We start from the raw sequence: 288358 nt of genomic DNA on the forward strand, positions 1-288358 counted from the left end.
TCCTAAAAGTTTTATGCGATTTACATTGTAACAGCCTAAAATTGTGCTGACTTCTGCTATTATAAGATTAAATACCTTAAGCTGTTGCAGTTTAAAGTCCTGTAAACGATACCAAGACTTTTGAAGCATCTTGGGTATTTAAAATGCTTTGTGGGGGCAGCTGGGTTGGCTCAGGGAATAAAGGGCTAGGCGCATAGATGAGAGGACCTGAATTTAAAGCTGGCCTCAGATACTTCCTACCTGTGTGACCCTGGGCAAGTCACTTAACCCCCGTTGCCTACTCTTCTACCCTGGAAACAATACACAATATTGATTCTAAGACAGAAGGTAAGGGTTAAAAAAAAAAAAACAGCTTAATGTACAAGCAAAGAAACTGAGGCAAGCAGGATGAAGTGACTTAACCCCTATTGCCTAGCACTTCCAGCTAGTCTGCCTTAGACTTTTGTTTCTAATTGGAAGGGTAATTTTTTATTTTTATTTAAAATTTATTTTTTTATTTTAAATTTCTAAAATTATTTTGTATTTTTTATTTGTTTTATTTGTTTTTTCTTTAAAATTTTAAATTTATTTTTATTTAAACATTTAAAATTGTTATTAAAATTTTTTAATTTGTTTTAATTTAAACATTTTAAATGTATTTATCTCTTTTTATTAAAACATTAAAAATTTTTTTAATTTAAAATTTTAAACCCTTACCTTCCAGCTTAGAATCAATACTGTGTGTTGGTTGGTTCTCAGGCAGGAAAGCAATTAGCACTAAGCAATGGGAATTAAGTGATTTATCCAGGCTCACAGCTAGGAAATCTGAGGCCAGATAGCACTTCCCATCTCTAGGACTGGCTCTCAATCCACTGAGCCACCTAGCTGTCCCCTCTTTTTAAGTTAATTTAATGCTATGCAAACCTTCCAAGTGCAATATAAATATCATCTAGCAAAAGTCTTAGCTTTACAAGAGTTCCCTTTATAACACTGCCTGATAAGTAGTCATCTAGTCTCTACTTGGAATCCTTTAAATAACAGGAAAGTCACTCTTATCTTGGGCAGTCCCTTGTAGTTTTGTATAGCTTTATTAGTAAAGGCAAAAAGGTGATTCAATGGATAGAATACTGAACCTGTAAGCAGGAAGACTCATCTTCCTGAGGTCAAATCTGGCTACAAACACTAGCTGGGTGATGCTGGGCAAGCCACTTAATACTGTTTGCCTTCATTTCCCCATTCTAGTATTGTTGCCAAAAAAAAAAAAAAAAAAAAAAAAAAAAAAAAAACCCAAATGGGGTCACCAAGAGTTGGATATGACTAAAAAAAATAGCTCAACAAAAATAATGAAAATGGAAGGGACTTAACTCCATAGGTGATGGGCACCCCCTCTTTGGAGACTGTCTGTCAATAAATGCCAGACATTTATTGGATTTGTTATAGTTGGGATTCCTTTCGTATTTTGGTTGCCACAAATGACCAAACAACAGCAACATTAGTATTGGAAGGTTAAATCAGTGGTCTACAAGACTAGAGCCATGACGTGAGGCTACAGGATCATGGAATCGAAGAGAAAGAAGACTATAAGTATTCCTTGGGTTTATCTTCAACCATAATCTGCTCTACTTCCTCCCTAAGATGTGCCAACTCCCAACCTCTTCCTTCCTGCCCTGTTTGGGCCCCTTCAGACAGTTATAATCTAACCTCAGCCTTGGCACTTGTGCCAGTTGTTGCCCAAGTACCATTGGGAAAATTCTTCCACCCCACCTCCAATATTCCCACATTGTGTGCTCCAGTATAGAGTGAGCTATTAAATATTTAACAACCAGCTATCTTGGGGGGGGGGGAGTAATATATGCTCACCACACTTTTAAGTTTAATCTGTATTATTAACATTTTGTTCATCACTTTCTTAAGTCAAAATAATCCACAAAACACTAAATCAAGTCCCAATTTATAACATTTATTTATTTCCAAGGTGTAAATGTACCTACTGGAGATTTAACAACTAGATAAGGAGAGTGGGTTCCAGCTGGCTTCAGCATACTTCCCAGATCACCTTGGGGCACTCTTCAACTGGCTCTGTTTTCTGGTGCAATGGGCAAGTGAATAAGAACCTACTGTCCCATTTTTCATAGGACAGTGAGTCATGTAGGTCAATCAGGCATGGATGGGTTTTGCCCTTCCTAATATACCTCATTTCACTATTGTATCCCTTTATAACCCAGCCTTGTTCTGACTCTTCCTTTATTTGTCAAGGGCCCCAGGTTCCCAGCCTTGATGTCCCCCTTAGCATCTTATCTTCCCATCACCCATCCAATCAGTGCCCAGATCTTGTCATTTCTAGTTGACAAGCATCATTGATCAATTCCCTTCTCCTTTCTCAACTAGCTACTGCTCTACTTTGGTTCTTTGTCACCTATCCCCTGGACTATTCCAAAAGATTTCTAGTTGTTGCCTCCAGATTTCTCCCCATTCTAATCTATGGAAAGGAAACTGGCACTGAGGAACCATTTTGGAATGCTGGGAGGAGGGACGTGGAGAGTGGTAGTTGGAGGAGCAGAAAGAGCTTGTGGGATTGAGAGCTTGGAAGGGTGTCTTTTGCCCTGTGGGCTTGTGAGAGATAGGAGTGAAGGACCCCAAATCTGTGGTGCCAGAGCCTTGCCTCCATTTTCCCCTTGCCCCAGAAGACAGAAAGATCCCTGACCTCTCTGGATCATTGATTAAAGAAGCAAAGAGAACAACAACTGCTGTTGGAGGGCACTATACCCTAAATCTCACAGGAGAGGGAACCCCAAAGACCTGTCTCATTCCATTGCTTTCCCAAGAAGGGCACTAGTGACCTGTTTAGAGTAGGACAGTGAAGTGATTAGAGAGAAAGGGAGAAGAGACACTGAAGCCTGAGTCCTTTGGCTCAGCTGAAGAAGTAGTGACAACTGCCTGCTTAGTCCTGTAGGGTTTCCTGCTCCCTCTGACCTAATCCCTCCCTTGTTTCTTGAACTTGAACTTGAAAGGTGGTTTAATAACCACCCTTGTTCTGAAGAAAACCACAGTTAGATCGGGGTTGTTAAAGAAGTTAAGGAAGAGAATTAGTTTGAGAAAAAGAGGGAATGGGGGCAGGCTGTCTATATCAGCTTTGGCAGAGCAAAGGTCCAGAACACCAGAACGTCAGCCTGTCCAATGGGATTGTGTGGCCAAAGGAAATCTGGGGTCTCAGGCAGAGCAAAGTCCTGAGGAAAAGTCTGAACCATAATCCATTGAAATCTACTCACTGGGACAGGGTCCCTGTCCATCCCTGTCATTACATCTTCATAGGGATACTCCCTCCTGAATGTTTAAGGTGTGAGGGAGAGGGAGAGTCATACAGACTTTCTCTCAGCTCCTGTCACCCTCTGGCTCCCTTCCATACCAACCCTCCTATCCCTTCATCTCCTCTATCCCTGCTCCTCCCCATCTATCCTCCCATAGAATCTTAACACTCCACACATAGGCAAAAATAATTTTCCTAAAGCACAAATCTGGCCACATCCTCCTCCTACTCAATAAACGTCAAAGGCTCCTTATTGATTCTAGGATCAAATAGGAATTCACTTTTATCACATCCTTTAAAATATTTGTAATAAGGACAGCTGGGTGGCTCAGTGGATGGAGAGCCAGGCCTAAAGATGGGAAGTCCTGGGTTCAAATTTGACCTCTAGCTGTGTAACCCTGAGCAAGTCAATTCACCCCCATTGTCAAATCCTTACTTCTCTCATGCCTTAGAACCAATACCCAATATTGATCCTAAATCAGAAAGTAAGGGTTTAAAAATAATATCATAATTAGATGAGTGGGACAAATATCCCTATATAAATGAATACACACGTTATCCCAAAAGTCTTAAAGCAGCTTTAAATTAATTGTTTAACTGTTTAACTAAATTTTTTTAAATTTAGAATATTTTTCCATGGTTACAAGATTCATGATTCTCCCTACCCCTGAAGCTGACAAGCATCTCCAGTGGGTTATACATGTATTGTTTTAAACTAATTATTATTTTTTTCATATGGTTTCATTTTCTTTTTTTTTTAATTCTTTTTTTTAAATTTTATAATATTTTATTTGATCATTTCCAAGCATTATTCATTAAAGACAAAGATCATTTTCTTTTCCTCCCCCAACCCCCATAGCCGACGCCTGATTCCACTGGGTATCACATGTGTTCTTGATTCAAACCCATTGTCATGTTGTTAGTATTTGCATTAGAGTGTTCGTTTAGAGTCTCTCCTCTGTCATGTCCCCTCAACCACTGTAGGCAGGCAGTTGCTTTTCCTCGGTGTTTCTACTCCCACAGTTTGTCCTCTGCTTATGGATAGTGTTTTTCTCCTAGATCCCTGCAGATTGTTCCGGGACATTACACCGCCATTAATGGAGAAGTCCGTTACATTCAATTATACCACAGTGTATTAGTCTCTGTGTACAATGTTCTCCTGGTTCTGCTCCTCTCGCTCTGCATCACTTCCTGGAGGTCTTTCCAGTCTCCATGGAATTCCTCCACTTTATTATTCCTTTTAGCACATAGTATTCCATCACCAACATATACCACAATTTGTTCAGCCATTCCCTAATTGATGGGCATCCCCTCATTTTCCAATTTTTGGCCACCACAAAGAGCGCAGCTATGAATATTCTTGTACATGTCTTTTTGTCCATTATCTCTTTGGGGTACAGACCCAGCAGTGCTATGGCTGGATCAAAGGGTAGACATTCTTTTATCGCCCTTTGGGCATAGCTCCAAATTGCCCTTCAGAATGGTTGGATCAGTTCACAACTCCACCAGCAATGAATTAATGTCACTACTTTGCCGCATCCCCTCCAGCATTCACTGCTTTCCTTTGCTATCATGTTAGCCAATCTGCTAGGTGTGAGGTGATACCTCAGAGTTGTTTTGATTTGCATCTCTCTGATTATAAGAGATTTAGAACACTTCTTCATGTGCTTATTAATAGTTTTGATTTCTTTATCTGAAAACTGCCTATCCATGTCCCTTGCCCATTTATCAATTGGAGAATGGCTTGATTTTTTGTACAATTGATTTAGCTCTTTATAAATTTGAGTAATTAAACCTTTGTCAGAGGTTTCTATGAAGATTGTTTCCCAATTTGTTGTTTCCCTTCTGATTTTAGTTACATTGGTTTTGTTTGTACAAAAGCTTTTTAATTTGATGTAGTCGAAATTGTTTATTTTACATTTTGTGACTCTTTCTATGTCTTGCTTGGTTTTAAAGTCTTTCCCCTCCGAAAGGTCTGACATGTATACTATTCTGTGTTTACCCAATTTACTTATGATTTCCTTCTTTATGTTTAAGTCATTCACCCATTTTGAATTTATCTTGGTGTAGGGTGTGAGGTGTTTCTCTATTCCTAATCTCTCCCACACTGTCTTCCAATTTTCCCAGCAGTTTTTATGAAATAGTGGATTTTTGTCCCAAAAGCTGGGATCTTTGGGTTTATCGTATACTGTCTTGCTGAGGACGCTTGCCCCCAGTCTATTCCATTGATCCTCCTTTCTGTCTCTTATCCAGTACCAAATTGTTTTGATGACTTCTGCTTTGTAATATAGTTTAAGGTCAGGGACTGCAAGGCCCCCATCATTTGTGAGTTTTTTTTTCATTATTTCCCTGGATATCCTTGATCTTTTGTTATTCCAAATGAACTTTGTTATGGTTTTTTCTAAATCAGTAAAGACATTTTTTGGGAGTTCAATGGGTATGGCACTAAATAGATAAATAAGTTTGGGTAGGATGGTCATTTTTATTATATTGGCTCATCCTATCCATGAGCAGTTAATGTTTTTCCAATTGCTCAAGTCTAGTTTTAGTTGTGTGGAGAGTGTTTTGTAGTTGTGTTCATACAGTTCCTGTGTTTGTCTCGGGAGGTAGATTCCTAGGTATTTTATTTTGTCTAAGGTGATTTTGAATGGGATTTCTCTTTCTAGTTTTTGCTGCTGAGCTGTGTTGGAGATATATAGAAATGCTGATGACTTATGTGGGCTTATTTTGTATCCTGCAACTTTGCTAAAGTTGTTGATTATTTCGACTCACTTTTTGGTTGGTTATCTAGGATTCTTTAAGTAGACCATCATGTCATCTGCAAAGAGTGATAACTTGGTCTCTTCCTTGCTTATTTTAATGCCTTCAATTTCTTTTTCTTCTCTAATTGCTACTGCTAGTGTTTCTAGTACAATGTCAAATAGTAGAGGTGATAATGGGCATCCTTGTTTCACTCCAGATCTTATTGGGAATGCATCTAGTTTATCCCCATTGCAGATGATATTAGCTGATGGTTTTAGATATATACTGTTTATTATTTTTAGGAACGACCCTTCTATTCCTATGCTTTCTAGTGTTTTTAATAGGAATGGGTGTTGTATTTTATCAAAGGCTTTTTCTGCATCTATTGAGATAATCATGTGGTTATTGTTGGTTTGCTTGTTGATGTGGTCAATTATGTGGATGGTTTTCCTAATATTGAACCAGCCCTGCATCCCTGGTATAAATCCTACTTGATCATGGTGGATGACCCTTCTGATCCCTTGCTGGAGTCTTTTTGCTAGTATCCTATTTAAGATTTTTGCATCTATATTCATTAGGGAGATTGGTCTATAGTTTTCTTTCTCTGTTTTTGACCAGCCTGGTTTTGGAATCAATACCATGTTTGTGTTATAAAAGGAGTTTGGTAGAACTCCCTCTTTGCTTATTATGTCAAATAGTTTGTATAGTATTGGGGTTAACTGTTCTCTGAATGTTTGATAGAATTCACTGGTGAATCCATCAGGCCCTGGGGATTTTTTCTTAGGAAGTTCTTTGATGGCTTGTTGGATTTCATTTTCTGATATGGTATTATTTAAGAATTCTATTTCTTCTTCTGTTAGTCTAGGCAGTTTGTATTTTTGTATATATTCATCCATATCACCTAAATTGGTGTATTTATTGCCATATAATTGGGCAAAGTAATTTCTAATGATTGCCTTAATTTCCTCTTCATTGGAAGTGATGTCCCCTTTTTCGTCTTTGATGCTGTTAATTTGCTTTTCTTCTTTTCTTTTTTAAATTAGATTGACCAGTACTTTGTCTATTTTGTTTGTTTTTTCAAAGTACCAGCTTCTTGTCTTATTTATTAAATCAATAGTTCTATCACTATCGATTTTATTAATTTCTCCCTTAATTTTTAGGATTTCTAGTTTGGTTTTCTGCTGGGGGTTTTTAATTTGATCACTTTTGAGTTTTTTTATTTGCATTTCCAATTGATTGATCTCTGCTCTCCCTAGTTTGTTAATATATGCACTCAGGGATATGAATTTACCTCTGATTACTGCTTTGGCTGCATCCCAAAAGGTTTGAAAGGATGTCTCACCATTGTCATTTTCCTTGGTGAAATTATTAATTGTTTCTATGATTTCTTCTCTAACTAAATGATTTTGGAGTATCATATTGTATAATTTCCAATTAGTTTTTGATTTGGTTTTCCATGTACCATTACTGATCATTATTTTTATTGTCTTGTGATCTGAAAAGGCTGCATTTATTATTTCTGCTTTTCTGCATTTGTGTGCCATGTTTCTGTGACCTAATGTATGGTCAATCTTTGTGAATGTGCCATGTGGTGCTGAGAAGAAGGTGTATTCCTTTTTATCCCTATTTATTTTTCTCCATATGTCTATTAATTCTAATTTTTCTAAGATTTCATTCACTTCTTTTACCTCTTTCTTATTTATTTTTTGATTTGATTTATCTAAATTTGATAATGGTTGGTTTAAGTCTCCCACTAATATGGTTTTACTGTCTATTTCTTCCTTCAATTCTCCTAGTTTCTCCATTAGAAATTCGGGTGCTATATTATTTGGTGCATACATGTTGATTAGTGATATTTCCTCATTATCTAAAGTCCCTTTTAACAAAATATAATTACCTTCCCTATCCCTTTTGATCAGGTCTATTTTTGCTTTGGCTTTATCAGATATCATGATTGCCACTCCTGCCTTCTTTCTGTCAGTTGAGGCCCAGAAGGTCTTACTCCATCCTTTAATTCTGACCTTGTGGGTATCTACCCAACTCATGTGTGTTTCTTGAAGACAACATATGGTAGGGTTTTGGATTCTAATCCATTCTGCTATTCGTCTATGTTTTATGGGTGAGTTCATCCCATTCACGTTCAAAGTTATGACTGTCACTTGTGGACTCCCTGGCATTTTGATATCCTTCCCTAATTCTAACCTTTCTTCTTCAGTTCTACCTTTTAGTCAAGTGATTTACTTTAAATCAGTCCCCCTTGTCCCCTTCCTTGATATGTTTCCCTTTATAGTCCCTCCCTTTCTGTTCCCTCTCCCTTCCCCCTCTTCTTCTCTCCCTTTTTTGTGTTCCCTCCCCCCTCCCCCCTTGGTTTTCCCTTCTCCCTTCCCTTGTTGGGTAAGATACAATTCAGGATCCCAATGGATCTGGATGTTCTTCCCTCTCAGAGTTGATTTCCCTGAGAGTAAGGTTTAAGTAAAAACTCTCTTCCTCTCCTTCTTATAGGAGTTTTCTTCCCCTCCCCTTCCCGTGTGAATCTCTGGGTGAGAAAGATTATTCTATTTGGTCTTTCTTTTCCCCCTATTTACACATTACATTTTCCCCACATGTTAGTATACATAGATTGATATAAATGTAGTCCTTATAGAAGAGAGTTTGGGTAAAAGAAAAAGATAACATTTTTCTCCTTTTCCCTTTCCTTCATATTTACCTTTTCAGGTATTCCATGCACTTTGTTTTTTCGATATTGAACTTTCCACAGAGCTCTGGTCTTTTCTTTGCAAAAACTTGGAAAACTTCTATTTTGTTGAATGCCCATACTTTCCCTTGGAAGTATATAATCAGTTTTGCTGGATAGGTGATTCTTGGTTGAAGACCCAGCTCTCTTGCCTTTCTGAAAATCATGTTCCATGTCTTACGATCATTCAGAGTAGAACTTGCAAGGTCTTATGTGACCCTGATTGGCATTCCTTTATATCTAAATTGTATTTTTCTGGCTTCTTGTAGGATTTTTTCTTTTGTTTGAAAGCTTTGGAATTTGGCAATTATATTCCTGGGAGTTGTCTTTTGGGGATTTAGTGTAGAGGGTGTTTTGTGAGCTCTGTCAGTAGCTGTATTACCCCCTTGTTCTAGAATCTCTGGGCAATTTTCTTTGATTATATCTTGTATTATGATGTCAAGTTTGCTGTTCATTTCTGACTTTTCTGGAAGTCCAATTAATCTTAAATTATCTCTTCTTCCTCCATTTTCCAAGTCTGTCACCTTGTCAGTGAGATATTTTATGTTCTCTTCTAATTTCTTGGTCTTTTGTCTTTGCTTTATTAATTCTTGCTCGTTGTCTTCGAGTTGCCTGATTCTGACTTTTAAAGCCTGGTTTTCCTTTTTCACTTTGGTCAAACTGCTTTTGTAGATGCATGAATTTCTTTTGCATTATTTCCCACTTTTCCTCCCAGAGGGCTTCCATCTTTTTGATCCTTTCTGCTTCAAATTCTTCATGGGTTTGTGGAGAGTTTCCATTTCCTTTGGAAGGTTTTGGAGCATTTGCTTGTGTTTCCTCTTCTATCTCCTCTGTGTTTTGTATTTTTGCTCCATAAAATGTGTCCAAAGTCGCCCCCTTCTTCTTGTTTTTCTTGGAATTTTTGGGCTTTTGTGCTTCTGTGGAGTTTGCCATCTCTATCTGAATGGGGAGGACTAGCTTTTCTTATCTCTGTCTGGTATTCAGAGGTTTTAGCCCTAGGCAGATTGTCTGTTCTATGCAGTTGTTGTTCTGTCTTCCCGGGGAAGCCAGGAATTGTTGGTGTTTCCCTGTTACTGCCCTCCTCAGTTCCCTCCCAATGCTTCTCTGTTGCCTTACTTCCAAGCTCTGAGCCTGGCTCGGCACTCTCTGCGAGGTTTTTCAGTGCCTTAGCCGGCCAGAAGAGCCTACACTCTGAGGGGGGAGGGGCCGCGGCTTCCCGGAGCTCCAAGGACTCCTGATAAGATTAACTTTCTCTGGGTTGAACTGAGTATGCTTTGAGGCAGGGACCTTCCTTGAGACTGGATGGAAGGATCCAGCCAGGGGGCTGCAGGCTCCCCCCGTCTCTCTCTCTTTCCCTGCTGTCTGGGTACCCCCTCGACTGGGTCAGGTTGTTTTCAGGAAGCGGCCTTCAGGATAGCAGACCCTGAGGCTCTGAGGTTCCCTCTGCTGCCTCGGACTCAGCGCTCTGGGTTGGGGGGATGGGTCCTGGGACCTTCCTTCTGCCTACCCCTTAGGTCCAAGTGATCTCGGGTTCTGACTTTTAGGGGGGCCATACCTTTTAATCCAGGTCCAGGTCTAGGAGGAGGATTCCTGGGGTCTATGCTGTTGTTCGTTTTGAATTTCGGCGCCTTAGGAGCATATAGTTTGAGTTCAGTAGGGGAGGGTTTCCGGAGATCTGAACTTTAGCTTTCTCTAAGCCGCCATCTTGACCGGGAGTCCTAAACTAATTATTATTAATTAAATGTAATTAATTATTATTAATTGATTAAGGAAGAGATTGGGAGTTTGCACATCTGGAGGAAGTAGTAGAGCCACAGCTTGTTGTCAAATTGGAATTAATCTATTTAATAACTTAAACTTGTGCTAAGACCTTGTGTGTGTATTTGAATCTATATATGTAGGCAATTTTGCCACTGAAAGGAGTGTGAGATCAAAACGTTTGCAGATTTGATAAGAGGAAGTTCATCTAGTCTCATTTTCACATTTTATTTTTGAAATAATAAAAGATTTAATCATGACAAAGCAAAAGTAAAACAATAGACAAGCAAACGCCAGCACTCATTCTTAAATGAACTTAATTTTATCCCTGCTTCCCACTGCAAGGTTTTTTTTTGCTTTTTCATTTTTTAACCCTTATCTTCTGTCTTAGAATCAATACTAAGTATTGGTTCCAAGGCAGAAGAGTGGCAAGGACTAGGTCACTGGAATTAACTTGTGCCTTGCCCAGAGTCCCATTGCCAGGAAGTGTCTGGGGTCAGATTTGAAGCAGGACTTCCATCCCCTGCAGTTCTAAAGCTGTCCCCTACTTTAAGAGTTCTTAGCCTGATGTCCGTGAACTTGGTTTTTTAAATTGTTGTTAACTAGATTTCAATGTAATTAATGTTCTCTATAGTCCTAGGTATTTTATTTTAGGCACTTAAGCTATTATTCTGAGGAGTTCACAGGCTTCACTAGAATGCTTAAAGGGACCACAAAAGACTTCCAAATGGTTAAGAGCTCCTGGAGCAGAGTCTCGTGGAAAAAGTGATTTTCTAAGATAGACACCCCCCCCCTCCATTTTCTAGAAAGCAAAACTGCAGTTTAGTTAGCTAAAAGGAGTTTCCCCAAATCAGACAGCAAGGAAGTGGGGAAACTGGCTTTTCTAAGTGTCCTGTAGGGATTGTTTCCAGCCAGGTGTGAAGGAGACACAGAAGGGAATGATGAAATACATCATCAGCCTGTCGGAAAAGAAGGAAGAGGCAAAAAAGAAACCCAGGCAGTGTGTATTCCCTAAAATGAGAACCATTTATTTTCCAGAAAAAAACACAAAAACAATAAAGGCTCCAAGCCTCTTTCATGAAGGCTGTCAGGGTCTGGTACAAGTGGGTTATGCATTTGGAGAGTCTCTTTACGACAGACACCTAGCAGCCGGGAGGCAATAGGTATACGTCCAAGAGAGTCTGCATTATCATTTGTCTCACGATATTAAGATTTTAGAGCTGGGTGAGATACTGACCTTATCCAATCCCTTTATTGGACAGATACATGAAATGAGACTTCAGACTTTCTTCACCCACCAAACCTGGTCAGTTACGAAGTCTTATTTTTTCCCTTTTCATTGTTTCCTGCACCATCTATTTCCATTATTGATATCCCTACCTAGTTCCTTATTACCTGCCGCTTGCCTGGGCAGCTGCTGTTCTTCACTGGTCTCCCCTCTTCCAATTTCTACCTTCTTCTCCAATCCACTGTGCACATCACCATCAGGCTAAATTTCCCAAAGCATTCCTTTCATCCTGCCACTTCTCTACACTAAAACCTTCCTGGCCTCATCATTCCTTGCCAGATAAAGTTGATTCCTTAGACAATAATGAAGAAATTTTACACACCCTGGCCTCAACTTACCTTTCTGAACTCCACCCCCCCCTCCTTTTTTGTTGCTATTGCTTAGGTATTTCAGTTATGTTCAACTCTTTGTGATTGGGGTTTTCTTGGCAAAGATACTGGAGTAAAATTTCTTTCTCTAGCTAATTTTATAGATGAGGAAACTGAGGCAAACAGGGTGAAGTGATTTGCCTAGATTACAGAATTAGTAATTGTCTGAGGCCAGATTTGAACTCATGAAGATGAGTCTTCATGACTCATGAGCCTGTTCCGAACTGGTCAACAAAAAATTCTTGAACATGTTTTGCACCTTGTTAACTAATCTACCATACTCTGAATGTTATCACTTCCTCCTCTTTACCTGCAGCATGGTGTTTTGGAAAGAGACCCAAAGTTAGACTCATAGAGCCTTGATTTAAGTCCCAGTTTTGCTGCTTACTTTATCTCTGGGACCTAGGAAAGTCTCTTCAATTCTCTGTGTCTCAGTTTTCTCATCTGCAAAAGGAAAGGGTTGAACTAGATTACCTTTCAGCTCCAAATCCATGATCCTATTAAAACTCCTGCTCATTTTTGTGGTGTCACGTAAAAATCTACTTCTATTGTTGGGACATTTTCTGTAATTTTCTAAGGCAGAAGTCATTCAATCAAAAACCATGGGACAACAGGGACCACCATGTAGGGTCAACAAGAGAAAAGTCAGTAGAAATCCTAGAAGAATTATTTCCTTATTCCAAACATTTGTCACACTTGTCAGTGCAACCTAGTAATTGTGTTGGTTGTTGTCTCTGTTTATAGGTTTATATATTTCTTTTTGCCCTCTCCTAGATTGGGCAGCCCAGTTGTGTAGTGGATCAAACTTTGGGCTTAGAGTCAGAAAGATTCATCTTCCTGAGTTCAAATCCTGCCACAGACACGTACTAGCTGTGTAATCCAAGCAAGTCACTTAACTCAATTTGCTTCAGTTTCCCCATCTATAAAATGAGCTAGAGAAGGAGATGGCAAACCACTTAAGTATCTTTGACAAGCAAATCCAAAATGGGGCCCCTCAGAAGCAGAGGCAACTGAATACTAGACAACAACAAAAGTTTCTTTAAAAAAATCCATAGTTCCTAGGAGTATAATATGGAGCTAGATATCATTACTGAAAAAAAAAATAAACCTGACCCTAGGCCAAGAGACTAGATTATAAACTTCCTGAGGGCAGGGAGGATATCATATATATATATATATTCACATTGCTTAAAGTGCCTAATAGAATATCTTTGTACCTAATAGATGCTTAGTAAATAATGGTTTATTCATTGATTAAACATCTTTGAGAAACCAACATGGAGTGTTAAGAGTTTAAGGTAGATTTCAAACCTAGAAAGACATGTGGGCGAGTGCTGTTTGTGATAAGGATAACAATGAAACCTAGAAAACGAAACAAAATCCTTATAAAAACCTGTTGTTTCCAAGGTTTCTCTATCATACACTCTCACAAGTAAAGAAGGCATATAGCATGGAATCCTGAAAATAAATAGGCAAGATAATGGGATGGGTGGGAGAGATGGTGGAGGTGGACATAACAAGATTGAATATGAAGGGTGAGGGCAAGTGAGCAGCTAAGGATAACACCAAGATGGGGAAACCTACGGAGCCAATAAATTAGGGAAGTTTGAAGGAGATAGATAGATAGATTGATGGATGGATGGGTGGATAGAGAGAGACAGAGACAGAGAGGTTTAGAGGTCATCTACATAGAGATGATAATGAATCCTACGGCAGTTGATAAAGTCATGAAGTGAAAGAAACTATAAAGAAGGTCCAAGATAGAGATTCTGGGTGTCACTCTCATTTAGTTAGTGTGGAAGGGATGAGCATCTAACAAAGGAGACTGAGAGGAATAGTTAGAAATTTGGGGTAAAAATTAGTAGAGCATAGCATCTAGCATCTAAAATCAAGAGAAGAAAGAATATCCAGAAAAAGATGAAGAACCGTGTCAAGTGCTGCAGAGAAGTAAACAAGGCTGTGAGCTGAGAAAAGCTCATTAGATTGGACAATTAAGAGAATATAGATAATTTTGGAGAGAGTAATTTCCGTTGAATGAGCGGTCAAGGGTAACACGGAAGGGAAGAACTAGGGATTGGTACTGCAACTGAAATAAACATGTTTGAAAGAGGCGTGGCTAGAAGTTTATATTAACAGTTGCTAAAACGAAGCCTGTGACTTATAGATGTTTCACATACTGTCCAGATATTTTTATTAACATTTAGAACATTAATGGCTGTGCAAATACTACCTATCCATGAGTATGAATGAGTACACGTGATTATCTCCTTTAAAGGAAGCCTGATAACACCAAAATTGAAAGTACCAAGAGATGGAACTATGCCATTTTCTCTACCATAGCCAATCCTGTACTTGACTCTAACACAATTACTCCTTTCAACACTCACACTCTCTGCTCACCTCCTTACCACAGGGATTAACAGAGTAATTATAATCTAACCTAATTAAGACATCTGCTGCTCAGATAAAATTCCCCCCACCTCAGCATTTGATACTGTTCATCATCTTTTCCTGGATATTCTTTCTTCTCTTGATTTTTGAGACACTGTATTCTCCTATTCCCATACCAAATTTCTAACCATTCCTTCTCATTCTCCTTTGTTAGATGCTCATCCTTTCCATAGTCACTAAGTGGGAGTGACACTCCAAAGCTCCACCTTGGACTTTCTTCATATTTTCTTTCACTTCATGACTTAATCTACTCCCAAAGGATTCATTATTATCTCTTTGTAGATGACCTCCAGATATATCTAAATCTATGTCTATCTACCATCTAAATACACACTTTTTATTTTTCAGTGGGAAAGAGAGTGTCACCTCTAATGAGCATTTATGAGAGAAGGGAAGACTCAAAGGTCATCCCAAAGTTGTTCTCCTAAGGGAATGGTGGTGTCACTGGCATCATTAATAAGGAGGAGTTCTAGGCACAAGAAGAAAGTAGTTTTGCTTTTGGATATGTTGAACTTGAGATGATGCTGGGCAGTGATGTCCCAGAGGCAGATGGGATATATAGGTCCAGAAAGCATGATGTTATCAGACTGTGAAGGACTTTGCATGCCAGAAGATAGCAAACTTGATTCAGTAGCCAGGAGGAAGCCACTGAGAGCTTTTGAGCACAGAAAATCATTATCTGTTCTAGGTATTAGGAAATATAAGAGGGTAGACAGTGAATTCAGAAAAGCCAATTGGAAGATTACTGCAATAGTCTTGGCAGGTTTGTAATGAGGCATATAATAAAGATTTGTGCCCAGTAGTGGTGTGGGCATTGAGAGGAGGGCATGCATTTAAAATATGCTGCAGGAGTAGAAATAAGTCTTGATGACTGATTGGGGGAGAAAGGTGAGGGAAAGGGAAGAACAAAGACAACAGTAGGATTTCCAACATGGTAGACTGACAAATGGTAGTGCCACTAGCAGATATAATGAGAAAAAAAGGAACCCCACTTAGAGGGCAGGATAATTAGCTCAGTATTGGAAAGGTTGATCTTGCATTTACAGAAGGACATAAAGAAGTAGACAATTGGAAAAATAGACATGAAACTTAGGGCTTAGTGCTATGGATATAAATTTGGAAGTCTACTTACTTCATTACGACTCATCAAATATTCCACTGCTACTACATGCGAGACTGTGTTAGGACACAAAGAGAAGTTCTTTCCTTCAGTGGTGTCAAACACAAATAGAAATGGGGCCATTAATTGGTACATAAGAATCCCTGTAGGCTGTATGTTGACTTAATTTTAGAACGTAATATTATCTATGTTTTATTGTCTTCTTAAACCAATTATAGTTTAATCTCATTCAAGTCTCACTCAAGAGTGTTGTGGTCACATGTGGGGGCAGTGCAGAAATGAGATTGCCAATAGATAAAAATGAAGAGGCTAAGGACACAGCCTTGGGGAAGCCCTATTTTGAGCTCAGGAAAAGAATAAAGAGAGAAAGAATGGCTGGAAATATAAATGGAGAATCCAGGTACTGTGGTATCTTTCAAGCAAAAAGAGGATCAAGGAGGATGGAATCTGAAAATAAAATGAATTATAGTTAGAGTTGATAATAGATTAATAAACTACTAGTGACATTTGAGCTAAGAGTAATGAGTGGCAGCATGAAGTAATAGACAGAATAGTAGAATTGGAATAGGGAAACCCTGGATTTGAATCCTACCTCATGTAGGATCCTGGTCAAGGCACTTCATTTCTCTAAGCTTCAGTTTCTTCATTTGTAAAATAGGAATGAAAACAACCACCTTGAAGATTTGTTGAAAGAATCACAATAGATCATATATAAAGAAATCTGCAAGTGCAGTGAAGTGGCCCAGTGGACAGAGAGGTCAGATCTAGATATTGGAGGTCCTGGGTTCAAACTTGAGCTCAGACACTTATTAACTGTGTGATCTTAGGAAAATCACTTAACCCCCATTGCCCAGCCCTCACCACTTCTCTGCTTGGGAACTGCTATTTAGGTCAATTCTAAGAGAGAAGGTAAAGGTTTAAAGACAGAAGAAATTTTCAAATCTTAAAGCACTACATAAAAGTTAGTCATCATTATTATTAACTTATTCTTTTGCTCATAAAGAGCCATTCAATTTTTCATTAGACTATCAGGCAAAAGAACATTATTGTTCTTTAAACTTAAGTGGAAAAGGTAACAAAGTATGTGATAGAAGAAGCCCAGAATAGTGGCATCCTCAGGGACACAAGCCCCAGGTTAGTCATCCTGTTTGGTAAAACCAAATGCTGATTAATAATAACTAGTATGTGAAGTTTACTAAATGCTTTACATAGCTTATCTCATTTTAACCTCATAACAATCCTGAAAATATGTGCTATTATTATACTCACTTGACAGAAGGGAAAACTTAGGCTGAGAGGTTTTGTCTTGCTTAGGGTCACACAGTGAGCAAGTGTCTTGTACAGCATTTGAACTCAGGTCTTCCTGGATGTCCAGCTTCAAAGAGTATTCACTGAGCCTCCAGGCTTCCCAAAGTCTGTCTTGGAGAAGAGATGAGGTATGGGAGGATTTGGGGGGTGGGGAAAGTTAGAGATTATGAGCATAGAATGTTTCATGTTCCATAGGTTTATGATTCTCTAGTGCTTGGGTTTTTTTTTTTTTACCTGACTGGTTTTCTTGATTACAAGGATGGATAATATCTGGAAATGACTGAGATGTAAAAATAAAAGGCATAGATGAACCTTTTAAAAAATAATAGATGTGTTACCCTGTTTTGACTCTCCTTTATCATAGTATTTTAATAAAAATGAGATGCTTAAAATGCATATTAAAGGACAACTTTGAAAGGAAAAAAGAAGAGGAGAGAAAAGTAAAAAAAAAAGCCATATGTAGGATGATTGCATATAACTCTGAGGTCTTTTAGGTTTTTATTTTATTTCCTTTCTTTCTCTTTCTTCTATCTGTCTCTCTCTGTCTCTCTCCCTCTCTGTCTCTGTCTTTCTCTCTTGTGTTGCCTCCTCCCTGATCAGTCTGGGGGGTTGCCTTACTCTACACAGTGAACCTGCAAAGAGAGTAAGACCAGGCTGAGAAGAGAAAGTATTAAGGGAGAGGGAATGAGTGTTGGAACAGCTGAGGAGTTTGCAAAGTAGGAACTGAAAGGGTCGAAGTGCCTGGGAGCAGAGGCATGCATGTTCTCAAAGGAAGAATGAGTGCTAAGGTCAGTGTGGAACTGGATGGCCCCAGCTCTGACTGTAAAGGAAGGTCCTTGTTTCCCTTCCACACACATAAATACACAGCATGAAAACAGCAGAGTGGGCCTGGCAAGTGTAATGTGATTGATTCTTACCAAGGTCTGCCTGGTTGTTCCTCTGTTTGCTGCTGGGTTTTTCCATTAGCCTACAACTCTGCACTGAGATGCATCAAAGATAGTTTGGATGAAAAGAAATTGTCCCCCTTATTGACTCAACAAAATCTTAGGGCTGCTTCCTTGACTTTAGACCATGGGTTCTTAACCTGGAGTTCATGAACTTGGTTTTAAAAATATTTTGATAATTGTATGTCAACAAAATTTACTTCCTCTGTAATCTCATGTGTTTTGTTATTTGTTCCAAAACACTATTCTGAGAAGGGGGTCCATAGGCTTCACCAGGCTAGCCAAAGGGGTCTATGACACACAAATGATTAAAAATCCCCATAGGTCTGGCAGGCTAAGCTCTAGGCTTTAGGAGACATGAAGATACAGATCTGGAAGAACCAAAGTAGAGGTGGAGCCTGAAAGTAGGAACATATTAAAAAGACAGGTAGGATGGATAAGTAAATCAAAGCCATATATAGATACATGGAAAAATGCTCTGAATAATTACTGACTAGGGAAATGCAAACCAAAACAATTCTGAGGTATACTCTCACACCCATCAGATCAGCTAAAATAACAAAAAAGCAAAGTGATAAATGTTGGAGGGGATGTGGAAAAGGGGACACATACCCTGTTGGTGGAACTATGAACCAATCCATCCATTTTGGAGAACAACTTATTTGCTCTCTAATAAATGGAATTATGCCAAAAGATCCATAAAACTGTGCACATACTTAGAATAAGATTTCTGGGTCTATTTTCCAAGGAGATCAGGGAGAGAGTTAAAAAATTTATATCTTCCAAAATATTTATAGCAGTTCTATTTGTGATGGCAAAGAACTGGAAATCAAGGGGATGTCCATCAATTGGGAAATGGATAAACAAACTGGCATAGGATTGTGACTGTGCTGTAAGAAAAAATGAGTGGATTAATTTTTTTAAAACATGGAAAGAACTACATGAAACAATAAAGAATGAAACAAGTAGAACCAAGAGAACATTATATTTAAAATTGGAAGAATAACTGGTGGGTATTCACCTCCAGTGAGATAGAATCTATATAGACATATCTGTTTGTTAGATGATGCCTTCTATGGTACAAGGAGATGGTGGGAGGGGAGGAAGGGGCTGAAATACCTGGAAATAAATTATATTAATAAAATAAAAGAGAAATTAAGGAACAGAAGACAGGCTGGACTCAGGGAATACACAGGAGATGGCAATCAAAATAAGGAAGTAGTTTAAACTCATGCCAGGAAATGAAAAGAAGATATCATAAGGTGATCATGAAATGGAAGCAAAGACGAGAGAAACAAGAAAGCCTTTCTGTTTTCTGGGTTCAGTACGGTCTAGGTTGGATCTCCCAGGATGGATCTCCCAGGAAGGTCATGGCAGGCTTGGGCTTAAAGACTGGCTGTTGCAGAGTAGCCAATGGCCCTCCCTGACAGATCATAATAGAGCATCATTTCTGATAACTCCATTGGTTTCCTTCTCCCTTGGACCTCATTGCTTTAAGTGCCTCTTCAGTGAAAGGCTCTGCTGAGAGAAGTCACTTGGGATTGGAACCTGAGGGTGGTGTACGTATTTTTTCCTCTGTGTTACTCAATGTTATTACTTTGATAGTCCTCAAGAAAGTCCAAGCTGCCGCCCTAGAATAATGCTATTGTTCTTTTGCAGTGTATCCTCTCTGTATTCACTACACCCACCTATCCACCTAGCCAAGGTAACTCCCAAGTGCCATATGCCAACAGAAAACAGCCCTTTCCTGGCTTTGGCTGGGAGTGGGGAGTCTGCTACTCCTCCCTGCAAAACAACGAAACTTCTTAGGGAACAGGTTCTCAGGGGATGCCAAACATGCTAACTCCTGAATTTCAAGGCACTTCGCATTGCTGCAAAGTGCTTAGGACCTGCAAGAAGCCAAAAAAACTTGTTGCTAAGAAGAAATAAGGACACTGTGAATTTTTAAATTCAGAGACACAATAATTCCAGGGACAAACAGGGTGGTAAATGAATAAATACCCATTATCATAATGGATGGATGGTAAATTAATCAGCTAGGTGGCACAGTAGATAGTGTGCTAGGCCTGGAGTCAGGAAGACCTGAGTTCAAATCAGGCCTTGGATAGCTGAGTGACCCTGGGTAAGCCACTTAATCTTTTTTGCCTCAGTTTTCTCATTTGTAAAATAAGCTGGAGAAAGAAATGGCAACCCCCTGAAATATAATTGGGATCATGAAGAGTCGGACACTACTAGAAATGACTGGACAACGAGGGATGGTGAATGATGGGAACATAGTATAATTTTAAGTAGAGATTTTGTCTTCTTCCAAACAACTACCCTTATTTTCCCCGTCTTTCTGATCTGCTCTCAACTATGACACCTCCCTCCTCACTTAAGCACATGTTAACATGCCTGTTCTCTCCCATCTAAAGATGGAACCAGTCATTTTTCATGCCCACCAGTGGGGGTCAATAATAGTGCCACTAGATAATCCTCAAGCTCTTCTTCAAGCCACAGCAAGTCTGAACTTTAATACTTTTCTTCTTCCTCACTCAAAATTTCCTGCCATTTGCTAAGTTTGGTCAATTTTACTTCCACCAAATCTCTCTACTTGTAAGACTCAGGCTCAGAAAGAGGAAAGAGGACATGGTCTGAGCTTCTGCTTTTACAGATGAGGAAATTGAGGTCCAGAGAAAATTGCTCCATGTCACATAGAGGATGTGTCAGACAGAGTTTGAACTCAGGTCTTCTGATTCTAAGACTAGAGTTCTGTCCACTGTAAAACTTGCTTTCCTCCACCATTCCAGATAGAGATCTCAGAAATATTTCCCATGACTGGTATCCTCTCAGAGGCAACTTCTTAACAACCTTAAATAGTCCTAGGAAAAGAAACCATAGATCAAAATTCTTGCAAGTGTTATCCACAAATAGGTGTGCCCAGGTTCTAGGTCTCCTCATTGTTTTCCAGAAATAATCTTCCAAAACCAGTGCAGAGGAAGCTCAAAAATAAGTATTTGGATTTGGATGAATGGTATGAGATCAAATGTGGTTAACAACTTCCTATCTCAGCTGCCTCTTTAACTCTTTCCTGTCTGCCTGCCCCTTCTCCCTCCTCTTTGTCCTTGTTGGTTCACACTTTCCAAGCTCCATAGTTCTTTCAGCATTCATTCTCTCCCATGTCATTCACTCACTCTCTCCTCCACTCAGTCTTGGCTCACTCTTTCCAAGCTTCCGCCCACTACTTCTGAATCATTCCTCCTACACTGACCCAACCCGGAACCCCCTAAGCTCTCAGTCTCGGTATACCACTCCATCTCTTCAAGTTTGTTTGTCCACTATTTCTTTCACCACTCCCAGGGCTAGTCCATGATCCATATCCTCCATGATATGCCCTCTCAGATCCTTAATTAGAATGGTAACAGCACGCCTCCTTAGCCTCAGATAGCCTTCAATGGCATCTTCAAAGCCTGACAAGATGGCATTTGGGGCAATTATCATTTCCTCTTCCCCTCCTTTGTGCCAGTGAGGCCCAATGTCACCCTGGGAGATTCCACACCTCTGCTGCTGCCAAAGGGGCAGGCAGGGGCTGAGGCTCCTAGGAGAGGCTGCTGAATCTTGCCTCCCAGCCTTCTTCAAGAGACTTGTTTCTGTGTTTAATCATCTTTCCTGTTAGAAATATTAACGCCCACCTAGCAGTTTTGTGGAGCTGTTTGGTTACCTCCACTTCAGCAGTTTCAGTGCCAAGATGTATCAGCATCAGATAACCTACAGGAAGTTGCTAGAATGCTAGAGGTGAAATGAAAACTATTAAGTAAGCTAAGGATGAGCCAGCTGCAGCATCCAGGACAAATACAATATAACAGGTATCTCTATGAAACCTTGGTCCAGCCATGAAGTTAAGACTTGCTATTTAGTCATTGAAGTTGTATCTGACTCTTCCTGACCCCCTTTTGGGGGTTTTCTTGGCAAAGATACTAGAGTGGCTTGCCATTTCCTTTTTTTTTTAACCCTCACCTTCCATGTTAGAATCAATACTGTGTATTGGCACCAAGGCAGAAGAGTGGTAAGGGCTAAGCAATGGGGTTTAAGTGACTTGCCCAGGGTCACACAGCTAGGAAGTGGCTGAGATCAGATTTGAACCCAGGACCTCCTGTCTCTAGGTATGACTCTCAATCCACTGAGCTACCCAGCTGCCCCCTGCTATTTCCTTTTCTGGCTTATTTTACAGATGAAGAACTGAGGGAAACAGTTAAGCAACTTGCTTAGGGTCTGAGGGAAGATTTAAACTCAGAAAGAGAAGTCTTCCTGACTTCATGCCCAACACTGTGCCACCTCACTGCCCAAAGTTAAGACAAAAACTTACCAGATATCTCTCAGAACTTGCTCATGCCCAGTTGGCTACATCTCAGGTGGTACATTCTATGAAAGACTTTTTAAAAGATTCTTTTTCTTTCTGAATAGCTGTAGAGCACTGTCTGAAGAGGAACATCATATTGCAATAGTCTTCTCTAACTGCTTTCTCAGCCTTGAGTTACCTCCCTGCCCACACCCTGCCCCCATCCCAATCCATCTTCTTCTCAGATGCCAAGGTGATTTTTTCTAAAGAACAGGTCTGTCATGGTTCAAATTTGTCTTCAGACACACTAGCTGTGAGACCCTGGGCAAGTCACTTAATCCCCATTGCTTAACTCTTACTGCTCTTATAACCAAATCAGAGTATTGATTCTAAGAAGTAAGGTAAGGATTTGAGGTCTGACCATGTCACCATCCTTTTCTATCCAGTGGCTTACTATTTATTTAATAACATATTAATTTCATATATATGATAAATATATTTATATATAAAAATAACATGATTTATTTTTTATTCAGTGGCTTCCTATTACTTCTCCATCAAATATAAAGTTATCTCTTTTTAATTTAAAACTCATTGCTTGGTCCCTTTCTTACATTTCTAGTTTGCTTACACTTTAGTCCCTTTTCCATTCTCTCTGATCCCGCCATATTGGCCTACTTATAGCCTCTCAACATGATACTCCATCTTCCAATTCTGTGTCTCTGCACTAACTAATTTCCATGTCAGGCTTCCACCTTCTGGCTTCTGTGGCTTCTTCCTTCAAGACTCAGCTCCCTTCTATTGGAGACCTTTCCTGGTCCTTTCAGCTGCTAATGCCTTCCCCTCTAGGATTGCCTTCCATCTACTCAGTATAGATCTTGTACATTCCAAGTTATTTACATGTTGTCATCCCAATTATAGAGTAGATGGGTGGCACAGTGGATAGAGCACTGTGCCTAGAGTCAGGACAACTCGTCTTCCCAAGTTTAAATCTGGCCTCACTAGCTATGTGTGGTCATGGGAAAGTCTCTTTATTGTTTGCCTCAGTTCCCTCATCTCCAAAATTAGCAAGAGAAGGAAATGGCAAACTCCTTCAGTATCTTTGCCAAGAAAAGTTGGACACAAAAGAACACCAATTCTACAGATATGTCCTTAGTGATTTACATGTGGCCCCCCACAAGTGGGTGCCTTGAGGGCAGAGGACATTTAGTGTTTTTGTTTTTAGCCCTTGTGTCCTCTGTGCTTATTAACTGCTTAATACTTGATGACCAAAAGATGTTATCTATAGGAGGATAAGTAGCATGCTATGGGAGAAGAGAGACCAGGAGTCCAATCCCAGTCCCATCCCTAATTAACTTTGTGATCTCAGGTTTGGCTTCTCTAAGTCTCAAGCTTCTCACTTGACAAATGAGGGGATGGGACAGAATGTGCCTTAAAACCTTTCCCATTAATAAGTTTGTTTCTCCATATCTCAAAAAAATCCAGTAGAGATTGCCATTACTTTTCAGTACTGTCAGAGATTTCATAACCCTATAGCTCATAGCACACCAATGCTGTCCATGGGGTTTTCTTGATAGAGATATTAACTGTTGGTTTTCCATTTCCTTCTACAGTGGATTAAAGCAAACAGAGGTTAAGTGACTTTCTCAAGGTCACAGAGTTAGCAAATGAGGCTGGATTTGATCTCAGGTCTTCCTGACTCCAGTCCCAGTACTTTATCCACTGAGCCACCTATCTGCCTCCATCTGGTAAATAGTACACAACCTGAACAAAAAGGAAAGTAGAAAAAAATTACAATTGTTTCCTTATTTTACAAGCTACCAGTATTCATTTCTGCATTTTCTTTGTTGGGTATCTTTGTCCTTTGTGCTTACAACCACTCCTGGAGATGGGATGCTGTTTTCAATCCTGAACTGCGTTGACTGAAAGAGGGCATTACCCCTTCACAGCTGCTTTGTAAACTCCCCATTTTGTGGTATGTTAATTAAGGAAGAGAAATGCAACCAAAGAGAGGTCAGTCCAGTTTTGGGAAGAACCCAACCACGTTCAGAGCATTGACCTGACTCTAAGAAGGGCTCTGAGCTCTGAGATCTGGGACTTGCAATCACTGTCCCTCACATTTTTCACAAGAGCCTCTGATGAGGTGAGGAGAGAATCCTAGATTGCAACAGAATTTTCTGGCCTTTTTTTTAAGGCAATTTTTAGTTTGTGTCTCTTGGACTCAGATCACTTACATTTTTAGGAGCCAAGATGACCTGAGCTCAAATCTGGCCTCAGACACTTTACTGGCTGTATGATGCTAGGTAAGTCACTTAATCCTATTTGTCTCAGTTTCCTCATCTGTAAAATGAGCTGGAGAAGAAAATGGCAAAAGACTTCAGTATCTATGCCAAGAAAATTCCAAATAAGGCCATAGAAGATCAAAAATGACTGAAAACAACTAAACAAAAAGTCCAATATTTTCCAGTGCATTCCCCCTACCATTCTAGCAAGCCATCTCATAACAAAAAAATAGAAGCATTACATTAATAGTCCAACATTATATACATTATCTCACACGCAGGGTTCCTGCTTTTGCTATCTTATAACCATCATGACTGGTACGCTCTTCTTAGCACCGATAGAGCATTTATATTTATTTGTAAATCTCTGAAGTAAAGAACACCCCTTTCTCATCCTTTCTTTCAAACCTGAATTCTGAAATCAGAAAAGAAGAAGCCATGGGGGAGGAACATTTCCCTAGTGCCTGGTTTTCAGCTCCTTTGTGTGGTCCAACTGGATTTGTAATGATCGTCTAGGAGGTCTCCCCCATTTCCTCAGTGGACTGGACAAGGACCCAGAGCCCTTTGAACACTTCCTCCAGTTGCCATGATCTTCTTAGACTTCATTCTTCCCGGAGCCCCCATCCACCCGCTTGATTCCCATCCCACTAACTAGTGGGAGTCAGCGGTAGAAGGAGCCTTCCTTGTTGCACTTCTCCCATCGGAAATGGTTCCAGGAAAGGGCATGTAGCTAATAGGAAGGATTCGAAACAGCTAATAAATGCCCAAGTCTTTTCAAACCAGACTGCCTGCTGGAGCCATTAATGCAATGCTCCGAATGTCACCGCCCGACTAGCTGAATGCATTATTCCTGGGTTTCCAGGCATCTGCCATAGCTCGGTAACTTCACATCCCAATTTCAGAGTCCTGCGGCTCAGAGCGGAGGGTCGTTTGGAAGCGGCAAACGAAGTAACACCTCATTTCTCTGGCAGCACCCGGGAATAAACTTCCCTCCGAGTGAATCGTCCAGATAACGGAAACTGGGCTCTTTGAGGACCAAAGCCTTTTTTGTTTCCACCATGGTGGAAGGAAAGCTTTCTAAAGAGGATTACTTTACACACTTCTCTGCCTTCTTGACGACTCACAGTCATCCAGGCAACATGAAATGCCGAACTAGATGGTAATGCAGCTCCTATTTCCCCATTTCAATTTCTCTTTCTTGCCTCCTTATTGGACTATTGCTTACTTTTTGTGGTTGGTATGCCTGATGCCCTCCTTTACCCACCCTTTCATGTTGTGTGGTCGTTTCAGTCGTGTCTCCTTCTTTGTTACCCAATTTGAGGTTTTCTTAGCAGAAATACTATAGTGGTTTCCCATTTCCTTTCCTGGATCATTTTACAGGTGAGGAAACTAAGGCAGAGTTAAGTGACTTGCCCAGGGTCACATGGCTAGATTTGAGCTTCAATCTTCCTAACTTCAGATCCAGTGTTCTATGCACTGTGCCATCTAGCTTCATACCAACTGCTAATTTTGCTACTTCTGAATTCGACTATTGACTAGAAGGAAACTTAGAGATCTAATCATACTCCTTACTAATGACAATAACATCAATAATAGCATTTATACAGTATTGTAAGGTTTGCAAAGCACTTTACAATATCTCATTTTCCCTCACAACCCTGGGAGGTACAACTATTATCTCCATTTTGTAGATGAGGAAACTGAGACAGATGGAGGATAAATGATTTGCCCAGAGGCTGAATTTGAACTTGAGTCTTCTGGACCCCAGGTCCATTTTATATAGCCACTGCACTACCTAGATTCCTAACTTTACAGGTACGGAAATTAAGGCCCAGAGAAGTTAAACATCTTGACTAAGTACCCACAGTCAGATAACAAGTAGTAGAACTAGGATTTGAACCCAGGCTTGCTAATTCCCAATCCAGCATTCATTCTACAATCAGACAAATAGAAAGACATAACAATTAAAAAACTGATTTCAGATTTTGTCAAGTCACAAAATGCTGCTGCGAACATTTTATATCAGCTTTAGGAACACAGGACTTATCACATACCAGTGGAATTGTACTCAGATAACATGCACGCCAATGCAACAAAAATTAAAAGGGAAGCAAGTAAGTGAAAAACAAAACACATCTGTAGCAAACCTCTCTATGTCTCATTTCTAAGATATCATAAGGTAACTGATTAAAATGTAGAGCCATAAGAGCCATTTTCCAAATGATAAATGGTCAACAGACATAAACAGGAAATTTTCAGAGGAAGAAATCCAAACTTTCTATAGACACATTAAAAAAAAAGTGTTCCAAATGACTAATAATTAGAGAAACACAAATTAAAGTAACTCAGAAATTTTACCTTATACCCATCATATAGATAAAATTGACAAAAAAAAAAGAAAAAAGAAAAGAAAATGGCAATTTCTGGAAGGGCTGCAAGAAAACAGGCACATTGATGAACTCCTGGAACTGTGACCTGATCCAGCCTTTCTGGAAAGCAATTTGGAACTATCCCCCAAAAGTTAATGAAAGTAGGCATACACTTTGACACAGCAATACCACTACCTACCAAAGGAAATCAAAGAAGAAAATGACCCATAAATACAAAAAATATTTCTAGCAGCCTTATTTATTTATTCTTATGGGGGCAAAGAACTGGAAAGTAATTAGATAAATTAGATAAATGACTGAATAAATAATGGTATTGGAATACCAACAGTGAAAATGAAACAAATAAATGCTAGTGTGTTATAATGTAAACAATGAAAGAGAAAGTTTCAGAGAAATCATAGTTTTATATGAATTGATGCAAAGTGGAATAAATAGAACCAGGAAGATATTTTATACTGCCACAACAATATTACAATACTTTAAAGCAATTTTGAAAAATTCTCATCAATGCAAAGATTAACCATGATTCCAGAGGTGTCATGATGAATCTTGATACCCCACCTCCAGGCAGGGAAGTGATAATCGGCTCAAGGTACAGACTGATAATTTGTTTGGGGACATTGTCAATGCAGGAACTTGCTTTGCTTAACTGTCCATATTTGTGATGAGTTTGATTTTTCTTTCTTTTTCAATAGGGTGAGGATGGAGTGACAGGAGGGGAAGAGAAAATGGATTTTTGTTCATTGAAAAAATTTTAAATACTCTAGAAATCAAAAGTAATTATTGGATACTTAAGCATCTATTCATTCAACAAACGTTAACTAGGCTTCTACTTTATGTGAAGTACTATGTTAAATATTGGAGGAAATGCAAAGTTAGATAAGACCCTTCATGGAGCTTATGGTTTTGTTGTTTCTTAAAAAAGATATATAAATATATTTGTATGCACACACACATACGTTAGAGCCAATAAAGCTTTCAATGCCAATGTTGGAAACAGTATAGTGCTATATTTGGAAATAGTCCGGAAAGTGAGTATGAGGTGAGTTCAACTAGCTGTGCAACCTTGGGCAAGTAGTCACTTAACCATTTTTAAGCCTCAGTTTTCTCATCTGTAAAATGTACCTTCCTGGGTGGATATGTATTGGGGGGTGGATAATATTTGTACTTCTGTTCTTGTTATCCCTGTGAAGTAATTATCCTACGGGAAAAGCTAATTAATGATTATTCATGAAAAACGACCAGGGACATTAATTATGTTGGTAAATAACATTATATTTATTTAGGAAAAGGAATAATGCGGATAAATATCATTGAAATTATATTACTTTTTATTTCTACATGAGCATTGCTTAACTTTGAATTACAGTTTCCCTTCAGATCCAACGAGCAGCACAGGAACAGAACTCAGAGGTGTTATGAGCTTACCCTGATTGAGGCTGACATTGTGCCCCATCAGTTACATATACCTCATCATTATTTAATATGCACACGCTCAGTTTTCACCACGTTGCTTAATACTAAATTAAATAATTACTAGATTTCATTAACTTGGAGCCAATGTTTTGCATCAGATTTGAAATATATAGTTATCTCTTCATTTATCCAAGCTCCAGTTACAAGGGGGGGGGGAGTATTCCTGGGAACACTGACACTCTAAATTTAGTTTGCCAGTGGTAGCTGTTGTAGGAAATATAGGATTAGCCTTTTGCTGCAAAGCAGATCCTACAGACCAGCATTGTGGGACTCTGAAAAGAGACGGCAGTTTTTCTTCTCTGGAGGAGAGAGGCAATTGGTTGAGTTGATCTTTGGAGTCTGAGATCTTTCTTCAATCAAGTCATCTTAAGGAAGAGGTCTAGAGAGTGATGAACAGTACACCGGTGGATGGAGGATGTGTTAAACCATCACTCCTCTTCTGATCCTGTGTGGTCCTATATGCTGCTGATCTCTCCTGGGACTTCTGACAGCTCCAAGAGGACTTCAGTTGTGAGACTTCCTTTGGCCTTGTTCCTGTTCATAGAAGCCCTTCCCTAATCTTAAGTAGTAATTAAGGAATTAATTCGAATAGTATGGAAAGTTGTTAGTGTATTCAGTACACTGACTTCTGGGTTAAGAGTAAATCTTCCAATTCGCTTCCTTTCCTTCCCTTAGTTTAAATAAACAGCTAGTTTGATATAATTACTTGTTCTACCTAGTATTTTAAGATAGTTATTTCATAACTGCCTTTATGTATAAATCATGCACCCATTTTGACCTTATCTTGGTACACTAATATGAGACATTGGTCTATACTTAGTTTCTGCCATTTTGTTTTTTGGTTTTCCTAGCAGTTTTGTCAGATAGTGAGTTCTTGTCCCAGTCACTTGGATTGTTGGGTTATGAAACTCTAGATTACTATGGTCATTTTCAACTCTGTAGTGTGTACCAAATCTATTCCATTAATCCACCAATCTATTTTTTAGTCAGTACCAGATTGATAACCGTATATTTTACATGATAACTCTAAATTCTTGGTTTATACCTCATGCTCTGCTATTCCTAAATAATTTTTTGGAAATAAAAAATAAATTCCTAAATTTCTACTTTCCTCAACAAGTTTCAGGGAAGGATGGAAGCTGCTCCGATGCTGTAATGATGTGAATTGAATAATGGATGGAAAACTCTGCTCAAAACCCACCTCCAATGGGTATATGATTTGGGATTTTGGTTTTAAAAGATTATTTCAAAAATGAATGATATGGAAATAATTTGAGTGATAATATATGTATAATCCAGTGAAATTACTTGTCAACTCTGGGAGGGGAGAGGAAAAAGAAGAGGGAAACAAGAATCATGCAAACATGGAAAAATTTAAAAAAATGAATGCAATGGAAAAAAAGAAAGAAAAACCTACCTCCAAAAGCACCTGAATGTTCTTCAATATTCTGCGTGAAAACACTGAAGATTTTTAATTTAAAATATGCAGGTGCCATTTAGAACTTGTCACCCTCCACTCTTTCCAGTCTTCTTATATCTTGATCTTCTCCACACAGTCTTTGTCACTAGTCTCCTTGTTGTTCCTTGAACAAGATACTTTATTTCTTGACTTGGGACATTTAACATTTTTAAATTCCTTAGCACAATACCAGGCACATAGTAAACTCTTAATAAATGCTTGTTTCCTTCCCTTTTCCCTTCCCCATGGCTGGAATTCTCTCCCTCTTAATCTCTTCCTTCTTTCTTCTCTGCTTCCTGTAAATCCCATTTAAACGTCTTTCCTGGAATCCTATGCTGCATTTCTCAGCTGATTATCTCCAATTTTTTATGTATGTATTATTATATCTTGTTTGTATGTGGTTGTTTACTTGTTGTCTATCCCATTCGATTGGGAGCTCCTGGAGATTAGGGACTTTCTTAGTATACTCAGCACATAGAACAGCGCCTGGTGCATTGTAAGTACTTAAATCCTTAACTGATTGAATTTATCAAGGAGAGATTATATATTAAGCCATCATTACCTTGATTCAAATGAATGTAGCACATTCGGGGAATTGATGTGAGACAAAAGCTAAACAAGATATTCACGCTTAGGGGGTTCTGTAACCTTCATATTCTTTGGGTCACTGGCCCCACGTGCTGGCCCCCGCTCCTTGGGAAGTCATTTAAGGAGGGTTCTTAGCTTTACTTTACCTGACTCCTGTCTGGACTCACGCTCCCATTTCTCCGTTGCTTACATTGTCTTTCCCTGGAGGAATCTCCATCCTAGGGTTTGCTCTCTCCTGAGATGACCATTTTTTTATCAGGACTTCAGTCCTATTTCATCACACTCAGCCTTCACTTTCAGGGACTTCTTGCCCGCTGTCTTGCTTCTCCCTGGATACCCTTTCCTTTCTCTACCCCTCTTCCTGCTCCAATCCCTCTTGAATGCAAGCTCTCTGAAGGCTCTTGTTGGCCCTTCATTTCAAAGAGGCTCAATGACATCATGAGGATGCCTTGGTTTGGATTTAAATGAGGCAGGGCTAGTTGCCCTGTCATCAGTCTCACTCTCTCTTCCAGTCAGTAAAGTCCAATGGGAAGACAACAGTTAGGGTGACTGGTGACAGCCCAGGACTCAGAAGACAATCTTGGCTTCTTCAATGTCTGACCAAGCTCTAGGCACTCCTCAGAGGCTGCTTCAGCTGCCTTCATGGCCGCTGGAACTCATTGTCCTTATTCACCCATTCCACTGGGGGAAGGCATCACATGCTTGAGGTAGATAGACATCCCTCTAAGTCACTGATGGGTTTGAGGTCTGTCAATTACCCTCAGCTGAGTTTAGCCCTCCTGCCAGACAGTTTTACTGGGGTGTGGACACTCCATGCCACCCATTATAGTGCCTGAGGATAGAGACTGACTTGTTTGCTTATATTTGCTTTCCCAGTCCTTAGTACAATGTCTGGCACTTAGCAAGTGCTTAATAAGATTAATGTACACAACTCAACTGACTAAATTTAGGCATCTACAAACCTACTTACATTTCTCTCTCTCTCTCCTTTCTGTCTCTGCTCTCTGTCTTTCTCATATTTGCATATTATTATCTAGACACCAAGTAAAGCTCTAAGGAAATATTACGCAAGAGTGGGAGAACTTAGAGATTTAAGAGTTATAAGATACTTTACTTGTATTACGGAGGCTGCCCCGTCATACCTGGAAGAGCCATTCTTCATTTTGATCTCTGAGAATCCTTAAGTTTCCTTTACGGCCAGCCAAGCAGCATCTTCTATACCACGCTACTTAAGATTCCTGTTACCTGACCCATGGTGGTTTATGGCCTCCCTCCAAAATAATTTCATATAATGTGCATAAGGATTTGAATTCCACCTCAGATACTTTCTAACAGATGTCATAGTGGATAGTGTGCTGGACTTGGAGTCAGGAAAACCTGAGTTCAAGTCCTGCTTCAGCCACTTTCTTAGCTGTGACTCAGGGCAAGTCATTTGTCTCCTCAGATAGGTTTCTTCATCTGTAAAAAGAGGATGAAAATACTATCTGCCTCCCTGAGTTGTTGTGAGGACCAAATAAGACAACATAGGAAAACGTTTCTTTAAAAACCTCAATGCACCAAATGAATTCTAGCTATTAATATTATCAATAATATTAAATGGTGAATAAGAACTGAATACTAGTGAATCCCAATGCACCATCTAGATGTCATAGAAATGTTCCACATTACTATTCATTCAAATGATCATAATTCTCCAGGGTTGCTTTCCTAGAAAATTTATCTAAACCTCTGAATAATCTAGTACAGTGATGGTGAACCTTTTAGAGTCCAAGGGCCCAAATTGCACCCTCACACTGCATGTGAGCTGCCCTTTTACACCTTACAGGGGAGGAAGGAAGTACCCCCATTGGGTTGCTGGTCAGAGGGTCGAGTGATATGAAAAACATCCTTAGGCACAGTGGTGAGGGGGAGAGTGGCAGTTCCCTCTGGCACATATGCCAAAAGTTCATCAATATGGATCTAATAGGTTCACAGAAAGAAGAAAGAAATGCATGGATGGTTTGTCTGTCCAATATTATTCCTTGATCATTTCTAAATGGCACATATTAACTGAAAGGGGGACATTTGGGTAAACGTGAAGGACCAGAGATGAGAATACAGGAGTGTGCTGGATGGAGAAGATGGAAAGTAGGAGGGAGCTTGGAATTCTGAGTGAGGAGTTCTGAGAGCCTGGGGCTGATAGTTTGGGGTAGTGTGAGGTTCCTGGAGAATGGCACACAAGCTCCTGATGGGGGAGACCATATGCAAACACATATATCCAAAGCAGCCAGATACAGGATAATGAGGACATCTCTCTGGAATCAACAGAGACTATACAAGGCTTCTGGTAGGTTTTTATTTGGGACTTAGGTTATACAATGGATAGTACTGAGCCTGAAGTCAGAAAGATTCCTAAGTTCAAATCTCTCCTCAGACTCTTACTAGCTGTGTGACCTTAATGAAGCAAATCACTTAACACTTTTTGCTTCTGTTTTCCTCATCTCAAATGAGCTGAATAAGGAAATGGCAAACCACTCTGATATTTTTGCCAAGAAGATCTTAAATGGGGTCATGAAGATATGATGGAAATAACTGAACAACAAAATAAAGAAAGCTAGAGAAGTCAGTAATTAGGGGTAAAGGAGTGGGAGCATTCCAGGAATGGAAGACAGAGAAAATGTTTATAATGTAAAAAAGCACATTAATAAAACTTTAAAAAGGTAAGGAAAATAAAAAGCACAATGGGCTATCTTGAAAGGTAGTAGATTCGCCACCTTAAATATCTTCAAATGGAGCCTGCAAGACCACTAGTAGGGCATATTATAGCATGGTTTTGACTAGATGACCACTGAGATGCACCTTTTAGGCAACTGAGGCAGCATGACAGTGTGCCTACAGTAGTCAGCAGGGTAAAATAGTAGTACACATATTGCAAAACGCCCAAGTTCAAGTCCTGACTGGCATTTCAAAAGGGTTCATGACTTTACTTGTCTTGACTTTATGACTTTACATGACACTCCTTCCTCCTCGTTTTGCACAACTTAATGGCTGCCCTTCCCATTAGCATTCTGTTATGAGTTATTTTCCCATTTCAAAAGGTAAGCTCTTGGGTGTTAGGATTATCTTGTTTGCATTTGTATCCCATTTGTATTTGCATATAGTAAATCCTCTATCCTCTATCTATAAGCCTCAATTTCCTACCTGAAGAAAGATGGAGTTGGACTAGATCATTTCTATGATTACTCCCAGTGTTAATATCATATTACCAATGGTTGACAGTTAGCATGGCATAGGGAACAAAGAATCCATCTTGGAGCCAGGATGTCCCAAAATTGAGTCCTTCTGATACATACTTGTATTAACAAGGGTCAATCACTTAACTCATTTTCTCTATCTTTAAAATGGAAATAATAGCACCCACTTCACAGGAACAAATCATATTTTATATACACATACAGTGTTTTACAAGCCTTAAAGTCCTATATAAGTTCTAAGATGATGATGATACCACAAAAAGTTAAAAACTCAACTAAATTATTAATACAAATTTCAAACACTATATGGCTTATCATAAACAATGTCTTGGGCACTCCAGTTACCTATCTCTTCAAAGATGTGTCTTCTGATCCAACAATGAGGAGTCCTTCATAGAAGTCAAGGTTTTAGAAAGATTTTTTGGTCTTCTGTGTCTCCATGTCATAGAAAGACAATTATTCCTGCCCGCAAGTGATTACACTAGCAAAATGGAATAATTTGCTAGTTGTTGTCTACCATGAGAATCAGGGGTGAAGATATAAAATTGTTAAGGGGTGGACTTAACCCATGTAGGTGTTAACTAGAATCACCAATAAGAAGGAAGCATTCTTTTTCTACCAGTACGAGATTATGAACAATCTACTAAGACTATTGTGATAAAGGAAGTAGGGTTGGGCCATAAATAGTCATTGTAGCCTCTCATGACCAAAGATAGATTCAGTCTTCAAGGTATAGCAATGAAATTCTCTGACAGCATAGAGAAGATTAGAAAACTGGTTACTCTGTAGAGTTCAGACTGAAGTTCTTTAAGAACATCTGGTATGGCTATTCCTTATTAATAAGCTGTGAGTTTAACTTCCCTTTATCATAAAGCTACAAATTAACATTATATATGATTTATTATATTTTTATTTATTTTATTAATCAATCCCCAATTACATTTTAAATGTATTCATTTAATTTAGAATATTTTCCCATGATTACATGATTCATGTTCTTTCCCTCCCCTCCTTCCACTCCCCTCCAATAGCCAACAAGCAATTCCTTTGGGTTTTACATGTGTCATTGATCAAGACCTATTTCCATATTAATATTTGCACTAGAGTGATTGTTTAGAGTCTGCATCCCCAACCATATCCCCATCAACTCATGTGATCAAGAAAATGTTTTTCTTCAGTGCTTCTGTTCCCACAAATCTTTCTCTGGATGTAGATATGAGTTCTTTCTTATAAGTCCCTCAGGATTGTCCTGGATCATTGCATTGCTGCTAGTAGTCTATTACATTCAATTGTACCACAGTGTTTCAGTGTCTGTGTACAATGTTCTCCTGGTTCTGCTCCTTTTGCTCTGCATCAATTCCTGGAGGTTCTTCTAGTCCCCATGGAATTCCTCCACTTTATTATTCCTTTCAGCACAATAGTATTCCATCACCAACATATACCACAATTTGTTCAGCCATTCCCCAATTGATGGGCATCCCCTCGTTTTTCAATTTTTTGCCACCACAAAGAATGTGGCTATAAATATTTTTGTACAACTCTTTTCCTTATTATCTCTTTGGGGAATAAACCCAGAAGTGGTATGGATAGATCAAAGGGCAGGAAGTCTTTCAAAGTCCTTTGGGCATAGTCCCAAATTGCCTTCCAGAATGCTTAGATCCCAATTACATTTAATCTGGTTTTGCCTAACTTGAGCATGCAGCTACAGAAAGTTTTTTGGTCTAGAGGATGAACTCCTCTGGGAATTATTTCTTGGATGTTTGTCTACATTTCAAAAAATGGAAGGCTGAATTCTGAGGATGGCTTTGACTCTTGGGATTTCAGTATAAGAAGGCTATTAATCTTTTTTTTTTTAGTTTAAGTAACAGTCCCTAGGGAGTATACTGTTCAGGTGAGGTTCTAAGGAAGCATATGTACATGTTACACCAAATGTTTTTAAAAGTAGAAGTAGTCTCTTCTCCATTCAAATATTGTAGCTCCTTCTGACAGATGGAAAACTGTATAGGCTTTAATAACATTTATTAACCATCCACTATGTGTTGGGCACTGTCCTAAGTGATGAGGGTACAAAGACAAATGTCACACTGTCCCTGTCTTCAAGGAGCTTACTTTAGTCTTTTTTTTTTAAACCCTCATCTTTTGTCTTAGAATTGATACTGTGTATTGGTTCCAAGGCAGAAGAGTGGTAAAGGGCTAAGTCAATTGGAGTTAAATGACTTGCTCTGGGCCACACAATTAGGAAGTGTCTGAAGCCAGATTTTAACCCAGGACCTTTCCTTTCTAGGCCTGGCTTTTACTCCAGTAAGCCATCTAGCTGTCCCTGAGTTTACTTTCTATTGAGAGAATCAGGTATGAGCCTGACCTATTCATGGATGTTAGATTTTTTGGGAAGGATGAATTTGAGAAGACTCTACAGGAAAAGACAATTTATAGCATGAAGTTTCATTAAGTTTCCCTTTAGAATGGAGAATGGAGTTTTTAACTTTTATTAATTAGGCTTTGGAGTTGGATCAACCTAGTGTAATAAACCATCATAGGTTTTAAGCGTTTCCAAGATTAGTATAATTCATATCAGATTATAAATAATTACATTTTAATCTCTCAGAATCCTGAGTCTTCCTTCAAGACTCAGCACAAATGCCACTTCTATGTGCCTTTCCTGATTTCCTTCCAATCTCTCCACTGGTTAACTATAGCATTTTTTTGTTTAAAATCACTCTATACCTATTTTTTCACATATTCTGTATACATACATATGTATGTATGTTTCCCATCATGTAAGCTCTTTGAGGACAGGGATTGTTTTACTTTTTTTTTTTGGTATCCTCTGCATGTAGCATGATACCCATAATAGTAGATGGTTAATAAATGTTGATTGATTATAATCTTATTGGCAGCAATTTTTCTAGCTGTCAGGACAATATCTATAATATTTTGGTGAGGAAGAGACCAATTTCACTTTAAAACCTCTACAATCTTGTAAAATAAGAGGTCTACTTTCCATACTTCCTGCATGCAAATCAAATCATATTCTAAATACATCCAAAGTACTCTATTTAGGGAAATCCTATATGAATCTGGCTATAAAGCAAAAGACCTTATCAGTAAAACATTTCATCTCAGTTTCCCAAAAGTTAATCAACTATCTGTGTAAACAGGTCTTCAAATCAGGGATGCTAAAGGAATATTTTACTTAGAAAAATGGTATGTCTGTTTGTAACTGTGCTCATATACAAATGGAATCTTCCATTTATAACACTGATAGTCTATAATGTACAGTAAGCATAAGAATGAGACAAAGGACTACAGTGCAGTTTCTACTAGGAAATATATACATTAAATGTGAAGCTGTATAAGCCAGGTGAGAAGGAATGGTGGTAATGGTGGTGGCGGTGGCGGTGGCGGTGGTGGGAGAGGGAGGACAATAAACATTTATTTAGTAGGTACCAAGGATTATGCTAAGCCATCTACAAATATGATCTCATTTAATTCTCAAAACATCCCTAGGAAGAAGTACCCTTGTACACACTGATTTAACACCAGATTTTATAAAATGTCCATTATCTCGATTAGTAAAAAGAGCAAGCTTAGGTGAACTGAGATACTAGATTTTTTAAAAAATAGTTTCACTGTTTATTATTTCAATATGACAACACCATAATCAGAAAAAGGACACATAATATAAAACATAGTGAAGGCACTAAAACACTTTGAAAAATTTTCCTCTAAACCAGTCAGGCTCCAAGTAATTGGTAAATCTATTCAATTGTCATAGTTGAATTTGAGTGCTAATAGAGATAAAGACACACACTCAGGTCTTGACATAATACCTTTTTTATTACAATATCCAAAAAACTGTGTATGCAAGTTTAGGGGATCTCAAGACCCCTTCTTCAATCTCAGGAATGTGCCACCTCAAGACTGTATATTTAAACCTAAAAGAAGTTTAAATGTAAAGAAAAGAGAAAATGCATTTTCTTCATAAACATTCTGTGTGTCTCTTAACTACCAATCACATCATCTTTTGTAAACCCTGAAGAATTTTCCCTGTAAAGCAAATAATATATATGTGTACATATATATATGTAAATATATATATTTATATAGTGTTGGTAGCCCCCCTTCCCCAAAAGATCAGGTTTTTTTGTAATCATCTGCATTAGTGTCAACAAACAGATACAGATACATATTACTTTGAGAATTAAATACATAATTGTTAAAATTCAAACAAGCAGAAGGGCAAGAGGAAAAAGGATTATGTAGATGGCACATTTGGTTGTATAGATTACCAAAACCTTCAGTCTTCATGAGTTACTGATTCTCTCTCTCTTGCAAATCAATTTTCAAGGACATTCTCTTGGTTGCAACCACAGACCAAAATACACTAGATAGATTTCTTTGACTACAATTTTACCATAGTAGTTGAAGAAGTCCTATTACAAAATGCCTTAATTGGTGTACTCTTACAGAGTCAAGGAAGCGATGTAATAGCAGAATACAGCGTAGAGTGCTTCTAGAACCTAGGAATCTTTGTCCTACACTACCTGGTAAGCAAAAGAGCTACAGAACTCATAGCCACACCTGTTTTATGTCTACTATATTTCACTTAATTAGCTGTAGCTTCAGTGCATTCAAACTGTGCCCAATGTCTCTTAACTAAGAGTTCTGTCAGCATGAACAATTTAAACAGATTAACACTGTTTTCAGTTGAAAAGAACAAAAGCAAACCGAACTCACCTTCCTCTCTCATCTCCAAATTCTGTAAACCGGGACGGGAGAGGGGCTTTAGAACTCAGGCGGCAAAGTGAGTACTGATGATGGTCACTTAGGCTTTTAACCTGAGAGGAAGCAAACTGAACCCAACAGAACTGGAGGGGGGGAAAGACAAACTGGGCAAATGAACAAGAAATCAAGGACGAACCACCCAATAGAGTAACGCCCTCGAAGGGAGGGCTCCAGGTTGGAGTCTGTATCAGGTAGGAGGTCATCTCTGCTCTGTGTAGGTGAATGTTGGACCTAAGGCCTGAAGTTGAGTGAGAAGCGGACTAGGCTTTTAGTGAGAGGCAGACTAAGCAGCCTAGCCCACCTTTAATGTCACTGAAGTGCTTTGATGAGATATAACTTTTCCCCGTGTTCACTGGTGAAAATAGGTGCCTTTTTGTAGTGTTCCACCAACTCATCCATAGTGTGAAACCGTCGCTGTCCAATGCAATAGACATTGTCCAAAAGCTGCACCTTGAAATGTTTATTCTTCCCTGATGCTTTAAGAGATACGGAGAAGTCACTGGGCTGTGAGGGGGAAAAAAACACAACCAGGTTATAACATGATCACAGAAAAGGGATGTGGCTGGCTGGTAGTAGGGGAGGGAGGGAATACCAAACACCAGCGAGCAGCCACATACTTCAGAACCCACTGGGAAAAGGAAAAAAATTTACTCTAGTGTAGCGAATGTCCATTTCTTCCAGGGTCCAAATGATTATAACTTTTAAGCAGATTTTCCCCTACTACTATAGGATGACTGATGTTCATAATAATGAACCTGAGGCACTCTAGGAATCTGATATAATTTTCCAATCAATAGTTTAATTATGTTCAGTCTAATTTCAGCATAAATCCCTGTACTGTAGTTTGCTTATCTATAAAAAGGGGGCTGAACTAAATGATCTTTTTAAAAATTTCAAATATATTTCATTTCCCCCATTACATATAATAACTTTCAACACATGTTTTCCAAAATTATAAGATCCAAACCATCTCTTTCCCTTCCTTTCCACCCTCCCCCTCACTCAGAGATGATAAGGAATTTGATCTGGGCCATGCATGTTTTATCATGCAGAACACATTTCCATATTTGTCATGTGAACCAAATGATCTTTAAGAATCCATTTCCATTTCTAACAATCCATGCATGGTATATAAAGTAACTCTTAGATAATGGGATTATTTAATTAACCATAACATTTCATTCCTACAAAAGTGGATACCCTGGAATTTACTGTAAATTATTTATTTATTGACTTGGCCAGGATCTGGAACCTAATTCTTATCTTGTTTCTACCACTCTGTGAAAGGAGGAAAATAGTTTCTTGATCTTTGCTAAGTTACTTAAGAAAAATAAATTTATATTATGAATTGATGGGAAAATTTATATTTTTCTCCAAAAGTGCTCCAAAAGTGGAGGTCATAAGAAAAGCTCCTTCATTTTATGGATGAAGAAATTGAGACTCGGGGCTTTAAGTGACTTACCCAAGGCCACAAATGTAGAAAGTGAAAGAACTAGAACAAGTCCCTTAAGGGATTATAAGTCTTGCATATTTCCCACTATCCCACCCTGGGAATTTCCTTCCTTTATGAAATCATAAGTCTCATCCCTTCTCCACTCTTTTCACCAACGTTATAAAAGCTAATTAAATTTGATCACTATTTTCCTACTCATTTGCAGACGGGCATTTCTATGAAAATAGACTAGAACAGGCATGTCACTGGACATGATATAAGATATTAGTGAATAAATAAGTCAACAAACATTTATTAAGTGCTTTCCATGTGCCAGGCACTATGCTAAATCCCTGGGGATACAAAGGGAGGCAAAAACAGTTCCTGTTCTCAAGGAGCTCAAATTCTAATGGGGATAACAATGTGCAAATAATTAGGGTCATATCAGATATATACAGAGCAAATGGAAGGAAAACTCAAGAGGGAAAGGGCATTAGTAGGGAGAAGAGGGAATGGAACTGGGAAAGTCTCCTGCAAAGGCAGCATGAATGGAGTCTTTTTTTAAAAAAACAAAACAAAACCTTCCGTTCTGTCTCAGAATCAATATTAAGTATTGGTTCAAAGGCAGAAGAGCACTAAGGGCAAGGCAATGGGAGTTAAATGACTTGCCCAGAGTCACAAAGTCAGGAAGTGTCTGAGGTCAACCCAGGACTTGCTGTTTCCAGGCTAAGGGGTCTATCTACGGAGCCACACTGAGGGAATGCTTAAGAAAGAGAGATTTTAAGAGGTGGATGTACATGAGAAGAAGTAGGGAAAAAAAATAAAACAATCAGAATACAAGAAGGGAAAAGAAGTTATTATTTTTTTTCATTAATGTGATCTTGACAAAGGAAATCTATTGCTTTGGATTTTTAGTAAAGTGAGTGGGGTTAAACAAAGGAAAAAGCGAGCAAAACTTCTGTTTTATTTTCAGAAGCATGGCCACTAGAGGGACTTTCTTGCTTAGACTGACAATGTGTTACAATTCCAAGTCCACCTGTGTGTCCATGAAACATAATATTCTAAATAACTACTCTGGGGAAACAGAACAAAACATAAAACACGATTTTATCTCAAATTTCACTGAGTATCACCGCATTAGCTGGACCTGCTAGGGAACAAGATGAACAGAAATTACCTCTAGGACAGGTACTTCCTCAGTTATGTGTTTTTTGAACAAACTAATTCTGAACTATTCTTGACTTGTTCTGTTTTAATTTTTTCCTCCTAAAGCATGGCGGGGTTCTGAGAATCCCATAATACAAAGCTATAGCAGAGCAATATAATACACAATAGTGATAACCACATAAGAATTTTCTGATGTCTACAGTTTATTTTTTTCTTCACTTGGCCATGAGACCATACAACACAAGACAACTTTTAAACCACAGACATCAGTATATTCTGGCTTGTGCCTTCTCACTCAAGCCAGTCCTCTGGTAGTCTATGTTCAACCCTGGAACCAAATGAGACCCTTGTAAGTCATTCAACAGTTAACAAGAGGAGATTAACTTAGCCAGAGTACAAAGAAGATGCTTAACAAGGATAAGCATCTTGAGCTGATTCAACTGAGTGAAGCTCCCTTATTTCATGGTGATAAGAGCTGGCACCAGAGTGGCAGCAGTATTAGGAGAGAAGAGAAATATAAACAAAGGTTGTCCACCCCAGTACATCAGGGCAAGCACTGGAGGTAGCGATGGAAGGTCCTCATGGAAACTTTCTTCTTGGGTGAATAGGAAGTGATGTGAATGCACAGAGCTTTTAGTCTCCAGAGGCAGTTAAGGGTTGAGGATAGTTTATATGGCTATTGTTCCTGCCACAAAGCATATGTATTTATAGAGATTCCAGGATCAATGAATGGTTTTTAAGTACCTTCTCAAAATTGTATTTGGATGGCTTCTCAGGACATGGAGGTTACTTTGGGTTACAAAAGGCTATGCCACTAGAGTGTGAATTCTGGCTGGTTTTACTCTGCTGGAAAGGCTTCAAGTAAAGTAACTCAGTAAGCTGGTCACAATAACCTATAAACAAAGAAAAATGCAAAATGGTCCTAGGTTCTGTGTAGCTCACTTCCTTTATGGCAATGAGAGTGGCCAAACAGCAAGAACCGGTATGTAGGGTACTAAGATAATGAAAAAGATTTCAAACTGCCTAGAAACATCAGCTTGGCCTTTGGCAGAGAAACGAGATCCTTGTCCAGTGATCGACAAATGGACACAGTTCTGGTGCAAATGTATAGTCAGTAAGTCAAGAAGTATTTATTTAGTACCTATTATATACCAGGCACTGCACTAAGTGTTGGGGACACAAATAAAGCCCCTCTTCCCTAATAATACTTTCAAGGAACTCACAGTGTGATGGAGGAGACAACAGGCAAACAAGAGAGTACAAATAGGATTAGCTACAGGTTAAATTGGAGATTATCTCTGAGGGAAGAATTGAAGATTAAAGAGGACTGGGAAAAGCTTCTTGTACAAGGTAGGACTTCAGCCAATAATTGAAAGATACCAAAGAAGCTGGGAGATAGAGATGAAGGGGAAGAGTGTTTCAGACATGGGGATTAGCCAGTGATCAGCCAGAGCATTTTTTTTTCAGATTGACTATGGATAGTTTTAATTTCTTTCTCTGAGAACTGCTTGATATCTTTTGATCATTTCTCAACTGGGGAATGTTATATATTCTTATAAACTTGACTCTGTTTTCTACATATATGAGAAATGAGAGTTTGGTCAGAGATACTTGCTATAAATTCTCCCCCCTCCCAATTTGTTGTTTCCTCCAGTGATCCCTTAATGTTGAAATCTAATGGTCGTTTCTTCAACTTTATCCTTCTGATGTGTACCTTTGACATGCACTTCTAACATGTACCTTTGACACTGTTGATCATGCTTTTCTTACTTTATTAAGTTTTCTAAGAAAGTATCTCCATGATACTTTTTAAATGCCCTTGACTGGTTCTCCTCCTATCTGTCAGACCCTTTCTTTTCCATCTCCCTTGTTAGATCTTCTTCTAGGTCACACCTGCTAACCAGGAGGGTCCCCAGGACTCTGTCATCACATCATCTTCCTCTCTTCTATTCACCTGATGATTTCATCAGCTCCTATGGATTCAACTATCTCTAGGCAGATCATTCTCAGATCTATTTCTCTGATTCTCATATCTCTCTTTACATCCATCCACTTTCCAATTGCTGCAATTGTTATTTTCAAGAAGAAAATAGGAAGGCACTGAATTTGGAAGCACCAAAAAGTATGTGTACATGCATGCTTATATACATACACATATACACAGAAGAATCTGATTACACTATAATTTCAAGAAAATATTGCTTACTAATATGAGAATCTTTTTTGAATTAGCAGTCTGTTGACCAACTACCCTCTGGTTATTGTTAATTGAGGCATGAGGTATTTGCCCATCATGCACAGAAGATGCCCAGTCCTGAATCCAAAGTAAAAAGGGATTCTTACAGAAGAGGTTCTTCAGATGTTCCTATTTGCATATGACATTATTTCACAATCCTTAAGCCCAGGCACACTATGGACCTTCCTAATTATTAAAAAGAATTTGGCCTACCTACCTACATAGGAAAAACCAAGTGGATGAAGAGTTTTTATTTTCCAGACTATCATATGCAGCTAGATGAGCAACACAGAATTTATCCATCAGTACAAATATTTCAGGCAGATAATGTGCATGGAAAATTAGTTGGCTGTAGAACTGAATAGGAGGAAGGAAACAGATTGGAGTGCCTTTGGAAAATTGTCTTTTAATGACCTCCAAGCTTCTCTCGTGAAACAAAGGTCTGTATTTTTTTTTAACAAAAGAATCCTTTCATTGCTACAATATGGCTGTTAATCATAGTTAGTTGTTCACAAGCCTCTGAAAAATTAAAGGTGAAGGTCACCCAAAGGCCAATGGAGAAAAAACACAGTAGATATGACTAGGCTGACATGTAATGGGCAACGAAATGCATTAGAGAAATGGGGTTCAGGATGTCATCAGAGACCTGTAATAGGAAAAGGAAAGTCAGTCACTGGTGATAATTGATTAATAGTTTGTTAGTATCTGGGCAGCTTTAAAAGAATGCCCCTAAAATATTGGCTGGAGAGGATTTAGGGGAATCATAAGATAGGCAGGAATGAATATGCTGGACTCTGCACCCTCAAGGGAGTGCATAGGTTGATGAGATCACAAATCCACGGAAACATTAAAAGCACAGGAGTGAGCCAATCCATACCAGCAAAATGAAATTAAAATCAAAGCAAAGTAGTTAGAAGCATTTCTAAACAAAGTCTTACTTTTATCTTAACCAGTATACTTAATTTAATGTGTATGTGGAATAAACTAAGGCAACAGAAAAATGGCTTTTATTTACGGTCATTGTTTGTATTTAAATAAAACGAGTTAAAACATGTGCTTGTTTTACCTTTAAGCACAGAAGACTTTCCCTAAGAAATAAGAGGAGGATTGTAGCTATAACAAAACCAATGCTGACACGATTGTGTTTTTAACACATCACATCCAGAACCTAATGGATGTGGGAAGACATAATGTACTTAGCTTTCAACTGAAAAATCTCTAAAGGCTGACCTAGACCAGCTCAGTTCTGTGGTTTTACCTTCTCCTTGCAATGCTTAGGACTCCCCAGAGATTTCCCAGACAATTATCTTGCTTAGTCTATGCCTGCCTACTTTTTTCCCAGTACCTTCATGAGTTCATGTATTATTTTTAAAAATATATTATATATATATTATTATATTTATATTATTTGTATATGTTATATATATACAAAATTTTTATTTTTTTAAATCATACTTACTAGTAAATTCACCTGCCTGGATTCAAATCTTGCCTCAGACATTTATTAGCTGTATGACCCTGGGCAAGTCACTTTACCCTGTTTGCCTCAGTTTCCCCCTGAGTGGCGAACTACTCCAGCATCTTTCCCAAAAAAACCCTCTAAAATAGAGTCCCAAAGAGTCAAGACAGAACTGAAACGACTGAAAAACTGAGGAGGTTTACCTTGTTATTTTTTCTAAGGTCATAATTTGACCTCTTCAAGCAGCAATCAGCTTTTTAGCTAATCAAATACCAACTTGTTAGCAAACTTAGTTTATACCTCCATTTTTGCTACATAATCTGTGAGCTCTGTGATATCAGGGGACTGTATCTGAGAGAGTAAGACAGCTAGAAGAGCAATGAACTTGTGGCCCTGGGCAAGTCATTGGCTATTTAATCATTAGCAAGGAGAGAACATTCATACTTCCTAACTCACAGGGAAAAAGTGGAGAAACTACTTTTTAAAACTTTAAAACATTATATATTAATTTTGCATGTTACTTTTAAAAAAATCCTCAAGTCATATACCATAGGGCCTCATTTTACTCAATGCATACGAATTCAGGTATACACAATTGGCAATGAAAAAAATTAAAGGAAGAAAAATACGTAAAATAAAAAAAAATTAATTACATGCGAAATCCCTTTTCCCAAGTAGGGTAAAGTCTCATAGCAATTCATTCAATCACACTTGTTGCATTAGTGTGAGTCACCATATTATTTTATACTAAACACTAGTTCTCAGTCTTTGTCCCAAGATCTTGGGTTTGTTTGTGTTTATTTTTTAAACCCTTACTTTCAGTCTTAGAATCAATACTGTGTTCCAAGGCAGAAGAGTAGTATAGACTAGGCAAAGAGGGTTAAGTGACTTGACCAGAGTCACACAGGTAGGAAGTGACCAAGGATAGATTTGAACTCAGGACCTCCCATCTCTAGGCTAGCTCTCTATTCACTGAACCACCTAGCTATTCCAAGTCTCATGCACTTTATACTATACTAAATTTTCTCTTAAAATAGGGGTTTGCAACCTTTTTATATCATGGACACCTTTTTACAGTTTTTATACACCCTTTGAACCCCTTCTGAGAAGAGAAAAAAAATTTTTTTTAAACTCTCACCTTCTGTCTTGGAGTCAGTACTGTGTATTGGCTCCAAGGCAGAAGAGTGGTAAGGGCTAGGCAATGGGGGTCAAGTGACTTGCCCAGGGTCACACAGCTGGGAAGTGTCTGAGGCCAGATTTGAACCTAGGACGTCCCATCTCTAGGGCTGGTTCTCAATCCACTGAGATACCCAGCTGCCCCTGAGAAAAATGTTTTTAAATGCATAAAATAAGATAAATAGGATTACAAAGGAAAACAATTATGTTGAGTATAGTTATTGAAATGTAAAAAAAAAAGGCTATGGATTCCAGTTTAAGAAAACTTATCTTAAAATGAGTGTGATTAAAACAAAATTCACATAGAGGAATGACGGACAGGATCAAAATAAAATGGAGTCAAACCCTTTTGGCTCAGCCTCAGCTCGGAGGAATCCCTTCATACTCAGTTTCCTAAAACACACTTTGGAAATTCAGCCTGAAAAGGAGTGTATGCTACACTCCACCCCCATAATGTAGGGTGTTATGCTAATATTACAAAGTGGTAGTTTAAATTTAGGCTGTCAAATACTCTTAACACATTCTCTTTGTATATCTGCAACTGAGAAGTTGGACCAAAACAAACATTAGCCCAAAGTTTCTCTATACATGTTTTAATATCAGGCATAATTCATTTGAAACCCGGAGGGAGTTTCTTGCTGCTGTTTTCATTCCAAACCCTGCCATCTACTGTACATCTCTGGAAAAAAAAATCACTTAATGGCTCCATACCTCAGTTTCCTTATCTGTAAAATGAGAGGGTTGGACATCATGGCCTTTAATGTTTTTTCCACTTCCCTCAAATTCACCACCTTTTCTATACAGAAAATTTCCATCGCTCTTCCAATCACCCAAGTTCACAAACTCCATAACTGCTCATTCTCCATCACCCTACATAGAAAATGAGATGTCAGGGCGGTCAGTTCTATCTCTATAACAGCTCTTGCGTCTGCCCCCCTCTCTCTACTCACATGGTTCCTGATCATGTCACTTCCCTGCTCAATCATATCTAATGGCTCCCTATCATTTCTAAGATCAATTGCAATTCTCCTGTTTGGCACATGAAATCCTTCACTGTCAGGCTCCAGCTTTTATTCTTGATGAGCCTGTTTCCTTCACATCCACAATCTGGCCAAACAGACCTATTGCTGCTCCTCACACCTTCCCCAATTCTGTGCCTCTCCATGAATGGAATGTGCACCTTCCTCATGTTTGCTTCTTAGCATCAACAGTTTACTTCAAAGCTCATAATCTAGCATCACCTTCTACATCAGGTCTTTACATAGAAACAGCTATGGATAAAGTATTTGACTCCAGGGGAGTTCAAATCCAGCCTTAGACACTTATTACCTGTATGATCACCAGCAAGTTATTTAACCTCTATTTGCCTCATTTTCCTCAGCTGTAAAATGGAGATAACATATTTCTTACAGTGTTGTTGTGAAGTTTAAAAAAGCTAGTTTTTGTAAATTGTGTCTAGAACAAAGTAGGCATTCTATAAATGCTTATTTTATTCCCTACCTCTCTCCCTTAAAAAAAAAAAAAAACATCTTTCCTTCTGTCTTAGAATCAATACTGTGTGTGGGTTCTAAGGCAGAAGAGTGGTAAGGGATAGGCAATGGAGGCTGAGTGACTTGCCCAGGGTCACACAGCTAGGAAATGTCTGAGGCCACAGTTGAACCCAGAACTTCCAGTCTCTAGGATTGGCTCTCAATTCCACTAAGCCACCTAGCTGCCTCCTATTCCTTTCCTTTCTACTAATCCCTCTTCCAACTCCTAGTCACCCCTTCTTCCTCAATTCCTATTCATCTATCTAGATCTCTGTCTATTTTAGATACATGATCTCAACTTCTACCTTCCCTCTCACTAAAACTTTGGATACTGTTACTGTATCTTAACTCTGGAGTTTGACAGATAACTGTCATGGCTCAATGTAAACCTTAAAATTTCTCAGACTTATGAATGTTGGAAATTTCCCCATTGGGGAATCTTCTACTTAAAAAAATTCCCTAGCAGATAGTGAGAATTCTACTTGAATGTGAAAACTCCTTGCCTTGGGAATATCCCTACTCCACCCTACTTAAGACTGCTTTAGGACAGAAAACTCCTTGCTGAACAATGAAAGTGCTTTGACCCATGCTTATGGAAAGGACAGGAAGTTCTTTGAGTCATGCCTGTTTTTAAAATTGTTACAATGGGATGCTAGGTACCCATATAGGTGGGGCAACTTGTAAACTACTTAAACCTAAAAGGGTGATAACTTATTCAGAGGATTTTTCTTAATGAAATTTGTCGACACAGCAGCATTTTTTTCTGACTTACTAAAGAGATTAAAACTACTCAGCTGTGAATTCAAAATGGGCGGTCCTTTAAAAACATCTACAGTGATTGGTAGATGTAAGGACTTAGGGGAGGTGACAGAGGAAATTTTTGCCCTTAAAAATAAGAGCTTGGATCTCATTCGGGAATCTCGATTTCTGATTCTCATTCTGGAGGATCTCATTCTGAGAGACTCATTTCCTTGAGGACTGATTGATGCTTGAGGGCTCTTTCCTTGGAGATAGATCTCTTTGAGGAGAAGTGCTCTTGGAGGAAATCTCATTCTGAAGGAGCTCTGTCCCTCTGGGATAGGAGCTCTGGAGGCTCTTGAGAGAGGCCCTTTGAAACAATCTCTGGCTGGAAGACTCTGAGGAAGGATGCTGGCCTGGTGTCACTAGTATCCTTGTTTAGTCAGACGTTGTGGTGAGTGTTAAAAAACTGACTGATTTCTCTTTTAAGACTCAGGTCTAGGCCATATTGGCTTGAGGCCCTTCATACTTATTCCTTTCTTACTCTCTCTCTCTCTTTCTTTGATTACTCATTGTATTGTTAATTAAAATCTCTATAAAACCCAATTGACTTGGGTATTTGAATAATTGGGATTATTTCCCTGGCGACCACCTTATATTTGATTTAAAACCAAGACACTGTAGTGAAACATATTTCTGCGGTCAAATTTACTCACCCTCTTTTATATCTATCACAATTTATATCTTCCACTATTTTAATCACTACAGTTTAAGACCTCAACCATTTTAAATGTCACATCAAGAATCTGTGAGTTTTCTCACAGCTGATTCATGGTTTATATACACACATACATGCGCATACAAAAACACTCATATATCTACATTGCTGATGTTTTTATATGCACATATGCATACACTGTTGCTGTTAACATATTTATTAGACCCAATATAAAATAAGCCTAAGAAAGGAGTAAAACAAATGGAAAAGGGGCAGTTAGCTAGTCAGGAGGTCCTAAGTTCAAATCTTGCCTCAGACACTTCCTAACAATGTGACTCTGGGCAAGTCATTTAGTTCCGATTGCCTAGCCTTTACCTCTCTTCTGCTTAGAATCGATACAAATGGTAAGGAAAAAAAATACTAATGTAAAAAGAGCTCTCATGATCAGGGGTAGGTGTTAGAGCTAATTTATGAGGCAGTTTAGGAAATTTATGAGGAAAAAATGTAACATGTTCCTTGGTTTCTTTCAAACCAAATGTAAATCTGATAGGTATGAGGTGGGATCTAAGAGTGATTTTATTTTTTAAAAATTAAATTAATTTTATTCAATTGTTCATTTTTGTGAGTAATTTTATAAAACCCAAACCTCCAAAACCAAACACAAATGAATGGTTTAAAAATCTTATGTAAGAGTTGTTTTTAATGCTGATTTCTCTAATAAGTGATTTTAAAGGCATTTTAAAGGTACAGAATAATTAATTTAGCTGAAATAATGAATTTGGCTGTTTATTGCACCAGCATTGAAACCATGTTCTCTTTAAATTTACTTTCAAATTTTCCTCCTTTCTAAAGGCATTTCCCTGGCTTTATACTTGTTTAAACTTTCTATGACTGGAAAAATAGGAAACCTGCTCCCCCCTAAATATCTATATTACATCTCTCCCTCTCATTTTTATTTTATCAAAATATTCCCATGCTCCATTTGGTCCCCAACTTAACTCTGCCTGATCCTTTTTCTTCCCTGCCAGGATTTTTGCATCATTTTTTTTCTTTGAAGTCATTTATTTATCCTGGATAACTTCACTCTCATGTCTGTCTGATGACCAGTCTAGCCTCTTTATAGCTTCTAACATTTAATTTTATCTATATCTTCCAACAGCCATTTCTGTTAGCTACCTCAGTCTACTGAGCTGTTTGCAACCTTTCTCTTTGAAAAAATTTAAATCAGAACTATCTCCCCTCCAGCCATTTGACACCAGTGCCAATTTCTAAACTTAATATTCTCCTCCCTCCCTCCCTGCTCTATCTATGCCCTATTCTTCTCCTTTCCCCCTTAAGCATTTTGACTTGTAACAGGTAAAGAATTTTAGCAAACAAAGTTAGGTCATAAATATTCAATGGTTTTTTCTTTAGCATTACCAGCTTGATTAACTACTCTGCTAAATGCTGTCCTTATAATCTCCATTGCATTTTCATAAAATAAGAATTCTCTGATCAAGCATGGGAGAAAAACAATAGTATCAAACATTCTTAGAGTCTTCACCCCAGAGAAGCCTAAATGATAATTTCCCTTTTTCAACAAGCAAAATGAGAAGGAAAAAACAGTTACTTCCCCCAACTTCCCAAATGCTCTTCAATTCCTTAAGATCAGTACTCCCACTTTTCTTCTCATGTGGCCATCACATCAAGAGTAATGCACGTAGTGGTAATTCACAGGCCTCCTCTATAAAATCTCTTAACTACTGAGGATTCCAATGCCAACAGGTTTTTAAAAATATAAATATTTCCCTGATTTATTTAATAGAAACAAAGACATCGTATTGTTGGTCTAAACAGAAGTACCAATATTCTTTATATCCAGCCTGATGAAATTTGGGGGACAGGTGAGAGGTAGCATTATGTAGTGGATGGGGAGCTAACCCCGAATCAAGAAAATCTGGGTCAGGTTTTGTTTCTGACCTATCCTGGCTGTGCAACCCTGAAGAGACAATTGATTATAATTTGCATAGTAGGTGTTGATTTCTAAAGGTGGGAAGAACTTCTTTGTAGGTAGATTCTATATCAATGAAGCCACATCTTTGGACAAAAAGAAAGGAGAGCATATGAACAATGTGCTTTCCACTTCCCTCTTCTGCTCATAGATGGGCTTTAGATGCCAAATGAATTTGAGAACTACATTTAATATATTTTCTCTTTCTCTCAAATCTATTATCTCCCATTTCTGAAAAGTGAGATTCTTTTTTAGTATTTTGTCATTTAGTTAAAATCAACATATTGGCAATTCTCTCTAGTTGCCTTATTTAGGGCTATTTCAATAAATATTGAATTCTAATGCCTCTATTTAAGGCATTTCCAGGCATTTACTTCCACTAATTTTTTTATCATGTATCTTTTCCTACTAATAAAGCCTGACAGAATTTTCTCTTTGCATGTGTATATGTCTGTCTTCATAGCTATATCTATGTCCAAAACCAATCCTTTGTTTCCTTAGAGTTTAATTTTAATCTCATTAATTCAATGGTAAATTATAAATCCCGAGGATTGCTGCAGTACTAAATCACAAGGCCAGAAGATAGAAAATGATTCATAATACCACCTTTTACCAGAGATGTTGGACTTAAAATCCAGAATGATACCTGCATATTTAGGCCTGGGCAAAGTAGGAATTTATTTTGTTGGACCATGCCTCATTGCTCTGAGAATCTTTGTCTGATAGACAGTAGGTGCTTAATTGAATATCTGTTGATTAATGATTAATTATCCAAATGAGGAAGGGAGAAAGAAGTAAAAAGAATATAGACTATTCAACTTTTCATTAAAAAGATAATAGCCTTGAAAGATAAAAGGGATTTTGGAAATCATCTAACCTAACATGCTACGTGATGCACAAGAGGTCACTGAGTCTCCAAGGAAGTGTCTCCCTTAATGAAGAATTCATTTCCTCATGAGGAAGTCTATTCCATTTTCAGACAGTTCTAATTGTTAGGAATTTCTTCATTAGGCTGAGATACAATCTGTCTCCACATAGCTTCCATTCATGGGTCCTAATTCTGCCCTTTAAAGCCAAGCAGAATAAGTCTATTCTCTCTTCCACAAGGCAATCCTTCAAATATTTAGACCTCTCTTTACTACCAACCCCCTATCCTGAGTCTTCTTTTGTACAGTCTAATTATACTGTTTCTTCAACCATTTTTTAAATAGGAAATTGTCTTGAGTCTCTTCTCTGTCATAGTCACTTTGCTCTTGATGTGTTCCAGCTCATCAGAATTCTTAAACTATAACACCTAGAACCAGATGCAAGCTGTAGGTAAGTTCTGACCACCCAAAACTATATGGTAGGAATATAATTTCCTTTATTCCTTTAATATGCATGTAGTTCAAGCATCATCATCTGCTTGAAGACATTTTTTGATTCGTGTAACTAAAAGCATTCTCTAAAAATAATCTGTATTTAACTACTGTAAGTTGTTTTTTTTTTTTGCAGTTTATACTGTATATACTGATATCCACAGTTGTTGATTCTCCCCATTAGAAAGTAAACTCCCTGAGAAAAGGGCTTGTTTCATTCTTTGTACTCATATCTAGAGCACTTCGCACAGTGATGACACATTGGGAGGGCTTAATAAATTCTGATTATTCTGGACACTACTTGAATTTATATAGTCAAAAATTACAAAGCTTTTTGAGTAGTCATATCACTACCAATGACTACTGGAATATGGACCATGTGATATTATTGCTATTGTTCAGTCATTCAGTTGTATCTGACTCTTTGAGATCTCATTTAGAGTTTTCCTGGCAAAGATACTGAAGTGGTGTGCCATTTCCTTTTCCCAGCTCATGTTACAGATGGGGAAACTGAGGCTATCAGGAGTAAGTGACTTGCCCAGGATTGTACATCTATTAAGTGTCTGAGGGCAGATTTGTGCCACCTAGCAACCCTGTACTCCTATACTATATTACATACATACTGTGTATGTGTTTGTAAAAGATATCCTATAGTCAACCTTAAAAAATTAAATGAAATGTCATCTGTCCATGTCTTTCCCAACCTAAATTTATTGAATAAATATAATGAGCCATCCACCTATGCATTTATACAAATAATTGACAAAAAATCAAATGATAAGTACTGAATTTTTTGGCTTAATACTAGAGGTAGCATGCTCAATGTTGAATTTTAAGTCAGAGAAGATGGGTTTGAGGTCCAAACACACTGCTTAATGATGGCAATTCATGAGCAGCGCATATGAACTTGATTACAGAGAGCTCTAAATCTATGATCCTATGACCTACCTTCGGGATAGCCATGGATACCATGAAAAAAAAAAACACTGTGTCTCCAGAGCACTTTAAAATTCTATTGCTTCTTGACACTGGGGCAGTGGGGGAATATTTGCTGACACTTTCACATTTGTTGAAATTTATCCTCATTTCCTACTCATTTTCATAATCATACTCTCCTTTTCCTACTTTAATCAATTAATATTTACTAAACATCTATGTGCCAAGCATCATGCTAAGCGATGTTACTGTTGTTGGGCATGTTACAGTGAGGAGACCGTTTGTATATAGGTTAGAATAGATGACCAATGAAGTCCCTTCCAACTTTCAAATTTTGTGATTGTGACCCCCTAAATACATTTCAGCCACTCTCATAGGAAAAACAAAAATACACGAATTTTCAGAAAAAATGGAAATTTTTCCTACCATAATTCTGATTCATCTCTACATGATCTCCTTATGATCTTCCAAACCCTTACCTTCTGTCTTAGACTCTAAGCTATCATTTCTAAGGCAAAAGAAGAGCAAGGGCTAGGTGATTAGGTTTAAGTGATTTGCACAACTAGGATGTATCTGAGGTCAAATTTGAACCCAAGACCTTCCGACTCCAATGTCACTATGCTACCTAGTTGCCCCTCCTTTCTAAACATTTCAACTTCATTTTGTTCATGATTTTATTCATTGGTATACATTTCCCTTACAACTGAGTTTCAAGACATTTACCTCGTTTCTAGACTCCTTTTCTGCATTATAATGCAGCTTGTACAGGGTCACAGACTCATAGCTTTGGAGCTAGCTAGAAGGTAGCTTAAGGGTCATCTAAGCTCACATTGTCATTTTACAATGAAGAAACTAGGGCCTGGAGAGGTTAAATTACTTGCCCAAGATCACACAGACTCTAAGCTGCTGAGTTAGGATTTGATCCCACACCCTCTAAATTTAAATTTGGTGCAATAACATTGTCTCTATTATTCTTGATCACAAGGATCTAAAGATCTTGTCAATGTCTCACTGAATTCCAGAGACATTATGTCTTCTAGTCTAGTAACAATAACTGTAAAAACTCAAATGTATACAACACCCTCATTATGAAAGACTGTTGCATAACTTCACTATATAAAATGAATGGTGGTATGTTAAATCTCATCTCAGAATTTCATTTCTGAGCCAAAGATAAATTCCATCAATCTACCAATCTCTCTCCCTCCCTTCCCCCTCTCTCTTCATCCATCCATATAATCTATCTATCCATCTACCTGTTCTCCTTCTTGCCTCTGCTCAGTACCAAGCATCAAGGTATGATATTAGAATGTTACTATATTATACAATGTAGTTTACAAGAGCCAGGATAATTTTATAGTCCACTATAGTGAGCAGAAAACTGTGAACAGATAAGTTTTCTTGGTTGATTCCAACTTTGACACCATTATAAAGAATATGGTCATTATTTTAAAAAGGGGGAAAGAAACCAAATCTAATTCAGAGTTAAGAGACAAAATCAGAAAATCAGAAGAAATAAGTACTACCAATTTACATGAAATTCCATGGTTTTGTACAATTGCATGTGAGGTATGTCTATGCTATTGATATATTTATGTTAAATATTCCTTGATATTTTATGATCTTTCTAATCTGAAACCTTTTAGAACTTAAGGTAGTGGCATGTACGTTATTGATACAAAAATACTGGTGGATGGTAAGCATTCATCAAAATTATCTTCCAATTTCTGAATAAAATAAAAAATCAATAAAATTAGAAGCACATTTAAAGGGAAATGCACACTAATGGAATAAAAACCTAGGGAAAAACAGAGCTATAAAACTATGAAAATAAGCCAAATTGAAAAAGCCATGAATGTAAATGTACAAAATAGAGAAAATAATACAGGGTGTCCCCAAAGTCTTAGTGCAGTTTTTAGGTAATGAACCTTGAAAGCATTTAAACTAAAATGCATTTAGTTGTATAAGGATCATGGAACTGGTTGCTTTTCTGGCTGGTTATACACAGCTTTCCCATTACAAAGGATGAACTGAATATAAAGAGGGGTTAGTAACCTATTGGATAAAGAAAGCAATAAATATGCAAGTAACAGCTTATAACCTCCCTAATCCCAGTGTCAGAAAGGCAAAAAAGTCAGATTGCAATTGACAAGGTAGATGATTAAGGCAATACTACCAGGAAAAGGATACGTCATCCCCATTCCTGTGCTGGATGGCATACGAGAGGGCGTCCTAACAGGGTCAGAGGGTACCTAATGCCAAAAGAAAGTTACTGTTTCTTGGCTTAGGGGCTGAGGAAAAAATTCTCTGCATGTCAGCATGTGTGTTACAGATCAGTTAACACATATGAATTTGCAACCAGCTGACGTTTGAAAATGGTCACTCAGAAAGCATAACCTCTACCTCAGCTGCCTGTTCTGTTGCCAAACCAATAACCTACTTATTTCTTTAAATGACTGACTAGTGACCCCCATCAGGGCCTTCTGCAACATCAAAAGAGCTTTGTTGTTGTTCTGTTTTAAACAAAAAACAAAAATAATCAATCTCAGGAACAGGAGAACAAACCTAAGCACAATTTATCATTCCACTAGGCTCGACATCTAATGAGGACAGCAGAATTTAGTTAACCACTAAGTTGCAAAAAGAAGTGTCAGCACAGGTAGTATTCACTAATTTGTTAATCTTTGAAAGATATGATTAACAAGTTCAATAAGTCTCTCCTTCTCCCCTCCATCTATTTCCCTAGTAGGCTAAAGCCCCAATTTTGCTAGAAAAGCACCTAATCTACAAGACTGCAGATTCTGAGTTGGTAAAAATCACTATAAGTCAGAATACCAGAATTTTAGTTACCGTTCTTCAGTTAACTAGTTGTGACCTTGGATAAGTCATTTAACATCTCTCTGCCTCAGTTTCTTAATTTAGAAATGAGGTGTTTGGACTTGATAATCTCTAAGGTTCCGTGAAGATAAAATGGCATGGAAATATGACCAATTTTTCTTTGTATCAGTTTTTAGTAATAATGAAGGTTTATGCTGATGCTTAAATGAGGAATGAAATATTCTTAGGTTCTAGAATGCAAATACTGGGAATAGGCTTTGGTTGAGTCTACCAAGCTGGAAAGACTGACAATGGGACTGAGCTCCAGCCTGGCTAGCTGTAGCAGGGCTTATCATGTATTTTGGCCAGACATTGATGAAAATCATCCATTATAGCAAGAAAGGAGGATTCATGCCAATTAAATAAAAGTTCTTTAGAAATACCAAAATATAACAACAAAAATTTATTTTTTATGCAATGTTTTGTAAACTCTAAAGAGCTTTACATAGATGAGATCAATTTGATTCTCATGCCAATGTGGCAAAATAGTAGTTCAAATATTATGATCTGCATTTTATAGATGAGGAAACTGAGCCACAGAGTGTTTTTGTGCTTTGAAGTCCATTGTGATTTACATGCTTCAATCAAATGGGACCAAGAGGCAAAATTACATTTTTTGACTCCATCGGTCTTTCACTATAATATATACTCTCCTCTACAAGAACACAAATTCATTTAAGAACAGAAACTTAAATAATATCACATTAAATAATGAAATACAAATATAAATTATTAATTATGTAATTCATATATAATATATAATATAACATAATATATAATACTACTGTGCAGCATGTCAAAGTGGAAAGAGGCCTGGCTATGGAATGAGAATGACTGATAACAACAATCCATTTCCTTCACTTAACAGCTAATAAGTTCTAGTTTCTTTAATTCTAAATATATTTTTTAAATTATTTGTGATTAAGATATAGATGGCGAGAGGTGGCAATGAGGGTCTTATAAGCATGGCTCTATGTTAATACTAAAATCTGAACTTATTTCCAGGGTTGGCAAGAGCCACAGTACATATCTTACATCTGAATTTCAGAGGAGTATATTCAGATCTCTGCATTCAAATATCTGATAGTCTGGGTAACTAGGTTATTGGGTTATTAACCCAGTTTATTAGATATTTGAATACAGAGATCTGAATAGAAGACTTCTGATGAAGGCAATTTATGTAACACATAATGACTTTGAATATGTTTTGTATATACTGCTTTCATATCTATTTAAAGCATTAATCTTGAAACAGAATGAGATTATGATAAATACAATATCCAAGAAATAAAGAGTTCATGAATCTTCTTATGTTTTATCAGTAAAATCTGTCTTAAGTGGTAGATCTCTAAAACAAAGTTATTTTAATTAGTTGAATTCCACATTATTTCCTTAAACACTAGATAATTATATTTTCTTATTTTCAAAAAAAATTCAAGCAATGAAGATTTTTGTGCAGTGCAAACTTATCTGAGGGCATAATAGTGGACAGAGAGTCAGTCTCCAATTAGAAAAGATTCAAATTCAAGTCTTTCTTTTGACATAATGATCTTAGACAAATGTGTGATCTTAGACAAATCATTTAATGTCTCAGTACCCCAGACAACTCCCTAAGACACAGCTGCAGAGCAGGTGCTCCTTTGCCCTGGTAAAAGAATTTTCTTAAGCCAGTGAAAATAATTTTGAACACATAAGCAATGAATGCTCTAGCTCTAAAATCCGCAATAGTAAAGATAAGCCCTAAAATCTGCAATAGTAAAGATCTTTCTTTTGTGTTTGGTTTTATCATACATTCCACTGAAACAAAATGACCAGATTAAAAAAAGACACTAAACAAAAACTTCTTATTGGTAATATTACCATTCTCTCCAGGATAATTATGGGGAAGAAGATGGGGAAAAAAAGTATAATATCCCTTTAAAGTACCTATCTTAGTGTTGTATAAAAGGAGAGGTTAGCATTCCCCTTAATAAAGATGTAAGAGGTTCTACTGGCCTTTACAATATACATATGGTTAAGGCACTGTCACCTACTCTGTGGCATCTAAGCATTTTTCACTTGTTTACTTGGGTATATGTGGTGGGATTTGGGTCTTATAAGATTAGGTACTTACAAAAATGAATAATGTTTTGCATAATAATACACATATAACCCAGATTGAATTTCTTGGCAGCTCCAGGAAAGAAAAGGGAAGAAGTTAGAGACAATTTGGATCATATAACTTTGGAAAATGTATGTGGAAATTTGGTATTACAGGTAATTGGTGAAAAATAAAATAAAATACCTATCTTATACTATATGTTAGACTTGTTTTGCTTGGGCCTTAAGAACAGACCCTACAGCAATGGGTTGATGTTGATGATTATATATTTAGGCTCAATGGAAGGAGTAATTTTCTAATAATTAGAGCTCTCCAAAGGATGGCCTCGGAGATGCCTTCTAAAGTTAGAATGCTTTGATTCTCTGAAATCAGATATTTTCTCCATATATACTCCACCCAGGAAATATATGAAAGACATCAAGTTGAAAAGCAAATGTGCCAGCCAGCTGGAACAAACAATTCTATATATAGTAGGGGGGCCCTTATCTGTGGTTTTGTTTTCTGCAGTCAGTTATCTGTGGTTGATCCAAAGTGCTGGAAGTCCACCTGTAGCAGTGCTCTACCTGAGCCACATCTCTTCTACATCCATTTCTATTTTTGTTATGGATTTTTTTTGGGGGGGAGACAGTGGAACACTAAGCTGAGGGGCAAGAGAAAGGGAGAGACAGCACATACATAGAGAGGGTCAGCAGGTGTTTGCTTATGTCTGTGGTTTCAGCTATCTGCAATAGGTGTTGGATAGATCCCATGGACACAAGGCTCCTACTGGAACAGCAAACATCCAGGAGATGATGTCCGTGTAAACGAGAAGCTAATTGTTTCTAACAAATTTGACATCTTTTATAAGATTAAAAACTTCGTGCCTGTGAGTTTTATAGCATGCTTGTTACTGAAAACATTTTATACTTTTTAAGAATTACATTTGAACCTTGAAGTATTTCTGGACTAAATGGTGGGGGGATATAGTAGGAAGCAGAAAGTATTTTAATGACTGCAGTTGTCAAACACACAACACTTAAGAAAGAATAACCGAGTGAGCAATTTATGGAGCTTCCAGGAAAAAATAATTTAGGCTAGGGTTTATCTATTTAAAGACAATTATGTTAATTATGTTGTGAACTTCAAAATGCCAAGGAACTATCTTGTCCTTCCCTTCCATCCAAACCAAATAAGTATCTACTATGTGTAAAGCACTTGCTAAGGGTTGGGGATACAAAGACAAGGAAAAAAAAGTAACTACTGTTATAAAAAGAAGGTCTTTTTTCACATGAAAGAAAACGAGCTGGGAAACGAAGAGGAAAAGGAAAGAAGAGAAACATGAAATAAGGATGTGCAGGGAAGAAAATGGTAAATGGCAGAAGCAGGAGAGGGATCCAGAGAGTAGAGAAATGACAGCCACTGCACCTAGACTGCTGTGAGATGTGAGAGCAGAAATTAAACAGTTCTGCCACCCTCCCCCAAAGTGCCTGCAGGCATCACTATGTCATATCCTATAGAGTTCTACTCATTCTAAAAGGGGCAGTATGAACATTTAGTGAAAGGCAAACTAAGGCTAAGTCCTATTCACTTCCAGACCTCTCCAAGGCATCATTCTAAAGCTTACTACAGTAATTGATATTTACAATGATAACTCTTAGTTGTCAAGAAAAGGTTGTAGTTTATACTGTGTTTGCTTAGTAAAGCAGGTAGGAAAGTACTTCTCCAAATGCTTGGTTGTTCCAAGGTTAAATTTGATTTACCTGGAGAAAAGATTCTCCAAAGTCTGGGTTAGTTAGTATATGCTATATTATAACAATTCCAAAAATAAAAAAAACAAATAATTCTTTAATAGCATTGTATAGAGAAGGCAGAGAGTTGGTACAGTGCATAGACTGCTGGGCATAGAGTCAGGAAGGATCATCTTCCTGAATTTAAATCAGGTCCCAGACACTTACTAGCTGTGTGACCCTGAACAAGTCACTTCACCCTGTTTGCCTCAATTTCCTTATTTGTCAAATGAGCTGGAGAAGGAAATTGCAAACCACTCTATCCTTCTAAACTATCCTTTCTATTTTATTTTCTTTGGGGAGGTAAACCCCAAAAGGTTTTGATATGTACAACTGGCACAGAGGTGAGGATTGAAAATGAGCAATAAGGAGACCAATTCTGGTATTCAGAAGGATAGGGTACTTATCACATTGCCTTCATAGTGACAAAAATCAATTATGCAACCAACTAAAATAGCATTTATTTTAAGTGTCTATGATGTGTGATGACAAAAATGAAATAATCCCTGCCCTCAAGAAGTTTGCATTTGTATTCTGAAATAAAAGCATATAAAGAAACAAAATTAGATTGTTAGCCACATGCAGAAGACATACACTCTCAGAAAGTTTTTAGAAATATATTATTGCAATTATGTAGCTCCCTAAAACTCAAGAAGGACATAGGTTTTCCCCCCAAGTTTCTCTTTAGGAAAATTTAGAAATAATGGATAATTAAAAGTTATGATATAATTAATTTTAGCATGTCTAAATTAATGTTGTCATTAAAAAAGGTGTTGGTTTGTAGAAACATTCGAAAAAGGGAGGAGGGGGCAAGGATAAAAATATTACAGCTTAAATATATGTATATATATCATATATAATATATATTACAAATTGGAGCTCCCAGCCCCATTCAAGAGAAAGACTATGTTATCTAGGGGATATAAATATTTTGATCACTAGTCAGATATACTCTATAATGGGATAGAGATAAATTTATAGGTTTTCCAACATCCTGGGTAAACTCCCTTAAGAATCTCAGGTTCCCTCTGCTATTTCCATGCTTTTGATTATAATGTGCCTTATAATAGGTATTTAATAAATGTATTTTAAATTGAATTTTGCAGGTAGTCTGAGAGTGGGTGAGACCTTTGCTCTTGTCTTGCTACCTACAAATGTGCCATAGGATATCTTATCCAATGGGACTGGAGGCCATCTGTCAGTTCTCTGGACATTACTTGGATAGTGATACTGAAGCTGTCCATCAGTTCTCTCTCATTCCTGATACATGATTAACCATCTTTTTCCAAACCATACATCTCTCTAAAGGTATTTTCTGTGACAACAGTGTCAAGGTCAAATAGAAAGGGGACCACTAAACCCTGCATAAGGATCCTTAAAGGTTGCATAATAATTTTTAAAAATAACATTATCTATATTCTCTTACATTTTTATTCATTTTGTTAAATATTTCCAATTATACTTTAATCTGATTTAGGCGATGCTGGGGAAATGCAGCCAGTCCATGGGCTGTATGTTTGATATTTCTCCTCTAAGCTTCTTTCCCTGCATGAATTCTCATTTGCAATGTGCTGCACTATTCATGCCCATCAAATCTCTTTTTGTTGTCTTTTGGCCAATCTTTAACTTCAGTTATTCAGACATCAGTATTATGCGCCATCTAATTGTGTTGATTCCAAAAGACTTTCTTGGTTATCCTTGGTCCAACCTACCTGCTATTCTGATCTTGGTTTTTTCCAATGCCATTTCTGCTTTCTCATACAGCATGAGAAATCCAAATATAATGGGGCTACATTGTACATGATGATAGAAAAGAATTTGTTACAAACACTTTTAAAATATCCTTTCAATTTTATTGTGCTGGTCACCCAGTTCCATTTTTTGGTGCTATCAGGATAACTTTGCTTAGACAGGTCACTTCAATTCAATTCAGTAAACATTTATTATACACCTATAGTGGATGAGGCACAGTGATAAGCATTAAGAATACAAAAACAGGCAAAATAGTCCCTGCTACATGATGGGGTAGAGGACATGGAAACAAATATAAAAAAGCAATCTATAGACAGGATAAATCAGAAATAATTAAAAGAGGGAAAGCACTGAAATTAAGAAGGATTAGGGAAAGTTTCTAATAGATGTTGGGATTTTAGTTACTAAAATTCCTTTAAAATTGTTTCTCTCCACTATGTCTTATCATCGTATTAGGGGATACTTTTTTTTCCACTTTCTGCTATACGATTATAATACAAGTGAATTTCTATTCTAGAATAGTACCATTGCTGGTCAAATATATCTGTCCTCTTGACAAAGAGATCACATTTTCCTCGTTGGGGCATTTCTAAGCTTTTGGTTTTCTCATTGTGCCATTTGATTTACATCATATACGCTTCTTCAGGAAATGGTTATAATTTGTCACTATCCATTCATTCCTTCATCCACTTCTCTTTGTGGGTGTGTGTGTGAATTGTTTTTATTGTTTTTGTTTAATGCAATAGCTCAGGTTGGAGTTATTTTATTAAGCATGTCATATCTTTTCCTCAATTTTATTCTTCTAATTTTACTTTGTTTTTTCTCTTTGCTTCAACAATCTGTGGTGTGCACACGGACAGTTGATTTGGGAACAATTCTCCCATTAGTAATGAGTGATTTCTTGGCTTTTAAAAATTTAGCTGATATATTTTTTTTAAATGTTTCCTGGTGGTGTTTATTACGTGTAGAGCATCCCACTAGCTGGAGGCAGCTAAGTGAAACAGGGTATAGAACACTGAGCCTGCTGCCAGAAAAACCTCAGTCCAAAATTGGTTTCAGATACTTACTAGCTATGAGACCCAGTCACTTAACTCTTTGCCTCAGTTTCTTCAATTGTAAAGGGGAGACATAAATAGCACCTATATCCCAGTACTGTGGTGAAGATCAAGTGAGATAGTGTTCATAAAACACTTAGCACAATGTCTAGGACATAACAAGGTACTGAATAATAAATGTTTGCTTCTTTCTTGCCTTCCTTCTTCCCAGTATTATGTGACCTGGGGCTTAAAAACTTTTTCTTTCTAAGTTTGGCAGGTGCTAATGTTTTCCAAATCCTTATCACACTTTGTATAAACTGATAAAATCAAGTTTCTGAACTTGAAAAGCTAAGCCTCAGAATCTTGGACCCACCAAGGTGTAAGCTCCCTTTAAAGCTCCATCTGATCAGCCCAGGAACCTCTTTTTATTCCATTTCAGTTCCATTTGGTGAAGTCCTTCCCTACTATGCTTTTAGCACTTTTTGTTGTTGAAAGTCATTCATTTTCAGCACAATGACTTGAGATTTATACAGATCTTTAATGCTAACATCCCTTCTCATCACAGCAACCTATGAAGACTTCTTGTAAGGCCTTTTAAAAAAATATAGCCCCATTTTAAAGATGAGAAAACTGAAGCCTAGAAAGGGTATATGACTTGCCTTCAAAGTCACAAAGCTCTTTTCAAAGGTAACATTTGAACCTGGGTATCTGCTAATTGAGTACAGTGCTTTTTCCAACATAGTACATTGCCTCGCCATCAAGGTGCGAGGAAGATGTTCCAGTGGGTTAGCTTCTACAGGAGGATAAATTCTGCCCCCCCCCCCTTCCCACAACACTTGAGCCATTCTTCCCTATAGTGGAAGGGTCCTAAGTGATCTCTCTTTACTATATATCCAGATTTATATTTCTATCTAGATATCTCTCTATATTTATATATCCCAATGTTAATTTGAATAGATTAAGTATTATTATAATTGGGCTTTGGTGTGTTTTTCTTAGTTTTGATTCTAAGAGGCTAAAAGCTCTTCTGTATATGATTTTTCTAAAAACTCGAACATGATATCAAAGAACCTATTCACACTCCTTGAAAATGATTTAATGTGATGCCTTGCCAGAAATAATCTTGGACTTGATAAGAAAATCTTAGAGATTTTAGATGTAATACACTTAAACTTGCCCAAGCAAAAATCTAAGGTGGCTTCCAATTCAATGAAGCTATTATCATTATAAACAATCACAATTTCTGTCATGATGATGTCCTCCTATTGCCTTGAAGAGTCAAAAATCTCACTTTAAAAACTTTCTGAAGTAATCAAACTTTTCTACTTTTAAACCTAAGATCAGAAATGTAAAATATTTAATATAGAATTATTTGATTTACAGGGACTCAGTACAATTAATTACTACAATTAATACTTAATGTAATTTTATTGTATTAAGAAAAAAAACAATACCCAAGTAAATAAAAGTAGTATGTTTTACATCTTAAAAATCAATAGGCTGAATGGAATTAAAATCAATACATAGAACAGGCAAAATAAATTATGCTATAGTCTTACAGTCAATATCCCTTTTTTTTGTCTTTCATTATAGAGGGCCAAGCTAGGGCTAGAAGAAAATGAGATTCATGAAACTAGCCAAGACATTCATTTATATAGTGAATGAAAATTTTTACTTGTATAATACTGGCCTATCCATATGGACCAAATTAGCAAGCCATGTGATATTTTTTCTCCCAACTTATAAGAGCCACATTTCTTTCAGTGAGGCTCATAAGTTTCTGAAAAGTTTGATGTCTGCAATACCAGCAATAAGGATGATTTGGGGGTAGAATTTTTTTAAAATCAAAAGACACTTCAGAAAGCACAACTATTAACAGTGAAGTACTCGCATCTTTGTTTAACATAAAGGAAATAATGTATTATTGAGTGGGTAAAGGGGAATTATTCACAGCAGGGCAACCTCTGGTTGTCAACAGTAATAGAAAGCTTTATTTGTATCTACATAACGGAAAGATAGCTAAGTAACAGATAATAAATTCGCAAACACCTTAGTTATCCACAGATAATAAAACCACAAATGTTTCTCATTCATCTTTCCTCATGGAAAATGGAGGTACAAAAAAAAATTGAAATGAGCATAAATTATAACAGCAAGTAGGTGAATAACTATTTTCCTAAAACTAGATTAAATAATGCTCAAAGCAGTTAACCTCACTTTGAGAAGTTTCTCCCTCCAACAGAAGCTCACAAATGTGTCAAGCACTCTCATATGCTGTTAATAGAACAATATTCATGTATTTGTATATCCTTCCACTTGACAAAAAAGAAATGAATTCCCACCAATGCCCTATTGCATCATGGAGCTTGCACCCTCAAAGACTATGCCAGCAAAACACACATCTGTCAGCATTTGATGAGCTACAAAGGTTTGAGAGGGCTCAAATTTTGCTCAAATTAATATATGCTTTTTAAAATTGTAAATGATCTACAGCTTTATGTGTGGTCATTTAAAATAACGTATTTGAACATTCATTTTCTTGATGGTTAGAATATTTTCTAAAGTCTTCAGCCACAGGCATGCTATTTATCTTCTGTTGAAGGAACAGCCTCAGTAAGTGGAGAGAGGCTAATAGCCAGAAGGTTAGTCTCCAAATAAGAAATTCTTTCAAAGTAGCTCAAAAAAACCTACTGCCTATTAAGACATAGAAGGGTTTTTAATTCAATCAGTGGCAGTACATTCAAAACAACAAAAATTGCAGATATCTTGAAGTACTCAAATTTTGAATTTTTGTGCATTTTTTTAGTCCATTAAAAATAGAAAGAAAAGAAAGAACAGCAAGTTGAAGATTTGGTGACTGAATAGTACTTACCGAAGATTCACTATCTCTAACAAGGAAGTCCCCTTCGACACCCCGCTCGTTAAGGGCACATTCAGCCTGATGTCGTGTCACATTCCCATAATACCACTCTCTTCCAGCAAACCGTCCCGTAGAAGATGGCCCTGTATAGCTTATCTGAGGTGGATGAGAAGTATTCATGGCAGGGCCATCACTTAAAATTACTACATAGTTTTTAGGTACAAGGCCAATTAGCCCTCGGGAATTTTTACATTTCCACCATTCTGGGTCATTTTCAGGTTTTTCAATAACTTCCATTGTTTCCCCTTTCTCAAAGTTGAGCTCTTCCTCTGTCACAGAACTGAAAGGATAGAGTGTTTGAACAATATGGAGCACTTTCATACTCTGGCCATTACTCATGGATGCTCCTTTTCTTAAACTGAGAAAACTTGGGGAATCAGCTGTTGCTTCTTCAAGTTCCTCTACAACATAGTTCGAAGGAAACCAGCCAATCTGTCCATTGTAGCTGCCTCGCCACCAACCATCGCTACACTTTTCCATAACGATGACCCGAGATCCTTTCACTAGGGAGAGTTCATCCTCCCTCTCTGCAACATATGCAAATTTAACATAGGCAGGGATGTTGAGGTCATAAATCCTGTCCGCAGTACTTCCATTGGATGGATACTCTGCATCTGTACTAGGGGTGGGAGAGGCATCTCTTGTGCTTGTCTTTCTTTTTGTTTTACCCAGTCCTGTCAGAAACAAAGGGAAAGGCTTAGCAATAGACATAAAGCCAAGTATTATTCAAAATATAAAATGGGAAACATTGATGGCTTACCCAAACTTCACTGTCAATCTAATAAAAACAATGCCTAGAAATAGACTGGATTTATGAGACTAGAAGACCTCACGATTACCATCAGGAAATACGGACATGGTAGTTCAAAACTACATTTCAAAAGATGGCTTAATTAACGCTGATCTATAATTGTCATTCACTTCAAAAATCTGCAAAGCCAATGGTAATACCGAAAAATTCCAATTAAATAGAGAAAAGAGAAGTCATTTGGGGACAATTACTGCACCCTTTAGGTACACTAACTATGAGCTCACAAGAGCATCTTTAGTATTCCTGCACAGGTGGAAGGTTGGGCTAGATGCCCACTAAGCTCCCTCTTCCAAATTCTACAATCCTATAAATCTTTGAAATATCCCTATTTCAAAACATATGCTTATTTTTTTGTTTTTACTATTAATATTTTGCTTTAATGTCACCTCTGTTTCCAAATATAAACCTTCTCTCCCCCAAGGGCCTTTCCTTATGAAAATAAATTAGAAGAAAGGGGAAAAAATTCCATAGATCAGCAAAACTAATCAATACATCAAGCAAGTCTTGATGGTAGGTGTGAAATAAGTGCCATCCTTCAAGGTACTTGGTACCCTCATGCTGTCCTATTTAAGTACCCAGGGTCACCAAGAGTAGCACCCTCTTCCAGTTCAGCAGTGATTGATGCTTCTAACTTCTAAATGAATACTAAAATTTTTCTCCCCATTTGCACTTACCTGTTCTTTGTTCTCATTTGTTTTCCTATCAGATGAAAATAAAATGCTAATGGACCATCAGATAAACTAACCTCTGATAATGTTACCTAACATACAGTCATTTCCAAGTGATATCTTCTTCAATGATTGTCTTAACCTGGACCTGGTTAAGAATGAGGTCCTCAAGAAACAGGACTGGTGATAAGACTTTCAAACACCATGATGAATTAGATTTTTGAGGCATTTGTATGCTTCTATTACAATCTCACTGCAGGAATGGCAATCCGTGGCTGGCTAAGCCATCATTGGACTACAAGTCAAACTTTGAAAGAAAGATATCTATAGTTGGGAATTAATGACCCATCCCTAGAATCCTTTTTAGAATTTTTTAAATGCATATACCATAGAGAATGAGAAAAGAAACCAAAGGTTATGAAACATAGATGCGATGTTGTTGTTGGTTTTTCTATTTCAAGTTTATTGATTTCCTCCCCCCACCAAATCTGGGTTTTTTAGGGGTCTGTGGACTCCAAGTTAAGTGCCCCTTCTAGTTGTTTGGTATACCATGCAATGGGGAAGAAGGGAATGGGGTGTTAAAAATTATAGCAAAAATCTGTGCCCTATTTTTAAGAGTTTGTCTGATGACCTTCAGGTTGTATAAATGGATACCAGCTTAAGATAAAAATATGTTGCCAGTTTCCCCCTGGAGCAAGGAGATAATGGCAAAGAGATGCAAAGATAATGGCAAAGCCATGTCCAAATTACTTGCAGAAGGGGTCCCATAATGTGAAAACTAAGATGGGAAACCCAGACTAAGGACTTTGTTTTTGTTGTTTATTAACTTATTTATCCTTAGAAATATCTACATCAATTTTTAAGTATATTACACAAATTCACTTCTGTTTAATGGCTTCACTGTTTCATTATATACCAAAAACATTTAGCTTAAGTACTTATAATGCATGATAGAAGCAGTCTAGTGCATTCAAATAGGTAATTCAAAAAGTAAAAAAACTAAGTGCTATGCCACTAACCAGCCAGATTGCAACATAAGGTGTGAAAGGAATCTGCTGCTTGGAGCCACTATTGTGCTAACTTGAAAATAATGACCTACTTCATTGACTAATGTAAGAGCTCTTAGGGTGCCAATAGGCCTCTCTGAACAGTTCCAAGTCCTTACCCCATGCCCTCTTGGAATAAGCTCATCCAGCCTCCAAGCTCATCTAACTTCCACACTGAGTTAATCCTTCCATAATTTTATCATTTTTCAACTGAGCATGAGCAGTTATACTACTTAGAAAGTTGGCAGTGGAGGGAATGATTTTATTGTGCTCTGTGATACAATTACAGGAAAATGATGCTTAAACTACTTGCTCTAGGGGGAAGCTGGCAAAGGTTTAAATTCAGATGAAAAATTCCAGCATTAGAAACTGAACAATAACATCTGTCAAGCAAGACACCAACATGAAAGCAAGAATTACAGAATATTAAGGAGGGGAGGAAAAATGTTCAACCACCTTCCAAAGTTTTAGAATTGTAAAGATGCTTGTCAAAATGTAAAAACTAAAACTAGTGATCTCATGATTTCTTTACATATAATTCTAATGACTGAATCATAGTTCTTCCCACCCACAAAGTCTTAATAATTTAGTCAAACACACAGTCTCCTAAGCTTCAATTCTTTCCTCCATCTCTGAATAACTACTTAATCATTGTGAATTAAGAAATTGATATCTTAATACTGTGATTCTAACTTTCAATACCAAACTGAATTTTTGTTACTTAATTATAGGCAGTTAATAACAGTAATAGATTATGCTACAATAAGTTCAATTTTTATTTGAAATTTAGAACAGATTTTCTGAATGAAACAGTACTCTAGATGGTGTATAAGGTACAAGGAGAGACCACAAAACCAACCAGCATTTACATCAATGTTTACATGGGGGAAATGATTTTAAAATTTCAATTTGGGACATCAGGACTATCTAGAAGTTGGGATACTTCATGACCTTGAGCAAGGTCATTTCAACATCTTTGGGTCTCAGTTTCTTCGTTAGTGAAATGAGGAAGGAGATCCGGGACTGAACTTAGAGGTTATTAACTTCTAAGGTTCCTTTCAGCACTCTGATCTTTTGATATATCTTTCCACCTTCAATTCCCTCTGTGACTCTTGTGACGTAAGCCAGGGACTCCAAAAGGAAAAAAAACTGACAAGATAAGAGATGCAAGATAAAGAGATGAGGCCCCAGCAGCAGGCAAAGAATGACAGCAAAAAGATAAGAAGGAGGGAAACGATGAGGTAGAGCATCTTAGTGAAATTATGAGCAAGGGCTAGAGGGGAAAAGGTTGTTGGAAGGGAAAGAGAAACATCAGTGGGAGGAGTTTTCCTACTTATTTTCTTTGTTACTATACTTAAATAGTACTAAAAGTTTAGAAAAGTGGCCTCTAGATTTTTTCTTTTCCATTCCCAAAAGTATTTATCTCTAAGCAAATTTATTACATATTGTGCAAAGGACACCATGAGTTACACTTCTCTCATTTTCAGCTTTGCCTTAGCTTTTCTTTGTATTCTTTCCTCAATTTCTTCTGTGTTCTTTTAAATTCATACAATTTATTTGGTTGAACTTCACCAGAAAGAAGTGATCAATGTTTAAAATGAAATGAAGTAAACAGATATCTTTATTATGATAGCAAGAGTTCTTGTTATACATTTATATCTATTCTTTAAAGCTTAAATACTATTTACAACTTATTGAATGTATACTTTATTAAGTAGAATCCAAACAGTTTAATCACTTAGCTCACATCACTGCCCCCCCTCCTGCATAACACTTTAGGACAAAGAAAACCATTATTAGTATATATTCTTGCAACAACACACATTTAACCTAATTTCTATATTTATAGTATTATACGATCTAAGTATTTAATCCCATAAAACATTATATAAAGTATTGGGTCATCATTTAATTGTTTAATGAAATATATTGAGTGCATAAATTATCCAGAACATTTTAGAGTCCATCATTAAAGGAATAATGAGTGAAAAACTAGAAAAGGAAGTAATGATTTCAAAGAATACACATGACTTTCTCAAGAATTTTGTTGAATTGTTTCAGTTGTGTCTAACTCTTCATGACCCCATTTGTTTTGTTTTGTTTTTTTTAGCAACTACCACAGTGGTTGGCCATTTCTTTCTCCAGTTTATTTCACAGGTAAGGAATTGAGGAAAACAGGGTTAAGTTACTTGCCAGAGTCACATAGTATCTGAAGTCAGATTTGAACTTATAAAGATGAGTTTTCCTGATTCCAAGACCAGTGCTCTATGCACTGTACTCTGAAAATTGAGAAAATTAAACTGATTCTCTTCTGGAATTGATAGCATTTTGAATCACTACAGACATTTCGTGTAACCCCCTAAGTCAGGTTTCACATATCTCTGAGTTAAGTTTAGAAGTTCAGTGCCCTTGCTAATCACTGTTCTATTTTTGTGTCAAGGAAATCTGTAATCTTTGTAGGATGCAGGTGAATGTCAGGGAAGTTGGTCTGTTATCTCGGCAACACTGACTGTCCTTTAAGAAAGTCTTGATTGGTTATAGCTGTAACACTAAGTAGGCCATGTAGATGGATATCCACAATGAGCTTTCCATAGTGCCAAGTTCGAAGGAGGAGTTATTAAAAATTTCCAGCCAATCACATAGTTCCCCACATCCATAATACTAAGGGTTTTGTAACCAACCTTAATGTCCCCAACTAGGATTCTTCCTTCCAGTTTTTGGATACTATTCTTTTTTGTCCATAAAATTAATGTCAGCCATCATTCAGTCTTTTGGCTTACTTGAAAGCTAGACTCCTTTTATTGTTAACTGCTAACCTTACCAAAATATTAAGCATCCTTATAATTTTGTGCCTCATTTTACCTTCATTTCAATCACAACAGCTCATTTTGTGTCACTAGATCGAGAGAATATTGTAGAGATGGTTAACCTAGATTTCATTTACCTTTTTAACAGCCAATAACTTTTTTTTTAAAGCATCTACTCAATACAGAGTTGGGGTTGGTGAGAGCTACAAAAGAAGAGGCTTTCTTGTGAGTGATAACATTCTTCAATACAAATTAAACATATTTTTATCTAGTTTTTAGTAAGCTCTGGCAAATTCTTTCATGCTGTTCTTATTGAAAAGATGGAGAGAAATAGAAGAGAGTAAAATTATGTGTATCTAGGATTAGATGAAAACCTGAGACCCAAAGACCATTAGTAGAAGGCCTAAAGAATCTATCTATGATTGGTCCTAACATTTTTATAAATGATGCAAGAAAGGCATGGAAGGTGGCATCTTTATCACATTTGAAGATGGGAAAAGGTTGTCCGGGATAACTAATACACTGGATGACAGAGGTAGTGTTCTAAAAGATCTTAGACAGGTATTATTGGGCTGAATGATATAATGAAATTTAATATAGTCAGACTATGTAGATTATTATAGATTTATAGACCTTAAAATCATTCTATATTTAGAGCTGGAAGACATACAGGAGTTAACTAATCCTGAATTTCTTATTTTCCAAATGAGGGAACTATAGACAAGAAAAATTAGGTGTCTTGCCCAAAGTCAAACAGCTAATATTTGGCTAAGTTGAATTTTGAATCTAGATGCTTTGATTCCACCCAATCCATGCCCCAAGAAATTCTTACTTTGGGGTTTGACAAAACAACTTAGCAAATGGAAGATGGTGCAGGGATAGGGCATGGTTAGAGAGCATAGCAACTGAAAAAAAAGTCTGGGGATTTCAGTGGGCAATGTCAATAGCAAAATGACATCCAAGAAAGCTAATGTGATTTTAGTCTGCAAGGCTGCATTAAAAAGGGGTGGCTAAGTGGTTCAGTGGATTGAGAGACAGATCTGGATCTGGGGGGTAGTCCTGAGTTCAGATCTGACCTCAGACACTTCCTAGCTGTGTGACCCTGGGCAAGTCACTTAACTCCCGTTGCCTAATCCTTACCACCCTTCTGCCATGGAACCAATACACTGTATTAATTCTAAGGCAGAGAGTAAGGACTTAAAAAAAAAAGGTATGGTATCCAGTACTAAAGAAATTTCTGAATCAGAAGATTATAGATTTTTAAAAAACCACTTACTCTCTATCTTGGATTTAAAACTAAGTATCAGTAAAAGATACTAATCGATATTTCCAAGGCAAAAGAGAAATAAGGACTAGGCAATTGCGGTTAAGTGACTTGCCCAAGGTCTAGGAAGTATGCTAGGAAGTGTTTGAGGCCAGATTTCAAACCCAGGACCTCTCATCTCAAGTCTGGCTCTCTATCCACTGAGCGACTGAGCTACCCCAATATTATAGACATAGAGCTGGAAGGAACCTCGGTAGCCACTGATTCCAACCCCATTATTTTACAGACAAGGAAATCGAGGAATTGAATGGTCACAAATAACTTGCTCAAGCTCACTCAAGAAGTGTCTGATGTGGGATGGTATCCCTGATTCTGGCCAGGTCAGACTCCACCTGGAATACTGTATTCAGTTCTGGGTGACACACTATAAGAAAGGCACTAATAAGCTAGGTGGGATGGGTTGAGAGAAAGGTAACCAGGATGGCGAAGAGCCTCAAGATCATGTCATGAGGAGACTAGTTTGAAGGAACTGGAGATATGTAGGAGATTCGATTTGGGAAAGTGACAATTGTCATCAAATATTTAAAGGGGTATCGCATAAGAAAAGGTAATTGACTTGCTCTGATTGACCCATACAGGGAAAAATTTAGAACGATGGGCAAAAATATACCAAAAAACAATTTAGGGAGGAAATGGGAAAAAATCCATTGTGTTCTAAGGAATAACTTCTTAACAAGAAGGGCTATCCAAAAATGGACTGGGGTAGCTAGATAGTGCAGTAGATATAATGCTTGTCTTGGAATCAGGGATTCCCGAGGTCAAATCTGGCATTAGATATTTACTAGCTGAATGACTCTGGGCAAATTATTTAATCTTTCTTGCCTCTGTTTCCTCATCTGTAAAACAAGTTGGAGAAGAAAATGGCAAACTACTCCAGTATCTATGCCAAGATACTGCTCCAAAATGGAGTCCAAAAATTGTATGTGACTGAACAACAACAAAAGTGGAAGGGACTACTACTTCCAGAAATAGTGTCATAGGCTCTCAGTTTAAAAAACAAAGTTTTTGTTCATACACTCATGAGACTATATCATCTCTTTGAACGTTAAGATGCTGTGATCTTGGCAGTTATAACTAATTAATCTTAGTAATCTCTTCAATAAGACTTAAAAGGAAAAGGGTTGATCTTGAGTTATCCAGAAATAATGGAACCAGAAAATGCCAGTTCCAAACAATGTAAATTGGGATTCTGCTGTAATTTGCATTATGAAAATTCTATAATGTTTAAATTTATTTTCCTCTAGACTTTATATGTCAGATTTTAGTAGTTTCATTATTTCTATGGGGTAATGTAATGTTATTGCATGTGAATGACCTTTCCAAAAGTCAATTCATTCTGTAGATAGTAAAAGTGTTAATGAAAACACATATTCCCTTAGATAGTGTTATGCTTCTGAATAATTGAAATTATTGTCACAAACAGTAATATGTTGGTTCAGCCATGGGCAGCATGCTCAAGCACAGTACTGACTTAATCCTTTTTATAGACAATTTTGACACATCTCATATTCTTCTATTTTCTTCAAATTTAATTTCAATGGGAAGGTGGTAGATAGTTTTAAAAAATTTTAGTAGGAATTTGGAATTCATGGTTTATATAAAAACTGCCACTTAAGTTTAATTTTTTGTTTTTTTTTTTAAAGGAAAAGTTCTCAAGTTTACTAACTGGCTTTTACTATTTCTAAATTTTTTTTCTTTTCTTGTGGAAACAAGAGAACAGTGCATGAGATAAAATTTAAAATAGTTTGATTAGGAAAGAAATGCATATGTCTTAGGAGGATGAAGTAAACATTGTGAGTGATACATATTACATCCATGATCTAGTCCTACCAGTATCTATAAAAGACCTTTAAGCTTCTTCCATTGAAAGAAAACCCATTAATTACTCTGAGGTACTCCCTTTAGATAACCCCAGATTTTAAGTTTTCCCTATAACACAAGTATTTTTTCTTTTAAAAAATTTCCTTTCCTGTAATTTCTGCCAGTATTCTAAATTCTTTGCTCTTAGATCCACTGGAACAAGTCAATTATCTCTTCCATGTGGCAGCCCTTCAAACATGTTCTATTAGCAAATGGGAGTAAGGAAGGTGGGAAGGGAAGAGAAAGATTTGCATATTTTCCATCATGTGTGAATTAAATATCTAAGGGACCTCAATATCAGAAAGACTCATCTCATAGATGTGTCATTGAGTCATGTGTTTTAATTTGCCAGTATGGCACAGTTCTGGACCAGTAGAAGTCACGTCTGCTAAGGTAGGGACTGAAGTAAAATCCTGGCCAATTAGAGAATCTGAGTAGGAGGGATTAAACTAGGTTTAAAAGGCTAGCCATACAAATATGAAAGTGGAGCAGTCCAGCTCTTATCTGACTGTAAGATCTTCCCCTGCCAGGCCATATATTTGTAATGTTTATTCCCCCCCCCACACACACACACAAGCAGGCTTTTCCATCTTAGAACATGTTCTCCTGGTTAGTAGTAATATCTGCCAATTTGCTTTGTGAAGAAAGAGTTGAAGAAATTTGTAGCATGGCTGTTAAGATCAAACCTCGGCAAAAATAGACTACATTTTCTATTGTACTCTATTTCATTTCCCGATTGTTAGAAAAGATAAGGTCTAGCTGACAGTTTGGGAGGGAAACACCATAGACAACTCTCTAAACTGTATAGCACATGCAGTGGAGTTTCCTAAGGAAATGATGGGTTTAGTAAAACAAACAAACAAACAAAAAACAGTTCAGAAGACACAGACAAGTGAGGAGGCAGTGTTGTTACTACTATAATATACTGAACATATTTTTTAAAAGTCCCACATAATAGAAGTTGTTTCATAAACAATCTTTCTTATTCTTTACATAATGAAATATTCATATTAAATTTATGATATTAAAAATTAATTTTAAAGGAAAAGACCCACAGATAGAATCTTTTTTCCATGTCTCCTTTTGCATTTCCTACACAGGAACATATTTGTACAATGAATAAGATGAAAATAATTTAAAATAAATCCAATTTTATTTTCATTTCTTATAGAACAGTGGTATTCCACAACATTCTGTAAAATTGAAATCTCTAAATAATAGAAATATTATATTTTATGGAGGTTCTTCCTCATTCCTCCTTAGTTCTTCATTCTTCCTTTGGCCCCAAGTCCCAGAGCCCCAGAGGCTCTGCTTCTAAAATCAGCCTCCGACCAGACCCTAATTCCTACTGCTGTTGCTGATTGCTGCCACCAAGAAGCTAGGAGTCAGGACAGATGGTAAAAAACTGGGGTGTTCTTTCCTTAGGCAAAAATTAGCCTTCATGTGGCAGGGTGCCTCAGGGGGTGGGGATGAGGAAAAGGAAGAGACTCTTCTAAACAGGAAGTTGATTACAAGCATGGCGTATTCTATGTGAGAGAAGTGCATTGCCTATTTCAAGCAGCTTCCAGTTTTAGGATGTTTTTTTTTTTCATGAGTGCATTGATCCTTTTACTTATCTTACCTGAGATTCAGGGGAGAAATTCATCTCCCTGAAACTCTTTGCCATTTGGGCCTGACCAGTTTGAGATTCCTAAAATCCATGTTCACCCTTGCCACGGAAGATACCACAGTACTGACAAAAGGAATCTGAATGGATTGAGAAAGGAACTTCAAGAGACTGGAGGTAAAGATTTTAAGCCTTTTCAGACTCCATTGTTTTTATGAAAGTCTCTGTATTTTATTATATTTTGCTGATTGTTTTAAGATTTAATTTTGTTGTTTTAAGTTCATATATTAATGCATTCAATACTTTTTTGTTACACTGAATCATTTTAATTGACTGTGTTTTAACTATTAGAATTATTCTGTTATCTTCCTATGGCTACTTAACAAAATAGTGTAAAATACTGTAAAAGCCCATAAACATTTTTCCATTTTTCATTTGCTAATTGTCACATAGATAATGGATGGACTCAACCTGACTAACAACCTTTAGAGAATTTAATAAACTAAGAATTTAATGGTGATTCTAAGGGGTCTTCAGAAACAATTTTAATTTACTAGTGGTTTCTGAATGGATGCTTTTTAAAAATATTTATACTTTTAAGAATGCTGTATAAAAGGTAGAGAAACAAAGAAATGTTCCTACCAAGTTGTTTCTATGAATTAGTAAGCCAAAACAGAGCTCCTGAAAATACTCAAGTTTAATTTACTTCCACCAGAACAGTCTAGGTTTCTTAGTGAAGTTCTAGACACAAATAAGTTTTGCTTTGTTTAAAAATATATTTGCCAAGGTTGAAAGATTTTCTATGTCTGTAAAAATTGACAAACATCCATCTGTTCATAGGTTTTTTATGCCACACAGCAACTTATATGAAATATGATAGTGGGTTTGTTTGCTATTGTAATTAATTGGGCTATTGTGAATTTTGGAGACTTTGATACTTTCTGAATGTGCATTACATGCTGTAATACTGTTCTTTATAAAAAAAAAAACCTGTTACTTTGTGAAAATCATTTGCTTCCCATGTCTGAAGAGGAAATGGATCTCATTTTTTGGAGGGTGAGAAACCTTTGTATTCTACCTTTCCTTAGCTGACACAGTGACAATGATTGTAAACTATATATAATATTTTTTTTTCACCTATTTTGTTATTATTTATTTTGTGTTGAGGACCCCTTTGGTGAAACCTATGAACCCCTTCTCAGAATATTGTTGTTAAGTACATAAGATAAAATATATAGAATTATAAAGGAAATCAATTATACTGAAATATAGTTATCATAATATATATATTTTTAAAAAGGTCAAAGACCCTATATTAAAACTTCTTGAGCTAATCCAACCCATTTATTTTATAGACGAGAAACCAGAGGAGAAGAAACCTCTTACAAAGGTCTTTAAAAAAAAAAAAGAGAAGTTTGCTTCAGGCAAAGTCATGATGGAAAATAGGTGAAGGGTGTACACATCACCTCAAGATCCTGCTCAGGCTTGTGACTACATTTAAAAAGATCTCGTCAATAGATCTCATAAATGTTATATCTTGTCTTTGAGGGGAATCCTTTTCCTCCCTCTTAAGGAGTTAAATGTATGAAAACAGAAGGAATAATGATATATCCTGGATTATCCACTAAAAGAAGAGGGATGTGATTCAACACCTTATATGATGAGGTTATTAGAAGATTCTAGTATTTGGAGCTGGAAAGTATCATTGCCTCAGCAAAAACAATCTGAATTTTCAGCAATCTGAATTACTCAGCAGCTCCAGGAAGGACAGTTACCTTTCAGTTAGCCTCAACAGTGCAGTTTGTGGTTCCCAAATACTCTGACTACTTCTTATGCTACAGCCACATTTTCCAGAGAATGTTGGGGTTTCCATAGCTAGTTCTGCCTGTCAGTGACACAGAGGCTTCTGCTCCCTGGGGGAAAGCTGGATCATCTTCAGGCATTTTTTTGGGCAGTCTTCTAGGTCTTTTGATGATTCTCTTGAGTTCTGTGCTTGGACATCAAATTTTCTGTTCAGGTCTGGTCTTTTCTTTACAAATGCTTGAAATTCTTCTATTTTATTAAATGACCATGCTTTCCCTGGTAAGAATATAGTCAATTTTGCTGGGTAGTTGATTCTTGGTTATAGACCTAGTTCCCTTGCTTTCAGGAATATCATATTCCATTTCTTTCAGTCCTTCAGTGAAGATGCAGTCAGATCCTATGTTATACTCACTGTGGTTCCATGGTATCTAAATGACTTCTTCTTGGCAGCTTGTAATATTTTTTCCTTGGTCTGATAGTTCTTGAATTTGGCTATAATATTCCTGGGTGTTGTCAGTTGGGGATTGAGTATAGGAGGTGATCTGTGGAATCTTTCAATCTCCACTTTTCCCTCTTATTCTAGAATATCGGGGCAGTTTTCTTGGATAATTTCCTGTAGTATGATGTTCCAGGCTTTGTCTTTTCTCATTGTCTTCTGGTAGACCAATGATTCTTAAGTTGTCTCTCCTGGAACGATTTTCTAAATCTTCTGTTTTGTGAATGAGGTGCTTCATATTTTCCTCAATTTTTTCATTCTTTTGATTTTGTTTTATAGTGTCCTGCTGCCTTGTGAAGTCACTTACTTCTAATTGTTGTATTCTGGTTCTTAAAGACTGGATTTCATCCCTGGCTTTTTGGTTTTCCTTCTCCTTCTGGTCTGATTTTCATTGAAGGTCATCTTTCATCTTCTTTGCCTCATCTTTCATCTCCTTTGCCTCATTTCAAGTGGATTAATTTTGGCTTTCAAGACACAGTTTTCTGTTTCAAGATGACTTATCTTGATTTTAAAGCATTCCTCAGCCTCTCTTAATTGTGTTTTCAGTTCTTCCAAAGCCTGTATTAAATCAGCTGGGGTTTCTGTTTTTTTGCTTGGAGTTCCCTCATCCTTCTCTGTTCTGTTTTCTCTTTGTACATAGACTGTATAGAAGCTGTCAATTGTAATTTTTTTCCTTTTTCAGTTGTTTGCTCATATTTACCCCTTCTTTACTCCCTGAAGTTCCCTGTACTCTTGTTCCTCTCTCTCTCTCTTTTTTTTTTGGTTGGATCTGTGGGCTTTTCTGTCAGCCTTCACCCTTGGAGCTTAGTCAGCAAATCTCAGTGCAGTCTGTGGAGGAGGGGTGTTGGAGCTTGAGTTCCCCTGCCTTCTGAAGGCTTTGATGGGATTAAGTCTAACTGGGTTGAACTGGATGTGCCCTTGAGGCCAAAACCTCCAGGTGGGTGGGTGGGAGCAATATGGAGTGTCTCCACTGCTGCAAAGAGGCTTCCAGCTCTGCTCTCTGCGTTTCTTCTCCAACTGCTTCCCTACCACCTGTGTTCGAAGCTCTGAGCCTGGCACAGCTTTGCTCACAAGGTACTCTCTCCAGTCCAGCAGTCTTGCCCGCTCAGAGATTCCAGCTACCCTGGAGGCTTAGCACTCAAGGTGGGGGTGGGGGCCTGGGACCTTCCTTCTTCCTTCCCCTTAAACCCAAGTGTTTTCAAATTCAGGCTTTTGGGGGAGGGGTGTACCTTAAGTTGAGTCCTGCAGGAGGGTTCCTTGGCTGTCTTGTTGTTAGGTTTGATTTTTCAGTCCACTAGGAACATTTAGTTTGTAATTGGTAAGGAAGGGTTTTCAGAGGTCTGAACTTTTGCTGCCTCTACGCCACCATTCTGACTCTGCCCTCGTAAGCTATATATTTTTTATTTTAAAAATGTTTTTTATTATTTTTGATTGCATGTGCAATATACTATTTCAGTTTTATTTTTTCTTTTCTTTTTGTATTTAAAGCACATCACCAGTATTGAGATTTTCTTTAACTTTTTTGATTTTGCAGTAATATAAGTTTAAAATATATTTGCTATAATGTCAATGTATACCCAAAAAGCTTGAGACTATAAAACACAATGCCACTGATTGTTTAAAAAATTATGGGACTTTGCTTAATGATTCTGTCTGATTCCAGGACAAGAGAATACAAAAAGAGCCATTGCACATTGCCAAAGAAGCACAAAACTAACCTGAGGAGTGCCAATCAATCAATCAATCAATCAATCACAAGGTCAAAGAGACCAACCAATCCTGATGGGATTGATGAAAATCTCGAGCCAAGAAAAGAGGTCTTGAACTTGTTTGGGGTTTGAGGTTGCAGCTGTGTAACATGTGTTAAAGGCAGGTCTTCCTTGTCCCACATTCTACCAAGTATCTCAAATTTGCTCCTACCTGGCTCCTGTAATCTAGTCCCTTTTCTATTTTTCATTGTCTGGCAATCTTTCTATAGTCCTGGCTACTGATTGGGTAAATGCATAATTGCTTAAATCACTTTAATTGGGCCCTGATTCAAGGACCTGTTATAGGTTTATTTTCTTAGAAATTCTTACACATAAGACTTTGATAGTCTATATTTCATCCACAAATTATTTTCTCTTTTATTTGGACATTTTTTTTGATGTTTGGATTTTTCTATCAATTGATTCATATACCTCATAACTCAGCCATACATCCCTAAGTGATCCCTATATTTTTCAATCACCCTCTACGGAGGGGTTGGTAGAATTATTATTAAGTTGCAAATTTTAAATTCTTTTTGAGAATAATTTTAGGTTAAGAAAACATGCTACCTCTCTGAATCCAGAAAGTGAATTGTTTGGAGAAGGAACCATGAAAATGCCTCCACAGACCACAAGATGCACCAGAAGATACAAAGTGAACTTTGGGATATAGTGATTAGAACAGTGTGGGATTGAATGCATTTGTTTTGTATGTATATGCTTATGCCAAAGGGGACTGCCCCCTAACTGGCTTTTTATCAATGTGCTGAGCAATCATTGGTTTTGTTCTTTTTTCCTTTTATCCCCAGATTATTGTAATTTCAAAGTTGGTTACCTTTATACGATCCATTGGTGAGACCAGTCTTCAATGGATCTCAGGGGGAATGTATAATTGAAAATCTATTACCCTAAAAAAAGAACTACATTTCCCAGGAGCCCACTGACTTCCTGTCATTATGTACTTCCTGTATATAGGGCATATTAGGTGGGGACATGGAAGGTCTCAGCTCTTTACTTTCTGTCCTGAGCTTGGTTATGGTAAGGCACGCGTTTGAACTGGCTGATCAGTTATGGGCACGTGGTCTTTAATTTGTATCCTCTTTATTACTTGATTTCTAATGATCTTTAATAAACCTCCATATTTCTATTATTAAAGATTTAATTTTTGCAATTCATATGTCATAATTTGTTCAGCCATTTTTCAGTTAATACGCACCCTCTTAGATTCCAGACAGTTCTTTTGCTACTACAAAAAGAATTGCTATACATATTTTCATACATACAGGTCCTTTTCCTTTTTTTGAGGGGATAGAATCTTTTTAGGATATAGTGATAATGCCAGTCAAAGGGTTCATTTTATGGGTCAAAATTCAAAATAATAGTGGTTTAATTCACAGATCTACCAAGAGAGAATCAAAGTCCTTGTTTTCCTACAAATGCATTCTAAATAATCATACATTTGATACATTCCTTCTTTCTTCTTGTATCTGAATACCTGATAATTTTATACCATCTATCACTGACTACTACTACTCTCAAATCAATGGCATAAATACCATTCCCTGTCTCTTCAGATGAACATACAGAAAAAAGAGGGCTAGATCTGTATTAAGAAAGACAATGTGGGTTCAAATTCTACGTCTGGTACTTAATTTTTGTAAGACCTTGACTAATTTAATTAGTTCACCTCTTTGGGCTTCAATTACTTTATCACAAAAACAAGAGGTTTGGATAAGATGATCCCTAACGTCCTTTCCAACTCAAGATCTGTAATCCTAAAACCTTTTTTTTAAAAATATTCAATTATTATGTTTTAGATTAGTTGTTATCTCATCCCTTCTTAAAGTAATCAGGTTATAAAATTAAAATATTGAGAAATAATTAGAAGGAAAGAGAAATCTAAGTGTTATATAAATGAATATATATAAAGAAAAGATAACAATATTTTAGACTTAAAAGGGAAATTTTAGATATATGGACAGGAGAAAAAAGTATGAGGATCCCATATGGAAGAACATTATGATCAAACATATTATGAAGATTAGTTCAATTACAACTTATTTATAGCTCCAGAATTAAAGGCTTACACTCAGAAAATCTAAGGTCAAAAGAATTAGTATTAATATTCACAAGTTTTGAAACAGGCACTATAAATTTGTCAAAGACCACAATCTAATAGATTTAATAATCTAGTCCAAAGGTACCAAAAATGCCTATAATCATCCTTATGTATGGCTGAGTGGCCCCATTTGAGTTTGACACCACTGGTCTAGTCATCCAATTGACAAATTAAATTCCATAAACATCATGTGCTTGTGATATGTAAAGGACAATAAAAGGTGCCAGGAGAAGATTCAATGATAAATAAGGGATTGTTCTTGCTCTTAATAAACTCATATTCTAGATGAGGAGATAAGACATATAGAAAAGTAGTATATTGGGGTTTGGAGCTGCAAGAGACCTTAGATTTACTTTAAAATGCAAAAAATATAAAGTATCTAAGAAAGCTTTTAAGAAGAAAAAAAAACATTTTGGCACTGACAAGAGTTGAGGGAGAGTTTTGGAGAGCATAGAAGCAGCAAATAGTTGCTTGCAGGATGAGTAAGAGTTCAAGGAGGAAACAAGAATATGGGTAAAAGTTAAATTAAATGTGGGATACATTTGAGGACACTGAAGAGCATAGTTTGGCAAGAACCTAAGAGCAAGTAAGGAAGAACAGCATGTGATGAAAAGTTGAGCCAGTTCCAGATTATGGAGTGTCTGCTATGCTATGTAAATGAGTTTGGCTTTTCTTGGGAAGCCAATAAGAAATCTCATTGAAGGATTCTAACCAAAGAATCAATAGACAGTACTGTTGCAGTTTAAATCAGGAAAAAACTTTTAACATCAAACGTAAGGCAAAAATCCCTGTGTTCAGTCAAAATTACTTCATCTTCAAAGTACATTCTCTAAGATGGACAGCCTCTGATTTAAGAAAAGTTGGCAACCTGTATGGTAACTTCAGGAAAAGACTTTCTCTGAGGGATGGATCTAACCGGCTGGGAGACAAGAAGTATGCACCAGATGCCTTTTTTGCCAAGGAGTTCTCTCTCCACGAAGCAGATAGAGCGCTGGGTCTGGAGCCTGGAAGATCAGAGTTCAAGTCCTGCCTCAGACATTAACTAGCTGTGTGAGTCTGGGCAAGTCACTTAACCTCTGTCTGACTCAATTTCCTCAGTTATAAAATGGGAATAATAATAGCACCTTCTTCACAAGGTAAAGTACTTAGCAAAGTGCCTTTTATATAACAGGTATTTAATAAATCCTTCCTTCCTCTCTTCTTTCCTTCTAGTTTTCCTTCCTTCGTTTCCCCTATGGGTCAAGCCAGCAAGAGTAGCATTATTATGTGTGAGTATATGGGAGAATAAGGGTACCTTTAAAACTCATTGAAGAATATACGCTCAGAGGAATGACAGGAATTGCCCGCATCATTTATGCCATTTTTCACTTTTGCTAGGCAAATATATTTGAATCTGTGTATGAAGCAAATCTAATAAAATCAGTTCTGTGCATAAAGAAGCCTAATCTGCTAGTGGTATGTAGAATGGATTACAGTGGTGAGATCACTCTGCTGTGCTAAATGATCCTCATTGGAAATATGTGTGAGGACAATTAGGAAAATGTTGCAATAACATGTGAGAAATAATGAGGGCCTGAACTAACATGGTAGCTGTGAGACTAGAAAAGAGGGAAGAGATCTAAGAATGATCGCAGAGCTGGAAAAAATAGAACTTGGCAAATGACTGGAAATAGAAAAATGTGAAAAAATGGGAAGAGTGAAGATGACAGAGAGGGTTTCAAACCTGGATGATTCTAGAAGCCCATACATAAATTCTAGCAAATATGATCAAGTGCAGGTAGTGTTGTCAAAATCAAACAAATGGGGACAGCTGCATTTTTGACCCCTCTGATATGGTGGTCAGCTTAACTGGTATTCTAGAAATCAATGATTAAATGGCTACTTGAGAAGAAGAATCTAATAAATCTAAGCCTTTTATTCCTGAGTTTTAAAAGGGGAAACAGGGTCCTTCCCTTTTGATATCCAATTCTTTTTCTAGTTTTTTTTTCTTCTATTAGAATCTGATTTTAGCAATCTGTCTCTATTTTCTCTCTAATTATCCTCCTACTAATCTGTTGTAATTTGTTTTGCATTTTTCATTCCAAATACTTGCACAGCTTATAATATACAAAAACTAATCCAAGTTTATTTTGGGTATCTGGCACTGCAATTACTGCAAAAGTTTTCTACATTATGTGGGAAATATAGTTGGCAGGCAACTTCTATTGTAAAAATAAAGATATGGAAAATATCATACAGGACAAATCTCAAAAGTAGACTTTTTAAAGAAATCTAAATCATATCATAGGTTTATTTTTACAAGAATACAATGAAATCAGTATATACTACTATTCTTTTTTTTAAATAGGAAAAACTAAGTCCAAATTTTTTTATCTAGAACTGACATATATTTAAATCCTTTTATAAACAAAAGCAAGTATTCATTAAGTGCCTATTATGTGCCAGCTACTGCTAAACATAATTTCATGGCAAAAAATAAGATTAATTTTGTACTGCTTTAGGATGAAATTAGTTTGAAACCTTCTACTTAATTCAAGATTTGAGTATAAATAACACGAAGGATACAACTTCTGGAGATCTTTTAGAGTACATCCAACTTGGTAAATGATACAAATGGCAACTGCTTGAGAGACAAACTAATCTGCTATAACATATTATCTTTCAATCATTTCAACTGAGGGAAAAACCAAAATAGAGAAATCAGAGCCTAGACAGTGAAATTTAGGGAGCATATAGTGAAAATAATTGGTCCTAGCTTATCCCTTTCTAACATACAGTAGGAAAGATGATGAACCGTGTAATAGCTATTGAATACTGAAAATGGAAACATCATTAATACTTACTGCACTTGAAGTTTTTGCTACTCAAAAAAGGCTTTGACTTTCACAGAAAAGGAATTCAGCTGAGTCACATATTGATCCTTTATTCAACAGAGGAAAACAAGGTCCAGCTAATAACTATCTCATGTAGCTAGAAAGTTTATGGGCTTTGGGACACGTTTCTGAGTGGGAAATTTTGCCATTCAAATTATCATATGAAAGTTTAGAGATAGTCATTACTACATGGTCATATCTACATCAACTATAGGAATATATTTTAAAAGACACTGAATAGATTATATATTTCTTTATAGTCAGTACAGTCAGTGTGCCACAGAACAAATTACTCTAAAGAAAATTGAGATCACCTATTGTGTGAGAGGAGGAAATAGTTAAGGAAGGTTGAAGGGGAAAACAAAAACAGACTTACCCTCCTTCTCCTTCTGGATCAATTTTAACAACAGAGATACCTCCAGCACTCTATTTTCCCTCTCTGATTCTTTACCAACTGACAAATACCCTCTATTAAACTATCAACATGTATCAGGAAAATTTGGAAACTCTTACCTTGAAAGTGACTTCAGAATTCTGTCACATCTATCTCAAAGGATGATTAAATTAATTAAATCATCCAACATTTATTTATTGATTTCTACTATGTCTACAACATTGCTCTAGAAAAATACAAAGTTAATAAAATGCCTTTATAGAGCATGGTGAGGTGCTAAAAGGAAAATAAAGATAAATGTCCTATACAGTATTAGAATTTTAGTGCATCAAGGAAGTTTAAAACAAAATGCTTGGAGAGCATGAAAGAGAAAATGGTATTAAAGGCCATTTCCCTTGGTCACTCTTGACAGAGATAGTCTCTAAGGCTTCTTCAGCTCTAAAATTAACAATTCTAAAATCTAGTACTGTTTTTCCTTTAAGTTTTATCACATATACCCTTTTATCCAACTTATTCTACATCTCAGAAAATCAGGCTTTTTTTCCCTCTGCATATGCCCCGGTTTCTCCAGACTCAAGTCAATATTTAACATGGTCTCTAAATGAGGAAAAGTCCTCTTCTTCTCTTCCATTTATACCCATTCACAAAGCCCAGTGGAAATAACACTACCTCCATGAAGCCTTCCCTCATACCCTTGAGAGTAAAAGCAAAGTATCTTATCTTTAAGCTAGTACAGGAATTTGTTTTGCTTGACTTTATATGGTCAGTAAACAGTTTTGTTTTTCTTGCTTTTCAATTAAGGGTGGATTGGGGGGGGGGGACGGGAATGAATCTCCTCTTTAACGTATATGACATGGGGTTATCTCAGTCTTTTTTCTTGAAAACTCCCTCTAACTCTCTCTTTTCTTTCTCTCCTCTTCCCCACAGCAACAATTATTTTTTGGAAATCTTATTAGGAGTTCTTTCTTAAAATGAGCTATAATTTTTTTCTCCTCTAACCCAATGGCCTTAGTTGTGTCTTCTGAGACAAAGAAAAATAAATCCAATCCTTCTTTCCAGGAAAGCTTGCTTCTAAATGTCAGACTTCCACATAAACTTTATGCATAACCCCTTCAAAATAAGCCGGATATTGCCAGCAGAAATATTTTATGACAATTGTTCCTTGTTATATGTGGAAAAATTCTCTTTGACCATTCATGAACAGAAATTGAGTGAGATAGTAGATATATTACATGAATGCTTTACCCCGGTGGAAATAACACAACTTATATTGTTTTATTAAATTATAAATTATTAAAGAGCAAAAATAATGCTAACATACTCCTTTCCTAACAGAGACTTTTTGTTAAAGTTATTGTGTTTGAAACTATTCAGCACAGTAAGGAATAATATGAGAAGTCTTAATAAACATGTTACCATTTCTTATGCCAAGAGCACAATTATGGAAAAGAAGCTTAAACTTATGCCAGGTAATAAGCTCCTTATGAGCAGAGATTGTTTCATTTTTAAAATTTGTATTCCAGTACGTAACACAATTGTCTGGCACACAGTACTTAATAAAACTCTTGAACTGATTAAGTTAGATGTGGTTACAGGGCTGTGAAACTGTAGAATTGGGACTATATAAATTGAATAATTGGGATAACACACATTCCCATAAAAACTTATAAAAAAAAGCATTTCCTCACTTTGTTTCTCAAAATTTGGTGGCACAAGGAAACCAGAGTTCATAGCTAACTAGCTTCCCAAAAGGGCATCTGCTAGTGACATCCTGTCAGTGAAGTAAATTTAGAGCTTTGTTGAACCATAAATAGTTACTAATGATGTCAACATATGGTCAAATACAATATGGAGTTCTAATTTTTTTTTACATCAAACTTTATTTAGAAATTGAGACCCAGGAGGAAAAAGTTCCAGAAAGCTTAATTTTTAAATATAAAAACTTAGCAATAATGTGGAATTTTACAAGGGAGTCTATTAAAACTATAAATTTCAATAGTGCTTTTCAAAGTGCTCCATGGAAAGGTTTAATTCATTTTTAGCCTTCAATAACCTTGTAAGGATTAATTATATTCCTTCTACAAATGAAGAAATTAAAACAGAATGAGATTAAGTGATTCATCTGAGGTCACACAGTGAGTTGGTGACAGAGCATGTATCAGAATGAATCCAGTATTATTCTCTGTATTCCTCTAGACCCGCTCCAGAGAAAAGAATTTCTGCTACATTGATTGAACTGTGATTTTAGCTTATTCTGGAATTCAATTTAAAGAATCAAAAATTTAAGTGTCTACCATGTGCAAGGTACTATGCTAGATCCTAGGGATACAAAGGCAAAATCAAAGTCACCACCCTAAAGGAGCTCACATTCTACTTAGGGGACACCTTAAATCTGAAGTACCAGCAGGATATTCAGATAAAGATATTCTGCACATGGGACTGGAGTTTAGGAATAGAGATCAAGGTCAGATTTGGGAGCATCTTTCCTTTTGAAAATGGAGTAATAAAGAAAACATCTTTATATCAGAATTAAGGAAGTGGAATCTGGCATTTCCTTATCTTACCTTCTAATTTTCTTGTTTTTATTAACTATATACCACCATTCTTCTAGTTACCCAGGTAAACAACCAATGAATCATCCTCAACTCTTTACTTTCCCCTCACACCCTATATCTATTTGTAAGCGAACTCTAGTCAATTCCACTTCTACATTTCCACATCTATCCTCCCCATTTTACTCAGAGAGCTTCTACCCTACTTCACACATGTATCACCTTTCCACTTGGTCTACTGGACTCTCCAATCTGTCTTCTGCATGAGCTACCAAAGTGAGAATCCTTAAGATGTAAGTATGAACTGATCACTTTTTCACTCAGAAAATTTCTGTGGCTTCTCATTTATCTCTAAGATAAAACACAAATTCCTCTGTTTAGCATTTAAAATCCTTCACAATTTAGAGCCAACCTAAATTTCAAGGTTAAATATATATTTCACACTCCCATAAAAGCACATTATGGGGGCATCAAGGTGGCTCAGTGAATAGAGAGCCAAGCCTGGAGACAGGTAGTCCTGAGTTCAAACTTAACCTCAGACACTTACTAGCTGGATGACTCTAAACAAGTTACTTAATCCTGCTTAGCTCAGTTTCCTAACCTGTAAAATGGAGAAGGAAATGGCAAACCTCTCCAATGTCTTTGCCAAGACTTAACAACAATCCCTAGAGTTAAGAACAGTGCACCTGGCTACTCTAGTGTGGTAATTATTTAACATGTGTTGTTAAATTCATTAATTGACATAAATAGACATTAGAAAACTTATGCCAAGATTATGGGCAATATTTTTAGAAAATGAAATAGAATATCTTTAGTATATAAGCTTATCTATAAGATGAACTAATAAACATTCTATATTAATTTCATGATACATGGGTCTAATCCCTTAAAAGTCATATATTAGGGTACAAAATGAAGATGTAAATGATGAAAAATTGCAAATATAATGGTTATTTCAATTCTAAATATGGGAATTCCATGGAAAACTGATTGTTAATTTATCCTGGAAAAGAGAACATTTGGGAAGATACAATAACTACTTTCAAATTTCAAAGTTATCACATGGAAGAGATGGTGGACATGTTATATAGAGCCAAATGGCTAAAAAAAAAAAAGGAACCAATATTTAGAAGTTGGAAAAGGCAGAATTCATCGTATTAAAATATTTGAACTATTATTGAAGTATTCCTTACAAGGCAGTGAACTTTCAAATAGAAGCTGCTGACTATCTATCCAGGATACTATGGAAATGAGTCCTATATATTCAGATGGATGTTGAATCACGAGATAACCTCTAAGTCCCTTGCAACTCTAAGATTCTAGTATCCCATGGAGGTTCTTAAACTGAACATAACTTAAGAAAATGAAGCCCACTGAAAGAAGTTAGCCATTGGTTGATTGCTCCAGCCTATCTCAAATTTGAGTCAAAGTATTATTTTTCCCTAAAGACTCAGTCAATATAAGAAAAATTTTTAACTAAAATAAATTCTTTATTGTTTCAGAGATGATGCAATTTTCTCCAAATTCTGCTTTCTCTTTTAAAATTCTGTTAGTGCCCTCAGAGAATATTAAAAGGGTAAGAAAAGAGACTAAAAACTGCAACCAATTATACTATGCGGACATCTCTGATGTCTGCAAATGAAATGAATCAATTAACTGAGGTTTCAGGACATCTAAAGCATCTATGACATTTATCTTCTTGTCACTAATAACTATAAGTTTTTTATATAAAATAATATTTTACTCAAATTATATCTAACTATTAAGATAAGAGTCAAGTGGAAAGAAAGCCCCCTGGTCTCCTTAAATCCCAATTAAAATCCCATCTTTTACCAAAAGCCTTTCTCAATCTCTCTGAATTCTAGCACCCTCACTTTGTTAATCATTTCCTATTTATCTGGTATATAGCTTGCTTTGTATGTATTTGTTTGCATGCTATTTTCCCCATTGGAGTATAAGCTCCTTGAGGGAAGGGACTGTTATTTTTTTCCTCCTTTTGCATTCCCAATTCTTGGCACAATGCCCTTATTATGCTTATTGACAGATTAATGATTGATTAACTATTTAGATCAGAAAAGGTTACCCCCAAATTAAGCATCTCTAAAAATTAAATATGATTTTTGTGTTTACTCTTGTATCTCATTTTTCTTTCACATAAAAAGATAGTCATTTTTATTTTAAAAAATCTTTACATTCAGTCTTAGTATCAATTCTAAGATAAAAGAGAGGAAAGGGCTAGACAACTAGAATTTGCTAACATGCCCAGTGTCACGCCGCTGGGAAGTGTTTCAGGTTACATTTGAACCCAGGACCTCCCAATTCTAGGTCTGGTGCTCTATCCACTGTGGCCTGATATCCAATCTATCTATCCACTATTCCCGACAGAGAGCTAATTTAAGCAAAGAGCTTTGAGTTCCCTTGAATAAGTCAGTAATAGTACTTCTGACACATACTGATGATTAAAAGGTTAGGACTGTTCTACAGAAGTATACAGGGTTTGCTGAGTCGACCCATCTGTTTTAGTTCTCTAATTTTCTCCTGTGATTTCACTAATGTAGAGAATTCTGTAGAAGCAAATTCTGTGGATTAGCACTTACTCTGTTGCCAGTCTTTTTTCAATTATGACTGAGATTTCAAGAATTCATTTGGAATTTTCTTGACAAAGATAATGGAATAGTTTGCCATTCCTTTCTCCAGTTCATTTTACAGATGAGGAAACTGAGGCTAAAAGGATTAAGTGACTTTCCCAGGGTCACACAAGCTAGTAAATGTCTGAAGCCAGATTGGAACTGATGAAGGGAGTCTTCCTGACACTGTAGATAGTGGACCACCTGGCTCTTACTCAGTAATAAAATTTGAGACAGTTTTCTGGGGCACTAAAAGTTTAAGTACTTCTGGGACACAGGGCCAGCGTACATGCGAGGTGGGACTTCAGACCAGGTTTTTCTAACTCCAAGATGAGGTCTTTATCCACCATGTTGTATTGTTTCATTCCCTGTGATATATGACCAAAAATATGATTATTCCCCCAAATCCATTTTAGAAATGTGACATGGCATAAAAATTTAAATTAGAGGGAAATTGATAACAATGTCAAATTCTGCTTAAATTATTATAATAGAAATCTCTTTTTTTGTTGTTATTGTTTTTTAATCAAAATAATTAATTTAGATGAACTATGTTGACAAAAATGACACAACCCCAAAGAGGAAACAGCATTATTAAAAGTCCTAAATATAAATATGCACTAACTACTTGAAATAAATGTGATACTCAAAAGATACTGGACTGAAAGTCATTTGTATCCTAATAACTTTAAATAATTCAATCCTGACTTGTCTATTTCCTGCCTTTAAAATAAAAGTGCTTGTGGCTATTAGCACCCATAAAGATAAGGACTAAGCCTTGAGCCTCAAACTCCCCAACACTCTTCATCTCAGTCCTAAAATTCTTTCCCCAAAAAGTTCTATAACACTGGAAGGTGGATGAAGCATTTTCCTACAACCAGAGTTGTATGGAAATTATTGTCCCCATTTTACAAAGGAGGAATCTGAGGTTAAGAGAAAGTCACTAGAGTTATAGTGTTAGGGATGAAATTTGAACACAGGTCTTCTAATACATTGCCAGTATTAGTTTTTTAGTATACTTCCTTTCCTAAAATAACCTACAACTCTAGCTAAAGCTATATTTACCTTTGCCTCAGCAAAACTGACATAGCATCTCAACAGATTAGGACTTCATTGAATAAGACCTTAAGGGCACCATGTCAGCCATAAAATATCCTTCCCTCATTGCAATTTAAAATGGCAGAAAAACCACCTGATTTCACAGATCTCCTATTACTATTTTCCTTTCTGTGTGTAAAGGCCAAATGCATTTGGATTTTGCAAGAAAGAGAGATGCATGTTGGATACATTGTAGGAAAGATGAGATGGAATGATACTGGCACAGCTGTAGATTTTTTGATGTGGTAATTTTACTTCAGGAGTCTCTTGACTTCTGATTTGAGAAGACAGGAACATGTGCATTCATCCAAAACATACTGAAGTGTCAAATTACATATGATTGAACTCACGTATCCCTCTGAACTGACAAAACTCATGTTTTCCCATCTTAATCTATATAATTTTTCACAGAGGTATTGAAAATAAGCTCACTGGAAAGATAATGACTTGTCATTCAAAGGAGATGGGAGGGAGGGATGGAGAGAGGGAGGGAAGGAAGGAAGGAAGGAAGGAAGGAAGGAAGGAAGGAAGGAAGGAAGGAAGGAAGGAAGGAAGGAAGGAAGGAAGGAAGGAAGGAAGGAAGGAAGGAAGGAAGGAAGGAAGGAAGGAAGGAAGGAAGGGAGGGAGGAAGGGAGGGAGGAAGGTAGAGAAGAATGGAGGGAGGGAGGGAAGGATAGAGGGAGGGAGGGGAAAAAAGGAGGAAGCAAAGGAGGGAAGATAGGGAGGAAGGGATGGAGGGAGGGAGGAAGGAAGGGAGGGAGGAAGGAAGGAAGAAAGAAAGGGAGGGGAGGGAGGGAAGGAGGGAAAGAGGCAGTAACATCCTAAAGAAAATGTGAAAGCTTTTAACTTCTTATAATGGAAAACAATTCAATTTCATATTCTTTGTCCTAATGAGCACGTAATACTTACCTAATGTATCTTTAAGATTTTTAACCAGGGAGCCTTTCTTCAAACTGTTCTTTCTCTCCACATAATTAGATGGCACATATCCTGTTTTGTTGGCTGCATTCCTTACCCTCCACCAAGTTTTGGAATCATCTAGCAACCACAGACGCTCATTCTTCTTGATGTCAAGTTCTTGATCTTGCTGTGCAGTGTAATCCCACTTTGCTATAACAATAACTTCTTCTGTCATCTTTCATGGAGTCCTTCTGCCAGCAAAACATTGGAGATGCCCATTAGACAACTAACCCAAACACCTCTCCCATCCTTCACCTCACCTTGAAAGCCTATACATTTGTAGCTTCTCATTAGAACGCTGTGACTTTTTCTCTCTCAGGTTTATGGTTAAATATCTGAAACCTTACAGTGATCTTGATTAAATTAACCTCAATAGTGCATTTTAAAACAATGTGAAATGTCACCTTTTAAAATAAATACCACACAACAAATTGCTTGTTTTCAACTAAGAATAATGTATGTTCTTTGTCAAGATTTAAGATGATGATTTCCAATTAATTTTTAACAGTCATTTATGGATTAATGACATAAAATGGCCTCACTTTCTTACATTTAATATTTTGAATTCAATTTAATTTCTATACTCTCTCAGGACAAAATGATTTTTTATTCAGTATACTGAATATATTTCCATACTACTTATTTAAATGTTAGAACATATATTAAGCTTATTTAAGCAAATCTTGCAAATAAACATTACTTGAGAGTAGGAAAATTATGACCACTACTTTAATCATAACTCTAATATTTATTTTTAACTCCCTGCTTGCCACTTGGATAGTGGGTAAGTTGTATGCTACTATCAATAAAATGAACCAACAAATTGTCCAAGAAAACAGGAACTTTCTAGCCACAAAAGACACTTCAAGGAAGAAATCCTTAAATAGTATTTGAGAGATTTCCTTGTTTCACCAACTGATAAACATACAAGGAAGAGATTATGAAAATGAATTTAATCCTTTTTCATTATGAATTATGTGAAGATTATAGGCAAATATCCAGGGATGTGATAATAAATGTTTAACAACCAGATCTCCATTTTAAATTTAAATTTAATTTAAAATAAAGTATTAAAGTTAAATTTGCATTATTAACCTTTTCCTCATCACATTTTTAGATCTACAATCAACACAACACAACACACAACACAATTATATTCCATGCCCTGACTTGTAACATTTGTTGATTTCTAACATGAAAATGCTCACAATGAAAATTTAACAATCATCTTGTAAGAACAAGTTGTAGAAACTGACTCCAACACAAATATCTCATAACTATCTACAAATAACCTTATATAAATATGTCCTTACAAATATCTTATGTAAAGCATGAAAGGGGTTTGAAAAACATGTTTGAAAATAACACAAAATTTTCCAAATTAGACATTTAAATGCTTATAAAAATAGAATACTCATTTTCTCCATCTCAAGTTATCAATAAAAACCTTTTTTATTAAAAAAAAAGCTTTAAAACAGTTGTGGAAAAAACTGTTGAAAATCTTGTTATTGTAAAATACAAGAAGCTCATGTCGAGGGCAGATGTAGTTTATTTGCAGAATTTTGAAGTTATATGACTTTATGTGCTCCTCTAGACAAATCCCTATGTATAGAAGCTACAAAACTTGTAGATTTATGAATTATAATATAAAATATAAAAAATTTAGATTCATAAAAGAGAGACTGAAATAAGACAAAAAGAATAAGACATGACCACTAGGAACGAATTTGATAATGATCTTGATTTCAATGGGTTTTGTTGTTATTTTGAGGGGAGGAGAGGAGAAAGCTCTTATGACTTCATAAAACTAGTCAATTAATAAATACTTCCTGAGTTCCTACTTTATGAAAGTCAAAAGGATCATAAGATTATAGATTTAGAGCTCTAGGGTCTCAGAGGGCTCTTAATCCAACTCTTATCATTTTACAGGTGAGAAAACTGAAACCCTGGAAGGTTCAGTAACTCATCCAAGGTCACATAGATAATTAAGCATCAAAAGATTTGAACTTAGGTCTCCTAAGCCAGTATATTTTCCATTGTATTCTTGTTGCCTCTTTAAGTTATTTGGATTTTTTAAAAGAAGGGATGACACAATCCTTGCCATCAGGAAGTTTATAATGGGCACATAAAAAAAGGAAGTGAATATAAGATACCCATGACAGCTTGATATAAACTACCTTTACAAAATTAATTCCTAGAATCAACAAATACCATAAGTTTATAGGGAAAGGACCTTAGCATTGGGTTGGAAAGAATTTATGAAAGATGAGAGATGAAAACTAGGTCTTAAAGGATGGATTGTGCTAGATGGATTTCATTATGGCTATATTAAAAAGAAGAGATAAATTATTCCAAGCTATAGAAAATAGCCTGAGTCAAAATATGAAGTGAAAGAGGAAAAGGACAGGACTTAGTTGGGTGGGGAGTCTGAAAGTAATCCAGGCTGTGGCAAGCATTTCTGTTAGAAAGCAGGGAAGAAAAAAGTTGGCTCCAGATCACATTGGGATTAGAAACCAGGTTTAATATGTAGCGTATATTCAGCATAGGCAATGGACAGTCATTGAAGAAGGACCTTAAGTCAAGAAATGATAACAACATAGCAGTACAAAATTTCAGAAAGGTTAATCCAGTGGCAGTGTGCAAGATGGCCTGAAGAGAAAATTCTCCCCCACAGAACTGCAGCAGGGGTGTTGGAACAAAATACAAGAGAGGGCATTTTACACTGACTGTTGAAACTCTTATGAGATAGAGTATTCTAATCTACTTAGTTCACTGTCTGATTTAAGTCCAGGTCAGAATCAAAGAGGTCAGCTTCAAAGAAAAATGGTCATTAGATGACTACTTCCTTATTCCAGTTGAAAAACTGACAGAAATATAATTTCTGTTCTCATTAACAATTTTAATTAATTTTATCATCTATGGCGAAAATAGCCATTTATCATGTTTTAGGAGGGAATTGACTAAGACCAGATGAAAATGTAAAAATGCAGTATTTGATCATGAAAAAGAATAAAAATTCTAATTTATGATACACTATTTATATTCCTGTTATGAGAACTAGTTTTAGAGGTTAATAGACTAAGTGGCTGCTTGTGAGATTTTATTCATGATATTATTATGGAGGTTAATTTGAAAACCCACCACTCACCAAAACAAAAAAGAAAAATCCATCTCCAAATGCTTCAGCATAAACTTTTCTTTTTAAAGGCCAGACTCTTTCATTTCAGTTGTGAATTAGTCTAAAAAAACCTATGTTCATAGTTTATTCAAATATACATACACACTATCTTACAAGTATACATGTTTAAGATTCAAATTATTATAATGTTTGACAATGACAGAATACTTTAACTTACATCATCTACATTACTTTTCTAGGCCAGTGATTCTCAAAAATTTTTTTTGTCTAAGAACTCCTCTGACCTTTTAAAAATTACTGAGAATCTCAAAGAGCTTTGTTTATGTGAATTATATCTATTGATATTTACCATATAAGAAATTAAAATGTCTGCATAATTATGAAAATAGTTTTGACCTCTAAGGTCTCTTGAAAAGAGTCTCAGAGAGCTCCAGAGTTCCTGGACTACACTCTGAAAAGCAATGCTCCATGAAGTATAGAATTGGCATAATAAAATGTGCTAAGGATGAATGATTTTATCATCAGCAGGAGGGCTTCATTCACTCAGATCTCAATCCCTTTAAACCTTATGGGAGTTTTCTTGAGTTTCTGTAGGTGAAAAATTCATCTATGGACATGTGATCATGTGATTCTTAGAACTTAGGTTGGCTGTTCCTTAAGATCAGAGACACATTGTTCATTCTAGTGTTCAAACCCAAATTCTTTCCAGCATTATGATACAAATCAAAACTACAATAGTTAAGATTATTTATATGAAGAAATTATGACAGGCTTTATATGTTTATAAATAATGAATCTGCATTTCACACAAAAATCATCTCAAGGTAAGAGAAATGTAAATAAGAAAGAGAAGGATTAAACTAAGAGAAAAAGAAAAAAAAACCTTTTTTCTCATCTTCTTTATCTTCATTACTCCTGAAGTTCAAAAAGACTATGGAGACAAGATTTCTATGTGATTTTCTTATACTTTAAGCAATAAAATGTCAAAATAAAGACATTTACTCAAGGATAAATATGGGGTTCATATTCCTAAGAATTGCTTCTGTAAATAGTCACAAGTAAAGTCAAAATTTATCTCTGTGAATGTGTGTGTGCGTTTTTTCTTTCTAATATGCCAAATTTTCTTTTTGTATTTTCAGAAACATTTTAAACTTATACTCTGCACTAAGGTGCAAGAAGTCAGTTTCTGTATCAACAAACAAATCCTAAATATCCAGCACAGATTTTAACTAACTTGTTAAACACATAACCACCACTGGATACTTATTTTGTTCAAGGTTGGCAAAAGCCTGCATGTCCTACTAGAAATAGAAATACCATTTGGTACCTTTCTACCATTGCACAACCAGTTATAACCACTATGATTCAATTGCAAGGATATAAAGAGGAAAGTCCCCCTCCCCATGAAAACAGTCTATTTTCTATAAATCTATGCAATAACTGCATGACAACTTTGCTCCTCCCTAAGAAACAATCAAGCATTTTACCCTCAGAAGAAGAAAATGAGGCCAATACAGATGGATTGTGACCATTGTGCTTAAAATCTCATTATAACAAGAGGTCAAAATTGTTTTTTTTTAATTGGGTTATATTAGAATGCAGATGAAAGCAAACTGAAATTCATCCTCTTGGTAGTATATTAGCTAGGGAAAGCAACTTAAAGGAAATGGGGAGCATATCAGGATGATGTTGTCCTTTCCTATTCTTTGTTCCACTATCTACTCATTTTGTTTCACCAGGTTTCTAGTTCTGTCCTTCATTAAGGAATTTTTGGAAGGGTTTATGAATTTTGGCTTTATAAAATTCTATAATTAGCACATTATCTGTGAATAGAATCATTTGGAGACTTTTAATATAAAGAGGGAACATTTTGTTGGGTCTCTGCACTGAGCAGGACATTTTCCACAATAATAGGAAACAACTTAGGTGAACATCATCTCTGTTATGCAAAATAGTCAATGGATGACCAACACAAATTTATTTCTGTAGTCACACCTATTAATCTCAAATAATTTGAGTGTATATGAGAGATATTTTTTTTTTTGAGGAAAGCCTTCAAGTATGTATTTCTTTTCACTAATGTAAATGAAGTAGTTGACAATTGCAAAGGGCTATAGAGTTTGCAAAACACTTTCTGGTGGCATCATCTAATTCACAGCAAGTCTAGGAGGGAATGTCTTACCTACAACTATTATTGTCATCAGTTCTAGATGAGAAAACTGAGATTCACAGAGGCTTTTGCCCATAGTCATAAAGATAGTTAAGTATCTTAATAGGAAGTGAACTTAGATCTCACCTGATTGCAAGTCTAACAACCCTCCTTCTACTATCTCACAATGACTTGCATTTGAATGAAGATATTCAAATATTGTATTTTCTACAGCTCCTGGCAAATCCACTGTTTGCAAAGACTTAGTGTTCCTTTAAAGAACACAGTGTTTTTGTAGATTACAGTAAAATATAGTCAACAAAAATCTGCCAGTTTGTTTCTCATGGTTTAATCCAAGTCTCAATTTAGGAATACATTTACACACATGGGTTGGTTGTTTAGGGTTTTTGTCTTTTTTTGTTGTTATTATTTTGTAAAGGTATAATATAAAGTATTATCCACTACCTGAAAAATTTGGGGGGGGGGGGTTGAAAATAGCTACAAAATGTTTCCTTCAGTACTTTAAAATTTGTGTTGTTCTTAGACATTACTTCTGTATATATTTATGTTTTTCAATGTTCTGAACATATTTTCTTCAGTATATTTGGTCTGGTCCAATCACTTTTCCCAACTTATTTTCCTAAATCATTATTGCTGCTTCCAAGCATAGAATACTAGGTACCAAGGGAACAGATTCCCAAACTGATTATCTGATTATTACTGCCTACAAAAACAGATCACAGTAAAAAATGTTAGTGGATCTCTTCATTTTACATCTGTATATTGTCTTCAGTTTCATCCAAAAGTGTACTACAGAGTAATCTGTTTTAATGGGGTCTTATTTTTGTTAGCCCTTCATTTATAAAAAGGACCAATGACATCATGAAGTGATGAAGTGATTTGTGTGTGAATTGGTTTTAAGTAAGGCAGAGTTGCACAAAGTCCTCAGCCTCACTTTCTATGATTCATCAAAGAGTAGGGATAAGACAAAAATCAGGATGACTGGAACTGTCCTGGGATGCAGTGGAAGACCTCAGCATCTATGGTGTCTGACTAAGCTCAAAGCAATCCACAGCACCTGCTTGAGCCATCTTCCTGGCTTTTGGAATAAATTGTTCTCATCCTCCCATTTTGCCAGAAGAAATTTTCACACGCTTAGGGTAGACATCCCTCTAATTCATCAATGTGTTTGAGCCCTATTGGTTACCCTCAATCTGGTTTAGCCCACATGTGGGGATGGTTTTACCTATTTCTCACCACTGTTTGAGGCAATACTGCTTGTAATCCTTCATTATCCTTCTCCTTAATGTTCCTCAAATGAGTTTATATGCTAAACTAGGGCTATTCTTCATTATGTTCCTGCATTTAAGATTTAAATGTTTGCACCTTGAAGTGGCTTCTGGCCTTTTGGGTTCTCTCACACTAGTGAATTCGGTAAGAGCTGACCTTTTCTAAAAAGAGTAATAGTAATCGATATTTTTATTTTCCATTTTTCAGAGTTAGTAGTTTCTTTAAATGAATCAGCAACATAATGACCAATCAAAAATTCCAGATGATTCAAGATGAAACACACTACCCACTTCCTGAGAGAGAGGTAATGGATTCAAGGTACAGACTGAAATAACTATTTCTTAGATATGGCCAACTCAGGAAATTGTTTTCCTTCACCATGGGTATTTGCTACAAAAACTTTGTTTTCCTTTCTTTTTCTATAAGGGTTGGGGAGATAGGAGAGGTAGAAGGTAAATTTTTTTCATTATTTAAAAACATTTAATTTTAAAAAGTAAACCTTAGGTTGGAGTTGCTGTAAAACTTTTGTTCTTTAGCTCTTTAAAAAATACATTTAGTTTGTTCTTTGTTCTAGCTAGTCATCTGTATACAGACAGCTTGATTCTGAAGATTCTTCCAACTATAATTAGATATTTGTCTAGTAAGATATAATTAGCTCATATTTTTATGATGTTCAGTGCTCTCCTGTTCAATACCTTATGACTCCCTAAGTATTAATGTATTAATGACATAAAGGTCTGAGAATACAAGACTTTGGCCTTTTATCTTTTAATTTTGATCCATATTTTCAAGAGGTTTTCTGTTCTCCTTTACAACCATTTTTCCAAGGAAAAATCATTGATTATCAAAGTATAATGACTTAGAAGGCTTTGCTAAGTTCTTCACAGAATTTCTTGACCTCTTCATCCTATGCAATAGTAACTGAAAGACAAACTAAAATTAAATGCAAATTGGGAAACTGAAACAGTGAGAAACTAAAAGGCTTCCCCATAGTCCTACAACTAATAAATGGTGGAACAGAAATTTTAAAAAATGTCTTCTGATTCTAAAGTGTGAAAGACAATATTACCACAGAGAATATTTGTCATCCAAGATAGGGGCAAAGTAGCTAAATTACTTTACATAAGTTGCCTTAATGTATTTTGGTTTTTGGTTTACTTACAACATATACTGCTAATAAAACAGTGTATTTAATTTAACATGTTGCCAAAGAATAGAGATTTCTATAGCATATAAGTCAAAAACTCCATGGAATTTTTCTTTGAAAAAATTCATAGATAAAACTAAATAGATTATGGCCACTATGTCCATCTCAATTTTTTGTCAAGTGTCTCTAATAGCTGTTAAAAGGATTCATTCTAAACTTCTAGGGAAGAATTGGGCATGAATGAAACATGAGGTCTAATCTAAGTCTGATCTGATCAATAAAAAAAGCATATGTGAAGGATTAGGCTGGAAGGTTGGTAGAAATTATGTAAGGACTTTGATTCATCAAAAGCTAATAAAGTGATTGCTTGGGCTTTGAAAGTTGTTTTTCTTTCCCTATAGATGAAAATGTTTTCTTTCTTTAGATCAGAATTCTTAAACTTTTTATTTTTGATCATATCTCTTTGGCAATCTGGTAAAGCTTATGGAACCCTTCTTATTTTTAAATTCATCAAACAAAAATAGATAGGATTACAAAGAAAATATCAATTTTAATGAATTATTTTTAAAATAACAATTCAAAATATTTCTCAAAAAGATCATTACTCCCAGGTTTAAAAATGCTTGCTTAACACTAATTAATTTTTATGTTTAAATTATTTAGAGACTGACAAATCAGAAATTTATTTCTCTCAACAGAAAGACAACCAGGTTAATTGTATATATTTTAAAGTTTTGATCTTGTCCTGAAGAAACTGAGTGAAGAATTTTACAAAATAACATGTCATATTTTAAGTACAAAATTTCAAAGGCTTTAAAATCACTTGCTTATCATATGACATGAAAAGCAAGACTTGATTTGAACGCATAATAAGTTTTTATCAAACAACAATAATATACTTTTGGCACAAAAAATGAGATTTAAATGTCATTTTAATTAATTTGGTTTTAAGTCTGATCTCATCCACTTATTTGTGCTGTATTTTAGCTAAATGGAAACAATTTTCTCAGTAACTTGCATGGGCAAATTAAATGGTACAGTACTCAGTTTACTTCATGGTAGAGTATAATTTTTAAAAATAGTTATTATGCCAAATCTATTATTCAGCAGAAATTAAAGTAGAGAAAATTATTTCAACCATATGTTACATTATTTTTTTTCTCAGATCACTTAACTGAATCTACTTTCAACTTAAGATCCTTAAAAAAGAGCTTATTAGAGAAAAAAAAAACCCTAGAAAATCACTTGTTTTTGTTCTGAGGAAAGGATCTGATAAAACCTTATAATACTGTGCACCTCCCTAAAACACAGAGTTCTTCTTGTTTTTGTTTTTTTCCTGGGAGGGCTATATGAGGAAAGAGCACCAAGGCAAAATCTGAGCAAGTGAGTTCTAATCAGGATTTTGTTGTTACTGTTACTAGTAGTACTAGTACCACAACTACCACCACCACCTAAAGAAGCTTGAATTTTGTCAATAGTAGCCACCCATGTTGCTTCCTTCACATAAGTGATATGACTTTAAAATAAGAACATTTCTAAAAATTCTCAAACTTTTTGGATCCAATAAGGGGAAGGCATGAGAGAGAACCAGTGATGAAGCTCCAAAAACCTCTTGTTTCTGTGGGATATTGCTATACATATTAGAAACTAAAAGTGATATTACTGATTCGTTAAAAATAACAATCTATTACATGCTAACATAAGTTTTGTGTAAAAAAAAAGCAATCCAATATTTTCCAAAACAAAAAACTTAAAGAGAAACACACTGTTCCACATATTTTTGTAAATCTCTTCCATGTCTGGTTTAATAGAAGACAGATGGATTTTTGTATCTGCTTCTGAATTCAATCCCTTGAGATATGTTGAAAGAAAAAATACATGAAAAAAAAAAGCAGGCCTGAAGCAAATTTGCTGGTTGGAAAATCAAAGAGTATCTAAATAGACAAAAACATCTTAGTATTAATATGAAAATAGTTTTGATTTCCCAGATTCTCTCAAAGAATCTCAGGGACAAGCAGGGATCTGAGGACCAACACTCTTAAGAATTGTATGGCACATGTATAAGGTATTATCATCCTAAGAATTTTAAGAAGGATTTTCTAGGTCAAAATTTATTATAAATTAAGTCAGATAAGAAATATTTATTTTTATAAACATACCAATTTATCCATTAATTCTTATGTATATATTATGACAGTTCAAATTTGACTGAGTGAATAAAGCAAATATAAACAACTAACTTATGCTTAGGACAATTCAAAAATGTTTTATACAATCTCAATTCTTTAACCAGAATAATTTGAGGTTGTCAGTTCAAAACATGTCACATAATGGGTTTAAACTATAAAGAACAGCATTTTATGTTTTAATTTATCTTTCCCAATTTCCCAATTATTCAACAAGGGAATCAACATCCAAGTCATCCTTTACCCCTCATTCTCATTCATATTACATATATAACCTTTCTCAAATCTTGTTGTTTCTAGCTTTACATTATTTCTTGTATGGACACACTTTTCACCATTCAAACAGTCATCCTTCTGGTGCAGGTTCCCACTAGTTCATGTCTAGACTATTTGAATCACCTTCTGGTTGGTCTTGCTGCCAGCCACAAAATGGCTAAGGAGTGGTGTGGGCACCATTAAGGTAAATCTGGTTAGCTGGTATAAAATATTTTAATAGTGTCACTATTTCTGGGCAGGAAGAGGGGTTCATTAAAACTATGTTGGGGCACCAAAGGGACAAAGAGGCAAATGTTTAGTTAGGAAGACATTAGTTCAAGTCCTGCCTCCAACATATATTTGCTGCGTGAACAAACAAGTCACAGTGTCTCAGACAGCACACTAAGATTTGAAGTGGGAGATGAGCTAGAAATCTGAATCAGGGAAGGAAGTTCCTAAACTAGGAGTTCTCTACACTGATCAAATCAAAGCTGCAAATGCTAACCTCAATTTAAACTGATATTTTTTTCAATGAAATATATAAGGATAGGTATTAGATTTATAATATAATAATCATCATAATAACTAACATTCTTATAGTACTTATTATGTGCCAGATTTATAATAATTATTTAATTTGTTTCCCACAACAACCCTGGGAGCTAGGTGCTATTTTTATACCCATTTTAGAGATGAAAAAACTGAGGCAAACAGGGCTAAGTAATTTGCCCAGAGTTACCTAACTAGTAAATGTCTGAAGCCAAATTTGAACTCAGGTCTTCCTGAATTTAGGCACTGGCACTTTATCCACTGTGCCACCTAGCTACCCCTTGATATAGGGAACTTCTGGGTCAGGAAATGCCATCTACAAGTGTAGCTCAGTAGCTCCTTTGCAAATGATAGTCTTAGGGAATTTCCTAGAGCAGTGAGAGACTAAAAGACTTGCCTAGGGTAACACAAATAGAATATATATAAGAAGCAAGACATGAACCCAGTCTCCTAGGCATTAAGGTCAATTCTCTGTCTACTATAATACACTGTCTCTAATGACATCTCCACTATCATAAGTACTTTCTGAATATTTTCTGAATCTATTAACATGTAATGAACTTATGTTAGAATGAGCAAATGAATTATGGTAGACAGTATTGGACCTACTTTTCTGGATATTACAAGTTTGCAGCAAAATTGAAAAACTTATAAAAGGATAAGAAGCAAAAAAAAATTAAAAAACTGTGTATTAACCTAGTGTTTCAAAGAATTTCCTAAAATCCTTAGTGTTACATAAATTTTGTCGGGTAACCCAATTTACATTTGAGTGTGCCCATATGGATCATCACCCCCACCTCTTAGCCATCTGCAGTGATTTCTACAGCTCTCTATCATTAAATGAGAAGTACATAAACATCTGTCTATAGTCAACACTAAGAATGCCTACATACATTTTTTGGGGAAGAAAAAATGTGGTAGACTTCTATCCAATAACATTCTTTCTAAATCCTGTCCATTCAGATCCTGTCTATCCCCACCATCTTCCAAAATAAAGCTAGTTGCATTGTTAATCTTTTATTATAATGAAATCAGTTAATAGATAACAAGGTTGATTTAGTGGATACAAACACCTTTCTTTCATAGACCTAAAAGCTAACTTGCTTATACTTTCTATAGGCATATTTTTAATTAAACAAAATGAAGCAAAACAAAGACAATTAATGTACTCAAAAGGAATACTGTCTCACTGTCCACCTTATCAGATGGAGAATATAGCCTGGGTCACAGAATATTGCTCTACTTTGCCTACAAGCGTACTCTACACACAAAAATACATGTTAGTGGAATTGGGAAACCTAGCACAAACAGTGGTAATTTCATAATTTTATATTCTCCAGAATATTCCAGTTTCACATACTCCACAATATGATCTGACCTGCTAATACCATTCTGGATAAAGTTGAACATGCAGCATTCATTCACATCCATTCTTCCATCTCAAAAAGTTTCTACTTATTCTCTCATTCTTCCCTCTAGTGTCGGGGAAGGGCAAGAATTCTCTTGTGTTTTCCATTGTGTCCAATCCTGCCTTCTAGTGCCTTGCTTGCTCAATGATTCCCCTTTCTCTCTGTCTTCTACTTTTTCTTAACTGGCTTGTTTCTTTATGCCTATAATCATGCCATGTCTTTCCTATATAAAAGAGTTTCTTCTGTCATTTCAGATTAATGTAATCACCAGAGACTAGAGGAGTAAATGTGGTGAAGTTTTAAAGGTGTAAACAATATGGTAGAGGGTGCTATGATTCCTTTATGATTGGATCACAAAGGGAAAGGAAATGATTGAATAAGTGCATCCGAGTGCTTTAAATAACCGGAGGGAATTTCAACAAGCTATATATATATATATATATTGAGGCTAGATTAAAATTCCTGATATATATATATATATCAGTTATTCAGTAGGTCAGTCAAGTGTTGGAGAACTCTTAAGTTCCTAGGCTCAGGAGTTCTTTGAGGACACAGGTCCTTTGTGCCACATACCAAAGAACAAAAGAGGGGGTGAGGAAGTGAGCCCTGATGAAGTACTGCACTCCTCTCTACCTACCACTGATGCTATTATTTTATTGCAGTCTGGACAAGTAATAGACAACATACTTAGCAGGGAATAGAGAAAAAAAAATATTGTAGGGAAACTTAACAGAAGGCTATAGAGCTGTGTTGGTGAACCTATGGCATGATGTATGCCTGAAGGGGGCCCTCAAAGCCCCCTCAGTGGGCACTCGACCATTGCCCCAACACAGAGTTTATTACTAAAAAGCAAGGGGATGCAGGGTCAGGCTGCTCCCCTCCCTTGCTCCATGCAACGTGCAGTTTGGGCACTTGGTCTCTAAAAGGTTCACTGTCACTACTATAGAGAGATAGCAACCCCAGGGACAAAGCAGCTTCAGGAAGCTAGAGACAGCGAGGTGGCACAGTGGAGAGAACATAAGACCTGGAGTCAGGAAGGCTGGAATTTTAATCTAGCCTCAAATACGGACTTGCTTTGTGACCCTAGGAAAGTGCCTAATCTGTCTGCCTTGGTTCTCTTATCTATAAAATGGGAGATAATAACATCACCACCTCTAAGAGTTGTTGCAAGGATAAAATGACATTTAAAAAGCTCTTTTTAAACCTAATGGTGCCATAAAGGGCAATGATGATGATGATGGAGAATGGTCTCTTATAGGGAAAAAAAAGATATCCTGGCTATAGGCTCTACAGCATCACAAACTTTATTATTATTTTTATAATGACGAGGATGAGGATGATAGAGTATAGTCTCTAATGTCTCAAAAAAAGGCATCCTTGCTAGAGACTTTATATAGACACAAACTTTGCTATTATTATTGCTATTGTTATTATCAGTAGTAGTAGTGGTGGCGGTGGTGGTGATCTCATACCAAAAAAGACATGGCTATAGACACTAGAGAGACCCAAACATCATCATCACCATCTACATCATCATCATTATTATTAAGTGGCTTCTTACACCAAAAGGCATATTAGCTATAGAGTCTTCACACTTTATGACCCAATGTAAGATTTTTGTGGCAAAGATACCAGAATAGTTTGCCCTTTCCTTCCCTAGTTCATTTTTACAAATTACTAAACTGAGACAAACAAGGTTCAGTGACTTTCTTAGGATCACACAGCTAGTAAGCATCTGAGGTCACATTTGAACCCAGATCCTCCTGACTCTAGGGCTGGCACTCTACTTACTGACATGCCTTGCTGTATTAGCTATAGACTCTATAGAAGCATAAATCCCTGAAGAGACCAGCAGAGAGGCACACTGAAGTGGAATTTCATGAGGAGTTTTCAGAGAAAGAAAAAAATTTCTGATGAACCTGGGTTTTGTATCCTCATAAGGCACATACTTCTGCTTTAAAGTCTGAGCCCACTCTCCCCAGGACTTATTTTATGCAAGGTCAATTTTGATAACTTTATCTCAACATAAGTGGTTTTATGACTTTTATTTTATGCTTTTATTTTTTTTTCACTTTTTTTAAAAATATATTTTATTTGATCATTTCGAAGCATTATTCGTTAAAGACATAGATCATTTTCTTTTCCTCCCCCCAACCCCCCATAGCCGACGCGTAAGTCCACTGGGCATTAGATGTTTTCTTGATTTGAACCCATTGCTTTCTTGATAGTATTTGCATTAGAGTGTTCATTTAGAGTCTATCCTCTGTCATGTCCCCTCAACCTCTGTATTCAGGCAGTTGCTTTTTCTCGGTGTTTCCACTCCCATAGTTTATCCTTTGCATATGAATGGTGTTTTTTTCTCCTGGATCCCTGCAAGTTGTTCAGGGACATTACACCGCCACTAATGGAGAAGTCCATTACGTTCGATTATACCACAGTGTATTAGTCTCTGTGTACAATGTTCTCCTGGTTCTGCTCCTCTCGCTCTGCATCACTTCCTGGAGGTTGTTCCAGTCTCCATGGAACTTCTCCACTTTATTATTCCTTTTAGCACAATAGTACTCCATCACCAACATATACCACAGTTTGTTCAGCCATTCCCCAATTGATGGGCATCCCCTCGTTTTCCAGTTTTGGGCCACCACAAAGAGCGCAGCTATGAATATTTTTGTACAAGTCTTTGTGTCCATTATCTCTTTGGGGTACAGACCCAGCAGTGCTATGGCTGGGTCAAAGGGTAGATATTCTTTTGTCGCCCTTTGGGCATAGTTCCAAATTGCCCTCCAGAATGGTTGGATCAATTCACAACTCCACCAGCAATGAATTAATGTCCCTACATTGCCACATCCCCTCCAGCATTCACTGCTTTCCTTTGCTATCATGTTAGCCAATCTGCTAGGTGTGAGGTGATACCTCAGAGTTGTTTTAATTTGCATCTCTCTGATTATAAGAGATGTAGAGCACTTCTTCATGTGCTTGTTGATAGTTTTGATTTCTTTATCTGAGAACTGCCTATCCATGTCCCTTTCCCATTTATCAATTGGAGAATGGCTTGATTTTTTGTACAATTGATTTAGCTCTTTATAAATATGAGTAATTAAACCTTTGTCAGAGGTTTCTATGAAGATTTTTTCCCAATTTGTTGTTTCCCTTCTGATTTTAGTTATATTGGTTTTGTTTGTACAAAAGCTTTTTAGTTTGATGTAGTCAAAATTATTTATTTTACATTTTGTGATTCTTTCTATATCTTGCTTGGTTTTAAAGCCTTTCCCCTCCCAAAGGTCTGACATGTATACTATTCTGTGTTTACCCAATTTACTTATGGTTTCCTTCTTTATGTTCAAGTCATTCACCCATTTTGAATTTATCTTGGTGTAGGGTGTGAGGTGTTGATCTATTCCTAGTCTCTCCCACACTGTCTTCCAATTTTCCCAGCAGTTTTTATCGAATAGTGGATTTTTGTCCCAAAAGCTGGGATCTTTGGGTTTATCGTATACTGTCTTGCTGAGGTCGCTTTCCCCCAGTCTATTCCACTGATCTTCCTTTCTGTTTCTTAGCCAGTACCAAATTGTTTTGATGACTGCTGCTTTGTAATACAGTTTTAGGTCAGGGACTGCAAGGCCCCCATCATATGTGTTTTTTTTCATTATTTCCCTGGATATTCTTGATCTTTTGTTCTTCCAAATGAACTTTGTTATGGTTTTTTCTAAATCAGTGAAGAAGTATTTTGGTAGTTCAATGGGTATGGCACTAAATAGATAAATAAGTTTGGGTAGGATGGTCATTTTTATTATATTGGCTCATCCTATCCATGAGCAGTTAATGTTTTTCCATTTGTTCAAGTCTAGTTTTAGTTGTGTGGCGAGTGTTTTGTAGTTGTGTTCATATAGTTCTTGTGTTTGTCTTGGGAGATAGATTCCTAGGTATTTTATTTTGTCTAAGGTGATTTTGAATGGGATTTCGCTTTCTAGTTCTTGCTGCTGAGCTGTGTTGGAGATATATAGAAAAGCTGATGATTTATGTGGGTTTATTTTGTATCCTGCAACTTTGCTAAAGTTGTTGATTATTTCAATTAGCTTTTTGGTTGAATCTCTAGGATTCTTTAAGTAGACCATCATGTCATCCGCAAAGAGTGATAACTTGGTCTCCTCCTTGCCTATTTTGATGCCTTCAATTCCTTTATCTTCTCTAATTGCTACTGCTAGTGTTTCTAGTACAATGTCAAATAGTAGAGGTGATAATGGGCATCCTTGTTTCACTCCTGATCTTATTGGGAATGCATCTAGTTTATCCCCATTGCAGATGATATTAGCTGTTGGTTTTAGATATATACTGTTTATTATTTTTAGGAATGACCCTTCTATTCCTATGCTTTCTAGTGTTTTTAATAGGAATGGGTGTTGTATTTTATCAAAGGCTTTTTCTGCATCTATTGAGATAATCATGTGGTTCTTGCTAGTTTGCTTGTTGATGTGGTCAATTATGTGGATGGTTTTCCTAATGTTGAACCAGCCCTGCATCCCTGGTATGAATCCTACTTGATCATGGTGAATGATCCTTCTGATCACTTGCTGGAGTCTTTTTGCTAGTATCCTATTTAAAATTTTTGCATCTATATTCATTAGGGAGATTGGTCTATAGTTTTCTTTCTCTGTTTTTGACCTGCCTGGTTTTGGAATCAGTACCATGTTTGTGTCGTAAAAGGAGTTTGGTAGAACTCCCTCTTTGCTTATTATGTCAAATAGTTTGTAATAGTATTGGGATTAACTGTTCTCTGAATGTTTGATAGAATTCACAGGTGAATCCATCAGGCCCTGGGGATTTTTTCTTAGGAAGTTCTTTGATGGCTTGATGGATTTCAATTTCTGATATGGGATTATTTAAGAATTCTATTTCCTCTTCTGTTAGTCTAGGCAGTTTGTATTTTTGTATATATTCATCCATTTCTCCTAAATTGGTGTATTTATTGCCATATAATTGGGCAAAGTAATTTCTAATGATTGCCTTAATTTCATCTTCATTGGAAGTGATGTCCCCTTTTTCGTCTTTGATGCTGTTAATTTGCTTTTCTTCTTTTCTTTTTTAAATTAGATTGACCAGTACTTTGTCTATTTTGTTTGTTTTTTCAAAGTACCAGCTTCTTGTCTTATTTGTTAAATCAATAGTTCTATCACTTTCAATTTTATTAATTTCTCCCTTAATTTTTAGGATTTCTAATTTGGTCTTCTGCTGGGGGTTTTTAATTTGATCGCTTTCGAGTTTTTTCAATTGCATTTCCAATTGATTGATCTCTGCTCTCCCTTGTTTGTTAATATAAGCATTCAGGGATATGAATTTACCTCTGATTACCGCTTTGGCTACATCCCAAAAGGTTTGAAAGGATGTTTCGCCATTGTCATTTTCCTTGATGAAATTATTAATTGTTTCTATGATTTCTTCTTTAACTAAACGGTTTTGGAGTATCATATTGTTTAATTTCCAATTGGTTTTAGATTTGGTTTTCCATGTACCATTACTAATCATTATTTTTATTGCCTTGTGATCTGAGAAGGCTGCATTCATTATTTCTGCTTTTTTGCATTTGTGTGCTATGTTTCTGTGACCTAATGTATGGTCAATTTTTGTGAATGTGCCATGTGGTGCTGAGAAGAAGGTGTATTCCTTTTTATCCCTATTTATTTTTCTCCATATGTCTATTAATTCTAATTTTTCTAAGATTTCATTCACCTCCTTTACCTCTTTCTTATTTATTTTTTGATTTGATTTATCTAAATTTGATAATGGTTGGTTTAAGTCTCCCACTAGTATGGTTTTATTGTCTATTTCTTCCTTCAATTCTCCTAGTTTCTCCATTAGAAATTTGGGTGCTATATTTTTTGGTGCATACATGTTGATTAATGATATTTCCTCATTGTCTAGAGTCCCTTTTAACAAAATATAATTACCTTCCCTATCCCTTTTGATCAGGTCTATTTTTGCATTGGCTTTATCAGATATCATGATTACCACTCCTGCCTTCTTTCTATCAGTTGAGGCCCAGAAGGTCTTACTCCATCCTTTAATTCTGACCTTGCGGGTGTCAACCCGCCTCATGTGTGTTCCTTGAAGACAACATATGGTAGGGTTTTGGATTCTAATCCATTCTGCTATTCGTCTACGTTTTATGGGTGAATTCATCCCATTCACGTTCAAAGTTATGATTGTCATTTGTGGACTCCCTGGCATTTTGATTGCCTTCCCTAATTCTAACCTTTTCTTCTTCGGCTCTACCTTTTAGTCCAGTGATTTACTTTGAATCAGTCCCCTTGTCCCCTCCCTTGATGTTTCCCTTTTTAGTCCCTCCCTTTTTCTTCCCTCCCCCTCCCCCCTCTCTTTCCCTCCCTTTTTGTTCTCCCTCTCCCCCTCCCCCCTCTCTTTCCCTCCCTTTTTGTTCTCCCTCTCCCCCTACCCCCCTTGGTTTTCCCTTCTCCTTACCCTTGTTGGGTAAGATAGAATTCAAGATCCCAATGGATCTGGATGTTTTTCCCTCTCAGAGTTGATTTCCCTGAGATTGAGGTTTAAGTAAAAAAAAAAAAACCCTCTCTTCCTCTCCTTCTTATAGGAGTTTTCTTCCCCTCCCCTTCCCATGTGAATCTTTGTGTGAGAACGATTATTCTATTTGGTCTTTCTTTACCCCCTATTTATACATTACATTTTCCCCACATATTAGTATACATAGATTGATATAAATGTAGTCCTTATAGAAGAGAGTTTGAGTAAAAGAAAATAACATTTTTCCCCTTTCCTTAATATTTACCTTTTCAGGTATTCCTTGCTCTTTGATTTTCGGTATCAAACATTCCACAGAGCTCTGGTCTTTTCTTTGCAAAAAGTTGGAAGTCTTCTATTTTGTTGAATGCCCATACTTTCCCTTGGAAGTATATAGTCAGTTTTGCTGGGTAGCTGATTCTTGGTTGGAGACCCAGCTCTCTTGCCTTTCTGAAGATCATGTTCCATGCCTTACAATCATTCAGAGTAGAACTTGCAAGGTCTTGTGTGACCCTGATTGGCATTTCTTTATATCTAAATTGTCTTTTTCTGGCTTCCTGTAGGATTTTTTCTTTTGTTTGATAGCTTTGGAATTTGGAAATTACATTCCTGGGAGTTGTCTTTTGGGGGTTTAGTGTAGAAGGTGTTCTGTGAGCTCTGTCAGTGGCTGTATTGCCCCCTTGTTCTAGAATCTCTGGGCAATTTTCTTTGATTATATCTTGTATCACCATGTCCAGTTTGGTGTTTATTTCTGGCTTTTCTGGGAGTCCAATTATTCTTAAATTTTCTCTTCTCCCTCTATTTTCCAGATCTATCACCTTGTCGGTGAGATATTTTATGTTCTCTTCTAATTTCTTGGTGTTTTGGCTTTGCTTTATTAGTTCTTGCTTTAAAGCCTGGTTTTCTTTTACAGTTTGGTCAAACTGGTTTTGTAGATGCATGAATTTCTTTTGCATTATTTCCCACTTTTCCTCCCAGAGGGCTTCCATCTTTTTGGTCATTTCTGATTCAAATTCTTCATGGGTTTGTGGAGAGTTTCTATTTCCTTTGGAAGATTTTGGAGCATTTTCTTGTATATCTTCTTCTATCTGCTCTGTATTTTGTATTTTGGCTCCATAGAATGTGTCTAAAGTCGCCCCTTTCTTCTTATTTTTCTTGGTATTTTGGGGCTTCTGTGCTTCTGTGGAGTTTGCTGCCATCTCTGAATGTGGAGGATTAGCTTTTCTTATCTCTGTCTGGTGATCAGAGGCTTTAGTCCGGGGCAGATTGTCCCTTCTATGAGCTTTCCCTGGGTTAAACTGAATATGCCTCACTGGAACTGGAATGGAAGGGTCGGACCAAGAGGCCACACTCTCCCCCCGGCTCGCTTTCCGGAAGTTGCCTTCAGAATCGCTGGCCGTGAGGCTGTTTCGTCGGCCTGCAGGGGGATGGGCTGCAGCTAACCCAAGCTCTGAGGGCAAGGACTTTCACTGAGACTTGGATAGCAGGATCCAGCCCATGAGGCTGTTTTGCCCGCCCTGAGGGTTGCTGTTGTTTCGACCAGCTCTCTGCAGTGGAAGCCCCAGGCAGTAACTTTCACCGGGACTCGGGTAGAAGGCCCTGAGGGTTGTGGTTCGGAGGACTCTGCTCTCTGAGCCCGGCAGGGCTGCGGCTTCCGGGAGCCTTGGACTCTGCGCTCCTACCCCTGAGGTCCGAGTGATCTCGGGTTCTGGCTTTTGAGGGGAGCCGTACCTTTTGAACCGGGTCCAGGTCCAGGAGGAGGCTTCCCAGGGTCTGTGCTGTTGATCGTTTTGGTTTTGAATTTCGGCGCCTTAGGAGCTTTTGGTTTGAGATCGGTCGGGAAGGGTTTTCCGGAGATCTGAGCTTTAGCTTTCTCTAAGCCGCCATCTTAACCGGAAGTCTATTTTATGCTTTTAAAGAATTTTACTCTAAGAGAGGATCCATATACTTTGCCATAATGCCAAGGAGTCTTTGATACACAAAAAAGTTAAGAACATTTGAATTATGATTATGTACATTCACAACTACAATAAAAATGTTTTAATAGAATATTAAGCCTAATCCCAAAGAAGAGCTATGAGAAGGAATTCCTCGAATTTCTTTGCAGAGAGAGGGTGAAACAGGGCATATAACATCAGACTTCAGGTGATTTATTGATTAGCTTTGCTGAACCAAGCCTCCACTTTTTAAATTGTTGTTACTGCAATTCCCTTTAACATTCTTTTTATAAAAATGGCTCCCTGGAAAGGGAATGGGGTACACTAGAAAGTATAGGTGATATAAAAACAAGAGATCAATAAAAATTATTTTTAAAACTATGTGGTACATTGCTTAAAAAAAAAAAAACTCTTGTCTTCAATATTGTGTACTGGTTCTAAAGCAAAATAATGGCTAGGCAATGGGAGTTAAGTGACTTGCCCAAGACCACACAGCTAGGAAATGTCTGAGGTCATATTTGAACTCATGAAACTCATGAAACATATTTGAACTCAAGTCTCTAAGACTTGGATCTCAACTCACTGAGCCACTTAGGCATCCTCTACCCAGTGCATGTTTAGAGAGAATATTCTCATTAGTGAGAACATTATATTCTAAAGAATATAATCAAGTGAAAATTTACAAATGTTTATTAGTAATTGATAATCTGAGCTTTAAAACTGCATACTTATTTCTCCCTGTATATTCAAATTTATTTAACTAATAAACTAATCATAATAGCTAACTTTTTATAGCACTTTAAAGATCTCTCTCTCTCCCTCTCTCAGACAGACAGAAAGACAGACAGACACACACACACACACACACACACACACACACACACAAACACAAGATCCTCTTAACTCTTCTGCCAGAAATGAATCTATATTTAAGCCCTAGTATCAATTTTTTTTCATTTCCATTTAAATTATTAAAGTCAGTGGAGAGGCAGGATATCATGCTTAGAAGTTCACATGGCTTTTTAAAGAATACTTCATTTTTCATACTGAGAGACATTACATGAAGGGAGGAAGAAATTTATTAATGTAACAGCACCAATTTTCACCTCAGCAAACATTTAACTATGAAAACAATTTTCTAACCTAAATTTTCATTCCACTTTCAGATCAGTATATTATGCTAGAATTACTGTACCTTCTTTTCATACTGAGATTCTGACTCAGGTATAAATTACCTATTCAAATTCCATGAATGAGATTGGGTGATTCAATAATTTTCTTGATTATATACCTGTTCTTTTGGAACATCAGTCCATGTGTGTACACACACACATGCATGTCCCCAGTAAAACAATATATTGGGGGGGGTAATTCTACATAGTGGGGAGGTTTAAAAAATTTAGTGCCAGTATACTTTTCTTTAGAAGTAAGTTTTTTCCCTTTCAATTTTAATGTTATGTTTAACAAATTCTTACCTGTCTTGGCATATGCTTGTCTCATGTAAATAAAGTATTTTTATACTAATCAAGATGAAGATTCTCTATGCCACTTTCTCAATTATCCACTTGGCATATGTTAAAGGAACTGCATATGTGTATGATCTATTATCAGGAAAAAATACAGCATTATTAATTGTTTTTTAGGCTTTCCAAGAATCCATTAAGCTAGAGTAAAAAAATACTTTAATGCTTTCTCATCAATGCCTCAAAATATTTTTTTTGGGTGGGAACGATTGCTTCACTATATATATAAATAGAGAATTTAAAATTTAATGAAATCAATAAACGTTTAGCAAATGTCTTCCATCCATAAAACACTGTGGTTGGTATTATAGAGGATAGATAATAAGAATAAATAGAATTCCTGTCTCTCAAAAACAAGTTTACCTTTTAAGGAGTAAAATGAAAAAAAATGTCTTTTCTCTCTTTTTTAGTTTTTTTAAATAAAAAATTTAGAAGGATATTTTTCCAAATTAACTACCCTTCATTATTTTACTAAAATGGCTAGTGTATATTTTAGCCAGAAGAGAATGCTGAGGATAGTAGAGTAACAAAATCAATGAATTAAGGAAGCTACTTACTGGTTTCCTTTCTATAATTTGTTTCTACTTAATTTTAATGAAAAATCTTTGGAAATAACTGTATGTACCTCATAGATCAAATGACATTTGCTTTATACTTTTTCTGGGGAGACCAGGAAAATTTATTTTACTTATCAAAGAATGTGATTTCCTCATCCCATCCTCTTTTTCTGCAGGAAACACCATTAAAAGTATATGTATTTGATAGGTGTACGAAAATATTTATAGCTGTGCTCTTTGTGGTGGAAAAAAAATGGAAAATATGGGGATGCCCTTCAATTGAGGAATCACTGAACAAATTGTGGTATGTGTTGGTGATGGAATACTACTGTACTGGAACAAACTCCAGGAATTGATGCAGAGCAAAAGGAGCAGAATCAGAAGAACATTGTACATAGAGCCTGATACATTATGACACAATGGAATGTAATAGACTTTTCTACCAACAGCAATTCAATGACCCATGACAATTTTGAGGAATTTAAGAGAAAGAACGCTATCCACATTCAGAGGAAGAACTGTGGGAGTAGAAACAGAGAAGAAAAACATTTGCTTGATCACATGGTTCAATGAGGATATGACTGGCGATATAGACTCTAAACAATCTCTCTAGTACAAATATTTTTTTTTTAAAAAGGATATGTATTTGAGTACACATTCGCCAGTATCAAAGATTTCTGAATTGCAAATTATACTTTACATTTTTCTTAGCTATTAATTACACAAATAATTGATCAGCATGGCCAATTAACTGAACCAGGACCTGAATGACCCAAGAATTCCTTCTAAAAGATGAGTAATCATCTAGTCTTTACTGAAAAACTTTGGTAAAGGGAGAACCTCTTCTTTGCCCAAAACACTTCATTCCTCTTTTAGATAATCCGTCTCCATTGGAAACTTTTGCTTAATCAAACTTCAATCTGTCTTTCTGAAATTTCCACCTATTTCTAATTCTGTCTTCTTGGCCAAGGAGAGCAAGTGTGTTGTTTGCTGTTCAGTCACATCCAATTCTTTGTGACCCTAATTTGGGGCTTTCTTGGCAAAGGTACCAGAATGGTTTGTCATTTCTCCCCCAGCTCAAGAAACTGAGGTAAACAAGGTTAAATGACTTGGACCAGAGTCACACAGATACTAAGTGTCTGATGCTGGATTTGAATTCATGAAGATGAGTCTTCCCTTCCAACCCCAGTGCCCTATTCATAGTGTCACCTAGTGACCCTGCAGAATAAGTCTAATCCTCTTCAATTTGATAGCACATTAAAGATCTGAAGATAATCATCAAAGGTCTCCATTAAAAGTCTCTCCTCTAGACAAAACATATGCCATTCAATTAACTGACACAAGCTTTAGGTACTTCACCATCAAGGCTGCCTTCCTCTGAATGTTCTATAGTTTTTCAAGTTTCCTTCTGAAAAAAAAATGTGAAAGAAATATAAATTTCATCCCTCCAGTACCTAGGACAGTGGGATTACCATCTCCCTAAAAATCTTCAACAACATATTTCTTTTATTGGAACACAAGATTATATTAACATTGTAAGTTGCTTTATCATAAGGCTAATTCCTTTTTAAGCTTAATCTCCAAATCTTTGCCAGATAAACTGCAATCATAACCTATAACCCTTTGTATTTATGAAACTGAAGTACAAACCTATTAAATTTCATCTTATTAGATCCAAACCATAATTTTGCTTTTCAACCCCTTTTAGGCTCTGTCATTCAGTACGTTAACTATTCCTCCCAGTTTTGTGTCATCTTCAAACTTGATAAGCATATTATTTATGCCTTTATTTATACCACTGGTAATGTTTGATGCCAAGCACTGATCATTTTAGTCTTCTATTTGGAGATATTCTGGTCCCTTCCCCTAACCTTATCGTCCCCCTAAAACATCCAGATTTGGGTGGGAGTAAGAAAGGAAGATCCATCACCACCAGGCATAACCTAACTCCTTCCTCCCCTGGGGTAATTGACTGCTCACCAGGCTTGGATTAGATGAAAGTCAGCAAGTTCATTCCTTCCAATAAGATTGAAGGTCCTCCATACTGGCTCTTTATTATCCCAATTCCTAGTCATTCAATGAATATTCTTTTAATATCGTATTCTAGAATTTCTCTAGGAATCAAAATTAAGCTCCTAGGATTCTGCCAGTGTCCAATCCAACTATCAGAGCCTGCTCTGGTATCAGTAGAAAGAGCAAAGGGCTAAGATTTGAGATGCCCGTATTTCTAATCTTATTCTTTTTACTAGCTTTGGCAAATCTCGATGTATTTTACTAGAATTTATAAATTTACTACTCTGAGATTCCTGGCAGCCGAGGTAAAAAGAGAAACAAATTAGGCACTTCACTTGCCTCTCTTGAGGCTCAATTTCACTTCTAAAACAGGAATGCTACCCACCCTAAACTACCTTGGGGGGTTGTTAGATGTATAGCAGAGAAGATGAGATAACGGATACTGAAGTGGCTTAGAAAAAAAATGTAAGTCCTCTACATGTTAGATGTTGTTTTATTTTAAAATTATTCTTGAACCCAGTTAGTCGAATGGAATTTTATAGCGTTTAGATTAGAATACATTTCTCATCTGACTACTCCAATCTGAGCCCAATCAAAGGTTTAGGGGTTTAAGAATAATTTCCCAACTGTTTGTCTCTAAGGGAGTCTATTTCATTGGTGTCTGCTATCAATTTGTCTAATTAACAATTCATGAAGTTAGAGACAAACATGGCTTTTCCACTCTATATTGTCTCAACCGATTCTTGATTCACTGATCACTTAAACTTGTATCATGCTTGACTCATTACTTGGGGATTTCCTTCCTAGTTTCTTTCTTAATAATTAATAGCAGGGTCAGCTGGGTGGCTCAGTGGACTGAGAGCCAGGCCTAGAGATGGGAGGGCCCAGGTTCAAAACTGGCCTCAGACACTCCCCAGCTGTGTGACCCTGGGCAAGTCACTTAACCCCCCCATTGCCTAGCCCTTCTAGGACTTCTCTCTTCTGCCTTGGAACTAATACACAGTATTGATTCTAAGACAGAAGGTTAAGGGTTTATTAAAAAAAATAGCAAACCACACATATTAATAATAGTACTTTAAAATATACAAAGAATCTCAAGAATTTAACACAAAGTAGATACCTAATAAAAGTTGAATTAAAAAAATAAAATAAAATATACAAAGTACTTTCATCCTAATATCCCTGTGAACTAGGCAGTTAAAGATAACAAGTACTGTTATGATACTCATTTTGTAGGAGGAAACTAAGATCCTCTTTGGTTAAATAAGCTCCCACAACAGGCTTAGATGAGTGTTAGACCTATGGATCAAGTTCAGGCTTTCTGATTCTAGACCAGTGATTTTTTTCACTGACCTATAATTCCTTAGTTATCAATTAAACCAGGACTATTTTTATTTTTTGTGGCAAGTTGCTATAACATCAGAGGAAACAAATCCAATTGTGTCTCTACATAATAGTCAAAGCAGCAGAAACTGGGCAAGAAGCTTTAATACAAGAGTTATCCTTAGCTCCCCTACAAGGAGGAAGCACAGTGACTGGTCCTTCTAGACCACAGTAGCTATAATATAGAGGCATAAATGCTTGGAAGAATTTTCCAAATGAGAAAACAAATCTTCTCATCCCCAGGACTAGTGATACCTAATGTGGATTAGGATTCCCTAGAAGTTTCCAAAGGCCACAAAGCACTAAGGACATTGGGCATCAGAAGCATTTTTAAAGTATTAGAGTGCTAGTTTTGATGCTGTTTTTAATTGTTTTTTAGGTGAAATATATAGTGGGCTTACGATAAATGCTTACTAATTGATTATTAAGAGGCAAGCTGGTTCTCTTTACTGGTAGAAATAGAATTGTAAAGTGTTTTGAAAATGAACGGGTTACATAAATAATGCTTAACTTTCCTTTTCTCTCCCTCAGTGGGATAACATTTCATTAAATAAAGTTCTTGTTATTTCCAGAGTAGAATGGGAAATTATGACATGATGGTAACTAACTTTTATGACCTAGATAAAAATATTAAAAACTGAAATGTTATTCATGAAATGAAATTCTAATTTACTTTTCTCTCAGCCCACAAAATTCAAGTTGATACATAATCTCTCTTGAAATATTTATTAGAATCATTTTATCCCCCCAGGATCCAGTACTTATCAAGTGAAACATTATTTACATCATGAAAATACAATGCTAGATAACTAATAGTATGCTTCATATAATTATTATTATATTACCATGTAATAAAATTCTTAATCCTTAATCCTAATAAAATTCTTAAAATTATGATGTGATACCAACTGGTCAAAGGATATGAACAGTTTTCCAAATTAAAATGACAAACTATCAACAACCACATTAGAAGTCACTAATAAAAGAAATACAAAGTAAAACAATTCTAAGATTTGACCTCACACCAAAAAAGAAAAAGAAAAGAAAAGAAAAGCAAACATTCAATGTTGAGGGAAAGGAGGAAAACAGTCTAATAAAAATACTATTTGCTGTGAAACTGTAAATTAATCCAGTGATTCAAAAAAAGCATTTGAAATTTTATGAGAAATGCGCCTGAAACATTCCTAAGTTTTGATGAATCCCAAGAAGGTCAAAGATGGGGGTAGGAAGTTCTATAAATCCCCAAATACTCATAGCCATTCTTGTGGTAGGCTAAGAATTTTAGGTGAAAGTAGATGCTAATCGATTGGGATAATGGCTGAAAAAATCTGTGGTTTATCAATGTAGTAGGATGTTATTATACAATTAGAAAGGATGAATATAAGAAAATTCTGAGAAACATGGAATGATTGTATAAAATGATGCCAAGTAGAGGAAACAGAACCAAGTAACAACCACCATGTAAATAAAAAAGTAATTAAAAAGAAGAGAAGATTTGATATGGTGGAACAGCAGAGGATAGTCTGTCTTTTGTTTCTACATGTCACCAATAAAACTTAAAAGTTATACTTTTTAAAATACCTTAAAGAAAAATGATAGATATGAATTGGGGAAAAGGTAGGAAGTCTTGTTTTAACTAATACAGAGTGGAGTGAAAAGAACCAGGAAAACAATATATACAATGACTACAGTAACATAAAATGAACAGAATAGTAGAAGAAAGCTAAAAGGATCAACTGTAAAGGTCTGGAAAAGAGATAACAAATATACTATGAGTATAGAATAGTGCACATGCTGCCATCAGATGTAACTAACGTATTCACTGATTTTGCTTAATTGTTTTAGTTAGCAAGTCCTTCATCTCAGATATTCCCCACAGCTATTACTCTGAGGTTCCGAAGTTCCCTTTACTGTTGTTTGTCTTTCATTGTGAAAAGAACCAATGACATCACGGGGTGATGTCTTGACTTGTGTATAAATTGGATTTAGGTGAGACAAAGTTGTACAATGTTGTCTGCCTCACTCTTCCAGAGTCATTGAAAGTCTACTGAAAGACAAAAGTCAGGACGTCTAACAATGGCCCTGGATGCTATGGTTCTTGGCGTCTTCAAGATTTGACCAAGTTCTAAGCTCTCCACAGCACTCGTGCTCAGCTGTCTTCACATATCCCTAACTTGCCAATGGGTTTATCCTTCATTAGTTACCCTCAACCTGGGTTAGCCCAACTGCTTGAGGGAGTTCACCAGGACATGTACTGGTATTCAAGGAGGACTAGCACCTTTGGTACGAAAACTTGTCAAGTCCTTTTTAGGGCTGCTCATCCACCTTTGGTTTCCATTTGGCACTCAACTCTCACTAGTAGCTCCAAGAAGTTGGTCCCATTCCTATGCAGCTCCCAAGGATCCACTGAGGTGCTTTCCCTGAACAATGAGCGAGTGGCTCTTAGCAAATGCATTTACAGCATAGTTAAAACGGCTACAGAAACTTTCCTCTACACAGGCCAAGGACACTCTCCCACAAGCTCAAATAGTAGAGGGAGCCCAAACTCAAAGAAAGTGAGGTAAACATGTAGAGAAACACCCGAGGCCAAGGCAACTTACAACTCCTCAAATAAATGCACTTAAAGTCTTTTCTCTTTTCTTTAAGAAAAGTCCAACTCTATTGCTAGAGCTAGCTGACTACTAAGTCCAAAGTTGACTCTTTTCCCTGTTGCCAAGGATCATGTTACTTGAAGCTGCTTCCTCCTTCTGTCATTGCTTTTCTGAGTTTATTTCTATTTGGAATGTGTGTCTCTGCAACCTTATTTATTCTCTAAATCCTCTGGAAATGATCCTCCATTTGCTGAACAGAGAACCTCCTTTGGAGTGCACAGCTCAGTGTTTTGGCTAAGGGAGAAGAAAGAAAAACTCTCCTTTGAAATCCTCTCTCCACAACACATACACTGCTATCCTCAATGCTGGGGTCTCTTCTACAACTGCCTTGAAATAGCAAATTGCCTTATGTAATTACCCAGAGACATGGTCATCTTTCATCAACAAATGAGGTTATCCCTTCTAATTCAACATATTCACATTTGATAAAGGTATCACTGGGTATTAATATATTTAACAGCTCCTTCTTTGTGACTAGAACCATTGAGCAGAGGGGAGGAGCCCATATTTATTATTTTTTGTTATGAAGGAGAATTCATTGAGCAGTGGAAGTGAAGGGAGGATGTTATTTAGAAATAATTGTGCTACAAAAATAAGTCATCAACAAAAATCACTAAAACCTATAAATTGATAATTAAAACAATAATTTAACAATTATGAAATCTCTCTACAAATATATTATTAATATTTCAACTTTAGTTAATGGTTTATAGATCATTTATCCTAGGGGAGAAGGGGAAAGAAAAATCTTTGGTTTAACTGACAAACTGAGTGAACTGGAGAAAAGCCCTTTATTTGCTGTGAGGCTGTGTTCCTGGCAACACTAGTTTATTTAAGTGTAGGACTCAATAAATAGAAACCTCCCTAAATAAAAAGTCATTCCATCAATACTAAAAAGAGCCTTGCCTAAGTCGAGATAGGACACATAGATGAAATGACATAATTCCAAAGTTTACATTGCAATGAGGGGACACAATACACATAGATATAAATGAGAGGGGCAGGAGAGAGATTCAAACAAAATGTTCTAGGAAATTCCATTAGCTTGGGAGGAGTCAGGAGAGATTTTAGGAAGAATGTGCTAACTTAGCATAACGGTCAAATTAGAGGCTGAAAAATATCAGCAGAATGTGCTAACTGTCAAAAAGGTATCATCACAAATAATACCAGAGAGGAAAGTAAAAAAATAAAACAGACAAATAAACAAAAAAAAATTCCTACCCTTTGTATAAAATCTGTGATGGCATCTCTGGTTCTCATATATCTGAATAAAGACATAATGGAGTCTGAGAAAATCTGGACCAAGGGAAATTAAAATGCTTAAAGGGGCAGAGGGACTTCTATAAAGATAGAAAAAAATATGTTTTTCGGTTTAGAGAGAAGAAATTAAAAGGAAGTAAAGAGTTCATCTGAGGAAATAGAGAAGGTAGAGAATTCTTTCACTAAAATTAGGAATTGAAATAGGGACATATATTTTCTATTTAAATAAACAGAAGTAATATTTGACACTGAGGGTTAAAAGGTAGGCAACTTTTTAGCTCCCCTCCCCAAAAAGGATAATAGCATGAGAATATTAACTAGTCAAAATACTATTAGAATATTAGCTAGTTGAGAACAGGTTCATTGGAGATATATTCATAATGTTTCTAGAAGAAGCTAGGAATAAATATGCCATCCACAAATTTACCAGAAAGATCATCATTGGTATAAATCACTGTGGCATTTCTAATGTTCCAATACAAATGTTCAATAATCCATTCAACTTTCACTAAATTCAGCTGCCAGTTAATAGTGAAAATGTAAATGCAACACATTAATAAGTTAATGCTTTTAGTCTAGAAAATAATATTTATGAAATAATTTAAAGAAAAAAAACAGTTTCTTTAACCCACAAAAAAGGAATTCTGACCATACAGATCAGACCTCTCAATAATTGATTCCAAGGGACTACCCATATTCTTTTGTTTTACATAAATATGAATCACATCTAGTATTACTTGATAGATTAATAATAGGTGCTTACTACTAGATACAGAATAAAAGAACTAAGTCAGTCACTGGCTAAGGCTAATAAAACTTTTTGTTAGAGATATCTCTCACAATGTTTATTAACAAAGTATGCTCAATAAGCTTCAGAAGCCATGGGCCACACTCAGTTCACAACCTAAATAATGTTGAAACATGGTGTCACCACATTAGTGGACAAAGAAAAAAATGTGATAAGAACATTGGCTCTATTTACTATGTAAGAAAATATGATCATTTAAATATCAAACTGTCACTTAAATATAAAAGAAATTAAAACTTAATGGTATTTGCAATGAGAAGACAAACCTCTGTCATTTCTCCTACTTTAACATATGAAAAGAAACAAGGTAAACAAGAAAAATAACCACATGTTTAAACTAAGCCCTTTGTAAGGTTAAACCTGCATTAACTCAAGAGCTAAGACTCTGAATTGTTATATATTTATAGTCTAAAAGCCTCACAATGAAAAAGTAGAAAATCATCTTATTTCAATACCTTAACAAGATCCATTTAAGTTTTTTAGTATAATTTGACTTACCTTTGGCACCCAGTTACAAGACGTGACTGATAAAATGAGGTACTACTCTTTAACAAAACTATCAGAAGATGATGTTTCAGAAGTTATAAAGCTGTACAATTGTCTTCAGTTTTCTCCTCTAGCAGAAAATTTCACAGATGCTTTCAATCCAGAATATTTGTATAATTTATTATAATAGCAGCACAAAATCTATTTAAAAGAGAAGGAAGGAAAAAAAATTAAACAGGTATTTGGTGGTATTCCAGTGGTTATTCTACCTAGTTTAATGACTGAATTTAACCTCCTTCCCCTCTCAAACAAAAGGTAACAACTACCACCTTATATGATAGTTTTAGATTCCATTCTAATTTTCCTACTTTTCAGCTGCAATCTAACTGATATACTTATTGTGGCATAAGTGTAACTTCCTTTTCAAATTTCAAATTTTAAAAATTATATCACTGGAAAAAATGCTCTAGTGCATGATCCCAAGGTGGAAAGGCTTAAAATCCTGATACTTAAATTATCAGTCAATTGAAGATATTTAAAAAGTCAATCAATTGAAATTATTAATAAGTACCTTCTACATACAAAGAATAAAACAATTTCAACTCATGATGTGCTTGCATTATAATGGGAAAGAGAAGTACATAAAATATACAGCATAGAATTCATATACATAAAACAAATAGTTAAATACAAAGTATTTAGGGAAGAGAGGAAAATACAAAGTATATAAGAAAGAGAGTCTCTGAGATAGAGGTAAAGTCTTTTTGGACAGCCCTTTGAAGGCCCTGAGAAAGAAGATGGAGGGCCATGTGAGGAAGAGGGAAGGACATTGTGCCAGAATTGCAGAGAGAAGGATAGTTATAATGAAGATAAAAACATAGGTTGGACCTAAGTGGGGAAGAATTTTTAAAGGGCAAAGAGAGAAGTTAATATTTTATCCTAGAGATAAGATAGCTAGCCACTAGAGCTAACTGAATAAGAGTGATACTAGATCTGTGGTCACTTTGGCAGCTGATAGGAGGATGCACTGGAGTAATGAAAAATTTAAGATAAAGTTACCAATTGAGATGATGTTATAATAATGTAAGCAAGAGGTGCTGCAGGCCTGAATTAAGATGGTAGCTATATAAGCAGAGAGAGAAGATTATATAAGAAAATAATTGTAAAGGTAAGAATTGACATTTAGATTAGATATGTGGAGGAAGAGAGAGTGAGTAGTTTGACAGTTGGTGATGTAGGACCAGAACTCAAGGATGGACTGATCCTCCATATACTAGATCTAAGGGTCACATACAAGAAACCAGAGTTAAAGACATGAGAGCTAATGAAGTTGCCAAGAAAGAAGGTATTTAAAAAAAAATAAAAATGTTACATCTTCTGTTTTAGAATCAATACCTGGCAGAAGAGCTGTTAAGGGCTAGTTAATGGGAGTGAAGTGACTTGCCCAGGATCACAAAGCTAGGAAGTGTCAAAGGTCACATTTGAACCCAGGACCTCCCATCTTTGTAATTGGTTCTCAATCTACTGAGACCCCTAGCTGTCCCTCAAGAAAGAAGATAAAGAGTTTTGGTATGTACCTACATCAGGATGGTGTAATAAGTAAATAAACTAGCAAAGGAGCTAGCGACAAACAATGAGCAGGCATGTAGAACTAGGAGAAAATACTGTCATAAAAAAGATATAAATTAAGAGTGTTTCCTGAAGGAAAGGCTGGTCAACAGCTTCAAGTGCAGCGGTGGTCATGAAGGATAAAACATGAGAAAAGAACAGTGAAGAGACTTGCAATCACTGGAATAAGGAGTTTCAGGTGGGTGATGAGGTCACAAACTAGACTGCAAAGGGTTGAGGGATGAAAGGAAAATGAAAGAGTGGAGGCAATGAATGCAGACAACTTCATTCTAGAAGTCTGGTTGAAAAAGGGAGAGCAAAGTACTGTAAAAGTTTAAAGGAATTGTAGGGTCTAGAGAAGGGGTTTGGTTTGTTTGTTGTTTTTTTTTTTAAAGATGAGGGAAGACTTGAGAATGTTTGACCTGGAAGTAAATAGTGGTCATCCCAGGGCTAAACTAGCTAAATTTGGATGGGCTTATGATCAAAAGGTTAACCAATTAATCAATAAACATTTATTAAATGCCTATTATGTGTTAAGCATTATGTTAAGTGTTGGATATACAAAGAGACACAAAAGAAAGTCCCTGAACTCAAAGAGCTCATAATCTAATGAGGGAAACAACATAAAATAAATATATGCAAAGCAAGCTATGTGCAGTATAACTAGGAAATAACAAACAGAGAAGACAGTAGTAAGGGGATTGAGAAAGATTTCCGATAGAAAGTGGAATTTTAATTCAAACTTAAAGGAAGCCATCAGGTGATAAATCTTTTTATTCAAAGCAACTTACTGCCTAAACTACTCAGGAAGGGAAGTTTTACAATTCGTGCTGGCAAAACTGTCTGTAGAGATGAAATTACAAAATCTAGAAGCATTAAAATATATTTCTACTGATTTCTCTCCACTCCTCCCAATCCCCCCCACCCCCAAATCCCAGCTCTCAGCATTCATAAAGTAAAGCGGTTAGTAATTTAGTGAGAAAGCCTACAGAAAGAAGAAATGCCAAGCTCATAGTCCTATTTGAAACACATTTATGGTACTTACTGAGAGACCCTGGTTAAGACATTCTATGGAAAAGCAGCTACTATTAGAAGATAATTTGGAGATAACATTTCAGAAATACAATGAAGTCCAATAAAGATAATCTAATCTGACAAAGGTTAATATGTATCCCTTTGCTAAATATACAAATATTATATTCTATATTGTATTCAGTATACCTGAGTAAATATTTTAGTCTTTTATTACTTTAGAGGGGACTCTGAAGCACACTAGGGGCTTAGAGTTCACTGATGTTTTTAATTATATCCCTTACCCAGAAGGTATCCTGATAGTTCAGTAAAATCAATTAATTCATTACTACCTTAATTACAACCCAAAGTGCTAATGCTAACACAGAAGTATATAGCTCTATTCTAGTCAGAGAGAAAAAAAATTCAAATAATAATTTAATCAAATTTATTTTTACAAAACAAGCATGAGCTAATTCGATAAAAGAGCTTATTGGATTTTTTTCAAAGAACATTTTCCAATGGTGATCTTTCTTTTCCAACTGTGCACAGCAGTAGCTCCAGAGAAATCATTCAGGAAAAATAATGATCCAACAATGGAAGCACTTTAAGTGTTAAATATGAATAAAAATTCTGACAAAGCCATTTCAAATTGCTCAGTTAAATGTTAACAATGAAATGATAGTCCTCTAAAAGGGTCACCAGGTCTTAGCCAATAGTTTTCATTCATTCATTGCTGGATAGTTATTCCCTCCCTTGGTGTTTTCAACCTAGTATTCTCCAGTGTGTTGCATGGCTAGCTGATCACTTGCTTATCTATTCTGTGGAAAGGGTAGGGGCAAAGGGAATAAACATATATAGAGATTCTACTATTGTTGTAGGCAGCTAGATAGCACAGAGGATAAGAGTGGTAGGTGTGGCATCAGGAAGACTCATCTTTCTGTGAGTTTGAATTTAGCCTCAGACATTAGCTATATGACCCTAGGCAAGTCACTTGACCCTGTTAGCTTCAGTTTCCTCTTTTATAAAATGAGCCAGAAAAGGAAATCACAAACCACTCCAGTATCTTTGCTAGGAAAACCCAAAATCAGGTCATGAAGAGTCAGATACAACTGAAAAACGAATGAACAACTATTACTGTATTAGGCATAAGAGTTATGCATTTAAAAAAACCCTTACCTTCCATCTTTGAATCAATATTATATATTGGTTCAAAGGCAGAAGAGTAGTAAGGGGTAGGCAATGGAGGTTAAGTGACTTGTCCAGGGTCACCCAGCTAGGAAATGTTTGAGGTCAGATTTTAACCCACTGAGCCACCTGGCTGTCCTATTCTTTTTAAAATTATTAATTCCACTTAAACCACTAAGACAGGATATTGTATACAATATTACAGGGGCCTCTGTATTGGATGCTTTTGCCTAATTGCTTTTCTTTGTCACAAGAGAGGATTCCATCTAGAACAGGGAATAAAATGATAGAAAAGAAGGGCATCATTAAAATGTATTTCTCCCCCAAAAACCTCCATTCTGCACTTATATTCTCTAGCATACAAACATTTGACCCTAAAACCTATGTATCTGATTGTTGTTCCAATATTAAAGGAAATATTATGGTTTAGAGCACATGTTCCTTTAGCAATCCCACACTCACCCCCAGCCCCAGCAGTAATACCATAGATATCTAGTAAGGGAAATAAATTATTCAATATTTAAATTTTCCAAACAATTGAGTCAGATATTGGAAAATATTCTAAAAGACATTACATACTTGTTCAGTAGTCAATCTTCTCAGGGCATAGATTATCATTAAAAAAAAAAAAACCAAACTTTTTTTCTGATATCATTTGGATGCCTTAGGGATCATCTCCCTCATCCAACCCAATCTTGAATCAAAATCCTCTCTCAACAACATCTCTCCTATGTGTTTATCCAGAATCCATATGTAGATGTCTATTTTACCCTTCAGTAAGTCCAATGGCTCTGAAGAAGTCTGCTTTTTACTTTTTTTTTTACAAAGTTTTAATTTTTAGGTTATTTTTTCCAACATTAATTCAAAATCTGGTTCTTAGCAACTTTTAGTTCTTCTCACTTGGGACAAGAATAAGTCTAACATTTCTTTCACACAATAGCTAGGTGAAACAATGGATAGAGCTCTGGGCCTAGAATCAGGAGGACCTGACTTCATGTTGGACCTCAGACACTAGCTCCATGACCTAGAGCAAATCACTTCACCTGTTTGCCTCAGTTTCTTCATCTGCTAAATGGGGAAAATAATGCCACCTACCTCCCAAGAATATTTGTGAGGAACAAATGTGATATTTTAAAACACCTGACATACTCCCTGGCACATATAAGCACTATATAAATAGTGACTATTATTATTACATACATATCACTCCCACCTATCTATTCTTCAAATTAAACATTTCTGTTTTTTTTTAGACTATCCTCATATAGTATGAGATCCAGTTCCTTCACAATCCCCAGCTGCTGTCCTGGTGATATGCTCTATTTTGTTTTTTCTATAATATGCCTTCTCTCAAATGTGGTCATGTAGGCTGATGGCAGTAGAGGAACTATTATCAACTTCACATGAGCAACAAAATCTCTCCTTGTAATCTAAAACTTCATTACTTTTTTTTGAGTGCCATGTTAAACTTCTGATTCATACTGGAACCTGAAAAGCCTATTAAATTCTCCATTTCTTAACCCATAGGAACTACTAGCTTATTAGCTAGCCTTATTGCCCTCCATCCTTTACTTGTACCAGAGATTTTGGGTTGGAGGGTGTGGATATATTTTTGTTTCATTAAATATTTTCTAATTACATGTAAAAAATTTAACATTCATTTTGCAAAACTGTTGATTTCAAATTCTCTCCCTCCTCCCTCCTCTACCACTTGAGAAGGCAAGTAATTTGATATCAAGTATACATGAAGTCATGAAAATCACATTTCTGTATTAAATTGCAAATACACACACATCTATCTAGAAAAATAAAGTAAATAAAAAACAGTGCTTCAACTCATCATCAGTTTTCTCTTTGGATTTATCTTGGATCATTATCTGGATCAGAGTAGCTAAGTCTGTCTCTGTCTCTCTCTCAAACATCTTTCAAACCCTTACCTTCCATCTTAGAATCAATACTGTGTATTGGTTCCAAAGCAGAAGAATGTAAGGACTAGGCAAGGCGGGTTGAGTGACTTGTCCAAGGGAATACAGCTATGAAGTATCTGAGATCAGATTTGTGCTGAGGACTCCCATCTCTAGACCTGGTTATCAATCCATTGAGTCACGTAGCTGCCTCTATAGCTAAGTCTTTCACAGTTGATTATCTTTACAATGTTGTTCTTACTGTATATATTGTTCCTCTGGTTCTGCTCACTTCACTTTGCATCAATTTGTATGATTAAACCTTCTCTTTTGTCATTTCTCTCATCAGTATAGTATTCCATTACAATCATATACCATGAATTGCTCAGCCATCCCATAATTGATGGGCATTCTCTCAATTTCCAATTCTTTTCCACCACAAAAAAAGGTGCTATAAATCTTTTTGTACAAATAGGTCTTTTCTTCTTTTTATCTCATTTGGATGCAAATCTAAGAAATGTATTTCTAAGTCAAAGAGTATACAGTATTTACAGCCCTTTCAACATAGTTCCAAAATGTTTTCCAGAATTGTTGGAGCAGTTTAATTCTACTAGTATAGTAGTGTATACCAATTCTACAGTGCACTAGTGTTTTACTTTTTCTACATCCCCTCCAACATTTGTCCTTTTCCTTTTGTCATGTTAGCCAATCTGATAGGTGAGAAGTGGTACTTCAAAGTTGCTGCAATTTGCATTTCTCTACATAGTACTTTTTTACATTAGTGATAATTTTGATTTCTCCTTCTAAAAATTGCCTGTTCTTATCATTTGGCCATTTATCAAATGAGGAATGACTCATTTTTATGAATTGGGCTCATTTCCCTATATATTTGAGAAATGAGGCCTTTCTTAGAGAAACTTGCTAAAAATCTGCCCCCTCAATCCGGTTTCCTATTTTTGTTCTAATTTTGGCTGCATTCACTTTGTTTGTGCAAAACTTTTTTAATTTCATGTAATCAAAATGATCCTTTTTACTTCCTGTGATTCTCTCTGTCACCAATAGAGATGACAGTTGTTCTATAGATCACAAATGGGTCTTTATATTTACATTAGGCTCTTAGGTAGCAAAGCAGACAGAACAGCACATACAGAGTTCAAATCCAGCCTCAAACATTTACTAGCTATGTGACTCTGGATAAGTCACTTAACTTTTGACTGCCTCAATTTATTCATCTATAAAATATACTTAATAAGTGTACCTACCTCCTAGGGCTAGTCTAAGGATGAAATGAAATTATGCTTTAAAGTGCTTTAGAAATCTAAAACTGCTATGTAAATTCTATCTACTAGTATTATGATTATGATTATGATTTTTATTCCAACTTCATATCCTTTACTTATTTAAATTTATCTCAACTTAGATTGCCAAGTTTGTTAGATATTTGGGGCTTCACATAAGCCACAAATGTGATATAAGTATGTCTTCCATGCCTAGAGTAACTGACAATGGACATAAGCTAATTGAGATAATTTTTAAAGCCTGGCTAAAATTTTTAACATGATTAAATACCCTGGACTGTTTTTAAAAAAAGTATAATCATTCAGTGAAAAACAATTAGGTAATGGTCAGTTTGTCTTGGAAAAGTATATGTAAAAACAAATTTGTATCTATTAATAGTTTTGGATGTTTTGTTGGCTTTTCATTTCATTTTACTATAAATATTTTTGTATCAAAGCCCATTTTATATATTGAGGAAATCTACAGAAACAAGAACAGTTGGTGTTTTATAAAGTAAGGCTCTAAAAATGAAACATTGATGAACCTATTTATATGATCAAATTCCCAAGGCAATAGCTATATATCTCCAATGAATTTATTGAAAATAAGCTTGAAATATTTCCTAAATTAAACAAAAAAGTTTCATGGTTCCAGAAAAATTATAAATATATTTTACTCAAAATCCCCCATTTAGAAGGAAAAAAATCAAATACTTAAATCTTTCAAGTGAAAAGATGAACATATGAAACTAAACAAATTACCTGGAAAATGGATCAAGGAAAGACAATAATATGAGTTGGATTGCCAGAAAGCTACAATTTTCAAAAAACATTTTAGTACTATCCTCCAAGAAATTATTATGAAAAAGTACCTAGAAATCCTAGAATCAGAGGGTAAAATAGAAACTGAAAGAATCTACCAATCATGACCTCAAAGAGAACCAAAGATGAAAATGCACAGGAGCATCATTGCTAAGTTCTATAGATCCTAGCTTAAAGAAAAAATACTAAGCAACAAGAAATAAACAATTTAAATACTGTGGATCTATAGTCAAAATAACATAGCCACAACATTAGAAGAAATCCAGAACTCGGTAGAAAATTGGATCTATAAAACACATACAAAGGTAATGATGAAAAACTAATCATAAGCAGCCCAAAAGGTATGGGAAAATGTTTTAGGACTCTGGGAATGGCATTATTACATGGGTATTTTGAAGGGGTGTATATAGATGGAAAACATGAGGTCAAGGTGAATGCAATGGAATGAACCAAAATGGTAGTGGAGTAGATCAGAAGGAGGTAGAATGGAACAGCTATCCCATATGGATGAGGAATGAATGGAGGAACTGTCATAGAAAGGGGAAAGAGAAAGTGGAGGGACAGTTGGTACTAGAACCTTATTCTTACCAGATATGGGATAAAGAGAAAACAACAAACATAATAAGATGGGTAAAAATCTTAACATAAAGAGAAACAGGAGGGTAGGGGAAAGGATAAAGAAGTAAAGGCCTTTAAGGGATAAAAAGGCTAAGAGAAAAAAGAATAGATTAAGAGAAAAGAGAATGAGGGGATAAGAAAAGGGAAGGATACTGGGAAAGAAGTACATATTAAGAAAAAGGGGGGCAAGATGATGGGATAAGGGGGGATCTTAGGATAAGACAAGTCTGAGTTGGGATACAGCAAAAAGAAAGAAATAGAAAGACAAATAGGAAAACAAAATGGAGAGAAATCCACCACTAGTAATTATAACATTGACTGTGAATGGGATGAATGCACCAAAAAATGAAAAGGCTCAAAAATCAAAACCCAACAAAATGTTTACAACAACACATTCAAGTGAAAAGATGATAAATTTAAAAGATCCATTCATCTATATTGTTTTCTGTAAGTAGAGGGGGGAAAATGAATGTTGCTGTAAAGCATCTAATAAAAAGCTCCCACATCAAGCATTATTTCCTATTAAAAATACTTATTAAAAGCAAATATGTGGAGACACACACCTGTAGTCCCTACTGCTGAGAAGGCTGAGACTGGTGGATTGCTCAAACTCTGAGCTGCAATAGGATTAAGGTCTGTCTAGCATCAATATGGAGAGCCACCAGGCTGCTTGAGGAAATGCAAACTTATCCAAATCTGAAAATCAGAACAGGTTAAAACTATGATGCTGATCTGCAGTGGAACTGGATCATACTTGGAGGTCACAACAGGGCAGGGGAGAAGAAAAGAAAAAGAGGAAAAGAAGAGAAAGAAGAATGGCAGGGAGAAAGATAAAGAGAGAGAGGTAGAGAAGGGAGATGATAGAAAACGAAGAAGGAAAAGGGAGGGGTAGAAAGACAAAAGAGGCAACTATGTAGGTTAGTAAAGTACAGGGCATGAAATCAGGAACACTCATCTTCCTGTGGTAAAATTTGGCCTGAGACATTTATCTACATGACCTTGGGCAAATCACTTAACTCTATTGACCTCAGTTTCCTCATCTGTAAAATGTAAAATGAGCTGGGGAAAGAAATGGAAAACCACTTCAGGATCTAAGAAAATCCCCAATTGGGCCACATAGTCAGGCATGACTGAAATTCACTGAACAAAGAGAAAGAGAGAGGTTAAGAAGCAAAGGAAAGGGAGGGGGAGAGAAAGCAAATAATCAAAAGGCTTTTGTTGATGAAAAATGTAACAGATTTAAAATAAAATTGATCTGAAACAGTATTTTTTTTAAAGTTAGCCTTGTATGACTTGGTACTTTTTAGAGCCAGTTTTTTAAAAGTAATTTAAAATGACTTAATGCCTGGGTTTTGTAAAACCATTGATTTCAATATAGAAATCTATTTCTTTTATAAATTTTATAATCTATTAGAGCAGAAAAAACCAAAAAATCACTAGAAGACCTTTCAAACCAAGTAATTTTTAGTTTAACAATCTTAAAGGTTGTATATTACTTTACATCAGGATTTTTGTTATTATGTATGCTGTAGAAATGGAAGAGATTTAGCTAGAGAAGTAATTAAACAAAAAATATCCTACTGTATATCAAGTCATCTGTGAATATTTCTATTCTTTAAGATAAGCATTAGTATAACCCAAAATACTTAGAAAAAATTATACACAAAGGTTAAGTAATACTTGTACTCAAAAAGGAGATACATTGCAATAACATATTTTGCTGTCAGAAATTTCATTATAGGAGGCAGAAGAAATTTAATTACTAGATGTAGGAAATAATATAGAAGACATAAAAATGCACTACAACCTCAGTAAAGTGAAGCTATGCTACATAAATGTAAGAAAACAAAATATGAATCTTAATATTTCATAAGTAACAGCTCAACCTTATAAAATGTCAACAAGACTTTTAAAAGATTCACTCTATATCAAGCAATATTAAAATACTGCATCCATAAACAAGATTTTTCTTATTATGGATAAAATGCCAGGCCTGAAACTAGGCATATCTGAGTTCAAATTGAACACTCCACTTGCTAGTTGTATGTTCCTGGTCAAGTGATTTAACCACTGTTTGTTTCAGTTTAATCAGCTATAAAAAGGAGATAATAAAAGCACCTACCTCCCAGAGTTTTTATGAGAATCAAGTGAAATGCCAATTGTACACGTGTTTAGCACAGTGGCTGACACAAAGTAAGCACTGTAAAATGTTAGATGCTAAGACAACTGGCCACAAGAATTACTACAATTACCTACTTATTACAAAAAGGTTATAGAAGCAAATCTTTCCTGCAAAAAGTAAGGAACAGTAATTTTTGAGAAAAATTATGAAATCAATCTCAGTATTAAAAAACACTTCTATAAAAATATTAATATGTATAAAATGAAGTATCTTTATTTTGGAAAAAACATAGAGAACCTATCAAACTTTAATGGAAGCACAGAGATCAAGTCAATATGTTAAAAGATCTGTGATCTCACTTCCATGAGTGTAGATCACAGCTCACCTATCAACCTCCTCATCTTATAAGTTTGTTGTCCATAGTTGTCTCAAAAATCACCCTAAAGGATCCACCCAAAAAGCTAAATGTTGTATTGCAGCTGTTTTAACACTGTGGAAGGAAGTAGAATACTTGGGTTATCCATTTGATCCTTCTCGCTCTTATTACAGGATCTAGTCTACCTTTTTAAAAATATTTTTTCTGCAGGATAATCTTTATGTAACAAGCAATTTGCAGGTGATCATTGAAATTTACTACTTTTTTTAGTAGTAAAAAAGAACTGGAAGCAAAGTGTAAGTCTGCTGACTAAAGGGTGGGTAAAAAAGGAATATTACTGTGCTTTAAAGAGCAGCAAATATAACAATCTAGAAAGACTTAAAGGAACGGATTCAAAGTATATATTTACTGAGAAAACAAGAGTGACTAGAACAAATAAAGGAGAAACAATAGACCACATAATTCTGATCACTATGGTCATCTTTCAATCACGATTTCAAAAGACTTCCAGCAAAATATATCTTTCTCTTCTCAGAAGAAAGGTGATAAATTCTAAATATGATATGAAATCTATGTTGTCACATGTGACAAGGAATAGAAATTATGACTATATGGTTTTTATATAATAATATGTATATATTTATTATGTATATAATAAATAAATATAATAATAAATAAAAAACATTTTATGGTATTTTGTTATTTGATGGTATTTAATTTTAAAGAAAAGTAAACAAATAGGAAACTGCCTATTGTCCTATAAATTTGATTCTTTGGGAGTTGTGGTCCATGAATCACATGGTGCATGTGTTGGGAGCAATATCCTAGCCCCTGCTCTTATACAAAGGTTAGGCTAGTTTTTCCATAAAAGATAAAAAAAAAGTGATCTTTGCAATGCAACTGGCTCAGAGGACTAAAAGGTCAGTCTGTTGACATTATTTCTTGGTCACATGAGGAAAACACAACCACAAAGAGGTCCAGCTACAAACTGATTCTCTGCTGGTAGACCACAAAAGACAATTCAGGCAAGTGAGATTAATTTAGTTGAATCAACTCAGAATGTTCTCAACTCATAACCCTGGTGAATGTCCTTGTCCTGCTATGGTTAAGAATATTTCCTTTTGTTAGTTGCTGAATGACCTACACATGTCTCACATTGTTTCAGTATCAAACAGAATAGGGCAGCTTGGTGGTGCAGTGGATAGAGTGCCAGTCCTAGAATCAAGAAGACTCAACTTCATGAGTTCAAATCTGACCTCAGATACTTACTAGCTTTATGACCCTGGACAATCTACTTAACTCCATTTGCCACAATTTCCCCATAAGCAAAATGAGCTGGATAAGGAAATAGCAAAAGACTCCAGTACCTTTGCCAAGAAAACTCCAAAAAGTATAGAGCTAGACAATGAAAAACAATTAAACACAACAAAATATTGATCATCATTGAATAGTTATCTCTGGTTGCATTTATCTTTTAAAAAATTATCTTAAAACTGCAATCTTATAAAATCTTAATGTAAAAGTTACTTTAATAGAAGAGATTCTTTAGGAATGTTTGACTCTACAGTCAACTATTTTAATTTATTCTGGTCTTCTGTAATCAAAGAGTAGAAGTAGTAATAGTAGTAGTAGTAGTATAGCTAACATTTATATATAGTCTACTGCGTGCCAAGATCTAGGCTAAACACTTTATAAATATTATTCGCAGACAACCCTGTGAAGTAGGTGCTATTCTTAACCCTGATTTATAGAAGAAAAACTGAGGCAGACAGAGATTAAGCAACTTGGCCAAGGTCAACAATCATCAAGTGCCTGATACTACATTTGAACTTGGATCCTCCAGATCAACATTCTATACCCACTATGCAACCTAGATGCCTGTAGAGCATATTTATTATTAAAGCAATGATTAATGAATAACCAGAAAATAGAGTAGAGATAGAATAAAGTCACCATGGCTTCTCCAAGAACAAGAAGCTTTTAAGGGAATACCCCAAAGATCAATTTGTCTTGTCTTGTGTTACTGAAATTTTTTAAGGACTTAGGAAGTATCTTGATAAAGTAAAAAGGCTGTCCTTGCAGTCAAAAAGAGGTGGGAAAAAATCCTACAATTGACATATACTAACCATAAGACTCTGTCAGTGACCAGAAAGCACAATGAGTAGACTGCTTGATCGTTCAGGAGTCAGCCAGACTTGAATTCAAACCTAGCCTCAGACATACCTGATTAAGCCGCTTTACTTTTCATTTGCCTCAGTTTCCTCAATTGTAAAAATGGGGATAGTAGTATCATCTACACCCTCTCATGGTTGTCAAAATCAAAGAGGATAACAAAATTTAGTACACTACATGGCACATAGTTAGCACCATATAAATGTTAGTTATTGCTGTTGTTGCTATTACTTAATCTCTGTGAGCAACGAACTATAAGTTATAGATGAAATGCTGAACTGAATCAGTAGAAAAAATTTCTATCCTGGGAGCTTAATGATAAAAATCATATGGCTGGGATAAAAAAATTAAAAACCAATGACCTGGCACAGGTGATATGCTTGTCAGATATGTTGAAGACTAACAGGATGGCTAAAGTCCCAAATAATTAGAGTCAGATATGAACGCTAGGTTAAATCTAATAAGATGAAATTTAATGCAAACAAATGTATAGTTTTCCATTTAGATTTTTTAAAAATCATCCTCTAATAGTGGCTTCATAGTAGTGTAAAAAAGTCTGGGAGGGTGTGGTGGTGGAGAATGTCTAATAGACAACAAGTTTACTGTAAGTTAACAATGTCACAAAAAATGCAAAAAATCTGATTTGTTCTCTGAGATTGTATTAAGAAAGTCATAGTATCCAAAACTAGGGAGATGTTAGTTCTATGGCATTCTTCCCAGAATCTGGCCACTCCTCTCCAGGGGCAAAGAGAGCATATGGCCTAGTTTGAAGGAAGTGGGAAAACCAGTAAACCAAAATTTTCCAAGGAATTTTAAATTTTTATTGATAACTTGCAAAGTTCTTGAGGGCTATGCTACAGTGCTGATTTGTCCTTTTACAGAACAGGTACTAATTTTTAAGATCATAGACCAAAAATTAGAAGGGATGTCACCTCCTCTAGGTGACCTAGTCAAACTTCCTCCACTTTTTAATAGATAAGAAAGATGAAGTCAAGAGAGATTAGGTGACTTTCTTAATGTCAGAAGCATAATAATAAGTAACAGCAGTAAGACTGAAACCAAGGCCCTCTAATTCAAATTTCAGCCACCCTTTCCATGGCATCAAATTTTCACTTAAGTGATTTATACAAAATAAACACTTTTTAAAAAGAGCCTGTGTATATCTGACATACACTTTGGTAAGTAAATCTTTGTAAAGACTCTAGTTCTCTTGATACACAAAAGGCAAAAGATGTTCACAAAAATAAACAAAAGAAACATGGCATCTAGGTAGAAACTTTTTAAAGACATAAATTTATCAATTAATTCATATACTTCATAAACTCGAAGCTAAGAGCCATCACATATACATGTATTATGCATGAATGTTATGTACATTGTACAGTGTGTTTCAGTCATACCTGACCCCTGATCCCTTTGGGGGTTTTCTTAAAACAAAGAAGCTGAGTAGTTTGCCATTTCCTTCTCCAACTCATTTTACAGAGGAAGAAACTTGACCGGGGTCGTGCCAGTAGTAAATGTCTGAGGCTATAACTAATCTCAGGTGTTCCTGACTCTAAGCCTGATATGCCACCTCACTGTGGCATGTCACAATAAGACATCTTCTGCAGTAGTGTCACTACTTTTACTTTTTCACATTCACTATTTTGAGGTAAGTGTGTGGTTGAAGAAAGGGAAGGGAAAAGAGATAGAAAAAGAAAGAGGGAGGGGGGAAGAAAAGAAGAGGCAAGAGAGTGAGAGAGAGAGAGACAGACAGACAGACAGACAGACAGACATGAGAACATATATAGGTGTTAGCAGGTGTTTCTTTATATCCAGTTTTAGTCATCAATGGTAGGTCTTGGAACATATCCTCCATGCATGTATAAAAATTTTTAGTTCTCCCTCACCCTGCCGAAAAAGATATGGTTTATTTAAATGACCCTGTATTCTCATCAACCTGCTAAATGAAACCCTAGAGTGGCTCATAAAAATCTGTTTCATTCTGTCAGAGTAACTAAAACTAGTAATACTGGCCCAAAGCCCTTTCTACAGCTAGGTTTAAATATCACTAATATTGCCAGTTCCCCTTAGCAGTATGAATTAGATCCATGCCCCAGATGTAGGTTCCTCACTTTCTTCCTTCAATACTTGGTCCTGATAGATCCAGATAAAACTCCTATAAAAACCCATCACACTTCACTGGTTTGGGAGAGTGACCCATTCCTCTAAGGAAATTCGCAAATGACCTGACTATTCTCTGTCATCTTCCTCAACTACCCTTCATATTGGTACCTATCTCTCCTTAATGAAGTGAGCTTGCTATACTATCTTGTATACTCTGTTTCTATGTACAGTACTGGACTTGATATTCTTCTGAACTTAAGTCTGCTTTAAGAAAATATATTGTCTGTCTCTCTGTCTGTCTGTCTGTCTTCCTATTCCTTATACTAGCAAGTGAAAATAACACTGTATCACAGCTTTAACTTTAAAAAGGCAAGGGTTAAACCAGCCTCTGTGCTAAAACAATTATCTCAATTGAGGTAATTTTTACACTTTAGTCCTAGAATCTACTTCATCATATTTTCTATCTACTGATATTATCATTCTATTATTATTATTATTATTATTATTATTATTTCATTATAAGTGCTTCTTCCCTATAATATATGATAACAATCAAAGACAAATACAAAAAAAGCAACAATGTTAAAACCAGATAATGGCTTGATTTAAAAATCATCACTTTAACTTCAACTTTTGTCATTTCAGAAACATTTTACTTATTTTTCAAAATAATTACATTGAGCCAATAAGAGAATCTGAATACTTTTAAGATGCAAATAAGGTTTTAAATTACACACTGGACTTCCCATGACAGCTGTCAAATTAATGCCATATATAAAGGCAATCAAATACAGCGTCTGGGCACAAATCCAATCATGTCATTCCTGTGTGAATATTCCTAAAAGATTTCTGCCTGGGGTAGAAATGGAAATAAGTACCAGATTATTACTGTAAGCAATTTTTTTTTAAAAAGAGGAAAGGTAGGGGAAGGTTCAAGACTAGTTCAATCTTTTTACACCCTTGACCATTTAACTGGATGCACAGAGGAATAATCTACTTCAATGGACACCTGGTAAAAAGTCAAAACCAATTACTCTCATCTACTGGACAGCATCATTCTTAGACATTTTTAAAGAAAAAACAATAGTCCACTTACTTTATTTTCATTAGAAGACATAAATTTCATTGTTACAAAGAAATGATTAGAGGTAATGACACACTTCCCTGAATTTCACCCACTCTGCACAGTGCCTACCATATGCATCTTCACCATTCAACCCATTTATTTCATGCTTTATGAAGCTGAATCCCATGCTGTGCTAGTAAGGAATGACCCAGAGAAGATGAGAAATAGAAATGGCCTTGCCAGGTGGTAGTTAAAAAAAAAAAAAGAAAGAAAGAAAAAGCCCCAGGCCAATATGCATACATTTATACCATTAAAATCCTTGGCAATCAAGAAAAAAAGAGTGAGAATATCTCTCCCTCCTCTTCCCCAAATGCCCTTCCACCTGCTACTATCAGATAAAACTTATTTTGTCTTTCAAAGTAATCCTCAAAATTATAATTGCTTTTCAATCCATATTGTTAGCTATATCTAGAGTTCTGTTTGTTTTCAATCAGGTTGGGTTCACAGAAAGTTGATGAACAAGGAAAACAGATACAAAAGACTCTAATTCTTGAAACATTCATATATTTAGTGATACTTTTAAATATTTTTTAAAAGAAAGTGATTTAGAATCACTCCTACAGAGAAATTCATGCAAAGATAAAAGCATCAGGTTCCAACTTTTGTAGTAATCATTTTTTAAATTTTTTTAGGAAGCATGAGCTAGGCCAATCATCCATACCTCTTTCTAACCTCCTAAACTCTAAGTTTTAAGGATTTGAGAGAATATATTCATTAGAATTAATGATAGTATCATACATGTTCATTTTATGTAGTTTATAATTTTGATATAGTAGTTTTATTTTTATGGAATCTATGTACTTTCACTCTGCACTGTGTCCCCTTATAATAAATGTGTACAATTTATTGAGCAATCATTGATGCCTATTTTATAGAAGATGGAACATAATCTTACTATTTTATACAAAATAATGTGATAGCTAAATACTACAGTGTGTAGAGTGCTATAAAAAAGACCTGATTTCAAATCCAGCCTCAGATACTAACTAGTTGTGTGACCTTGTGTAAGTCACTTTAACCTTCCTGCCTCAGTTTTCTCATCTGTAAAATTAGGGAAATGATAGTATTTGCCTCCCAGAGAAGTTGTGAGGATCAAATGCAGTATTTGTAAAGTGCTTAGAAGATTGCCAGACATGTAATATATGTTGTTTATATATATGTGTGTGTGCTTTTCTGACAAACTGCTAGTCATATCTACAATTTTGTTCCAAAATCATGGTCAGGGCACCGACATAACAAAATTGCTAAGAGAAAGTATAATTCATCATACAGATTCTACTTTACAATACAAGTTATCAGAATGTTTTGGAGAATAAAATGGAGATTACTCATTAAAACCATGTTAATATACAATAAAGATAATTATGTAGAATATTTAAATAATCTCAATCAATGGCTTAACACTGACTTTCAATATAATTAATGTATGATTCTTGGTTTAAGATTCTAATTTCTAGCAATGGTCTGGAATAGAATCATGGGATAAAAGACATTTCAAAAGGAGAATTGTTCTTAGAAATTATCTGGTATAACCTCTTTCTCAGTACCGAAGAGCCCTCCTACATTTGGGGAAGATATTATAATAACCTTGTCAGACTGTCTTTTTAATCAGGTTTTCATATCATCATCTTTTCTTCAAAATCCCACATAATAAAAATGAGCATCCATATTAAGTAGAGACAAATCTATAATCAAGACACATCTTAGGTGAGGCAGAGATTCTACAGTGAGCATAGGAGGGCAGTTTTTGTTCAAAATTATTTTTAAATAACCCAATAAATAGCTGGAGTTAGAAAGGAGTTAGCTAGAGGCTCTATAAGTGAAGAACCTCTATAGCATAAAACAGATGCTTCTGAGAGATTTGCTATGAAAACAAATTAATGTAAATTATATATATATTTCTTCACCACATCCAACTAATAGGCTGGTTCAGAGACCAAAGTAACTAAGACTTCTCATAAATAAGAAAATGGAGGAGGTGAGGGCGTGAAGAAGGATTTGGATGGAAGGAAAACTGATTCAAGAGAAAAAAGACAACTAATAGGGTTTCATACAAGTGTTCTTATTTTAAAGGACGAATACACTACCCATCTATCTATTTATTATTACTGCTTTACCACGAGGCAAGAAAGGACACAGGAAATCAAATGGAAATAGCAGGGAGTCTTCTAGGTGGCCAGAAAACTATGAAGCCCAATGAAGGGTATCCCTTTCAAGAGCTCCATCAATTTAAGCAAAATATTAGATATGATGAAAAGGGCATTCTAGAATCAGAATCAGCACAATGTTCACACCAGGTATAAGAGGCATGCATAAACTGAGAGAATTAAGAATGGTAGATTTATGTCTCATCTCCTGCTCATTCAGGCACATGTTTACTGAGTAGAAATGTTTAGTCTCACTAGAATTATTTAAAGTGTTATATATTTTCTGGTTTTTTTCCATTTAGCTAAGAACATATAACTAAACTCCTATAAATTAATAGCACACATAATGATACTCCATTATAGTTTGAAAAGGCCAGCTCGCCTCATAATAGAAATTTTCTTTGACCAAAAGCACACTTTTTGGGTGGTCAGACATTCTATGATTTAAAAGATCTTCTGTACATAAAAATTTACTTCCCTATTATTCTACTCACTCACTGATGCTGTCTTTTGTCATAAATCCCCCAAAAACAGGTCTTCCTGACCTTCAAAAAACCCGATAACTATATTTCAATATAATAAGTTCCCTTTATAATTGTATGTATTTTATTTTATGCATTTAAGACCATTATTCTGAGAAGGGGTACACAGGCTTCACCAGACTGCCATAACAACAAAAAAGTTAAGAAATCCTAGCCTATAATAAATATTCTCTTTTCTAAATGACAACTGTTAAATTTATTGAGTCTTCTCTTCTCCAAGTTATAAACATCCCAACTGATTTCCAGACATTAACTAAGTCTGGTTATCCTTATTTGAAACACAAAATTCCAGAATTGGAAGGAACCACAGAAATCATCTAGTTCAATTCACAACTGAAGAAGCAAATATACCTTCTTATACCATATATGACAAATGGTATCCCCTTATCTAGCAGAGGGGTGTGAAAAGGATACTATTGCTGGAGAATCTGTATTTAAATCCCAACTCTGCTATTCAATATCAAGAATGAGTCCCTTAAATTCACATTCCCCATAGGCTCTGTACACTTCTTTTCTTTATGTACCTATATAGAGAAAATAGTATATACCTACATTCGAGGTAACACTACATATTATATAGAAAAAAGGTAGCTGGATGGCTCAGTGGATAGAGCACTATGTCTGGAGTTGGGTAGTCCTAAGTTCACATCCAACCTTAGACACCCACTACTTGTTTGACCCTAGGTAAGTCACTTAAGCTCTGTTTGCCTAATATACTGGAGAAAGAAATGGTAAATCACTCCAGTATCTTTGTCAAGAAAACCTATGGATATAATTGGCATCCAAAGACTTGGACACAACTAAAAACTGAAGTACAACATCAAGAAAGTAGTATATGCCAATGCTTTACATATCTCCTCTCTATACCTACTTTCTTAGTGATCTCATTTGCTTCCAGGGATTTTCTTATCTCATACAGATGACTTCTAGAGCTAGATATTATCATCCACACTTTTCTCCTGAGCTCAAGTTTTACTTCATCATCTGTCTGCTAGGTATCCCCTGGATGTGCCTAAGCTTCTCAAATTTAATGTCTCTAACAGAGAAATCTTTGATTTTCTCTTAAAATTTATGCCTTTCATTTCCCTATTTCTATCTAGCTACAATAATATTTTGAATTTGTCACTCAAGTTCATAATGTCAGAGAAGGTCCTCTATATTTAAGTCTTCTCAATTTTTCCTTCACTATAGCTCTTAAATTTCTCTTCTTAACTCTACTCACATAATCACCACTTGTAGTCCAAACTCTTATTGCCACTAGCCTAGCCCATGACAACAATCTCCTCACTGATTTCCCCACTTCCACTCTCTTCCCCCAATCAATCCTTTATAAGACCTGCCAAAGTGATATCCCTGAAACACTAGCCCGACTCTTATCCTTAAATATCTGTGGCTCCGCATTGCATTTAGAATAAAACAAAAATACTTGTCTGGCATTTAAAGTTCTTCACAGTCTGGTTCCAATCAATCCTCACAGACAGTTCTCACAATACTCTGTGGATCTGACAGAAATGTCTCTCCCACACTACACAGAAGACAAATCTTCCTCTTGGTTATTTCCCACACTCTGCTTAAATGAGTGTCACAGAGGCCCCATGCCTAGAATCCACTTTCTCCTAATCTCTGCCCATTGCAATCTTGACTCATATTAACTTTTCTAATATTGCCAGTGGTTAGTTTGCATTTATTTTGTATGTATCCACATATTTCATATTGACCTGTACACACCGAAGTATAATGGAATCCCCTGTTAAAAATTTCCCAATTAATGGGCATCCCCTCAATTTCTAGTGAGATGATACCTCAATGTTGTTTTAATTTGCATTTCTCTAATTGATAATGATTTAGAACATTTTTTTTATATAGTTACAAATGGCTTTGATTTCTTTATCCAAAAACTAATTGTTCCTGTCTTTTGACCATTTGTCAATTAGAGAATGTCTCATAAAGAATAACATTATTTTCAAACAAAAGCATTTCCTAATGTCCAGCATGGTTCAAATGTCAAAAAAAAAATATCTGTTAACGTGTGCATCATAACTTTGGAGCAGAAAAATTGTTTCAAAAAGAAGTAACTATACAAAAATCACCTAATGAACTTTTGAAGCCATTGTTCCAGTACGTACATCCTTCTACATATTATTTGTACACTGACAGACACTCATGTTTCAAAAAAGCATCTTCTGGAGGAAGAAGATAATTTAATTTTGACCCAAGTGAGAATGAATAAAATTGGAAATTAATGGAAATGTAATTACAACTTTGTTCTCTTAGGAAATGAACTAAATCAGATTAATATAGTTAGCCATCCTCTAAAAGCCAGAACTTACTTCCAGTGACCAAATCATTTAAAATTATACTCATTTCATATAAATATTTAATCTTAAGAAATAAAAATTTTACAGATTAGGTTAAAAGTGTTAAAATATATTATTCACATTTTCTTACCACCACACATAACTAATTTTTTAATAGAAACATCTTGTCTTCCTCAGACATGAAAGCTGACAAATGAAAACAGCAATTGAAGGAACTTTATTTTAACTGATTATTGTTAGCAAAGACTTTGCATCTGCTCACTAAGCATAATCGAGGTAGAATCATAATGAATTCCATTTTTGGCCATGGGTTTGTTGCAAATCCAATTACTTCTCTATTATTACACTTATCTTCCATATGGCATGACAGGAAACCAGACAAAATGAGGACATACACATTTTTCCATCCATTTTGACAACCCCCATAGATAATCATAACCTAGTAAAATATAGTAAGCAATGCCTTCTGTCTTCAATATCACTGTATACAAGAGAATTTAAGAACTTTCCTTCAATTCTCCCCATACAAATCAGCAGGTTGTCACTCCCCCCAACCCTCCCTGAAATTTATTTTCCTCTCTCAAGGATCTAACAATTTTTCTCCCACTTTCACAGAAGCTGGCACTAAACTGCCAAAACCCAGTGAATTTAATTTTTCTTCACAGAAATATGGCAACTTGATTTTCAACTTCTAGTGAGAATTTACAATAAACTAATTGAAACTAATTTAGATAAAAACACAAGGGTTTAAATTAGATAGGATTCACAAATTAAATTTAAAAATCTAATTTTAAGTAGGAATGAGGGGATAAAATATTGTAAACAATGAAAATTAAGGACAAAATATTGGTTGGTGTTGGATTTTAGAATAGCAAGAATTCTGTAAACCATAAAGTTTTTTATTTTTTTTTAAAAGCATAAAAATCCAGAAGAGTTCACCTTAACAACAATCTTACAACAGGTAAAATAAAGAATCTCAATGGATTCTTAGGAGGGAATGAATAAGAAGCTTTTTTGTTATTTCATCTATTAAAATTAATTCAAATGTAATTAGTAATACAAAGAAATTTTACTAGTTGTACAGATTTTAATACTATGTTAATGTGTCTTTTTTAAAGGGAAAAAAGGGAGTATTACTAATGGGAAAGCATATATCAACAGAATAATACTAAACTATTGAGTCTTACTGATTAGGTTGTATCAAATAAGCAAAGATAAAAAAGAAATGCTAGAGAAATTATCAGAAGACAAGCATCTTTTAGAATTTAATTTTCATATGTGACCCTATATTTTATATATGAGTTTTTATATACAATATTAGTTTCTATTTAAGAGTCATGGAACAGAAACAATTTTTGTGTATTCCTGTGTCTGGGTTCTGGGTCAGAAATTCTGTTGTGCCTTAGGAATTCCAATGAATGTCTTCCTTTTAACAACAGAAAAGTAAGACAAGGATTCTCTTCCTACCTAAATGATTCCCCACTCCCCCCTTCACATGGGGTATAAAGAGTAATGGATATTCTGATGGATCACATCCTAATTAGCTCTTTATCAATTAGTCTTAGGCTATTCAAAGGAGGGGCTGAATAGTGAGGTCCTAAAATTCTATATATCTGCCTGATGGAATGGGGGGGGGGCTTTTATCATTTGAGAGGGTCACCGACATCACTTTATTAGTTATACTACAAGCCTAATCAATGAAATGACATTCTTATCCAAAACCAATCCCTCTTAATAATTTTAATCATAACACGCACAAACACACAATTAGAAGAGCTATGATTTAGTCCAACTTTTCTAGAAAACAATTTCAAATTATGTGAAAAAGTCACCACACTATCATACCTTCTGTTATTAGGAGACTAGTACCAGTTATACAGACTAAGGAAGTTAAAGACCAAAACAAAGATACTGTGTATATCAAAATATTCATAGCACCATATTTCTGGTAGCAAAAGAATGGAAACAAACATGGCTGTCCACTTGAGGAATGGTTTTCTAAAAATGTGTAATTTATGAACATAACAAAATGCTGCTGAACAATGTGAAATAAATATAAAGGAATTCAAAGACTCTCCAGAAGGTTTTTATGAACTGACCCAGAACAAAGCCACCAGAATCAAGAGAACAATAATGTAAATGAAAATAAGACAATAAGAACCTCAAATGTAGTGCTAGAGAAATTCCTTGGGGAAAACAAGACTCTTGTGTGTGGGCTTCTACTGACACTAGACTGACTTAGCATGCCTAAACCTTGATCTGAAGAAACTGGACAGAGCTCATTTTCCTACCATTGGTTCATTCTTGAGATTTTATTCTCTATGCCTGTGTTTTAAACTTCTAAATAAAGATGATTATATCAACAGTACATCAATGTTCAATTTATCAGGTAATCCTTAGGAGGAAAAAAAATTAGGATCAAATACACCAGGTATTCTTTCATTTAAACAGGCTATTTCCCAAGAAGCCAAAGGGAAAAAACAGTATGGAAAGGGCAATGACAATCTACCATAGTAGATTGACCCTAGATTCAGATCTGTGCTATCCCAAGGCTTTTAGGTAACTACATTTGGAGTCAGAAAGATCTAAGTTCAAATCCCATCTAGTCATTTATTATCTAAATGACCCTGGGAAAGTCACTTAAAATGTTTTTAGCCTCAATTTCATCATCTGTAAAATGAGAATAATAACAGCATGTATCTCTCAAGATTATTGGGAGAATTAAATGGGAAAATTTATGTGTTTTTGCAAACCTTAAAGCCCTCTATATCTGCTGGCTATTATTATTGTATTGATATCAAAAAGAAAACATTTTCTCATAAATATACAGAGCTCACCCACTAGAAGAGAAAAAAGACCCCTTCTTTTAATTGTCTTGCCTTTCAATTAATGTTGTTGTTATGTCATTGAGGTTGTGTCCAACCTATTTGGGGTTTTCTTGCCAAAGATACTGGAGTGGTTTGTCATTTCCTTTTCTGGCTCATTTTACATATGAGTAAATTGAGGCAAACAGGGGTAAGTGACTTGCCTAGGAGTCATACAGCTATTGTCTTAAGCCAAATTTGAACTTAGTAAGAAGACCAATTTTCCTAATTTCAGGCTAAGGGCTCTAGCCACCACCAATCAATGTAATCATTTTTTTTTTTGCTATTACTGATAAAATAAGTAGACTTGAAAAAACATTTCAATGGGCACTCATTAGAATGGACACTGAAATTAAATGTCTAATAATTTCTTCTCTTAATGAAAGATTAATTTAATTCTAAAATCAAATTTAATTTTTATAATTTCCAAAGAACATTAGGAAAAAATTTCAACTTAAAAGTTTTTAATTACCTCAATGTTGTCACATTTGTATACTGACTAGAAGTCATTTTTTTACAATTTTAATAAACATTTCTGCTTTCCAGTAATAACATGGCTACACCTTTTATGATTTACATGGAAGAAACTGAACACAGAAGTTCCACAGGATGAATGATAGGACTCTTTTAGAAATGTAAAGCAAAATGAATTACAGGACAATGATATCAAGTTCTAGAGCTTTTTTATTCAAAACTTTAATGATACTCAAGGTAAAAAGAATATTAAATAGAAAAATGTAAGCGGAGAAAGGGCAGGAGAGAAAAAGTAAGCATTTATTAAATGCCTACGTATGCCAAGGTAGGAAAGGCACATAGTGACTGTAGATAACATAGTGCATAGAGCACTCGGTCTGGACTCAGGAAGACCCAATTTCAAATCCAGCCTCTGCCACTTACTAGCTGTTTAACCCTGGAAAAGTTACATTTGTCTCAATTTCCTCATCTGTAAAATGAGCTGGAGAAGAAATGGGAAACCACTCTAGTATCTTAGCCAAAAAAACTTCAATTGGGATCATGAAGAGTCAGACATGGCCGAAACAACTAAACAGTAAGAAAATGTGCCAGGTATTGCAATGTCCTGACAGTTTAGGTCAGATCTACCCAAAGCATCACTTTTCCCTCTTGAGTGTTTTTACTACCCTTTGTAAATATGATATATATTATATATTGCATATATTTATATACATATTAATATATTACATATTATATATATCATAATATGCCTCATAACCCTTATTGTACCTACACTATCATTTTGACTAATATTTTTAATTTTATGTGTTCATTTGTTGAGTAAATGCTCTTTACTATTCAAAGATTAAATTACAAATTATGTACCATATAAAATGAATTGTTCAAAAATAAATAAAAAGTGGATTTCAAGAATTCTCCAAATTACATTTCATTTCACCTCAGGATAAAAATAATTCATGTTAGTCTGTTCTATACTCAAAAATATTATCCCAATCGATTCCCACCTCAATCTTGAAAAGTAGGTGCTATTATTATCCCTATTTTACAGGTGGAGAAACTGAGGCAAACAGGTTGAGTGATTTGATCAGGATTACAAACCTAGGAAGTATGAGGTTGGTTTGAACTCAAGTCTTTCTGACTCTAAGTTCAGCTCTCTATCTTGCCACTTAGCTGAGTAAAAAAAGGAACAGGAATTTTGCATAATTTAAAGTTTTCTTCATAGAGTATGATATTTATGTTATGAAATAAATGGATAAAAATGAAAACTAATCAGAACACAACACAAGTAAATTCCAGCTCAAACAAGTGTACAACTTACAGTATAATATCTATTAAAAATAGGTTGTAAGTCAATATGTGAGCCACAGGAAAAAAGACTATAATTTTAACCTAAGCAATCAAACTCCAACTAATGATGTCATTTCCCAAATTTTTTCTTTTATGTATAAATGTTCTCTTCTACTTAAGAGTATTTATTAAAAGGGGGCTATTTATTTTTAGCTTCCAAATGAGCTTTTAGTCCACCCTCTACAGATAAGAAATGTTATTTCAAACCCACCAGTAGCAAAGATAAAGATATTATTGAAGATCACAAATTATTATGCCTCTTCATGTTTGGCACATGAATGTACTATTTTTTACTTTTATTCAAACACCCACTATCAATTACAATCTGATACAGACAAGATTTGCTGTGAAATTGAGAGAGGTGAGAGAATTTTCCACGAATATCAAGTCTGGCTCCTGATTTTACAAACTAATCATAAATATTAGAATGCAGATGATGTTTAGGATTTAAAATATATTTCAAAATGCTTTTCTGTAGACCAGAAATCAACCACAACATTATATTTCTAATTGGTGAAATTGTTTTCTAATATAAGAATGAAGTAAATGATCCTTAATAGAAAACAATTCTAATTGAAAACTGAGGAGGTATCCATCCATTGGGGAATGGCTGAAGAATTATGGTACATGAATGTGATTATTGCTCTGTAAGAAATAATGAAAGAGACTGTTTCAGAGGAACCAGAGGAGATTTCTATGAACTGATACAGAATGAAGGGAGAGAACAAATTATAGAATAACTACATATTGTAAAGCCAAACAACATTGAAAGACTTAGGAACTTTGAATAATCACCAACCAAAATTCCAGAAGACTCACAATGAAAAATGCTACCCATCCCTTGAAAAAGAGGTGATATGCCCATCATACAGATATGTGTATATATATATATGTCTAGACATATATATATATACACAATCCTATTTGTGCATGCATATGTGTATATATGTGTTTATACATACACAAAATTCATATATAAATACACACATAAAATTGTACATATATACATGAGTATATATAATATGCTATAATATATATAAATATAATATATATAACATAACATAACATAACATAACATAACATAATATAATATAATATAATATAATATAATATAATATAATATAATATAATATAATATATATAAGGTTCAACTTTTTTTCTAGCTTTCTGAACTGTGGGGAATAGAGGAGAAGTGGGAAGGACAATTGTTGCATCTTCTTTGAAGTTAAACATTAAAGAGATTGAAAAGATACAATAATTTGTAAAACAATGCCATTATTCTCACTGGTTTTTTAATTTTGTAAAAGGTTTTTCATGTGTTTTTATTATAATGTTAAAATCAATATTTTAATAATTTATCAGTTTAAATACCTAATACAATAAGTATCAACATAACTCATTATAAACAAAAACTCTTTGGAGCTCTCAATAATTTTTGAAAGTGCAAAGGACTCTTGAGACCAAAATGTTTTAGAACTACTAGTCTAAATTTTTTCACATTAGGGTAGGTTCAAGTTAGCTCTTGGGATATGTGTTTTATCCTTTTTACCTAGATGATATTTCTCTTTTGTCACTCTTACCACATGGGGAATAATTGGAAATATAAATACAACTTACTAACATTCATGCATTCTCACCTCATGCAACCCTTAATTACCCACAAAATTGTTTCTTCTGAGATTGAGATGTCCTAAAAATCACAATTCTATAGCAATCATATCTTTTGTATTATGCAGTTGGCTGACAATCATTAAAAGTACAGAACAATTTGCCAAACTCTCCATATTATCTTGATTTTTTTAAAGACCAAAAGCTATCACTAATTCATTTCTTAATCTTTATATACTCAAATTATAAAAATGGGGAGATTCATTTTAAAAATACTTATTATTTGAAAACTAAAAGATGAGTTTTTTTAAAGAAGTAATTAGAAAGCAGCTCCTATTAGTTGGCCATGGACTATCCATACTCATGGCAGCCATTTAAAAAAGCAAGACATCACTCTAGAAAACCAGTCAAGAATCGAGAGGTAGCTGTGAGGAGTATGACTACAGTGAGTTCAGAAGAGATTTGTCCCTGGCTATTGGAAACTGAACTATGGAGATGAACAGTCCTGAAGAGCTGAGCTCGGTGATCTGCCAAAAAGAGATGTCAAATCTAGGGAAAGCAGCAGGAGGACACCATAAGAAAGAAAAAGATACTTAAGTCCCTACAGTCTTAGAAATGTTTCCTGGCTATGAGACCTCCCTACATAAAGGTGTACCAAAAGTCTTACTGTTTGTCTCTACTTGTATAATTGTCAGAGAATAATCTGTGATCAATCTCTCTGTCCCTGTCTCTCTCCCATCCCTCCCTCTGCTGCTGTTTTCTTGCAACAAAAGAATGAATACATTTACCATGAGAATGATTTGTCATTGCTTTGAATTAATAATAAATACCATATGTTTCTAATCTATCTGTCTCCCCTATTTATAAATGTCACCTGAAAAGAAACACTATATATCTCCCCCTCCCCCTTCCTCCTAGGTGCCAACAAAATACAGTGGGAAAATATCATTAGATTTGTCATCAGAAGACCTATATTCAAATCTTATACTGATCTGAAAAGCCTTTAAAAAGTATTAAAGTACTAAAAACAAATGTCCCCTTCCAATCTTTTGCTGATCCCGGAATAAACCAAAATCTTCCTTTCTCTAATTTCTACCCATTGCTGACTTTGCCCTCTGGGACAGACAAAGCAAGTTTAATCCCTCCTTCTCAGGACAACTGTCATCAATACTTCAAAAACAGTTTTAACATTCTGTTCCCCAAACCCCACAGCCTTGTATTCCAGGCTAAATATCCCCAAGTTGCTTCGTCCTTGGACATCAGTTTCACCCTTGAACACTGCTATTTTCCTCCTCTGAATGGTTTCTAGCTTATCAATGTCCTTTCTAAACTATGGTGCCATGATTTAACACTGTATTCTTGCTATGTCTCTCTTAAATGCAGCTCAAAACATCTCAGAAGCTTTTATGGATTCTATATCACAATGCTGATTCATACTCAACTTATAATCCACTAAAGCCCCAAATCTTTTTCAAATAAACTGCTATCCAACCATGCTATCCCCCCATCTTGAATGTATGAAATTGATTCTTTTAAATCAAATATAAAACTTTATATTTATCTCTACTGAATTCTTATTCTTATTTTCAGCCCAGTGCTTTAGCCTGTGTCTCAGGTATCCAGTGGGCACCACCAGAAAGCAAGATATATCAGGAAAAAAAAAAAACAGCTATACCTAGATTCCATCTACTGGAAATGCTTCAATGCAGATGGTATTGACCACTCACTAAAGTTATCCGTGCTTCCTAGGTATTTGTGATCTGAAAATCTGAAAAGCATGCCTTTATCTAAGCCATTGATTTAAAGAAAAAACAAACAAAACAAACAAAAAACTCCATAAAATCACAGAAAGCCAGACAGTGATCCTTCAAGCACTAGAGTATGGGGTGAGATAATACCAACTTGACAATGAACCATTAATTACACTCTTAGTCTAGCCATTCAACCAGATATAAATCCATCTCACTGTATCATGGTCCAGTTCATATTCTTCTTTTTCAGTAAGTGCATTATGAAATACTTTATTAATGCTTTGCTAAAGTCCAGGTAAGATGAACAGCCTCCTTCCTTACTGACTTTAATAATTTTGTGAAGAAAAGGAAACAGAATCTGGAATGACCTATTCATGGAGGCACCTAGGTGGTACAATAGAGAAAGCACTGAGCTTGGAATCAGGAAAACTATTTCTCCCCAAATTAAAATCTGGCTTCAAATACTGACTAACTGCATGATCCTGGGTGAGTCATCTAACCTTGTTTGTCTCAGTTTCCTCATCCTCAAAAATGAGCTGGAGAAGGAAATAGCAAACTCTAGTATCTTCACCAAGAAAACTTCTAATAAAGTTATGAAGAGTCAGATACAATTAAACAAAGAATTATATGTTCTTGATGAAAACTCTCTGTAATCATAGCTTCCCTTTAGAGATGTTTACTAACCAACTCTTTAATGATCCATTCTACAATTTTCCTGAGAAAAGTCAAGTTCTTTGGCCTATACTTAGAGGCAGCTAAGTGTTGTGATGGACACATAAATATATCTAGAGTCAGAAAGACCTGAGATCAAATCTAGCTTCAGATATTTAACTAGCTATGTGACCACAGGCAAAACACTTAAGTGCTGTCTGCCTCAGATTGCCTAACTGTAAAAATGAGGGTATTAAGAGCATTGACTTCCCATGGTTGTTATGAGGATTTAAATGAGACAGAGGAGGTGCTAAATAAGTGCTTGTTTCTTTCCCTCTAACCCATCTTTTATAAACATCATCCATTTCCCTTGCCTTATACCAAACAAATATGACAATTCTCAAATAAAGGCATAATTTTTAAAAATTTCAAGTGCTTTCTTTACCAGTTTTCCATATTAACTTGATATTATAACATTTTAGGCTTGAAATACAGTGATCTAATTTGTAAGTATTTATCTAGATGGTGAGAAATATGAACTCAGATAAAATAAGAAGAAAAAATCTTTTAAAGAAAAAAATTGAAGAAATTTAGCATATTTTTATCTGGAAAGGTGCCACATAAAATAAGTATTTCCATAATTCATATTTAATATTTTGAGGAAAAACGTTTCAATGGCTTCAACATTTTCCTCATGGAAGCTTTATTCACATAGGGTTGAATTTTCCAGAACACAGTCTGGGGAAATTATGTGGTTGTGCCAATAAATTAAATATTTCCCTTATGATTCTGATTTAATGATGGCTGCTGCAAATTAAAGACTAATGATAAGAACAATAAGGAATTACACCCATTGATAGGTACAAGGAAGAATTTCAGGGGCTGGAGACTCATCTTAGTCAAGGACATACACTTGTACATTAATAATGGAGAAGTAGGTCTTTCTGAATAATGAAGCTGAGACATGCCTCAAAGACTGACTACACTAAACCTTATGCACTGATTCTACCTTTTCAGGAGGACAAGTACAGAGGAAGGTATCAGAAGAATACCTTCCCAATAACATCCTAAATTATCTCTAAGGACTCTGAAGTCTGGGCAAGACTGCCAGATTAGAGAGTCCTTTAAGATATTTCTCTGCCAGCTAAGAGCCAGGGCTCTGAAAAACAAAGGAAGATATGGAGATTGAGTTGGATGCTGGTGGCAAAGATAAGCCTAAAGACTTGTTTTGGTTTGTGGTGGTAAGTTCCTCTACCTAATCAAGAAGACTTTAAACTGAAATTAATGAGAGGAGAAAAATTCTGTAGTCTCACAAATTCATTCTTATACACAGCTAGAATGTTGTTATTTTATCAGTATTCAAAGGATGTTTCTATTTTTGTTTTTAAATTGAGGCCATGAACTCTAAGTAAACCACTTTTTCTAGAATATGACACTGAAAGCATATGGCTTTAAGAGAAATATATAAGAAATGGGTCAAAGGATTAATAGCTTATGTTCATTCAGTGATTCAAAAAATATTTAGTAAGTGGGTTTGGGACCTTACATTCTCCTGGGGAAAAACAACATGAAGACAGATCAATAAGTACAAAATATGAGGGCAGTTTGGTGGCTCAGTGGATTGAGAGCCACAATCAGAGGCAGGAGGTTCTAGGTTCAAATATGGCCTCAGAGACTTCTTAATTGTGTGACTCCAGGTAAGTCACTTAACCCCCATTGCCTAGCCCTTACCGCTATTCAGTCTTGGAAACAATACATGGTATTGATTCTAAGACAGAGGGTAAGGGCTAAAAAAAAAGTACAAAATATATGGAGTGAAAAAGTTATTTCTGGAGAGGAGACTAGTTTAGGGAGTTAAGGATAGGTCTTATTATGATGTGATATTGAAACTGAATATTTAAATAACCTGGGATACTACAAGGGGAGGTGAGGAAGAGGTTCACATTTCAGGTATGAAACATTTTTCCCCCCAAGCCTGGAGTGCTCTCCCTCCTCATGTCTAACCACTAATGTACCTGGCTTCCTTCCAGTCTCAATTAAAATCCCACCATCTACAGGAAGTACTTTCCAACCCCTCTTTATTCAAGTCCCTTCCCTCTTAATTATTTTCTATATATTTTTCCTATATAGTCCTATATAGAGCCTATTTGTACGTATTTTATTTCTTTGTAGTTCTCCCATTAGATTTTTAGCTCCTTGAAGGCAGGGACTGCCTTTTGCCTATTTTTACAGTTAGAGGAGCTGGCATAGAGCAGGCACTTTGATCAGAGATGAAATTAATATATGGGAAACAGTAAGGAAGCCAGCTTGGCTAGAAAATAATGGATATGAAGGAAGGTAATATGTCTAAGCTAGAATATAAAGGGCCAAAAATGTCAAAAAGAGGTCTTTATGTTTGCACAAAAATCCCTGCAACTTCTTGGGACAGGCAAAGAGAGACTGGAGATAGTCTAATAGTACAGGCAAGAAAAAGGTAATTAAGGGGGGAGTTCTCACTTAATTTGGTCTCAGGACTCCATTATAGTCTAAAGAGCTTCTGCTTATGTGTTCTAACTCTACTGAAATCATCACATTGGAAATTAAAATGTGTGGGGTTATTATGAAAAGTGTTACTGGACCACAATGAGAACCAATGTTCTATAAAATAGAGCACTGGGTAGCTTCCTGTTGTTCAGTTGGGGTTTTCTTGGCAAAGATATTGTAGTGGTTTAGAATTTCTTCTTCCAGCTCAGCAAATGGGGTGAATTGGCTTGCCCAGGGTCACATGCCTACTCAGTGTCTGAATCTGAACTCAAGTCCTCCTGATTCCAGGTCTAGGGCTTTGTCTATTGTGCTATCTAGCTACCCTAGGAAGCATGCTAGAGGATATTTAAGTGAGAATCAAAATTATAAATGCTCTCTGCCTTTCCAGAAAGACAAAATATAGATAATGCTTTCCTAATAAATTGTCACAAAATCAGTACAGAGACACCCTGCCCCAACTTGCCTAGTTAGTCTACAGTCCCTGCTTTCTGGGTTAAAGAAACCCCTAGTTTTATGCAGAGTGTCCCACTTCAGGGTACAAATGATTTAGACATGGAAAGGATTTCAAGATCATCTAGTCCACTCCCCTCATTTTTCAAATGACAGACTGAATCCTAGAGAGGTTCTCTGCAGATCTGGGATTCAAATTCAGACTTTCTGCCTCCAAATCTGATATTTTCGATATTGTTCCTTACTCCCCAGTCCAAGTTAGTAAAGTATCTAAATCTTTTATTAAAGAGGATATAATATATTCAAACAAGATATAAGCAGCATGGTCATTCACCTACCAAAAAATAGATTGCACACATAGTTTAGCATTAAGTTTTATGTAGAAATAGGGCAATTTTCAAATACTGAAATACCATCACCTTACAATGGCATGGTTCTCAGGGGTTTATTAAATGCTTTTAGACTTTAGACTCCTTGACAGTAAGCATTGTCTTTGTTTCCCCAGTGCTTAGTACAGTGCCTGGCACATGGTTTAACTTGATATTGTCTAGTTAATTCAGAAATGTTAATTGATTACTTTTATATACATCAGTGAATGTGATTTTCAGAGAACACTATGAGGTAAGGAGCAGGTACTGACACCATATTTGCCTATAATGGTATCCCTAACATTAATTACTAACATTAGTAATTAGCTTAGCACAAAGTTCTCCTTACTCTACTTCATCTTGATCATATTAATCATTTACTTTTTTGCCAGGAAATGCTAGGAGTCAGTCAAAACTTCCCAAAGATGATCAAGGAGAAACTTTGATGAGTTTTAATCAATGAAAAATGAAAAATGTTCACATTTCCATCTTCTAGCCTGAGTATAATTGATACATAAGATTAAGTTCTGAATATTATACTGTCCAAATTCTTTAATAACTAGATGTGTATAAATTAAATAACTTTTAAATATTACTTTAAACCCATTAATTACTTTGAAATATTACTTTAAATACATTAATTGACAAAATTCAATGTTAAGAAAATGCTATAAAAAAATTACTAGACAAAGGGTCTCAAAGGACCTCAGTTTCTCTTCTCTCTCCCAGTCCTACAATTAAAAAAGAAGTTAAAGGAAATAAAGAATAGAGCCTTAGATGAATTTCACTATCTGTATATAGGTTTGAACTAAAATAATTAGTATTCCCTCCAACCTAGCATTTAGCAAGGGTCCTAAATGAACCAGTCAATCTTCTCCTTTTATTATTTAATTATTTATTTATTATTTAACAATTTAGGAACTAACATGCCCTACATTTCAAACATTTATAATATGAATGCACATTCAGAATATGGCCAAAAAGATGAATACCAAAAAAGAAGAACCAAAGTAAACATGGAAAAAACAGACGAACACACGTAGATTACTAAGGCATAAGAGGCAATATCAAGTTAAACTTTTTGCCACAGAACAATCTGGGTGGAATAATACCAAAAAAACTGTTTCAGCTCTACCTCATGTCATTCAAGTCCAAAGTGATATACTGGACTTTTCAAATCTACTTTTGGGAGGCTGTCCATCTGATCTATTCCTCTTAGTTGATATACACAGCTTCAGAAGCTGATTTTAACATTTTGTAATAAATACATAAAACAGTCATCCCCACTCCTACCCAAGACCATATTAAAGGAATATAGAAAACTGCCACCTGCACCCAAGAAAACAAAGAACACTTGCTTTTAAATGGCAATTTTATTTTTTGTTAAAAGAATTTATAAAATTAAATTTATTTCTATCTAATTAAAATTTTTAAATTAAAATCATTAATTAAATTATTAATTTAAATAATAGTATTTCAAGATAGTTCTGGTATGTCAAGTATGCCAATCATTAATTTGAGCTAAATGGGCAAGAAATACCCTTCAGGTAAAAAAAATAAAAACTCAAACCAGGTGCAGGATGAATAAATATTCTTTAGGTCTTTATCACTGAATATCACTTATCTGACCCATTAGAATTTAAGTTCTTTGTGGGCCCCTTTTGCTTCTTTTTGTATCCCCAGCATTGAGCACAGCATCTGGTACATCATAGGCACTTAATAATTGCTTACTAATAGAAAAACATTTATTAGGTACATTGTATTAGTACAGTACATTGTATATAGTAGGCACCATTTGTTAATCAATATAGTTAGGTAGAGCAGTGGATAGAATGCTGGACCTGAAATCAGAAAGGACCTCTTTTCCTGAGTTCAAGTATAGCCTTAGATATTAACTAACTGTATGACCTTGGGTAAGTCATTTAAACCTATTGCCTCAGTTTCCTCTTCTGTAAAATGATCTGGAGAAGGAAATGGTAAATCACTTTAGTAACTTTGTCAAGAAAACTCCACATGGGGTCCCAAAGAGTCAGACATGACTAAAATAACAACAATGTGCAATATAATGTACATAGTACATAGGCAGAGAGGAAGAGGGAAAGATAAATACCAAATTCAAACTAAAGCATAAGTTAATGATAATGAACAAGATGAGTGACAAAAGCATGCTTAGATTATGAAAACATCACATACAATTTTTCCAAGAAGGTTTATAAAACTAGGTTCCTAGACACCCAGGTGTAACCAAGTCTTTCCTCTAGGGAACAGCCATGTTGCCATAATTAACTAATGAAATCCATTTAGCACCTACTGTGTGTTTACAGCATAATACTTGATATAATATTAGAGACAAAACTAGATGGCCTCGATGGTCCCTTCTACTTTAATTTTCTCATTCTATAATGAGGGATACAAAATAAACAAAATGTGTAGTTCTTATTTTTTACACATTAAAAATTTAGGCACAATATGGCTTTAAAGTCTATATATCTATATTTCTCCCTTAATCTTGACTTCCAATTCCCTAATTTATCAAGGGTTCTCTTACAATGGAGCTAAATAGTAAGAGAAAGTGAAGTATTAGTTAAGTTTTATGGATACAAAAATGGCCTACATCAGACCCACAGCCTTGGGTGTTCATCAAAATAGAAGAGGCTATTTCAACTGAGGGCAAAGAGGTGAAGTGATCAAGAAATACTGCTCCAAATTCAAATGAAACATAACTTTGGAAGGAAATCATGGCCAAAATGGGGGAAGATTTTTCCAATGAAAGGAAATAACTGAAAAAAGAAATCTTTAAATTCTTGGCAAACATTTTTGGCTTGAAATGAGCTAGCTAAAGACCTACTTTACAAATAGCTCTTAAATTAGTATTTAAAATGCTCTTTTAAAGTCACTATTATTAATGTCTTGGGAAAGAGGACTGACTTTTAAGGGGGTGGCAATGAAGAGTTTGGGAAATTATGTAAAATTTCAAGCTAACTCAGTTCTCTGAAGGAAACCATATGTCATTTACAACTTTAGAAATAAAAGGTCAGCAGGTCAGCACAATGTCCACTATGATGATGTTTAAAACTCATTTCAAGGAATAAAAATGTCACAGCCTTTTTGTTTAATTAAGAGGCTTTGTGAATGGGATTATAATACCAATATTTTCATCAATTCTTTAATATCTTAATAATTTTAAATATTTCCTTAAACTTTAGCACAAATTTTATTCTGTTTAATTTAAAATCTTTTTTCTTTGATTTAAAAAGTTTAGGTCAATAAATATATTCCTATCAAACATAAAGATAAGCCAATTATTCCAATTAAAACATCCTAACCATTTTTAGATACTCAGAAAGACTAATTATCAAAACTGACAGAAAGAAATGCAACAGAAAATTGATTTGCATTTATTTGTTTGAATTAGAAAAAATGAGAAGCAAGCTTAAAAAAGTCAAACTACATATTGTGTCACTTGAAAACAGGAACACAAAATGAAACTTTAAAGAAATTAAACTCATTATCTTGCCCCCCCCAAAAAAAAAAAACCTGCTCAGTTTCTTATCTGTTAATGACAATCACCTAGGCTCAGTATCTCAAAATTACCTTGTTATATTTCTCCCCTTTTATATTCATTCACCAAATGCCATATATTCTACTTCTAAAACATTATCCTATTCATCTTTTCTTCTCCATTTCTTTGCTTCTACTTTATTATCTCTCATTTAAGAATACTACCATAAGCCCCTAATGAGTCTCTCTCTTTTCCACTGTGGTACAGTGGATTTCAAGTTCAAGTCCCTGGGTTGAAGTCTCAGTTTTTCTATTTATTATCTGTGTGACTTTATGCAAGTTGCTTCCTCTGGGTCTTAGTTTTCTCAGCTAATTAAAAGGAAAGGTTGAACTAGATTATCTCTATGATTTATATCTTTCCAGCTATAAATCCTATGACTGTATTTTCCTTCCATTCTCTAGTTATAAATTACCATTAATCCCTTCCACACACTAAGTTCCACCCAAAATTAAAAAAACAAAACAAAACAAAACAACTACTTATTGGATCATTGATTTCTCAGAGCGACAGATATCTTAGACATCACCAAAAAAAAAAAATCAAGTAAGAAAAGCATCAAGGACCCTGTCAAGAAAACTGCTTCATGAGGAAGCAATGGTTTTACTCCCTAGAATAAGATCTTCAGTTCAGTGAGAGGAAGAAGTCAGTGAACATTATGATGGCTTCATTAAAAAGGTAACGTCAGCTGACACATCAAATGAATGAATATAGATCAAAGAAAAAGAAAGGCTGGGAGGAAATATTGTGCCAAAAAAATAAGAAGAGACTTGCTGAAATCTAGAAAGAATTGTTAAGACTTTATTGCAAAGAGGAAAAAGAAGAAAGCCTGAAAGAGAAAGAAAATTTCAATGAAAGCTAAGAATAATAATCACCCTAAAGAAAGAATGGCGAACACTATATCGGTGAAAAACATTGCAATGTTTTCTCTAGCTCCAGCATAAGATCTATAACTGTGAGCAGTGTCCCAGGGAGAAAGAGAAGAATGCCCTCATGCCATTTGAGATTAAGAGAGAGTGGCCACCAAACACATGCAAAGTGGAAAAAAAGTTAGGAAAAAGACAGAATAGTTAAGTATAAGGACTATAGTATTTCTGGTCTTTTCAATGTGCGGGAGAGAGAATTTGGAACTGAAAAATTAGAAACATGATAAGGCACCAAACCTAGTTATTTCAGAGGTGGCAAGAATGTCTAACATGGAAAAATCTTAAGAACTATCATGCTTTTGGGGAAAAAAAGGTGATTCTAAAAAACTTTGTTATCTATACCCATTAACTCTCTTCTTTTGCAAATCTACAAATTAGACAAGCAAATCATATACCCATATGCAAGAACTGTCACCAGTCATGTGGTGGGTTTTGTGCCAAATTTTCAACCATTAGACATGTGCAAGCATGGCAATTTTTTAAATTAAAATTTTTACCGATATCTTTTAGTTTTTTTTTTCTTATATCACCAAAATTTCCCCCAGAGGGCCATCCCATATGACAAGAAGAAAAAAATAACCAAAAAAAGCCAGAAAATATGTGCCTCTGCAGAAGGGCGGGGGAAGGGTATCTTATCTCTTTGGAAGCATGGCACGCCTGGCAATTTTAAGAAAAATGTGAAGAATAGTAAATCTCCACATGCTGTACATTTGTGAACTACAAGAGGCTTACGACTCATCAGAAACAACTACAATACTGAATACCTTGCATAACAGTGGAGAAAATCCAGCATAGCATATGTTTAAACAGGTAAGTGAGAACTAAAATTAGGCCATTGGCATAATTTTAATGAACCAACATACATACATAAAAATGGCAAGATGATAGATCTTAAAATTATTCATGACTACCAAGGAATTGATTCCAATACCTTGACTGGAAAAGCAGAAGTATTTCCTCAGCTACTTGCTTTCCAAAAATAATGGTATCTCAGGTGTTGCTTGAAGATGTTTCTCCAGAGTGGCAAGGAAAGCTTTTACAGCAACAGATGGGCACATAAGTTGATCAGCATCAAGGTGGACCTTAATTAAAAATAAAAGTGGATGAGAAATACACAGTGGTCCCAAAGCATGGTGTATGTAAGTTGGCATAAATACTAAACCAGTTGTGGAATATTTGTTCCTGGGTCACCAACTCTGGCAAATACAACAGTATAAATTGAGAAAGGATTGATCGAATACAAAGGCAGCAGAATGATCTTGATAATCACTTTATCTCTCTATGCCTTATGTTCTCATCTGAGCAAAATAAAAATGGATCAAAATGCCATACCTAAAATCAGGAAGACCTAAGTTATTAGTTTTAAGACCCTGGGCAACAGAGTATCAGATACATCTAGCAACTATGAATGTCAGGGTAACAATAGAGTATCCACATTCTAAGATCTCCTACATATGGCATAAGTAAACACTTGCTGACTGACCCTTATCTTAACATATGTGTTTTCATCCCTCCTGATCCTCAGCTCAGCACTCTACAACTTACCACTGCCTCACCAATAAATAAATAAATGATGTTAGTTAGTAGATGTGAAAGCAGGAGAGACCCCTACAGAAGGCAGAACACTGCCACAGGCAGATCCTGGCATTTTATATTGACCCAGGATGACTGAAATCTAGGATAAGGGGGGCCACACCAATTATGCACTGGAATGTTGGCATGCAACAAAGGTTACATTCAAATTCTACAATTCATTTCAATGAACCTGCTACAAAGAGCAGTATTCTAGGCAGTGAAGAAAGATACAAAATTTGGGACAGGCATCGTTCCTCCCAACCTAGAGAACAGGCTAGGGGAGAGAGAGCACAGAAAATAACACATAAAAATAAAGTAACAAAAGCTGAAGCAAGAAAGATCCTTACCAATTGGGAGGAGAAGAAGAAGGGCATCAGAGTAAGCTTAATAGAGAAGGACATGAATTCTAAGCTTAGGGAACAAATAAGTGTAAATGCACAAAGGAAATGTAATAGCCCTAGTAGTATAGTTTGACTTGAGCAAAAGGAATGTGGAGGGGAGTGGTCCAATTCTAGAAATTTAGATCAGGAATTAGAAAGGACTTTAGAGGTCATTTAGTCCTACTCCTGTCTGCTTATATGATATGAAGCATCAATTGTATAAACCTGGAATCTCAGGATAAGGAGGCTGGCCCTTACTCAATAAGCAATAGGGAATTCATTTAAAAAAAAGTTTTGAGGAAAGGAATAGTGATCTATATAAAACAAGCATTCATCTGAGAGCAGTGTGATAGAGAATTGAGGAGGGGACAGAGAAAATTGGGAAGACTTGTTAAGTCTATTATAATAGTTTGAACAGGTGGTAATGTGAGTGAAAATAAAAGAAGCAAGGTCAGTTAAAGGAAGTATTGCAATTTAGAATCAATAAAACTTGGCAACTGATTTTATACACAGGAGGTTTCAAATATAAAGGACTTGAGTGAATAATGGTGTCACTAACAGAAATGATGGCAACCAGATGGTGCAGTGGATAGGACCTAGAATCATAAATATTCATCTTTTTTAGTTCAAATCCAACATCAGACACTTACTAGCTGGGTGACTCTGGGCTCTCTAGCTCATTAAAGAAAAAAATGGCAAACCACTCTGTTATCTTTCCCAAGAAAACCCCAAAAAGGGTAATGAAGAGTTTGACACAACTGAAAAATCACTAAACAAGGGAAATTAAGTCAAGGAAGCAGGTTTGGAGACACAAAATCAGGGATAAGGTTAATTTCGGACACATTTAGTTTGAGGTATTTGTGCCATATTCTGTAGGTCCTTAATCATTTTCTGTGTATGTCAATGAACTCCTATGGCAGTCAGATAAAGTTTTTCTTAATATTTTAGATGCACAAAAATACATAGGAGTACAAAGGAAATAAATTGTGTTTTAATAGCCATAAAATATTTTTAACAAAATAATTCCCTGGACTCCTGTGAGTATGAAGCCCTCCTAACCCCTTTTCTGATCATAATAGTATTAGCTTTTATGATTATTTTCATAACATAATCATTAGTCTTGAATTAATGGTCAAATAATATAATTTGCTTTATAAAAAAGTATAAAGATTAGCTAAGAAAATTACAGTTTAGGGAAGGATTAAACCTTGTTTACATCTTGACCACACGCCTATATAACCCAGTAGTTTCCACATTAACCCTACCACAACTCTCTTATGTGAGTTACGGGATGTACACAGGAGGTGGAGAGCTACTCTTGTTGGCACATATAAATTAACCAAACTGCTGACTCCTAATATTACCCCATAATCGTCAGCAAAAACATGAAGACCCTCACTGAGTATTGCAAAGGCCTTGCTTGGAAAGGTCTGCTAGAATAACTGACATAAGTTATCACCCATAGTGATCTTTTTACACTTGTCCAGCACTTGATGGCCATTAATTAAGAAATGACCATGTGAAAGATTTTGTATCCTTTCTATTTTAATTCTAGGTGTATATTCTTTATTTTTCTATCACTGTGTCATCAGATTTCTTGGCATAAAAAAGGCTATCTCCTAAGGCTTGGGGTCTTTGGTCTTGATCTTGACCATGGTCTAGCTTTATTGGGAGTTTTGGCCATCTCTCAATAAACCTATTTAGCTTGGATTTTTTTTTTGCATGGTATGATAAATTTTTACCACGCTCTTTGGTTAAGAACCCCTACAGTGGACAGAAAAAGTTAAAAGTAATTGCTGTTACAAAGTCCTTGAAAGAGCAGGAAAACAAAGTTGAGCCTTAAAGGCAGGGGGATACTTCTCCATCAGATTACAGGAGGGAAAGAGGAAATAAGTGTTAATATTAAAGTTTTGAGTTAATGGAGGAAATAAATTGAGAGAAATCCTACTGAATAACCATAATCACAAATGGGAATAAAATAGGAAACACATCAAGTCCAACACTTATTTTACAGTGATGTAATTAAGGCCCAGGGTGGACTTAATCAAAGTCACACAGGTAGTAAACTTCAAAGACTGCCAAAAATAGGATTTGAAAACAAGTCCTCTGATTCCAGAACTGTATTAGGGGATTACTCTGAGAGGCAGATTTCCCATCTCTCATCCACAACATTACAGAACCAATGATATTTTCACTTCACCATGCTATCTCCAGAAAATTAAATCTTTCTTATTCTTAAAAATACTCTCCTAAATTGATCCAGCCATTCTGGAGGGCAATTTGGATCTATGCCCAAAGGGTGATAAAAGACTGTCTGCCCTTTGATCCAGCTATAGCACTGCTGGGTTTGTACCCCAAAGAGATAATAAGGAAAAAGACTTGTACAAGAATATTCATAGCTGCGCTCTTTGTGGTGGCCAAAAATTGGAAAACAAGGGGATGCCCATCAACTGGGGAATGGCTGAACAAATTGTGGTATCTGTTGGTGATGGAATACTATTGTGCTAAAAGGAATAATGTAGAGGAATTCCAAGGAGACTGGAACAACCTCCAGGAAGTGATGCAGAGCGAAAGGAGCAGAACCAGGAAAACATTGTACACAGAGACTGATACATTGTGGTACAATCGAAGGTAGTGGACTTCTCCATTGGTGTCAATGCAATGTCCCTGAACAATCTGCAGGGATCTAAAAAAAAAATACTACCCACAAGCAGAGGATAAACTGTGGGAGTAAAAACACCGATTAAAAGCAACTGCTTGACTACAGGGGTGGAGGGGATATGACTGAGGAGAGACTCTAAATGAACACTCTAATGCAAATACCAACAACAGGGAAATGGGTTCGAGTCAAGAATACATGTGATAATCAGTGGAATCGTGCGTCGGCTATGGGAGAGGGAAAGGTGGTGGGAGGGGGGGCGGGGAGGAAAAGAAAATAATCTTTGTTTCCGGTGAATGATGTTTGGAAATGACCAAATAAAATAATGTTTAAAATTTAAAAAAAAAATCTCCTAACCATGTAATTAATACCTTTCATCTAACCTAAAACAGCTCTCCTTTATATCTATAGAACACCATCAAAACAAAATGAATGGATACCATCTTTCCCATTTAGGGGAGTATTTGTCTATAATTTTTTTTAGGCTTTTTGGTTGTTGACTAGCAACAATGTGGCAATGAAATATATATTCTAGATTAATTTATTGTGTATAAAATGGACTAATAGGCCCCCACTTTATGTGAGGTACTTTAAATATCTCAAGGATAGGAATTTTAAAAACAACAACAACAAAAAACTACATTCTATTTAAGCTATTTCTCAAATAATTTAGGATTCATATTAACTTGAAAAAACAAGAAAAATTTATATAGCATATAGAAATTTTCTCTGGAGGTCCTCAAAGACCCTTCAATAATCACAACATTTCTCTCAGAGACAGAGGGAGAAAACAAATGTAAAGCACATTTTAAAAAGCATACAGAAAACAGAGAGATGACAAGATTACATCAAGCTTATGGGGAGCTATCAACCCATATTTGCTGAATCAGTCTTTTTTCTCACTCTATTTGACTGCAGTTCTTCTCAGAGGCCATAAATGGAGCATGCTAGGAAAGATACTACTTTAAAGATATTTTCCTTAGGTCTCTAACATGTCCTTATACAGTATTATATTCTCCACTTCAAACTCTTCAATTAGGAGGAGGAAGCATGACCAGAAATTATTGCCCCTGGTGACTACTCAAAATTGGGAATTGCCATCCCTCGAATTACTACAGATTCCTTTGTTCTTGAAACATCTGTTTACTAAAGAGGAAAGAAAAAAACATCTAATAAAAAGCTTTACTAGTTTGACTAGGCAAGAAAGGAAAGGGTTTTTTTTTTTTGGTTCCCTTTATTCGATAATTGTCTCTACCAAATGATGGTAACAGGACTGGACTAAAATCAGTAAGACATGAACTTGGGGGATTTGTTTTCTATTTTTTTCTGGCTGGGTTTCCTTTGAACAATCCACACTTTCTTTTGACAAGCAATAGCATATACTACATGATAAGAAAAGAGCTAAGTTTAACTGTGTGCTTTTTGCCTAGAGTTTCCCTCCACCTGATTTTCCCATGTCAGTTCTTCCTTTCTTATTAAGGAAATTCAATTATAAAGGAATTATCCTACCACACAAGAACTCCTGTTCTGTCACTTTCAATAACAAAGGACCAGCAGACTTCCCATGACTGTCCTTCATTACTAAAAAACTGTGTAAAAGTCACTGCAGCTTTATCAGTTAGGAATTTCAAGGGAAGGATATAATTATATTGCACTTGAACACCCTTCCTCATTTAGTGAACATTCTTCTAACCATCAAGGGTATATTGTCATTCTATTAGGTTTTGTGTACAAAAATACCAAGGGATCCCTTTGTCAGAAAATGATGATTGTTTCTTTCCCAGCTGGCTGATGGTGGCAGGGACAGCTGGGCAATAGTATATAAGGAAGACACTTGAGTCAGAGGACCTGGGTTTAAATCACTATCTGAATGACAGGCAAGTCACTAAGCTCCATGAACCTTAGTTTCCTAATCTATAAAATGTGGGGGATAGATTAGGTAGATTAGGAACACCTTTCAGTTTATATCTCTGAGTTGTACTGGAACTCTGTTCAGCTCTCTCTGCTCCTTAGAATCCTACTGTTTGGTGCCCTTGATGTTAAAAGTAGCTATAGCTCATTTAATCTATCTCACTGTCACTCTACTTGGCTTAAGTATTACATTAGCCGCAGTACCTCACAGGTTCTGGCTGGAGCTCCAGGTACCTCTCATGACTTGGGGAACATGCCAAATGTTCAATGTTTTTAAAAACTAGGCTTATTTTGAACAAAACTATCATCCCTTGTTTCCTAACCCACCAATGATGTCTATCTTAAAGCAGATGCCATTTCACTCATGTGAGGTTTCAGGACTATAATCCCCCTAAATTTTCTGGAATTTGGAGACCCATTTCATATGAAGCAACCTACCCCTGTTTAAGTGGATAGGTCCATCATAAATTCTTAATCCCAAGAACCAGGTTCCTCCCTCTTCATTCCCACTCCCAAAAGCTCCCAAGAATTCTGTAGACAATTTCCTTTAGTTGGACTTAAAATGGCATGAGTGCCTTGAACACCAATTCCTAGGAATGTGAACCATCTCATTCCTAAGAGGCTTTTCAGACCAACCCTTGGCAGTGATGAGCTCTTCCGTGAAGCAGCTATGGTATCTATTATTTATACCACAATTCCTAGGATTATCAACTTATAATGATTATAACTTATAATGATTATAACTTATAATTATTATCATCATTATAATCCTAGATGACCTGGAAAACCTGACATTAGGACCTTGTAAGAAAACACTATCGAAAGTATCATTATCAATTACTTATATGCCATAAGTAAACCAAGAACTGTCAAGTAGGTGGCATGGTAGATAAAGCTTGAAGTCAGAAAGTTCAAGCTCAGATCTGGTCTCAAAACTGTATGATCCTGAACAAATGATTTACTCTGTCTGCTTCAGGTCCCTCAAGCTTATAAACTTAATAAAACGAAGGATAATAATAGCCACCTACTTCCCAGAAGTGTTGTAAGGAACAAATGAGATATTTGTAAAATGTTTGGAACAGTGACATAAAAACTATGTGTTACTGGGTAGGTAGGCAGCTCCATGGATTGAGATGGGAGGTCCTTGAGTTCAAATCTGGCCTCAGGCAATTCCTACAGGTGTGACCCTGAGCAAGTCACTTAACCCCAACTGCCCAGCCCTTACTGCTCCTTCTGCTTTGGGACCAACATTTAGTGTTGATTCTAAGATGGAAGCTAAGTTGTTGGGGTTTTTTAATTGCTGTTTTCTTCCTATGTCTTGTATTTAGACTCGTTTATAAACTACTGTAAATATTAGTCAAGTAGATTTTACTGTCCAGCAGAATTATGATCATATAACATCAGGTGATAGCTCTTAGGCTTCTTTCAGATGAATCTTGTAAGATCCATTCTCTAAGAGTGGCCCTAACCATCACAGATTTAATGCTAGAGAGGGCCTTAGAGATCACCTAGTCCAACCTAAAAGACTGAGGCCAACAGAGGTTTAAATGACTTAGTCCATGTCATACAAGTAGCTTTCTTCTTAGAAGCCCATGTTTTGCAAGCAGAGCTTTTGTATAACCATCCCCAGTCTCAGCAGTGCTTGATATGTCTAAAGCCATCAGCAGATACTGGGAAACCCACAGCGCCTGTATTCAGATCCTTGGTGACAAGGGCTTACTGCCAGCATGTTTCAGGCATCATTTACATTAGAAGCTACTCCTTCAATTTACATGGTAAGTACCTATACAGTCAAACAGAAGTGTCTAGTCTTGCTGCATTTTGAGTGTCCAATTTGGTTCAGTGGAAAGGAACCTCTAGAGTGCTTCATTATCAATTGCACAGATGAGAGTGATTCATCAATATCATGTGAAAATTCCTCCAAATGACAGCCATCCCTCAACTCAAAAATGCAATGTCCTTACCATGCTTTTGGCTTCAAACGTAAAATCTCAAGCTCTGACTGAAAAGTCTGGCAAGAGTGCTTCCAATAATCCTTCATGTTTAGTTAATATCTTCCTCCTTGGTAAAGGACGAGTGATGAAGCGTTCACATTATGACATATACTTGGCCCTACACACACTGTCAAGAGCTTCTGTTTAATTCATATCTTTATTCCTCTCCATTTTCTCAGCCTTTCCATGGCATTCTTTAAATGGTCCTGGGACAAAGAGTCAAAATTCCTAATAAGAGCTAACATGTATATAGCCCAAACTTACTATATGCCCAAACACTGTGCTAAGCTCCTATAACCTTGATCTCATTTGATGCTCATAATGACTCTGGGAGGTAGATACTTTTATTATCCCCATTTTACAGATAAGGAAAGTGATGTAGAGAGCAGTTAAGCAACTGGACAGGTAACAGTCAAAGGTCATATTTGAACTCGATTTCACCAATTCCAGACCCAGGAGGTCATCTAGTACACTACCTAACTGACCATACAAGCTTCTGGTGGTCAGGCAGTATATTTCATTTGTCTTTTTTTTTTTAATTCTGCTGAGAGAAAAGGGAAAATTTTCCATAGAGAAGTATCTCATGACCCCACAACTCCTCAAAATGCACTTTACAAGAGATTTTAACCACAGGACATGCTGAGACACAAAGCAGAGAGGTCACAATAATTTCAATCTTTCTGGGTCAAATGGGCTCAGAGCCGAAACTAACAGAGGAGACAGGATCTTAATGGCTGAACTACTCTACAAACATTCATACATAACCAAGACACAAATAGCTCAATCCAAAATACTCAAATGGGAAAATGATACCAAGCTGTACTTATACCCTATGCCACATAAACAAAATCCTAGAAGACAGGCTGAGTTTTTGTTTTGATTGAAAACCCCAGTACAACAGTTACATAAAATGATCTTGAAGGGAGACCTTCCAATTCAAGGGATCTAATCCAATCCAAAAAAATTACAAATAAGGAAACTGAGGCCCAAAGAACTAACATTATTTGTCCAATGAGCCAAAATTATTTAGTAGCAGAGTTAGAATTGGTGGTCAAGCTCAGGTTATCTTACTGCTCTTCTGATGAGGAATGGATTTGTACTCAATTGATCAAATATATTCAAATAAGACTGTCATTTACCTGAGGGACTTTGAAAGTCATTTCATCTCTCTATGCCTTAGTGTCCCTATCTGAGCAGCAAAAGTTGATAGAAATGATGTGCCTAAAGTCAGGAAGATGTAAATTTTCAGTCATATCTGATTCTTTGTGGCTCCATGTGGGGTATTGGCAAAAGATACTTGAGTGGCTTTCCATTAATCCTTCTCTAGCTCATTTTACAGATGAGGAAATTGAGGGCAAGGGTTGCTCCCATTTTTATTTTATTTCTTATAGATGCTATTAGTATCTCTTTTTTTATAGATGAAGAAACTGAGGCAGAAGTTAAGTGACTTGCCTACAGCCACACAACTAGTAACCACTTGAGAGTGGATTTGAACTTAAGTCCTCCTAACTCCAGAATGACCCCTCTATCCCCCACACCATCTAGCTGCCCAGAGGAAGACCTTACAATTATTAGCTGTGTAACAGTAGACAAATCACTTAACCTCTGTTTGTCTCAATTTCCTCATCTGTATAAAGGGGATAATAACAGCACCAACCTCCCAAAGATGTGAGAATAAAATTGAATAAAATTTATAAAGTGTATTGCAAATCTTAGGGCACTATATATAAATGCTATCATCACTGTCATCATCATTTGTGGAATGACAGTCTTTTCCAGTGTTAATTCTACAGTCTTTAACTGCGATTTTCTCTCTAACTTAACTACAGTAACAGATAATACAGCCAAGATTTTTTCCTATCTTCTGGAAAGGTCAATTTCCAAAGCAACCATCATAAAGTCTTTTGAAGTTTGTACTTCCCAGGTGACCATATTCGGCTGCAGAAAAACAATGTAACTGAAAACTGCAGAAACCTGTCATTTTATAACAACAATACTGTTTAAGAGATGTTTTCTTGTAACTGAACTGGCAGATGGATAAAATGAAATCTCCTACAATTTAGGGTGTTACCTACTATCCTATTAAAACAAAAGGCAGCCTTATCCTGAAGATTCTATATGTCTAATGATTCCAATTTTCTTTCTCACCTGACTGATGCTTTTGCTATCCTTTAAAAAAGTTATTAAAATTTAAGATATTTACTCCTTGAGAATCAAAGACAATTAGATGGAATGATAGATAAACTTGGGAGTCAGTAAGACCTAAGTTCAAATCTTGACTCAAACTCTTATTGGCTATGTGACTCATGTCATTGACTTTTCTATGCCTCAGTTTTCATATCTGCAAAAAAAAATGAGGTAGAAGATGGCCTATAGAGTTCCTTTCAGTTCAAAATCTATGATCCTATGATAAATAATTGTAGACATATTGTGTCAAGGAAGCTCATCCCCTCCCCCTTCCTGAGTCACTTTACCTGTCTATCAAACATTCCTGACATACCATAGTTGTACCAGGGTTGAGTCAGTATAGTTCTGTACATCAACAAAAGTTAAGGTTTGGGGCAGAATCGGGGGAAATCGACAAGAAGACCACGAGAGAACCAGGAGGAGAAGAGACAGAGCAGGAGGTGAGGGGGAATGAGGAAAAGACTGGCAAGCTAGGCCCCACACAGCCAGGTTACTTAGTGTAGCAGTCCACCCCCAGCTATGGGCAAGGGAAGCAGTATGTACAGAGTGGCTTAGAAGAGAGCATGCTCAGTCTTGCACATGACTAGGAAAGCCTCTGACCCTTGACCCCAGCTTCCCCCAGGTGAGGCGGGAAAACAGGTTTCTTTGTGTTCACCTTGCTAAGAGAAACCACACCTATACCTTGTCGTTAACCAATGATAATCATTGTGTATATTTGCATATCAAAGACATTAAAAACAGAGCCACAGCAATCTCCACTCTCTCGCTCTCTTGGATCTCAGCTCTCACTGATGCCTGTCCTTGCTTCTCTATCTCTCTCACCTGGGACCTGGCCTTTGGCCAGGCACTTTCCTTTCTTTATCATGTCTCCAACCTGTGTGGTACTGAATCTGGATCTTTGGATGGAATAAGCCTTCTGAGTAGTCCACTGATCAGAGTATTGCTGTGGCTCCATTAATATTAATAAGGCCTGGTTTCTGACTCATTTCTGCCACCTCATATCTCTAACTTGTCTCCGCCATGCCCCTCGCGGTATCCAAAATTCTATCCTTCCTCTATCTTTCTACCTTGTGGCTTCTCGCGGGTTCGGGAAGCCTCACTTAGGAATTATTGTCTACCCTTCCTAATAAACCTTATAAATATATATATATATATATATATGTATGTTCATATATATCTAGAAAGAAATATTATTATTTTTAATTATTACAATATATAGACCTTATCCCTTGTATTTGCATCCTTTCTTTTCAAAGGACTTCTGAGTACAATTTTAAAGGTAGAGAAAAGTCTTTAATATTTAACCCACTAATGTTATAGATGAACTGAGACCAAGAAAAATGGAATAATTTGTTCATTTATTATCTCATACTATACAAAATAGATTGAATGGTTTCTAACCAACAAAATGATTAGTTACATTTTTTCTTCCTTGGAACTACAATATAAAGTACATGCGGCAGGACAATTAACATAATGAGGTAATTTAAGGCAGCATTCAATTACATGCAATTTTATGAAAAGCTGTGGAAAAAATCAAAAAGGAAATAAAGATGTGAGTAGAAACCCCTCAAAAATAAAATCTATTAGATGAACCACACAAGAACTCATGTTTCAAGATGATAGGGAACTCTAGACTATTAGAAATGAATGGGAAAATGATACCAAGAGAAAAATTTGTCTCTCTTGTTTGCTAGTACTGTAATTTCAATTTTCTATTCTTTTGAGATGTTAATAAGAGCTGTTGCCAAGCAGGCCAATATCTGATATATAGTTAGACCAATTTCAAAATAAACATACTTAGTTACTGCTCAGTAATCATGAACATTTTGTACCAATCCTTTAAATAATGATTTTTGTCTGTAAACCTATAATACGCTGTACCCAAAAGTACAGTAGTTTCTTCATGACTCACAAATAAGATTATATGGTTACCCATATACTACAACACTATAGAAACATCTCCTTTTAGTCTTAAGACCATTATTACCTATAGAACAATTTTATTTAGTATGTAATTCACTACTCACTAAAATGTTTTACATCAAATTTTGAGCAATTTATTTGTTAGTTGGTCATAGAAATGGTGAAGAAGCTAAGCAATTTGCATATATGACATACTGTTTTTACTCTTTGTCTACATAAGGCATAATTTTAAATTTATTGTGTCAGTACAGAATGCAGATACATATGCAACCAGTGGAATATTGAAAGTAGAAGTAGAAACACTCAATTTTCATTGTCTACCTCAATACCTCATGGGAACGAACTAAGTAATATAATGATCAGGGAAGTCTGGCAGTCCCTGAAGAAGTAGGATATGGGATCCTTTGGAAAAGAAGAACCTCTACTCTTCTAGACTAAGACAAGAGAACTAAAGTAATGTAGGTCTTATTCTAAGAGGTCAAGAGAATTTGTCACTCCTGGTCATCCCCAAGAGGGATAAGCACATATCAAAGTCATCTTTCAAGTTATCTTCTGTGTTTTAGATATAGTTGACCGAAAACCCTATAAAGGTCCCAAAGAGTCCAAGTGAAGTACAAGACCACTACACAGTTTCTTATTAAAATGAAAAGATTAGAGATCATCTAATCCAAGTCATTTTCAGATCAAAGTCTAGGGTAACAAAGATAATAGATCAGGCATATATAGATGCAGTTGGGTAGAACAGTAAATAAAATCCTAGATTTGGGAATCGGGAAGCCTGAATTAAGATCTGGTCTCTGATAGTAAATATTTAGCTGTGCTAGCCTGGTCAAGACACCCTCAATTGCTCCCAGCCTCCGTTTCCTGATCTGTAAAATAGGAATAATATATACATATATATATATATATAAATAATGCTTTGCAAACCCTGAAGCTCTATATCAGTGTTAGATATTATTATTCTGAGAGTTCTCTACAGATTATGGGGATATAACATATAGATGATTTGTGGGACTCCAGCACATAGTAGGCACTTAAATATTTTAAATTAATCAACTTTATATATTTTTTGGTATCTCATCATGACTAGCACAGCACTAGTATGTACTTTTAATACATTTTTATTGAAAAATACAAACTATATTAATATGTTTTTAAAAACCTATATATAATCTCTGAAGTTCAACCTCCTTAATGTCAGATAAGCAAACTGTGCTAAGAATTTGAACCATACAAAATGTTTTGTGTCAATATTCCCACAATTATCTGATTATTCTTCACTTAAATATTAACATATGGTTAATATTTTGTACTAGGGCTTTAGCAGAAACTTTGTTTAAATCACACCATATAGAGAAACATAATAAATATTAGTTGATGGATTGATGGATAGATCAGTCTAATCTATCCTAGTAATATGTGTCTGTTTATAATCAATCAATCAACATTTATTGTGACCCTAGAAAATAATTTTATTTCTTTGGGCCTCAGTTTCTTCTATAAAATAAGAGTGTTGGATTAGTTAATCTATTAATCTATAAAGTCCCTCACAGCTCCAAAATCCTTTCATTCTATGTTTACAAGCAAGATGAGAGGTAAGAAAGGAGTGATTGCTGAAGCAAAATTCTAAAGAATATAAGAACAGATATGATTATGGGATTATTATTTATAACAAATAATAGCAATAGTAATAACATTATATAGCACTTTAAGGTTTGCAAAATATCTTACATCAATTATCCCACTTGAGTCACATAACAACTCATGAGGTAGGTGTTTTTAGTCAAATTGGTATGTGGCTTTGAGAAACTGGAAGAGAATGAATAATTATACTGAAAAGTTTTAATAATAAAGGTAGGGAATTATCTCAGGATGGGTTCAATCTTCTCAGTAGAAGAGATTATGTGAAGGGAATGTTGTAAGAATAGGAATGGGTGGGGAAGGATTGGGATTTGGTGACTGTTAGGCATGAAAAAGAATCATTAAGTCCATGTTGCCTACCAAGGTTCTAGGATGATTCCAATTTTGAGTGACTTGGAGAATATATGAATCACTGACAGAGCTAGCAAACTTGGAAGGGGAAATTGGTTTGGAGGAAAATAATTCAGTCCTTAATTTGTATGTTGAGCTGAAGATGATGGCTGGAAATAGAAGCATAGTATGCATATTAGTCTTCTCTACTCAAGGTAAAAAGCTCTGAAAATGAGCTAGATGCTTAATATTGTCAACAGTCCATCAAAAATATGACAAACACATGTAAAGTTAGAAATGGGCATTTGTGATTATTCACATTTGCGTGATATCTGAAGGCATGACTTAATCTCTAAAGGAAAAAATATAAATGCAGAAGAACTAAGGACTGCGGACAGAACTTGGCTGAATGCCCACAAGGAATTAGAAGTGAGGAACTTGATCTAGTATTGATGATAATTAACACACAAAATTATTACAATATATCTAATGCTATCATTTATAAGGAGATGAAAAATTCTGTTTGTCAAACATTTTTCCCACCTTAAAGCACTAGATGTTCAGCCATTTTTCAGTCACGTCCCACTCCTTGTGACCTCATTTGGGGTTTTCAAGGTGTAAGACTAAAATTAATATCAATAACTCCAAGTATTATATTTTATAAGATTTATTAATAATCACTTGAAGTAGAGGAATAGTATAGCCTGAGTAAAGACAAGTTTACCAGACTGCAAAAGTGGGAGAAGAGCTCGAGGAAGGGCATGGTTTCAGAAACTTTATCTACAAAACATAAGGACGTAAAGTGAAGACAAAAGTAGGATTCTGGAAAACGTAGTCCTGGGGTACAAAATTCTAATTACACAATGGCAAAGACACTGGAGTGGTTTGCTATTTCCTTCTCCAGCTCATTTGACAGATGAAGAAACTGCAGCCCATAGGGTTGTGATTTGCCCAGGGTCATACAGTTAGTAAGTCTCTGAGATTGGATTTGAAGTCTGGAAGATGAGTCTTCCTGACTAAGCCCAGCAGTCTTCCCACTATGCCACCTCACTTACCCAAAGCACTCTATAAATGTTAGCTTGATGATGATGATGACTGGGCACTGACCAGGAAGACACACAGTTTCTTAAATAAAGGAGAACCATCTAAACCCATGGGCCTCACATGGACCTATTTTAAGAGTTATCAGACTGAAATCCAGAGTTGTAAATGCTCTGAAGCATTTCATAGATTGAAGGTTAGAAGGGATCTGAGAGGTCAATTCTCTCAGTGTACAGATGAGGCAATGAGTGGTTATTTGTCTAAGATGAGCTTTGAAATTAGGGCTTTTGCTTCTAAAACCAAGATTATTCTAACTATACTATGCTTGTATTCTTTATCTCAGTGATCCCTTCTTGAAAAAGTCAATGATAGAAATACCATATATACTAATATATTCAGAGTAGCACAAAAATATGGAAACAAGGTGAATGTTCAATGATTGGAATTTCCAATTGTATAGTATGAAAGTAATTGTAAATTATTGCATCATACAATAATATGAAAAATTAACTGGCAAAGAAAGTGAAACCACAAGAATATACAAGATGACAATAATGCAAATAAATGAGCATAGAAATTAGATAAAATGCAATGAATGATCTTGTTTCCAAAGGGATGATGATGAAAAAGAATTCTTGGTGGAGAAAGATGATAAATATTGAAAATTCTGTTAGGTGTGGTCCATATGTTGGTGGTTGGCATAAAGTTGGCATAAAAGTGGGATTAAAAACTCAGTGGGTGGGCAGCTAGGTGGTTCAGTGGGTAAAAGCCAGGCCTTGAGACTGAGTTCAAATCTGGCCTCAGACACTTCCTAGCTGTATGACCCTCAGCAAACTCACTTAAGCCCTATCACCTAACCCTTACCACTCTTCTGTCTTGGAACCAATACACAGTATTGATTCTAAAATGGAAGGTAAGGGTTTTTAAAAAAGAATCAAAGGTATCAACTTTAAAATAGTTTTCAAAGGCTTATAGACATTAAACTAATTACTGAAATATGACATTTTTAGAAAAAGTTCTTCTTGAATCCTTTAAGTTGGAAAGACTTCAAAAAGTTTATTTTGCTAAAATATCTCCCTTATGTTTTCAAAGAGCAAATCTTTGTCTTTTAAAAAAAAGGAAAAAAATAATTCAAAGGACTACATTTCAATAACTAGAGAATAGATGACATAGCCTTCATTTCTTTGTTAATAAACACTAATAAATAAGAAATTATTTAAATTTACAACTAATTGTGATCTGATAATTTCACAGATCAATGTTCTATAATACTAGAACAAAAGATATGTAGCTATTAAAAGGCCTTTTCTTCATGAAATAACAATTTTAAGTCCAATCACAAAGAACATCCTATAAAAATAATCACATTTGCTAGAAACAGCAAATAAAGTACTATATTCATCACTTCCAAAGTATGCACATTTCAGTAAAGGTAAAAGCCAGAAAATCAGTATAATTTAAAAAATAAAAGATCTCATGATTAGATATGACACCAATAATAAATTTGACTTTGTATAACCCCAACATTATTTTCAAATGAAAGGTTTTATTTGTTCTTCATAATAACTCAGAGGTAGCCCGAGCACATATTATCATTCTCATTTTACAAATGAGCAAATTGAGGTTCAGAGAAGTCACATGCCAAAGATCCCATAGTTATTAACTGGGAGTGGTAGAAGTTAAACCATCTTGCTGTTCTTTCTAACAAAATGAAGTCTATCTAGAATTAATGCAACAAGCATTTATTAAACACCCAGTAGGTACAAAGCAGGATTCATACTCTATTTCTTTTTAAATTTTATTAATATAATTTATTTCCAAGTATCTCAGCCCCTCCCTCTCCTTTCCACATCTCAGAAGGCATTATCCAGCAAACAAATGTGTATATAAGGTTATGACTTTTGTGTTTCCATTTTTTCAGTTCATTCTGTGGAGGTGAACATTCACAAGTTATTCTTCCAATATTAAATCTGTAACTATATCTAATGTTCTCTTGGTTCTACTTGTTTCATTCTTCATTAGCTCATGTAGTTCTTTTCCAATTGAAAAATTAATCTGTTTTTAGTTTCTTATAGTACATCATATACCATCATAATCATATACCATGATTTGTCTGGCCATGCTCAATTGATGGAAATTCCCTGATTTCCAATTCTTTGCTACCACAAAGAAAGCTGCTATAAATATTTTGGAACATAGAGGTTCTTTTCCTTTTTCTCTGATCTCCTTGGGAAACACACCCAGCAATGGAATTGCTCTCCAAAATAGTTGGATTAGTTCACAGTTTCCTAAACAGTGTACTAGTGTTCCCCCTTTTTCACATACCTTCCAACATTTGTCATTTTGTCCTTTCATCATTTTAGCCAATATGATGGATGTGAGATGGCACCTTAGAAATGTTTTAGTTTGGATTTCTCAAAACAATAGTGATTTAGAGCATTTTTTTAAATACTTGTATATGGCTTTGATTTCTTCATCCAAAAATTGTCTGTTCATATCATTTGTACATTTATCAATTGGAAGATGGAAATTATTCTTATAAATTTGACAAAGTTCTCTTTATAGCTTAGATATGAGACCTCTATCCAAGAGTGTTTATGAAAATGCTTGCCCAATTTTCTGTTTTCTTTCTAGGCAACATTTATTTTATTTGTACAAAAAGATTTCAATTTAATGTTCTCAGAATTATCCATTTTATATCTTACAATACTCTTCCATCTCTTGTTTACTCATAAATTCTTTTCGTATCCACAAATCTAAGTAATATGTTCTCTGTTCTTCTAAATTGCTCATATTATATCCTTATGTCTAGATCACATATCCATTTTGATCATATCTTAGTGAATGGTGTAAGATACTGATCAATACCTAGTTCCTGCTAAACTACTTTCCAGATGTCCCAGCAATTTTTACCAAATAGTGATTTCTTATCTTGATAGCCTAAAACTATAGATACAAGGTTGCTATAATTTTTACCACTGTTCATTGTGTGTTTGTTCTGTTCCACTGATCTACCTTTCTATTTCTTAGCCAGTGCAAATAATTTTGATAATTACTGATTGATAATACAGTTTAAAATCTGGTACTGCTAGATTGCCTTCTTTTACATTTTATTCATTAATTCTTTTCTTATTCTTTTGTTTTACATAATCTATTTCTTTAAACAACATTTCACATATGACTGAAATTCTTATACTCCTGAAACTGAAAGTAAATTGGAGTACATATGCCATGCCTCGAGATGCAAAAATTGACTTTTCCAAATTTATCAGCTCCAATCAACCCTTCATCAGACACATTTGCAAATCTCCTGGTTTCATTTCCCTATAGGTTGTTAGGTGTATATTATATGAACCCCATATTTTCTAGTGTTATATACTTATATGTATGTGTGTGTATTTTAAAGTGATTTGTCCTGTTAATCAAAGAAAAGGTAAAGTAGTAGAAAAACAAACCAGGACTCTTAGAAAAATCTGAAGAAGATTTAAATTAAACAAAGGAGGCTAAATGGCACAGTGGACTAAGTGCTAGATACAGTCAGGAAGACTCATCTTCATGAGTTCAAATCCAGCTTCAGACACATACTAGCTTTGTGATCCTGGGAAAATAATTTAAACCCATATGCCTCGGTCTCATACCTGTAAAGTGAGCTGGAGAAGAAAATGGCAAAATACTGCAATAACTTTGCCAAGAAAACCACAAAAGAGGTAAAAAAGAGTCAGAGACAATTTAGACTGAGCAGTTATGTGGTTCAGTGGATAGAGTTCTAGATGTAGAGTCAATAAATCCTGAATTCAAATCTATTCTCAAACACTTATTAGCTGTGTAAATCCTAGGCAACCTGGGATCTGTAAAATGAGCTGGAGAAGAAAATGCCAAACCACTCCAGTAATGTTGCAAAGAATATCTCAAATAGACCACAAAGAATTGTACTACACTGAAACAAATGAACAACAATGAAAGAGTTAAAAGAGAAAAAATTCAAATTATATAGTAACATAAAAAAGAAATGACCAGAATGTTTTAAGCAGAGGAATCTTATTTCTAGTCTTGCTAGGCTCTTGCCTCAAAACAAAAAGTTGGACTACTTCATAAAATCCTAGACTTTTATAACTCAAAGGTATCTGATAGAATAGTTAGCACTTATGCAGGACTTTAAGGTGTGCAAAGGTCTTTACATGTGTTATTTCATTACTCAAAACATACTTGTGAGGAAGGTGTCATTTTTAATCTTATTTTACAGATGTGATAATAAGAGAATGAAAGACTCGTCTGGGGTCAATGGCTAATAAGTATCTAAGGAAAGAGGTCTTCTTGACTCCAAATCTAACACCCTATTGCCAATCCCAATTCCCTTTTAACAAATTAAGAGATGTGTAAAATTCAACAATTATAAACTATTTAAAGCATCACAGAGGGGTAGCAAGTAGAACAAAGCTTAGTAAGTGGCAATCCAGCCCTCATGGTGTCCAAGGATTGATTTGCCTAATTTCACCCATCTAATTATTAATAGGGACATAGCCAAATCCCCTGAGTTTCCACTCCATAAATTGCCAGCTTTATAACATTTTCATTTGCATAACTCAGTTCATGGAAAATTCACAGCTTGAGATGATTGCCATCCATGGACATTCTATAGTTTCCTATATTTTTATGTTGTTATTTTCAGTATCATCTTTATTATTTTTATTCTTGAAATTCTGTTTTTGAGCTTTAGGAATTCCTGCTACAGTCAATTTTATGAATGTTGTTATACAAAGGAGAGTAAGAAGGTGAACTGCATAATGGTGGGTTGGAATAAGAGATATGATATGGGGAGCTGAGGTTGAAGAAAAGAAAATACATGAAGAGTTCATCAGCTACTTTATAGAAACAGTGTGTAAGGGAATGTAGACAAATGGGGTAATCAATTATAAATTCAGAATGGAGAGAAGGGTATACCTGGAACTTCTAATCTGCATAAATTCCACACCCTAGAAATTTAAACCTTCTCAATATATTGAGAGTAATGGGATGCAGTGGATAGATTGCTGGACCTGAAATAAGGAAGACTTATTTTTCTGAGTTCAAATCTAACCTCAGACACTTGGCAGTTGTGTGACCCTGAACAAGTTACTTCACCCTGTTTGCTTTAGTTTCTTCATCTCTAAAATGAGCTAGAGAAAAAAATGGCAAATTACTCCTGTATTTCTGCAAAGAAAATCCCAAATAGTCACAAAAAGGTAGACATGACTAAAACAACTGAACAACAATAATACATTAATCCATTTTCTACCTCAAGCTGACATTTTTTAAGAAAAGGGCTCCTTTACACATGTGATACCCAGAGGAATCATGCCTCACCTATGGGAGGGGTGTGGGGGGAGGGAAGGAAATGAAAATGATCTTTGTTGCCAATGAATAATGTTTGAAAATGACCAAATAAAATAATGTTTAAAAGGAAAGAAAAAAAAAAAGAAAACGGCTCCTTTAAATGCAAAAAAAAAATCTTAAAACAAATGACATTGACACTAAAACATGAAACACACCAGTGACAATTTTCTGTAATAAAATGTTTACATCAAGGATTCTTAATCAGTGGTTCATGAATTTTAAAAAATTATTTGCTGACTGTATTTAAACAAAATTCATTTCATTTTATAATGTTAAATATTTTATTTTATGCATTTAAAAAACATTGTTCTGAGAAGCAGTCCATAGGCTTCACCAGACTGCCAAAAAGTTCCACAAACACAAAAGAGTTAAGGACTGCTGGTCTAGATTAAGTATTTCCTCTTCTAAAGGCAAGCTATCATATTGCCCAAGTCTTTTCTTCTCTGGAGTATAAACATTGCTAGCAGTTACCAGGCATTAACTAGCTTGATCATCTTTATTTGAAACACAGAATTTCAGAGTCAGAAAGAAACTCAGAGACCATCTTGTTCAAATCACATCTGAACAAGAATATATCTTCTAGACTGTATCTGACAAATGGTCATCTATATCTAGTATTTGGTAGTGAAAAAGCCGCTGAACATGGGAGTTAAAGGACTTGCATTAGAATCCTAGTTCTGCCATTTACCACCTGTGGACAAGTCATCTAATTTCTCTGAGCCTCACCTAAACTGTGGTCTCTGAAGTCTCTGTACAAAGAGTGCTTTCTTTATATCTTCTTTCTTAGTGATCTCATTGGCTTCCATGGGTTTTTTTAATCATTTTCATATCCTGACTTCTAGAACTAGATATTATTGTCCACCTTTCTCCCCTGCCTTCTAGTTTTATGTTATCAATTGTCTGCAGGATGCCTCATAAACATCTCAAATTTAACATGTCCAAGGCAGAAGTCAATGAATTTCCCCCTAAAACCTACATTTCTAATCTCCCTATTTCTATCTGGATTCATTGATATTTCAAAAGTCTGTCACAAGTCATAACCTCAGATTAATCCTCTACTCTTGACTTTCGATCTCTGTCCCTTCTCTTCTATATTTAATCAGTTGCTAAGTCTTCTTAATTCTACCTCCACAAGAGTTCTTACATTTCTCCCCTTAACTCAGTTCACAATCACCACTGCAGTCTGGACTCTCATTACCTCTAGCCCTATGGCAACAACTCCTTACCTGATTTCCCTACCATCAAACACTCTCCTCTCCAAATGTAGAATTGCCAAAATGCCATTCCTGAAGCATCAGCCTGACTCATCTGCTTAAGCTTCCATGGCTCCCCACTGCTTCCAGTAAAAAATAAAAGCACCTGTCTGGCTAGTCTTTTAAAGTCTGGCTCCAATCTAGTCTCAGACAATTCTCAAGTTACTCCATGGATCTCATATTATTGTGTCTCACACACCACTATACTGTAGGCAAATCTGTCTGCTGGCTATTTCCCATATTCTGTCTACATGACTCTTTACACAGGGTCCATGCCTAGAATCCTCATCTCTGCCCCCTTGGGATCTGTAGCTCCCTTCAAAACTCAGGTCAAGTTTTCTATTTTGCCAGTGAATTGTACATTACTTATTTGAATCACTTAGTATATAATTTGAATGCATGTATCTTTTTTACTGACTTGGGACACATACATATAATTTTCCACTAGCAAACTGCCAAAGGTATCTATGACAAAAAACAAGTTAAGAATTCCTGGTGTATGTTATCTTCAGAATGTGACTGAAATAAGAGTGTGAAAATTATAGTTGATAGAGAAACCCTGCAATCACACTTAAGAACATCACTTCCTTTAAATGTTAAGGTCTGGTAGCACTTTTTGATGCCATTTTACAGCTATTATATATTGAATGGAAAGCAATTCTTTAAAAATAGGAGAAAAAAACTTAAAAATGTGAAACTTTCTAAGGCTAAATCAGAACAACCTTGAAGGAATAGAAAAAGCAAGCAAAGAATTCTTGCTGGGCATCTGCCCTGAACACATCCCTTAGCCATTGGACAAAATATGCACATGTGTTTCAACTATCCAAGATGGATGGGCGAGAGTCTTTGCCCTCAAAAGAACCTATAGGAAAATAAGAAATATCTTAGAACATGCTCATCTGTTCTCTCCATTCCACACCATAGCACAAAAGCCTTCTCCTTGGGGAAACATTTTAGTTTTTAAACTATTTAAGCAAAAGCTTTTTATTTCCAAAGCAAAAAGAAAACTAAATGATGATTTGATTTGACCAGGTAAGTCTTCTGGAAAGAGAGGCCAGAGGAAAAACATAGAAACAGGTGTGCTGGGGACTTCCTGAATGTTCCCACTTCACCCTGTTGCCGGGAACATTCACAGTCAGCTCAAAAAGTTACTGCCTAATAGAAATATCTTGCGTACATCATCACTTAAGAGCATATTGTTGCTTGAGAGAATCCTGTCAGCCACGAGAAGAAGAAATGAAAAATGACTGATTAATTAATATTGTTGTTGTTTAAAACAAGGTCTCTAGAAATTAACCCTTTGTGCATTAGAAATCTTTGGCAGTCTGGTGAAATCTATGGATCGCTACTCAGAATAATGTTAAGCACAAAAGAAAGCCATTATATTTAAAGATATAGATATAGATATTTAAAGTAAGAGACCAAAGACTCCTGCTTTAGAATATATTCCCTTCAAACACCATTCTCTTCAAAGGAGTAATTTCAGGAGTATAAAGGTATATATTCCAATAATGCAAACATTTACAGAATTCCTTTCTTAGAAATCTACACAAGTCTAGTTTACCAGTCTTAAGAGAAACTTCAGTTTATAGTATGTTAGATCTTAATACTTGAGGAATCACATATTAGAGTCAGCAAGGCAGCTTTTAGGAGTTCTGTTTCTATATTCAGTAACATCCTCAAAGCAACACTATCAGGGCCAAATAAGTGATTGCTACCAAAAATAGAAGTCAGAGGAGTAGAGTAAATACAGTATTGGGGCATTCTGTTTATAATGTCAGATCTTTTTACCCTGCAGTCCTACAGCTCCATTTGAGAAGGTAAAAGCAACTTTTTTAATATAAAGCTTTTTCAGTCACAAGGAACTCACCAATCCTAACTTTAGACAATTTTGTAGAAGCACAAAGAAAAATAGCCTGAGGTCTTTTGTGTAATTTCTACAATGCCAGGACAATCATTAATAAAGAAACACAATTCAATGAAGCAAATGTCCAAAGGAAACATAAATGTTTTGTTGTTTGTTTTTAGCCTAAGTTTCATTACCTGGAAATAATTAAGAATCTAATGGCACAAACTCCAAATTAACCTACAGAATACATGTTTAAATATTAAAACACACTACCACAGTCACAATGAATTAATTTATATCTGTGAGAAGTGTAAAACATCAACTTCATAGAAACCACTTTAAAAAGCCAACTTGCCAGAACAAAATCCTTTTATACAACAATTTTAAGAATTTTCTCCACCATAATTAGAAATGAAAAAACTGAATGGCAGTTGATGTTTTAGAAACAGAAAGATTTTGTTGATTTGCCAAGAATATGCTATTTTTTATTGTTGTTTAGTTATTTCTGACTCTTTGTGACCTTATTTGCAGTTTTCTTGACCAAGATACTGGACTGGTTTTGCCATTTCCTTCTCCAACTCATTTTCCAGATGGGGAACTGAGGCAAACAAGGTTAAGTAACTTGTCCAAGATCAAAGTGTCTGAGGTTAGATCTGAACTCTGGAAGATAAGTCTTCCTGACTCCAAGTCCAGTACTCTATCCTACATTTTATAAATAAAGATAATTTTCATCATGAAGGTATATTTTTAAAAGCCTGGAAAGATTAATATAAACTGATGTAAAGTGAGATGAGCAGAACCAGAAAAGCAATGACCACAGTTATGCTAATAACTTAGTGGCTGATCAATACAGTGATCCACCAGAACTCCAAAGGATTCATGATATAAAATGCTATCCACTTTCAGATAGAGAACTGATAAACTCAGAATACAGACTTAAGTACAAGTATCCTGCATCCTTTCCAAAACACAGGTGGCAGAAGCAGAGCATCCCCACAATCTGGAATATCAGTGTATAAATTTTTGGCCCTCTTTTCATATGAGAGAAATCTGATTTTTTTTTCTTTTTCTTTTATCAGATGTTTACAGTATCTTCTTGTATTAAAAACAAAATGCTGACATTAAATAATGCTATACATATATTTTATTCATTTCTGAGTTCTTCAACTGTTTCTGGATTTTCTGCTGACTATATCTGTGACTTCAGCAAAACTCCCCCAAGATTCCCATTTAATTTCTTATGGCCAACCTGAAAGATATCAAAACTCTGATTGGAAAAGTCAAGATGTAGAAATCTGTATATTTTTACCTTTATTTTTTCTTGCATTCATCCCCAACTCCCTTCTCCAGAACATGGCTAATACAGAAAAGTTTTGCACAACTTCATATGTATAATGGATATTGTACTTGCCTTCTCAACGGGAGAAAAGAAAGGTTGGAGGGAGGGAAAGAATTTGAAACTGAAAATAAAAAGAATTAATTAATTTAAAGATTCGTAGTTAGTTTTTGTATTTCTATACAGGGGGTAAACTACAATGCAAGTCAGGCCCAAGCTTATTTTTTTTAAAAGCTTTTTCTCTTACGTATTTTTTTAGGTATATTTTGGACAAGAACTGCAGAAGGCTAAGCTGGGGAACATTTGGGAAATTGAACAATGATTCCCAAATTGTAAGACATAGTGGAAGGCAATCTCTACACTTTGGAGCAATGAGATAGGTATATTATGGATTAAAATCCAAACTTGTCTTCCTTGCCTCTTCTTTCTGTCTCAGATGAAGATGTTGCCCTCTTTTACTGAGAAAATTGAGGTCTTTCAACTTCAGCTTGCTCTTCTTCCCATCTCTTCCTCCATACATTCTGATTAATGATGTCACTCTACTCCCTTTAACCTACTCTCTGACAAAGAGATCTCCCTTTCCTCTCCAAGATCAACTGAAACTGTCTTAAAAGCAGCCACTTCTTAATTCCCAAATCTGCTGATCTTTTTTCAGTATCATTTTTCAACACAGCATCCAAGATCTATTCAGTCCTTTGATATAACCTACACAGAAGATTAAAGTAAGTAGTCTATCTTCTTTTCATAAAAGTTTAGGTGATATCAATATAGCTGAACTGTTTTTCTAGAAGAAAATATAAGACACCTGGGATACCCAAGCTTCAAAAGACAGATAGATGTTCTAGTGGTTAATTTTTCAAGAGAATAAGGAAAACTAAGAATCTGGTTCCATATCTAGAAAATATGGTTTACGCTGCTAATTATCTTTCTCCCTAAGTATTTTCTATTCTGGGTTTTCATGAGATTTCACTCTCCAGATTTTCTTCCTACCTATCTGACAGCTGTCTCCTTTGCTAGCTTAATCATCCTTATCACAACCACTACCAACAGGTGTTGCAAGGTTCAGTCCTAGCCCTCTTATCTCTCTATATTCTCTCAAGAACCTTATTAGCTCCCATAGGTTTAATTAAACCCTCTAAGCAAATGACCACAGATTTGTATATACAGCTCCACTCTCTACTCTGAGCATCAGCCCAGCATCACCAATTATTTTTTAGATATTTTAACCTGGATGTCCCAAAGGTACCTCAAACTCAACATGTTCAAAGCTGACCTATCCCCATTCCCTCAACTCACCTTCTTTCAAAATACTCCATCTCTTTGGAAAAGAAAACCTTCATGTCTCCCAGCATTCTAGTCTTGACATTATCCAAGTGATTCCTTACCCTCATTTATCTAATCAGTTGCCAAATAATGCAGCTTCTTTCTCCATAACTTCCCCCACATCAACCTCTTTACTCACAAAGCTTCCATCTGACTTCAGCCCCTCATCACTTCTCTTCTGGATTGAATACAACTACTTCCTCAGTGGCCTTTCTTACTCATGTTTCACATTAATCCAGTACACCCTGTGCAGAAATAATTTTCACTGAGGGAAGATCTAACCTTGTCATTTTTCCTACAAAACAAATTCCAAAGGCTCCCTGGTACTACTAAAATAAAATATAAAGAAACTTCTCTTGATTGGTTTCTAAAGCCTTTTAAAACCTGTCCCCAATCTATCTTTCCAACTTCATTGGGCATTCCTACACAGCTCCTATATACTGTGATCCCAGTCATATCAGCCTCCTTCACTGTGTTCTTCACAAATGACACTCCATTTCCTAAGTCCATGGTTCTGTACCAGGTAGCCCCAAGAATGCCTTCCTCACGTCCACCTCATACAATCACTCTTTTTCTTCAAGACAAAACTCATATACTACTTTATCAATAAAGCCTTTTTTAATCTCCACAAATGTTTGTGCCCTTCCACGCTTCTGCTGTATCTGACTACTTTGTATTCTCTTTATGTTCATCCTGCATAAACTTATATGTGTAATTATTACCACATTGTATTTGTTTCCTGGGCATCAGGCACATTACTTAACACATAGTGGGAGCGTAAAAAATACTTGTGGGAGGCAGTCAAGATGGCGGCATAGAGGCAGCGAAAGTTCAGACCTCTGAAAACCCTTCCTTACCAATTAGAAACTAAATGCAACTAGGAGACTGAAAATCAAACTAAACAACAAGACAGCACCAAGGAACCCTCCTGCTGGACTCAATTTAAAAGGTATGCTCCCAAAAGCCAGAATTTGAGAACACTCATGTCTAAGGGGAAGGAAGAAGGAAGGTCCCGGGACCCCTCCCCCACCTAGAGTGCTAAGCCTCCAGCAGTAGCTGGAACCTCTGAGTGGGCAAGGGTGCTGGTCTGGAGGGAGTACCTTACAGGCAAAGCTGTGCCAGACTTAAGAGTGTCAAAGAAGCAGTGGGAAAGCAGTTAGAGAAGAAGCTCAGAGTGCTGAGTAGGCAGCCTAGTTGCACCAGTGGAGACACTCCATATTGCCCCACCCTCCAGATGTTTTGACCTCAGGGCACATTCAGCTCTTCAACTCAGTTAGACTTAATCCCATCAAGTGCTGCAGAGCACAGGGAAGCTCAAGATCCAACACCCCCCATCCACAGACTGCTCTGAGAGATTTGCTGAAAAAACTCCAAGGGCAAAAGCTAACAGAAAAGCCCAAACCCACAAAAAAAAATGAGGTGCAAAAGCGCAGGCAACTGTGGGGAGTAAAGAAGGGGTAAATATGAGCCAACAACAGAAAAAAAAAAAAGAAATTACAATCGACAGCTTCTATACAAGCAATGAACAAAGAGCAAACAGAATGGAGAAGGATGAAGGAACATAACACAAAAACACAGAAACTCCAGCAAATTGGATACAGGCTTTGGAAGAAATCAAAATACAACTGAAAACACAATTAAGAGAGGCTGAAGAGAACTGGGAAAAGAACTTAAAAAGTAAGATAACTCATCTGGAAAGGAAAACAGTGTCTTGAAAGCCAAAATTAATCAGCTTGAAAATGAGGCAAAGGAGATGAAAGGATGAGGCAAACAAAATAAAAGATGAGGCAGAGAAGATGAAAGATGACCACCAAAGAAAATCAGACCAGAAGAAGGATGACCAAAAAGCCAGGGAAGAAATCCAGTCTTTAATATCCAGAATACAAGTAGAAGCAAGCGACTTCACAAGGCAGCAGGACACTATAAAACAAAACCAAAAGGATAAAAAAATTTAGGAAAATATGAAGCACCTCATTTACAAAACAAAAGATTTAGAAAATCCTTCCAGGAGAGACAAATTAAGAATCATTGATCTACCAAAAGTCTATGACAAAGGAAAGGTCTGGACTTCATACTACAGGAAATTATCCAAGAAAACTGCCCTGGTGTTCTAGAACAAGAGGGAAAAGTGGAGATTGAAAGAATCCACAGATCACCTGCTGTACTAACAACAACCAGAAATATTATAGCCAAATTCAAGAAGTATCAGATCAAGGAAAAAATATTAGAAGCTGCCAAGAAGAAGTCATTCAGATACCATGGAACCACAGTGAGGATAACACAGGATCTGGCTACATCTACACTGAATGTCTAAAAGGCATGGAATATGATACTACAGAAAACAAGGAACTGGGTCTACAACCAAGAATCAACTACTCAGCAAAACTGACAATATTCTTACAGGGGAAAGTATGGTTATTCAACAAAATAGAAGAATTCCAAGCATTTGTAAAGAAAAGAACAGACCTGAACAGAAAATTTGATACCCAAGCACAAAACTCAAGAGCATCATCAAAAGGTAATTAAGAGGAAAAGAAGAAAAACAAACCCCCCAAAAAACCCACAACTTTTTTTTAAGAGACCCAGTAAGTTAAACCGATATGTACCCCTATCAGAAAAGAAGTCATTGGTAACTCTTAAAAAATGTTATTATCACCTGGGCAGCTAAAAGAATTACACTTAGAGGGAACAGTGACAAACTGTATAGGATGAAATGCCAAGACATAAAAATGTATATAAGTATATGTATACATAAATACATACCCACACATATATGTAAACACACAAAACTAGAGCTAAAAAAAGAGAATAATACTAAAAGAAAAAGGGGGAAAAAGAGGGGGTAAATTTACGTCACAAAGAAGTATATGGCGGGGGAGGGGGAAACAATACACTGGAAAGGTAAAGAGGTTGGAGATAGGAAATACTCAACTCTGACATGCATTGAAATTGACTCAAAGGGGGAAGAATAATCAAATGCATTGGGGCAGAGAAATGATTTGCATCCTATAGGGAAGTAGAAGAGTAACAAATGGACTGGTAGGGAGGGAAGCAGTACAAGGGAGGTAGAAGGTGGGGAGGTAGTATAAAAAGACTGTGAAGAAAATAAGAGGGGAATAAGAAGGGAGGGGTAAAAAGGGAAGTAAAATAAGGATGGGAATTAGGGGGACTAATTAAAAACAAAACATTGGTGTAGAAGGAAATAGAGAAAGAAGAAAAGGCAGGACTAGGAGTAGAAATCAAAATGCTGGGAAATACACAGCTGGTAATCATAACTCTGAATGTGAATGTAATAAACTCGCCCATGAAAGGCAAGCAAATAGCAGAGTGGATTAGAAATCAAAATCCTACCATATGCTGTCGACAAGAAACACACATGAGGAATGTAGACATGCAAAGGGTAAAAGTAAGAGGATGGAGCCATATCTATTGGGCATCAAGTGATAAAAAGAAGGCAGGAGTCGCAATCATGATATCTGACAAAGCCAAAATAAAAATAAATCTAGTTAAAAGAGATAAGGAAAGTAATTACATCCTGGTAAAAGGCAGTATAGACAATGAGAAAATATCAGTACTCAACATGTATGCACCAAATGGCATAGCATCCAAATTTCTAAAGGAGAAACTAGTGAAGCTCAAGGATGCAATAGACAGAAAACCTATACTAGTGGGGGACCTGAACCTTCCTCTATCAGAAATAGATAAATCAAACCAAAAAATAAATGAGAAAGAGATAAGAGAAGTGAATGAAATCTTAGAAAAATTAAGAGTTAGTAGATATATGGAGAAAAATAAATAGAGACAAAAAGGAATACACCTTCTTTTCAGCAGCATATGGTACATTCACAAAGATGGACCATGTATTAGGGCATAAAAACACTGCAAACAAGTGCAAAAGAGACAAAATAATAAATGTAACCTTCTCAGATCACAATGCAATGAAAATAATAATTAGTAAGGGTGCATGGAGAGGCAAACCAAAAATTAATTGGAAATTAAACAATACAATTCTCCAGAATCAGTTAAAGAACAAATCATAGAACAATAACTTCATTGAAGAAAATGACAATGAGACATCCTTTCAAAATCTATGGGATGCAGCCAAAACAGTACTCAGGGGGAAATTTATATCCTTGAGTTCATATATATACAAATTAGAGAGGGCAGAGGTGAATAAATTGGGCATATAAATTAAAAAAATTAGAAAGTGAACAAATTAAAAATCCTCAGATGAAGGCTAAATTAGAGATCCTAAAAATCAAAGGAGAAATTAATAAAACTGAAAGTCAAAGAACTATTGAACTAATAAATAAGACTAGAAGCTGGTACTTTGAAAAAAACAAATAAAATAGACAAAGTACTGGTCAATCTAATTTTAAAAAGGAAAGAAGAAAACCAAATCAACAGTATCCAAAATGAAAAGGGAGACCTCACCTCTAATGAAGAGGAAACTAAGGCAATCATTAAAAACTATTATGCCCAAATATGTGGCAATAAATATAGCAATCTAGGTGATGGATGAATATTTACAAAAATATAAATTGCCTAGACAAACAGAGGAAGAAATAGACTACCTAAACAACCCCATATCAGAAAAAGAAATTGAACAAGTCATCAAAGAACTTCATAAGAAAAAATGCCCAGGTCCAGATGGATTCACAAATGAATTCTATTAAACACTCAAAGAATAACTAATCCCAATATTGTACAAACTATTTCACAGAATAAGCAAAGGAGTTCTACCAAACTCCTTTTACAACACAAATATGGTACTGATTCCAAGGCCAGACAGGTCAAAAACAGAGAAAGAAAATTATAGACCAATTTCCTTAATGAATATAGATGCAAAAATCTTAAATAGGATACTAGAAAAAAAAAACTCCAACAAGTCATCATGAGGGTTATCCACTATGACCAGGTAGAATTCATACCAGTAATGCAGGGATGGTTCAATATTAGGAAAACCATCCACGTAATTGACCACATCAACAAGCAAACCAACAAGAACCACATGATTATCTCAATAGATGCAGAAAAAGCCTTTGACAAAATACAACACCTATTCCTATTGAAAACACTAGAAAGTAGAGGAATAGAAGGGCCTTTCCTAAAAATAATAAACAGTATATATCCCAAACCATCAGCAAACATCATCTGCAATGGGGATAAACTAGAAGCCTTCCCAATAAGATCAGGAGTGAAACAAGGATGCCCATTATCACCTCTATTATTTAACATTGTAATAGAAACACTAGCAGTAGCAATTAGAAAAGAAAAAGAAATTAAAGGTATTAAAATCGGCAACGAGGAGACCAAACTATCACTCTTTGCAGATGATATGATGGTCTACTTAAAGAATCCTAGAGAATCAACCAAAAAGCTAGTAGAAATAATCAATGACGTTAGCAAAGTTGCAGGATACAGAATAAAACCAAATAAGTCATCAGCATTTCTATATATCTCCAACACATCTCAGCAGCAAGAAGTAGAAAGAGACATTCCATTTAAAATCACCCTAGACAATATAAGATACTTAGGAATCTGTCTGCCAAGACAAACACAGGAACTATATGAACACAACTATAAAACACTCTCCACACAATTAAAACTAGATCTAAACAATTGGAAAAATATTGATTGCTCATGGGTAGGACAAGCTAACATAATAAAAATGACAATCCTACCCAAATTAATTTACTTATTTAGTGCCATACCCATTGAACTACCAGAAAACATTTTTACTGAATTGGAAAAAAACATAACAAAATTCATTTGGAAGAACAAAAAAATCAAGGATATTCATGGAAATCATGAAAAAAATGTGAAGGAAGGAGCCTTTGCAGTCCCAGATCTCAAACTATGCTATAAAGTAGTGGTCATCAGAACAATTTGGTATTGGCTAAGAGACAGAAAGGAGGATTAGTGGAATAGACTTGGGGTAAATGATCTCAGCAAGACAGTCTATGATAAGCCCAAAGATCCCAGTTTTGGGGACCAAAACTCACTATTTGATAAAAACTGCTGGGAAAATTGGAAGACAGTATGGGAGAGATTAGGTTTGGATCAACATCTCACATCCTACACCAAAATAAACTCAGAATGGGTGAATGACCTGAATATAAAGAAGGAAACTATAAGCAAATTAGGTGAACACAGAATAGTATACTTGTCAGATCTTTGGGAAAGGAAAGATTTTTAAGACCAAGCAAGAATTTTAAAAAATTATAAAATGTAAAATAAATAATTTTGATTATATTAAATTTAAAAAATTTGTACAAACAAAACCAATGCAACCAACATTAGAAGGGAAGCAACAAATTGGGGGGAAAAATCTTCATAACAAAAACCTCTGACAAAGGTCTGATTACTCAAATTTATCAGGAGCTAAATCAATTGTACCAAAAAATCAAGCCATTCCCCAAATGATAAATGGGCAAGGGACATGAATAGTCAATTTTCAGATAAAAAAATAAAAACTATTAATAAGCACATGAAAAAGTGTTCTAAATCTCTTATAATCAGAGAGATGCAAATCAAAACAACTCTGAGGTATCACCTCACACCTAGCAGATTAGCCAACATGATAGCAAAGTAATAAATGTTGGAATGGATGTGGTAAAATCGGGACATTAATGCATTGCTGGTGGAGTTGTGAACTGATCCAACCATTCTGGAAGACAATTTGGAACTATGCCCAAAGGACGATAAAAGACTGTCTGCCCTTTGATCTAGCCATAGCACTGCTGGGTTTGTACCCCAAAGAGATAATAATGAAGAAGATTTGTACAAGAATATTCATAGCAGCTTTCTTTGTGGTAGCAAAAAATTAGAAAATGAGGGGATGCCCTCCAAATGGGGAATGGCTGAACAAATTGTATGGTGGTGATGGAATAATATTGTTCTCAAAGAAATAATGAACTGGAACGACCTCCAAGAATTGATGTAGAGTGAAAAGAGCAGAATCAGGAGAACATTGTACACAGAGACTGATACACTGCGGTACAATTGAACACAACAGACTTCTCTACTTGCAGCAATGCAATGATCCAGAAGAATTCTGAGGGACTTAGGAGAAAGAATGCTATTCACATCGTGAGGAAGATCTGTGGGAGCAGAAACACAGAAGAAAAACAACTGCTTGGTCACGTGGGTTAATGGGGATATGATTGGGGATGTAGACTCTAAATGATCACCCTAGTTCAAATATCAATAATTTGGAAATAGGTCATGATCAATGACACATATAAAACCCAGTGAAATTGCGCATCAGCCAAGGGAGGGGAGGGAAAGAACGTGAATCTTGTAACCATGGAAAAATATTTTAAATTAGCTAATAAAATGAAATTTTTTTTAATTTTTAGTTATAAAAAATTTTAAAGAAAGTAAAAATGAGCTTCAGGTTGGGGAGAGTGTATGGATACAGTAAAAAATACTGGAGTTAGGGGCCATATCCTATTTCTGCCAGTTACTGCCTTATGTAACCTTGACCTAGGATCTGTTCCCCATCTCTAAAATGAAGGGGTTGGTTTGGATAACTATGATATTTCCATTGGTTTTTATGATCGTATAAAATCAACAGATATTATACCCCTGTGTGTACAAGCACTACGCTAGGTTCTAAGTAATTCAAAATCCATGACAAATTTTGTAAAATAAAGATGTACAAACTGTAAGCAGAAACACAATAATCAAGGTAAACAAATATTTCCCTGTTCAGGAGTTCAGCAGTTACTCTGTTGATTGGATTGATAGTTGCTTTTCCTAGTTATTAATAGATGCACTAATCATGTTGCTAAGACCAGGAGGGTTCCTTGATGACAATGTAATCATGATTTCTGGACTGGACATCATTATGATCCTGGTCTATCACAAACTAAAGACTACAGCTACTATTATCCATAATAAGTAAAATATTTTTTTTCTGTTGGAAAATTTTCTTGGGATTTCTCAAAATATCCTTTCGTTTTCAGAAGTAAGGGCTTTATCTTTGGAAAAGTAGTTTAAGTTTTATAAGGATAACTTAAAAGGAGAGGTTTTTCCCCCTCCAGTTTCTAATGTTTCTATTTCTGTCAAAGGTACTAAGTTTGAATCTTTAGTCATTCTCGAAAAATTCCCCTCTCTCACCCCACACATTCTTTTACAACATCTTACAGTTCACTCCCTTATCATAATTTCATAGATTGGGCACCACTGTAAAACTTTACAAGTTATCTAGTTTCCGCTCATAAGAGAGTAGGAAATTGAAGTCCACTTAACACTCAAGTTATAAGAAGCAAAGACAAGATTCAAAGTCTTCAAAGTCAGAGAATCTGAGAAGTAAAGCTTATTCTAATGGCCTACTTTAATGTGCAATGTCTCATAGCTGAGGGACTTCTTGGCTCTCTCCTGTCTAAATTCCTTCTCGCCTGTCTTCACCTAGTTTCCTTACTATGTATCATTATGACTGGTCAATTTATCTCAAGCCTTCTGGAATTTGCTTCTCCTGAAAGAAAACACTGGAGTCAGAGAATCTGGGTTCAAATCCTGGCTCAGCTACTTATGTGACCTTAGCCAAGTCATTTCACCTATAAAGGCCTCTGTTACCTAAGCTATCAAATGAGGGAATTTAAGATTCCTTCAATCTATAATTATATCATCCTTCAGATACAGAGTGCGAGGAGTATAGCACTTAAATTTTCCCTTCACCTACTAGTGTGACAGCTCAGGAATTCTCAGTAGAGCTCACTGTGTCTTCATGGTTATTGCCTCATGAAGAGCTTCTTGGTACAAATCCTACCCTGACCCCTGAAAAACTATCAGCAAAAAGGATTTCTCTACCTGGGCCCCAAAGCAACTTCATTCCTGGCTTCAGGCCATGACATCTGGAGAAGTCAAAAGTTTCTCTTCCCTAGGGCCATCTATCGTTTTCTTGTGGCCAATTCCACCATAACAAATTTAGTGATCTAAACCCCCACAAATGCCATGTATATCAGTACTTTCTGTCTAGATCTTGGTGTCTCTTCACTGCATGATTTTCTCCCTTAGAGACTCCTTGGTACTGCCTTATCCTATTCCCCCTATTATTAGCAGAAATGAGAGGAGAGGGCATTTTTTCTTGCCCTAAGCTAGGGATCCAACTACTTCTTTCTGTGTACTAAATATCACAGAACTATAAAATCTGAGGGATCTTTGTATCCAAAAAGAATCTCTCTGTTTGAAAATCTCCAAGGATGGAGAACTCACTACCGACTTGGACCATACAACCAAGGATGAATTCTGCCAATAGGTATAACACTTATTACAAATGAAAAGAAATGTATATGTAACAACAGTTAGGTTGTGACCACATTAAAATCACCCTGTCACAAATAATTGGGCAGGGTCATTCTACCAAATTCCCCTAAAGTGTGGCTTTGATACAAGAAAGGTTAGCAAAAAAATAAGTTTAGTAAATTGTGTTCTGCAATACGGCTATTCAAAGAACAAGTAAAGACTGAGCAAATACTGTCTTCCCATAGAATCCACATATAGCAAGGAAATAGAAAAGTGTTCAAGCTGTGCCTTTTCCTAATTCAACTGGCTCTTTGCCTGACACCTGCCCAAGTCTTCGCCATCCACAAAGCCTTCATTTGACCCTGCGATCTCCACAGTCAACTGTCATATAGTTTTCACATTCATCACCAAACTTCAAGAACAGGTCTCTATACTCATTGCCTCCATTTCCTCTCACTCTCCCAAGCTCTTTTCTCAACCTCTTGCAATCCACTTTCTGACCCTATTACTCAAGGGACTACCCTATATCAACTGCCAAATCCAGCCACTTTTCCTTCAATATGTCAATACTTGGCCTCTCTGTAGCTTTTGATATTGAACATTTCCTTTTCCCAGGTATCTTCTCTCTTCTCTTGACACTACAGATCCTGTTTTTAAAACCTTCTACCTGTGTGACTGCCAATAAATGAACAATGTACTATACATTCACATGTGGCCTTCTCCCAAGGAGTTAATCTGGACTCTTTTCTTTTCTATAATTTTCCTTATATAAATGGCTCACATCTCTCTCTAAGACTCCAGAATTACATCACTTGCAACCCAGACTATATAACTTAGACTTTAGTCTCCCGATTGCAATTCAAGCTCATCATATCCAAAATGGAACTGATATTTTTCCAATGTCCGCCTCTTCTCCAAATTTCCATATTTTGGTTGAAGACATCATCATCCTTCGCATCACCAAAGCATTCATTCTTATGGATTGTATTAGCTGAATATCTTATATTTCATACAAGTAATGCTATTGTTTAAGTTTTCATCATCTTTCACTTAATGAAAACTGATTCCTTTTTTCCCCACCTTTTCAATCTATCCTCCACACAATAATTCAAAAAGTAAGCCTAGGTAGTTAGGTGGCACATTGAGTAGAATTCTGGGTCTACAGTCAGAGACCTGAATTCAAATCTAGCCTTTTGTATTTAAAACCCCATGGCAAGTAACCTCTTTCTGCTTCTGTTTCCTTATCTGTGAAAAGGAGATAATAATAATACCTACCTTTCAGGGTTGTTGTGGGGATAAGATGAAATGATGTTTGTAAAGCAGTTTGTAAAACTAAAGTGCTCTATAAATGCTACCTATTATTAAGTAAACCAATTTTTCCTTTCAGGAAGGTTTGAGGAAGCGAGGTCCGAACGTTCTGGAGAGTAATCTGGAACTATGCCCAAAAAGCACAGCCATTGACCCAGAATATCACTACCAGGTCCAAATGCCAAAGAGATCGAAGAAAAAGGAACAGGATGAGTTTGTACAACAATGTTTAAAGCAGCTCTTTTTTTAAAATAGATAATGGAGACCAAGTGACTTGCCCAGGGTCACACAGCTGGGAAGTGTCTGAGGCCACATTTGAACCTAGGACCTCCCATCTGTAGGCCTGGCTCTCAATCCACTGAGCTACCCAGCTGCCTCCTATTGCATCTCTTTTTGTGGTAGTAAAGAATTAGAAATTGACAGGATGTCCGTTAAGTGGGAAATAGCTGAACAAGTTGTGCTATATGAAAAAGTTGTAATGGAATACTACTACGCTGTAAGAAACAATGAGTGGGATGGTGTCAAAAAAAACCTAGGAAGTCCTAAATGAACTAATGCAAAGTGAAGTGAACAGAACATTGTGCACAGAACACTTTACACAGTAACAGCAATACTGTATGTGAGGATCAACCATGAAAGATTTAGCTACTCTCATCAAGACAACGATCCAAGAAAATTCCAAAGGACCATGATGAACGATACTCTCTACCTGCAGAGAGAGAACTGATAAACTCTGCAGACAGAATAAAGCATACTTTTCCCACTTTACCTGTCTTGTTTGTATGTGTAAATGTGTGTTTTCTTTAACAGCATAACTAATATGGAAATATGTTTTACATGACTTCACATATAATTTGTATCAAAATGCTTGCTTTTTAAGTGGAAGGGGGGATATTTGGAATTCAAAAATAATCTAAATGAATGTTAAAAATATTTTTAAATGAGCCCCCAAAGCGCTCCTAATGAAAAAATGCTATCCATCTCCAGAGAAAGAACTGATAAGAGTCTGAATATAAATTAAAGCAAACTATTTTTCTTCACTTTTTTTTAGTTTTTTCTCTTTTTTAAAAATGTGTCTTCTTCCACAACATGACAAATATGGGTATGTGTTTTGTTTAATAGCCCAAGCATAACCAATAGCAAATTGCTTACCAACTTAAGGAGAAGGGGAAAGGGAAAGGGAGTGAAGAGAAAGAATCTATAATGCAAAATGTTAGAAAATGAATGCAACAAATGTTTTTACATGTAATTGGGAAAAAGTAAAACATTATTGGTGGAGATGAAATTTAAAGGAAAAAAAAGTCTTGGAATGAGGAAAAAAAGAAATGAGGTAGTCAAGATGTATTATTTCTACTGTCACATGTAAAATTTTAATCTGGACTGAGATATTTTTAAATTTCAAGTAAAATTACCTTTAAAATACTTCATGTTTATCCAAATCTGGAGTTTTGTCAATACACAAGATTACCACCCACTAAAGAATGGTACTGAGGTAGATCTATAATTATTTTGCAGCCTACTAACATAGAAAGTTGCTCAGGGAGCTGAGAATTTAATTTTTTGTTCATGGTCATACAAGCCAAGATTTTACTTGGGCAAAACTTAAACCTAGATCTTTTTTGACTTTGAGGCTACCTTCCCATCCACTAATATAGAGTACCTTTCAGAATCCTTCATTACATACATTTAATGTATGTTATTTAAAGTCAACGTCTAAAAAAAGAAAAGGACATCGATTCACAGAGAAAGGATACGTTTTCTCAAACCATAATGTTCAACCATCACAGTGATTAAAATAATTTATCCTCTAAGTACAAATCAGTCTTTTATATTATCCATTGATGCTCTCTTGAGTTATCGTAAATTTTGTGATGACTCACTATTTTACTATATAATCTAGCATTCAATTATTTTTATCACTTAGAGAATTGAGATCTGAAGTTCAAAACCTAAAACCTTGATGTACCAAAATGTGGAAACTCACAGTTTGGAAGGGCTGTGGGGAAACAGAAACATTGTTTCACTGCTGGTGGAACTATGTGAATCAGTTCTACCCATTCTGGAAAACAATTTGAAGTTATGTAAGAAAAGTTACTAAATTGTTCATTTTCTCTGACCCAGATATTCTACTATTTCAGCTACATCCCAAGGAGACAATTCATAGCAAGAAAAGTTCATGTGTACAAAAATGTTTGAAGCTACATGATTTGTGATTTTTTTTTAAGTTGGTAACAAAATGTGTCTAATGACTGGGAGATAGCTGAACACACAACAGTATATATGTATATGCAATTATGCTATGAGAAGTGACTAGGAAGAAATCAAGAGACTTATATGAAATGTTGAGTAAAGAAAGCCAAATCAAAAAAATATACACTAAGGAGCAGCTAGATGACTCAGTAGATAAGAGAGCCAGGTCCTGGGTACAAATATGGCCTCAAGATACTTTCTAGTTGTGGGATTCTGGGCAAATCACTTAACCCCAAGTTCCTAGCCCTTAATACTTTTCTGCCTTGGAACCAATACTTAGTATCATTTCTAAGAGAGAAAGCCTTACCTTCTGTTAATCATCCTCATCATCACTATAACAATGTAAAGTCAGTCAGCAGGCAACAAAGCTCTAATCAATTACGACAGTCAATGCTAATGTCATATAGGCACAGTTAAAAGATACTTTTCTTTCTCTTAACACTTATAATTGGGTTTTGTTTTGTTTTGTTGGAAGAAATGTATTTGGCAAGTTGACTTCCCTGCTCATTGTCTGGCTGTGTCTTGGGTCAAAATAAAATGTATCTCTGCTTTCCTACCTCCCACCACCAAAAAAAAAAAGAAGAAGAAGAATTGGTGGTACATGCCTGTGTAACTTCTCTCTAGGAAGCTGAGACTGTTGAATTTCTTGGCCAGAGTTCTAAACTTCAGTGGGTTAAGTCAACCCAGTGTTCCTAAGTCTCCCACCAATATGCTAGGGAGTGAGGGATGAGGAGGGATAAGAGGAGAAGGGAAAAACTGACCTATGTGAGAAAAGGAGCAAGACAAAGCCTGCTGATCAGTGGTGGGACTGAACCCAATGAGTGGCAATTACACTTCCAACCTAGGCAAGGTAGAGAGCAAGCCAGTTTCCCTTACTCCCCCCCTCCCCGAAAAGTGATAGTCAATAATTCTGTTTTTCAAATAAACCATTAAGAGGAATAGATGTAAGAATTGCCAAATTACAAAGTAATTATTTTTAATTAATTTAATTATTTAACAAATAATTTAATTATTTAACAAAGTTACATACTGATGAAAAAAATGAGGTCAGGGAAATATATAGATATAGCTCTGCATTTAAAGTCAGAGGTTATAGATTAAAATCCCACAACATTATTTACAGCCTACATGATCTTAGGCAAACTCTTGGCTTTGGTTTCTTCATCTGTAAAATTCAGGAGCTAAACTAGATGATTTTTCCAAAGTCTCTTCTATTTCTAAATCTTATGATTCTAGACAGTAATTATCTGTTTTGCCCAGGGCAAAATACCAAACATCTACTATGTGCCCACCTTTCTCAAATATAGCATTCCATCACCGTACCAACCTCAAAATGCTATGAAACCACTACTTGCTAGTCAGTGTGGCTCTGCCTTTGCCACACACCTACATACTTTTCCCACTCAGGACCCACTATTTGCCATGTCATCCTACTTGGCAGCAGACACTGAATATGTCTTCCTAACCTAGAGAGTTGGTTAACATATTTCTTCTAACTTTCTTGAAGACCCTATAGAAGAAATAGCATTTCATTCATTTAACTTGTTAGCCTTATCACTGTACAAAAATATAAACAACTGTTCTAAAATAAGTTATTTAAGAAATTCCTTTAACTGAAACTTCTACAATTGAGTGATAGGCTTCCAAGTAGTGATGTTAGGCAGTAATATCCTTAATACTGCCACTGCTCAAAACACTTTTAGAGCTCCAATAAGTTACCAAATAATGTTCTTTAAATTGAATTTCATTTCATATTTCTGACTGTTCCCCTGTAATGGCTCCTATCTTCTAGCCAACCTGTATCACTAGGTGCTTCTCAAACTCAATATTCTACCTCCCACCTTTAAACATTCCCAAAAGCTTTCCGTGAAATTGCCTTGAATTTCATTTTCAATCATGTCCAACTCTTTGTGACCTCATTTGGGGTTTTCTAGGCAAAGATACTAGACTGCCATTTCTTTCTCCAATGGATTAAACAAGCAGCAGTTAAATGACTTGCCCTGGGTCACACAGCTAATGTATGCAGCTGCTTTTGAACTCAGATCCTCCAGACTACATACGGGCCTATCTCTATCTTCCGCTCCATATCCCTAACAGAATGTAAATTTCTTTTGGTCAAGAGCTGTTTTATTTTCCCACTGCTTAGCACAGTTCCCTTGTACAGAGATGACATTTAATTAAAATATATTTTAAAATGAATGTTAAAAAAGTAAAATTAAATCAAAAGGATATTTACTAAAAAGATTTCAACTTTTCTGAAATTGCTCTCAGTGTCAATTTACAAGTCACAGAAGAAAATCAATCTAATTACTCTTCAAATCACACCTTGTTTCTGATAAAAAAAAAAATAGGGTGTCCCAAAAGACTTAATACAGTTTTAAACTAATGAAGCTTATACTTATAAAGCTTTTAATAAAGCTAATAAAGCTTGGAGGTAGGAGATGGAATATCAAGTTTGGGGAGCACCTGGTAATCCAAGATGGCCAAGACACAGAGTTATTGTTAGGCTTTTTTAGCTCAAATTGGCCTGAACAGAGTTATTGTTATTGTTAAGCTTTATTGGCTTAAAGCAGCACCCAGTCTTTTGGGACATACTGTATCTATCATTGAGCTTAGTCAACTACCTCATCTACCAGCCAGACATTTCTCCTATAAGCAACTTTTTTTTCCTTTTTTTTTGTGCTAAGAATCAACACACCCCAAAAGATTTATTTTCATATATAAATGTATGAGACAACATTTTTTTATTTTTTATATTCTAAACCACAGATCATATTACCTTTGCATGTTTACAAAGGTAATAAAGGAAAGCATCCTCAGAGATATCCTTAAGTATAAGCCTCTCCTTTTGCTGCTAAGGAAGCTCACTGAGCAAAAATGTCAAGTAACTGACTTTTCCACAGTTGCAACCTCCCAACTACCGTATATTATATATATCAAATTATACAGGATATCTACCACTAGAATGTAAGCTGATTGGGTCAAAGGGTGTGAAGTTTCAATATTTTACTAAAGAAAAACAACCTTCAGTCAGTCAATAAACTTTTTTTGTTATTTGTTGTGGAGTTGTTTTGATCCTGTTCAGCTCTTTGTGACCCCATTTGGAGTTTTCTTGGCAAAGATCCTAGCATGGTTTGCCATTTCCTTCTCCAGTTCATTTTACAGATAGGAAAATGGGTAGCAAACAAAGACAAGTGACTTGTCCAGAGTCACACAGCTAGTAAGTGTCAGAGCAGATTTGAACCTGGGGTGTTCCTGGCCTCCAAGCCCAGAGCTCTCTGTTGAACCACCTAGCTGCTGAACAGCCAGGAGAACAAATTATACAGTAATGATAATAATGTAAAGACATATGGCTTTGAAACACTTAAAACAACTATCAAAGCAATGATGAACCACAATCTGAGGATAAATGACAAAGAATTCTCACTACCTCATGACAGGTGACAGATTCAAGAAGTAGACTGAAACATATATTTTTAGACATTGCCAAAGTGGGAACTGTTTCACTTGATTATGCATATTTGTTTCAAAGGTACTGGTTTTGTTTTTTTCAATGAGGGAGGAGATGGGGTCTAAGGGAGGGCTAACTGAAAAGTTAAGGAATGTAAGCTCCTGGTGGGCAGGGACTGTTTCCCTATTGATTTTGTATCCCTATTACGTGGCAGTGAATTTCATACACATTAAGCTCTTAGTAAATGTTTGATTTACTGGTACCATAAGAATCTAGGTCTTTGAGCTCAAAACTATCACATTACATTATATTCTATCAGACTATGGAAATAGTTGAAAATTAGGGATGAGGGTTTTTTTTGTTTTGTTTTGTTTTTGGTGGAGGGGGTAGGACTTTTCTGGTTCCTTTACAATCTTGCTACCTCAAGCTCAACATGAAATCAAAACGTTTGTCTTAAAAGGAAAATGCTGACTAAAAATATTTAATACAAGAGGCAACACATCATGTGAATTATCACTGAAGGCAGATTATTTACAGCTGGGCTTAGAGTTCAGGAAGTCTCATCCTCCCAAATCCAAATCTGGCTTCATACACTTACTAGTTGGGTGACCCTGGACAAGTAACTTAACCTTATTTGCCTTGGTTTTTTCATTTGTAAAATAAGCTGGGAGAAGGAAATAGCAAACCACACTAATATCTTTGCCAAGAAAATCCCAAATGGGGTCAAGAAGATTAGCAAACAACTAAAGAACACTACATTAATTACATATATCTTTCTAATGTCTTAAAATATTGGGAAGGGAGAAGCCTAAAGTGAAATTATTCCTCTAAATTTCTCCATATTTAAGAAAAAAGCCCACAATAGGAATAGGGGAGTATAGGAGGGGCACTATGATATTTATATGGGTAAAATTACTTTTGTACACCAAAAAAAAAGGATAAAACAATCTGAATATTCAAATGGCTCACTTTGAATGTACTCAGAAGTCTGGGGCAATTTATTCCTTTTTTTGCTAAACATATGTTCTAGTAAAAAGTTCAAATGCTAAGACATTAGAGGCTCATATCTCTGTCTTCAGGAACTGTGTTTAAAAACCCCCAGTAAGTTATAGATGAAACCATGTTATAATAAAGTCCTTGAATTGGATCCCATTTGCTCCTTTATTACACCAAATTCCAGACTACAGTTGCTCATATTACAAGCATGATTTCAACATATGTTCAACTATAACCTACCTTTAAAAGCAAAACAAATTGCTGAGTGATTACACCTTTCAGATTAAAGTATCAATATTCTCAAATTAGTTCACTCAGTACACAAGGTATTAATTAGCTAGGAGTATTACAAGAGTTGTTGTACACCAATCCAAATCACTGAATTGTTAAAGGGAATGTATACTGCTCAGTGTGAAATAGAGGGCAAATCACAAATTACAGCTTTAATTGTTTTGGATGTTGGCACTAATTTTTTTTTTCCAGATGCTAAATGGAACTAAAATGTTAACACTAAAATTAGTAATCTGCCTTCTGAAAATAGTTCCATAATAATTTACTGTCATATAGCCACAGCGGTCTAGATACTAGACTAAGCAAATCAGCAGTCATGCTACATAATTTCAAGTTCAGCATTTTAAAAACAGAAAAGAATATGCATAATCGATGACAAAAAATGAATTTAGTAAATTAAATTTTAAATGGTGTCCAATTTAAGCAAAGCATAAAAAATTATAAATTCTTTAAAAGTCTCTCATCCTTTGGTCAAGTACTGGGTACAAATCAAACAAATAAAATTAAGCCAGAGAGATGTAATACAATATTTATAATATCACTTAGGAAAAGTGTTGGTTCTGAAGAAATACATCTTTCTAGAATAAAAGTGATGATGGTACAGCACTGTCTGAATATGTTAAAGGTAGTTTACAACACTATAAAATAGGGGAAAAAACAACTAAAGAATTGGAAAATACTACCTGTCACAAATGTTCCATTGACAGTGAAAGAAATTTCATAAAGATGTTGATTGATCTAAGTTTCGTTTACAAGAATAGCATTTGAATTTGTTAACTCTTGCTAAAAAGGGTTAACATCAGTTTTTACTGATTATCAAAATAATCCTTTTAAGTAACTGCAGGACATACTCCATTTCAGTTAGAAGTTAGTGAAAATAAGGGCATTATTTCCCCTATCCACATTCACAGATTCCCTAAAGATTAAGAACCCTTGGACTATATGGTCTTTGAAATTCCTTCCAGTTCCAAATTAATGACCTTATGAGCATAATCAGTCATCTGGAATAACCACATAAACTCAAGAATTCCTTTCAACTTTATGATAAAATGATTAAAGACATAGGTCAGTACAACACACTGAGTCCAGTTCATGAAAACCCAACATTAAGTGAAACAACATTAAAAGGAGCAGTTAAATTTCACAAGAACTTAACAGGATGATTGGCCAATCAATTCTATCCTAGAGTTTCACCACTTTAACTGCAGAGGTCAGTTATAATATTTTCAAGACACGACTGGGGAAGTGTGAGTTGGGACAAAATTCCTAGAGTTTACAAGGTCTAAGATTTCAAGTTTATCAGGTTATAGTAGTTTTATTTTGGCAGTTGAGAATAAGGCAGGGCTTGTTTAAAGTAAAAGAAATCCAGGAAAAATGCAGGACTCTATCCAGCTCTACCAAAGAGTTTCAACCCTCCCAAACACCACTTCAGAGTCCAGACTCTTGTTAAGTTGTATAAGCACCCTTCTATCTTCTCATATCAACCAGACATATCTTTAGAAGAAGTCATATTCATCTTAGAAGGTTGATGGATACACATTGAGAGAAAGAACTAGAAATGCAAAAGTAACATATGACATCACTTATCATATGGGTATGTGATTTAGGGTTTAGGCTTTAAAAAATTGCTCCAGAGCAAAAATGAATAATATGGAAATAGGTATCAAGTGATAACATTTGTACAACCCAGTGGAATTGCTTGTTGGCTCTGGGAGGGGGAAGGAATGAAGGGAGGGAAAGAAAATGAATCATGTAAACATGGAAAAATATTTTAAAATAAAAATTTAAAAATAAATAAATAAAAATAGAAGGTCTATGGATAAAACACGAGCAGGGATTAAAATTCACCTACCTCACAAAGTCTACCTCCCAATATTTACTAATGGCATCCTCTCTGCCTAACATACTGGGCAGCACAGTGGATAGAGCACTGGGTTTGGAATCAGGAAGACTAGTTTTCATGAGCTGTAATCTGATCTCAGATTCTATTTGTACGACCTTGGTCAAGTCACTTAACTCTCTTTGCCTTAGTTTCCTTATCTGTAAAATGAGCTAGAGAAAGAAATGGCAAACCAACTCCAGTATCTTTGACCAAAAAAAACTCAAAATGAGGTCACAAAGAAATGACTCAACAACAGCTTTCTAGAACACATTGTCTCCTGACCTCTCTCTCAAAATCCTTCAAGTCTCTGCCAAATCCTCCAGAAAGTCCTCCCTGGCTTGATTCCTCCTAATGGCTAATTCTTTCTCCTTTCTCAAACTATATGCTTTATACTTGTATGTGTATACTTTACCACCCTAAATCATCAATCAATAAACTTGTATTTGCTAGGAGACTGAGTGAATTGAGAAGTGGGCATAGAGATGGGAGATTGCAGGTTCAAATCTGATCTCAGAAACTTCCTAGCTATATGACCCTGAGCAAGTCATGTAATCCCCATTGCTTAGCCCTTGCCACTCTTCTTCCTTGGAACCAATAGACAGTATTTATTCTAAGAGGTAAGTAAGGGTTTTAAAAAACTTTTTTTTATTAAGCTGTTTATTATACACTAGTAAGTCCTAGGGAAACCAAAAAGGCAAAAAACATCCCTGTCTTCAAGGATTCTAATAAGATATACAAAGAGGTATCTTGACTGCACCAGTTTCTTTTTTTTCCCCTAAAACCCTTAGCTTCTATTTTAGAATCAATATAAAGTATTGGTTCTTAGACAGAAGAGCAGTAAGGGCTAGACAACTAGGATTAAGTGACTTGGCCAGGGTCACATAGCTAAGAAGTGTCTGAGGCCACATTGGAACGGAGGACCTCTCACCTCCAAGTCTGGCTCTTTATCCACTTGGCAACCTAGCTGCCCCATCTCAGTTTTTCCTTTTCTTTTTTTTTCTTTTGAATCATACATATATTATCATGTAAAACATACTTCTACACTTGTCACTGTTGTAAGGGAATACTCACAATAAAACCAAAACCCCAAAACAAAAGCATAAATTAATGTGAAAAAATAGTATGCTTTAATCTGCATTCCAAACCCAATAGTTCTTTAATCTGGAGGTAAGACAGCATTCTTTTACCATAAACCCTTCAGAATTATCCTCGATCATTGTATTGCTTTGAGTCACTAAGTCTCTCACACTTGACCACTGTATAATATTGCTGTTACTGTGTATAACGTTCTCCTGTTTCTGCTTATTTCACTCTGCATCAGCTCTTGTAGGTCTTTCCCACTTTTTTTTTAAATTATCCTGCTCAGTTCCTGATAACACAATAATATTCTATCACTATCCTATACAACAATTTGTTCAGCCATTCCCCAAATGATAGACATCCCTCCAATTTCCAATTCTTTGCAACCACAAAGAGAGCTGCTATAAATACTTTTGTACTAGTAGGTCCTTTTCCTCTTTTATCTCATCTCTTTGGGATAAGAGTGGTATTACAGGATGAAAGGTAGGCACAGTTTTATAGTCCTTTGGACACAGTTCTAAATTACCCTCCAGAATGATTGAATCACTTCACAATTCCACCAAAAAAGCACTAGTCTCTCAATTTTGCCATATCCCTTCCAACATCAATCATTTTCCTTTACTGTCATATTGGCCAATCTAATAGGTGTGAAATGGTACCTCAGAGTTGTTTTAACTTGCATTTCTCTAATCAAGAGTGATTTAGAAGTTTTTTTCCATTTGTTTAAAGTTAGCTTTGATTTCTCTGTTCATATCCTTTGACCATTTGTCAACTGGAGAATGACTTGTATTCTTACAAACTTAATCCAAGTTTTCTACAGATTTGTGAAATTAGACCTTATCAGAGACATTTGCCATGAAAATTTTTCCCTAGTTTGTTGTTTCCCTTGTAATTGTGGTCACATGGTTTTGTTTGTACAGCAGCTTTTTAACATAATCAGAATTATTCATTTTATATCTTATAATATTCTCTAGCTCTTGTTTGGACATAAATTCTTCCCTTCTCCATAGACTTGACAGATATGAATGTAGAACTATTCTATGTTCCCCTAATTTACCCTAAATCATATACCCATTTCAACTTTATCTTAGTATATAGGATGTGAGATATTGCTCAATATCTAGTTTCTGCCATACTCATCTCCAAGTTTACCTAGCAGTTTTTCTCAAATAGTAAGCTCTTATCCCCAAAGGTGGAATCATTAGATTTATTAAATAGTACATTGCTAGTCATTCATCCCTGTATATTATATATGTAATCTATTCCATTGATCTATCATTCTATTTCTTAACCAGTACCAAATTGTTTTGATGAATACTGACTTACTGTACAGTTCAAGATCTGGTACTGCTAAGGCCACCTTCCTTCACATTTTCTCCCATTAATTCCCTTGATGTTCTTGACCTTTTGTATTTCTAGATGAATTTTCTAGTTCTATAAAATAATATTTTGGTAGTTTGACTGGTATGGCACCAAATAAATACATTAATTTAAGTCAAATAATCATTTTTATTGTATTAGCTCAATCTATCCATAAACAATTAATATTGTTTAGATGTGACCTTATTTGTGTGAAAACTGTTTTGTAACAGTGTTCATATTATTCCTGTGTCTGTCTTGGAAAATAGATTCCCAGGTATTATTTATTGTCTACAGTGATTTTAAATAGAATTTCTCTTTCTATCTTTTGCTATTAGGCTTTGTTGGAAATATATAGAAATGCTGATGATTTATGTGGGTTCATTTTGTATCCTGCAACTATAGTATTTTCAAAGTACACATATCATCTGAAAAGTGTGATAGTATAGTTTCCTCATTCCCTATTTTAATTTCTTCAATTTATTTTTCTTTTCTTAATGCTAAAACTAGCATTTCTAGCACAATGTTGAATAATAGCGGTGATAATGGACATCTTTGCTTCACCCCTAATCTTACTGGGAAGACTTCTAATTTATCCCCAGTGCAGATGATAGTTGCTGATGGTTTTATATAAATATTACTTATCATTTTAAGGAATAGCCTACTTATTCCTATGCCTTATAGTGTTTTTTTAATAGAAATGGATGTTATATTTCTTGTCAAAATCTTTTTTCTGCATCTTTGAGACAAACATTTGATTTTGATTAGTTTTGTAATTGGTATGGTCAATTATGCTGATAGTTTTCCTAATATCACTCTAACTCTGCATTCCTGGTATAAATTTCACCTGGGCATAGTGAATGTAATATATTGTTTGTACTGTGTTATATTGTTAGTATCACAATATATTGCTAATGCTGTGTATTTACTACTATTATATTTTAAATGGTTTCATCTATATCCATTAAGGAAACTGGCTTCTAATTTTTTCTCTATTTTTTGTCTTCCTAACTTATTCATCAGCACCACATTTCTCATAAAAAGAATTTAGTAGGACTCCTTCCCTGCCTATTATTCCAAATAATTTACATAATATTAGGACTGATTGTTCTTTAAAGGTTTGATAGAATTCACTTGTGAATCCATATAGTCCTAGGGGTTTCTTATTAGATAGTTTGTTGATGGTTTGTTCAAATTATTTTTCTGAGATGAAATTATTTAAATATTCTATTTTATTTTTTATTAATCTGGGCAATTCATATTTTTGTAAATAGTTATCAATTTCACTTATATTGTCAGATTCATTGACCCTTGATTGGGAAAAAATAGTTCGTAAGTATTGCTTTAACTTCCTCTTCATTGGTGAATTCATCTGTTTTAGTTCTTATAACCAGTACTTTGATTTCCTTCTTTCCTTTTTTTAAATCAAATTAACCAATGCTCTATTTTTTTTTTCATAAAACCAACAGTCTTATTTATTGGTTGAATGGTTCACTTTCAATTTTATTAATTTCTCTTTTGATAATTTTAAGATTTCCAATTTAGTTTTTAATTGGGGATTTTTAATTTGTTCTTTTTCAAAAATTTTAGTTGCATGCTCAATTTGTTGATCTTCTATTTTCTCTATTTTATTGATGCGAACATTTAGAGATAAATTTTCTCCTAAGTAATGATTTGGCTGTATCCCATAAATTTTGATATGTTGTCCCCTCACTATCATTCTTTAATTAAATTACTGATTGCTACTATAATTTGTTCTTTGACTCATCCCTTCTTTAGAATTATATTATTTAGTTTCTAACTACTCTTTAATTTGATTTTCCTTGGACCCTTCTTATCAGTTTCATTGCATTATGATCTGAAAAGGATGTATTTATTATTTTTGTTTTTCTGCATTTGATTGTTAAGTTTTTAGGCCCTAATGTATGGTCAATATTTATGTAGGTGCCATGTACTACTGAAAAGAAGACATATTCCTTTCTATTCCCATTCAATTATACTGCAGAGATCTATTTAATCTAACTTTTCTTTTGATCCCAGGATTAGGAAAAGGACATTTAGAAAAGGGTTAAACAAAATGAGGGGTTTGTTCCAAGAACTGAATTTCTGTGGCATGCTAGCTAGCCTTCTTTCAATTTCTCCTCCCTTCAATCCATTATGCATAAAATGCTTCCAAACTAAACCTCCTAAAACATTTTTAACCATGTCAATTTCTTTCTCAAAAATCAATAAAAGATTTCTTCCTCCTGTCTAAGTGAGCAGACCAAACTCCAAGCTCCTCCATCTTTAATAGCAGCCCTTACTTGGATTTGTAGTCAAAATATCCTAGGTTTTAATCCTAGCTCACTTACTCAACTCACTACCTACAGAACTGTGGGGAAGTTACTTCAGCTCTGCACCTCAATGATCTTTGAGGTCCTCCCTCCCAGCTCAAATATTCCTTCCAACAGATTTGATCCTATTTCCTACTTCTTACTATTTCCTAAAATGAATGGAATTAATAAATGGTATACTACAACACAGAGAGCCCACTTTAGGGGTTATATCTCCAGGAAGGCAAGTATATAAGACCCGACATATAACAAAATATTCTATATAGGGCTTTTTTTATTGCAAAAAAAAAAACAACAACCTGGAAGCAAAATAAGAGTTCTTCAACTGAGGAATAGGTGAACAAACAGGGATAGAAATCTAATGAATCATTATTGCACTATAAGAAACAAATGAATATGAGGAAGTCAAAGAAATGGATTGCACAAGCTGACTGAACAAAATAAGCAAAACCAAGATAGCAATAGACACAATAACTAAAATCATATCACAAAAAAATGTAGCTGAAGCAGAATAACTTATCACAACTACTAAAAGAGAAATATTTCCCTTCTTCTAGCAGAGAATAAGGAAAGTACAGGTAAAGAATGATCTACTTACTATCAGACATGACCAGAGAAATTGATACTCAATAAGCAATTGGAATATCAGAACTTTAGTAAGAAACCTTAAAAACAGTGTTCATTTTACAGGTAAAGCTGAGGCCCAGAAAGACAGTGATAACTCTAGTCACAAAACTGGAAGAGGTAGGGAAAAACCCAAGGCTGCTGAATCTTCACAGTTCAAAGTATTTGTGCTACAAATATTTTCACAATGATATTTTAAAATTAAAAGAAATACACTTCACTCAAATCCAGTTTAGCAAGCACTAATTAAAGAAGAGTATGAAAAAAAGTCATTGGTGGGATAAATATAAAGCCTCCAAACCAAATGATATAGCTAGATTATGTGCATACAGATGGGGTTCACATGCACACTTATACCTTTAAAACCTAAAGTTTTTTCCAAAATATTGCTTACAACTTGCATGAATATACAATAACATGGGAGCTTTTTAAATGTTTCCTTTAAAAACAATTTAAGAATATAAAGATAGTAACCAGGGAGGAAGGGAAACTTCCCTCTGAATAGGGGTAAAAAGGTATCAGAAGTCCTGAAATGAAATTGAAGAGAGGTGAACCAAAAAATTATTGTGAAATAACATCAAAGCCAAAAATACTTTTCAAATAACTATCAAGTGTTTGCTACACCTGGAAGGAACATAAGATTCGAACAATTCTCTTCCTCATTTTATCTATGAAATTAATAGAAGTCATCAAGATTAAATCAGTAAATTAATAAACATTTATTAAGTACCTATACATGTTAGGTAATATACCAAGACAGGTAAAAGTCAGTCTCTCCTCTCAAGGAGTTCTTAATCTATCAGAATGACTTTCCAAAGTCACACCAAAAGGCAGATTTCAGATTGGAATTTGGGTCTTCAAACTCCAAGTCAGTGCCCTTATTTCAAAAGAAAACGATAAGTTCTATTCTACTCACAAGTGTACCAATTCTGGTTTTCAATGCAACATGTATAGGAACTCAACTCAGTCAACTCCATATTGAATGTCCTATCTATTATATCTTGTTTAGTTGCCTTAGAAATTCTAGAAACCAAAAAAGAACACATTTTTTAAAAAGGGAAAAAAGAGAAACAGCAAAATCATAGTAGAAAACAAAGAACAGAGAGCTTGACTATCCTAAATATAATTCACTAAAAACAACCACCCACATTATTAATTTCCCTTACTTTTTCCCAAGAGTGTAGCAAGCACTTCTACTCTCTCTCCTGTAGAAACTTTATGTTGATCCTTTACAAGAAAGGAAATTAAACATCCAAAGGTCTAGTGATATGACCAGCTAAAACACATACACATAGATAACTGGGGTCCAGAATATTACAATCTTAAGGAGCAGCAAAAAACAAAAGGGTAGGAAAAAAACCCTATAAACAATTGCCAACTGTGGAGCTTCCAGGATGAGCACACAGATGGTTGTGTTCATGGGAAAAGGAAACTAAGCAAATATAAAAAATGATCCTTTATTAAAAGAAATGAATAATTTCCCCTTCAAATTATCTCCTTGTGACTAAGTGGGTACTGATGTATTCAATCACAGTTCTACATTATGTCAGGATGCTCATGGCACAAACCCGAATGTTTTAAATGTTCCTACAACCAATATTTTTGTTAAATTCAACAAAAATGAAAGCATACAATACATAATCCTTAGCACTAACATGATTTCATGTAAAGAAATTATAGGCTAATTAATTTTGATAAAATAATTTTCATCTTCGTGAATTTAGTGTTATAAGTTTATATGCATAATACAATATTTGTAAATAGGGATAATTTTTCCATTATCCTAAGGATGTTAAAAAAATAGACCAAAGGATTTTAATTACAAAAAGGTCAGCTGGGTAGAAGAGTACCCATGCTGGCAATTCAAAAGGTTTAACGAAGCGTTATTACAGTCACTGTGTACATTTCTAAACACAGGAGCTAAAATTTCAAGCTGAGCCTCCAGTTTTCAAAAATTAACCTGACATTCCCCTCAGAAATATTTAGCTCTCTTTCCAAAATACATGTGTTTCTACTCCCTGACCCAAGAGAATTATACAGAGACACCTTAATCCAAGTCTTAGGCTGAAAGCATATCTAGTAATCAGCTCCAAATTAGAACTCTCTTCAAGGAACCATTTTTTCTCTCCCTTTTTTTCCAGGAGAGGAACTAGTCTATCAGAGAAATCAGTGAAAATGGAATCTATTATTAGAATGAGAAACCAGTTTTCCTAGCTAGATCATAGAAGGTATCACAAGGAGATGAGTGGAAAGGCAGACCCAGTTTATCAGGGCTACTTCAACAAAAAAATACAATCCAAGCAGAAAAGACCAATCAGTTATCAGGGCTACTTCAACAAAAAAATACAATCCAAGCAGAAAAGAAAATAAAAACAACAGACTGTATAATTTCCATTTTGAGATGAGGAATGGGATAGATAATTCATATGAAGTCATCACTAAATCTTATCTACTGATCCATATAAACACAAACACAGCAAAGCAAGAAGGGACTGGTAAAAATTACCTTGACAAAAGTAGAGGGGATTTTCCCAAACATAGGAAATGCAAGACAAAAGGCAATAGTTGAATACAAAGAAATAACTATGCAATGAGAGGTAATGAAAAAAGATGAGGAAAAAAAAAGAAAAACTCCAGAGAAATAATTTCTGGCAAGAGAATGCTTTCAGAAAAACAGACAAAATATAAAACTAGTAAAGAAAAATGAAGAAAACTAGAAGGTCTCTAAGAATTGGAAAAAACGGAATCATTTCTATAGTTGATAGACTAATTTCACCCAGGCAGCTTCTGACTCTTCCAAAGGTCAGCAGACATTCAGTTCCCTTCTGCAACAATGTCTCCACAATCATTTGCTATGTTCCCATCTACTACTTTGCTTTAGTAAGAGGAATTTGAAGGCTAGGAATAGAAGACTTTACTATTTCTGATGTACTATTTCCCCACCTAAATTCAATCACTCAGAAAAACAGGGGGGCCATGGGGTTATATTATTCTCTCACTTCTGGGCTCACACATCTTTTTTAAAAAGGGGCAAAGAGCAGGGACATAAGCTGTTAAGATTATGATTGTGGCTAAAATGAACAAATTGGCAAGATTACCAAAAACAGTAACTTCTTCTGCTATCTCTTGCAACTGGGATAAGTCATGTAATTAAAACATTTGTTGACTCCCTCAACTACTGGGTCAAAGTACAACAAGAGCTGGGACAGATATCATACATAAAATCAATGTCCTTTGTGATTTAAAATTTCTTTTTGGTTTCCTCTAAAGTGTCTTTCTTACTCTGACTGCCATCTTTCTCCAGTGACTGACTACCCATCTACCTATCTTTATCCTCCAACATCTTAATTATTCTGCTCTTCCAAATTCTAGTGGTCTCTTGGAGATGCTGGAAACACATTTCTTAAAAATAAAAACCCACACAGCTTCTTTCATGTATTCAAAATCCATCGGGAAATGATCCCTTCCTTTAGAGTCCAATTAATGTAAGAGCAGTAGGGCTGATGTCTTTAAAGATGGATCCCAAAACTCCATTCTACTTACAAACTGAATTATGAATAAGGGAGTCAGTGTAGAATATGCAATTATTAAGAGCACTGGATTTAGAGTTAGGGAACCTGGATTTGAATCCTACCTCTGCTACTTGAATTAGGCAATCTTAGCAGAATCATTTAACCTCTGTGACCATAAAAATCATCATCTATAAAATGAGGAGACTAGACAACATGGCCCCTAAGAATCTTTCCAGCTGATTATATTATGATGATAGAACTTTTCATTGGAAGGTCCAGACTCTGTAGTCATACTGCCCCTGAGACCCACTTTATCTTAATCTGTACTTGCTCTAAAAAAAAGAAAATCAGACTCCTGTTCACAAAATTTTCTTGCTCTCATAATATAACCTAGCAAGCTTGGCAGCTGGGGTTTTCTAAGAATGATTAGAGCCCACAATGGAATAATGGCCTCAAAGGATCATCAAATTCTAGAGGCTAAAGGACCTTTGAGGTCTAGGCCAAGTCCCCAATCTGACAGATAATAGAACTCTGAAAAGTGGTTACTTGCCCAACCAAAGTCTTCTGACTCCAAATTCAGAGTACTTTTCATTTATGCTATACTTGACAAGGCCTCTCCCATACCTGGAAATATCTATTTTTAAAGTCATTCTGGTTTGTTTCCAAGTCTTGCTGATATTGCATGCATGGACTACCACTAATAAAAAGGACACAAGAAGAAAGGAAGGACAAGTTTTCAGTTAGGCAAAATACTCTGAGTACTTGATTTTAAGATTGTGAAACAGCAATGACAGCAACAAAGGATATACTTATTTTAATAGCAGTAACTCATGTCAAAATTATTTTATTAAATATGCCAGAAATGCCAGGACACAAGGTTTGAATATATCAAAATTATTTTATTAAATAATTGAAAATATATTAAGTACTGACTGAGGTTAATTAATTGCTTTGGCACAAAGTGGGAGAACAAGAAAATCAAAGGATTTGCCCAATCCTACAAAACTAAAGCATATCACATCACCGAAGAGCCACAAACACAGAGGCATGTGTGTCTACACCATCTATTTTTGAGCCGTTTCCAAGTTCATACAGTTGATTTTATAGCTGCCCTACCCAATTTTAATATCTTGAGTATTCTGTCCTATCTCAACCAATCCATTTAATTGGCATATCCCTCACACACTGGAAATGTAGAGCCAAAGGGTCATAACCAAGGAAAGGATAAGGACACCAAAACTCAAATTCCAATGGGCTAACCACCAACTAAATTCTCACTAAATTACAATATAAACAAAAAAAAATGATGGGATGAATGTAATTTTCCGGTGTATTTCAATTTAGATTTCTCAATTATTTTAAAGGTCCATAAATATTTTTCAAATTTAATAGCTTAATGAAACAAACATAATGTTTTTGTGTATTTTAGGACCTAGGCTAGTCACTTAGCCCTGTTTGCCTCAGTTTCCTCATCTCTAGAATGAACTGGAGAAGAAATTGGCAGACCATTCCAGTACCTTTGCCAAGAAAACACCAAATGGGGTCAGGAAGAGTAGGACATGGCTGAAACTACTGAACAACAACAATTACATTTTATATAGTTTAGAACTCACTTAAGACTTTTGCTGCTAGGAATTTAATACCTCTGGACTAGATGACCTCTAAGGTTCTGTCCAGTTATCAATCTATGATCCAAATAATTATAATGCAAAATACATTTTAATCACATAAAAGTGTGAAAGTCAAGTATAGTATTATGATAGTATTATGTAAGGTCTGAGAGAGTGAGAGAGAGAGAGAGAGAGAGAGAGAGAGAGAGAGAGAGAGAGAGAGAGAGAGAGAGAGAGAGAAATATCCTGGTTTATGAAGAAAAACTTTCCCCAAAGGAGACTATTTTAGTTGAGCCTTCAAAGATGAGTAAAAATTCAAGAGCTAGGTACATTTCACACTAAAATATTATGAATACATCTAAAACCAACTTATATAGCCATCACAAGTGCAGAAAATACATGATAATTTAATATAAAACACTTATTAACAAAAAATTTTAGAATTATAGCTTCCCCAAACTGTTTTCTAGGTAACATTTGATGCAAAACAACAACCTGTTAACCAAAAACTAAATTTAAAATACCAAACAAAAGGTAGTAGGATACACTGTACACTGTTTGGAAAAGGGCAGAACATATACCATAACTGTGCTCCCTATCTCAAAAAAAAAAATTAAGGATCTTCCCCGATCCACAAGTGGTCAAGAGACATATATAAGCAGTTTTCACATGAAGAAATAAAAACTATAAATAAGCACATGAAAAAGTGTTCTAAATCCCTCCTGATTAGAGAAGTACAAATTAAAATAACATTGGGGTACCACTTACACCTAGTAGACTGGCCAATATGGAAAGTGATAAATGTTGTAGGGGATGTAGCAAAATTGGGACACTAATACACTGCTGGTGGAGTTATGAATTGGACCAAACATTCTGGATGATACATTAATTAGGATGTGTGCTGCACACATTATAATTATTACAGGGACAATTTGGAACTATGCCCAAAGGGCTTTTAAAGACAGCCTACCCTTTGACTCAGCCATGCAACTGCTGGGTTTGTACCCCAAAGAGATAATAAGGAAAAAGACTTGTACAAAAATATTTATAGTCACATTCTTTGCGCTGGCAAAAAATTGGAAAATGAGGGGGTGTCCATAGATTGGGAAATAGCTGAACAAATTGTGGTATCTGATGGTTATGGAATACTATTGTGGTGAAAGGAATAATGAACTGGAGGAATCCCATGTGAACTGGAACAACCTCCAGGAATTGATGCAGAGTGAAAGGGGCAGAACAAGGAGAACATTGTACACAGAGATAGATACACTGTGGCACAATCAAATGTAATAGACTTTTCTACTAGCAGCAATGCAATGACCCAGTACAATCACAAGAAAGAACGCTATCCACATCTAGAGAAAGAACTGGGGAAGTAGAAATGCAAAAGAAAAACATATGATCTATCATTTAGTTCGATGGGGATATGATTAGGGTTTTGATATTAAAAGATCACTCTACTACAAATATGGATAACATGGAAATAGGTTTTGAATAATGATACAAGTATAATGTAATGGAATTGCTTAGCAGATCTGGGAGGGGGATAAAAGGGGGGATCATGAATCATGTAACCATGGGAAAATAATCTAAAGAAAAAAAAGAAAAATCAATAATCAAATTCAATAGGTTTGGTGAGCACTCCTATTTTAAATCATTGTTTTCTATCCACATACTTGCCAAGTTATTTGGTTTATTCATACATTTATAAATTATTTACAAAAATGTATAAGATCCTGTGTGACAGAACTATGGGAGAAACCAAAGAGTAAGATTCTCATGCAACTTATTGAATAACAAGAAAGATGAACTACACATACAAATTAACTAAAAATATCAGTGTTCAAGTGAATTAAGGAAGGTATGCAAAAAATTACTGACAGAAAAGGAAGACCACCTCTTGATGCTAGAGTTAATCCATGTAGATAAAATCTGGGATGACTTCTTGGAAAAGACAGTATTTGGGCTGGGCACTGAAGGATAAGAAAGAACTATCATGCTATAAACAAAGGCATAAACACTGAAGAAGGTATACTAGAGAAAAAGAAAGCAGCTCAGACTATAGAACACTGCACAAAAGGAAGAAGAATATGAGATATGATTAGAATGGTAGAAGGGAAGCCAAATTTAGGATTTTTCTGCTATAGGCAAAAGGACAGAAATCTCTGAAGGGTTGTAGGAGAAGATTTTGGTCACTCAGTAAACATTAAATGTCATGGGTATGTAGCAAGTATTCAGGAAAGACTAGTATGAGGCCTCCTCACTGTCCTTTGGTATCCACCTGACACCCAGCTCTCACCTGTGGCTCTAAAAAGCTGTAGCTTGTACAGTGGCCACACCCCAGTAAACCATCTGGACAAGCAAGTTAAACTGGGTTGAGGGTAACCAACCAGCCTCGAAGTGGGGTAGAGGGGGAAGATGATTCTCTACTCCAAGGTTATGAAGATTCCTCCCACCAACACCACTGAGGAAGGAATAGAGGAGAAAAATGTGCTTCAACCACCATGAAGGCAATTGAAGGTGCTGTGAAGCATTTAAGAGCTTGGTTAGACAGTGAAGAAGCCAAAGTCATCCACCATATCCCTGGCCATTGCCAGTTATCCTGACTTTTGTCTTGCCCCTTGACTTCAATGACTGGAAAAGAAAATGAGTCTAAGTACTTTGTCTAACTCTGCCTCTCACTTAAATCCAATTTATGTGCAAGTCAAAAGGCATCACCAGTGATGTAATTTTGGTCCTCTTCCAGTATGGACAGCAACCAATCATTAAATGCTTACTATATATGCTAAGCACTACAACTATGAAGACAAAAGCCAGTCTCTGCTGTCATAGTTCACAACCTAAGGGAGGAGAAAAAATGCATATAGATATATTTGTTTAAATCTATGTAGAAGAACTTGAGAAGAAAAGCACTAGAAGGATAAGGGAAAAGCTTTCTACAGAAGACAGCACTTTACCTAAGACTTGTAAGAAGCCAGGAGGCACAGCAGAGGAAGGACATTCCAGGCATGAGTAACAGCCAGGAAAAATGCCTGGAGAAGAGGTCAGGATCTGATTAGATCCGTGCTTAAACAAAGTCAATTTGCCAGCCATGTATAAGATATACTAGCAAAGAAAGAATATGCATTAACTAATTAAAGACAAAACAACAAGGGCTTTAGTAAAAGAAACTCAAAGATGACTCTCAACTCCAAAATTTCAGTCCTGGAAGGAATAAATAAATTAGGGCAGGGGGAGGTATTTTACCATAATCATCTTGTCATAACCTCTCCATAGATTAGAAATTCAAGAGGAAGCAATGTAGTATCTTTGTACTTCCCTTGGCACAATGGATAGAGTACCAGACCTAGACTCATCTTCCAGACTTCAAATCCAACCTCAGATCCTTACTAGTTTGGTGACTCTGGAGAAGTCATTTAACCCTGTTTGCCAGTTTCCTCATTTCTAAAATGAGCCAGAGAAAGAAATGGCAAAACACAACATTATCCCTGCAAAAAAAAAAAAAAACAAATAGCATCACAGAGAGTTCAACCTGACTGAACAAAAAAAGCCAAGGATTGAAGGATAAGAAGGCACAAACAAGGTTGAAATATGTAGCAAGCTGCTCACAATACTTTAGTAATTCTATTTTGAATAAAATAAAGAAAAGTAATTTAGGGAAATTGGGCAGCATCAGTATTGATTTCAAGATTTGGAGTCTTAATCATAAATAAAGTTTCAAGTTCCACTTATTCAAATATTGTCTAACCTCATGCCACTTGGAACAAGTCAGATCTCACAACCTAAAAAAGCAGGATCTGGTCTCTTTGGTAATTGGATGGGACATCACCTCAGAACACTGGGTTCAAGAGAAATGACAGGACAGAGGGGAGAATGAAGCTGCCTTGGGACTAGGAAGCCCTAAGTGCAAATCTTGATTCTGGTGGATACTGGCTGTGTGACCCTGGAAAAATCATTTAATCTCAGTTCTCCAAGCCAATCTTAGGTGCTAATCAAGAGTTCCCTGTATCAGAGAAGTCACATAGTTCTGTTCTTATCCCTAATCTCAGTTGATTAACCCAAATTATGTATGATTTTTAAAAATTCTTCAACCTACTCTCTCCCAAATACTGAATGAAGTCAACAAGAATTAATTAAGCAGCGACAATGTGCCTCACACTGTATTAAACACTGAGGATACAAAGAAAGGCCAAAAAAAAAAGGTGCACCCTCATGAAGTTCCCCCTCTAAAGGGCAAAACACCATGGACATATGTAAACAAGATTTAGACAGTATAAACTAGAAAAAAAATAATTAAATCACATCAACATTAACTTCCACTTACCCAGCTTAAAACTTCATTCTCTCTAAAGACTGTTCCAAAACTAGCCTCTCATTTAGTTATATGGCATATATGATGAGTATATGTTTCCACCATAAGCATAACTTCTTAGTAACCATTACTGGTTACTTATATCAAATTCCTCATCCCCTTGATGGAAAAATCAGGACTTCCTGAAATAATGAATTTGGAAAGCTTGGTAATAGAATAAACAAGAATGGGCTATTCTCAAATGCAGAGGGAATCTCTTTAAAGTACCACCAGATTTCTGTGAGGGCTGCTACTATTACATATCTTACTATGGCCAGCCTTCAACTATAGTTAACTTTCTGCTTTCTAGTATTCATTTAAACAGCACTTCTCCAATATAAATGACCAAAAAGTAATTGTTTGAATTAAATGTTTTAACTAAAATGTTTTAACTAAAAAGCTCGACAGAATCTTGAAATGCTGAAGAATAATTGTGAATGTCCACCTCCTAAGAAACAACAGATAAAAAGTATCCATAATATGATTTTACATATAGATATAGATAACTTATTAGACATAGAGATAAATAGAGATTGATAGATATAGAATTCTTGTGTTCCTGAGCAGCACTTTAGCAGCAGGAATCATGAGTAGCAGATTTATTGTAACTTGGAAATATAATCCCTTTGCTAAGAATTTTTTGCTTAAAGAGAATTATGAATAAAATCCTAAGATTTTTTTTGCTCCCCAGCCTCAAAGATGCCTACACCAGTTATGGGTGAGAAGCAGTTCTACAGGTAAGCAGTGAGCTGCAAGGAGCACATCCCCACTCTCCCTATATTCAAGATAGAAACTAGGTTTTCCATACCAACAGGACTTTTCAAATAAACAGCTTTTCTGGTGTAAAAAAAAAAAGGCAGCATGGCTATTATTATTCTGAATTGTTGTAGAAGTGTGGAGGTGCTGAATTCAAGACCTGTATCTGCATCCTCCCTATCTACCTACTTTTAAAAATAGATAAATCTCTAGATCTGGCTGGAGATATATCTGCATATCTAGGTCTTTGTCAAATGGTCCCCTTCTCTGTTGCAGAAAAGGGAGGGCAGGGAGATAACTCAGGAATTAAAATGTAACAAAAAATAAATTAAATTTTAAAATGTCATAAGAATCTTGAAATGTCTCCCAAGTTGGCAAAGATTAAATAATATTCAGTATATTTTTAACATTAAATGTGTAGCTGATCATATTCTAATTTTATGAAATATACATACCTTCGATTTTATTGGCACAGAAAACTCCCAGTAAGGACAAGAAACTCTCTCTACCAGAAGAGGTTCGGTGCCTGCTCTGCTTTAGCGGTGTTAGTTATATGGGACACTGAGAGGTTAAATGAATCTCTCAGTCTCACAACCATTATGTGTCAGAGGTGAAACTTGAACCCTGGTTTAGCTGACTTAAGCTGCCAGTTCTCTGTTGATTTTACCAGTTAGCCTCTGGTTTAATCCAGAGAATGTTATATTAACTTATTAACAAAAACAATACCTTCCCCTAACAAATTATGTAGAAGAGTTTATTATCTTTAAATCCTGAATCCTATCAAATCTTCCTCACCTTTCAATTATGATAAATACATGGGAAGAGATGAAGATAACCTTAACTTGTGGTATTCCAACCAAATGATACTATATAAAATGCTTTGCCCAAATTTCTTCCTTCGTGTTAACTTCTAGAAAGAATCTTATTAGTGTAAAGATTAAAATTTAGGGGAGACTGAGACAGGTAGAAATTAGTTTCTCTCTGCAAGGAATATTATATTTTATGAGGTTTATTAAAGGTTAAGAATTAAAGAAAATACAGGATAAGAAACATGTGCCTAGGCCAGAGGCCTAGACAAGACCTCACCTACATTATGGAAAGAGCCACGTCTGCTCCAAAACGGAAGTCCAAAAAGGAGAGAAAAAGACCCCCAAAACCTTTGCTACCAGCTTAAATCCTTTCTCGATCTCGGCCCACCTCAGAATTCCTGTGAGATTACAAAGCATTTTGGGGAAGTGGAGCAAGGGCTTGTGGGGATTGAAGTCCAGAGTTCAAATCTCAATTTTACATTCCCCCGTTTGATCCTCTGGGAAGAAGTCCTTTCCCAAAGGATCATAAAAACATAATCAATTTAAAGATTACAATAATTTGAGGATGAGAAAAAACAAAACAAAACCAATAATTGCTGAACGCATTGACAAAAAGCCCATTAGGGGGCAGTCCCCTTTGGCATGAAAGTATACATACAAATAAATGTTCATCAATTTTGTGCAACTTGTGGTCTGGAGGCATCTTCATTATGTCTTCTCCAACAGTTCAGTTTCTGGGTTCAGAGAGGTAGCATCTTCTTTACCTAAAATTCTTCTCAAAAGGAATTTAAACTTTGCAATTTAAATAATGATACTTTTTTACATTCCCCCCGTTAAGAGGATGATTAAAAAAAAAAACAGGATCACTTAGGGATGTATGGCTGAAGTATGAGGTACATGAATCAATTGGCAAGAGAAATTAAAAAGATATCAGAAAAATCAAAAAGAAAAGAAAAAAATTTCTGGATGAAAATATAGACTATCAAAGTCTGATGTGTAAACATTCAACCCTCTCACTAGACAGAAGGATTTTTTTGTTTGGCTTTGTTTCCGTGACAAAGTTTTCCGTATGACTGAGAACAGTTATATGATAAGCAACAGGGAGTTTTTCATCATACAGACAAACCTCTAAGCAAAAACTCTGGTTTAAAACATGGTCCCAGAACAAGTTTTTAAACTTGCTAAAATCTCAAGATATAACAATATTTCCTGGTCATCTACAAACTGATATTATTCTGCACATACTTGAGTACTAACAGCAAATAATAAGAGCTAGTATTTATGTTGAAGGTTTTCAAAGCTTTTTTTTATCTTCATCCCCATTTCACAGATGAGAAAACTGAGGCTGAGATTGTCCAGTGTCCCAGAGCTACCAAGTGTCTGGGTTCCAAATTGAACTCGGGTCTTTGGTTTCCAAACCCAGCATTCTGTACACTGCATCAATTTGTTGCTAATGAAGGCAAAGCACATAAAAATAAATGTACTTTCCTGCCTTGAAGAGTTTACAATGTAGTATGGGGGAGTAACATGAACAGCTAAATAACAAGAAAAAATACAAGTGCCAGGAGAAAGGGAAAAGTCAATATTGTATCTCCCGTGGAAGGTATATGAGAATGCTTCACAAGAAAGCAGTATTTGTGTTAGGCCTTAAATGATGAATAGCAGGAGCAGCTGGGTAGTACTGTGAATAGTCTCCAAGTCTGGAGTGGGAAAGGTTCAAATCTGGCCTCAGACTAGCTGTACAACCCTGGACAAGTCATTTAATTCCAACTGCCTAGTCCTAAGCCATAAGATTCTAAAATAGTAGGTAAGGGTTAAAAAAAAAAAGATAAATGGTAATATTTCAAAAAGGTAGACAGTCTAAGTAAAGAAAACAGCATGAACAAAATTTAGTTCATATTCAAGAACAAACAATAGTAAATACATTTAAGAGATAGTAGAAAGAAGCTTGAATGACAAATTATGTAGGGAATAGTCATTAATAGCTAGGTGGCACAGTACTTGAAGACAGGAAGGCTCATCTTCATGAGTTCAAATCTGGTCTCTGAAACTTACTAGCTGTGTGACCCTGGACAAGTTACTTAACGCTGTTTGCCTCAGTTTCTCAGCTATCAAATGAGCTGGAGAAGGAAATGGCAAACCATTCCAGTATCTCTGCCAAGAAAATCCTAAATGGGGTCTCCAAAAGTTAAACATGACAAAAACAAGTAAACAAGAAAAAGGGAGCCAATGAGCATCTCTAAGGAGAAAAGTGAGATAAAGTCCATCAAGATAATAAGATATTAATAGCAAAAGAAAAATCAAGGAAAAGAGTTTTTTAAGATCTCTTGATTTTTAAAGGGATCTATTGGGAAATGTCTTTTTCCTAGCTAATTATTACTTTGCACTAGCCTAAAATGCCAAATGTTAATGATAAATGATAGCCTACTAGCACTGCGTAATTATAACTTTATTTTAGTGGCATACCAAATAGGCAACATATAGGAAAATAGTAATCCTTATGAAAGTTAGGGAGAATTCTTCCACCTCTGTAGATATAGTTACCAACTAAATGACAATATTGGGGGGGGGGGCAGCTAGGTGGCTCAGTGGATTGAGAGCCAGGCCAATGGATGGGAGGTCTGGGGTGCAAATCTGACCTCAGACACTTCCTAGTTATGTGACTTTGGGCAAGTCACTTAACCCCCATTGCCTAATCCATTCTTCTGCCTTAGAACCAATGCAAAGTATTGATTCTAAGAGGGAAGGGAAGGGTTTTTAAAGATGACAATCATTGACATAAAAAAAAATCATTGACATTTGGTCATTATAATCAACAAAATTAAAGCAACAAAAATAAAAGCAATATAATTTATATACTTCCTTAGAATTATAAAACCTTTCACATATATTGTCATTTTGACCCTCATGTGGTCATATTTTACAAGATCTCTCTTTCAAAATTTCACAACTTTCAAAAAAATAAAAAAGACTGGAAAAAAACAGATTGGGGATGAGGGAGTAGCAAGAGAACATAAGCAAAATTATAATTTCTTTGGGAACTCCTGTAAAGGAGAGGATTTACAAGACAAGACAAGCATGCAACACAAAGTAAAGGACCTCAGCTGTCAATCAAAAAAGAACATTCCAAATAGAATGTTCCCAGGAAAGGCAGTTGGGGGAGTCAAGTGAGGCTGAAGGAGGAGAAGCTCTGAACAGGACCACTGTTAGCTTCTGTCCTAAGCTGAAGGACCCTTGGGGGGCTTCTGAAGCTAGGCTGAGAAGAAACTAATTCTTGTTGTTGGCTAAGTGTGGTAAGATATTGGTGTCTCTGAGACATCCTATTCCAAGGAAAAACTCTCTGAGAATTAAGACCAGGAATAGCTCTACAGCTTAGGCTTTTCAGTGAATTGCTTGGAACATTGATAGGTTAAATGATTTGCCCAGTCACAAAATTAGTATAAATAAAAGGTGAGGTCCAGGTCATCTGCATGTAAGAGCAGCTCCCTATCCACTGTGCTAAGCTGGCTCTTCATAACAGAAATGGTCATTACCTTATTAAGTATTAATTAAGCACTCATGATGTGCAAAGCATCACAGAGAACAAAAGAAGTTACATGTATTCTGCCTGGCTATCTAGAGTATCTGTCAAAACTGTCTATCCCTTGAGTACTGATACCCATGTTAAGCTTTCACTTATGACAGTCAGTAGATCTATCTTGGCAACTTGCATTTTCATTGTAACATTTTTCAAGAACCAAAATGAATTCATAAGTGAATTTGTGAGACAAAGTAGTATAGTGGATAGTGAACTGGCCTTGTGCCAAGAAGACTATGGGTTCAAGTTCAGCCTCTGATACATACTGGCTGTGTGATCCTGGATTTAAGTGCTACTGGCAACAGTGTAAACCTGAAAGTTGCATAAAATGTGCTGACCTATACTGCTGTCAAAGAGGCATTCTCACATCAATGAAATCATAAGTCCACTGAAAATGTTTATTAGAACATAATCCAGAAAGATAAGTTTTTAGCTAATTATATATACAAAACTTCTAACGGCTATATAAATATCCATAAGCATGTAATTTTTGCTCTTTATAGCTCAGTGTTAATAATTAAGCCTTCAGAGATTATCTTGCTCCTTCAGGGTAAGGGGAAAATTCAAAGTGAAAAAATAGTCACAGAAGAAAAGCTTCATTTAAATTTTAAAATTGTAGCCCTAAATAATACAGGAAAAAGAAAACATTCTGACTTGCTGGAGCTACTTACTTAAAAAACCAGTTCAAATGACTTGCCTTGAATGACTCTGGAGTTGCCTGAACTTATGCATCTGAGCTACCAACCACATTTCCCGAATATTTGCAGTTAAGGCCTTTTAAGTAAGCTTTGAAGTATTTCCATAACTCATTTTCAGAAATAAACAATTGGATGGCCCCATTTGCAATCCATCTGAACAAGTACACAATTTAGTTTCCTCCCTCACTGGGGTGATCTATGGGTAGTTTCCAGCTCATTTAAGAAGAAACTTAGCTTACCAGCTCTCAAAACTTCCTCCCCAGTAGAGTGAGCAAGCACTCTTATACTGTAAGGTCATTAAATCTCAGTTTTAAAGTTACAGACACTTTTCCCCAAGCACTATTTCTCCCCCAATGTTCACTGCAGCTTTACCAATTAAAAGTGTTCCTTTCACACAGAGCAATAGCCAGGAAATTACATAAATGCAAAGGAGAGAGTTAAAGTGAAAGGCTCCAGGTAATAGAAAGTAATCAAAGAGTCCTTAGGGGATCATAAAAGGTTATATACAATCTGTATATACCCACCAGGTCATCCACTCAAGAATCCAACCAGTGTATTTAATGCTTATGATAGGATAAAATATCTGCCTTACTGGAAAACAGCAGTAGTGTAAAATGGAAGAAGTTTGGAGATTTCTAGAATCTTGGCATCAGTAAAAGAATTCAGTTAGAAAGATGATTAAGTACCTTCACATAAACATAAAATGACCAAAAACCTATGAAAAGGCAAATTCTAACTAGTGCAAACTAGGTTTAGAAAGGGGCAAGGGGCTTGTAACTTCATTAGTGTCAAAATCAAATAGAAATCTGGGGCTGTTCATTCAGAGAGAAGGATTCCTGGGGGCCACATTTGGACTTAGTTTTAAAAGTAATGTTATATATGTATAACACTAAATTCATACATATTTTACACATATATAACATTACATATGGGTATTGTCAAAGTGGAAATCTAGGAGTCCCCAGTTTATTTAGTTAGGAGGTAGAAACCCCAGGTTTTGACCTTGTCACAGGAGAGTTTTCCCCCTGAGGGAAGGTCCTACTTCACCAGACAATAGACAATCCACTTCAGGTGGGAGATAAACCCAATCTAGGGTGAAGTGACTCTTTGCAGAAGCCTTTCCCAGTACATCACACCCTCTTTTCAATGATAGAACTCAGAACCTTCAGCTTGGGAGACTGATGCCCTGCCAGCAGGGCCAGTCACTGGACTTTAGCTCCCACCTGAAGTGGATGGTCTATTGTTATCCTGAGACCAGTGAAGTAGGACCTTCCCTCAGGGAGAAAACTCTCCTGAGACAAGGTCAAAACCTGGGGTTTCTACCTCCCTACTAAATAAACTGGGGATCTCTAGATTTCCACGTTGTCACAATATTATTATCTTTTTATTTTGTTAAGAATTTCCCAATTACACTACAAGTGGCCAGGCTTGGCACTTTTGGTGTAGGGAACTTCAAGAGAAAATCCCTTCTAACAATGTAAAAATTAGCCCCTTCTCTGTGACTTCTAGCCAAAATGAGTTCTCTAAGGAAGCAATAAAAAGGGCACTGGTTTTGGAGTGGGAAAGGATAGGGGTATGGATGCACCTTTTTCTCAACTTAATTTTTTAGAAAGCTGCCCAGAATATTAAGAGGTTAAGTCCAGGGTCAAATAACTAGTAAATGAATGGACTGCTGTATCTCAAGAAACTGTGTCATGTTTGCATGTGCCAACAGCACTATGGCATACTAGAGAGAGAACTGGCCATATACCCTAAAAGTCCTAAATTCAGGTCCTGCTTCTAAAACATCATTTAATCTCTCAACGCCTAGGGGAGCTCTCTTAAGAATTTAAGTTGAAGAAAAGGTGCTGCCCTGAATTAACAGGGGTTAATTCAGCCAAAGACACAAGTCCAGTCCCTATCCTTCTTGACTCCAAAGCCCGGGCGCTACATATTTATTGCCTCTGTCTCTAATTCCAGTATCGGGAAGTCAACTATTATTTAGATGACAATTAGTTATTTATCAATCATCAACTAGTTGGGAGAGAAAACCAAGGCATTTAAATAAATGGAGACCTGCAAGTCCGTCAAAACCACTCTAAGAAGTTGTTTAAAAGCTTGACTTCAATTTGTCAGGTGTTTTAGTATTCATCAGCGGAAAGACGCAGGCATTCTCCAGCATTTTTATTATTCACCAATTAAAATGTTTTGCAAATGAAATCCCTCCACATCAGACAAAATAAGTTGTTTATTGTGCAAGTTAGTACTTAAAACCCTCGCGCCCTAAACAATAAGGTAATTTTACATCGCAATTGTCTCCAGAGTAAGAAAACTATTTTGAATCTTGGGTTCAAATAACTAGTGTGAGGAAGTCATCCAAATAATATGGCCCAGGACCTGACTATTTGGAATCCGGCACGTTACGTGCCTTTTGCAAACATCGCTTGATCATCTTCTATGAAACCTGACTGTAACATCGTGGGCAACATTGCCAATAAAGAGAACACAAGAGGTAAAGTAGGGCTGCTTCCTCTCCGTTTTCCCCCTTAAATCTACGATTCTTTACGCTCTTGAATTTAGCCGTATCTTGCTATTTACTCTCAATCCAGCTAAAACCCAAGGAGCTTCCTAGCTCTGGGGAGGAAGAGCTACTTCCCAGGAGGCTAGGGAGCTAGGAGCTTCCTGCCTCCGCCAGTCAGGAGCCACCACCAGCCGGGAGTCCCAGAGACCAAACCCGCTGCTTTATCTCCGCTCCATCAACCTCTCTGGGCAAATTCTCCCTTCCCTCCCCAACAGACCTCTACCACAACCTATTTCCTTCTTCTTATCATTCAGCAATGCAGGGCGAAATACCCGTGCCGGCACCCCCAGCGTTCCCTAGCCTCCACCTCTGGGCTCCTAACCGGAGCTGAACCAGCCCACCAGGTCCTTGCCCCGCCCCCACCTTTCCTCCTCCTCCCCGGGCGCCCCGCGCACTCCACCTCCAAAACACAGCTACACCCACTCAGGAGGCTAAAGAAAGGAGGAAAGGGGACCACCAGGGAAGGAAGGAAGGAAGGAAAAAGGGAGGACAGAGGGGAGAGGTGTTTAAAAGTGCAGATGCTCCTGAGAAGGTGGAGGGGGGGTTGCCCCCCGGACCCCAGCAGAGCACGAGGGCGAGGTGTGGGGAGAAGGGACAGAGCGGAGCGAAAGAGAACCCCCACCGGCAGCCAGCCCATCCACCTTTCCTTGCGGGAAGGGGGCGCCCCACATCAACTCTGTTTAATCAGTCCAAGTTTCTGGCGGTGCCCTGTACCCCAAACCCACAGGCTCTTCCCTTTCTCACCACCCCCTCCCCAACCCCACACGCGTGCACACGGAGCCCCTCCTCTCTCCGCACCGCTCCCCATCCCAGTCCGACACTTACCGACCGAGTGGGGGCCAACGATGGGGGCTGGGGGGGACGCCCTTGGCCGGGAGAACGGAGGCAGAACACGGAGAGAGAGCTGACCGTGGGGTAGAGTGGAGCAGAAAGCACGGGGGAGGCCCCCCCCACCCAAACTCCTTCGAGCTGGAAAAGGGTCCCTGCTGGCCGGCCGGCCGGCACACTCAAGCCCCGGAGGAGAAGGAAGAAGAGGAAGAGGAGGCGGCGGCCCGGCTCCCCCGCCAGAGGAGGCTTCGCTCTTTGTCTCCGCCGCTCCCCCTCCTTCCCCTCACCACCACCACCGCTGACTACTGCTGCTGCTCTTGCTGCCGCGGCTGCCGCTGCTACTACCTCCTGCTCCTGCTGCTGCTGCCGCCGCCGCCGCCGCCGCCACCGCCGCTCCCGCTCCCCCTCCCGCGGCGGAGGCGGACTCTCCCGAGGGGACGGGGCTGCTGCTCTCCTTCTACTCCTTCGGCTACGGTACCTCCTCCTCTCCTCCCGCTACCGGCCGGACGTCTCCCAGGCCTCTCTCTAGTTCTTCAGTTCTTCTTCACCGCTCGCGGCCAGACCAAACCCGGGATGGTAACCGCGGCTGTGGCAGCAACCCCTCCCCCCATACACATAACTCCCTCCTCCTCCTTCCTCCTCCTTTTCCCCTCCCCTTCTCCTCCTCCTCTTCTAGTCGCCACCGCCTCCTCAACTGCTCCTCCCCTGGCCCGGGCTGTGACGCGGTGGGCTCGACTGGAGGCCTTCTCCACCCCAACACCACTCCCTCCTCCCTCCTCCTCCCCAACCTCACTGCCCTACGCAGGCTTGCAAGCTCGGGGTTGAGCTGCGGCACTTGCGCTCAGGCTGGGCTCGGCTGCTTTGCCCACGATGGGCTGGTTAGGGAGATGACGAGAACGGTGCCCTCTTGCTCAGACTACTGCCATACCCAGCTCAGCCCGGGGTGCAGCCCTTTGCACTTACGGAGTTCAAGGTGCCTGGGCCAGGGGGGGACCAATTGCCTTCCAAGTGGGGATGCCCACCTCCGGGTTGAGAGAACTCTGCTGGAGCCCCCAGTTGTGAGGAGTGGGGGAGAAAAGGAGGTGGAGCTGTTCAGAGGCTGCTCTCACTCTCTCGCCTGCTACGTCTCCCAGCGAGTGCTTGGGTACAAAAAGACCATTGGGATCTCGGGCCACTGTAGGAGGGATAGAAATGGTTCCAGGACTCCTCGGTGAGCTTGGGAAGCTTGCATGCAAGCTTAGCGATCAGTAAATACCGCCCATCCGCGGTAGTGGGTAAACGCGGTGGAGGGAGAGCTGGGCTCCCTTGCAACCTTAAAGTGCACGTGCGTATCTTTGGGAGAGGGAGGTAACAAAAATGAAGGCAGTTATTTCTGGCTTTGACAAAAGGTCCTCATGGGTGGCCATTTTTTCAGATTTATTTGATCTCTTATCCTGCTACTAAATTCATTGAATGACTGCCCAAAACTATCTTCCAACAAAACCCTAGATAAACTCCTAGGAAAAAAAGGCCTGTTATCCATCAGGGATAAAAAAAAATTAAAAAAAAAAAGTCCCCTTTCCCTCCTGCAGTTGAGTTCTGGGGATTGTTGCATTTGTACTCATTTACTTTTTACTAGAAAATACGTTTTAATTTCAGGTATCCCTCCTGGAATTAATTCAGAAATGCAAGAGGTTGAAGTCCTACCTTTGTTGACTGTGCATCATCATTTTAAGTAAGTCAGGCCCTCATAGCACAGTCTAGTGCTATAAAACAGATAGGAAATTATTTAAATGTCAGGTCCCACATGGAATTGTCTCTGTGATTTGATTGGTCTTCTCATTCTGTCATAAGTTATGACTTGCCTATAAAAATTTTCTTTATTACTTAACAGAAGCAATGCAGGTTTCACCTTTACATGGTGTCTTCCCCTCAGTCCTGTTCCCATATGGCCTCCACAAGGCACACAACCTATATTCTAAATACCAAACCCCTTTTCAAAAAAAAAAAGGCTCTTAGATCTTTGTAAAAAGCATTGATAATTTCTTCTACCATAGGTAACTCCATAATATATAGAACAAAAGAGACAGAGTCTTTTGCCCATTGCCTGCACCATTTAGTTAAACAGCTACAATTTTCTAATATTGGATGAGTTCTTGCCATCTCAGTGTCTTCATCTGTAATCTCTTGTTTAGTGTTTAAATCTTACCTTTTATCTACGGCTCTGCTTGGGATTGGTATGTTTGCCTAGCTATGACACAAGTCAAAGGTATAATAATCCTTCACCAAATTTTGAGCTCCTCTAGGTAAAGTTTATTTTGTAATCCTTTGTTTTCCTTTAACTATCATCTATTTCACAGATTTGAAGAATAAAGAATGGTGGACAGGGAATGGATCTAGCCTGAAAATTTTTGCTTCTTTTCTTCCCTTTCCTAGAATAATCCCCCACAGCCTAGATCCAATTCCTACCATTCTACTGAAAACTGTTTTCTAACAAATTGCTAGAAACTCCCTAATAATTCAATAAGCTATTCTCTGTCCTTATCCTACTAACTCTGAATTGTGACACTTTCTCAAAGCCCCATTCATCAAAAATGAATGAAACCTGGCTCTTTTACTTCTGAACAATTTTATTTTATTTCCTTTACTTTTTTTTTTAACTCTTACCTTCTGTCTTAGAATTGTTGTCAGAAGAACAGTAGGGAGTGACTTGACTGGGGTCACAAAGTTTTTGAGGCTAAATTTGAACCCAGGACTTCCCATCTCCAGACCTCACTCTATCCACTGAACCAGTGAAGCCACTATTGATTCTCTTTAAAACAACCGTCCTTGTTACTTACATTTCATCAGTACCCTCTTCTCCTCTGATTGGAGGTGGAGAGCAGGAATGACATCTCTTCATTTCATCCCCATCTCACTCATTTTGGCCCTCTTTGACTTCTCTAGCTGCACTTGTTTTGGACTTTTTTGGCTTCTCCATATTGCCCTTTTCCTTCCTTTATTCCTTCCTTTTGTCTTCCAGAACTCCTCTCCCCACCTAAATCCTTTCATTTTCCTTTCATGTATTGTCTTTCACGTTAAATTGTAAACTCCTTGAGGGTAGGGACTATCTTTATAGTATATTTATCCCCAGCACTTAGCACAGTGCCTTATAGAAGGTATGTGTTTAATAAATGTTTATTAACGCAGAGGATAGAGTGCCAGATCTGGAGTCAGAAAGAAATCTTCCTGAGTTCAAAAGACATCACCTAATGATGTTATTTTAAGTCTCTTCCCAAACAGAAACAACAACCACCTTGACAATGTACTCCTTGTCCTTCAATGGCACTTATTCCTTTTAGCTCCTAACTATAGTTTTTCCCATCCCACTTTCTTTGACCCTTTGCTTTTCTCCCATTAACACTATCTCTACCTTCATAACTCCAAACTATATTAATCTATATAGGTGCCCTCCTCCTCAGTCCTATCCCAAGGTAAGGTTTGCCTTGTTACTTGTTCTGGCATTGTAAAGGATCTCCCCATTAATATAACATTGCCTTACATGGCAATACACTGGAGATCATCCTTTCCCTTAAAACCAGTTCTCCTTCCCAATTTCCACTCATTGATTACACCATATCCAGTCCTTCCACAAAGAAACTAGCTTTATCTTTGATGCTTTTCTTTATCCATCATATCCATGTTTTCTTTTTTTGCAAAATGAGGAAGTTGGACAATATCTTTAAACCCCTTTAAAGCTCTACCTTCCAATCTAAAATATAAATAAATTGTGGGGCTGGAATTAACCTCAAAACTCCATTTCTACTTCTAAAATGCTAATTCTAAGTTCATCAGCCCTTCCTTTGAAGTATCTTTCAGACTTGCCTTGTCCTTTCCATTCTACTGCCTCATCCTTACCCAGACTCATCTGCCATTATCATAATGCCAGAGTGATTTAGTATCTTGAAATACAACTTTTGTTTTATCATATCTCTGGTCAAATACCTACAGCAAACTTCCATTTCCTCTCACATCATATCTAAACTCCCCTAATTCTCCAATAGAATTTAAGCAGAAGAGGATAGGGATTGACTTACTTTAGGATTCATATCCTTATTGTCTGATGTAAAGCAAATCAAATCAACAAAAATTTATTAAATACCTACCATGTACCAGACACTGTGCTAAGTGCTGAGAATGTAAAAAATGGGGAAAAAAACCCAGCCCTTAGCTCACAGACTAATACCAGGTGCTTAATAAAATCCTTATTGATTGATTTTAAAGCCTATCCAATTTCTTGTCTCCCTACTGCTAATATTTTACCAGTTTGTTGTCTAACTACCCCCATCCAAGCCACACTTATTTCTCCCTCCATGCTTTTACATATGTTATTCCCCAGATCTAAAAGCCTGCCTATATACTTCAGGGGCCATTTCGAATTCTTCCTTCATACATAACCTTTCTCCAAATGCTCAGACCTCCAATAATTTATTTTAAAATCTCTAGTTAAATCACTTAACACTTGATGTGTTCCAGTCCTTATTCTTCATTACTTCCTACATGTATGTTAATAGTTATCTCTCTGAGTATATTATAATCCCATCAGTTCAAGGATCATCCCTGTCTAAGCAATACTGAACTGGTAAATTCTTATTAAATCCTTGCTCTTTTCAAATAGTAGTCAAAAGAGACCTAAGCTTTCATTCTTCTATTCCCTAAAAACAGATGGAATCACAGATCCCAAATTTTTATTTATCTGTGTAAACTTAGGGAGAAAGAGGCTAAAAAAATGTTCACTTAATTTTTTTAACCCTCACTTTCCATCTTAGAAGCACTACAAGTTTTGTTTACAAGGAAGAAGAGTAGTAAGGGCTAGGCAATAGGGGTTAAGTGACTTGCCCAGAGACATACAGCTGATAAGTGTCTAAAGCCAGATTTGAACCCTTAATTAATTACTAAACCTTCCTACCGCTACTAATGACCTTAAAAGGTGGCCGGGTTTGAGGCCTTTTTTTAAGCTTTGTGATTTAATTTTTGCAGAAATTTACCTCTTCATCTGCAGATCCTATAGCAGCCTGGGGACCTAGACAGGTTGAGTGATTTGTCTAGGATCAAGTAGCCAATATGTGTTAGAGGTAGGACTTAAACTTTTATCATCCTGCCTTTGACTTGAATCTCTGTCCACCCTCAGTCTTGGGGCCTTGACCTAATCCAAAGAATGTAAACTACTTGGAAAAGGGATGGTTTCATTCTTTGTCCATGTATTCACAACACTTAATAAATACTTATTGTTGGTGGATTGATTTTAATGATATGTGAAGACTGAAGAAAAGTATAAGCTATAAAAAGCTTAAGTACATATAGCCAAATAAAATCCACAGTACTGTTCTATTTGTGTACGTAGCACTTAATATGATGTTTGGATCTTTAGTAAGACTGTATTGGTTGAATTGGCTCCTTTCCAAAAGAGAAGGAAAAGACATGCAGAAAACCTCATAAAGGACTGAATACAGTTGTATAGGAAAAAAAGAAAATTGAACATGTTTGAAAGTTATTGGTTCCCTTTCTGCATTCATGTACACATACATGCTATATAGTAAAGGTTATAATGATGTCACATTTAATAACTACCTATTCTGAAAACTAAATTCAATACAACCTGGAGTTATTTTTTAAAAATATTTGCTAGAGACAACTGATAGAGCAAATTTTTATTATCAGAGATTATTTCACAAATTCTCGTAAATAACCATAGTGTTTTTTGCTTGTTTGCAAAATGAAATTTGCTGTTAAAATCACAGAGGGAAAATTTCTACTTAAATATAAGCCAAAACTTCAATTAATTGTAATGTTTGAAGAATGATGTGTTCTAACTTAGAGAATTTTCAGTTTAACTCAGTGTTATTCTGAAAACCCTTTAAGTTTCATCAAGTGTTAATTTTTTTAATCAAATCTAGTTGTAGTCCACTTTTCTACCTTAGAACAAACAATATAGTGACTGTAACAAAATCTTTGTGTGATACTGTGATATTTGTTTTTAAAATGCTTGCCTTTTGTATTAGAATGGACACTAAGGGTCCATTCTAAGACAGAGGACCAGTAAGGGCTAGGCAACTGGAGTGAAGTGACTTGCCCAGGGTCACAAAGCTAGGAACTCTCTGAGACCTGACACTTAGTATTTTAAAGGTTTTTGTTGTTGAGTCATTTCGATCCAGCCCAACTCTTCCAAACCCCATTTGGAGTTTTCTTGGCAAAAGTTCCAGAATGGTTTACCATTTCCTTCTTCAACTCATTTGACAGATGAGGAAATTGAGGCAAACAGGGTCAAGTGACTTTCCTGGGATCACACAGCTAATAAGTGTTTGAGGCCAGATTTGAACTTGGGAAAATAAGGTATCCTGACTCCAGGCCCAGCTTTCTATCCACTGTGTCACTTAGCTGCCCCATCTTAAAGTACTCTAACAATATTATTAATATCGGTCTTAGCAACTACTTACTCATATAATGCTTTACAGTTTACAAAGTCATTTTATATCCAGAAACCAACTCAGAGCATTGAAATGACTAACCAAGGTCATAGCAGAATTTTGATTTGGAATCTGCCTTCTAACTCCACTGGGCTAATGCCTACCTGCCATCATGATGTATTATTGTAAAGGTGGAAGACAGACTGGGGCTAGATATGGTCAACAAATGTAGTGGAACATGATTACACTAAGGAGTAATATGTATGGTAGGGGAAGAAATGGAAGAAATTTCTCTGAGCCAAAAAAACCTGGGTTGATCCTGCCTCTGTCGTGTAACAGTTATGTGACCCTATGCAAGTCACCTAACCTCTCAATATCCTCTGGCAACTCTAAACTATATATTTCAGAGAACTGACCACCTGCATTGGAAAATCAAGTTTCTAACTAAGGACTCCTTATAACTGATGAAATTACAGATTTGGTTTATTTTTTCTTTAAGAAACAAATTGAGGAATTCAAAGGAACATTGGAAAATTTTTATGAAATGATGCACAATAAAAGGAGAGTCAAGAAAACAACATATACAATGACTGTGATAATATAAACAATAACAAGTAAAACAGTTGAACTCTAATAAATTATAAGGAAGTCCCTGTCCTAGAAAACCGGTAAGGAAGTAGAGCTTCCTCTTTTCAGTAAAGACAAAGGGGAGGATGTAAGGATTTGGAATCAGTGCGCAATTTTCAGCTACAGTGGCTGTGTCAAATGGTTTTACTTAAATACTTTTCTTTGTTTCAGCGAAGATTTGATGCTAGAGAGGAACGTTGTTAAGAGGAAAGAATTGTGCTAGAAAAACAAAAAGCTATAATGAAACAAAAGTCTAGCAGAAGAGTTCGGACCTATTATAATAGCAATCAAGGAGGAAAAACCTGGTGTTGTGAATAGTGTTAAGATACAGACCTGGGTTCAAATTCTGCCTTTGACACCTACTAACTTGGTAGATCTGGTGAACCATTTAACCTTTCTGGATGATGTTTTCATCATTAGTCAAAAAGCGAATAATAATAGCATCTAACTCAGTGTTGTAAAGATCAAAGGAAGCTAAAGTGATCTGCCAGCGTTAGCATGTTATAGAAACTTAAAATATTATTACAGGAAATGGGAAAGATGAAGGGGACAGAACACTAGACTAGAAGACAGCGTTCCCATCCTACCCCTATTATTTACTACCTATGTAACATTGGGCAAATTATTTCCCCTCTTTTGGCCTCAGTTTTCTCATCTGTGAAATGGGAGGTATTGGATTGGTTGACTGCCACGGATTTATCCAATTCTTACATTCTATAAGACACTAAGGAAAGATTATTCTGGCCTCAGGATGCATGAGATGCCCAGTGTATTAAAGGGGATGACCTTGCTCAATTGATCTGGGTATTAGATTATGAAAACAATTTTTCTTGACTTCTCCATTTCTGCTGAGGGCTCCTCTAGTCTTCAGGTTAATAATCTTTGAGTTATCCCTGAGTCCTCATATTCCCTGACCACCATATCCAATCAATGGTCAACCTCATTGATTATACCTCACTCACCTCTCCACCTGAATCTCTTTGCTCAGATATCCTCTAGTATAATTCAGATCCTCATTGTATTTTGCATGGATGATTTCAGAAGTCTTTTAATTGTGTGCTTCTCTAATCCTCTCATATAGATGCCAAAGTAATATTCCTAAAACACAAAAAAAAGTCTGACCACATAATTTTAAAATATTTTTAATCTGATGATCTTTCAAAAACTGCCCCAGTTCCTAAAATGCTTCCCCCCATCATCACCACCTCTTAAGAGTCTCTTCCTCCATCAAAGTTGGAAGCTTTTCCTGTTAGTGCCTCCTCCCACAAATTTGTTTTATATAGATTTTTGTACTTATGTGTACAAATGTTGTTTCCCAATGTAAGTCACCTAAGGCAAGGGCAGGTCTCAGTACATCATAAGCAACTATTAAGTGGCTAGTGACTGATCAGTGGTGAAGGTCTGAATGCAATGGTAGCATCAGGAATAGAAAGGAAAAGATGGGGATACTTTTAAGGCAAAATTAGCAAGTGGATATAAGTTTGGGGAGGAGGTTGGGAACCAAGAGGGGTATAATGAATGTTTCCATTTTTTTTTTCCATTCTGCTTTCCTCAGAGAGAAATGACCAAAAAAAAAAAAGTCTTACACTTGCTTCAAGAAAGATGTTTTCTTATTTTGCCAGGACAAACTGGGGCAGTGGATAGAATGGTGAGCCTGGAGTCAGGAAGACCAAAGTTCAAATCCAGGCTCAGACATTTAACTATCTGTGTGACCATAGCAAGACACTAAAACCTCTGTCTGCTTCAGTTTCATCATCTATAAAATGGGAATAATAATAGCCTCTGCCTCCCAGGATTGTTATGAAGATCAAATGAAATAATAATTGTCAAGTCTTTAACACAGTACCTGGTACATAGTAAGGACTCTATAAATGTTAGCCATCATTATCATTGCTGTTATTATTAGTATTAATAGTTCCTGCCTGTATCACCAATATTGTATACATTATTTGTTTTGAAGGACACCATCTGGGAATCTCAACCAAGACAGAAGTTTCCTTCTTGCCCTAATCTACCGCCCTCTTCTGCCACTCTGTAGGCCCTTAAAATTGATCAGTGAACAAAGAATCTGGAAATCAAATCATGTGTTTTTCTTACTTCCTGGTGATAAAGGTCCAAAGAATTTTACCCAGAAAAATACTAAGAGAGTTGATCACCCCAAGCCATAACCTGGGAAGAGGAAGGCTTCTAAGCTGACTCAAAGAGGCAGACACCCGGGAAGAATGGCAGTCCCTTGGTCAATTGGTGCTAAAAACAAACAAAGCCATATGGGCAGAATCAGGCCAGTGCCCTTCTTCCCTACACACCAAGGCAAACCCTCAACCTCTCTCTAGACATACACCCCAATGTACGTTATATTACCTTTGGGCAGCTTATTTCCTTCTCAGGTTGGCCTCAGTATTTTAATCTGATTTCTCTAGCAACCAGAAGTGTGGATGAAAATATACACAATATAATTTTCCTTGGACCACTCCTACCCTTTAGTAGGGTCCTGGATACCCAGATGTTCATTGCAAATGCTGTTATTTATTAATTCATTCATTAATCCCTTTTGTTAGGATCAAACATTTTGATCACCATTCTTATAGGCAAGAGCCAGGAAAAATGTGATGTTGCCATTTCCTTAATTATTTAAATACGCTGAGCTAAAAAGGGAATGAATTTGCTGAACTTTAAACAACTAAATTCACACTTAAAATTACTAAATTTGCTGAACTTTAAATTAAATCCATACATTAAGTTACTACCAGTGTAACTTTGGATAGGTAATTTAACCCTGGGCTATTTTTCTCATCTGTAAAATGAGGGAGATGGACTCAATGACCTCTGAGATTCCTTGCAGCAAAGCCAAGTATAAAAAAAATTGAAATATTGTGACAAAATGAAGTGACCCCTGGGACAACCTGTCCTACCATGGGGGTAGGGAGAAGAGGACACCTCCTACCCTCATGGAGCTGGCAGGAACCATCCAAAACCAAAGATTTTCTCTCTTTGGCTCCCATGTAGGTGACAGAAAAAAAAAGTCAGGTCTAGATTTCCTCAGGGAAAAGAATGCAGGTTTCCCATCTCTCCTGCTGGCTTTGAAATACCCCATATCATCATTTATGGTTTCTAGGACTTAAAATGACCAAGAGGAAAAAGTAAAAAAAGTCACAAAAAGTTTTAAATGTTAACCCTAGTCTTCCATGAAATGTAAATGAAGGCAAACCCTGCTTCATCTTAACTCACTTCTTTTATTTTTGCTTTTAAAAAAGCACCTTACTTTCTGTCATAAGAACAAGGGCTGTGCAAATAGAGTTAAGTGACTTGCCCAGGGTCATAGAGCTAGGAAGTATCTGAGGCTAGCTTTGAACCCAGGACCTCCTGACTCCAAGTCTGGCACTCTATCCACTCGGACACCTACCTGCCCCTGCTCACTCCTTTCTACCAACACAATTCTTAGTTTTTTGGGTTTTTTTGTCTCTGGAGTCAGCTGCCTCACTTCTATTTGGATTGGAGGCTAAGACAAGCCCTCAGGCTTCCAGAGGGAGATGGATATGGGTTGTCAAGGCCCTTTTGACTCTTGCTTTATCAGCTTATTTCTGGGTGTGGGGCCCCAGCTTGAGGAAGGCATTTCCCTCTATGACTCCCTAGTCATAAACTTTAAGTTTCAGTTTGTCATACACTGCCTTGGTACTCCTAGCCCGGTTGTCATGGGGATACCACTTGCCCAGACCGCACTATCAGGTCAAACATCTGACTTGCTGGGGCCACACCGCAGGAAAGGATAGATCTAATTGGGAAGGAACATTCAAAGTCTAGGCATCACTCCCACTTCAGTTCAACTGAGTTCATTTAAAGCAGGAAATCTTAGACTTTTTGTGTTCTGGGTCCCTCTGGAAGTCTAATGAAATCTGGGCTCCTTTGCGTGCGGTTACTTCCTCCCTCGAGCTTGAAGGTTTCTATGATTGTAGCCTGAAAATTCGAAGCCGAACCTGCTTTCTCACTTCCCCTCCCTTTTTCTTAGCTGATTTGCCTAAATCAGATTTACTGTCGGCCATGAACGTTGGTTGGTTGTGCTCTGTGGTGAAGCTCAGCTCCCTCACCGTTTGTTCTCTGGGCAGCTCCTTGGTAATGGAGATTATTTCATTTTTGTCTTTTGATCCCCAGAACTATTGTAATGAAGTGTTCAGACTAAGCATTGCTGGAAATGTGGCACTGGTACAAGTGCCTGCTGCTTCTCAGGGGCTCAATAAATACTTGTTGATTAATTGATTGCCTACAACAGAGTAGCTACCTCCAAAGGTCAGGAGCCAGTGGCAACATAAAATAAAAACAAAAATAAAGGAATAGTTGGGGTCCGGGGCAGCTAGATGGCTCAGTGGATTGAGATCTATCTAGGCTAAGGGAAAGGTCTTCGTTTCAAATGTGACCTCAAACACTTCTTAGTTGTGTGACCTTGGGCTAGTCACTAAACCCTGATTGCCTAATCCTTACCACTCTTTTGCCTTAGCACACGGTATTCTAAGATGGAAGGTCAGGATTATTAAAAAAAGAATAAGTGAGGTCCTGGGGTCACTCAAGGATCCTCGATGAGCTACACAGGGGTCTATGAATAGATTTCAAATGATCTATGGATCCTCTGTAGGAGAAAAAAATTGATTCTGATTTTCAGTTAAGCAGTCCTTCAGTTATTTAAAAATACTCTTCTGAGGAGGGGTCCACAGGTTTCGCCAGACTGCCAGAGGAGACCATGACACAGAAATGACTGGGAATGCCCATGGTCGGTAGTCTTAGTTGAGAAAGTCGTGGAGTAATGAATGAAAGTTTCCTTTACCCATCCCAACTGGAGCTACCATTTTGGGGGCAAACAGCTGTCAGCCCTGATTCTTTGTTCCAGACAAGGTGGTATCGCCATGACAACCACTAAAAGGTCCACCTAATGTCCTGTCTTAGTGTGGTTGGGGAAAGGGCCATTTGTTCAAATCCTTGTCTGAGGAATGACTAAAAGACCTGGCACTCAATCCACGGGGTGATCTAGCTAGCTGGACTGCTTACTCCGTTTTACTGACAATTCTTTTAGTTGTAGATCTACCAACATTGCCTTATCCTTATGCAGTTGTAGGAACAAACTTACTTTTGGTCTTAGTAACAACTCTTAAGACCTGACAAGGACTTTGCAGAGTTAAATGACTTGTCCAGGGTCACACAGGCAATGTTGCTCCCAGAAAATTTAAGCAGCAATTTCTAAGGGCACAATCCTCAGCCTTTCTACCTCTCAGAGCTGAGGTCCTTCCCTCAGCCTTGACTTGAGACTTCTAGCCTCCACCTATGGTACAAGACCCTTTATCTGATGTCTAGGTAGCAAAGGGTAAGTTTAAACTGGTAAAACTAGGAGTTTCCCACCCTCTGGCCAAGTTCGAAGAGGAGAAAGTAAAGGTTTGGAAACAGAATCATTCCTTTCCCCCTCTCCTCCAAAGAGACCATTTCAGGCCTTGGGCCAAGGACTCCTTTTTGGCATTATGTTAATTCACTTACAGTCAGGAACAGATTGGCCTCCCATTAAATTCATATTTCCTGGCAGTGAGATACCTTTAGCTCTCTCCTGATTTGCAGGGGTGAGATGACTGACAGGTCTTGAATTCAATAAAAGATCAGTCCTTTTATGGTTTAGGAAACTACCACTCAGCTCCACCCTACCTACCCCTTTCCCCCAGAGACTGCTCTCTTAGATTTTTACATTTCAAATTGACCCTAGAAAAAATTTTCAATTCCTACCAAATGTAAGAAAAACTTTTCTTTGGTTTTTTTCTTCATTTTGGCATCTAATCTCAAAAGAAAAGGCTCGTCTAGCCTATTTCTATATTGCCTCTGATTTCAGATTAATTTTTTTGTTACTACTACCCACAGGTCAAAAGTTGGGAAATTTCTTCTTCAAAACATGGGCCTGGGGCTAGGTGACTCAGTGGTTGCAGTGCCAGGTCCAAGAACAGAAGGAGCTAGGTTCAAATGTAGCCTCAGATACTTCCTAGCTGTGTGACCCTAGGCAAGTCACTCAACCCCAAATGTTCAGCCCATCCTGCTCTTCTGCCTTGGAACAGATACTTGTATTGATTCTAAGTCACAAAGTAAGGGTTACTTTTTATTAATGTAACTTCAGTTCAAGTCATTACTCCCTATTTTTCTAAGGCATATGGCCTAACAATGCATAAAGGCAGTTTGTACTGCTCCTAGAGAGTATCATCTACTGTTACACCCCTCCCTGTTTGTTTTTTGTTTTTTACCTAAATGCATATCATTAACATATAAAGAAAAATCATTTAGGATAAATAGTGGTTTTTCAAATACTTGATCTTAGTGACTAATCTCATATTTTTATTCCTATTCAAATTGTTCAGTGATAATAGTTATATGTCAGACATTTTTCTAAGTTGTGATTTACTAATTTTTACTATAGTGTGAAGGGATTTCAATCTATAAACTCCTAAGTAACTGAAATAAATCATAGTCCCAATTTATTGATTTCCTGTTGATCATTTCAAATTGAATGTTCCATAGGCATCTCAAACTCAATGTGTTTACAACAGAATTCATCTTTCCTGTTCCCCCAAACTCAGTCCTCCAAAGTTAAGATTATAGATTTAGAAATAGAAGCCAGGTCCTAGGTTCAAATCTGGCCTCAGGCACTTCCCAGCTATGTGACCCTGGGCAAGTCACTTGACCCCCATTGCCTAGCCCTTACCACTCTTATGCCTTGGAGCCAATACACAGTATTGAGTCCAAGAGGGAAGGTAGGGGTTTTAAAAAAATAGAAGCCATCCAAATCAACAATTTTATTTTTCAGATGAAGAAACTTTATTTCTATTGAGGACTTCCTTCAGTCATCCAGGTTCAAGACCTTGGTGTCAATATTGGTTCCTTATTCTTCCTTTTTTCATTTATCCAGTCACTGCAAAATCTTGTCCTTTCTTTCCTCTATAACATTTCTTTCATCAGAGATTTAGAGATCAAAGTGTATTTCTATTTATATTTTTAAACATTTTCCAACTAATCTGGTTCTGGTCACTCTCTAGAGTTTTAGAGTTCATGTGTGATTTCTCTGATCTAGTCCAGATCCCTCACTTTTTTGAGGAAATACACTTCCCTTGCCAGCCAACAGTTCAGGCTGTTTGGAGTTCAAAGCCCTTCGCAATCTAGCCACCACTACCTTTCCAGTCTTTTTAGACCACATCACCTACTCTTCAGTCTACCAATTCCTGGCTGTTCTACAAACAAGACACTCTATGTCTAGGTGCTTTAACCTTGACTATCCTCCATGTCTGAGATGTTTTCTCTCATCTCCACTTCCTGACTTCCTAGCTAGCTAACATTTTACCTTCAACAGGAAACTTTTTCTAATCCCTTTTCATTCTAATAACTCATTTATATACTTAGCCTCCTAATTGGTCTCCTTCCCTCAAATCTCTCCCATTCTAATCCATCCTCCACTAAACTGCTAAAGTGATATTACTAAAACATAGGTCTAAGCATTCCCCCACTTCCTTACTCAAAATGTTTCTTTGGATCCTTATTAATCAAAACAAGCTCTTCTGTTTGGCATTTTCCACCCTATATAATGTGGCTTCCCAAATGATCTTCCTATCTTTCTTATCCATTATATCTTTCCTTGCATCCTTCACTAAACATTTATTAAGTACCTACTATGTGTCAGGTCTTGCAATAAGCACTGGAGATACAAAAAGAGGCAAAAGACAAAGGAAAGTCCCCGCCCTCAAAGAGCTTACAGTGTATTGGCTGAGGAAACATGCTAACTGCTATTTACAAAGCAAGCAAATATGGTAAGTAGGAATTAATCAATAGAGGGTAGGCCTGGGAATTAACAGGGTTTGAGGAAGGCTTCCTGTAGGAGGTGGAATTTTGGCTGGAAATTAAAAGAAGTGAGGAATCTTCAGGCCAGTCAGCCTAGCTTCCTTATTGTTCTCCCCACATGACAATCCATCTCCTTTCTCTGTCTCTCTTATTTGGAATGCACTGTCTCCTTATCTCCACACTATAAAACCTATGGTTTCTTTCAAAGCTCAGCTCAAATGCTATGATCTATTGGAGGCTTTCCCTGATTTCCTACTCCTAGCACCTCTCTCCTCAAAATGACCTTGTACCATCTCTGTAGGGTCTGTATACACTTATATATGTATAGCAGTTAGGTGCCATAGTGGAGAGAGTGCCAGGCCTGGAGTCAGAAAGACTCACATCCCTGAGTTCAAGTCTGACCTCAGACACTTACTAGCTGAGTGACTTTGGACAAGTCACTTAACTCCGTTTGCCTCTGTTTCCTCATCTGTAAAAGGAACTGGAAGAGGAAATGGCAAACTACTCTGTCATCTTTGCCAAGAAAACTACAAATGGGGTCATGAATAGATGGACCCAACAGAAATTACTAAATAACATACATGTTTGTTTTCTCCCTCTTCAGAACAGAAGCCTTTTATTTCAGTTTTGTCTTCATATTCTCAGAATGCAGCAAAGTGCCTGACACATGGTAGGGAGAAGCTTGATAAATACTTGTTGACTGATTTATTTAATATAATTTCACTTTTCTCATCTTGCTCAGCATACAATTAAAATATTAAATAAAACCTTGTAAGCTTTTTCTTTTGCACTCCTGCTCAGTCTCAAGACTCACCCTCTAATTCTTTATACTTTAAACACTGTTCTTGCTAGCCCCACCTTTCCACTTCTTGGTCTAACACCAAAATGTCTTTTAGCTATCTTTTATATTTCTTTTTTTAATTTAATGGTTTAAAAAAAAAAAACCTTACCTTCTGCTTTAGAATACCGTGTATTGGTTCTAAGGTAGAAGAGTGGAAAGGGTTAGACTATGGGGGTTAAGTGACTTGCCCAGGATCACATAGCTAGGAAGTGTCTGAGGTCATATTTGAACCCAGGACCTCCCAACTCTAGACCTGGTTTTCAATTCACTGAGCCACTTAGCTGCCCCCTGTCTTTTATATTTCTTTGGGTCTCCTACAGTTAATCATTCTTAACATTCATATTGTGCTTTAAGGTTTATGAATTGTTTTTATACCAGTTACTTGTTACAAAAAAGTCTTACAAAAAGTCCCATGAGGCATACACTATCTCCATTTCACTGATGTCCAGAGGCATTGCAACTCCCTCCTTGGTTGTTTTGTTGAATTGTTTCAGTTGTGTCTGATTTTTCATGATCCCATTTGGGGTTTTGTTGGCAAAGATACTGGAGTTGTTTGCCATTTTCTTTTCCAGTTCATTTTCCAGATGAAGAAACATGGTTAAGTGACTTACCCAGAGTCATACATCTCATAAGTGTCTGGAGCCAGGTTTGAACTCATGAAGATGACTTCCTGACTCCAGGCCAACCACTCTATATACTGCACCACCTAGCTGCCCCCCATGATTATGGACTAATAAGTGTCAGGGAGATGTGAACCAAGATCTTTCTGTCTTCAAGTCCAGTACTGTGTTCTCTACACTTCTTTGCTTAGCTCAATGACCTCCACATAGGAGGCAAAGAATAAATATCTTCTGATTGATCTGACTTGGTAGCACAGGAAGATGTGGAAGGTGGTGAGAGAGTATATACCTATGTTGATGAGATTGCAGATCTAAAAAACTAAATTGGTCTCTGGTGGGGATAGTGGAAAGAGCACCAAGCTGCGTTTTATCTCTTCCAGCTATGTGTTTTTTCTGTTTTCTATCTTTTTCTCCCTTGCTCTTAAGGTTTTCTTTTTTCTGGAAGCCTATTCCTTGAACCACTTCACTTTGGATCAATTCATCCTTCATTCATAACTCTATCTAAAACACCATTTCACTAAGAATCTCTCTTGGCTCCTCATAAACCTACATTCCTTCCTGTTTCTTAATAGACACCTGGACTAATCTGAAGTCCCCTTTCCCCTTGTAAGGGATCTCTATAGTCCCTTCTCAGGGATTCCCACCATTTAGACACATATTAACATGATAAAGACAATCATCATTTTTGCCTGGGGAAATCCTTCTTCCTGTCCCTACAAAATTTTATAGTACTCAAGACCCTCATTTACATTTTATCACATCTATTTCTGGGTTGTATTTTGGAGAGGAGGTTATTTTTATAGCATCAAGGAGTCAGTTTGAGTGGGAACCAAACCTTTATGTTTTCTTTAAATAAATGTATTCATTTTATAAGCATTTATTAGCTCTTCCATTTTCCCTATTGAAAAAGGTAACGCCCTCCCACCAAAAAATAAATAAATAAATAAAAATAAAGCCCTTACAAACATGCATATTTCAGCAAAACAAATTCTCCATACTGACCAGGTACAAAAATGTAAGTCTCATACTGCACACTGAATTTCTCAATTCTCCAGCAATACATGGATGTCTGTAGGGATATTTCCTATTTTTTCTGGATTTGTGGAAACCTGTATAATTTCTAAAATGAAGGAACTACTGATTGGATGGACCTTCTGTGGAGCATATATGGCAAAACATGTATAAAGATCATTCCTGAAATGATGGATCCATTAAAGTCATGTGCTGGGTCATCTAAAGTCCTACTCTCATTCTGGCTTCTGAAAAGCTCTGCTAATTCTGGTACTTTCTGCCAAGTTGGAAAGACTTCAAACACAGACTGTATGTTCATTGTCCCAAGAGCAGCCTACCTGAATGATGAGAAGGAGGAAAAGAGAGATAAACAGTTTATCCACATACAGTACTTTATGGTATTCAAAGGACTTGGTTCACTGTAATGTTATAACGTGGGCAAAGGAAATATAATGACCCCCATTTAAAATGAGTTAAGTGAGACTCAGAGAAATCAAGTCATTTGCCCACTGTCATACAAATGATAGAGCAGGAAGGATTCCAAACTCAGGTCCTCTGGACTCCAGGTTCCTTGCTCAAAACCATAGAATTTCAGAGTTGGAAAAGACTTCGTGACTACATTTAGTTCAACTCATAACTGAACAAGAAACCATTCTATATTATAAGTGAAGGCTTCTAGTTTGTGGGAACCCACCCACCACTTCCCAATGCCCTCTCTTCTGCATTTGGATAATTCCAAACATGCCAAATTTGTCCTTACATTGAGCTTCAATTTACACTTTTGTACGTCAAATCTACTTCTCTTATTTACCACATAATAATGTTTTTAGCCACAGTGATTCATAAAATGGACCACTAAAAAAGTAGAAGTAAAGAGTCAAAATCTTAAGATTATGGGTTTAGGAGCATAGAAAAATAACCAGAAGTTACTCAGAAGTTATCTTATCTAACCCCTTCATTACTATTCTTTGATCTGATACTCATCCACAATGATGAAATCATAGATCTTTTGAAATACTGAGTTATTGAACAGAATCATTAAAATATGTTGCAGATCAAACTTGAACCTAACAGATATTTCTTTGATTATTTTCCCTAAAAAGAACTTCAGTCTGGAGTGTTTTTAAAAATTACATTCTTTAGTAATTATGGAATCACATGTAGCCAATTTTTCTGATTACATAGTTTGTGGTTTTTCCCAATCCTTTCATTCCACTCCCTTTGGCTACTCTTTTTCTTTGGGGTTGGGGGTAGCATTTCCTTACTCATCTGTACATTTTCCCAAAAATACACAGGGGAAATAAAGGGAATGGAGATCTATTGTAAGTAGCTTGTATATTTGTAGGCATCCTGGGAACAGGAGTTGAGGATTATCTATATCTTACATCAGAATATTCCTAGTGATTGAGAGAATCCCCCAACATGAGTCAAGTAGTCTACATTCCTGATCTTCAGTGATCATAAGGAAGTTAATGAAGGTGCTATAAGGAACCTTTGTCTCTTCTCCTGTGGCCTTCAAGCAGAAACTGTAGACAGCTAGTTGGCACAATAGATAGAGTACTAAGCCTAAAGTCAGGAAGATTTATCTTCCTGAGTTCAGATCTAATCTCATACACTTACTAGCTGGATGACCCTAGTCAAGTCACTTAACCCTATTTGCTTCAGTTCCCTCATCTGTAAATTATCTAGAGAAAGAAATGGCAAACCACTTTGGAATCTCTGCCAAGAAAACCCCAAGTGGAGTTATGAAGAGTTGGACACAATTGAAAATGACTGAACGACAAGAACTTAAGTATTCTACTTATTTGGAAATTACCTAAACTACCTATGGTCACTTCATTTCTTTGGGGTTTAATTTCCTTACCTGTCAAACCAGAGACTTGGATGAGAAGAGAGTTTCTAAGGTCCCTTTCAAGACTAAATCTTAATCTCCTATAAGAAACAAGCCAAAAAACCATATAGTCTGTCTGGGGAAAAAACATACACACAAACCAAAACAAAACCTTCCTGGATTCTAGGATGATCATGGCAGCTGCTATTTTGCTGAAAGGATAGTGCCAGGCTTTTCAAATACATCTGAGCCAATACATAGGGAGCGGTGACAACAATAGTTTGTGAAACAGCTGCTACATCCCCTTTCAGTACCTGGAAGCATCTAACAGGTTTCACTCTCAAAATCATAATTGATGAGCACAATAAAATTTGAAGTACACATCAAAAGAGATCTGGATCATCTTGTCTTCTAGTCACCTAGTTCTTGTCAGATTGTTAATGATTACTCTGGTGTACAAGTTGATTTTTTAAGATCTTTTTTTTTTTTAACAATCCTTTCCCCCAAATGGAATTAGATGATAAATTTGCTATATTTGTGGCCAAAACCTCTCTACCATGATTCCTGCAAAGCACTGGTTCTAGTCTGCCAATGGATAGAGATCATCTATACCCCTTTTTTGGTTTTTACAGATATTTTAAACAGCAACTGGCAACCCAACCCAACCCAGTGTAAGAGTGGAAAGCAGATTCATTATACTGGAAGACTAACTCAAGTGGGGGAGAGAGAATTCTGGAGAAGAAACAGAGGAATTGAGAAGATCCAAACAGTTGAACTCACTTCTCTTTGGGAAGCTCACCAGGGAGGTTGATCTGAGCAAACCTCTGAGCCTGGAGCATCCTCCTCTGAAGTCAGACCCCAGTATTCAGTGAAGATAAACCAGAGTGCATAGGACTTTGCCAGAAAGCTATTCACCACAAGAAGATTTCCTCTTAATCCCTCTAGACAGCCTTGAATTTGATATTATAGCTAGGACAGCTAGGAGTCAGGGCAGCTCTCACAATTGACCCCAGAGGGTATCTGACCCTCCGGGATTTGGGGGAGAAGGGGTTCAATTGTTATATTTAGGGACTTCCTATTTCCCACCTCCCCATTACCTTATCCCACAAATCACTTGCCCTACCTTTCATGTGTTCCTTTAGAATAAATAACTGTTACTAGATCAAGTGCCTGCTTCATAGTATCCAAGAAAGGAGACTTGAAGTTTAGGGGGAGGAAAGTTACACTTCTCTCCTCAGACAGGGAGAAGCTGTCTGTCCTGCACTTTATTTCAACCAAGTCTCTGAGGGAACAGTAATCTGTGACTTTGAAGGCAACCAGAGTGGGGTTTACCAGGGAAAGAGAGAGGGAAACCAATCTATCCCCTCTACCCACCTCTTGAATTCTTATGAAGCTAGCTCAATATATGCATATGCCTTGATTTACTGTTTCTTCTGACTTTTAATAGTGTATACATTGGTGATGGCTCATGAGCCACAGTTTTGGGTTGATACAGATTCAAATGGTACATAGAACTTGCTTTCTCTTTCTCATGAAAAAAGTGGATTTTGCCATGTTTTTTAGTTTAAAATTCTGAAGTTTTAAAAAAGCTCTTTTGAAAAAGCAGCAGTCATGATCCATCAAGAATATTTCTTGGGAGGTGAATGGGGTGGGGAACTTTCTCATAGTTTTTTTTTTCCTTTAAAGAGTAATCTGTCTGTTACTTTCCCAAATTAGGCAGCTAGTGGCAGAGAACATAGAGAACGAGGTAAAGGAAGTGGAACTCCTCAGACATTACATGAATAGAACATCCTTTTTAAAATGTTGGTGTTGTCTTTTGCAGAGTGTAAGTTGACCTAATATAGTGATGGTGAACCTATGACACAGGTGCCAAAGATGACAGGCAGAGTGGTCTCTGTGGGGACGTAGCTGTCCTCCCCCTATCCAGAGTTTGTTTCTAGAAAGGCAGCTTCATAAGAAAAGTAGCAACTCAAGGCTTCTAATCTATGCATAGAGTACATTCTTCCACAAATATATACACCATCAGTGGTGAAAGTGAATGCATGCAGGAAACCTATAGAGAGAAGGGCACATATAAGAAAACTTGTTCACCCACGTGGAGGCACACAAAGAGAACACATCGACCCAGAACACATGTGTAGAGAGACAACTCACATTTGATGCCATAGAGCCATTGATTTCTTCTGAAAATGTCATTACATTGCTGCCTCTGAGACTACTTTCACAAGAAAATGTGATCTTTATCAGACACTGCTCTGCGGGGGATAGAGGCTCTGCCCAGGGGTTACTCTGCTAGATGTATAGATTCCATTCATCACTTCCAGGCATGACTTCACTGGGCATGTTGTTAGAGACATTCTATTTCCAGCTTCTGTCTTTAGCTAAGTCATTGGCTTCCATGCTATCTCTCTCATGAAAAAGGTGGACTTTGCCAGTTCTTTTAAAATTCTGAAGTTTTTGAAAGGCTCTTTTAAAGAAGCAGCAGACCTCAGCCATGATCCATCAAGTCTTCCCTGGGTGTTGAATGGGGTGGGGAACTTTTCCATGATTGTTCTTTTTTTCCCCTTAAAGAATAGTCTATCTGTTCCTCTCCCAAGTCAGGCAGTTAGAGGCACAGAGGTCAGAGAGCTGGGACTGCATTCAAATGTGGCCTCAGACAATTACTAGCTGGGTGAACTGGGCAAGTCACTTAATTTCTGCTTGCCTCAGTTTCCTTATCTGTAAAATGAGGATTAAAATAGTACCTACCTTACAGGGTTGTTGTGTGGATCAAATTAGCTTATATTTGTAATAGTGCTGAGAACAGTGCCTGGCGCATGGTAGCTACTTTAAAAATATTCCCATTCCCAAGCCCTGGCTAGAAGGCCTTCTGTCTCCAACAAAAAGATCCTTTGCCCCAGGCACTAAGCCTCGTAAGAGGTTGAGTAGGGTCCTCCATGACAGCGAGCACCCCTAGTCTTAATTTCTAATTCCCTCCAATTAAAGCTGTGGTCCTTTTTATCCCCCCCCCCAAGGCTTCACTCCTTTTTGAGGAGGTGACATTCTGAATCCCCCCACCACAAATTTAACTCCTGCTGAGGGTGAGGTTAGTCATCATACATATAGTGGTTGTTCACAACAAATTCCAAAGGCCTCTATTATAGATTTGGGAATCTTAAAAATTCCTCAAGTCTCAAACCTCTAGTCCACATTGAGAGCAAGAATGCAGAGACAAAACTGAGCCCAAGAGTAAAATCTTCCCCTATGTATTCACATTTCTTCCTTTCATTTGTATATGTAGCCAAGAAAATTCTTCTAGGTTCTGTCCCTTCCCTCCCAGTTGACACTCTCCTTACCCCGACATTAATAATTCTGGAACTAGGTTGGTATGATATTATCTACGAACCTCCATGCCCTTAAGAATTGTACCAATTAAAATAGCATTTATGACCAATGGAAAAGGCCTACCTTTGAACTGTTCCTGAAAGATGAAACTTCAAACTTGGGTGGAATTTATGGAATCCAAACATTCTTTGCAAGATCGAGTATTTTATTCTGCACCTTAAACATGGGCTAGCTAGTCTCTGCCAATCTTTAAGCAGACATGGGATGCCTCAGCTATTTGGCTTCTGCACGATGAGTCTGAGTACAGGGATGGTAACAATGGGATTTTCTGGTATCCAAGGCTTCCCCTCGGTACCGGTTGCCTGTTTCTGAGATGAACAAGAAAAGACTGTCTCCTGTGCTGTTTGAGGCTTTGTAATTTAACAAAAGAGGCGAGATTATTTTTAACCCAAACTTCTTGAGGCTTTTCATTTCCTTAAATATAATAAAGGAGAACGTAGGAAATCTGTTTTCAAGGTGGTTTGCCCTTCCATGTCACCGGAACGATTCTCTTCTGCCTTTCCCAGATAATTCTTCAGCAGGGTTCAGAAATCTGGTAAATAGTTGCTCACATTACAAACCGCATTGCTCAGTCAGCCACATCTCCTCAATAGTTTCCTGAAATTGAACCAACGGGCTTTAAACATCACCCTTCAGCAACTTTTCAAGCATGCATTGACATCTATTTTGGTTTTCAAATTTTCCTTTTTTTAAATATAAACTTGACCAACATAAAAAAATGAGTGTTTTCATGTAGAAAAAAGAACAGGATTCTGTATGAAACTGAATCTGTTGGGTATAAGAGATGCCATCCCAGGGAACCTGGGGACTTTGTGGCTTCCATTTGGCCATGTAGCATTTTGATGATATGGTCAGACCTAAGAGGCTCCTCAGCCCTCTCTGATCCCTATGAGAACATTGAAAAGACTATGTCAGTGCAAAGAAGATGCAATTTATACCAGACCTGAGTTCAAATCCTGCCTCAGCCATTTGATGACTTCCTGAGCAAGTCATTTAACCTCTGTCTACCTTGCTTTCCTCAGCTGTAAAGTGGAGATGTTAATAGCACTTCCCTGACAGGGTTATTCTGAGGATCAAATGAGATAATATTAGTAAAATGTTTAGTACAATACCTGGCACATAGTAGGCACTTGATAAATGTTTGTCCCCTCTTGCTTTGTTCTTTAATGGATTTGGTCATATACTCTGTCTGAAGACATAGCATTAAATCAGGGGTCATTCCACCCTGCTACCAGAATCACACGGTTCACGGACTCAGTGAGGTGAGTTTGTGCCTTGGTCCAGGGTGCCTTTTGTCCTCTGTGTTTCTTTATCTAAATGGGTGACTGATCATCATTCTTAGGGTGGCTCATTAGAGGTGACCTTGTGAAGTCAAGAGATCTAGAACATCTGCATCCCAGTGTGTTGGAGCAGGGGAAGTTTCTGCTTAAGAAAGGATGGCCACCAACCAGAAGATTAACCCAAACCTTGTTTTACCAGCAGACATGGCTGGGAGTGGTTTGGGTAGTGTAATGCCCAGTTGAATTCGTAAATGCCCCACTAGCAATCCTGCAAACTGACTTATGTTGTGATAAAGTTTCAATATCAGCTGCCTGATTAGGAGATTGACAGGAACTATAACCTAAGTTTGTCCCTGGGGTGTTGGGCTGAGAAATTAGCAAACCAAAGTGTGAGAACAGGGATATTAGCTCCTCCTCACTAGAAGTAAGGTTTCTTAGAACCTTGAACCCAGTCCAAATCACATGGATGGATATAGAACAGTGTGTGGGTACAGTTGTAATAATAATAGCAGCTACCATTTATCTAATTTACTCTGTCCTAGGCACTATGTTAAGAGCTTTATAATTGTCATCTCATTTGATCTTCCCAATAATCCTGAAAGGTAAGTGCTATTGTTATCCCCATTTTACAGATGAGGAACCTGAGGCAAATAGAGGATATGTCCAGGGTCACACAGAAAGTATCCGTCAGATCTTCTTAACTCCATTCATAGCTCTCTATCCACTGTACCACCTAACAGTACTCATCCCTTCTGTGCCTAACAATGTTCAAGGTGATTGGAATTAGGTAGATTATAGATGAGTGGTTTATATGTATACTTACAAATGTAAAATATAAAAATACATAGGTAGCCATGTAGATATTTTAAGTATAAATGTAAAATGGCAATACCAATACTGCTCTTCTTGTATGTGTCCCTTTCTGAATGTCTTTCTGCTCTCTTGTTCCTGCCATATTTATTGCCATGTCTTAACTCTAAATGTCCACCATGCCTAGAGTACTCTTCCACTTCACTTCTCTCCACCAATTGGATCCCTTGGCTTCTTTTAAGACTCAGCACCAACACTACGTCCTGGAAGGGAATTTTGATGGGTTTCCTATCTACCAGTGGTAACTTTCTTTAGGAATCTTGCATTTACCTGTTTGTATACATGTTGACTCTATAAGAATATAAGCAGTTTGAGGACTAAGAATAGCTTCTCCTTAACTATGCCCAAAGGGCTTTAAACTACTGTCTGCCCTTTGATCCAGCCATAGCACTGCTGGGTTTGTACCCCAGAGAGATAATAAGGAAAAAGACTTGTACAAGAATGTTCGTAGCTGTGCTCTTTGTGGTGGCCAAAAATTGGAAAATGAGGGGATGCCCATCAATTGGGGAATGGCTGAACAAATTGTGATATATGTTGGTGATGGAATACTATTGTGCTCAAAGGAATAATGAACTGGAGGAATTCCATGGAGACTGGAACAACCTTCAGGAAGTGATGCAGAGCGAAAGGAGCAGAACCAGGAAAACATTGTACACAGAGACTGATACATTGTGGCACAATCAAACATAATGGACAATTCTGAGGGACTTATAAGAAAGAACACTATCCATATCCAGAGAAAGAACTGTGTGTGTAGAAACGCAGAAGAAAAACATATGATTGATCACATGGTTCGATGGGGATGTGATTGGGGATATTGACTTTGAAAAGATCACTCTGTTGCAAATAGTAAATAATATGCAAATAGGTTTTGAACAATGATACATGTAAAATCCAGTGGAATTGCTCGTCAGCTCTAGGAGCAGGAAGGGAGGAGCAGAGGGAAAGAACATGAATCATGTAACCGGGGGAAAATGTTCTAAATAAAATAAATAAATAAATAATTTTTAAAAAGAATAGCTTCTCCTTGATGTAGGCAAACCAATTACTATATCTAGCAGTATCACCTAGGCACACTGCTCCACAGGGCTTTGGGACCTTTGTCCCTCTGCCAACAGGACTCCCTTCACTTTTTGTACTTTATTAATTTGTAGGGGAAGAAGCAGCAAAATTGTATCATCTCCTGGAGACTGCATGGTGACCTAGAATCAGGGAAATTTGTCCATTCTCCTTTTCAGAAATGGCCCAATCCTACAACTCACAACTTATTAATATTTTTTCTTCATTTGTCTCTCTTCTAGTTTTTCTCTTTACTCTGCCATTGGCTTTTATATGGCCCTTAGCACATTATTCATTCCCACAAGTTCCTTTCCCTTCAACCACATAAGTGTAAAGTTTTCCTAATTCTTCATCCCCTAAATTTTATGCATCCAATGGATGAGAAGATTCATCTTTCCAGGGTTTTCACAAGTTAATATTCTTGTATCTTTGAAAATCTATTAGATTTTTCATATGTCTCAGAAAGTTCAATAGTCTATTTGAAGGTAGCATGTTCTATTGGATGATTTTTTAGATACCTTTCAGGATAATTTTTAAAACATAAATATTCCTAGTTGCCCACTGGAATAAAGTATTGTATTTTCAGGAACTAATACCATAATAGACATAAAAGTAGAGAGTAGATGCCACATATACCAGTCTTCCTGGAAATCTAGCTTAATTAACTACCTTTATCTAGGACCTCATTATCTTCTACCTGGACTATTATAATAGCTTCATAATGATTTTGATTACATTAAATTAAAAGGGTTTTTCACAAGAAAAATCAATGCAGTCAATATTAGAAGGAAAGCAGAAAGCTGGGGGAAATTTTTTGCTAGTTTCCCCTGATAAAGGCCTCATTTTTCAAATTGTTAGTGAACTGAGTCAAATTTATAAGAACACAAGTCATTTCTTAATTGATAAATGGTCAAAGAATATGAACAGGAAGTTTTCAGAAGAAGAAATGAATAAAGGTATCTAAAGTCATGAAAAAATGCTCTAAATCACTATTAATTAAAGAAATACAAATTAAAACAACTCTGAGGTATCATCTCATACCTATCACATTAGTTAATGTGACAGAAATTGGAACATAATACTCTCTTGGTGTTGTTGTGAACTAATCCAACCATTCTCAAGAATAATTTGGATCTATGCCCAAAGAACTATAAAACTCAACCTACCCTTTGACCCAGATACTACTAGGTCTGTATCCTAAAGAGATTAAAAGAAAAACAAGGGGGAAGATCTATATGTTGTGAATTTCAAAACTACTCCGCCTTATTCAGACCATTCTTTAGAAGATCAGATTTAGCTATTTCCTGATCAATAGCAACAGAGATACTTGGAATAACAGAATCAGGGCTTGGAAACTACATTCTCCACCCTACTCAGTGTAAGATTAGGAAGGGCTGCTGCAAACTCAAGATTTAATTATTTGAGAATATGGCCTTCAACTGACATGTGCAAAAAAGAACAGACCTCTGTGCAGTCTTAGGTCAAGCTAGAGCCACCATTGGCACATGTGAGACTCAGGAAGTGAGGTAGAGAACAACCTCTGGAGTTCTTGGGACTTCCTGGGAGGAGGGCTAGAGTTTAGTTCCAGGCTGGTGCTTGAGGTTGGAGGAGCCCCGCAGACTGCTTTCCTTCAAATTGGTCATGTGAGTGATAAGGACTGATCCCTTTCCCTGCCTTGTCTATCCAAGGTCTTAACGTCCACTTTGGTTCAGCCTGAGCCAGAGTGGTTCTGAGTTAAACTTCTTTCCTTCTCTCCCTTTCCCTCCTCTCCCTTTCTCTCTCTCTCTCTCTCTCTCTCTCTCTCTCTCTCTCTCTCTCTCTCTCTCTCTCTCTCTCTCTCTCTCTCTCTCCCTCTCCCTCTAATACTTTCTACCTCCTTTTGTAATTAAAACACCATAAAATTTGGCAGCTGACTTGCGTGTTTCATTTAGGAATTACATAAGTGAATTCCTTGGTGACCTTAAATTAATATATATCAGTCTTTTAAAGTGATTTCAATATCACAATGTACTAAGGCAAAGGAGATGAAAGATGAGGCAAAGAAGATGTAAGATGAGGCAAAGGAGATGAAATATGAGGTAAAGAGAATGAAAGATGACCTCCAAAGAAAATCAGACCAGAAGGAGAAGGATGACCAAAAAGCCAGGGGAGAAATGCAGTCTTTGGTATCCAGAATACAACAACTAGAATTAAGTGACCTTACAAGGCAGCAGGACACTTTAAAAGAAAACCAAAAGATTGAAAAAATTTAGGAAAACATGAAGCATCTCATTCACAAAACAGAGGATTTAGAAAATCATTACAGGAGAGAGGACTTAAGAATCATTGGTCTATCAGACCATGACAAAAGATAAAACCTGGACAAAATACTACAGAAAATTATCCAAGAAAATTGCCCCGATATTCTAGAACAAGAGGGAAAAGTGGAGATTGAAAGAATCCACAGATCATACCCAGGAATGTTATAGCCAAATTCAAGAACTATCAGACCAAAGAAAAAATATTAGAAGCTGCCAAGAAGTCATTCAGATACCATGGAACCACAGTGAGGATAACACAGGATCTGGCTACATCTACAATGAAGGACTAAAAGGCATGGAATATGATATTACTGAAAGCTAGGGAACTAGGTCTACAATCAAGAATCAACTACCCAGCAAAACTGACTATATTCTTATAGGGGAAAGTATGGTCATTCAACAAAATAGAAGAATTCCAAGCATTTGTAAAGAAAAGAACAGACCTGAAAAGAATATTTGATGCCCAAGCACAGAACTCAAGAGAATAATCAAAAGGTAATTTAAAAAAGGGAAAAAAGAAAAACAAAACAAAAAAAACTTTTTAAACTGACCCAATAAGTTAAAAAAAATATATCCCTATAAGAAAAGAGGTCATAGGTAACTCTTAAAAATTGTTATTATCACCTGGGCAGCTAGAAGAATTACACTTAGAGGGAACAGTGACAAACTTTATAGGATGAAATGATGAAATGACAAGATATAGATATGTATATAGATATATGTATGCATAATTACATATATGTGTGTATAAATATATATATATATACACATATATATACAAATAGAGCTAAAAAGTTAATACTAAAAGAAATGGGAAAAGAAACAAAAGGGTGTACATTTATATGTCACAAAGAAGCTCATGGCAGGCAGCGGGGGTGGGAGGGAGGGAGAATATCAATACACTGGAAGGGTAAAGTGGTTGGAGACATGAAATACTCAACTCTTATGTGCATTGAAATTGACCCAAAGAAGGAGGAATAATTGAATCTGTTGGGGCAGAGAATAGTTTTGCATGCTATAGGGGAGTAGAAGGGTAACAAATGGACTGGTGGGGAGGGAAGCAGTACAAGGGAGGGAGAGTGTGGGGGGTAGTTTTAAAAAGACTGCAAAGAAAATAAGGGCGGAATAAGAAGGGAGGGGGTAGAAAGGGAAGTAAAATAAGGGTGGGAAGTAGGGGGACTGATTAAAAACAAACATTGGTGTAGAAGGAAATAGTGAAAGAAGAAAAGGCAGGGCTAGGAGTAGAAATCAAAATGCTGGGAAATACACATCTGGTAATCATAACTCTGAATGTGAATGGAATAAATTCACCCATGAAATACAAGCAAATAGTAGAGTGGATTAGAAATCAAAACTCTACCATATGCTGTCTACAAGAAACACACATGAGGAAGGTAGACACGCATAGGGTAAAAGTAAGAGGATGGAGCCAAATCTATTGGGCATCAACTGTTAAAAAGAAGGCAGGAGTCGCAATCATGATATCTGACAAAGCCAAAGTAAAAATAAATCTAGTTAAAAGAGATAGGAAAGGTAATTGCATCCTGAAAAAAGGTAGTATAGACAATGAGGAAATATCAGTACTCAATATGTATGCACCAAATGGCATAGCATCCAAATTTCTAAAGGAGAAACTAGTGGAGCTCCAGGATGAAATAGAAAGAAAAACAATACTAGTGGAGGACCTGAACCTTCTTCTATGCGAACTAGATAAATTAAACCAAAAAATAAATAAGAAAGAGGTAAGAGAAATGAATAGAAAAAGCCTTTGATAAAATACAACACCCATTTCTATTGAAAACACTAGAAAGTATAGGAATAGAAGGGCCTTTCCTAAACAGTATATATCTATATATATATAACAGTATATAACAGTATATATCTAAAACATCAGCAAACATCATCTGCAATGGGGATAAAAGATTGTCTGCCCTTTGATCCAGCCATACCATTGCTGGGTTTGTACCCCAAAGAGATAATAAGGAAAAAGACATGTACACGAATATTTATAGCTGTGCTCTTTGTGGTGGCCAAAAACTGGAAAATGAAGGGATGCCCTTCAATTGGAGAATGGCTGAACAAATTGTGGTATATGTTGGTGATGGAATACTATTGTGCTTAAAGGAATAATAAAGTAGAGGAATTCCATGGGGACTGGAAGAACTTCCAGGAATTGATGAAAGAGTGAAAGGAGCAGAACCAGGAGAATATTGTACACAGAGACTGATACACTGTGGTACAATCGAATGCAATGGACTTCTCTATTAGTGGCAATGCAGTGATCCTGAACAACTTGGAGGAATCTACGAGAAAAACCACTATCCATACTCAGAGGAAAAACTGTGGGATTAGAAACACCAAATAAAAACAACTGCTTGAATACATGGATCTAAAGGATATGGTTGGGGATGTAGACTTTAAATGAACATCCTAGTGAAAACATCAACAACATGGAAATAGGTTCTAATCAAGGACACAAATAATACCCAATGAAATTGCGTGTTGGCTGTGAGAAGGGTGAGTGGAGGGGAGGGAGGGAAATAATGTGATTATTGTAACCAAGGAATAATGTTCTAAATTGACTAAATAAATTAATTCAAATGGAAAAAATAGATATAAAGCAGAAATGGACTTCAGTGTTCCTATGTTCCAAACTCTTCATTTTATAGATGAGGAAACTGAGGCCCAAAAAAGCTAAAGAAATTGCCCAATATCATACCAGCTTACCAGTGACCTATTGGAAGAGGGATTTGAACTTTATGTCTCCAATATGACCTAGGCACAATACTTTAAAGGACTTTGGGTACTTTATTAGTCAAGCCAATAAAGCCCCCTTTACTTTTTGTAGTTTTGAGGTTGTTGGGGAGGAAGCAGCAATTTTGTACCATCTCCTGGAAATTGTGTAGTGACTAGTTGTCTGATACCAGAGAATGCTTTTTCCATTGAACCACATATTAGGTTAATAAATATTTATTTGAACTTAGAAATCAAACATTTAACTTTTTAAACAAGATAATTTTTCAGGCCATTCTCTACAACCCCAAGTAAGCCACATTACAAACTTTATTCCCAAAGTTCCTATGAAGAATTTGACAAAAATTGGCCAGGTTGAAATTTTTTTCCTATGTATGTATATATATATATATATATATTTTAAACCCACACCCCTTGTCTTAGTAGGGCAGCAAGAGCTAGGCAAATAGGGATAAATGAGTTACCCAGGGTCACACAGTTAAGACATGTCTGAGTTCACATTTGAACCCAGGTCCTTCTAACTACAAATCTAGTGCTCTAGCTACCTAGCTGCCTCCAGGGTAAAGTTTTCAATGGGACATGTAAAACATTATTACTAAACCTCTAGCAAAAATTTGCAGAAAACAAGCAAAGAACGACTTTCTTTTCTCTTCATTTACAATTTTGAGCTCCTTGTGCTGATATCATGGAAGACCTTACAGGTCCTATACAATTCACTGAAGAACAGAAAATTAGAAACTTCTTTCCCCTTCCATAAGTAAATTAACCTGGCCCATTTGGATTTTGTGTGTACTTAGATATCCTTGTGATAGGCTCCTTATCAATATAACACAGCAGGTAGATTGGACAGACTCTTATTCTGCACCTGGGTCTTCAGCTTGCTTGTGTCTTTTTCACTCTTGACAATAAGCTCTATCTTAAAAGATTAATTGAATCTGTAATATGTATTGAGATTCAATTAATTTTTCTCCTTGATACACATGAAGCAAGCAAATACTTTGTTCTTAAGTAACCAAATCACTTCATTGAGATGGTATGGTAGTAATAGGATGTTACATGTTACATAATTTGGGGAATAATAAATCAGATTGGCAGTCTATGCCTTTTGGATAATAAAATGTGTCAACAAAGAATTGCAACAGTATTATACACTGTTATTTTAACATGACATTTATTAAGATAAATTTTTAGACATCTACATTCCTTTAAAACTTGGAAGGACTAGAGAAGTATGAATTATCATTATTAAAGCCTTACGTGAAGTAAATATGAAAAATCCAATTTAAATGATAGAAACTTTGGATTTTAGCTTACGTGGAGCAGATAAGGATAATTCTTTGCCCCCAAGTTACTACTGCTATCTTTACCTAATTAATATAACTACTGATGGATTTGTAAGCATTGTCTGTATAATTAGGAATGAATCCAAAGTAGTAGTAGTGAGCTTTAACCATAGTCAAGGCTTGGCTAGTCATCGTGCCTACACAGTGAGCTCAATGTTTCCCTTCATGTTTAGAAAACTGTTTGCTAAGTGGTTTTCTGCACACATAATAGAGTAGTGCACTTCTTCCTTTAGCATATTCTTCAGCTCCTGCCCAGTTGTAGCCTTCAAAAATCACCCAGTTGTCATCAATACCTTATGTAGGAGAAAGAGCAACCCAAGGGATGTATTGGAACTTGGGAGAAAGCAGATAATTAAATTTTTCAAGTGAACTTACACCTTGGAAATAAAAGCACTAAACTTGATATATTTCTTTGATTGTCTAGACTTAAGGAAGGGTTGGAGAAAAGGTTAATAAGACATTAAACAAATGTGCATCATGTTTTTTGGAGAGCAGATTTTAAAATATTTGCCATTATACCTCTGAAAATCTACTTCACAGTCATTTCACTATTCAGAGAGTTGTTGAAATTGGCCATACAGGTGTTTACTGAGCACCAAAGATGTGATGTGCCTAATACAAAGCAGGGACCTGTGGGAGATACAAGGAAATTATAGGACAAGGTTGATGTTGTCAGAAACCTTTTTTTTTTTTAAACCCTTACCTTCTGTCTTGGAGTCAATATTGTGTATTGGCTCCAAGGCAGAAGAGTGGTAAGGGCTAGGCAATGGGGGTCAAGTGACTTGCCCAGGGTCACACAGCTGGGAAGTGTCTGAGGTCAGATTTGAACCTAGGACCTCCTGTCTCTAGGCCTGATTCTCAATCCACTGAGCTACCCAGTCAGGGGTTGCCCCCTGTCAGGGATCTTCTAATGGAGGTAAGAAAAAGAAGCCAATACCCCAATTATAAATTAATTGTAATTTATTATGTTATTTTCTTCACTAATGGTTTTCATGCTACTGACAATGGTGTGTTTTAACAAATCACATCTTCTGTGGGCCTGAGTTTCCTAGTCTATAAAATCAAAAGTTTAGACTAGATTGGTGTCTACCAGCTCAAATTCTACTTCAGAACAATAAAATACCTAAATTCTCTCATGGAGACCCTCCTTTCATGTGGAATATATCCTAGATATTAAGACTAAAAGAACTTTAAAGACATTTATTCCAGCTCCCTCATTTTAATGGTGAAAAAATTGAGCCCTAAACAGGTAAATAGGTATGCCCTGTATCACATAGGAAACAGCATAGCCAAGATTTGAATTTGGCAAGGCTCTGATTACAAATCCGGAGTTAATTCCATTGTACTCTACCAGAGTTCTTACAGACTTATAAATCTTTCTCAAAAAGCAATTTGGAGCTATGGAACTTTTTGGAACTCTGACTTATCTATGGTCATACAAATAGTAAGTGTTGGGATTTGAATCCAAGTTCTCTGAATCCAAATTCAAGGCTTTTCCCAAATATCACAATGCCACTTGGTTGGATGTACTTCTTTTATTTTATATTTCTTTTGTATTCTGTATAAGATAATGGTTGGCACAGAAGACACTCAATAAATAATTCTGAATTGACTGGCCTAGTAGATAAGACTGAGAGTTGGGGAAAAATAAGGGGGGAAAGGCAGGAGATGCAAGATAGGACCAAGAATGAATCTTGTTTTCAAGTTTATAGGTCTAAGCTGTCTGCCTTTTGATCTAGTCATAGCACTGCTGGGTTTATGCCCCAAAGAGATAATAAGAGAAAAGACTTGTACAAGAATAGCTATGACTGTACTCTTTGTGATGGCAAAAAATTGGAAAATGAGGGGATGCCCTTCAATTGGGGAATGGCTGAACAAATTGTGGTATCTGTTGGTGATGGAATACTATTGTGCTCAAAGGAATAATAAAGTGGAGGAATTCCATGGGAACTGGGACAACCTCCAGGAAGTGACGCAGAGTGAAAGGAGCAGAACTGGGAAAACATTGTACACAGAGACTGATATACTATAGCACAATTGAATGTGATGGACTTCTCTACTAGCAGCAATGCAATGATCCATAAGAATTCAGAGGGATTTATGAGAAAGAATGCTATCCACATTTAGAGGAAGAACTGTGGGAGTAGATACACAGAAGAAAAACAACTGCTTGATCAAATGGGTCAAGGGGGGATATGATTTGGGATATAGCCTCTAAATGATCACCCTAGTGCAAATATTAATAATATGTAAATAAGTCTTGATCCATGATACATGTAAAATCCAGTGGAATTGCATGTCAGCTACCAGAGGGGGCTGTGGGATGGGAGGGAAAGAACATAATGGAAAAATATTTTAAATTAACTAATTAAATAAAATTTTAAAAAAGAAAACAATGGAAAATCTTCATTCTCATCATATTTTCTTTTCCTTGTATCTTACATCAGTTATAACTTCAATAAAGAACTAACCTCCCCCCCAAAAGTTTATAGGTTTAAGAAGTAATACTTTTGGTAGTAAAAATTGTGTGAACTGGTAAAAATTTCTTAAATAGTTGTGACATATATTGAATGAACACCTTTCAGGTCTCTTCTAGATTTAAAATTGTGTGTTTTTCATATTGATATCTTCCTAATTAAATTATGAATACAATTTTAGAATGGGTAGGAACATTAGATTTAATTCAATTCAATTCAATTCAATTAATTAATTCACTCATTTTAATGATGAGGAAACTGGGGCCTAAGGAGGTTTGTTGACTTGTCTATGGTCACACAAGTAGTAGGTGTTGGGATTTGAACCCAAGTTCCCTAACTCTATATTCAAGACTTTTTCCTTGATACTACCCTGTAACTCTTATGTCCATGTCTTTTAGGTTTCTTTTGCCATCTATATAAAATAATGGTAGGTATAGAAGATAGTAAATATTTCTGGGTTGACTGATGTAGTACAAGAGGAACTTAAAGAAGGGAGAGACTAATTCAAGAGGAAACAAAGAAAGATTTATGGAAAAACTGAGACTTGAGCAGAGCCTTGAAGGCAGATAGGATTTTAGTAAACAAAGAGATTGGAATCAGGTTTCTTGACCAAGGGAATGGTATCTCCATGAAGATGGTATCCATATGATAGATTGGGGAAGATGACGAAAGACTGGAGATAGGGTGAACAACTAAGAATCTATTGCACAAATGAAGGCTGGGACTAGGGGTATATTATTGGGAATAGAAAGAAAGAGATGAAATGAAAAGTTAATAGGACATAGAGAGACTAAATTTAAGAAATGATGGAAAGGTAAGCACCAAAGAGCAGATATTAGCAAGTCTAATCCAAGAGCTTTTGACAGGAACAAGGAAGATGGAAAGAGGACCCAGCCCAGTTCTTTTCTGCCCTACCATGAACTATGACCTTCTGAGGAGGTTATTTGCCTGGGAAATACACATGCAGAAATGACTTCTAGGCATTGCCCAACATGCCTTTACCACTGGCCTAAAATCCCAGAAGAATTAAATTGAATATTTTAAGGGCTTATATATTCTTAAAGCATATACTCTCTTTAACTCTGAGTGAAATTGAATGCACACATCAAAGGGAAAACATATCCCAAATACTCAATTAGTTCCTGCTGAGTCAACCTACTTACATAGGCTTATGCAGTACTCCTAATTCAGCCTGACCATAACCCAGCTATTTTTTTCCCTTCCTGTGTGACTATCATACTTACAATGACATTTGCAGAAATGAGGTGTAAGAGAAAAACAAGGGTGTTTGTTCCTTGAAGCTAGAAATACATCCTGACTTTCAGAATTAGCTTATACTCAGTGTTTTTTATCCCATTCCCATCTATTAGACCTCCAGCCACCTGAGAGCCATCCTAGCACAAATTTCTCTTCACTTCCATCATTGTTTCTTTGTCAGCCAGTTCACACACTCACTTCTGGCCACCTTGGCCCAATCAGAAATCTCAAGTCAATTCAATAGTATATCACATCAACCAACACATTTCATGATGTCAAGTTCAGTGGCTTTATTCAGGTAGGTGATGCTTTTTCTGTAAGGCTACCTATCTTCTCAGATCTTTTTAAGGTTTTCAGATGTCCAAGCCCCATAAGCACCTATTTCCTGCCACTGGCGTATGATTGACTGACGATTGCCTTTGAATCTTGTTTAAACATCAGAATCAGTCTTTGCTATTGCTTTTGGCATCCAAGATATTGTCAACAAACTGCATGAATCAGATGACTTTATTATAAATTATTCTTGTTCTGAATCCTCCTAAAGCCCTACGTACAGACACACAATACATTCCCACAAATACAGTCATGCATGTGAAAAAAAAATCCAAAGACTTTTTCCCCATTAAGATTGACTGGCATTCCTCGAAGCAGTCATGTAGCATCTCTTCAATAAATGCCAACACTATGAAATAGTGCACGGCAGGAAGTGACTTGTAACCAGTCAAGATTGCTAGGGCTTGTAAGTAGGAGGAAGATAATTACTCAAGTTCAAATTTGGATCAGAGTTAACACCCTTATACTTGTGAATGCCCCAAAGGAACTCAAATGGACAAAAACAGTTGAGATAATTGATAAGGTGAAATAAACTGTAAAGGTTGGTTGCAGTGAAATTCTAGCATAGTTAGAAGTGGGGAGGAGAAAAGTTGCTCAAGGAGACACCAAAAGGGTTGCTATCTGTGACTCCAAACCAGCTGACCTCTGGAAAGCTTAGAACAAGAATGGTTGGCGTCTCTGCTACCTGACATTTTTGATAAGCAGTTTAGCTTAGTGGGTATGTGATGTGGAGTCAGGAAGAACTGTGGTCAAATACTTTCTCTGATACTTGTTAGCTATGTGCCCATAGGCAAGACACTTAACTTGTCTGAGCTAAGTGAGTTCTAACAAAAATTTAAAGAATAATTAATTCCAATATTATATAAACTCTTCAGAAAGATAGTCGAGGAAGAAACTCTACCAAATTCCTTTTATATCACAAATATGGTGTTGATACCTAAACCAGGAAGAGAAAAAAATAGATAGAAAACTATAGACTAATATCTCTAATAAATATTGATGCAAATTTTAAAAATAATATCCTAGCAAGGCCACTACAACAAAATCTTACAAGAATCATACACTATGACCAGATAGTTTTTATACCAAGAATCCAAGGAGATTCCAGTAATATATCACAAGGAACATATACTGACCAGGTGGGTTTTATGCCAGGAAGATAGTCATTGAAACTAAGAGGAAAACTATCAACATAATTTATCATATCACTAATGAAATCAAAAGAAACATATGATTATTTTACTGATGCAGAAAAAGAATTTGACAAAATGCAATACTCATTCCCATTAAAAAAAAAAACACACTATAGAACATTGGAATAAATGGAGCATTCCTTAAATTATCTGAGCCTTAGTGTCCTTGCCTATAAAATAGGGACTAGATTGTTAGGAGATTCAATTAATAAAGAATTGGGAAAATTTTTTGCAAATATTAAAGTTGATGCATATACCAGTTGCTGTTGAATTGTCTGTCATTGAATTAAAGTATTGGATATTGGAAAAATTTCTCAAACTAACTTTATATCATCTACTATGCACAGATAACCAGAAAGGGAATATTCTAAAATCCTTTTCCTTTGTCATTCACCAGTATTTATTAGTTTTTTTTAGGGGGGGTTAGCATAGAATAATGGAAAATGTATTAGGCTAAAAGAAAGAGGACTTTAGGTCCGGTCCAAGATTTGTTTACTTAGTAGCTGTGAGATTCAATTGTGTACATTTTAATCAGCCTCACTGAGTCTCAGTTTCCTCATCTATAAAATGAAATGATAATAATTGTGCCTTTTTCACAGGGTTGCCTTGAGGATCAAATGATAGTATATATGTGAAAGTATACTGTAAACTGCTATATGCCATATAAATGTAAGGTATTATTATTATTAATTTTGACAATATCATAACATATTGGCTATGACTCGATATTCATCTTGTTCATTTCAATGGAACTCAGATCTAGAATTAGTGGAACTCAGTTCCATTTCCTGAATGTGGGCCCTAAGACAGGTACAACTTTAGACTTGAAACACAAAGACAAAAACAAATCAACTTCTGCCCTTAAGGGGCTTATATTCTACTAGAGGATATCCCCTATACACAGATAAAAAAATTAGTTTTTAAAAATTAAAACTACATACAAAGTAAATTAAAGTAATTTCAAAAGATAGATAGTGCTAACAACTAGGACATTGTGCGGGAGGTGTAGCTTGATCTGTGCTTTGAAGGAAGTTAATCTGTGCATTAAGGAAGGAAATGTATTCTAAGTGTGAGGAATGATCTGTACAAAAGCATGAAAGCAGAAGATAGAATGGCAAGTAGAGCAAATGTCTAATGAGGTAATTTCATTGGGCAGAGGAGGACCAATATGCAGTAAGACTGAAAAGAGTAAGCAGGGGGCAGATTGTCACTTTTTAAAATCCTTATCCTGCCAGGCTATTACGATAAGACAGCTAGGATTTTTGTCAAAAGGATATCGAACATTTCACATCTGGCACTTTTTATTGGCCAGAAAATTCTTAGCAGCTACTGGTTATTAATGGCATACATGAAATGTATCCCTTATATATTTCGAGCTTCCGGTGACAGATCAAAGTCTTGCTTTTGGCATTTGCAAATGATATATTGTCAAGGCCCTCTAAACTGGTTCTCTTGCTACTGAGACTGACGCTAGAGAATTTCTCCTTATCATAATTTCCAAGAAAGAACTGAAATCACTCCACTAATGATTCAGCATCCATTGATAAACAGTGAGCTCTAGGAAATATGTTAGGATCTTTGCCCATCCCCTATCATCTCAGGAAATTCCAGATTCTGTTGGGCCGCATGTCAGAGAACTGAAAACAGAAGTATCAAGGGTTTTACCCACAATAATGCACAATTCAAGTGAATCCTTATTGACAGAGATGGAGCAGTTTGGAGTCTTCACTGCACTCTCCCAGAGGTGAGTGAGTATCATTTACCTCGCAGGCAGGTCTGGGCTACTACAGAGCTCATGCTCAAGAAGTAGCTAAACTAGGCTTCCTCTCAAGTTAATACCCAATCAGAGAATAACATTTGATGGCTGGCATTATTATACAGAATGTCCCAAAAGTCTTAGGGCAATTTTAAGCTATTAAACTGTAAGGCTTAAAACTGCCCTAAGATTTTTGGGATACTCTGGATAGGACTTTTAAGCAATTTACAAGTAGTACCCCATGTGGAGTTTGCAGTATCCTTGTGAGATACAGACTACAGATATTATCCTCCTTTTACAGAGGAGGAAACGGATGAGGTTCATCTGTTGTTTTGTAAGTAATGGACACAAGATGTGAAACTAGGCTTTCCTGAGTCCATGTCCAAGCCCTATATATATCCTTTATAGGAGCAGCCAAAGGAAGGATACAAATGATAGCGTCATCCAGCCTCACTCTCTCTTTCAGAGTCATCAAAGTGCAGTGGCAAGATAAAATGTGTACAAATGTTGATCTAATCCTTAACCAAGACAATCAGGCATTCTTTAATGGATTTTGTAGGTGACTAGTGAAAGGCAATGGAAATTGATTTGCAATTATTTCCATTAAATTCAACAGTATTTTTCTCATATTCATCATCATGTTATTCCAGTTCATTTGGTACCTGGGAAGGCTTAAAATAGATAGGGGAAATATTTGAAATGACTTGGGGAGAAAAAAGATCTACCATAACTTTTCCATTACACTATTTAAGGCAGAAGTTCCTTAAGAGATATAATAACAAATTTTGTTTTGGTTTGTTTTTTTTTTCCTTTTAAGACTCTTAGGACTCAAAATATTCAGATGGATCTGTGTTTTTATCAATCTGCTAGTTCCATCCAATACTGTAGATTGTGACATTCTATGTCTATGGATCCCAGAAGATCCAAAAATCCACAATGAGAACATCTACACAACATTCTGGAAGCCTCAAACCAACTCCCCTCACCATCATAGAAGCTAACTTGTTGGAAATTAGAGCAGGGGCTATCCATAAACTCACGATTGAAATTTCAGGTCAACAGACCTGAGGATACTACTGACACAAAACTGAAATCAGGTGAAATCCCAAATGTATCAATACCATCTGGTTGGTGACTGAATTGATTTATGATAATTGAGATGTAATGAGGAGGGAGTTACACATTTACACAGGTAATACTCATGAATGAATTGTATCAAATATGTGTTTTGTATATGGAGCCACAACTTATGCTATTGTGTTATGTTTGGGACCCGTTTGCTTTGTTTATAGCACACGACTTTGTTCAATGTGCTGTGTATTCTGTATTGCCTATGAAATACGTGTTTGGTCTCTACCTGAGATTAGCAAACTACTTAGAGGCCAAATCCAGCTGCAGCCTATTTTGGGGAGAATCATGAACAAGAATGTTTTTGTTTTTACATTTTAAAGTAATGATACAATGTTATTCAAAAATATAAAAACCATTCTTCACTCACAGCCATACAAAAGCAGATATGCCATAGGTTCTGACCAGATTTGGCACCTGGGCTATGGCTTATGGGACCCTAGTCTAAACCGTACGGTTTTGCTATAGGTGCCATTTGTTATGTGTGTCATATAAACTGTTTTTTAGGTTCACCATCTTCGGTCTTACTTGAGTACTTTGTATCATGTGTCTAGATTGTACCAATGTGTTCTTGGCAACATACATTTTTAATGTGGATGCTATGAGCTCTATATCTGCATGTATAGGAAACATACTATATTCCAGTTGATGACTATTTATATGTGTTTACAGATATAGCTACATATTCAGTGTGAATCTCAGAGACAGCAAAATTCTTTACTGGGTAAGGGAGATTGGAGGGTAGCCCCATGAATAGATTCGGTGCTTCCACAATACTTGAGGCTGAGACCGAGCCTTGGTCTTTGGGGGAAACTCTCTGGTCTACCTTTTCCAGGAGGCTGGAAATGAGAGCATAATGTAGCAGTGTCACCCAGCTTGGACACTGACATGTAGGAGTGTTTCCATTTTGAACAGTTTAAATTACATTATAAGAGATTCACTAGAGCGTTGAAAGGTGTATGGTAATAATATAGAAGTAGAGGCACAGTTGGAAAGAGAGATGCAATGAAATGGTAGCCTTATCTAGATAAGATTGAAGGCATGAATATGGGCTGTGAAGGTCAGGCTGACAAGACAGAAATTTGGAGCATGTCCAACATGTGGAAGGAAGAAGGTCCAAACAGAGCAAACAAGGATTAAACATATTGAATTCCAAGTCCTGAGGTCAGTGCTTATTTGTTATTGCAACAAAATTGAAAAGGGAACAACTAAGCAAAGACTGTTACAATACTAATCCATAACATCATGCCATATGTCACCTCTCTGTCTTCCTTTCCGGCTGAATTGGAGAAACAGAAGGATTGAGGAAGATTTATAACTTGAGTCAATTCCATGTTATTTATCATGCATTCTGCTTTAATTAAATGTCTTTTGCTTTGATTTCATGAATCATCCGGCTTGGACTGAACCACAGCCATTGGTAAGGGCTCAGGGCTGTGAATTTTGATAAATGATAAATTAAAAGAGAACACTGAATCTGGGGAGTAGAGAAGAGTTCTGGAGTCTTGTGAAGGCATGAGGATGAGCTGTGCTACTAGTGAATTAACGAATATCCAGTCAAGGGACACAGTTAATATTGAATGAAGACTAGGCAAAAAACACTATTCTCCTAATTCCTTTAACTAACTAAAGTCACTTTGGTATTTGAACCAAAAAAAGAACACTAATTGCCAACCAATAGATACTTGGGTGGCTTTTCCCAGAGATTCTATTGTTGTTTGCCTTTTGTTTCCTAAAAAGACCAATAATATAGTAAAAGTGATGTTTTGACCAGCAAGTGAATTGGATTTAACTGAGACAAAGTTCCACACACCTTTGAATACCTTGGTGAAGCTCTCATAATGTAATTTAAACTGCTCAAAATGGAAATATTCCTATATATTTCCAGACTTATGGAAAACATAGACCAGTTTCCCCTAAAGAACAAGGCTCTATGATCAGCCTCACTCTCTCTTCTAGAATCATCAAAGTTCAGTGGTAAGATAAACATCAAGAAGACTGGCTTTGACCCAGGATGCAGTGGATGACCTCAGCATCTTCAATGTCTGGCCAAGCTCAAAGTGATCTACAAAGGCTGCTTCAGCTTCCTTCATGGTCTTTCATCAAGTATTTCAATGAATCCTCTTCTTTGTAGATACTCTCTTAATCAATGTAGACTGCAACTCATCCACACTTTCTTTTCTTTTGCAACAATAGTTAAGGATTATATAATAACTAGCATTTACAGACTACTCTTAGGTCATGAAATCATAGACCTTAGAGTCAGGAATTGATCTTAGTGATTTTCTACTCCTACCCCTTCATTTTCCTGGGAATTAGAGACATGAAATGGCTTGCTTAAGGTTACACAGGTAGTAAGTAGAAGGACCAGTAGTCAAATCCAAGTCCTGCAGACAGCAAATCCAGTACTTTTCCCACTGGTGGTGGTGGTAGGGTAGTGGTTGTCCTTTGTACCCTAAGAGGACCAAAATGATATCAGTAGTGAGGCAGCTAATTGACTAAAATAACAAAAGGGTAAAATGACAACTGTTGGAAGTGATATAGAAAAGCAGTAATACTAATACATTGTTGGTGGAACTGTGATCTGATTCATCCATTTTAGAGAGCAATTTGGTATTATGCTCAGACAGCTACAAAACTGTGTATATTCTTAGTTCCAGAAATATCCATGTTGAGTCCATTTCCTAAGGAGATCAGGGGAAAAGGAAAATTACCTATATATTTAAAAATATTTATGGTAGTTCTCATTGTAGTGGCAAAGGACTAGAAATCAAGGGGATGCCAATCAATTGGGGAATGACTAAACAAATTGTCATATGCAATTGTATTGGAATATGACTACACTATGAGAAAAAATGAGCAGATTAATTTTTAAGCCCTTACCTTCCTCTTGGAATCAATATTGGTTCCAAGGCAGAAGAGTGGTAACAGCTAGGTAATTGGGGTTAAGTGGCTTGCTCAGAGTCACACAGCTAGGAAGGATCTGAACCCAGATTTGAATGTAGGATCTCCCATCTCTAGGCTGGACTCTCAATCCATTGAGCCACCTACTTGCCCCAGGAGATTAATTAAAAAAAACTTAGAAAGACTGATATGAGAGAATGAAAAGTGAAATGAGTAGAAGCAAGGGTATATTATATACAGCTTCAGATTTAATATTTGAAGAATAACTTGTGAATATTCACCTCAGAAAATGAACTGAGAAGTGGAAACACAAAAGACATAATCTATATATACATATATATTTGCAGATGATGCCTTCTGTGTTGTGGGGAGGGGAGAGAGGGACTGAACAAAAGAAATAATAAAATAAAATATGCTAAAAAAAGGTTTGGCAGGAAAAAGCTGACTGGTTTCTCTCAGTGCGTTTAATATAATAATCTGATGTATCTACTCTTTTATTAATGGCCACCATAAGCAAATATATCTTCCCCTGACTTAAACTGTATTTATAAATACCAACAAATCAATATTTTTTTCTTTTAGTTTTCTCACCACCTTTGAGGATAAGATTTTCAAGCTATTGATTTGTACCTGGAGTTTGGTGCAGCCAGCACAAAGTTGTTTGCATATTGGAGCTTCTGAAGGACCTAAACATCTATAAAGAATCTCTCTTCAACTTAGACCCCATGCTGGCTCTCCTTTTTGACAAAGGGAATGGACAACTCGGCAAGATGGAGTGATCAGAAAGGCATAAAACAAGATTATTGCTATTATTTCTTTTAGAGTACCTAACACAATTCTAATATATTCATGGAGGGAAGCTTATTGCCAGAGAGACTTAAGATTCATTGCTGAGCCTCCTGGATGAATTCCATTGCCATTCAAAAAAAATTATCCTAACTATCCCCTAAGGAAAAACTAAGTAGATGAAGAATAGCTATTGTCCAGATATGACATCTCTTCATTTCTCACTAGACTGTACTTCAGACTTTTCCATCCTGCCCCAGAAACTACTTCATCTCAAAAGATGATTTTTGCCCTAGAATCCACACCTTGCAAGTAACATTAGTCCCTTAGTCCCTTTAGCTCTGTCCCTCTGATTAGATGACTACCCCCAAAACCTCTATTTAAGGAGGGCACCCTGGCCAACAATTTTTTCATTCTCACTAGGTTCCAATCTTGTCTCCTCTGACATTTCTCCACTTTCCACCTCTTTCAGATTTCTTTTTTCCCTTCCCTCAATAGAATTAAACATATTGAGAGCAAGAGATATCTTTCTTTTTGCTTGTATTTATATTCCCAGGGCTTATCCCGTGGACTGGCACATAGTAAAAACTAATACTTGTTGAAGGGGCAACTAGGTGGCTTAGTGATAGAGTGCCAGGCCTAGAGATAGAATGACTTGGGTTTGAATCTGTCTTCAGACACTCCTAACTGTTTGGGGCAAGTCACTTAACCCCAATTGCCCAGTCCTCACTACTCTTCTACCTTGGAACCAATACTGTTAACACTTAAATAGAAGGTAAGGGTTTAAAAAATAAATAAATGACTCGAGATAAAATTAAATGAAAATCCTATAAAGCTCATCTATCAGTATATATAAACCTTAGGTAGTTACCCCAAATTGAATCCAGAATCTAATTTTTGGGCCCAAAATTTAAAAGGAGAATAGTCTATGTGAAATGAAAGAGGTCCATTAATACCCCAAGCTTCTCCTTGAAATAAAAACCAACATTGTATATCCATGTCATAGAACAATAAAATCTCCAAAGATGAAGCATCAACTGGTTGGTGTGAGTAGGATGCAGAACATTATAAATAAGGCTACAATCAAAGACATGTATGTTTGAAAAGAAAGTGAGCTAGTTACTTGGTGCAAGTAAAGGATAACCACTGGAGAGCTTATGAGCATCACTGGTGGCCTTGTAATCTCAAGAGAAAGGAGGGAATGCCCCACTCTCAGAACATTAAATGGACTTCCTTTGGTGAACGGAAAAGAGGATATAGAAAGGAGTTTCCTAGGCATGACAAATATAGCAATACAGAGATCTATGTCCTTAGAAGGAATCTCCTTCCATTTACAGTAATGAATTCACAGGTCTGGTTAAGTATGTCTCTAAATTCATCTCTGCCTGCCTACCTGTCCTTAAATCATCGTTTATGATTGTCCTCTACGCCATCTTCAAAGGAAGACTTGAAGCACAGGATAAGAAGCAAAAACAGTGATGATAAGCACAGAGAGAAGATAAGAGTTCGGGGGCTAGTGTATGTATTACAATCCTTAAGTGACCCTGTGATAAAATCCAGGCATTTACTCTCTGTAATGGAATAGATCCCTTTCCATTCTGTGGGACTCTTATTCATGTCTTCTCAGAAATTCTCCATCAAGGATGCATTAACCATGCGGGAGGCCTTTATCTGGGTCTCTTACTAGTCCATAGGCACCAGTGCAGCATTTGGGCTATTTATCTGTTATACCTCATTCTTGCTATAAGAGCACCCCATCTTTCCTGATCACGCATTTCTAGGATAATACTTTTTATGCTACTTCTTCTATGCAAATCAGCCATAGTGCTATCTCTATTTATGCCCAACCTGTGTCTCTCTCTGCTTCTCCCTGAGCTGCTAGCAATTGAAATGCTTTGGAGACTGGGACATTCCATGATTTGAGCTATATAGCATCCCTGGAAGACTGGGTGATGGAGTGGAAGGAGCAGGGTTATTTAGTCTGGATCTACGAATTAGTCAATGTTGAAACTTCCTGGAAAGGAAAATCTCTCTATGAACAGCTACTCTACAGCTCCCACACCAGAAAATTGCCCAGGTCATTGAGCTGTTTGGTGGTTTCAGTAGGTCTTACAGCCAGAATGTGTCATGGCAGGACTTGAACACAAAATGTTCAAACTCTGAGACTACTTAAAACCTGTGTGAACTTAAGTCAGTTAATTTCTCTAAACCCCAGTTTTCTCATCTCTAAAATGAGAGGGCTAGCCTAAATGATTTCTAAAGTCCCTTCCTCCTCTAAAACACATGATTTTATGATCTCACTGTACTACATAAATGCTAATTATGTAGTATTTAACCCTTGTTACACAAGCAAAGAAGGTATGGATTAGTTGCCATCTACCCTAGTTATGCAGTAGCTACAAAGAAGACATCACAAACCCACTGAAATACTTCGCTGAGGGATACATCCACCACATGGCATTTCATGTCTTAAAAAGACGAAGCTTTTTCTGGAGAGCAATTTGGAACTATTCCCAATTTCCCCTAATGCCACTACTGGGTCTGTATCCCAAAGAGATACTAAAAAAGGTGAAAGGACCTACTTGCACAAAAATATTTCTAGCAGCCCTTTTTGTAGTGACAAAGAATTGGAAATTGAGGGGATGTCCATCAATTGGAGAGTGGCTGAGCAAATTGTGGTACATGTTGGTGATGGAATACTATTGTGCCATAAGAAATGATAAGCAAGATGATTTCGGAAAAAGCTGGAATGATTTGCAGGAACCAATGCAGAGTGAAATAAGCAGAACCAGGAGATCATTTATACACAATAACAACAATATTGCACAATGAATAACTGCAAAAACTTGGCTGCTCTCAGCAATGCAGTGATCTGAGACAATTCTGAAAGACTTATAATGGAATGTACTATCCACCTCCAGAGAAAGAACCGTTAGGGTTATCTTTCACATCAGTGATTTGTAGTTTTATTTTGGAGTTTTGATTATGTATGAGTGTGCTCTTACAACAATGACCAATATGGAAGTATGCTTTGCATGGAAATAAAAATAAAATGAAAAAAGATGAGTTTTTTTTCAGAGAGTACTTTGAGATCCATGAAATTGCTACTGTTTTCCAAATGGAATCCATCTTGCTCTTCACTCTTATTCAGTTCTGGACCCAACTATTGTCCATTGTCAGTGCCTGTCCAAGATGTACATACCAGTGTACTAACTCGATGATCTATCATATCATATCATTCATATATTTTAGTCTAAAAATAAGCATTGTTTTTTCACTAGTAGGATTTTATTTCTTCTGTGTGGGTGTTTAGGGTAATTTTCTGTTGATAAGTTCTAGATCTAATCAAAAAGCTTTGACAACATTCTGAGACTTGACACAATCAGCGCAATGTCATCCACAGTCAAGAGCACCCGGAAGACCTCGATATCTATATAGAATCCCTCTTCCAGGATGTGGTTGAAAAACACTTAGAAAAACAACTTAAATCAATCACAACAAAACCAGCTGAAAAAGGATGGGACAACTGAGCATCACTATTTAAAAAGTTCACTAAATAGTCATCTACCTAGTGAAACTTTTGATGCAATATAGATAGCTAGAGAATTTATTAAGTCCTTATTGTTGTCAGTCACTGTGTTACGTAGTGGGGATGCCAATACAAACAGTCATGACATGCCTTAACCTCAAGTAACTTACATTCTTATAGAAGAAAACACATAAAGAAATCTGGAAAGTGGGGGAGAGGAAGGGTAATAATAATAATAAGGGCTAACTTTTATGTAGCACTTACTATATATCAAGCACTGTGCTGTGTGTTTTAACTATCTCATTTGATCTACATAACAACTCTGGGAGGCAGGTGCTATTATTATTCCCATATTTCAGATGAGGCAACTGAGACACACACAAAAAAAGTTTAAGTAGATTGCTCAGGGTCACCCAGCTAATAAGTGTCTGAGCTTAGATCAGGACTCATGTCTTCCTGACTCCAGGCTCAGTGTTCTATCTGTGTCACCTAGCTGTCACATTTAGGGGTACTCACTCGGGAGGAAGGGAAGGAAAAAAAGGAGGATAAGAATCCAGACAATAAAGTGGAGGATTAAGTGGAACACTTCTTTCCACTAATAGTCTGGGCTGATAATAACCAATCAAAGGAGAAGGACCTCTGGGCAGAGGTTTCTCTGAGGTGGCAAGGTGGAAGAAGAGAAGTCTGGGGAGAGGAGCCTGTTTTGAGTTCTTCCTCCATAAAACCCTTCAGTGTCTTCATAAATGTTTAATTAGCCTGTCTCTAAGAGACCCTTTACTGGTGGCTCACCTTAGGTGATGATCTCTGAATTGGAACTAAATGGTGGTACTCAGGAGACAGACTTACAGCTCTTCACTCATCCAGAGCTCAAAGACTTTTTGACTTCATGAATCCAAGAGACAATGAAATATTAGAGTAATTTTGTAATAGTGAACACAACATACCTAGCAAGGTAAACAATGGCCCTTGCTCTCTTAGAGCTCATAATTAGAATTTATTTTCTCTTTCTCTATACCTGTGATTTCATCAGTAGAGAGAAATGGCATGGATGCCAGTCTGGCAGCAGAGATAACAGAGAGCACCTCACTTGCTTTCCCTCCCTTCCTAGCAGAGATGTTGATTAACCATAAAATCATTCATTTAGACAAACATTTTTTCTGCTAACTGGTTGTTATCTCTGTTGCCAGATCTGTGCTTTGGGATCTTTGAGCTTTGTAATTGGTTGAAGGGCAAGGGAGGAAGAAAAAGACATTGGGGCGGAGAGGAGTCTGACTCACTCCATGGCTAGCCTTGCAGATTTACTGGACTTGTTCTCATAGAGCTGGGGTCCTGCTCTCATGGCCTTGGCTGGACTCTGGGAACACTAATCTGTGAATTTCCCAGAGCTCAGGGGCTCGCCCCTCTGCAGAGGTGGCTATTGGCTCATAAGGAGCTTCCTGGCAAAACAAAGAACAAAGGCTGCCTTCAATTTGTGCATATACTGAATTTCCCATAACCCTCCTGCACACATCTCTATACTCTAATCTAAAACATGCTATGGTGTCGTAAACGGCTTAACGTTCACCCAGGGTTTCTTGCTGAGTGCCTCATACATCAAGATGTCTTGAATATATGAGATGGATCAGCAGGCAGTCCTTGGGGCCTGGAAGAGACCCTACAACTTGGAACTTGATTCAAGGTCATTTTGATTCCAGGCTTGGCTCCTGAGTGCCTAGGGCAGACCACCTCTCCAATTAGACCTTCTTGCAAAAGAAATGCCAGACAAATGAAATTAAATACATTAATATCAAAATGCCTAAGGAATACTCAAGAAAAGAAAAGGTGCCTTTAGTTAGGGGAAACCCTTAACCAACAGCCATCAAATAAAGTCTTCAGTTAGACCGCGCATAATGACTCAATGGTTTGACTTAATGGAGGTTTCTTTCTCTGAAATGGGATTTTGCCCATTATTTTAAAAGCCATAAAGCGCCCTGGCAGTTAGTTCTATACTATTTTCACCTCAGCACTTTAAAAGCCCAGTTAATGTTAACACTTAAATGCTGTCTGTCTTGTCCAGGGTACCAATGATATTAATGGCCATCCATAGTTTGAATTATGAGAAAGCTTTGGGATGCAGAAAACAGTCAATTCAAATGTAAAAGTGAAGTGGGGGCTTTAAGTTGGAAAACTGCGTTTCCTTTTGTCTTGTACATAAAATATTGATCGTGAGATATACTTTGTACTTATCTCAGCTGCATCAGGATTCCCATGATTTTTTAAAGTTGCAAAATAGAAAGAAAAAAGTCTCTCCTTCACTCAGAGATGGCTTGTATATTATGAAGAACTCTGAGCAAAGCCTGAGGTTTCTCTGTTAAAATACAAACATCCATTTTTATGGACAGTCAAGTACTTTCTGGTTCTTGGGAGATTGATTTCAGGGCAAGGCTGAGGTTGCCTTCAACATAACAAATGTGTGTTTTGAATGGCTGAATAGGTATTTTGAGAAACGGAGGGAGAGGCAGAAGAACAGGAAGGTCCTGGTAGGTTGGTGAAATTGTGAAGTAAAAGAGGCTCACTTGGTAATTAAAATTAAGGCAGATGGGGGCAGTTTAGTGGATTGAGAGCCAGGCCTAGAGATAGGAAATCCTGGGTTCAAATCTGATCTCAGATACTTCCTAGCTGTGCGACCCTGGACAAGTCACTTAACCCCCATTGCTTAGCCCTTACCATTCTTCTGCCTTGGAACCAATACACAGTATTGATCCCAAGATGTAATAGTTTTAAAAAACTAAAGAAGGAAAAAAAAGTTATAAAGCAGAGAGGGATCCAGGAAGTCTGGTTCAAAGTTTAAAGTCTAGACTCGAGAGGCCTAGAGAAGCTATATCAAAGATTGTAGGAAGGAGATAAAAAGAAATATGAATTCCCACGAAAGAAGTCAGGAGGGAATACCTGGTAGTTAAAAATAAAATCTCAACTTCCTCAGAAGTAGAGGAACCAAAAAAAAAAAAAAAAGAGAAAAAAACCTAAGGAACTCCTGGGATTAAAAACTGAAAGACAAAAGAACTACTCCTTAAAAGATTATAGATAAAAGAAAAAAAAGATCTATAAAGGAGAGAAAGAAAGAAAGAAAGAAAGAAAGAAAGAAAGAAAGAAAGAAAGAAAGAAAGAAAGAAAGAAAGAAAGAAAGAAAGAAAGAAAGAAAGAAAGAAAGAAAGAAAGAAAGAAAGAAAGAAAGAAAGAAAGAAAGAAAGAAAGAAAGAAAGAAAGAAAGAAAGAAAGAAAGAAAGAAAGAAAGGAAAGAAGGAAGGAAGGAAGGAAGGAAGGAAGGAAGGAAGGAAGGAAGGAAGGAAGGAAGGAAGGAAGGAAGGAAGGAAGGAAGGAAGGAAGGAAGATCGGGAAGGGGGAGGGAGGGAGGAAGCAAGGAAGGAATCACCAGGGACCATCTAAAAGGGATTATGCAAAAAATGAATATTGTGAATCATATCCATCGAATGTGTCTGTAGGAAACTTATTTTCTGAATCAGTAATGAAGCCTCATTGGTCATAGGTCTAGAACTGAAAAGGAACTCAGAGACCCTCTAGTTCAACCCTCTTATTTTATAGAAGATCCTGAAGTCCAGAGGAATTAAGTGACTTGCCCAAAGTCACACTTGTCCTGAAAATGGGTCTTCCTTGGGCAAAAGTCTCACTAAAAAAGCATCTGTCTTTCTTGCAATTTAACTAGATATGCATAATAGAGTATATTCTAATGTGGGTACATGGATCCAGAAACAATTGAATGAATGACCCAAAGATTCATATCTTTAATGAATTCATATCAACTTGGAGGGAGATCTACAGCAAAGTATTCTGTGGCTCTGTGCTCAGCCTCTTGCTTGTTATCATTTTTTATCAGTGACTCAGATAAAGGTATATATAATAATACTTATCCATCTGGTAGATGATACAAAGCTAGGGAGAGTTAAGGGCCCATCCTAAGACAATCATGAATCAAAAAGATCTCAACATGATAAAGTATTGGGGGTGAATCTAATAAGACAAAAGTAAACAAGGATAAATTAAAAAGTCTTACATTTGAGGTAAAAAAAAATCAATTTTACAAGTTTAAAAAAGGAGACGCATTATGAATTCTGGTAAAAAGAGCCAGAGGTTTTAGTGGACCTCCAGTTTAAAATTAGTCACAAGTGTGAAATTGTAGCCGAAAAAATCTAATTGGATCTTTTTTCTTTTTTATCATTATGAACTTGACCAACTTAAATCCTTTTCTTTATACAACAAATAATAAAATAGGATTATATGTGATTTAAGTACATATTAGATTTAGCTTGTTCCTTACTTTCCTGCTTATTTACATCTTCTAAATCTCCTACTTTCTTTTGTGTGTTTTATATAAATGTTTTGCTAATGTTATTTCTTCTTCTTTTTTCATTCCTGCTATTGCTCATAACTTCCTTCCCTCCAAAGCTCTCCCCTGTAAAAATAAAATAAGAGTCGATAAGCTAAACAAATGTACATTCTGTACTTCTAGTCTATCACCTCTCTGCCAAGAAATAGTAACACATTTTAGAGCTGTTCATGGTCTTTGAACTTATGCATTCAGCTTTTCCTTTTATAATGTTTCAGTCACTACATTGTTATACTGGTTCTGCTCACTTCACTATGCTTTATTTCATAAAAGTCTTTCTAGGTTTCTCTGAATGTTATAATTGCCATTTTATGTGGCATAACAATATTAGGTAATGCTGGTACCAAAGTTATTCAGTCATTCCCTAATTGACACATAGTCATTTGATCTCTGAATCTTTGCTAACACAACACAATTCTGCCTATAATTTACATTGTGTACATGACTCCTTTTTATCTTTTTCGATCGATTTGGGGTACAGGCTTAGTTCAAAGGGTATATGCACAATTTAGTGACATTTTGGCTATAGTTCCAAATTGTTTTCCATAATGGTCAGACTCGTCAGTTTGATCTTATAACTTGGGAAAACTTCTGTGGAAATTTGTTATTACATGTAATTGGTAAAAAAATAAATAAAGTAAGAACGTAATCGTGAGACTACATCACAACACGAGATTACCTGGTCTTCAAAATTCCTTCAATTATCATATGACTTTTTATAATATTTTCCAATATTATCACCATGTTGGTCTGACTATATGCAGTCTCTGAATATATCATAACATTAAAGATGTCTTTGAAAGAAAAAACATAACAGCTACACACTAAAAAATGACAGTTATTTTGGAGTGAACACAAGTTTTAGACAAGTGAGGTTTTTGAGGAGAAAGCATGACCTTTTTTGCTGGCCAATATGTTTCATAATATTAATGAGAACAACATGTAAATAGTAATCACTTTATGCCAGGCATTCTGCCAAGTGTAAAACAATTGTATTATCTCATTGGATTCTCCCAACAAGCCTGGGAGACAGAAGCTATTATTATCTTGATTTTATACTTGAGGAAACTGAGGCAAACATAGGCTAGGTGACTTGCCTAGGGTAATACAACAAAGAAGCACCATTTAAACTCAGGTCTACCTGTCTCAAGGTCCAAAATTCTATTCACTGCACCACTTGGCTGCCTCTCTATTTATTATTGTAACTTAACTGGGAAGGATTTGGCTAAATAATAATTTAAATTTTTTGTAGTTTATTTTTCTGATTTTGGTATCACAAATGAGGTAATAATTGTAAAGCACTAGTAGAGTGCTTAGAACATAGTAGGTGCTGTATATATACTCATTTTCCTCTCCCTCCTCTTTATTCTTTATTAACTACATATTAATGTGGATCCCAATAGCTATGTGCATGACAGTGTGGTAAAGTGGAGTAATTTCTAAACTTGCAGTAAAGAGAACTGGCTTCAAATCATGTCTACCACTGTGGAAATGGGGCACAGTGAGGAAGTCCTTTTTTATGCCTTTCTGAGAAATATAACACTTGGAATGCTCCAGGTTTCTTAATTCAATGTTCCACTAAATCTTGATGGGGAAAGCACTACAAAAATGTGAGTTCTTATAATGGAGGAAGGTTCAAAGCTTGTTATAGGTCACATATACATAATATAGGCAAATATTTAAAAGAGTGATTAAGGAGGGAGATGGCTTGGAGTTTTCCTACATCTAGGTTTTGTTCCTTTGTCCCCTTGAAATTTATCCACACAGGTCAAGAATAATCTAAAGGGTTCAGAAAAATCTATAGATCTTAGCTCAGATAGCTCTTGATAGTTTATCTAAAGAGAAGCATATAAGATGTCTGGCAATTTTTCATTAACTTATAGGGTCAAAGACTTTCTAACCTTAAGTCATATAGACTCAGTCCTCACTGAGCAGAAGATTAAGATTTTAAAAATAGACATTCCTACAGTTGCTGCTAAACTGGCTGGCTGTTTATAAATTTCAAGAGTTCAGCCCCTAGAATCAAGACTTGCCTTTTGGGGAGAAAAAGCCCATCAGCCAAGGTTGGGCGAACTAAGCTTCTTACCAGAAGGAGAGCAGTCAAAGGCAAATGACAGTACTACTATCTCTTTTTTTTCCTAAGGAAGAAATAGCACCTCATTTGAGGACAATGAGTGAAGCCAGAATGCAGAAGTGCAGAGAAGCTCCACAGTCTTGTATTTGGTAGAAACCATGTTTTTCAGAACAGAGGATGAATAGAGCACCATTGAGCAATGTCTCCGATGGAGAAGAGAGAAAAGAAACAGAATCTACCCACCAGGTCAGACCAGAAGTTGGGAGTCTCAGCAGGAACAGTCCAGTGATATTCACAGAAGTCATTAGCAGCCCTTTGGAGTATGTTGTAAGAGGTGTAAATTACCTCCATGCCTGTGCCCTCGTGGTGTGTTCTATACATGCCCTCCATGTATGATTCCCATGTGAGTCCACTCTTCGTACTGATAATGTATAAAGTTATGAGAGAATTTGCCCCAGATTAATGGAAGCATTTTTCTCTCCAAAATGGGGCAGCTTTTTTTTACCTGCTATTTCATTAAAATGCTTTTGCTTTGAATTAATTATGTCCTCTGACTAATAAAAGTAAACTTATCAGAAGGAGTTCATGAAAAATATTTGGGCTCATGTATACAAGAAGTAATATTGTTCATGAACCCCTTCTGATATATACATATTTAAACTTTTACCATCTCTCTTAGAATCAATACTGTGTATTAGTTCCAAGACAGGAGAGTGGTAAGGGCTAGGCTAGGTAATGGGAGGGGGGGAAAGGTTAAGTGATTTACTCCTACTCATACAACTAGGAAATGTGTAAGTGTAACAGTTAAAATTAGTTTCTCTGCTAGAAGTATTATATTTTTAGAGGTTCATTAAAGATTAAAAATATAAAGAAAATACAAAATAAGAAAACATGTGTCTAGGCCCAGAGAGCCCTTTCACAATCGCTCACTCTACATCCTGCCTGGTAGAGCTGTGTGTGCCCAGATGCGGAAGCCAAGAGAGCGAGCAGTAGGCAGAGTCCCTTTAAATAATAATTTGTGATCTTGCACTCAAGTGAGATTCAGGGAGATTAGAGGGCATCTTGGGAATTAGAGCAAGGACTTCTGGGGATTGAAGTCCTGGGTTCAAATCTCCATTTTTACATGAGTACAGATTTGAACCTAAGCCCTCTTATTTCTAGGCCTGAGTCTCAATCCACTGAGTCCCCTAGCTGCCCCCTTGAGCAATGTTTTTTTTTTAAGTATATTTAATTAGTTAATTAATTTAAAATATTTTCCCATGGTTACGGTTACATGAATCCTATTCTTTCTCTCCCCTCCTCCCACCCTCTCCTATAGCCAATGAGCAATTCCACTGGGTTATACATGTGTCATGAGCAATGTTTTTTTTTTGTTTTTTTTTGAGTAGATGATGATCCATGGAATAGTTGGAACCTGTGAACTTAATACATGAAAGGTGGGTTCTTCATTTATCAAAAAGGCATGAGAGGACTTCATCTACAAAAGCTGAAACCATCTCTGTCCAAATTAGGAATTCTGATTCTCCCCAAACCTAAAATGAGGATATGTCCCACATTTTGCTTTTCTACCTTATTCCGTTTGGTCTTCAACTTATGAATGGCAGCATTCATGCTGAAACTGAATTTGAGTATCTAATGCATCATATGATCTTAGTTAGAACTCTATTTTTAGTACATTTCTCCTTCATTTCCAAACACGGTAAACAAATTCCTATGATTCCTCTAGACTGGAGAGGAAATAGGGAGAAAGCTTCTTTAAGAAACAAAACAAAACAAAACAGATTGATTGTTGTTTTGCGATAGCTTTTCCACTGTTCTGTTGTTATATGAAGGTTTATATAAAAACAAAACAGAACTAAACAAAAGTGATTTGGACTTATGCATAAAACAAGAAGTAATATTATACATTACACCTTTTTTTTCCAAAAGAGAAACTTCATAGTATTGCAATATATTAAATTTTTCTATCACATAGTAAATAACCTTGGCTACTACCACAGAAGTACTTGAATAACATTTCAGTAAGTGCTCCCAGAGGGACAAATGCACATTTGGCTGTATAAGTGATGCCAAAGAAAATGTTTGGGATTTCACAAAAATGGCATGATCTTCCAAAATAAAGGCCAAGATAGAATTTATCTGAAAGAGGAAAGGAAAAGTGCCTTCAGAGGCAGACTAATTAACATAATGAGGATGAATTTCAGCTAGCTTTTTAGGGATCAAAGCCCCCAAATTAAGCCAAATACCATTAATCTACTGATGAGATCAACACTCTAGAAAAGGCTATGGAAAGTCAGAGGAGGCTCAAAGGGGATGGGAAGAACTAAAGGGAAATCAGAGAGGGAAACAATGGCTTCCTGAAATGCTTGTATACAATTTTGCAGAGCATGAAACAGA

At 36.3% G+C, this 288358-nt stretch overlaps 1 protein-coding gene and 1 non-coding gene across 7 annotated transcripts; one reads left to right on the forward strand and one right to left on the reverse strand.

The window, feature by feature from the left end:
- Positions 1-37563: 37563 nt before the first annotated feature.
- Positions 37564-232991, reverse strand: NCK2 (NCK adaptor protein 2). 6 transcript variants are annotated; one of them, XM_007501187.3, is made up of 7 exons: positions 231945-232082; positions 162574-162724; positions 123797-123985; positions 114579-114704; positions 92464-92705; positions 65675-66396; positions 37564-39034 (listed from the first exon to the last, which is right to left on the reverse strand). In XM_007501187.3, the coding sequence occupies exons 5-7, from the start codon at positions 92687-92689 to the stop codon at positions 38840-38842; spliced, it is 1143 nt and encodes a 380-aa protein (XP_007501249.1). In that variant the 5' UTR covers positions 92690-92705; positions 114579-114704; positions 123797-123985; positions 162574-162724; positions 231945-232082; the 3' UTR covers positions 37564-38839. The 6 variants fall into 6 exon arrangements, with proteins under 6 accessions (XP_007501249.1, XP_007501251.1, XP_056663297.1 ...); XM_007501189.3 differs by lacking the exons at positions 114579-114704; positions 231945-232082 and adding an exon at positions 232911-232991; XM_056807319.1 differs by lacking the exons at positions 114579-114704; positions 231945-232082 and adding an exon at positions 232426-232549.
- On the forward strand, positions 58081-58202 carry LOC130456011 (U6atac minor spliceosomal RNA). The gene has a single exon (XR_008914297.1). It is a non-coding gene; the product is annotated as a U6atac minor spliceosomal RNA (small nuclear RNA).
- Positions 232992-288358: the final 55367 nt, after the last annotated feature.

Source organism: Monodelphis domestica, chromosome 8 (assembly GCF_027887165.1).
Source record: "Monodelphis domestica isolate mMonDom1 chromosome 8, mMonDom1.pri, whole genome shotgun sequence".
Lineage (NCBI taxonomy): Eukaryota > Metazoa > Chordata > Mammalia > Didelphimorphia > Didelphidae > Monodelphis > Monodelphis domestica.

Bases quoted from the DNA above. Each gene is read 5' to 3' on its own strand.
- NCK2 (XM_007501189.3), bottom strand. From the start codon at position 92,689: ATGACAGAAGAAGTTATTGTTATAGCAAAGTGGGATTACACTGCACAG. The intron at 66,397-92,463 runs GTAAGTATTACG...TGTTTCTGACAG, and splicing joins AAATCTTAAAGATACATTAG to GACTGGGTAAAACAAAAAGA. The intron at 39,035-65,674 runs GTAAGTACTATT...TCCCCCTCACAG, and splicing joins TTAGAGATAGTGAATCTTCG to CCCAGTGACTTCTCCGTATC.